At 54.9% G+C, this 281638-nt stretch overlaps 2 protein-coding genes and 1 long non-coding RNA gene across 10 annotated transcripts; 2 read left to right on the forward strand and 1 right to left on the reverse strand.

Annotated features, from left to right (window-relative positions):
• The first annotated feature begins 8497 nt into the window (after positions 1-8497).
• LOC125176437 (uncharacterized) lies at positions 8498-12389 on the forward strand. Its single transcript, XR_007156244.1, has 4 exons — positions 8498-8564; positions 9754-9804; positions 10257-10336; positions 10989-12389. It is a non-coding gene; the product is annotated as an uncharacterized LOC125176437 (long non-coding RNA).
• A 10946-nt stretch (positions 12390-23335) lies between these two features.
• On the forward strand, positions 23336-209542 carry TSPAN18 (tetraspanin 18). Of its 7 annotated transcripts, none has more exons than XM_047877823.1 (11): positions 23336-23626; positions 55757-55833; positions 118892-119054; positions 183177-183265; positions 190904-190976; positions 192496-192690; positions 199047-199121; positions 200173-200271; positions 200815-200997; positions 204283-204366; positions 206503-209542. In XM_047877823.1, exons 5-11 carry the CDS (start codon positions 190914-190916, stop codon positions 206548-206550), a joined length of 747 nt encoding a protein of 248 aa, XP_047733779.1. In that variant the 5' UTR covers positions 23336-23626; positions 55757-55833; positions 118892-119054; positions 183177-183265; positions 190904-190913; the 3' UTR covers positions 206551-209542. The 7 variants fall into 7 exon arrangements, with proteins under 7 accessions (XP_047733779.1, XP_047733780.1, XP_047733775.1 ...); XM_047877824.1 differs by having other exon boundaries at positions 183177-183258; XM_047877819.1 differs by lacking the exon at positions 118892-119054 and adding an exon at positions 150207-150344.
• TP53I11 (tumor protein p53 inducible protein 11) lies at positions 209530-226027 on the reverse strand. Of its 2 annotated transcripts, none has more exons than XM_047877828.1 (9): positions 225856-226027; positions 225203-225331; positions 215978-216051; positions 215086-215233; positions 214415-214473; positions 214148-214196; positions 213629-213725; positions 212552-212653; positions 209530-211836 (listed from the first exon to the last, which is right to left on the reverse strand). In XM_047877828.1, the coding sequence occupies exons 4-9, from the start codon at positions 215212-215214 to the stop codon at positions 211703-211705; spliced, it is 570 nt and encodes a 189-aa protein (XP_047733784.1). In that variant the 5' UTR covers positions 215215-215233; positions 215978-216051; positions 225203-225331; positions 225856-226027; the 3' UTR covers positions 209530-211702. The 2 variants fall into 2 exon arrangements, with proteins under 2 accessions (XP_047733784.1, XP_047733783.1); XM_047877827.1 differs by having other exon boundaries at positions 225118-225331; positions 225856-226026.
• Positions 226028-281638: the final 55611 nt, after the last annotated feature.

Genomic DNA, 281638 nt, shown 5'->3' on the forward strand with positions numbered 1-281638 from the left:
TCCCCAAAGGACAGGCCTGGCCGAGCCCACCCTTGAGCCTCTGGCTGCACTGGGCCCTCCTCTTGCCCACTAACCCCTTCCTCTCTGGGGTTTGGGAAGGAGGTCGCTTCTCTAAGAAGGGTGGGCGTCTGGAGGTGCGCACGGACAGCAAGAGTGCAAATCTTGAGGTCACTCTGAAGGCGAAGTGTGCAAACAAAGCCATGGCTCAGCACAGGCCCTGTAACGTCATGGACGTCATGAGGCCCAGGACACCCTGCAGGGGCAGAGTGAACCAGCCAGGGACAGCCCTGACCTTGGAGCAGGTGGTCTACGCCTGGCCTTTCTAGTTCCACATCCTAGCAAGCCCCAGGCATTGCTCAGACCCTGCGTTCAGGGAGTGCAGCCTTCCCCTTTGCCCTCGGGGAGGGCTTTACTATTAAAGTGCAAACAGTTACTTTTAAAACTCACTTTGTGGGGCGCCTGGGTGGCTCAGTCAGTTAAGCGGCCGACTTCGGCTCAGGTCATGAGCTCGTGGTCCGTGGGTTCGAGCCCCACGTCGGGCTCTGTGCTGACAGCTCAGAGCCTGGAGCCTGTTTCAGATTCTGTGTCTCCCTCTCTCTGACCCTCCCCTGTTCATGCTCTGTCTCTCCCTAGCTCAAAAATAAATAAAACGTAAAAAAAAAAATTAAAAAAAAAACTCACTTTGTGTCAGGCACAAGGTTACATGTCTTACACAAAACATTGGGTTTGGTTCCCTCAAATAACCATCGGTGGTAGGCACACGTATTGCCTGTTTTATTATCTATTGCCGTGTAACAAATTACTTCAAATCTTAGCAGCACATTTATTGTCCCACGCCTTCTGTGGGTCAGGAACCTGGGCCTGGTTTTGCTGGACCCTCTGCTCCAGGGTCCCTCAGGCTGCAGCTAAGCTGTCTGCTGGGGCCGCAGTCTCATCTGAAGGCTCGGCCGTGCGAGGATCCACTTCCCAGCTCATCGGTAGCTGTTGGCAGAGGTGAGTTCTCCGTGGGCTGTGGCCAGAGGCCGTCCTCAGCTCTTTACCACGTAGGCCTGTCCCACATGGCCACGGGCTTCATCAACGTTGGCAAGCCCAGAAGGCAAGAGAGTCTCCTCGCAAGCTTTTGTAACCTAACCAGAGGAATGACGTCCCTCGATGTTGCTGTATTCTATTGGTTAGGAGCAAGTTACACAGCAGAGAGGTGTGCACGAGACCTCAAACACCAGGGGCAGGACCACGGGGGCCGGCTTTGAGGCCATCTGCCACACCTCTATTTTATAGATGCCGAAAAGGAACCATGGGAAGTTAGTCACCCAGAGTCACAGTGAATAAGTGACGGGGCCAAGACTTGGATGTGACTTTGCTGAATCTCCAATCCTTAGTGATGCTGAGACCAGGCTCTGGTAACAGACTGGCTCCACCGTGTGCTAGTGGTTGACCTTGGGCAAGTTAGTTACCACTCGAAGCCTCAGTTTCTTCTTCTGTAAAATGGGTAACAATAATAATAATATAACAAAATTATATATATTATAACTGTTATATATTATATATTATATATATATTAATATTATATATTGTACCCATATATAACAAAATATATAATATTATATATTGTACCATATATAACAAAATTATATATTATACCCATATAAAATAAAAATACAATATTATATATTGTACCTATATATAATATTATATAATAATAATATATAGCTTCATACAACACTTTCTATAAGTGTTTTTCAGAAGTTAATTCCCCTTTTCCTTGTAAGCTCTTACAGTCTGAGCCCTTCTGTTCTGCCCACGGCAAATCACACCATGGACTTCCCTTCCTCAAACTTCCCACTGGAGGTGAAAGCCAGAGCGTTCTTCCTGGCCTCGGAGGACCTGCAGGATCTGTTGCCCTGCTCACTCCCTTCCAGCACACCAAACACATTCTTCTCCTGGGACCCCTGTATGCATGTTTCCCCCAGCCTGGACTCCCGTCCGCACGGACATGATGCTCTCTTGCCTCATGCGGGTCTCTGTTCAAGTGTCATCTCCCAGAGAGGTCCTCCTGGACTCCCTGTTTTAAATTGTTGTTTAATGTTTATTTATTTTGGGGGGGGGAGCAAGATTGGGGGAGGGGCAGAGAGAGAGGGAGACACGGCATCCAAAGCAGGCTCCAGGCTCTGAGCTGTCAGCACAGAGCCCGATGCGGGGCTCGAACCCCCGGACTGCGAGATCATGACCTGAGCCGAAGTCAGATGCTTAACCGACTGAGCCACCCAGGTGCCCCAGGGACCTCCTGCTTTAATCACCACTCTCTCTCATTCTTTATCCCCTTACCCTGCTTTTCTTATCATCACAGCACCTGACGTTACATTCTATAAATACTGGCTTGTGTATTTATTGTCTGTCTCCCTCCCTAGATGGGAAACTCCATGAGGTCAGGGACTTTGTTTTGTTGTTCACCACCAGATCACTGTACCCAGAATAATGCCTGACCTACCTAAAGGCAGTCAATAACAACTTGTTGAAAGAAAGAAGGAAAGAAAGAAAGAAAGAGTGAGTGAATGAGTGAACGAATGAAAGCATTTGGCCAGCCAGGGGCGTGGCCCTGAAAGGCACCTGTGACCCTCCTGTTCGTCGGGGCTGCACCTCCCCTCCACTCTTTGCCTTCTCCCTCTGAGAGACGGATCCGGGTAAGCAGGAATCCTCTGGAAGGAAATAGCTGAAAAGAAACTCCCCTGTTTTGCTCAGAGCAGGGACCCAGCCGGCCCCCAAAGGGCAGAAACTGCTCTGGTGCCTTCCACCCATCAGCTGCCGTGCCTGATGCCCTCTGGCCTCCCGGCTGCCACAGGAGGCAAGGGGGACACGGGACAGACCCGAGCCCAGAAGTGGACGTTCGATGGAAGCCGTCGCGGGCTCAGGGAGAGCCAGGACTTGACCAGAGTCAGGGGAGGCTAGCCATGGACGGGTGAGGCTGCCTGGGGCCGCGGAGGGGCCGTGAGCCTCAGTTTCCCGCCATGCACAATACGAATGCTATAGTGCCCACCTCTTCGGCCGGTTTTGAGGATGAACTGACAAAAACGCAAAACGCTTGGAGCCGTGTCTGGCCCACGGTGAGCCGCCCAGGTCTCAGTTATTACTGTTATTAGGGCGACAATCAGTCTGTCTCCTCCGCGTCCTCCAGGCCCAATGTGGGCCCAGCCTCTGTCCTCGGGAACCAGCCGCCTGGGTGAAAATTGGCTTTGGAAATGCCTGTTAGTCCTTCAGTGACGGGACGTTGTCTCGGGTAGCAAAGCAGCTCCGTGGTGTTGCATATTGGAACCCCAGAGCCCCAGAGGCATGATCGGAACTCAGGGGCAGGGTCCCTCTGTGTTCCCCGGGGCCCACTTGCTTTCGGCTCACCGCGTCAGCCTGGCTGGCCCGGCCGTGGTTAGAAGAGGTGCGGCTGGCGATGGCGCCCCTCCCCCACAGCCACCACTTGTCCAGCGCCCGCCGCGCCTCGCCTCGTTCACCAGGGCAGCCTTCCTGGGTGGGAGGCATCCTGTCCCAGAAGAGGAAATTGAGGTTCAGAGTGGCGCAGTCATTCTCCCACGGTAAGCGGCGTGGCCGTAAGCTACACCCGGAACTCTCTAGATTCAGAGCCTGCCCTGTTTCCACTCTCCGACGCACAGTGGAAAGCCATCGTCTCGGTTCTCCTCGAAGAATCCCGCTCACATGCCTCACACAGAAGATACTTTGGGGAAAGGTCAGTCTAGACAAGGGGAATGTGGAGGAGCGTCTATCTTGGGGCCTTCAGAACAAGCCCCCCCAGAGGAGTCGACTTCCTCCCCCAGGAAGGCCTGGAGATAGCTGAGAACAAAATTGGATGGACTCCGGACCTCGGAAGTCTCAGAAGGGTGGGAGGCGCTCAAGTTCTGGGTTGGTAGACCTAGAGAGAGGAGGAGAGAGAAAAAGATGACCTCCACCCATGCTTCCAGCCGGAAGGAATTCTCCAGGCTGCGGGCGGGGAGACTAGGAGAGAACAGTGAGGGAGGTGACACAGGATGGGGCTGTGAGGGTTCGGGGCAGGGAGCGGAAAACTCTCTGAACCCTGAACAGCAAGCGAATTAAAACGGGGAATTGGGCGTTTGCAAAATTGTGGGGAGGGCTCTTGGTCAGGGGGCGGCTGGGAACTTGGGATGGGAAGGCCGTAACCATCGCTGGGATTCAGACCTGCTGGCTGTCCCCACGGCTGCCACCCCTGTGAGGCTGGTGACCTGTCACTTGGCTCACCAGGGCTGCAGCCGGGCGGCCGCCTTTCTTGTTCTCTCCACCTGTCACGCAGGCACAGTGACCTGCAGAGCCTCATTCCCGAGAATCCCAGCCGCAAGGGAGTCTGGGAACATTATTTTTTAAGCTTTCCAACTTCCCTCCAAAAAGGGAGACAGAGAGGGCCCCTCTGAGAATGTGCCACATCAGTCGACAGGAGGTTAAGCCTGTAGGGGTTTACGCCTTTCACAAACCAGAATGTCTGGAGGGAGGGATGGCTGGGATTGGGTTAATGTCATGACAACATTATGGCAGTCAGAGATACCAGCCTCTCTGAGCCTCTTGACTTTCCCCTCACGGTGGCTAGACAGCAGTGGGGCACGATCCGGGGAAGCCGCCCACACTGCCTGCCGTAAGAACTGCGCTTAGAAAACTCCGGAATGTCTTCCGTCTTTACCTGTGCCACCCCCAGCCTCTTGAATTCTTTAAAATCCCTTAAAGCCACCAAATCCTATGAACTTGAACTCCAAAATATTCCCCCAGTTTATGCCCCGCTTGTCATCCCTTCTGCGTGGCCCCTGTCTGGGCTGCAGGTGCCAGGACGGTTCTCCTGAATGGCGCCCCCCAGGCTCCTGTCAGCACCCTTTCACCAGATCCCAGGATGGGTCCAGCATGTTCTAGGCCCTTGGCATAGTTCAGGGAACAAAACAAGTCCTGTGTTCGTGGAGCTTCTATTCGCTTGGGGGTGGGCGTGGGGGGTAAATAACCCCCACAGGTAAGTTATGCAGATGTGAGATGATGATCACCCCACATAAAACACATAAAGGGGTGCCTGGGTGGCTCAGTCAGTTAAGCGTCTGACTCTTGGCTTCCGCTCAGGTCATGATCTCGCCGTTTCATGGGTTCAAGCCCCATGCCGGGCTCTGAGCTGACAGCAGGGAGTCTGCTTGGGATTCTGTCTCTCTCTGCCCCTCCTCCACTCGTGCTGTCTCTGTCTCTCTCAAAATAAATAAATAAACTTTAAAAAAAAAAGGACATAGGGGCGCCTGGGTGGCTCAGTCGGTTAGGCGGCCGACTTCGGCTCAGGTCACGATCTCGCGGTCCGTGAGTTCGAGCCCCGCGTCGGGCTCTGTGCTGACAGCTCAGAGCCTGGAGCCTGTTTCAGATTCTGTGTGTCCCTCTCTCTGACCCTCCCCCGTTCATGCTCTGTCTCTCCCTGTCTCAAAAATAAATAAAGGTTAAAAACAATTTTTTTTTAAAAAAGGACATATATAGAGACTGGATTGGGGAGATCAGAGAACAATTTTAAATTTGGGGGCTGTTATGGGTAGAAATGTGTCTCCCCCACAAATTTCATTTGCCAAAATTTGTGGGTACCCTGGTACCACAGAATGTGACCTTGCTGTGATTTGTTTAGTTCAAATGAGGTCATCCCCCCACCCCCTCCCCTGCGTCCTCATGGAAAGAGGAAATCTGGACCCAAGACATACACATGGGGAGAACACCACGTGAAGAGGAAGCCAGAGAGCCACAAGCCAAGAATAGCGAAGATGGCCAGCAAAGCACCCACAGCTAGAGATGACCACGGAACAAGGTTCTCCCTCCCGGCCCTCAGAAAAAACGAACCCTGCCAACACCTAGGTCTAGCACTTGTAGCTCCCAGAACTGGGAGACAACAGATTTCTGTTGTTTAAGCCACCTCGTTTGTGCCACTTTGTAGCGGGAGCCCCAGGAAACAAATACAGTGACCAGGCAGGGCTCACCGAGAAGATGACTCTTGAATGAAGATGTGCAGGGAGTGGTTGTGAAGGTAAGGAGGCCATCTGGGGGCAGAGCGTGCCAGGCAGTGGGAAGCGCCAGTGCAAAGGCCCTGAGGCAAGCAGTTGCCTGAAGTGTTTGAAGAAAAGTAAGGAGACCAGAGCGTAGTACGTGAGAGGGTGCAGACTTGTAGGAGAGGAAATCAGAGACGGGACGGGCTAGAGGGTAGAGCCCGCAGGGCCCTTGGGCCAGGACAGACTTCAGCTTTTACCCCGCCTGAGACGGAGTCATCTCAGTTGTGAGCTAAAGAGTGACAAGGTCTGACTTACATTTTAACAGGATCGCTCTGGCTGCTGCACGAGAGGAGACTTAGGGTAGGGGGGAGGTAAGAAGAGGGGGAAACGGAAGGTTAGGGGCCGCCGAATATCCCAGACAAGAGGTGACGGTGTCTTGGACCGGGATGGTGGGGGTGGGGGTGGGGAGAAGTGGTTGGATTCCAGGCACGTTTTGCGAGTGCAGCTAACAGGATTTGTTGACATCTCAGATGCAGGGGTGACAGAAAGAGATGAGTCGAGCATGACGTCAGGGGTTTTGGCCTGACCAACTGGAAGGATGGAGTTGCTATCAACTGGAGAGAGAAGGCTGTGGTTCCTCCTGCTTCGTGCAGCCTTAGTGGGGGCTGGAAGGGGGGGGCGGGGAAGGAAAATCAACAGTTCAGCCCTGGACGAGTCAACCTCACAACTTCAAACTCCCGTTTGTCTTGCAAACAGCTGCCAGAGTGATGGTGCTTTAAGAAGTAAACAAACAAACGAAGCCCCTAGCGGGCGGGGGCATGAAGTCCCAACTCTGTGGCCTGGGCAGAAGGGCCTTCGATAAAACCCGCCCCGAAACATCTGTCCAGTTCTTCTCCCCTGACCCCCTTCACGCGCCTTGTGCTCCGGCCTCCACGGAACCTCTTGCAGCTCGCTCATCCATTCACTCATTCATTCACTCATTCATTCATTCATTCGCTCCCTGAGCATTCGTGTACTTTTTATTCTGCCAGACTCTGAATCAGGCACGGAGGCTACCGCCCTCATGGAGCTCACCGGGACCCGCACTGTGGCATTCTCCCCACCCCAGTGCCTTTGCACACGCTACACCATTTGTACTCAAATCCCAGTCGTTCTCTTTCTCCTACCCCTATTCACCTTCTAGGGCGAACCATTACCCTGTCCTCTGGGGGACCTCGTAGACGCCCTAGACTCGGGCAGGTTGACGTTTCCGGAGTCCTCTGTCCCTGTGGGGTGCTCAAAGGTAGACACCTGTCTTTATCCAGCCCTGTCCCTCCAGGTATTTGAATGAATGAACGCGTGCATGGGTGAATGAGCGTTACCAGGGATTCAGCAGCTTTGATCCACATTTGGCTAACGGTGTCCTGGTCGTGAATCCAGCTGAAATGAGGGAGCTGTGGGTCTAACTTCTCTTTTTAAATGTACCGCCAGAAATGTCCTTTTGTACGGCCTCCCAGAGAATTATGGTGGGTTCTCCAGGCTGGAATCCCTTGGAAACAGGGAGAGAGGCCAGTTGAGGCGGGGCACGGGAGCCAGGGAGGTGTTTCTGGTCCCAGTTAACCCAAGCCACCAGCGCCAGCCGTCCCTTGTGGCCTCTGAGGAGAGCTGCGGTAACCATGGCAACCAGGCACTCCAGCCAGGAGTGGAGTAGAGCCAGGACCACGGCCAGGCCTGCAGCCAGGCTGGGCTCCGGGGCCACTCTGTGTGCATGTGCTGGGTGGAGGGACGGAGGGTGACGAGGGGGTGTCCCAGAGACCAGAGTGACCTGTGGGGAAGGGGGGATGTGTAAGGCCCAGATTCAGGGTTCGGAATTGATTAACTGTCCTTGTGCTTCACATCAGGGTTCTCTGGGCCCCAGCCCCCCTCTGGGAGATTCAGGAAAGGAAGATGGAGTGAGAGGCATGGATACAGAGACTGACACCAGTAGAAGAGAGGGAGATGCACAGCCAAAATTCTGAGAGGAGGAGAGGGAGGGAAGGAGGGAGGAGGAAAGCAGGAGATGGGAGGGAGGAGGCGGGAGGGAGAGGGAAGGAGGGAGGGTAGGGAGGAAGGGGGCACTGGGAGAGAGGTGGGAGGGAAAAGGAGGGGGAGGGAGGCAGGGAAGAGGGAGGGTAGGTGGGATTAGGGTGTTGGGAGGGAGGAAGGGGAGGGGAGAAGAGGGAGGACAGGGGTGGGAGAAAGGCAAGGAGGGGAGGGAGGGGAGAGGGGGAGAGGGGAGGGAGGGGAGAAGGGGGAGGGAGTAAGGGAAGAGGAGGAGAAGAAGTGGGGTGTGGAGGGGAGGGAGAGGGAGGGAAGGGGGAATGGAGGGGAGATAGGGAGGAAGGAGGGAGGGAAGAGAGGAAGGAGGGAGGGAAGAGAGCAGGGAGGAAGGGAGGGAGGGAAGAGGGGCAGGAGGGGTAGGGGGGAAAGAGGGGGGAAGGGGGAGGGGGGAAGAAGGCGGAGGAAGGGACTGAGGGAAGGAGTGGGGCCGCTGGACGGAGAAACCAGAGAGGAGGAAAGGAAGGGAGTCAGTGTCAGGTCAGAGAAAGTACTCACAAAAGACAGAAAAACGGACACGGACAGACTCACAGAGAGGGGGGTGGACAGACGAAGGGAAAGGGCCAGAAAGAGCCAGGGAGCAAGTGGAGGAACAGCGAGGCAGATACGGGGAGAAACAGACACCACGCGACGACGGGCTGGTAGGACACAGATGGGGCCGAGTCCCCATCAGCACGACGGTAACACGGAGAGAGCTCCAGGCGACAGGGACGGGTAGAGAAAAGGAGAAAAAAATGAGAAGGGCCCCGGAAAGGAAATAAAGAAACCAGAGTCAGTAAAGGCGAGCTGGGCAGGGGAGGGGGAGGGGGGAGGGGGAGGGAGGGGGCGGGCGGGGCTGAGCGGGAGGCGGACTCCCCGCCCCCTGCCCCTCCCGGTCCCGCCCCCCTCCCCGCGGGACGCCTGTCCCCTGCCGCGCGAAGGCCCTGGAGATGACCCTTGTCCGCTCCCCGAAAGGTCACCCCGACCCTGCCCCCGGTCTCCTTCGCTGGGCAGCCAGGCAGGATGTGGGTCTGGGCTGTGGGGTGGGGACCGCGAGGCGCAGCGGTGGCGGCGGCAGCAGGTTGGCGGCTGGGAGCGGTTCCCGGTGGCGGCGGCACCCCCCGGGGTCTTCCATATGTCGTGTGCGTCTGTTTAGCAACCTGCCTCAAAACTCTGAGCCGCATTTACGCCCCGGGGCGGAAGACAGCGCGTCCCTGGGGAAAGGAGGCTGGCCGTGTTTTGCATTTCAAGGTGGCCTTGCCATCTTGCCAGGTTGGGATTCCCAGGCAACCCGCGCTCCAGCCTAGTGGCAAAATAAGAGATACTATTTTCCCGCCCAAAGATACATTTCTCCCAGACGATGGTGCCAGGAAAGAGATTTTTCTTTTTCAAAGGATTTGGTAATTCTCTCCCCACCCCCCGCCCCAACCCCTGAGACAAATGAGAGCTATAGAACCCACTATCCCCCTTTTGCTTTGGCTGCTGGGAAGCTCAGACCTAAATTGCAACGATTAATACATTTATAAACCGTTTCTAATCCGGGAATTGTTAACCTGACGTGCATGGATGCCCAAGGCTTCGTAAAGCTCCTGAACTTGTATGCAAAATTATTGTCTTAGTCCGCTCGGGCTGCTGTAACAAAATACCATCGACTGGGTGGCTTAAACAACGGAACGTTTATTTTTCACAGTTCTGGAAGCTGGGAAGTCCAAGGTCAAGGTCCCCGCAGATGTGGCGTCTGGTGAGGACCCTCTTCCTGATTTGCAAATGGCTGCTTTTTCACTGTATCCTCACGTGGTGGAAGGAGGAAGCTCCGGGTCTCTTTCTCTTCTTGGAAGAGCACCAACCCCCTCACAGGGGTGCCACCCTCAAGACTTCACCCCCTAATTACCTCCCAAAGGCTCCCCTTCCGTTGGAAATGAGGGCTTCGGCATAGGCCTTTGGTGGGGAAGGGGCAGGGGACAGGGGCATTCAGTCCATCACAGTTACGTGTAGGCATATTTTGCTGGGGGGCGTTCTCAAGGTTCTCGAAGATGTCCATTACCTTTCAAAGGTTAAAAAGGGGGTCAGTCTGGATTCAGCTTACAGTCTCCTGCCTGTTGGGTCAAGCCCCATCCAGTATCCCCCTGTTGCAGAGGCTGCTGGTGGCTCCCCGAACCTGTGTCCTTTTCCTCCGTATGTTCGTGACTGCAGGTGGCTCCCGAGCTGGACTGCATTTCCCGTCCTTCTCTGCACCTGGACGTGGCCGCCGAACGGGTTCTGACCAAAAGACGGTGAGTGGAAGGCATGGTGCTCCTCCCAGGTCATCCTTCAAGGCCCTGGGTGGACCTTGTCCGTATTTGCCTGCCCCTTCCTCCTGGCTAGACCCCAACGATCCCGGGGACTCATTTTCAAATGGCAGTGACTTTGGTGGAAAAGCTTTAGAAGAAGCGTGTTAATGTTGGAGCTATCCCATGAGGGGGAAATGCATTTCCGTAGTATTTCACTGTAGTTGGGGGCCGGCCTGGCTTTACCCCGTCAAATGGGCCAACCCTAAGCTCCCGCAGCAACAGCACACATTGCGAACCCGAGCAACCTACTTCCTGGGGCCATTTAGCAGGGTGGGAAGGTGCCCCTGTCCCTGTCGTGACCACCCACACGGCCTTTGCTCATGGCTGGACTTGGAAGCCTGCTTCCAAGTACTTCCAGCTCTTTCTTTCCGCAGCAGCAGACTGCAACCAACCCACCTGGCCCTCTCTCACGTTCCCCCACCCTGAGATCCCTCTGAATACCACGCTTCCCCGTCTCAAGGCAGCATAGTGGTTGAGGGCACAAGCTTTGGGTTCAGCCTGCCCCTGGCCAAGTCCTGACTGTTCTGCATGGACTCTGTGACCTCAGGGAGCACGTTTGACCCCTCTGAGCCTCTGTCTCCTTGTCTTTAAGTAGAAGGTGATGAAGAATCCTCACTACACAGGGCTGTTATGAAGACGATACCAGTAAAGCAAGAGAAGCTCTCGGCAAGTGTATGCAACACCCCCCCCCTCCCCGGAATCATCATCATCATAGTCCCTTTACATCCAACGCATCCACTCAAGGGACAGCCGTCCTCCATGGAGCCCCCTCCTCTGCCCTCCTCGCCCTAAGGTCCCGGGAGCATCTCCCTCCCAAGGCCAGCCCGCCCTCCGTTAATTATCCAGGGCTGCCAAAACAAAGCAGCCCCACGGGTAGAGGCATAAAACAATCTCTCACACAGTTCTGTGGGTCGGGGATTCGTGATGTTTGGCCAGGTTGTTTGGTTTGGGGCATCTTGTGAACTCGTGGTCAAGAGGTCAGCTGGGGCCGTGGTCATCTGAAAGCGGGACTGAGGCTGGGGGACCTGTTTCCAAGATGGCAGACCCATGGGGCTGTTGGCCTCAGTTCCTCACCACATGGACCTCTTCTCGTGCAAGCTGGCTTCCCAAGAGTGAGTCATGAGAGAGACCGACAGAGACAGACAGAGAGAGAGAGGCAGAGACAGAGAAAGGAAAGAGGAAGCTGAAATGCCTTTCGTGATCTAGTCCCAGAAGTCACACGTAGTCACTTCTGTCACGTTCTATTTGTTACAAGGAATCACTAAGTCAGGCTCACGCTCCAAGGAAAGGGAATTAGGCTCTACCTTTGAAGGGACTTGGGGACATATTTTGAAACAACCACACGCACCTCGTCCATGAGCAGGCTCTGCTTATGCTGTGAGCAGGTGCACATAGATAGTCCCTGTCGCACCTGCTACTAACCACCCGCTCCCACCCCAGACCCAGACATGGGCCTCCTGTCCTGTCACAGAGTCGTGGCCGAGGGCACTGTGCCCTGGACAAGTAAGCCTCCCTTCAGAGCCATAGGGTCCTCTTCTGTGAAATGGACTGTAATCGTATGAGTGGCTGATAAGAGCTGTCTGTGGATTCAGTGAGCTGACACCCATAGAGCTGGGAACAGAGCTCCTGGCTGAGAGCATTGCTGGCGGTCGCTCTCGTTCTCCTGGCCTGCCCTCTGACGTGACTTCTTAGGATGCTGCCCTGCATGCGCTAGGCACACGATAAACATCTGCCTGCCTGCCTGCCTCTCGGGGGGGCCTCTCCGTGTGTCCCCGGGAGGCTCAAACAGACCTCTGTAAACAAAAGATGAACTAGAGGAAATTGAAGCAAAAGGGCAGGCGGGAGATTTAAAGAAAATAAATCCCGTTTCTAAGTCCCGCTTGAAAATGAACCCTCCCACAGGGACACCTGGGGGGCTCAGTCGGTTAAGCGGCTGCCTTCAGATCAAATCACCATCTCGCGGTTTGTGGGTTCGAGCCCCGCGTCGGGCTCTGAGCTGACAGCCCAGAGCCTGGAGCCTGTTTCAGATTCTGTGTCTCCCTCTCTCTCTGCCCCTCCCCTGCTTGCGCTCTGTCTCTCTCTTTGTCTCTCTGTAAAAAAATAAATAAACATTTAATAATAAGAAGAAAATGAACCTTCCCACAAACAAGCAAGCTTGCCTGTCCTGTCTTTTCTGTCCTGCGATTTACTGTGCTGGGGACTTGAGCCCAGGCAGGGAGAAGGGGCACCAGGAGGCAAGGGTCAGGTTGTCTTCCTCTGTGAGGAGCACCAGGGCCAGTGATGAACCTGAGCAGGGAAGAGGCGTTTGCCCTTGGTGATGGTCTCTGGAAGTCTACCCAGGTCCTAATGGGTCTCTCTTTTTGTCATTCCTTTGTAGGGGGTGGGCAGAGGAGTGGGTGCTTGGAGGAATAGGGCGCAAAGCTTCTATGCGATGTTTCATTTTCACGCCTAGAGAGCTGGGTAGAGGAATGAAGTTCATTCATTCATTCATGCATTCCATTAGCGGTCAACCATAGAACCTCTGCTGTGAGTCAGGATTTGAGCCAGCCACCTTTCCTATCTCCTAGAAGTGAGCTCCAAACGCAGGTCCCAGACGTGGGACTGTGCCTGTTCCATAGCAAACATTTTAAAAATGTTTGTTGAATGAATGAATGAATTCACTACCCGACTTGAGCCCCCGGCCTCCAAAACTCATAAAGCCAAATTCTTTAGCTTAGCACTCACGGGTTGCTACCTACTTCTCTGGCTTGGCTTCCCACGCCCTCTGCCACGGGCATCCCATGATTTCATCATTATGAATCCCTCGCAATCCCCAGGAGGTTCTCAGGCTGTTTCATACCCTCCTCCCTTTGACACGGGACCTCCTCCCCCTTTCGTCTGCTGGCGGACTCCTATACATCCCTTAAGAGCCGATGAAGCATCACTTTTCATGCAAAGCCTTTCTTGGCCTCCCTGGTTGTATTTGGTGTCAGGGTCTCCTCTTTGCTTCCTCGGCCTGCCTGGACTGTCCTTTGGTCTCCGCACAAGTCACCAAAGTGGTGTCTGTCCCCTCCATCGGTCTGTGGGCTCCCTGAGGGCAGCCCAGGCCCCTGAACCCAAGCCCCGCTCTGCCACCTGCCAACACTGAGACTTTGGGAAACCCACTTCAGTGTTCTGTGTCCCCTCTGGACGTGGGGCTGATATCCGGCCCCAGCACTGAGGGTAGTTGCAGCGATTAAATGGTTTCGTAAATCCAATGCGCTGAGAACAGCCCCTGGCCTTGTGAGTGCTGAGCAACTGTGAGCTCCTGTCGTACCGATGGCAGCTCAGTGATGGAGCAGCTAACTGGCTTCCGGTGCCTAGCACTGGGCTTAGCACCGGGAAGTCCCCAGTCAGGGCCAACACTGCGTCGGCTCTCAATGAGCCCCAGTCCGAGGTAACCATCCATTCGTTCATTCCCCATCCTGTGTCTTCTTTGTGCCGGGCATCGTTCCAGGTACAGGGATACAGCAGTGAACAAAACAGTGACCTCCATCCACAACAAGCTTATCCGCTAACAGAATGAATGAACGCATGGGACAGAACCTTAGAAGACTCCAAGTCCTATGTAAACGAGGGCAGGATTAGTGGTATCAGGATTGCAATTTTAAATGGGGTGGGCAGGGTAATCCTTGCTGCAAAGGTGACCTTTATGGGAAGCCTCGGGAGAGATGAGACTGTGAGTCATGTTGCTCTCCAGGGCAAGCGTCCAGGGAGTGGGAACAGCGAGTGCAAAGGCCCTGGGGTGCAAACGTGTCTGGCATGCTGGTGTTGGAGGAATGGCCAAGAGCCCCTATGGCTATAGCATAGTAAGCAAGGTGGAAGATGGAAGATGATATAAGGCAATGGGTGGGAGAAGGATGAGGCTGGGCCTGGTAGGTCATTGTCGGAACTTTGGCCTTTACTCTGAAAACGGCAAGGGCAAATGCAAGCCTGACCTCTCACCAGTATTCCACCCTGGCTCTCAGGGGTCTGTGTAGGGGTGGGGGTGCTCTGTGGGGAAACACCTAGTAGAAGTGGGCTCCCCTATGGCTGACACAGAGAAAGAGCCTGGATCGCCATCTCTGGCAAGCCACAGGAAGGCCAAGTGTGGAGAGGCAGGGTCTACCTGAGCCCCGTGCCCACCTGCTCCCCATAGACCACCGGCACTGGTATTTTGCCTTTTCACTTCTGGGCCTAATAGCGTAAGCTGCGGTCCCCTCCCGGCCTGGGGTCGGCCGAGTCTTTGTGCGCCCTGTGGCCAGTCCTTCTCCAGGAAGCTTGCTTTTGAGGGCGGGCGCACACTACTGAGAGTTACCCAGGACAACCCGGGCACATCATGATCCTAAGTGGAAGGACGCCAGGCGGAGGGGCAGGGAGGACAGGGAAAAGAGAGGCACTTCATAGAACCGCAGAAGGTCTGAGCTGGAAGGGACTCAGGGCTCATCTCACGCAACCCGGACAACTCAGAAAGGGCAGGGGCTCGTCCAGGCCACGAGCGCATCACTGGCCCATCGCCAGCAAGGTTGGAAGTAGAATCTCGACTTGCTGATGTTCAGTGTGTTCAACCCCCAACCCCAGCCCCTCAGACCGCCTCCAGGTGTTGGGTGTACTTGGGGCTCCAGGGAGCTGTCCTGGGGCTTAACTGGTCCCTTGAGTTCTTGTTAGTAAGTTTGTTTTAGGGGCAGTGGCTCCGGACTATAGAAAATAGGGTATGGATTGTTCGGGGTTTTTTATCTCCAATAAACTGCAGTTGCTTTCCTCGGCTGGGCCCCTCAGGAGGGGAGAATGACCCATTGTTCCCATAAGTGGGGTCTCAGGGGTCTTTCCCTGCCTTGGGCTCACTTCTGTCTTCCCAGGGCAGCTGAATGCCTAGTAAATCCCAATGTAGACAGCCTTCCCCTGTGATCTGTGAGCGCCATAAAAGCAGGGCCACATCTGTCGGATTCACTATTATACGCCCAGTGTTTACCCAGCATAGTTGCTGGCACACAGGCGAAACTCTAAGGTATGGACCGGAAGGACAGAACCTCTACTTTGGGGGATCGTGCCCCCAAATGCAACACGGCCTCTCTGGTAACAGGGAGCTCTGATCAGAATAACAAGATCTTTTTGGCCAGGGAGGATATGCTATTTGATAGTTTCTCCCTTCGGAGGATTTAATCTCCTCATTCTGTTTTGCTAAAGCTAACCCTTATTGATGATCTGATTCATGCCTTCGTTCACTAGGTATTTATGGAGCCCCTACCAGGTGCCAGACCCTGAGCGCTAAACACGGGGCAAGGCTGTCCCAAAGTGGCTGGTTCGTGCACACTCAGTGGGGAGCCCCCACCTGCGATGTTGCAATCATCTGAGTGGACCCAAGGTCTCGTAGCAAAGGTCAGCCTCTTAAAAAATGGAGCCACTAAGCAAACATTCTGGGGGAGCTTTACGGAGTTAAGCTGTTTGTGCTGGGGAAGCATTTCTAAAAACTGCACATGGGGCCTTTTATCCACCTTATAATTGGCTCTGGTTCCTCTGTAACTGGGGATAAATCAGGCATCAGCCTGTCTGTAGGTTTATTAGAGACTTACACATTTGGAATAAAAAGCAAGGAATCAGGCAGGCAGTGGCGGAGAAGGAGGAAACCCGGGAAGAAGAAGAAGAACTAGATGGAGAGACGTAGACAGCTGGACAAACGGGCCCCAGTTCCGCTGTAAATCAGCCGATGAACTTGGCCGAGCCACTGCCCCGCTGCCATCCGTGGGCTTCCTCATCCACAAAGACGGCCGGTGGGGTAAAATCACTTTTGATAAACTGTGCCACGCTCTCCTCTGGCTCCCCTGTGGGGGTCCTTCTTCCCCGTCTTCCCTCACGAGCTCTCACACCCCCCCGCCTCTTGTCAGAACGCTAGCCGAGGCCAGCAGGCATCGCTGTGCAAAACAAGCGATCCTCATCCAGGGCTTGTTAACTCAAGAACGAGATACAGTCCAAATTCTTTCGGCGGAAGGGGCTTGAGGGTCAGTTCGCATGTTGGCACATGAACTTGTTCTCATTAAATAAGTCAGTCGAGATGTGAACATTCATCTGGGTAAGTGAATGAATCAGCCTCACTCTGAAAAGAAAAATAGAGACGCCATTAATCAGCGTAGATATATACAAGCACACACACGCACACGCACACACCAACACTCACATCCCCTGACTCTCTCTCTCTCTCTCTCTCTCTCTCTCTCTCTCTCACACACACACACACACACACACACACACGTATAGATGTGGGTCCTGGAGCCAGATTCCTCAAGTTTGAATCTCAGCTCTGCCTCTTAGCTAAGCAACATTTGTCAAAGTCCTCAACCATTATGTCCTCAGTTTTCCCACCTGTGAAACGGGGATGATGACAGTAGTGAATCGTCAGAAAGTACTTAGCAGGTCACCTGGTGCGTGGCAAGTGCTCTGTAATATAAGGTAAATAAGTCCCGGCCATCGCAGGGTATCTGGGCTCTCCCCTACCCACCCACCCCCCCCACCCTTGCACGGCTCTAGGAGTCACTCCGAACCTGACTCAATCTGAACCTGACTTCGTCACTTTGCTCATCAACACAGAGATAATGGGCACGAGGTAGCATGACTCGAGATACAGAATCTTGGGCTCTGGAATATGCCTGCCGTAGGGTTCGCGCTCACCAGCAGAGTGACAAGTAATGACCTCTGAGCCTCAGGTTTCCCCTCTGTAAATGGGGACAGTAGCAGGTGCTTCCTCAAGGGGTTGTTGAGAGGAACTAACACAGACACCGTGCTGAACAAGGCACGGGGGACTTAGTGGGAGCTCAGTAGAGTTCTTGGCCTGCGGCCTTTGTAACTTTGCCTCCCCTGGAGCACACCGCAGGCTCTCCAAGCCTCATGTATGGGTGAGGCTTGGTCTGCAAGGCAGGTAGGTGCAACAGTCCTCCCCATGCCGTGTGCCCTCGGCAAGCGCTTTCCACGTGTTACTTCAATTATCCTTCCCGGTCCCCCGTGAGGCCGCTTTTATCTCCATTTCGCAGAGGAGGAAGCTGAGTCTCAGGCAGACTGGGTGACTTGCCCAGGGTCACGGTGAGCTGACCTTTCAGCCCAGGTTTGTCCATCCCAGAGTCCAAGGGCTGTGACGTTCGGGCACTGCAAGGAAGCTGAGCAGAACCTTTACTTTCATGGCTGGATTTAGCGACCCAGACAGGGCGTCCGCTGCTCGAGGGCAGGAGGGCCCTTGGCCGTGGACCCAGCCCTACGGCTTCCCGGGGCAACTCCTGCAGGTATCCTGCCTTCCTGTTCCTCCTCTGTGGGGGTTGTTTACACGAGAGCATAGAAGGGTGGGCCCAAGAGGCTTTGGGTTGGAGCAGAGAGGTAGGAACTAAGAGCTCACAGGGCAGAGGGGGTATCTTCCAGCGACCAAAGCTTGGAGCGCAAACAATGAGGCAAGACGTTTGGCCAGCAGAACACTGACTTGGGAAAAGCAGGACCCAAACTTCCCTAAACTCTAAAGGCAAACCGTGCTGGCAGATCTGGAACGGGTCGCCCCTGCCCAACCGCAGCTTGACCTCAGCACTTTTGTCTGTGGAGGAGGGTTGCACAAGCTGTCTTAAATTTAAAAATTTGCTGGTTGTATTGACTGCTCCCTGTCAATCCTCCAAATGAGGGCGGGGACCAACGCGTTCTTTCTTCTTACGCAGGTTTGGGCGTCCAGGTATGGAGGCAGTTCACAGATGTGATCTCAGCAGCTCTACATGGATGATAAAGGTGATTCAAAAAATAAATAAATAAAATACATTGGGTATGTGCCGTGGGTTTTGTTTGTTTTTGAGAGAGAGAGAGAGAGAGAGAGAGAGAGAATCCCAAGCAGGTTCCATGCTCAGCACAGAGCCCGACACAGGGCTCAATCCAATCCCACAACCCTGGGATCGTGACCTGAGCCGAAATCAAGAGTCAGGTGCTCCACAGACTGAGCCGCTCAGGTGCCCCTGTGATGTGCTTTCTGGTTGCCAAAGCCTCCTTTGCAGACGTCCTCTCCTCCGGTGTTTATAAGTGACCCGGCGTGGCGGGGGGGGGGGGGGGGGGGGGGGGGTAGGTGCTATCATTCCCCTTGAGAAGAGGAAGACCAGGAAGGCTCAGCTTGGCCAAGGCCACATGGCCGGAAAGTTCAATGCCAGGCTGGCCCCAGGACTTCTGAGCCTCACCCCAACCCACAGCTGGAGGCGAAAAGAGAAAGGAAGTGAAAGGAGAAAGGCTTGAACTTCAGTTCTTTGTTTGTTGGGTGATCTTGGGTGGATCTCTGGTTTCTGTCTCTGTAAAAACAGGCTCCCTAGCCACCCCTACCTAATGGAGTCCTTAGAAAGCTTGTCACAGTGCTTGGCACGGTGCACTTTCCTCCTGTTAAAGATTAGGAGTCTAAAAGCACAGAGAGGGGAAGTGCCTTGCCCAAAACCACACAGCTGATGAACAAAGAAACCAGGCCTGGAACCTGGGTTTACCTGCCCTCACAACCTGAGCTTCCACACTAGAAAACACTCCCGGATGGATGGTAATTATTAGTATTGTATATTACTATCATTTAATTAACAACAACAACAACAAAAAAAATGAAGGCGGATGATGAGGGTTCAGCAGTCTCCCTATCTGGTAGGATCTATTCCAGGGAGCTGTTTTCTGGAAAGCCGGGCTAGGAAGCACCCAAGAAGCTCTGCCCCAGGTCCCTCCCAGCATAGCCATTTAGAATCTACATCTTCCCCCCCACTACCCCCCCCCCCCCCCCCCCCCCCCCCCCCGTAGAGGGTGGTGGGGAGAGAGTCAGTACTACTTTCTTCTAGCTCCTAGCCAGCTGCATTCCTGGGGCGGGGGAAGGAGGACCTTGGCCTGGCAAGCCCTTGGCTGAAGACACTCCTAGAGGCTGGCTGTGGCCTGGGGCAGCTTGTCAGAGGGATATTCTTCAACCCCCCAAAGGACGTTCCTAGGATTTTCAAATTTATTCTATGAAAATCATTGCAAAGAGAAACAAATTCAATCAGGCTCAGTGCAACATTTAATGAACTGTCATTTGGGGGGAAATGATTGTAGATTACATAGGAGAAGAAACAATTCAGAAAAAAAAAAAAAACCTCAGGGGGGCAATGATTAAATATTTAAAATGCAGACTGCTTTGGAAATGCTGGGTTGTGAGATTGAAGATGCCTCCTGGGGAAAGCACCCGGGGCTTCCAGCATCCTCCATTCACCCATTTCCCACATTCGGCTGCCTTTTATTGAGCACTTATTATGTGCCAGGGGCTATGCTGAGAGCTTTCCCTGAGAATCTCACCGCCACCCAATGCCAGAGATGTGGTTGTAATTCCCATTTAAAAATGTATCAGCTGAGGCTCAGAGGGTCGCAGTGGCTGGCCCAAGGTGGCATGGTTAGGAACTGGCTTCTAACATCCCTCTGAGCGCTGACTTTAAAAAGTCCTGGAGAGCCAGACGTGGACAAGGCAGGGTCCCTGTCCTTGAGAAGCTCAGAGTCTAACCGGCCGTAAATTTATAAAGGTTAGGAGCGAGAGGTCACCCCTTCTAGTGATTTCAAATTCTTTGTAAGTGAAGGACACTTTCTCCTTGAAGTCTCATGTGAGACACCATCATACAACACAGATGAAAAGGGAACGTGTTTCTGGTGAAAGCTGGGAGGGAGACCTCCCCCTCTCCGCCCAACACTCCTTAGGCACTTGGGACAGGACTGTGAGTCTAACTGGAAACCCACTGATCGCACCTAGATGTGGCATTTGACAGATGGGAACACGGAAGCCAGGACTGGAACTTGGGCCTGTGGACTCCTGGTTTGGGGCTGTTTGCTCTGCATTAGTGTCCCCAGGGTGCAGGTGTGCGGATGCTTCGCTCCAGGAATCCCCTGTCCAGTGACATGGGCTGCCCAGCGCTGGCCGCACTCTGGCGACTTTGGGTCTTTCAAGCCAGCTCAACGTTTTTTCCAGATGTCAGAGAAAAACAAAGTCTAAGAGCCCCTTGGAGGAGAGCTGAATATGTTCAGAAGAACCATTTCTACTAGAACCCCAAACACGGGGTGGGGGGAGTTGAAAGGGCCTTGGTTCGACACCCAGCTCTCCAACCATGACCAGGATCTAGTCCGTGGTTCTTCCTCAGTTTCTCCATCTGTAGCAGGAAGTGGTTGGATTACACTGGATTCTCTACAAGGCTCCTTCCAGAATGAGTAAATGGGGAATCTAGAACCTTCTAGGCTGGGCCACTTCTGGGTTTGTGAGACTCCAGTCAGTCAACAGTGGCCTTGACACCCCGTTTGCTCCCTCCTGAGGAGTGCTGACCCTCGTCCTTACCCCTCCTCAACATTTTCTCCCTCTCCGAGCCTCCTCCTCTCCACCTCCCTCCCCAGTGAAACTCTCTCCTTCTCCATTTCCTGATAAGCCGAGGCCTGGTTCCTGTTTTGCTCTCATCAAAGAGAAGCAAAGGGGATCCCAGAGACCATTTGTCCAAGCCTCTCACTGTACAGGTGGAGACACTGAGGCCAGAGAAGGGAGTGGCTGCCCCAGGGTCACCCTATGGAGGAGAGGCCCACTTCTTACAAAACCAAGATCACCTCCTCTTGTCCGGAACTCAGCTCTTGGGGGTTCTTTGGCCAACAACTGCTTTTTGCCTGGACACTCAGGATTGTGTTTCCTGATGGTGGGGCATCAGAGGCCTTCAAGAAGACTGAAGGCGTTCATCCGTGGGCCTTCAACATCCCTGCTGGCCTGTGAGGAGCTGGAATTCTGTGTGTGCGCCCGGGGGGCAGGGCGGGGGGTCCCTTTCCTGTTCTCTTTCAACCCTTTTGATCACAACTTGGAGTCTCAGTTTGTTGCTCATGTGTCTTTAACACCTTTCGAGCCCTTGTTAATCTCCCTTTATGAGAGAGTGGGGCCTTGGGCTCAGCACCTCCTCAGGCAGCAGTATTTTGTTGGAATTTTTTTTTATGGCGGTTAAATATACATTGTTAGAATTTAATAACACTGTTTTATTTTCATTGTATTTATTTTTATGGGACCTTCTATTTCTAGTAATGCGATGCTGGCTTTCCATTTATGGTAACGGTATAACATTTCTTTGTAAAAACAAGCACATTTATGTAAAAACAAAATAACAAAACGAGAGTTGATTTAAAGAAAGCTATTAGGCAAACCGCCTTATCTGGTGCACAGATACTCCGTGCAGGCGGGAGCAGGGCTGTGGTCTGGGAAACTCTCACTTGGGACTGGAGCTCTCCTCCCAGCCGGGTGTCTCAGTTGTCCAAGCGGCAGCTCTGCCCTCACTGTCCTCTGCCTGCTCCTGCCAATCCCCCCAGACCCTCACACACTCTATCCATCCCTCCTGCTGTCTCTGGCCTGCACTTCCCAGGCCCCCGCACCCTCACTAGAGACTCAGCCTTTTTCCTCTTTAAATTTATGTGGCGCCTCGCGTCCAAGGAGGCCCACACAGACAGCCCCTTCCAACAGCATTCCATAAACGCAGAGCCTGTGGGGTTTCTCAGCACGAAGGGTCAGCCTCCCCCAACCCTGTTTTGGCAGCTGAAGGGGTGAACGTGGAGGCTGAATCCCTTTAGAGTTTTCCTTGTCTTTGTTTTACAGAAATTGGGCTATTAGAGATCTTCTCCCCTTGGGTTAAGCATTACTCACTCTGCGTCCCTTTGAAAAGGTGGATCCTGGTTTTATTTTCCCTGGTCACACCTCTACTCTATTAGACCCTCGTCAGTCTTATCCAGAGACTTGGTGAACAGGTTGAAAGGACCAGACATCCTGGAAGTCCTTGGAGGGATGTATCCTTCTCCAGGGAAGTGGAGGAGGAAAGAGTGCTTTCCTGCCCCTGGAAACTCTGCCCCGTGGCCCAGCATTACCAACATTCATGTTCAAGACTGTAATAGGTTCAAAGCCTATCAGTCAACGCACTCTTTAGTGGGAATCAGTTGACCAATGGGCTTCAGAGCTTACTCTAGGGCCCTCACGCCCGAGTGCGAGTGCGGCAGCTTCAGAGTTGGAACTCAAAAAAGAGCTCCCCAGGGTAGAGGGGTGGGCATCCAGAGCCCCTCTCCTGGGGGCGGGGGTGGTTACCAAGCACTTTCACTTGGGTTGTCCCCTTTGATCTCCTTGCCTGCGCGTTTTGTCTGGGGCTGGGGGGGGGGGGGGTGGGGGGTGGGTTGCCGCTTCACCGGGGAGGTTCAGAGGTTAAGTGTCTCAGTGAAGTCATGTGTCAGGGGCTGCGGAGGGGCTGTGTGGCTGTGACCGCAGAACAAAGATGAAAAGATAAGTCCAGAGATCGGAGACACAGGTCTGGCCTCTCGCAATCAAGTCATTTGCATCGGGTCTGGGGTCAGCCCCGCCCCCTCCTCACCCCCGCCAGGGGCCTCCGTTATCTGCAACAGTCCAAAGCAGCCCTAGGGAGGGTGAATCCCCTTGGCTTTCAACAGGTACTCCAGGACAGCAGGAAGCCCAGGAGAAGCAGCGAGGTCCGGAGGGACAGTCATCCCGCCTCTAACCCTGCAGTCGGTTATGGGGGGCGGGGGGGAGGGCAGCGTGCAAGTTTCCCCGGGGAAAAAAATACAAAATACTCCGGGTCTAGCATGCCGCTCTCCCCACTTCCCCAGCCGATCTCCCGAATTCAGACGAAGCGAGGGCCCCTGAGCCGAGCGCGGAGGCGGGCAGGGGATGAAGGACCGGAGCGGGGTTGAGGGTGGCCCCTGGGGCGAGGCCTGGATGCTGCAACGCAGGCGGAGACCGAGGCAGGGAGGAGGCGAGGGGCAGCCCGCCTGAGGAGACGTGCCTTCTCGGCGGCCGCCACGGCAGCGGTGGCGGCGGCGACTGGAGACTGGCGGGGAGGAGGTTTGGGGAGGGGAGGGAGCGCGGGGGAGAGGGAGGGACGGAGCGGTGGCTGGGAGGTGGGGCCGGCGGGCGGGCGGGCGGCTGCAGCTGCCGCCGGCGTCTCGGGGGCTCCAGGCTGCGGGGTGGACGCAGCGCCGAGCGATCCGCAGCGGAGCCGTGCGAGGCCGCCGGAGCCCCGGCCCCGAGCCCCGAGCCCCGAGCCAGCGCCACCGTCGCCGCGCGCCAGCCGGCCCTCGGACACGCCACCGCCGCCGCCGCCGCCAGGAAGGCAGCCGGCGCCGAACAAGTTGCAAGCGCGCCTCTCCGCCCGGGGAAAGTTTCCCCCGCGGCCGCCGGCGGGAGTTGGCGTGGGGTCCCGCTGCGGCTGCTGGAAGGTAGGGGTGTCCGCACCTCCGTGCCCTCCGCGCGCCCCGCTGCTGTGCCCCCGGGGACTTGGAGACCCCACGCGCGCTCCCCGGGCGACTGTTGGGCACGGTCCGGGGTGAGGATGGCATGCGGGAGGGATCCCAGAACGGTCCGGGGGGAAGCCCAGAAACCAAGTTGTACTTCAACCAGCTTGGGGAGGAGACCGGGGAGACGTGCTCACCCCGATCCCCGCCCCGGATCCCTGCCCGGGAATCCGCGGACTAGAGGCTTCCCCCCGGACAGGTGCAGCCCCAGTCGGCGCTGGGCGCTCTGGGTGGGTGAGTGGAGGGTGCCAGGAGGATGGGGGGTGGTGGCAGGTGTGATTAACAAGGTTGGGGGTCTCAGTGGGGGCTGCGCCCCGAGGGCGGGGGGGGGGCAGGTGGGTACGCGCCACGCCACTCGGTAGGAGATCAGGTGGGGACTGGGGATTAGGAGCGAGGACCGGGGCAGGGAAGATTGTCCGGCCCAGCCAGGGCACGGAGCACGAGCCGCCTTTGGGGTCCCAACAGCGGGGCGGGGCGGGGGCGCCAAGCTTTCCTCCCGGGTCCCCCTCATCCGGTACGCGGTGTGCGCGGTTTGGGGGAAGCGAAGCACAGACTCGGTGGGGGCTCGGTGGGTCCGAGCGTCTGGCACATCCAGATTTAGGGGGTGTGCTAGGAATCCTCCGGGAGGGTTTCTCGGCTCGGGCGGGCTCGCGCCAGCTTTGGATCCCCGCTGGATTGAAGTGAGGTGGCCCCCGCCAGGGGGAGCCATTCCCCGACCCTTTCGCCCACAGGAAGGCGAGAGTCCTGGTTCCTGCTAGACAAACGCACCGAAATCGGGGACCTGGAACCACAGACCCTCCAACACACGCGGGGGCCCGCGCGGAGGAGCACCCCGGGCCGGGCCAGGCGGCGGGGGAGAGGCCCGAGCGTGAAGCTGGGGTGCACCGTGTGCTGGAAAGCTCGGTGGTGGTCAGGAGGTGCGTGATCTTGGGGATCACGCAGGGTGTATGGGTGAAAAAAACATTCACCCCCAGAATAACACAAACGGAGAGAAACTTTACACTAACAGCGAATTGGTGTAGAGAAAGAGGAGAAGAGGGTAAACTTGTGAGGTTTCTTTGGAGTCAGAACCCCATATTGCTGAATGCACCCTTTTTGTAAAAGTTATACCTTTGTTTCCCGGATGCGGCCAGATCCCTCCCTGGTGTGGGCTGCCTGGGGGTCTTATCCAGCCTCTCTGTGGGCTCAAGTAAGCCGGGTGGCACAGTACTGGGGTGATGAGGGCCCCTTGAAGATTTTAGCCGGCCGAGCTGAAGTGGGAATTTCTCAGCGGTGGACAGGAGTCCCTCTCGCCTGCGTCTGAGTCTACAGGCCACATTCATCTGGTCATTTCACAGTTGGTGGAAACCTGCTGGGTGTCCTGTTTTCTTACCTCAGGGCTCCTGTGTGTTGAGTCTGCGTATCTGTGCCCAGGCCATGGAAAGCGAGAAGGCTGCTGGCATCTGGGTCTCTGTCATGTGCGGGGCTGTTCCGCATTGAAGGGACCCTGGAGGGACCGTTGCCTTATCTCTCTCTAATTTCCTGCCCCTTCTCTACACCTCAAGAGGGTACAAATGAGCAGATCAAAGAACTACAGTGGCCTAATACTGGCCATGGGACGTTTTCATTTTTCTCTTGGCTAGAAATGTGTGCGCATTGGACAGCCGCCTCCCCTCCCCTGTCCCCAGAGTCCCCTGCGAAGGTGATAGAGATGGGGCGGTCCCCGAAAGAGAGTTTAGTTGAGGTTCTTGCTTTCCATATAGCCCAGCCGGTGTTTTTGCTGGATGTTACCGAAATACCGTAGGACGGAGGTGCCGGAAAGAAAGATCAGCATGATTATTTTGAACAGACGGGGTGGGGGGAGGAGACAGAGGAAAGGGTGGAGAAGCCCATGTCTCTGGATGTGTCTTCAAGACATTCCACGGGGCCAGAAAACAAAAGGAATTTTTCATTTTGTTTTGTTGTTAGTGGCTCTTGTTTTTCTGCAGAAGAAAGCCTGCCCACAGCGGCCCTGGCCTTGGGGCCCCTGATGGCCTGCAGCTCCTGTGTTGTCCCCCTTCTCTCTGTGTCCCACCCACAACCCACCCCACCTGCCCTAAGGAGAAGAGGGACTTGAGACTCCAAGGCTGCTGATGTTTGTGTTTGGATTTAGCATATCACGTGTGGACCCAGTGTAAACTCCAAGATCTCTGATTCAGCAAAATCGTAAGTCTTGGAAATCTGGTCTCCTTATCTCCCGGTCCCTAAATCCATTCAAACACTGCACCTCGGGACCTCTTTACCCAACCCGAGGCTGAAATGGCAGTCTATCAGGGCATTTTCTAGAAGCAGAAGTTCATCTGGAGTTGGAGGCAGGATACTTTGGGTCATCGAGGAAGTAGTCCCTCCACCTTTAAGAAAATTCCATGTCGGCCTGCAAAGAGCTACTGAGTATACTGAATGAGGTTTTAATGGTCTGAGGGTGGGCTGGAACACGGGGTGCTGGGAAGGGACAGGTGGGGAAGGGGGTGTCGAGGCAAGGGATGATGTCCCCCTGTGGGAGGGAGTAAGAAAGCGAGGAAGCAGCAAGGTTTGGGATCTCGGAGGGGGGCTGCTTTGAAATCCAACTTTTCTAGATCATCAGTGCTACTTTGGGCGAGTCACTTTCCCTCTCGAACGTGCTTTCCCGGTCTGTGAAATGAACGTGTGGGCCCAGGAGGCTCTGGGCTGGCTTACAGCTTAAAGGCAGGAGGGTGTAACTTTTTAGGGCAGAAGGCAGCTCATTGCCCTGCCTCCAGTCCAGTGGAGGGCATCTCTCCTGCTGTCTTGCCCCAGCCCTCCGCTCCCCTGCACGACACAACGAACCAGGCTCCCATCCTCCATCAGATTGCTGTTTTGGACAGAGAAGGTAATGCCAGTGACCTGTGCCTGCTGGGAGCCCAGAGTCTATCTGAGAGCTCACGTGTTGCCATTCTCCGGATGCTTGTCCAGCCCTCACTCCCCTTCCCTGAGAAGAGCAAATGTTGGTGGCTGGGCCGCCCCTTTTAGGGACCCCTCTTTCCAGAGGGCTTGCTCTTCTGGCCTATTTCATTAGTCAAGAGAAGGAAAATCAGGAACATTTGTTCGTGCTCAGCTGGTACACAGCGAAGGGAGGGGGCCTTGGAAACCAGCACTCTGGTCCCCCGGAGCAGATGATCGGTCGATCGAGTATTTCTGCAACCTGATCCCATTAGGCAAACCTGCCAGCTTGGGCTCCTCCTGCTGTACGAGCTGGCATCTTGGACCCAAATCCGGCGGGGGTGTGCAGATAATGAACGTCCTTTTAAAAAGAGAGAATGGGATGGAGAGCCCCCATGTGCGCAGCTGGCAAAGTACGTCTTTCCCGTCCGCACTTATTTTCAGGTCAGCCCTGGCCCCTCGTCCGCACCCAAGGCTGCTGGTGTAATTAGTGAATCGAACAACTCGGAGATGTGCAAAAAAACGTGTTCCCTGGTTGTGTGCACGCGGGCAGGTGCTGAGAGGCAACAGGGTGGTGTGGAAAGGTCACTGAACCGTAACTAGAGAGACTTGTGTTTGAGCCCTGATTCTGTTGCAAAGGGAGCTGTGTGACCTCAGTGAGTCACTGCCCCTCTCTGAGCCTGTGTTGCCGTCTCTTCAGAGGTAGCATTGCGCGGTGGCTGGGCTGCCCGGGTTTGAATGTTGGCTTTCTCCTACTGATCAGCTGTGTGACCTTAGGCCGTTCAACCTTTGGTGCCTCAGTTTCCTGATCTGCAAAATGGGACTACTAATATCTCATCAGATTGTTGTGACGAGGCAATGAGATAAAACGTGTAGGACCGTGCCCTGCATGCGGTCACTGCTCAACAAATGTTCCCTGTCATCACTGTCCTTATGTGAAATGGGAGGGGACAATGTTGATTCTTTCCAGCTCTGATAGTCTGTGGCTTGGTGTATGTGTGTGTGTGTGAGAGAGAGAGAGAGTGTGTTCCATCCCCATGGCAGGAAGCCCAGTTTGACGTCACTGAAAATATCCTGGTTTCTGGCACTTGAGGGATGATATTTCATCAGCTAGAATTTGCCCATCCCTTCCCTTCCATCCTTTGTTTCCCGCCCTCAGCCATAGTATGAAGACCATATGTGCAGATAATGAGTTTAAGCTGATAAACAACTCCCAGATTCACCCAAATCAAAGGCCATCTTGCTAGAAGACACTTTTGAATGTACAGTAAATAATCTGGGCTTCTCTGCTATGTTGCATTAGGTCTGGCTGACCCTTCCCTCTTTGGATTCTGCCCCTTGGTCTGCTGTGGCGACACGGACCGGGCCGGGTGTGTGTCCCGGGCTTAATTAGCAGCCCTGGCGGCGGCAGCCTCCTCCAGACGCCCCCTCGCCCCCTCCAGCGAGGCTGGTGCTCTGAGCCACCCCAGGGATGGTCTTCGGGGTGGCACACATTTTGGGAGAGACGACGCTTCGTCTCACCTCCACCCATGAGGTTGGGTTAGATATTGTCCTCGTTTTACAGATTACAAAGCAAGGCTCAGAAGAGCCAAATGAGCAGGTGGTCGTGCTGGGATGTGAACCTACGTCGATCTGATTGCCCATCCAGCAATTGCTCCGAACCACGGTGTGATACTTCGTCTCGTATCAGAACCTCCTGTGAGCTCCAAAGCCCCAGGAAAGCTACCTTTAAGATTCCTTCAGGCCCTCTCCTCCCTGCCTTTGCCCATCTTCCAGGCTCAGTGCCTTATGCGATTCCCTCTTTTCATCCTGCGTGGATTTCCCAACCAATCTAGGGACAGTGAGGGGGAAAGCTTTGGGGGACAACTGCTGCTTACAAGAGGGCGATGACCTTACTAAGCAACAAAAGGTTTCTGGAAGAGGATGCGCGTTGGAGTCACAGATGTGAGTTTGAACCTTGTTTCTGACACTTCCTGGCTCTATGGCTTTGGTTTCCTTATCTGTGAGAAGCAGCAGAGTAGGGACAATAACACGATTGAGCTAAGTATCAGCGGCTATAGCACAGGTACGACGCCAGACTCAGTGGCCTGACCCTGCAGGTGTAATTCCTGCTCACGTGCCTTGTGTGGCGCGGATCTCGGCTCCATGCGGGTTACCCAGGCACCCAGGCTGATGATGACTCCACTGTCTCTGTAGCCGCGCCTTCTGGAATCTCTCGCATCCGTAGTTACTGCCCAGGGGAGGAGAGAAGTGGGAAAGGCACGCTGACGCCCAACTGCCTCAGCCAGAAGGTGACCCGCGTCACCTGTTGCGTGGCCCCAAACCAGCTGCAAGGGAGGCTCCGGATGCCAGCAAGTGGCCGGATATCGGCCGAGCACTAACTCCGCATTCACGCTTCCCGAGGAGAGTGCCTTGAGGATTGAGATGACGCGTTGAAGGCTTTTAACAGAGACCTAGCGTGTAGTTGGCCCTCAAAACACGGAAGTTTCTGTTCCCTTGTTCGCGCTGCTCTTTATAGATCACAGATCGTGTGCATGGAAATGATCACAGGGCAGATCACAGAGTGCCCAGGATTCACTGGAGGGAGGTCGTGCCCAGAGAGGCCAAGGGACTTGCAAGGGAGTGTTCGGCCAGGGCACCAGGCTGGGGCCTTGATCTTTATTCAGCTCTGTGCTCCCATGGCCTCCTTTGGCTTACTGAAATTTCCTGCCCTGAGAACTCCTTCCAGGATCTTCCAGAACCTACCTTTGCTCCTGTCTCCTCCTCCACTATGCTAATGGGGTGGGGTGGGGTGGGGTGGGGTGGAGTGGGGGTAGGGGGGCAAGACTGGAGGAACTCTCTGGACGCTGAGGGAGAAGTGGCAGGGGGGCTTGAGGTGAGAGAAGTCATTGTTCTAGGTATTCGTGGCGACGGCTGTAGACTTTTGGTCCCCGTACTGCTTTGGGAAGGCTGTGTAGGCAAGCTTTGGAGTCCCCCTTGACCGCCTCCCCTCCAACCCCCCGCCACCGCATCCCCCATGGCACACAGGGTTACCTGTGGTTCCTGTCCCACCCGTGCTGGTCCTCTCGCTCCTTGTGGGATTGGGCAGGGAACGAGAGGGGGCCTCCAGCCCTGATTTTCTGCCAGCAGGAAGATGGTCAGACCCAGGTTTGAATCCTGCCTCTTCCACTTCGTGCTTCTTTATTTTTTCTGAGCCTCCATTTTTCTCCTCTGCAACACGGGCAGTATTTGAGAAGCCGCAAGCTAGCCAGGCCGTGGCACGTAGTAGGGGGTCAACATGTTTGCATCTCTCTGATCTCCCGCTTGCGTGAGAAGGAAGAGTTGCCTTCGGCCAAGGGTCAGCACCTGAGGAGAGGCTAGAGGCCGGCCCAGCACCCCGGCCCGTGACCCCCCACTCCGGGATGTGTGGGCGCTGGGCTCCCACCCCCCGCGGCCTCAGCCTCTGCTCTCGTGTTGAACTAACACGGCTTCCATTGGAAATGGGAGAAGAATTTGGAGCTCTGGCCCTTGGACTTGGGCCCGTCTTTTGGAGACCAATTGCCTCGTGGGCGCCGGGTCTGGGGTGCCGCGGAGAGCCCCCTCCCGTGCTGCTGTCTCTCGGGCTGGGACGGATTGTGGCGCTCTCCCCGGCGGTGCTGTTCTCCCTGGCGGTGAGCCTCAGCCTCCTGGGGAGCAGCCCCCCCCCCCCCCACCACCTGGTGCCTGACATTTAGGGCCCCCTCCAGCAGAGCAGGCACGGGCGCTCATGTGGGTTTAAGCCCACAGGGGAATGGAGCACTTCTCCAGCCAAGACGTAAACACCTCCAGAATAATGGGGCTTAACTGTCCCCCTCAAAGGAATAGCTTTTGGGTGGGAAGAGAGTGGCTCCTCCAGACGGGATTCTGAGGGGGCCCGAGCCCCCCCTCCCCCCGCAAGGCATAGCAGAAACTTGCATCTGGGGGCTGAGGAGCGTGGCCTTCTTCCAAAGCAGCCACCAAGATGCTAGGGAGGCAGGCTGACCCCTGAGAGGCACTGGCAGGCATGAAGGCCACTTGGGCCTGGGAGTTGGGCTTTGCGAGGTCCCCCCCCCACTGACACCTCATTAGCTCCCGTCCCCTGGCCCAGCGTCCACAGCCTCTCACCTGGGACACTTGGAGCAGGGCCTTGGACCAGCTCGGGAGCCCCGAGAGGCCGCTGGTTTCCTGGGGCTCCCGTGACAGGGTACCACAGATGGGAGATTGAAGCAAACAGACAATTTATTCTCTCACAGCTCTGGGGGCTGTAAGCTCCAAATTAAGGTATTGGCAGGGCTCTAGGGGGAAGGTCCTTTCTTGTTCCTACTTAGGTTCTGGTGGCTGTTGGCAATCCTTGGTGTCCCATGGCTTATGGACACATCACCCAGTATGTCCCTGTCATCACGCAGTGCCCTCCTGTGCCTATCCCTTCTCTCCTTCTGAGGACACCGGCCATATTGGATTAGGGTCTAATGACCTCATCCTGACTTACTCACATCTGGAAAGACCCTATATTTGTGAATAAGGACGAATAAGGACTCATGTGCAGGTACCAGGGGTTAGGAACGTTATCTATTTTTCGGGCACTGCCCCATTTGACAACCAAGAAAACCAACACAAAGAGGTTAAATAATTTGCCAAGGTTCCCACAACTATCCAACTGGCGAGCAGTTGGTAAATTGAGCTCGGTACTCAGCTCGGTATTTCCGCTTTCTTATCAATAAGGTGGGGATTTATAGCCGCCTCGCAGCCTAGTGGTGAGCACGGAGGAGGTCAGTGTTTGCATTAAAACACACTTGATTGGCAGACAAGCACCTGCCAGATGCCGTTGTCCGTTTGTCCTCCCTCCCTCCCTCCCTCCGGACAGGCCTGGAGGGGTGATGGGTGTTCAGTCTGGACCCAAGGAACATGGACGTATATCAATTGTAACCAGTTGCAGGTAGAATGTTTTCTAGAAAAAATGATTCGAAGTGGCTGAATGAGAAGCACCATCTATGTTCTTGCAGCCCACCTTTCTGTCTTTTCCAGGCCCTTCCAGGTTAAGAATATCTCGCGGAGATGAATTGTTCCCGCTTGGTATTTATCCTGGGCTCACCGGCAGCACCGGAAGTCACTGTGACTTCTGCAAGCTGGGCTGTTCTCCCCAGGGGCAATGTCTGGGCATCTCTGCCTGAGGAGGGGGCCTGGGTGGGGGGTGGGGGGCGATGAGTGGACAGCTTTCTGCTCTGGAGCTGGTCCCATAGGAGCCCCAGAGGGTTTGGGGGCTCAGCTGATGTGGTCGAGGGTTCAGAGATGAAGCCTGTCCCTGTGCCATGAAGGCAGAGGAATCAACACCCCACCAAAGGTTCGGAGTACAGCTTCTGAACATAAGGGCCTGGGTTCAAATCCCAGTTCAGCCACGTGCCATGGCCTTTGACAAATTCCTTGACTTCTCTGTGCCACCATTGTACCGCATAGAGTTTTATGAAGATGAGACTAAAATGCATGAAGTGTATCTCCTAGGATTGAATGTGACACTTGAACAGTATTCAGTGAATGTTAGGATTATTCTCATTATTTTATCATTGGTTTCCATCAGTGGAATAAAGGCAGAGGCCCCATAGGGTGTAGCTCGGTGCCTGGGGTTGAATAGATGCTCAGGATGTACATGCTGAATGAATGAGTGAATGATCACATCCTTCCTTGCAATGCACTGAGGCCTCTAGCCATAAGCCCCTCTTATGTGGGAGCACTGGGGGTGCCATGAGAATAAACCCAGTGAAGAGCCTTAGCTGCCAAGAAAAACTCAGGGAGGACATTTCTACCTGGGAGCAGGGGCAGCACAGCCCTCCTCATGGAGCTAGCACAAGTTAAGGCTTGGAGCATGCGGAAAGGGCAGGGCAGGGAAGCCTAGAAGGTTGTGGTCACCCCAGGCTGTGTGGTGGCCTGGTGGGGAGAGCCACATTTATGGTGTCAGGTGTTCCCATGGCCAGTGGAGACACTGCCCCACTTCGCCATGTCCTCCCACCGGGCCTACCAAGCCAGTCCACAGGACCTTTTTGCCAAGTAAACTCTTACTTCTTTGTTTTTATTTTATTTCTTTAACGTTTATTCATCTTTGAGAGACAGAGAGAGACAGAGCATGAGCAGGGAAGGGGCAGAGAGAAGGAGACACAGAATCTGAAGCAGGCTCCAGTCCCCGAGCCGTCAGCACAGAGCCTGACGCGGGGCTCGAACCCGCAAACTGCGAGATCATGACCTGAGCCGAAGTCGGACGCTCAACCGACTGAGCCACCCAGGCGTCCCCCTCCGGTAAAGTCTACTTCTGACCTGGGTCTCGAACTCACCACCCCGACATCAGGAATCAAATGTTCTACCAACTGAGCCAGCCAGGCACCCCTCCTTCAGGACTTTCACCGAACAGGTGCACCTCACTCGAGGCAGCCGGATCTATGAAAATGCCAGCTGGATCACAGGCCCCTCATTCAATTTACAGACAAATTAGCTCTCAGATTCCCCTTGCTCCCTACTGCCTTAAAAATAAAACTCAATTTACGGAAGCCCGACTTCCACACTTTGTTAGGACAAACATCTGTTGTGTAACGTGATCATCTTAGCCACCTTGCTCGTGCCCTTCCAGTGGATTCTCAATTGTGTTCAAAGGCTTTCTCACAGCCCTTGCTGCCTCGCTTCCTTTCCTTGTGCCCACTGGCACAGGGCTGCTTTTTATGTACCGCCACCCACCCCACCCCCACCCGCCATTGCTCAACGCTGCATCCCAGACACCTGGCCCCCGCCTGGGAACCTGGCAGGCGCTGAGGGGGTGCCTCCCTCCATGGCCTCCTCTGCAATCAGTCTCTTCCAGGTTGTTTTGGATGATGGGCACAGCTAACGTGTACTGATCACGTGCAGTGTGCCAGGCGCTTACGGGTCTGATCTCATCCAATAGAATAAGGGTTTCCAGTCCCAGCCCTACCACTTACTAACTCCGCAGCCTTGGGGCACATAACTCAGCCTCTCTGTGCCTCATTTTCCCATCCATAAAATGGGACCAAAAATAACACCTAATTTATTGAGTTGTTGTGAGGACGAAATAAACTGATTCGTGTCAAACTTATTTTCTTACAGTTTTGGAGAGGCTAGAAGTTCACGACCCAGGAGTCAGCAGGTTTGATGAGTTCTGAGGTCCCTCTCCTTGGCTTGCAGAAGGCTGCCTACTTGGGTCCTCGCGTGGCCTTTCTCTGCGCATGTGCACCTGCCGTCTCCTGGGTGTCCAAATCTCCCCTTCTCCCTAAGGGCACTAGTCAGATTGGATTAGGACCCACGGCGACAGCCTTATTTTAACTTCATTACCACTTTAAAGACCCCCCCCCCCCCATCTCCAAATACAATCACGTTCAGAGGTATTGGGGGTTAGGGCCTCTACACGTGAATTTGGGAGGGAACACGGTTTAGCCCATAATACCTTTTAATTCAGTACTAGGATTGTCCCCATTTTTGTGGCTGAGGAAACTGGGGCACTGAGAGGTTAAGTCACTTGCCCAAGGTCCCACAGCTGGTAAGCAGGGGTATAGAAGTGTAAACCCAGGTGGTCTGAACCTCAAGTCTCCCCTCAAGCATTAGTGGGTCTGTCTCCTGGCCATGCTCCTCTGTGGGACACTGGGGTCTCCCCTGCTGGAGCCAGCTTGTGTCTCCACAGCCCAAACGGGGAGAAAATCAGGATCCAGGGGTCTCAGAGGCCTCTCTCTTGGCCCTTGGTGCCTTCCAACCCCGATCCCTTGTCCAGTGGCCACTGCCACCCTATGAGGGGATTGGGACGTTTCATCCTGCACCGGGGCTAAGAAGGAGGCCGAGGCCACGGTGGGGCGCGAAGGAAGTGAGCAGGTCTCAGGAAGTGGGGGCGATGATCACTTCCAGGGTTTTCGCTCCTCCATAGTTCATGTATTTGATTTTCTAGGAGTTCTCAGAAGCTCTTTGAAAATAGTCATGTTTTACTGGTGAAAGACTGGGAAAAAAAAAATCAGAGTAAACATAGTAAGAGAATAAGGGAACTACAATAAAAGTATATTCGATGGAAAGTAACTCTCAGGCTTAATCCAGTCTCCTCACCAAGGGACAACCAAAGTCACCAGCCTCTTGCCTCTCTCGAATTGTCCTCGAGGTAAATGAGCACATCTGTGTGCACGGCAGCCTTCATTTTATGGTCCCGGTGGGGTTCTGTCCCTGATGCTCTGCGTCCTGCATGTTTCCACTTGTTCTGTATCAGTGCGTGCACTTCTGCACTTTTAGCTGGGTGTCCCTGAACAAAGATTTGGGTGCAGTTCGTTTATGGGTGTGTGAGGCTGGTCCCAGAAAGGGGAGGGGGCAGGGAGGGGAGGAGAGCTAATAAAAAAATGTACTGAGTAGCCTACTGCTGTGGGCAACCGGGGACCCTGCCAATGACTGGGGGGAGCACGCTCAGAATCATCCCAGTGAGTGGTCACCAGCTTCTGTTCTCTCATTGGTTGAGGGTTCCTCCTAGAACATCAGCGTCTGGATACTTCCAGCCTGCCTTCAGGCCAAGAGAGAGAAGGGGGTGCTTGAGGAGGGCCACCAGAGTGAACAGAACCGTCCCCGGAAGCTGTAGTGAGTCTCCAGGCTGGACCTTGGGGGTATGGGAGAGGCGCAGCTCTCACTGTGAGGGATGTCTTGGGTTCCACTGCATGGGCCGCCATGATGTTTTTGCCTGATTCCCCACTGACGAACTGAAACGGTCCTCTCGCGCTCCCCGCTTTCCTGACACCCTACCAAGCAGAACAGTCTGTTGAGAACACCTGTTGCAGAGTGGCCAGCTGGGTCAATGGCCGTCTTCTCTCTCCCATAGTTGCCTGGCCCTCTCTGGCCTCTTTCTGCCTCCTGCCCATCCTCACTTGGTCCTCACAGATGTCACTGTGACCCTTTCATCTTACAGGGTCCAGGAGGCCAGGCTAGGCGGGGTCTGTGGAAGAGCCCTGGGCCCTTTGGACGGGACCTATAGGAGAGAGGCCAGCAGGTCATGACAGAGGGTGACCTCCACCTTCCGCCAGGGTTGGATGAGGCCATCCGTGGCAGATCAAAGGGCTTTTTGTTGTTGTTGTATTTTCTTTTCCAGTGGCTTCTTGCTGGGGAAGTGGGAGCCCGCTGCCTGCTGGCTCTTCCAGAGGCTAGATGAGCTGGAGGTCTCACTTCAGAGGGGCTAGAGCTGGGGCCACGGGTGGGAGCTGCCCAGGGCTCTTCCCCCGCCCCCCCCCCCCCCCCCGAGCCCAGAGAGGGACACTGGGGGCCAAGCTCAGAGTCTGATGCATCTCAGGAGATGCATTGCCACGGAACCGGCATGCAGGTTCAGGGCACCAGGAACCTGGACTGAAGCCCAACCACCCATCCCCACTGTCCCCCAACGGGAGAGACCAGGAGAGCACTGGACTGGAAGTCCAGAGTCAGAGTCTGGGGTCTAGTCCTACTTTGGCTCCGACTGGCTCTCCTCCCACCGCGGACTCCTGACATCCCATCCCCATTCTGGTGTGGGCGCTGCTTTATTTTCGGGTCCCCTTCTGACCCTACGTCCTCCCCTCAGAGTCTCCAGTGGGGAATGTGACCAAAAGCCTCGAATCCCCTGGAGAAAAGCACTCAGGAAGCCGAGGCGTGCTTGTTGATGGAAGCGGGGTGTTGTTTAAATAAATGAAGAGTGCAAGAGGAAAATCCATGGGCATTCTTTTCAGCAGCTGGGATGATATGCATAACACTTCCTTCCCTTCATTTGATAATTCTTCCTTCTCCAAGTAGTTGGAAGAAAGAAAGTGTCTGACGATTTGCTAAACAATGAGCTCCAATAAAAATATTCTTTTAAAAAGGTGGTTGCTATGTAATTGACTTGAAATGATGGGCAATTTTTGTTTCTAAATAGCCCAACCCCTCGCAAAGGTCTACTCGAACCTGCTTGAGAGGTACACGTGTGTGCAAAGAGAGAAAGAGCTCCCCGACAGAACGTCTCTGGCAAAACAATAATAATGCTAATAATATATTTGAAGGTGTGTGCGTGAGTTCATGCATGTCTTTTGGGTCTAAATGTACGGGATTAAAATTAACCACCGTTTTGGAAGGTAGAGTTCCAAAGGCAGCCGTAGCATCCACGTGGCATTTGAACGGGAGCGGTGCGGAAGTGGCTTTCGGGTCCCGTAGATCTGAGTTCAAATCCTGGCTGTCGGCAGCTACGTGATCTTTGGCAAGCTGTTTTGCCTGTTTGTTTTTTGGATTTCCTTTAATCTCATTCTTATTCTTCTTATTTTTATCCTAACTGAGCCTCCGTTTTGTCATCTGGAAAACAAGGACAGCACAGGCCGGATCAGGTGCTTCGCCTGGTGCCGGATGTGGGGCGACCTGCCAGCTGGGTTTTCTTCCCTTCTCTGGTCTCTCCAGAAGCACAGCAGAATTTTTCCAAGTACGCACACTTCAAACGCTGTCATCCGAGGCCCAGCAAACCCCCATTTCATGGAAGGGAAGCCCGAGGGGCAGAGATTATGGAATTGCCTAGATTTCCCAGGGGGCGGAGGAGGCTATGAGAGACTGGAGGGTTTGTCTGCACCTTCCCTCAAGGCCTGGCCTTTCCCAAGCAAAGGGGGGTGTGTGGCGGTGAGGTCTGCAGAAAGCAGAAAGTAGGCGTTCCTTCCTGCCTTCTGTCTTTTCTTGTCTGTGCACTGGAATTGTACTGAAGAGTTGAGACGGAGGGTAGGTAGCCACTTGGGCAGCTCTGAACAACAGAAACTCTAATAGGTCTTCCTCTTCTTTTTTTTAAGTTCATTTATTTACTCTTATTTTGAGAGAGAAAGAGCACAAACAGGGGAGGGGCAGAGAGAGAGAGGGAAAGAGAGAATCCCCAGTAGGCTCTGTGCTGTCAGCATGGAGCCCGATAGTGGGGCTTAGACCCAGGAACTGTGAGATCACGACCCGAGCTGAAAGCAAAAGTCAGATGCTTAACCGACGGAGCCACGCAGGTGCTCCTCTTCTGGGTCTTTAAGCCCCGAGCTGTAGCCACCACAAGGAACTCTCTGGCTGGGGCTGGGTCCTCTTGCCTAGTCCTTTCCTCTCCCCACCTCCTCCCTAGGCTCAGGACCCCTCTGTCCGTCCTTCTGGGCACACAGGGTTTCTGCTCTCCTGGCCACACCCAGAGGACCCCTAACCCCTGGTACAGGTGACTCAGGTGTGATCCCCCTCCACCAGAGAGTGGGGAAGGAAACAGCCTCTCCAGCGCCCAGCTCATCCTCCTTTCCTGCCATCAAACCCTCTCAGAGGCCCCTTCTTGCTGGCCCTGGACATCCTGCCCTCTCCTTCGAAGACACTATTCTTATGAGAGCCTCCTGTAGGGAAGACAGGTCATCTTCTTAGCCCACATCTGTCTTCTTTGTCCCTCCTGTCAGTTAGCAGGAGGCTACGAACAGAAGCAGCCCTCCCCCCCCCCCCCATGGGTTCCGCAGGGCCTGTACCTGTGCCTTACGGCATCGCGGAGGGCTGGATGACTGTACCTTTGGGCTGAGGAGAAACGGGATTGGGGCTAGGCCTGTCCCCACCAGTTCGGTGGGTAATGGGAAGAGAGCCACGTGGAGCAGTGTTTAGAGCTGGGGGCCTGGGGGCCTGGGGGCCCGGGGTCCAGCCCACCCTGGGTGGATCCTGGCCCTGCCACTTTCTGGTTTGTGAAGAACCAGGCGGGGCGAGCCCGATTCTTCCTTTTCCTTCCGTGGACCCGGAATAACAGCTGTGAGGTTGGCGGAAGGCGGAAGGAGCCCAGCGGCCATGCGCAGTGCTGAGCAGCGCGCGGGACACGCCTCCCCGCGAGCATGTGCTTGCCGCCCGCCGGCAGCGAGTCCCCGGGAGTTTGGGAAGCGGTGAGCCAGACCGCCAAGGAAGGTGTTGGCCGAAGCTGGGGGGTGTCCGGCACGGCATCCATTTCTGGAGTCCCACCTTCACTTCCCGGACGCGGACGGGGTGCGGGGTGCCGGCCTCTGCCGCCCCCGCCCCCCAACCCCCCAATCTCCATAGAAGGTAAAGACTAGAGGTGCAGACAGAGCTGTTCCCGAGGAAGTACTGTGTTGACACAAGCTGCGGACCCAGTTTCAGGCACATTTTGCTAAAAATGGCCTCAAAGGACAGATTTGCAGATGTTAAGGAACGTTTTAGTATTTTTTAGCCCCCACCCCCTGGCCCTTTGTTTTGAATTTTCGCGTGAGTGTTGGGGAAAGAACAGGAAGGAGCCACGTGGCCTAGTTGAGGGGAGAAAATGAGATTGCTTGGTTCTCATTTGCAGCCAAAGGCACTGTGAGTTCTGCAAATGTTAATAAAGACGAAAGCAGTCAGACAAGGGAGGCCCCCTGGGCTGCGGGAAACACCGCCGCGTGGTAGCCCCTCCCTGGGTTTGTGTATTACCGCTTCGGAAAAGGGCAACTCTCGGCGAGGTCAGATCACCAGTCTCAGCAGCACTGGGGAAAATCTCTTTCTTATAGCCCAGGGACCAGCAGGAGAACAACACCTGGCCTGCTCTTGGCCGAGGCTCTTGTCTGCGTGCTGAGATCCCTGCCGACAGCCAGTCTGGGCGCTGTCCCCACCGTTTACTGCTTAGCAGGTAAGAGCTGAAAGAGGTGACCGTCGTGTGTTTCTGCCTTTTCTGGTGGTTCCTTCTTGTTTGGGAAAGGTCCCCTGGAGTAGAGAGAAAGAGCCCCCCCCCCCCCCAAGTTAGAAATGGGGAGGTGGTTCAAGTTCTAGCTTTGGTGCGGGCTCGCTGTGTGACCTCGGGCAAGGCACTAGCCCTCTCTGGGCTCGTTTGCCGTCTCTCAAACCCAGGGCGAGAACCAAAACCAAGCAACACCACACTGGCCCAGAGACAAATTATTTTCGCGGGTAGCTTAGCAGGGTTAGTGTGGGAATCAGATTCAAACAAGCCAAAGAATGAGGCCAGGGCTTTTGGGCTTGGGCTTTTCTCTGTTTCCCTAGAACCATCCTGAGTTGCAAGAAGGCTGAGCCACTTAAAGCAGCAAGGGTTCCCGAGGCCAGCCCTGAGTAGCAGGAGCGACATGATGTGTGGTCCCCGGATAGCAAAAAATTGTCATCCCATGTCCCAACTCTGACTGACTGGCGGGACCCGCTTGAGCCCTATAGAAGGGTGGGGCCGGAAGGAGTGCCAGGATCCATTCTTGTCGGCTGTGATTGGAAACAGGCGGAATGCTGGCACACGGGGAGGTTTGGGGAACCCCGGGGGGCAGGAGAGAGCCTAGGAATCGGGGAACCTGGGCGCCCTGCTATCCTTAGCTTTGTTGCTGTGTGACCCAAGCCGCTGGTTCTCAGTTGGGCTAGATTTTAAAATAATTATTCCTGCGTGTGTCCATGCTCAGCAAGTTGGGGTGCTGGCGAAGGGACTTTAATGTGAATTCGTCCTGGTAGAGGAGGTCTCACTGGTGGACGGCCGCGGACACGCCATTTAGGCCTCGTGTCACCCCTCAGTGTAGGGGGGGTATTAGAATTTGCCCCCACTCTTACATTAATTTGTGAGGTGTCAGGATGCTGTGAAGGAGGATGGCCTGGCCAGTGGCTACAATGAGCAAAGCACACAGACCAAAGGTGCAAAACAGCGGCCCTGTAGACCACAACTGAGCTGTGGGCGTGTTTTGCGTAAGGTGTACAATGTCTAAAACGCAGAATGGACCCAACATTGACATATTGGGAGGGGCGCCTGGATGGCTCAGTCGGTTGAGCATCTGACCCTGGCTCAGGTTCATGATCTCACTGTTCATGAGTTCGAGCCCCGCGTGGGGTCCTGTGCTGACAGCTCCGAGCCTGGAGCCTGCCTCGGATTCTGTGTCTCCCTCTCTCTCTCTGCCCCTCCCACCCACGCTGTTTCTCTCTCTGTCTCTCAAAAATAAACAGTTTTAAAAATTAAAAAAAAAAAAAGACATATTGGGAAACGTAACCAAAGTTGAGTAGACACAGACTGTGTGACCCAACAATGCCACCCTGAGGCATCTATCCCATAGCAGTGCATATGAATGCTCCCCAAAGGTCGTGTATGAGAACGCTCACGACGTCCCCGTCCATGGCAGGCAATTCCCGGAAACATCCAGATGTCTACAGAAAGAATGAATATAGGCCCCCGGTGGAGTACGATGCAGCAGAAAATGGGCTCCTGCTGCTGACAGTCACTTGGAAGAATCTCAGAATCCCGGCGTGGAGTAAAAGACACCAGATGTGAAAGAGTCTACACGGCACAGTTCTGTTTATATGAAGTTCAAGGTTGGCCAAGCCGTGGTGTTAGAAGGCACAATAGTGATGACCTTTGGGCAGCAGCTGGGGAGTGCCTGGAAGGGCACGAGGGCTTCTGGGTGCTGGTCGGTTTGTTCCCTTATTCTGGTTGGTACTCTTGTAGGTATGTGTAGTTTGTAGACGTTTATGGAGCTCTTTGCTTCAGATGGTGTGTACTTTTCTGTGTAGATGTTACATTTCAGTTTTGTTTATGTCTTTAAATATTTATGCGCGTGTGTGTGCGCGAGTGGGGGAGGGGCAGAGAGAGACTCCCAAGCAGGCTCCGCGCTGTCAGCACGGAGCCCGACGTGGGGCTCGAACTCACGAACGGTGGCATTAAGACCTGAGCCAAAAGCAAGAGTCGGGCGCTTAACCTACGGAGCCACCCCGGCGCCCCTCTATTTCATTTTTAAGAATTCCGTTAACGCAACAGAAAACATGAGGATTCTAACGAGTTGAAGGAAGTACTGAGAGGTGTAGCATACAAGTCTAGGTTCTGCTCTCCTTGACGAGGGGGACTCTCGGAGTGTCTGCGCCCCTAGCTAGCAAGAGCGGGCTGTGGCGAACAGGGTTTTGGCTGGGATTTGCATTTGGAACCCAGGAGAAAATGCTGCCCTCTGGGCCTCCCAACCCCCATCAGAGAGAAGAGCTTTGCAAGTGATGGGTGAGTTAGAAGGACCTGGTCGTGCTGGCATGCAATTCTGACTGTGTCTAAATTTACCATCTTGGTGACTTTTGGCTGTTACTTAGTCTCTCTGGGCCTCAATTTACCCCTTGGTAAAGCGGGAAGAGTAACACCCGCGTCTAAGGAACGTTCTGAGGTTAGGACAAGCGCATGGTTAGAGAATGCACGGCCCGCCTGGTGGCCACGGATGCCTACAGAGCCACATCTGTCCATGGTCCCAGCTGGCCTGGGGCCGTCCCCTCCTGCTGCTGGAAGGGGGGGTGCTTGGTGGACTCCAGGTGTGGCCACAGCGATCCCTTTGCAGATGTTGGTCTGGGAGATGGGAAGATGGGAGATGGGCCGTTCTCTGGGGCCTTGGCATTGTCCTCCTGCCTGGCCCAGCGCCGTGCACCAGCTCCCCACTTGCTTGGAAGGGCAGGGCCTTCCTCCGGCCGGTCAGGGCCAGACGCGCAGCGAGGTGCTGATCGCAGCAAATACTGCCGGGTGCTCCGGGACAGGCGGGCAACTGCTTTGCCTTGTGGGGCAGCTGGCGCCCAGAACATTCCGTCTTCGCTGGTTGCTCCTTCCTCGTCTGTCCGCCTGCGGCAGCCAGGGCAGCCCTTCCTCAGGGGCATGGGTCTCCTGGACTCTGCCACCTCCCAGAAATCACCCGGGCAGCGGGGTGTGGGGACCAAGGGACTTGCACTGTCCTGGCTTCAGGAGCCCTGTCTGGAAAGTGGGCGTTAACCCTACCTGGCTCATCCCTAGGTTTGAGGATCCTAGCTATCCGGTTGGGCGTATTACCGGCGCTGCTTTTCTGGCCATGAGAAACCACCAAGTGGGCCATTTGGAGTTGACTTTACTGTAAAGGATGTGGTTTGAAACGGCCACATTGTCTCAGAACAGTCTGTTTTGATTTATTCGACTGTGGGAATTTGAAAATGGCCCAAATGTTTTCCCTCTTGTTCGCTCTCTCCAGCACGCCGATTTCCTCTTGCACACCCCCTCTCGCATCCCTCTCGCTCACTCAGCCTCGCGCACGCATGTTCACGCTCTTCTCACAGCGACTTGAAGTGTCGGCGGGACTTCAGGTGGCCCAGAGGTTTCCCCCCCCACCTCAGGGGCTCATGCTTTCTCAACTGTGTGCACTTGTACTCACCCCCAGACTCCCCTGCCTCGGTGCCCCTCTCCGGCTCTCTCGCTCCTCCTCCCCCTGCACCCGCACCCCTGAGTGTCAGCAGAGCCATGAGGTCGGGAGACCTGGTTCTCACCCTGCCTGCCTCTTTTACCAACCGGCTCCGTGGCTGTGCGACAGGGGCCAAGTCGCTCAGCCTCTCTGGGCCTCAGTTTCCTGCCTCCCAGCAGAGGCAAGGCTACCGGTTTACTTTTAGAGAGATCATTTTTTAATGCGGTATTTCAGATGCTCTGAGATAAGGTTCTTTCCACATCTTCAATTCCCTGACTGTGCAGTTGAATGGATTCAGTCTCATTACCCAGACTGCGTGCTGACCTGAAATTACTTTGTAGCCTTTTCCTGGTACTGAAGAGACATCATTTTATTTTGAACTAGGAATTAACACAAGGTCAGGAGAAAATAGAAAGTTCAAGAGGATGATTCACTCTTGACTTAAGGGAGACATCATGTCATGGCATCTCACTTGGACTTGTTCCTCTTGATTCTCCCAGATGTCCCCCCCGCAGAGGTGACTGAGGAAATGGGGGGCAGCGGTTAGTTTGATGCTGCTAATGGGGGAGGGGTGGTGGGATCAGGACAGAGACCCTGTGTGTCCCGCTTGGAATCCACCCAGAGGATCCACTTCAGGGGCGCCTGGTGGCTCATTTGGTTAAGCGTCCGACTCTCGATCTCAGCTTGATCTCAGGTCTTGATCTCAGGGTGGTGAGCTCTGTGCTGGTCATGAAGCCTACTTAAAGGAAAAAAAAAAAAAAAAAAAAAAAGAAAAGGATCCATTTCATTCTGTGTCCTCTTCTGTCCCTGCCCCGGCTTCTATGGACAGAGAGCTAGAGTTCATTGAGAACATACCACCTGCACACACTGTCCTACTGCACCCCTTGCAACAGCCCTGCGGGTCAAGTGTGAATGCCATGCCCGTTTTAGGGGCGCGGCGAGCGGGGTGTCACAGGGTGTATGGGTGGCAGAGCAGGGTCTTGCACTCGAACGAAGCTTTGACCACCAAGCCATGCTGTCCCGAGTGGCCTGACGGCAGAGTGGGCAGACGAGACTTCAGGAGGGAGTCTGAGTTTTAATCCTGCTTTGCCACCAACGCCTTGTTTGTACGTTAGTCGAGTCCCTTTACCCTCTCTGGGCCCGTCACCCATTCTAAAATGGATGCGAGGGACCAGTTGGTCCCCGGATCCCCTTCCATTCTGTGGCTTTCTAAGTGATTAAGAGGCAGGGTGCTGTGGTTGAATCCTGCCTTAGGAGCCTGTGGGCCTGGACATGTTACCCAACTTCTCCGATGCTCGGTTCTCCCATGCAAAGTGGAGAGAAGATCAACCCCTATTGCATGAGGTTGCTATGGGGACTGAGCAAACAAAAGTACCTGGGACAATGCAAGCGCCCCTCTTCAGGCCCTGCCAGTTCTTATGGTGGTTTTAGGATCTGTCTTGGCAGACCCTTTGGCTAGGGTTGGGGGCTCGTTGCCTGGCACACAGAGGGTCCCCCGTTCCAGAATTGGAGGCGTTCTATCCCCAAGTGATGTTGCACATAGGTTGCCGTGATGCCTTTACGTTAAAAAAAAAAAAAAATTGGCTACCAGTATGGCTTGTACTTCCTTTCTTCTTTTAATGTTTACTTATTTTTGAGAGAGAGACAGAGCATGAGTGCGGGAGGGGCAGAGAGAGAGGAAGACACAGAATCAACGCGGGGCTTGAACTCATGAACCCTGAGATCGTGACCTGAGCCAAAGTCGGATGCTTCACCAACTGAGCCACCCAGGCGTCCCTGCCTTGGGGTTCTTAACCAAGGTACCATCTTGGGCACTATAGATACTAAAGTGAAAAGGACCTGGGATGATTTAGTCTAGTGGCATTCAACTTGTAGCCGTAGAACTCAAAGAAAGTTCCACACGGAGCCTGCAAGAAATCACTCAGCATGGAACTACCCTGTTGGAGGAGTCATAGGGGCTGTGCCATCCTCCCCAAGTTCGCTCTCCACGTTGGCAGCTTCTGATGCCCTGGGAAACCCATTTTGAGAATCATAGGCCATTGGGTGGTAGGTAATGAAACCGTAGAGCCTGAAAGGGACAGTAACTCATCCAGGAATCAGAAGTAACCACGTCTGCTAAAATTACTTTCGTTAGCAGAATCATTTTCTGTCTTTGTAAGAGCTCGCCTGTGTTTCTTTTGCTCATTGATCTTAATCACCTAGAGACGTGTCTTTCAATATTGACACCTATTTAGCAGCTGACATTTCTGAATTATCCTCTCTCCTACCTTCCTCACAGCCATAGGTAAAGGCTGGATAGATATTTGTTGTTAAATCAAGGAAAATGGGGCTTTTTATTTGGAAGCTTTGCAAACACAGTATTTACCCAAATAATCCTGCCTGAATTTGCAGGTGTTTGGACACCTAGGGAAACGTATTTGACCTAAACAAACAAACTAACGAATTGTGACCATTCCGTGTCCACAGATGTGGTGGTTTTGGGGGTCTCTCAAGGGCCCTATTTAAATCTCTCCCCACTCCCTGCATTCTGCCTTTTGCGGCGCCCCCACCCCAGTTTGGTTTTCGGAGATCACATGGTATTCCTCCCTCAAAACCTAATTTCCGCACAGGCTTAGTCGGCAGTGACCTACCACATGAAGAGCTTTAGTGAGAATCAGTAGGCGCGGGTCCCTGGTGTGGCTTCACGCCCACGGCATGTAAAACACCCTGGCAGCGAAAGCAAGACCTACGCTGGCCAAACATCTGGGGCATCAGAGCACAATGGGTCTCCCTGCCCCTTTTAAAGGCGACGTGATGTGGCCCAGGGAGGCTTGGTGACTTGCCCAAGGTCAGGCGGTGACTTGGAGGCAGAACCCACGGCCTCCAGGTCTCCTAGAGGTCCTTTTCTACACAATGAACCCTGTCTTTGCTCTAGGCAACGAAGCTGTTCTGCAGCAACTGTGTGGGCGAAGAGAGCGATGGAGGGAACTGTTAATTAGCAGCTGTTAGAGCACAGAAACCGGTTTCACTAGAGGCCGTGCTGTAGGGCAGGTTGAGAGGTGAGGGCTTTCATTTGCCCCGCCCCCAGTGTGCCCCTTCCCAAGATGATGGGAGGCCCAAGACCGGAGAAGACCGGTTCCCAGCCTACAAGTGTGGGAGAGACACATGCGAATTCAATTCGAGGCTGGAGAGGCCTGTGCCCGGCTTCCCAGCACACTGCGAGCCCTGGGAGGGAGTGGGAGCACCGTCTTCTCCACGCCTGACCTTGACGGCCCGGCAGATGTGTTTATTCCTTCCTCTTCCCCTTGGGAGGCAGAGGTCTGGCAGGGTGGTTACACAGGCGGCCTCCGGGGCCTCGCTGCCTGGGGTTTAGATTGGCTCTTACTGCCTGTACCTGTGACCTGAGCCTAACTTCCTGTGTATCCATTTCCTCACATCTGTGGAATGGGGTCATAGTACCTTTCTCATAAGGCAGTGGGGAGGCCTTAGTGAGATAATCCACATAAAGCGCCTTAGGGCAAACGCTGTGCACCAGCTCCTGCTAGAGGAATCACAGACCGGTGGGTGTTTCTCCATTTTAAAAGTAACATTTATCACTTTTTTTCTGATTATGGAACTCACTCGCATACATATGCCAACGACCAAAAGATACCCATTGGTAAGATTTTGCTATATTTCTTTCCCGTTTTTTCCCTGTGCAGTGTGTGTGTGTGTGTGTTTAATTGGGTATGTACCGTCAAAGTATAATTTTCTAAAACTCAGAAATCCTATGAGATCTCCTACAAATCTACAATAAAAATCATAACCTTTGGGGTTATCTTCTCTATCAGACCGAAAAAAAAAATCTAATCTATTACAAGTTCTCACGCCGCTTTACATGAGTCAAGGTTACATTTCTCTAGAATCCTCTAGGTCATTAAAGAATCCTTGGTGGGCCTACTAATCAATGCTTGAACAAAGACCCTCCTCTCCTCGCCTGGTTTCCAAGTTGGGGGTCATTTAGGTTAACAACATCTGTATGCTCTCTCGGACCGCACTCTGGAAAACTGTGCATCTTGCCTTCTGCATAATATTACCTCATATCTATTTTCAGAAGGAAGTTTTGAGGAAGGACCAGGAATGCCCCAGATTTGCCACCTCCTCAGGGTGCCAGGGCAGCTGGACTGGTCTCCCTGCACATTTTCTTGGATTTGTCAATTTCTCCCCGCCCACCCTCTCTCCTGAACTTCTTGAGATCAGGGATTTGCTGAGTTTCCTGTCTTCCTGATCCTTCTCCTCTAAGCACCTACTCTGTGGCACATTCTTCCGGGATGGGTGGTAAGAGGCCTGGCCTTTGTCAGTGGCGAGAGAGACTCGTGTGCTGTTAGGAGTAAGCAGGACTTCTCTCCCGGGCTCGGCCGGAAGGACTCCACGCCTAAGCTGTGTCAGATCTTTTTCTCTGCCCTTACCGCTGATTCTGTGGAATCATTGTGTTTAGGGGGCTTTCCACGTTCAGTCTAGAAAACCCTCTTGTCTCTTCACTGTAGGGCTGACTGACTTCCTAACTTTCTTTCCTAATCAAAAGGGGTAAAAAGTTCTGGGCCACCTCAAGCTGGGGAGGGAGAGGCCAGCCCCGGATTAATTTCCACACTATGAATTTTAAACCACTCTTGTTCCATGTGTTGGGAAAACCCATCAAAATGCTAATGGCTCTGTGGTCTTACCTCCCGCAGACACTTTTTCTGCATTAGAATATATTTACATGGGCTTGAGTGGGGGAGAATTACAGAGACGTGAGATGCCCTTTTCCCCAGATCCCACCGCAACCCAGTGGACTATAAAGTCTGAATTACGAGGCCCGGAGCCCCCGTGTTTCTCGGAGGAAAGCGGCTGCTGGTTGTGGGGCTGGCCCCTTCCCTCAGCTCCAGTTATGAGTTCTTAGCTTTTGGCTTCCTTACTAGCTGCAGGGTGGCCAGTTTGGAAACATCTCTATTACCGTCGTGTGGCTTTTTAAAACTGCTTCTCTCAGAGGCGGCATATCCTCGGACGGGCACTCCTGTGTGTGTGAGACCACACCGTGGACCCATGTCGAGTTCAAGGTCTGGAACATGTTGAGACACAATTCATACCAAAGTCAACTTCGGCGCTAAGACGGCGTCTGCTATTCTTGAGCCACGTACTAGAAGCACTGGGCTGTTTTGGAAATCTTTGAAACCCCAGGTATCTTTGGCCTGAGAACCTCTCAGATGCGTCCTCGGGAGGACAGACCCTATGGGGACAGCCCAGCGCAGGCTGGCCTCAGCCAAGGGGCTCCGGGGACTTTGGCTGCAAACAAAATCGCGGGCTCTCGTCTCCCCTTGGCCGGGTTCAGCTCTGTAGACAAACGGCTGGACCTCTCTGAGCATCATCTCCTTCCTTAGCTAGTGAGGAGGACACGAGCCGCTTGGTGGGAGAGTTATAAAGTTCACATCTTTCATTTTTCGTTCATGCAGATGACACAGTGGAACCAAGGCAGGCAGGTGGGCTCCATCATCAGAGATGGGTCCCTTGAACCATTAGGTTCCTCCTCCGGGTCCCTTTGGCACCCAAATGGCCAGGTCCAGGATGCTGGGCACTTGCCTGGAGGGTCTGTGGGGACCCCCTCGTGAGAATGGGTGAGCCTCACTTGGCAGACATTGTCGAGAGAATCGCTTACGCCTTCTGTTTTCCCGTCTCTGAACAATGCACCCATGTTCAGCTACATCAAGCCGCTGTGGCTGAGGCTCACTTTTCCCCATCTGAGAAATGGGAAGAGCGTAGGAGGAAGAGCGAAAATCAAAAGGAAAGAGAGCTGCGGTGGATGGACAGCTCTGGTCTTGCCTCCTTCCGGTGAAAAGAAGATGCTCCCTGACAGGACGAAGGGGTTCGCAAGTGCAAGGCTGTGGCCACTGGGGACGAGGGGTCTCAGGCTCCCGGAGGCCCCACATTCTTCATGCGCAGCTGAGCATCACAGAGGTGTCTGTCTCCCGCAGGTGCTCCTGGGGAGGGCACCGGAGACCCTGGTTGGCCCGTGCCGTCCGTCTTCAGGAACCCCCAGACCTGATGGGGACGTGGAGACAGAGGAGCCGGTTACTAGGGATGGTTGCACAGAGAATAAGCGGCTCAATGTGTTAATTTACGGGGTTGTACGTGCCCTCCTCCCTGGTCCTACCACTGTCCCCAAGCCACCCAGAGCTAACGGGCTCAGATTGGGAGTCCCTCGCCTACCGGGCAGGCCCCCCAGAGCCCCTCGCCAGCGGTGCCGGGGTCTACCGCTCTGTGCCCAGTTTCACGCAAGATGGGGGCCCCCCGCTCCCCAAGAAAAAAAAATCCCTATCTTTCTGAGGATGTCAGGGCTTGCCTCAGCCCCACTGTGACCCTGGGGCACAATTAGCAGGCCCATTCTGGGTCTCATTATGGGAACAGAGGGTGGTGGGGCCGAATGACAGGGCTGGTGGCACAGAGAAGCGGAAGCTCCCTCCCTCCCCCACGCTCTCCCTCCCCCACTCTCCCAGGGAGACGGGGAGGTGGGGAGGAGGTAGAGACCTAAGCTAAAGCGGGCAGGGCAGCTTCGTTAAGGGCTGTGGGCGGGTGGATCCTGGAGTCACAGGACCCAGCGGGAATTCATCCTGAACTTGTCTTGGCTCCTCTCCCTCTCCCCCACCTCCACATCAACCCCCTGCATTGCTAATTTAAAACAAAGCAAAACAAAGCCCTGGCTTTGCTATGGAGCCATAAACTGCAGCGCTGTTATCTGTCAACAAGCGATGCATCTGGCTGGCAGTGGCCCAGCCTGGATCCTGTGGCCTGGCATCCGTGTGGGGAGAGGGGCCCCGGGCGGCCTCAGGGTCTCACTGAGGATGCTGCCCCTTCTTGGGGCACAAGACCAAAAGTCTTTGTGGTCCCAGGGCTCAGAAGGACGTCTGTTCCACCTAGGGGCCAGCTAGAGGTGTAGGGTGGCTAACATGGGGGGCAGGCAGAGGAAGAGAGAGGCAGAGAGGGGGTGGGGAGGGGGTTGGGAAGAAAGAGAAAGACGGTGAGCTGAGTACACAGCAAGGGAGAGAGGCATTGCTAGCAGGAAGCCGGAGAAAACTCCTCTTTGGGCTGATCACCTCCCTCCCACCCTCCCTCCCTTCTTTCATTGCTTCCTCTTCCAGGAAGACATCCCAGCATTCCACCTCCTCTAGAATCCTACTGACTTGGGATTCTAGGACGTCAACTCTGAATCAGCGATCTTCCACACGGGGGCTTAATGTGTAAAACGTTAGCAAGTCCAGCTGTCGCGAGCTAAGCGTTAGGGTGGGTACGGCGCGTAGACTTCATCTGTTCTTTGTGCAGACCCCCGAGGGAGAGACGGGAGGGCCTGAAGAGCGTAACCTGGCACTACTTTTCACGGGCACTACCCGTTTTACAGAAAGTGGCGGCAGATTCTGTATGACATAATTCCCGGGTCCTCTGTGCGTCAAGCACTTACTTGCCTGGGCCGGGCACCGTGGGAATCGCTTACTCTTGGGAATCCGTTAACTCGTCCAATCCCCAGCTCAGGCCGGTGAGGTGGGACTCTGATGGTCCACACTTTTGCAGGCATGTAACCTGAGGTTTAGAGGGACGAGGAACTTTTCCAGGGTCACCCGGGTGGCAAGTGGCGAAACAGATTCAAACCCGGGCCTGTGGGACATGAAAGCCTGATCTCTGGACCACCGAGGGCTCCCCACCTACCACCAGTCCCGCCCCTCGTTGCAGACAGACGGCAGGCTCTGGTGGCGGACTGGTTCCCATGGAAGCCCACTCGTGGGTAAGGTGGCCCTCCAAAGGCTGCTGTCCTGTCCGCTTAGCCCGGCTCTTCAGCCATTTTAGGGTCCCCAAATGGCAGCTTTGCAAAGGAGCAGGGTGTCAGCAGCCGTCCATCCACTCCAAACCAAGCGGCTGGCCTATCACAGACCTGGCACACGGCGGGCACACCACCCGCCCTGCAGACCGGGGCTGGACTCAGACATCGGGAAGCTTTGATCTCCTTGTGGCACTGGTCTTCACCACCTGGCTCGAGACCAAGGCAAGAGGTCACTCGGGCCCCTCATTCCCGAGGCCTCACCTTGCGGGTCCACGGCTGGAGCGGTGAGGTGAGATGGGGAGGAGCTGGGGGCTGCCGGTGCCCACTGCTCTGATCCGTAAACTCTGGAGGACGAAAGCAAGGCACCGTCCGTGGCTGCAAGAGGCTCAGCCCCTCAGGGTCCCGAGAAAGTGACACAAATGGTGGACTCGTTCATTCCCCCTCGTCCTCCCATGAACACCGTTCTGTCTTCCCACGGTTTATTTAACCTGTTCTTTTATGGATCCATCCACCTTCTACCTGCCCTTCTGTCCGTCCCTGTGTTCATCTGTCCTTGCTATCATCTATCCGTCCATGATGTGTCCATCTGTCTATCCATGCTGCGTCCATCTGTCCATTCGTCTTTCCGTCCCTGCTAGTATCCATCCACCCCTGCAACCAACCATAACCTAGTTCCTCTTTCCCACTATTCAAGTGCTTTTTATAGATCCATTCTCTGCTCATCCATCCATCCATCTATCCATCCTTCTGTCCATCCTAGCAGCTGTCCACCCATCCGGCTGTTATTTGCTGAGTCAGGAGCTGAGACCCCCACAGGGAGTAAGATACTGTCCCCATCCTTAACTCATAGTCTGGTAGATGAGAAAAATCATACGGAACAAACTATATACTGTGCTGCGTGTGATGTTGACTTTGACTTTACCGCCTCTACACATAAATGGTTATCAGAGCCCAGAGAGCAGGGACTAAATGTGCCTGTGGAGGTCTGGGAAGGTTTCTCCGAGGAGATACTGAAGGAAGGTTTTGAAGGATGAGTAGGAGTTGGCCAGGTGGTTTGGGGAGTGGGAGGGGAGGTGTACTTCAGGGTTATAAAAGGAAAAAGGGACTTCCAGGCAGAATAAAGAGCAGTGAGGTTGGTGGGGTGTGTGGGTCCAGGTGAGTTCAGTTTCACTGTGGGGTCTGTGCATATTGGTGTGGACCTGCGGATGGGCTGGGAAAGGCAACTGGGGCTCAGATGAGCAAAGGCCCCATGTGTTGGCAAAGGGGAGCCAGGGGACCCACCCTTGCAAGAGAGAGACACATGAATGGGCTCAGTCTGACAGCAGGCCAGAGGGCAGGTTGGAGGGAACAAGGCCACATGCTAGTGGACCAGCCAGGAGCCCGTTTGCGGTAAGCAGACAGGCAGCGATAAGGCTCAGCCAGGCAGGGGCAGGCAGGGGCAGGCAGGGGCAATGGCAGAGGAGAGTCACGGGCGACTTGGGAGACCTGGGATGGAAGAGAAACCATGGCGGGAAAATAGGAGTCTCTGATCTCAGTGTCGGTGATGCAAGGTGCTCTGTTTGTGAAAAGTCAGTAGGCTGTGTCCTCATGGCGCGTGCACCCGTGTGTATGTATGTTCCATCTCAATTTCAAAATAGAGCGGGAAACATCAAGGTAGATATTAAAGTCTCTTCATCCAGGACACTGGGTCTCATCGAGGACACTGAAGTAGCTCTCAGGCTTTTTTCTTACAAATCGAGGGCTGGTTTCCCTCACGCAGAACAGCTTTGCTTTGTTTGGAAGAAAGAAGATCTGAGTTTTGAGCTAGACCTTAAGACAGTGGGGGGAACTTGGCTAATAATATTACGTTCGCTGCCCTTGATTGAGCTCTATATTTTGTGGATTTTATTTGATTTTTTGTGTTTTAAGGTCTCTGAAACCAGGATGCATCGTAGGAAAATAATGGTGTGATTATAACTGGAGTCTTTTTTGTGAGAGAGAGAGAGAGAGAGAGAGAGAGAGGGAGGGCGCCAGTGAGCAAGGGGCAGAGAGAGAATCCCATAAGGGGGGGGGGGGGGGAGAGAGAGAGAGAGAGAGAGAGAGAGAGAGAAAAGCGGGGCTCACCCAAAGCAGGGCTCGTGCTCACCCAAAGTAGGGCTTGAGCTCACCCCATGTGGGACTCACACTCGGGAACCGCAAGATCATGACCTGAGCCCAAGTCAGATATGCTTAAGGACTGAGCCACCCAGGTGCCCCCGTTGAGTCTTAATTCAGGAAGTAGGGTGCTGTGTGCCAGGATCTCTGGTGTCCCGTGGGTACATTTTCCGTGTAACCCTCACACCATCGCATGAGGGGTCGGCTGTTGTTAGCTGTTTCCCGGATGAGGAGTTGCAGCCTGAAGTCGGGTGGTCACGTGCTCAAGGTGACAGAGCTAGTCAGAAGTGGACTCAGGATTTCAAGGCATCTTTGTTCAAAGAAGGAGCAAGTCCGGGGCCGGGAGGGTGGTGGCTTTTTCTTCCCATAGCCTGAGACAGCCAGGTCAAGGGCAAGCACCAGCAACTTTCAACGCAGCCTCTTGTCACCCAGGCCCGTCCCCCTCTTGGCCCGAAACCACGGGATTCTTTCCCTGGTCCCAGGAGGGCTCCCGCTCTGACATCTGTGGTGACCCCCCCCTCCCTCTCCTGTGGAGAGGAGGGGGATGGAATGAGATCTCAAGGGATGGAGGGGGGAAGAAATTCCAAGCCCAGCTGGTTTCCTTCACATAATGCAGATTTGCTTAAATGGGAATTAGGATTAGTGCTGGATTTTGCCTTTCCTGGCAGACTGGTAATAAACTAATCTCCTCTCAGACTGCAGGAAGGCAGCATTCCATCGGAGAGGGAGACAGCTTCAGGCTCAGGAGTGCAAAGCCCGTAAAGTAATTTTATTATTGACAGGCCCTGCCCACACTGCCTGACACGCAGCCCGCAGCTTCTTCCTGATGGGGCTGCAGCCTTTAATTTCGTTAATGGGTGACATTCACCTGGGCTGCGTGGCTGATGGGCACACTTGACATTAATACGTGTTCCCCGTGGTCCCCAGAGCTCATAAAAGCTCATTATCAGTTCTGAGCCGTAAATGTAGTTCCCGGCTCAGGTGGGCGCGAGTTCCTCAGACATGTCCCCAGGCAGTGGAACAGTGGCCATCTGCGGGGGCCAAGAAGTAAATTCCTCCCTTTGTCCAGGGTACTTGGCCTCCCAGCCATCTGGGAGGTGATGGGAAAAGAAACTCTACAGGCAGCAGAACCCTGGGTTCAAATCTGCATCCAAGAAAAGGAGCTCTTTCTGCCCTGCTATTGGAGGGGAGTTGATCCAGTGTTCGGGGAAGGCTGTTTGTCAGAATCGATTCAACATGTGGCCACGTCCAGAGCCCCGGCCCAGCCATCCCACGTCCAGGCGTCCGGGCTGCGGACTTGCACCAGCATTCCCACACGGTGATGTAAGCAGGCAAGGGATCACGGCCACAAGCTTGCAATGGCTGGAAATGGAAACATGCCCTATACGGAAGGTGGGGCAGGTAAATAAGGTACTGTCCGCACCTGCTAAGAGACACTGAGCAGCTGTGAAGAAAACTCAGGAAGATCTAGATATCCTTAGAGCCATACGTAGACGTGGTGGTCCTGTTAGTGGGGGGTGGAAACCGTGGGCGGCAAGGTCCCATGTGTGCAGGGTCCTGTGGGCCCACGTGGGCGCATGCTCCCGCACACGTGTGATTACAGGGAGTAAAGCCTACCAGGTCATATTACAGACGTTTTGCAACGGATAAGGAAGAACTTTCACTTTCGTAATTACAAGTGGAAAATATATGCATATACTTCCATATCCCTCCCCGTGTGTCTGTGTCTGTGGACGTACATGTGTATGTGCATGCATACAGATCATGGATTCCTCTGATTGTAGCCTCGGTCTGGTCCATGATACATGAGGTTCCCAGGGCCAACTCTGCCTGGGTGGGCATCTGAGGCAAAGATGGCCCAATCATGAGGCCACATCCTCTGGCCAAGCCCTGTTCCCCATCAGTTCGCGGGGAGTTCTGGGAACCTCATCCATGCATGAGGTGCATGGAGCTGGGATCTGTGGTGTAGACCCAGAATTCATTGCCCTCCCGCTATACCAGGTTTGACCTCCCATGAACCTGGCTTCTAGTCCTGGCTCTGCCCCGTCTCGCCCTTACAACCTTGGCCAAGTTATCTGACTCTTCTGGGTTCATGGCCCTCGTCCCCAAAGTGGGGATACTGTCCCACAGGACTGTAGAGGGTTTCGGGATTGTTGTCATCATCTGAGACAACACGAAATTTGACCAGGGCTTCTACTGTGTGGGCTGGTCCTTGAGAGCGGAAGGAGTCTGGGAGGTTTGGGGGTCAGGGGGCTCGGCTATCCCGTCTCTGCTGTAAGTTTTGCTCTTTTGTTCCTCAGCCGTGCGTGTGCACAAGCCGGTCCCCGCCCCCCACCCCCCCGGGACTGGCCTCAGCCTTGGCTGGCAGGTATGTGGCCTGGACGTGGCGAATTTGATCCTCGTCCTGTGACCTGGGGTCTCTTCGTCAAACTGACAGAGGAAGTGGGGGGAGAGGCCGGACTTCTGGCCCGTGCATGCTGGGGCTGAGTTGTTTTTTTTCACTACCAAAGACCTGTCCTCTCTATTATTTATCTCTTCACGGATCCCAGATCCTGAAAGTATTGGGCTGCCCCAAAAAACCTGCATTCATTAAGCAGTGATTAATTGTCTCTCACGTTTTCAAAATTACTCAGAAAGCCTTTTTTTTTTCTTTTTTTCTTTTTTTTTTTTTCCGCCTGAGGAAAACGGAGTTTCCACAGCAGATTGGTAATGTTGTAGCTAGGAGCAAAGAAATGCGATGCGATGTTGTGGTTAGCGTGTGTGATGTCGTCACGTGCCCGTTGTCCAGGCTCCTGGGCTGACTTTGGAAGGCCGAAAACGGGCTCCAGTCGGTAGGCTCTGGGGACGCCATCCTGGAAGCCTCGGTGGGGCTGAGTTCTGTCTCTCTGGCCGCAGATGCCCGTCTGGCTTCTGCGCCTGCAGAGACAGAAGGGGTTGTTCACGGGGCTGTTCTGGGGAGAAGAGCAGGACCTCGGCGGCTAGGTGCGCACCTGAACTGAGGCCGCCCCCAGCAGCCGCGTGGCCCACGAGCCGTTGCCTTTTGAAAATTTAGGTCTCTCTCTTCTCCTTCCACAGTTCATCCTGAAGCCATCAGAGAGAGACCTCAAGAGGATCCCGACCCTCCTGGAAGGAACAGACACCAATTGGAAGAGGTACGATTTGGCAACATGGCGGCGTCTTACTCTCGTGAGAGTCTGATCTTCTCTCCTCTGCTCTTCCCACCCCACAAACCCTCCACTGCTCAGTGAGAGAGCCTTCCGCTGATGCTGGGGTACAAGGGCAAGCAAAGGGCGGCTTCCCTCTTGTCCCCACCCCAGACATTTTTCAGGGTTGGGGAGGACACCTGAAGCGTGAGGAGAGAGAAGCAGGTGCTGAGGTGGGGTCTCACTGGGGCTGGCTGCTGCCCCATGAGGCGGCCACCCGTCACGGTTGCTCCTCGGGGTCGTCTGAGGAAGTGAGGGTTGAAGCATGGGAGGCAGTGAGCCCTCTAAGGGAAGGCACCATGATCTTGGGATTGTGAGAAGGAGAGAACTTTCTGGAATGACTCCCTCATCCCCACCGTCCATCTCAGGACTCTTGGATACAGTTCACCCTCCAGGAGGGAACTGAGAATGGAAGAGTCTTTGGTCTGCTTCTTGGTTTCTGGGAGCTTCTGGGGCTGCCCACGATCCCAGAACTGGCGATGGGCCGGGTGGCCTGATGGAAGGTTCCTGAATGAAGAGCCAGGACATCTGGCCTCTGGCCCAGTCTGTGCCGCCGTAGTGCCTCAAGGGCCCCGATAAGCCATTTCGTTCATGGGGCCTCATTTTCCCGCCAGTAAAATGGGCAGCAGTGGCTTGAAACTCTGTTCCAGCCCTCGCGGCCTCAGTTTCTGAGGCTCCCAGCCCAGGGCTGGACCTGAGGAAGTGATGGGTGTGGTGAAGCAGCAGAGAGGCAGAAAGGGAGTCGGGGGTTGGGAGGGCTGCGGAGAGGAAGGGCGTTGGAAAGCTCTGGGGAGATTTGACTGCCAGGTTTGGCCAAAGGATGTGCCTCAGACCCTCAGTGGAAAGACCACAGAGTCTGAGGTGCCAATGGACTGAGTTTGGGTCCCGGCCGATCGGAAGCGTCGGATCAACAACGGAAGCCCTGACTGAGGGCTTCTGCCTGCCAGGCGCAGTGCTGAGCACCAGCATTCAGTCTCTCAGTGGCTCTGTGGTCTCGGCACTAAAATCACCTCCATCTTAGGGAGGAGAGAATCGGGCCTCAGAGACGTTAAGTGACTTGCTCAAAGTCACACAGCAGCGAGTGAGCTGTGGCTGAGATTTAGAGCCCTCTTCAAATACAATTCAACATACAATTCTTGTGTGTTTTCCTTTGAGTGACTCCGTGACTTGAATCTTAAGGTAACAAAATCCTTTAAGCCAAATCACCCCTGGAAATTGCATTTCTTGAAAGGACATAAAAATGATTGGTTTCCTCAGCCTAGAGGGTTTTTGTTGTTGTTGTTGTTGTTGTGGTGGTGGTTTTTTTTGCTTTTAAACCTTGGGCTCATCATGAAGTCTCTGCAAGTCCTGTTTTTCTGATCTCTAAAAGGGGAGCATAACGTCTATCCATGGGGTTGTTCTGGGGAGAAGATGAAATGAGGGAGGTACGGAAGCCTCCCCTACACACCCCTCCCCCTGCCTTCGCACCCCAAAGCTGCTGCGAGAGTCGATGGGGGGTACACGCTGGGGAGTCCTGCACCCAGCCGTGTGATGGCATTTGCAATTCCAGCTGCTTCTGGTGCTGTGGTTGGGTAGCACTCGGCCACTTTCCTAGACACTGATCTGATATTCCGCTGGCCTCTGAGCTCATCCGATCACTTCTGGAGTGAGCCGCAGGCTGGCCGGGATGTTTCAGGCCAGGATCCAAGGCACGGTGGCTGGCTCCCAGAGGCAGATAAAGCCAGGTCAGGCGGGGCCCCAGGCAACGGTGGCGGAGGAGCGGAGGTCCCCTGCGCCTTGCGGCCCACCCTGTCCTGCCAGCTGCCTGGGCCATAATCTCAACTGTGAGCCTCCTGGCAGCCTGCCCTGCCCCCCACAGGAAGCCATTGCCTTATCTCAGAGCCAGGATCCCGCAAGCTTTTCTTAATCAGGAGAAGGCGCTGAAGCGAGTCGGAAAAAGCTTAACTTCCCCAGGACCTATCTGCTAGGGATGTTTCTCTATCAGGGGAAGCCATGGGGCTCCGTGTCTGAGAGGAGAGAATCTCTTTAAGTACAGAAAAAAGCAGCAGGGGTGCTTTTGTTCTTGGTTTACCTTCAAGAAGTTTGCAAGGGAGCAGAGTGATGTAGCCTTGCCCCCCTCGTTAGCTGGGAAACAGATACACGTTGTGGAGTCACAGGGAAAATACAAAGATGACCATAAGCAACGGGCAGACAGGTGTGTGCTGTTGCGGGAAGTGTCTGCTGGGGTTTGGGGCCAGACTGATGGAACCTGGGTCCCAGCTCCGCTCTTGGGTAGCTCTTTGACTCCGGGTGAGTGATTTTGTCTCCAGAGTCTCAGTTTTCTCATCTATAAAATGGGCAAATAGCATGCCCAGGAAACCGCCAGCAGGACACTCCTGCTTGCTTTGAACAGCAAGCCCCCTGGGATAATGTGGCCTTCCAAGGTGACCTCCTTGAAGAGGCTCAGGCTCTTGGGACGTAAGAGCCCGGTGTTTGGGACCAAACAGTGAGGTTACCCTGGAGACACATACCTCTTTCTGCGCGTGGTCTAAAAAAGGGCCGAGAATGGGGCCTGGGTTGTGTCAGCTCTCCGCGTTCTGACACCCTGGGGCGTGGGGCCACCTTGGGTGTGAACAGTTCTTCCTGAGCCTTTATCCCATGGTTTATATTTCACTCCTGGTGACATTTACTGGGTGCTTTCTGTAGATAATCGTTGATCCTTCCTATGCCCCAAGAGGCAGATATTAGTAAGCTTTATATAGGTGAGGATAGCTGGGATTCAGAGAAGTTGTAAATTACTCCAGGTTTCATGTCTAAAAAGCAGTCATATTAAGACCTAAGCACGGGGCTCCTGCCCCAAGGACGACGTGTTTGCCGCAGCACCCCACAGCACCCATGGTGCCCTCAAAGACACCCCATGCGGGACCCTTCCACACCAATAGAGGTCTACACCACACCCCACAGCACCACCGTGGCTTCCCAGGGTGCCACTGACAGCACCCGTACAACCTCTGTGTCTCCCCATAGCACCCACAGAGGTACCCACAGCACCCACGAGGCACCCTGCACGACACGCAGCATCACCCCGTGGCGCTCACGGCGGTCCTCCTCCTGTATTTTCCACCCAGCCTTGCACAGAGTTCAGAGCTCCAGGAGAACAGGAAGTCCACTGGTGGTTTTAATCTCCCCAGCCAGCCCTCTGCAGCAGGCTGAGGGAGCCAGTGAAGGCAATTGCTAGGAAGCATGGGGATCTGCCTCCTGCTGAGATCTGACAGCAGGAAGCAGGTGGCAGGGAGGGGGTGACAGAAGCCTGGCTTCCCTAGGAGAACCTGTACCCGGACTCTAGTTTATCTGCTTTTTTTTTTTGTTGCTCATACTTTTGGTATCATACCTAAAAATCCAGTGCCACAGGCCATGATAATTCACCCCTGATTTTTCTTCTAGGAGTTTTATGGTTTTAGCTCTGATATTTAGATCACTGATCCATTTGGAGTTAATTTGGGTACATAGTGTGAGGTAGGGGTCCAGCTCCATTCTTTGGCATGTGGTCATCCAGTTATCCCAGCACCACTTGTTGAAATGACTATTTCTTTCCCCATTGAATAGTCTCTGCACTCTTATTGAAAACCAGTTTGCCATAGATACATAGGTTTGTTTCTCTTGGTTCTGTTCCATTGGTCAATGTGTCTGTCCTTAAGCCTGTATCATGCTGTTTCGATTACTATAGCTTTTTAAAAAATTTTTTTTTTATGTTTTTATTTCTTTTTTAGAGAGAGAGACAGAGCGAGTGGGAGAGGGGCAGAGAGAGAGAGAGGGAAACACAGAATTCGAAGCAGGCTCCAGGCTCTGAGCTCTCACCACAGAGCCAGACATGGGGCTCAAACCCACAAGCTGTGAGATCATGACCTGAGCCAAAGTCAGACACTCAACCGACAGAGCCACCCAGGTGCCCCACTAGAGCTTTTTTTTTTTCTTAAGTTTATTTATTTATTTTGAGAAAGAGCATGAGTCGGGGAGGGGCAGAGAGAGAGGAAGAGAGAGAATCCCAAGCAGGCTCTGAGCTGCCAGCTGACGCAGGGCTCGATCTCACGGATTGTGAGATCTTGACCTGAGCCGCGACCAAGAGTCACGTACTTAACTGACTGAGCCACCCGGGCGCCTGATCACTATATGTTTATGTGTAACTTTTGGAGGAGCCTTAGTATGTTCTTTCTTTTTTTTTTTTTAATTTTTTTTTTTTTAACGTTTATTTATTTTTGAGACAGAGAGAGACAGAGCGTGAATGGGGAAGGGGCAGAGAGAGAGGGAGACACAGAATCTGAAACAGGCTCCAGGCTCTGAGCGGTCAGCACAGAGCCCGATGCGGGGCTCGAACTCACGGACCGCGAGATCATGACCTGAGCCGAAGTCGGCCGCTTAACCGACTGAACCACCCAGGCGCCCCAGGAGTCTTAGTATGTTCTAAGCTCCCTGGTGATTCTAATGCCCACCCTAGTGTCCCTGGTCTTTAGAGGAAGTTGAGGCATAGTTAGGGAGGCCAGTTGGGAGACTCCCAGAATGATGTAGGGCAGTGCGGGGTGGCCGGGATGCGGTCCAGACGCAAAGCCACAGTTATCGGGGTAAAGAGGTCATGATGGAATTGAGGGAAGTGAGTAAGGGAGATGCTCCCATCCTCCCCAGTCCTCGGAAGGCCTGGGAGAAGCCAAAGGTGAGAGTGGAAGCCAGTGGTCCAGGTGAGCTCCATTAACCTCCTGCCCACCCCCAGGGTGATTTGGGGGAAGATCTGGGTACTAGTCACAGCTCTGCTCCACTGTGTGACCCTGGACAAGTTGCAGGACCACACTAAACCTCTATAAGGAGGGTCAGTACCGTCTGCTGCGAGCGAGGGTCAACAGGTCAGCTCTGCAAAGGCTAGAAGGGGCTTAAAGGCGACTGAGTGCTTGGCAGAATCTGTACCCCAAAGTTCCTGCCAAGTGCTTGTGAGAATCTGCCCAACTGTCTCTGGGGGATTGGGGCAAATGGCCTCCACCGTGGCCTCTGCTGCCTCGGGCTGCCCCGGGCCGGCTGTGATGGGTCAGAGTGTCTTATTCTGCTGAGTTGAAATGTACTTTCTTGTACCCTTCATCTGCTTGCCCCTAATCTGCTTTGTGGGCCTGCAGAGAAGAAGCATCACCCCTTTCCCTCCAGGCTGCCATGCCACATCCTTGTCCCTCGTCACACACCTCCCCTCTGCTGCCGAGAGGTCATGGCTACCTCTGCCTCCCTCTGAGGATGCAGGTCTTAGTGCACTCTTGACTTCTTGTTCCCTTGACCTTCCTCTGGGAGGACTCTAGCCCGAACTTGGCACTTTTATAGTTCAGCCCTCAGAGCCAAGGCCGGAGCTCCGGCCGTGTTCTGACTCCAGCCAAGGTGGGCAGGACCATCACCTCCCTCAGTCCAGACCTTTTATTTCTATTCCTGCAGCCGAGATGGCATTGGGTCCAATGATTTCTGCATCCCGGTTGGATTCAAGCTCCCATCTTTTCGTTGACCAGGTAGAAAAGGGATGCGCTCTTGCCGTCTACATCACATTTTCCATCTGGTATTTATAAATCATGGTGCAGTTTAATGCAGGAGGGAGAGCATAGCTTTGGCAGTAGATGAACTTGAGAGCTATTGTTTAGCTACCTACTGGCTTGGGCAAATGAACTCTATTACTCTCCTGTTATGTGAAGATAGTCATTGTAATTGCAGGCTTCATGGTCAAGATTAGATGAGATGATGGCTATCAGGTATGTAGCCCACCCCCTGGGAAGGAGTCCACATTCCAGAAAGGGTGGGTATCATTACCGGTGCCATCTGAACCCCTGAACTGTTCATTTTTCTGCAGTTCTGACAGATGGGGTGCAAGCCTTGGGTTTCAGCCCAGGATGGGGCACCAGCCCCCATGCCTCTTTTCCCCCCTGGCTTCCCCCTCACTCTCTGGCTGGGACACGTATGTGAGGGGACAGGATGACAGGTTCTCACCACCCCAGCTTCCTGCTCACTCAGCCCAATGTCTGCCAGAACTTTCTGGCCTCAAGCCAGCCCTGTGTCCACATGTGACTCATGACAGCAACCTGGTCTTTTTCTGCCGTCGAGGATACTTTCCATCCCAAACCTTTTCCTTCCTTTCTTTTTCAAGTTGTTTTAAATTTACACAAGAAGGTTCACCCCTGGGCCATACACAACTTCGTCCCTGAAGGGAGACAAAGCCAGGGAAGCCCCTCTCTGGGACGTGCTCCATACATGGTTGGCTACGAGAGCCAGGCCAGGCACACTGTCCGCTCTGGGGGGGCGACTGCTCCTTGACATCGTGGGGAGGCACTAACAAGTCTTTGTTTTCCTCATCTAAAGACGGAGCCAGTCTTTTCTGCTGCTTTTCTGTTCATGCAGCAAAACCGAGCAGAACATGCTCTTTAGGAGGATTTATTTATTTTTTTAATGACATAGACTCACATTGTGAATCACAGCTGAAGCACTTTCAAATATCCAGGTGTGGTAAGGAGGGAGGAAGCAGGAACACCATTTTCAGACGCATGTCAGCAACAGAGGAAGGGAAATGACTTGCCCAAGGTCACACACCTGTGGTGTGTTAGAGATGGGCCTGATCTGGTGATCTGCTGCTGCACCCAGCTGCCTCTTTTATTAGTTAAAAGCGTGAAATGATAGATTTTAATTAATGGCCTAAAAATAAAGGGAAGAGTCCAAATCGGCTGGCAGTGCCGTCTGTTAGCTGGGAGTAGTTTCACGACCTGTGCAGACAGAGCTGCTGATGCGAGAAGAAATGAATGATGCCATCCCCTGTGCTTTGGGGCCCGCCAGAGTGTCCCCATTCCTGGGGAAGGGTAGGGTTATGTTACGAAAGAAAGGCACAGTGGGATCGAGGAAGGAGATTGCACTCTGGACTCTGAAACCTTTTTTTTTTTTTTTTAACAGACTTTATTTTCTAGGGCAGTGTTAGGTTCACAGCAACATTGAGGCAAAGCACAAAGAGTTCTCATACTCCCCCTCTTTGCACACGTACAACCTCCCCACTACTGACAACCCCATACCACAGTGGTACCTGCATTACATCGATGGACCTCCGTCGACACGTTATCATCACCCAAAGCCCGTAGTTGGCATTACAGTTCTGCTGGTGTCATACGTTCATTCTGTGGGTTTGGTCAAATGTAGAATGACACGTATCCACCACTATGGTATCTTACGGAATGGCTTCACGCCCTACAGATCCTCTGTGCTCTGCCCATTCATCCTTCCTTCCCCACGAAGCCACTGATCTTTTTACTGTCTCCATAGTTTTGCCTTTTCCAGAATGTCCTACAGTTGGAATCATACAGGATGTCGCCTTCTCAGATTGGCTTTTTTCACTCCGAAATACGCGTGTGAGCTTCCCCCATGTCTTCTCATGACTTGGTAGCTCATCCCCCCCCCCCATTTTTTTTTTTTTATTTTGGTAAATACAGATAACATAAAATGTACTGTTTTGACCATTTTGAAGTGTGCCCTTCAGTGGTGTGAAATACATTCACACTGTCGTGCAGCCCCCCCCACGATCCGTCCTTTAACCTCGTCTCATCCTTTGAAGCTGAAACTCTACACCCGTTAAACACTAACTCCCCATTCCCCTTTCCTCCCAGCCCCTTGCTACCCCACTCTTCTTTCTGTCTCTGTGAGTTTGACTACTCTGAGTACCTTATTATGTGAATGGAATCATACGGCATGTGTCTTTTGGGGTTATTTTGGGTTTTGTGTGTTTGTGTGTGTCCCCAGCGTATTCCCCTTCACGTAATGTCCTCCGTGTTGTAGCGGGTGTCAGACTCTCCTTTGTAACGTTGAATAATATTTCAGTATCTGGATGCACCTGAGTTTATTTATCCGTTCACCTCCTGAAGGACATTTGGTTGCTTCCGAGTTTTGGCAGTTATGAACAAAAGCTGCTCTGAGCCTCCGTATGTAGCTTTTGGTCACAGTTTTCTTTTCTTTGTCTGGTTTTGGTATTAGGTTACTGCTGGCTTCGTAGAATGAGTTAGCATGCATTCCGTCTGCTTTTATCTTCTAGAAGAAACTGTTGAGAACTGGTACAGTTCCTTCCTCATATGTTTGGTAGAATTCACCAGTGAATGCATCTGGCCTGTGTTCTGTTTTGGAAGGTTATTAATTATGGATTCAATTTATTTAGTAGATATAGGCCTATTTAGGTGGTCTGTTCTTGTAGGAGTTTGGGCAGGTTGTGTCCTTCCAGGACTTGGTCTCTTTCATCTAAGTTACTGAATTTATGGACCCAGAATTATTAACCGTATTCTTTTCTTATCCTTCTAATGTTCATGGGAACTAAGGTGATGTCCCTTCTTCCATAATTTTATAATTTGTATCATCTCTCTTTTTTTCTTAGCCTGGCTAGAGGCTTGCCAATTTTATCGGTCTGCTCAGAGAACCAGCTCTTGGTTTTATTTTCTCTGTTGATTTCCTGTTCTGTGGAGCCCACGTTTTGGTGGTGGATCTGTCGCTGTCTGAGGGATTGTGACGTAAACCCCGTCCGTTCTCTGATTCTCAGTTTCCATATCTGCAGAATGGGTATGGTGACAGCAATACCTGATGGCAAATGGCAAAGGTGAGCCCACATTCATTGACTCAACAAGCATGTATTGAGCCCCTATTGTGTACTTAGGTACTGCTCTACGTGCTGGGAATATTGTAGTGAACAAAACAGCAAAGTCTCTGCCCTCGTGGAGCTTGTTTTCCTTTTGGGGACAGAGAGAGAGAGAGAGAGAGAGACCAAACAAATAAACCGAATGTCAGGCAATATCAGGTGCAGGAAGGGACGGGGAGCGGCCAAGGGTTTGCTGTTTTGGCTAAGAGGCACTTGGAAGGCCTTTTCTGAGCAGATGTCATTTGAGCAGAGACCTGAAGGTAGTGAAGCCCTGATTTCGTCTGCAGGAAGAGCCTTCCTGATGAAAGGAATGGCAAAAGTAAGGGCCATTAGGCATGTGGGAGTGTCGGCAGGGAGGCCAGGGTGCTAGAGTGAGGGTGGCATGGAAGGAGAGGAGCTGCCAGCCAGGGTGAGGGCTTTGGATTTTGATTCTAAGTGTGATGGGAAGCCAGTAAACACGGGAGAGACAGGGTGAAATTTGCATGTTACCAAGACCACTCTGGCTGCTGGGTAGAGAACAGGCTGTAGGGGACAGGGAGACCAGCATGGAGGCTGATGTCAGAATCCAGGCACAAGAGGAAGTGGTCGGGAACGACCAAATGGTGCTTAGAAGCCCAAACGTTCAGGATCCATTTTGAAAGTAGAGCTGGGGCGCCTGGGTGGCTCAGTTGGTTAAGCGTCCGACTTTGGCTCAGGTCATGATCTCACGGTTCATGGGTTCAAGCTTTGCGTCGGGCTCTGTGCTGACGGCTCAGAGCCTGGAGCCTGCTTCAGGTTCCGTGTCTCCCTCTCTCTCTGCCCCTCCCCCACTCACACTCTGTGTCTCCCCCCAAAATAAATAAACATTAAAGAACACTAACAACAACAACAAAAAGCTGACGGAGTCACTAATGGGTTGGATGGGGTAGGGGAAGAGTCAAGGATGACCAGAGACCAGATGCCTGTAGACAGGAGCCTGGGTGGGCTAGGCTTTGGTGGGCAGGGAGGGAAACCTACTGAGTTCTGTTTTGGGGCATTTTAAGTTGAGATATTTAGTAGCCATCCAAAGGGAGTTGGCAAGAAGTGGGTGGATTGACAAACCTGAAGTTCAGGGGTGAGGTCAGGGTTGGAGAGACAAATTTGTAAATCATAGTTTATAGAGAGTATTTCAAACCCTGGGCCTTCACGAGATCATCTAGGGAGTGATGGAGTGTAGATGGAGAAGATGATGGGGGATGCAGGGTCTTTGGAGACCTGGGGAAGGTGCCCACTGGTGGCTACCTGGAGCTGCCCAGGGGCAGCCCATCCTGGACACTGGGGAAGACAGATCTTATTTTCACAGTGGGTTGGGAGCTATTGAGTGGCACGGAATGAGGATGAGAAGCCAGCTCCAAGAGCAAGTCCTGGGTGCCTGCTCTGAAGGAAAGCACTGTAAAACTGTCAGTGCCTGACATAAAATATAACAGGTGCAGCAGGTCTGTTATATTTATATATTATAAGTTATGTTATATATAATTATATAAAAATTATAAAAAATTATATATAAAATTATAAAAATATATAATATATAATTATATATAAATTATAATATATAATTATATATCATATATATTATAAGTATATATATTTATATATTAAAAGGTGTAGCAGGTCTGCCTAGGGTACTTGACATTCAAGGAAGATGGTATTCTGATACCTGCCTCCTCTATGCAACGAAATTATTTTTGGCACTAATGATGAAATAAAATCAATTCTAACAATGGCTGGAAAAGAAACACAGACGGCAAAACTTACCTTTCAGAGAACTTCATATCTGTAACCAAGCCAGTTGACAAACATCTTAGCACAGAAAAGGAAAAAGTAATGGGTTCACACTTTTTAGTTACATTAATGGGTATTTCGAAAAAAGAAAGAAATGCTTGAGGAAAGTTCCAAAAAAGTAAACTCCACACGGTTTGGAGAATGGCTTGGATTCTGAATCCTTATTCTTGAAATGAACATGCTTCGCGGAGTCCCATTTGCATTGGGTCTGGCTACACAAGTGGTATTCTTTGAACTAGCTTCCGTGTAATACAATGTTTATTAAACTTTAAGTAATAAAAGTTTGCTCTTGTGAAGCTTACATACATGTTGCTAAAACTCACCTAAGACACTGACGAAGATATGGAAGGTGACACAAACAAATGGCAAGATATACCATGCTCATGGATTGGTAGAATTAATGTTATTAAGATGTCCATACTACCCAAGGCAGTCCACAGATTTAATGCAATCTCTATCAAAATACCAGTAGTGTTTTTCACAGAACTAGAACAAATAATTCTAAAATTTGTATGGGACCACGAAAGACCCCAAACTGCCAAAGCAATCTTAGGAAAGAACAAACTGGAGGTATCACAATCCTAGGTTTCAAGGTATACTTTAAAACCATAGTCAAAAAAGTATGGTACTGGCACAAAAATAGACAAATAAATAGATCAATGGAACAGAATAGAGAGCCTGAAAATAAACCCACACTCATGTGGTCAATTAATCTATGACAAAGGAGGCAAGAATATACAATGGGAAAAAGACAGTCTCTTCAATAAATAATGGTGGGAAAACTGAACAATTACATGCAAAAGAATGAAACTGGGCCACTTTCTTATGCCACACACAAAGATAAACTCAAAAGGGATTAGAGACCTAAACGTGAGACCTGAAATCATAAAACTAGAGGAAAACATAGGCAGTGATCTCTCTGATATCAGCCTTACCAACTTTTTTATGGATATGTCCCCTCGGGCAGGGGGGGTGAAAAACAAAAAATAGATTATTGGGACTACACGAAAATAAAAAGCTTTTGCACGGCAAAGAAAACCATCAGTAAAATGACAAGGCACCCTACTGAATGAGAAAAGATATTTGCAGATTACATACAGTAAAACCTTGGATTGCGAGTAACTTGTTCTGCGAGAGTTCTGCAAGACGAGCAAACATTTATAACAAATTTTAACTTGACAAACGAGCGATGCCTTGCAATACAAGTAGTACGCGACGCCAGACGTCACATGATCACAAATGAGCCAGCGGACATTCAGTTTGATATACAAGTGCCATGGACCATAAGCATGTTTCTGGAATGAATTATGCTCGCACACCAAGGTTTTACTGTATTTGATAAAGGGTTAATATCCAAAATATATAAAGAATTTATAAAAGTGGACACCAGAAAAGCAAATATTCTGGGCAGAGGACCTGAGCAGACATTTTTCCAAAGAAGACATACAGGTGGCCAATGGACACGTGGGGATATGGAGAAAAAGGGAAGTCTCATGCACTATTTATGGGAATGCAAACTGGTGCAGCCATTGTGGAAAACAGTATGGAGGTTCCTCAGAAAGTTATTAATAGAAATACCATGTGATCTGGTAATTCCGCTACTGTGTATTTGCCCAAAGAAAACACAACACTAACTTGAAAAGATATATGTATCTATGTTTATTGCAGCATTATTTACTATAGCCAAGGTATATATGGAGGCAACCCAAGTGTCTGCTGACTGACGAATGGATAAAGAGGATGTGGTAATGTGTGTGTGTGTGTGTGTGTGTGTGTGTGTGTGTATACATATATATATGTAGTATGGACATATATATGTATGTCATACACACACACACACACACACACACACACGCACATACATACAATGGAATATCACTCAGCCATAAAAAGAATGAGATGTTGCCATCTGCAACAACATGGACGGACCTAGAGGATACCACGCTAAGTGCAATACGTCAGAGGGAGGTAAACACCGCATGGTCTCTCTTATATGCAGAGTCTAGAAGACAAAACAAATGGACGAACAAATAAACAAAAAACAGAAACAGACTCATAAATACAGAGAACAAACTAGAGATTGCCAGAAGGGAGGAGTTAGGGGGAATGGGCAAAATAGGTGAAGGGGATTTAGGGGTACAAATTTCCAGTTATAAAAAGAAAATAAGTTAACGGGGATGAAAAGTAATGAGTAAAACTTCTTGGGAAAGAAAAGGAACTCAGCAGGACTGCCGCAGTTGTTTAGAACCTCAAAGACTTTTTTCCAAGGCAGAGCGATTTATCACTGACATTATTTAGAATGATCCGCTTTTAGTCAGTTTCATGTTTGTTTTTAAATACCCTACAGACAGCTCATCCCCTAATTGCCTACACCCTGCACCCACCTCTCCCACTGCCCACCCTTGGGACACCATAGGGAGATGTTTCCAGAGAAGGTGTTGCAGGGTGTGGGGGTTGGGAGAGGCGGAGGAGACAGAACATTCTCAGAAGATCCTTTGGAGGAGACGCTGTGGCTGGTCCTGCTGTATGACCAGTAGTATCCAGGTGGGAGAGGGGCAGACAGACCTTCTAATGTCCAGGATACGCTGAGGCGGGAGGCAGGACAGAACCTGAGTCCATAGGTTTATTTGGCTGGAGTTCTGAAAGCCATCCAGATCCTGAGAACTGTCTCTGTATGGTGTCTAGTGTGCGGGAGAGTTGGGCACCGAAAACTCCATCCTTATGGTGACAGGTTGCCCCGGTTGGATGTGAGCCTGCATCCCTCCTGGGGACACGGCCGGCCCTGCTCAGTGGGATCCCTGCCCTCCCTCCCTCACTCTCCTTCTCTTTCTCTCCCTCGGAGCAGTCTGTGGAGGCAGCCTTCTAATGAAAAATCTCGTAACTACCAAGAGATAAAAATCCGAGGCTTTTGGTTTTTATTTCTGCCGAGACTCCCCGGAGAGCCTTTTAGGTAGAAAATGTCCCTTTGGAGCTGAGATTTTCTCCCAGACTTCAAAGACAGGGCTTCTTAGGAACACAACATCTGTTTAAACTGAACTTGAACCAAGAGGCAAGTGTGTCCCACGAGAGAGAGCTGGGGCAGAGCCGGGGGTACAGAATCTGCTTTCTGTCTCTGGGAGAAGCTCCCCAGGCCTGTCCCCTGTGTGCTGCAGTGTGTCCCCGTGCTGGGGAGCAGGGGACCTCAGACCAGAGGCCGGGCTTTGTGCTGCCTGCTGTCCAAACAGCACCCAGGCTCTCCCTGTGGAAGCCTCCCCACCCAGGAGGTATCGAGGAGCCCTGGGGGCCGTAGAGCTGGCTCCTGTGGCCCGGGAGGTCCCCTGGCCCTCAGAAATCCTCCTCTCCTTCCCTCCCCTCATCACCTCTTTCCCTCCCTCTGTCATTCACTAAGCATCCACTCCAATATAGAGATGAAAAATTCCCAGCCCTCGGCTTCAGTGAGCTTGAAATCTGATCGAACCACCCGATTACTCTCAAAGATAAGAAAAGTCGAACGCTTTGTGTACACGCACATGCTGTTATTGTTAAGACAATAAAACAACGTTACAGAGCTTGGGAAGGGAGGGAAGAGAAATCATCCAGTCCCCCTCTCAGGGACAAGGGGTCCATTTGTTTCCTGCTTTTGTTCACGCTCAGGCGTGTGTTCAGCAGAGGGGCCTCCAGAAAGCCGGTCAGCTGGGCTTTCCTGCTTTTCTTCGCTCTCCATCGCCCTGCTGCACAACAGCTATGTGGACTTGTCCCTGGACAGCCCCGGGCTGGGGGCCCCTGGCTTGCTTCCACTGGCCTTGCTTCCACAGGAGCTGCATGCCTCCTGGAAGGGGTTCCTGGGTCTAGCAAATAAAGCGACAGGCTGCCCAGTTTCTTCGAACTTCCAATAGACAATGAGGAATTTTTTGGTTTAAGTTTATCCCATCAATAGTAGCCAAACGTAATATTTGGGGCATAAGCTAAAAAAAATTACTTGTTGTTTACGTGAAATTCAAACTTACCAGAGCACCCTGTATTTTATCTGCTGACTCTATACCTGGAGTGTCTTTGCGTGTACGTAGTCAATGCTGCTTTCTTTGATACAGACAGAACTATCTGGCTGGTATGTTTTCTTTCCCACTTCATGGAAAAGAAGCTTGAATCTGTCCCTTCTCTTGAGCACGCCTTCTGGCCAACTCTGGTCTCCACTATTCTGTGGCTTAGCACCCTTGGAGCTCAAAGAATCCAGCCCCTGTAGTTCACTCTAAGAACATCCCTTCCCCAGCCTCTTTCTGGAAGCTTCCAATGACTGCAGATGTTTGGTTTGCTCTCAGTAGGGGGGAGAAGAGGAAGGTGGGAGGTGTGAGTTAGCACTCTCGCTTGGGCCCATGGAGCTGCTGCGACAGACCCTACCAATGTCTTCAGCAGTGATGCATATAAGCATTTCCTTCTCCCTGCCGTATCTGGGGAAGCAAATGGGGTTGAGGGTGTTGACCCAGGGCTGCAAACCCACACAGGTTTATGGCATCTTTCTCTCCATCAGCGAACTTATTTTTTATTCTGAGGCAGCTTCAGGGTGATAAAAATATAAATCTGAACGGCAGACAGTATAAAACACAAAGTGATTGACTGCGGAGTGGAAAGACTGTGTTGCCTTGTGGTTAAATGGATTTTCTGTTTAACTGAGGGTTAAGTAGAAAACTCGTTTTGATTCAACCTCTGTTGTTGCAAATCTTTCTAAAATGTATTAGCCCGCTCCCTGGTTTTCCTAAGTGCACCATAATGACCATAATTGAATCTCTTTGCTGGCAGAGCATCCTGTGGGGCGTCGGGACCCGCTGTTGTAAATGTCAGTCCTCCACATGCAGCCAGTACTTGGGCTTCAGAGCCTGCGGTGTGGTTGTGTGCTCTGGTCCATCACGTTCACTGCCAACCCCTTCTTCTGGCCGCCTGGGCTGGGTGGGGCTCTGGAAGGCACCATTTTACAGATGTGGAAGTTGAGTCTGCCAGCTAAAGGACTTGGTCCAGGTCACTCCAGCTAGTGGAGGAGCTCGTCCTGGAGTCAGCAGAAATGGCTGTGATGAGTTGGCCCAGATTCGAATCCTGGCCTGGAAGAAGACCGTTAAGCTTCATGAGCCTCAGTTTCTTCATCTGTGAATTGGGCATAACAACCTTGCGTTGCAGAGCTGCTTTTGAGATTCAGTGAGTTAATGATGTAGGTGGGCTGCACACCAGGCCCTTATATATATATATATATATTATATAATATATATCAATATACAATAAATGTGTCAATATAAATAAATATATTAATATAATATATAATAAATACACACAAGTTATAATGAGTATAAATAAATAAAACAAACATAAGTATATTAATATAATATATTTAATAAATATGTATGTATTTTTTAATGGCACATAAAATCCCCTCCTCTCAGATTATCAAACGTACCCGGGTCCTGAGATCCCGCACCCAACCTCTTTCTACTTTGCTGACCTCCTTCCTGGGTGCACTAGTGGTTTTGTGTGTAGACCCCAGGGCCGGAATGTCGGGTGGGACTCCTGACTCCACCCCCGTTCCCTGTGAGACGATATTTCTGGGCCTCCATTTTCCCATCTGTAAAGTGGGGATCATCACAGTCACGTGCCTCCTAGGGCTGCCAGGAGGATCAGAAGCAACGGAGCCCATCCCTCAGGCAAGTGCTAGGCAAAAGTTTGCCACTGTCATTCTGGGCCTTGGTTAGGTGAGTCCAGATTGACCAAGCTTTCCTGGGTTTGGTTCATAGCCCGAGCGTGTTAACAGGACTGGGCTTTGGGCTGCAGGAGTTTGCACTGTCCGTTGAGGAGGGAGAACCACTCCCCCCGCCCCCGACACACACACCTTGAGCCTGCTTCCTGCCACTGTCTGTCCGCTTACCCATCCCTGGGGTGCTCGGAAAAGATGGTGAGAGGGGACTGTGGGTAACTTACGAGGGGCCCTGGTTGTTGGACAGATGACTTCTACCCTGACAGGGACCCCTGCCCAGGGGACGCTGGCCCTTGAATGGCCTATCTGTCTGGGACCTTCTGTGCTCCCTCTCCATATGTCCTACATTTCTAGCATTTCAAGGAGGCATTTGTCATCTCCTAGGCTAGGGATCCCCTTGGAGCACAGAGGCCTCTCTGTGTGTGACCTCTGGACCCTCCATGGGCGTTCGGGTGTTCAAGGTGGGGGAATGGGGAGGACCCTTTGTCAAGTCAAACCCTGCCTGGCCAATGCGGCCACCTGTTCTGGCCTCCGGGCTCCTGGATCAACAACCCCCAGGCCTTGTAGGCAAAGCCACTTCAGCTCTGGAGTGACCAGCCCCACCCCCTGCTGAGCCCTGCGCTTCCTCTTTGGGTCACCCGCTTCTGGGCACCCTCTGGACTGCTGTGTGCGGGGGGCGGGGGGGAGGTGCAGCTAAATAAATAGTCACCCTGCTATTCTAGCACAGGAACGACAGCCTGTGTGCAGAGCCCCTGGGTAGACTGGTTTATTTATGCATTTATCTTTAATGGGAAGCCTACGAGAACTTGCGTGGTTTGTGAATATTTACAGGCACATTACCTACAGAGAGGAAATGAATTCATTCTCTCTCCTCTCCGGCTGCTAACAGATCACGCTGTGGTTCCCCGCCGCCTGCCTCCCACAGCCCTCCTTTTTCTTTCTTGCAACTCCCTGTGGTCTTTCTGCAAGCTCCAGAAGAGGAGGCTGGGCAAAGGTGTCCGTGTAATTCACCGTGCATTTATTGAGCACCTACTGTATTTGAGCCCTGGTTGAGGTGCTGGGGGGGGGGGGGGTGCGGGGAGCACCATGTCTCCCCGTGAAGGGGGTGCGTGGACCAAGAATAATGGAGCTCTACTGGAGGAACCAGTTGCTTTAAGACCTGCAGGGCGTTGGGGCATGGTATATGAGGGGCTCTCTGGGAGAAGGCCGGGCACAGGGACTGCCACTCGTCCTGAGCCTTGAAGGAATTTGTCCCCCTGCAGAAACGGTAACCCAGGCAGAGGGAGGGGCACCAAGCTGAGCAGGTGTGAACCAAGGGACCTCTTGGCGGCATGGAGTCTTCTAGCACTGTGGAAGGGGGAGGAGGAAGAGCTAGAACTGTGGGTTGGGCCGTATCATTTCTGGTTTTGAGCCGGAGGAGGAGGCCACCACAGACAGAAGAGGTGGCCCAGGGTCACCCAGGTGCCCTAGCTAGCTGGGCTGCGAGGCCTCCTGTGGTAAGGGACTGAGTGGGCAAACCATGGCCTCTCTTACGGAGAGAGGGCACTTTCTCCCTCATCTCCTCTTTGCTTGAGGCCGGGAGGAGCGAACGTGAGGCAGATGCAGTCTCTCCTCCATCCCCTTTTCACGGCAGACATCACTGATCGACCGTGGCACCTTCATGGGACCCCAGATCCAGGCGAGGTGGGCACTACCGATCAATGGAAACCAGCCCTCAGAAGGGAGGTGGGGGCCCTGCGGTGGATGGCCGGGCCTCGCGTCAGCCTCGGCAGTGTGTCTGTGATGAAGAACTCACATCTCCTCTCCGGGCCTCAGTTTTCTCACCTGTGGGACGGGAGGAGAGATGGCCCACTTGGTCTCTGAGGATGTTTTCCGTGCCAGCCGCCCAGCGTTTGTCAGTCCACTCCTTTGTTCACTCTTTTCCACGAAGCATCACCGTGCACCCCCTAGGAATCCACTGGGAATACATTCCTGGGAGTATACTGGCGAACCAGGCAGCTGAGACTTTCCCTCAGTCCCGTGGTCTGTGGTTCTCAGAATCCTCACTGCTGAGGTCAGCTTGACCAAGGGCAGGGCTGGTCTTGACTGTCCCAAAGAGTTGGCAGTGGCCGCCTGTGCAGTGGCCAGAGGGCATGGGAGATACTTGGGGTCCCTGGGCCCACACACCAGACATCCTTGCAGAGGTCGACTGGATGCCATCAGGTCAAGTCTGGGCAGTGTGAGGCTCAGCCCAGGATCCAGGTCCTTCTGAGCCAAGGGAGGACCTGGTCTGGCCACTGTGGGCCTTGCCGTGGCTGCAGACCGAGTGTGTCCGTCTCGGGAACCCAGGGACTGACCCCTGGGCTCTTCTCGGCAGAGAGAAGCCTCCTTTGTGCTCACTTTGCTTCCAGCTTTGTTCCTCCTCAACCCTCTTCCTTCCCACCTCAGTGTCCCTTTTGGCTATGTCCTCAGTTTGCCCCAGCTCATGCGACGTAAGACCAGCCCTTTCCCCCCAGGATTCTGAAATGGGGTGAGGGAGAGAGCAGGAGGGAATGGGCAAGCCAGCTGGGACAGATCCAGAGAAGGGTTAATGGAGGGCAGTGACCTTCCTAGGCTGGGAGCCTTTGGGATCAGGGCTGTGGCTAAAATCAGTCCCCCTAGGGAGCGAATGGGGCACGCCTCGTTAAGACCCAGACTGCCTTCAACAGCTTCCGAGGGCACACGCACGCCTCCTGCACCCTCGGCCTTCATGCTCACCTTCCCGTGCACCTGCCAACCCACGTACCTACTCACACGCCTGCACACGCCCATCCGTGCAACACTTTCACATCCCTGCACATACCTCACCCCACACCCACCCCTGCTCCCACTTACCACCCACGTGTCCTTGCCTGTGCACACTCCTTCCTTCCTGCAGATTCCCTCACCCCAGCCGTGTCCTCCCTGCCTCTCCCCACCATTCCCCCCAAACCCCCATACACGCACACACACGCACACAGGGGCTGCAGCCAGACTTTTGGATGGTCTTGCTTGTTCTTCAACTCTAGGCCTGCAGAACCTGGATTACCCAGATGCTGAACCCAGCAAGGGCTCCGGGGAGAGTGGGAAGGTTGAGTCAGGGAATAATCTCGAGCCCTGTGCCAATGCCCTCTGAAACTGGGTGTGTTTCCTGACTCCTCCTGTTTCCTCCATGCATCCAGCCATCTACCCACCCACTCATTCATTCATTCATTCATTCATTCATTCATTCATTCCAGCACATATTCATGGCAGCAAACCAGGCATTTCCTTTGTGATGCTGTGGTTTGTTAAGGAGAAAATGACATGACGTGACATGACCTGGAATCCCGTTCTTGCCAAGTGTTCCCACTTGCGTCCCACTGTGCGGCCTTGATCACGTCATGTCATTTCTGAGCTTCAATTTCCCCACTTGTACGATGGGGACCACAATGCTTTTCTCTCCAGAAGGGCCCTTGTCCCTGTGGATGGCAGCCGTGAGCACCGGCTTGGGGACTTCTGTGTCCACCATCAAAACCCTCCTGTAGACGGGGGCGGGATGGGGCGAAATAAATCCCTGCAACCTGCCAGCGCCCTGGGGCTGGAATGAGAGTGGGGACATTGGTGAGGAGTCTCAAAGTACCTGTGGGTCCTTGAGCCTGTCTGGAATGCCTACTTTTTAGGGACGGTCTAAAACCAGAAGGGACGCTCTCCCTTCTGTCCCTTTAAGGGGGAGCGGTTGACATAGGACAGGCTTATCACACACATGTAGGAAATGTGATGCTCTAGGGGTTTGTGCAAAGGGCAGCAAGAACAGCCAGAACCTGGTGGCTTAGTCATCGTGCAGGCCGTGCCGTCTGCAGCGAAGGGTCCGTAAAGCCTGGCGAAGGCTTGGGGAACTGCTGGCGTCTGCACGTTGGACCTTGCTGGAGGCTGGCCCACGGCCACCAGAGTCCACCTAGAGACCCTTCCCTGCCTCACCTGGCTTGCACCACGGGGCGTTCTTGATGCAGGTCCAGATGTTGCGGCTGCCAAGGGCCTGGGGGAACCAAGAGGTGGATGAGTGGCTGTTGTTTGTTTGTTTAAGATTTTTAATGTTTATTCATTTTTGAGAAGGAGAGAGACAGAGTGTAAACGGAGAGAGGGAGACACAGAATCTGAAGCGGGCTCCAGGCTCCGGGCTGTCAGCACAGAGCCCGATGTGGGGCTCAAACTCATGGACTGAGACATCAGGACCGGAGCCGAAGTTGGAGGCTTAACCAACTGAGCCACCCAGGTGCCCCATTTTTTTAAAATACTGTAACACTTTTTGTTGGTCATCGTAAAATATGAGGCTAATGTGTAGAGAAGTGAGACACACACACACACACACACACACACACACACACACACGACTGTTGGCCCTTTGATGGATGGGACACTATCTTCTCCACCTTTGTTGTTCAGAGGCTGTAATAGCACACAGTAGGGGTCGACAGATCTTTGTTGGATGATGAATGAATGGAACCTTCCAGCAGCCTGTGCATGCCTGTCTCCTCCCACATCCCTGGCATGTTTGGTAACAACGCCAGACAGCAGAGCTTTCTATAAATGGAAGAATAGAAGAAATGTCATTTAAGGGTACAGACTTACAACTAGTAGACAAATAAATCCTGGAGATCTAATGCACAGAATAGTGAATACAGACAACAAGGTTGTATTATAATCCGCAAACTGGCTAAGAGACTAGATCTTTCTTTTGTTTTAAGTTTATTTCGAGAGAAAGAGAGAAAGCATAAGCAGGAGAGGGGCAGAGAGAGAGGGAGACACAGAATCCAAAGCAGGCTCCAGGCTCCGAGCTGTCAGCACAGAGCCCGACGCGGGGCTCGAACCCACGAACCGTGAGATCATGACCTGAGCTGAAGTCATCCAGATGCCCTGAGACTAGATCTTAATTATTCCCATTGCAAAAAAGAAATGATAATTATGTGACTGATAAAAGTGCTATTGGTAGAAAATAATCATATTATAGTATAAAATGTATTAGGTCAACATGTTACATACTTTACACAATGTTATATGTCAAGTATATTTCAATTAAATAAATAAATACACATCTTAAATAAAATAAAATAGTCAACATGCTTTTTTTTTTTTTTTTACAGATTTTATGTTAATTCCAGTTAGTTAACATACAGTCTATGTTAGTTGCAGGTATACAATATAGGGATTCAACACCTCCATATATCGCCTGGGTCGACGTACTTACATGGACACATACAAGCAATTATTTTTCTTTTTTCCCCAAAGAACTACAGACTTTATTGTGGTACAACTGATACGCAGATCGTAAGCGTCTACCCCGTTTTCATCACGTGTGTACCCATGCAATCCACATTCCCAGCAATATAGACAATGATTCCATTCGCCCAGAAAGTTCCCTCAGGCTCCTTCCCGGGCAACCGTGGATCTGCTTTGTCTCGCTATAGATTAGCTCTGCCTGTTCTAGAACTTCCTAAAAATGGACTGTGACTGCAGTGTGTACTCTTGTGTCTGGCTTCCTTCACTCGGCTTAATGTTTCTGAGATTAGGGGCGCCTGGGTGGCTCAGTCAGTTGAGCGTCCGGCTCTTGATTTTGGCTTAGGTCATGATTTCAGGTTTGTGAAATTGAGCGCCGGCTTGTGGGCTGGCTCCACGCTGAGTGTGGAGCTTGCTTAAGGTTCTCTCTCTCTCTCCATCTACTGCTTGCACTCTCTCTCTCTCTCTCTCAAATAATAATAATAATGATAATAATAATTCTGACATTCATCCATGTTGTTGCCTGCATGAATAGCTCCTGACTTTTCATGGCTGCATAGGGTTAGATCGTCTGCATATCTGTATACATACATATAAGGATTTGTTCATCCATTCATCCTTTGCTGGGCATTTGGATGTTCCCAATCTTGGGTCACTAGATGATCAACTTACTATGAACATTTGAGTAAAGCCTTGGTGTGGACACATGCTTTTTTTTTTCCTTTTGAATGAGTACCTAGGAGTGGAATGATGTGGAATGATCACATCACAGGGTAGGTATGTGTTTAACTTACAAGAAACTGCCAAGATGTTTTCTAAAATGGTCGTTCCCCCTTATACCTCCACCAGCCACGTGTGAGAGTCCTGGGTCCTCTGCAACTTGTTCAATATGTAGTATGGTCACGGGCAGCTTTTTATTTTTATTTTTTATTTTTAAAAAGTTTTAATTTATTTTTTACTTTATTTTTTAATCTTTATTTTTAATTTTTTTTAATGTTTATTTTTGACAGAGAGAGCAAGAGCGAAGGGGGGGGGAGAGAGAGAGAGAGAGAGAGAGAGAGAGAGAGAGAAAGAGCAGGGGAGGGGCAGAGAGAGAGGGAGACACAGAATCTGAAGCAGGCTTCAGGCTCCAGGCTCTGAGCTGTCAGCACAGAACCCGACTCAGGGCTTGAACTCCCGGACCATGAGATCATGACCTGAGCCAAAGTTGGACACCCAACCGACTGAGGCACCCAGGTGCCCCTATTTGTGTGTGTGTGTGTGTGTGTGTGTGTGTGTGTGTGTGTGTGTGTGTATATATATATATATATTTTTTTTTTTTTTTTTTTTAGAGAGAGAATGAGAGGAGGGGCAATCTAAGACAACACAGGGCTCTATCCCATGACCCTGGGATCATGACCTGAGCTGAAATCAAGAGTCGGGTGCTAAACCATGGCTGAGCCACTCAGGGGCCCCACTGCTGGCAGCTTTTTAATTTTGGCCATTCTCTAGCTGTGTGGTGTTATCTTATTACGGTTTTAATTCGCACTCGCTTACTGGGTGAAATTGAGCACCTCTCCGTGGGCTGATTGTCGTTCGAGTATCTTCTTTTGTGAGATATCCGTCCAGTCCTTTTGCCCCAGTTTTTGTCGGATTGTCTCTTTTTTTTATTACTGAGTGAAGGGAATTCTTTATAATTTTTAGAAGAAAACTTCAGAGAATATTTCCGTGGCCTTGTGATAGGGAAAGATTTCTTAGACGGGACATTAACCACAGTAACCATAAAAGGAAATTTTGATACATGGGACTTCCCTAAATTGTAAAACTTTTGCTCATCGATAGCCACTGTTAAGAAAACGAATGGGAAGCCACAGACTGGAAGAAAATAGTCACAGCCCATGTATATAGCCGGGAGGTAGCCTAGCCATTTCTGAGGACTTGCCCGATCCCACAATGCCCCGCCGAGGCCGCTCCCGTCTCGGCCAGGGCGCCCTCTGGGGCTTGCACCCCTGGTCCTGGCTCGCCCCTCTTTCGTTTCCAGCGCCCCCAGGATGACTCCTGGCATCCTCCACGGGGCCTCAAGGTTCCGCCTCCTCCCGCTCGCAGTCTGGGCCAGCACTGTGTTCACTGGCTCCAAACTCTTTCCCCTGCAGCTGCGGTCACGTAGGCTGTTCCGCGACAACATGCTTTTCCTGGCTGTTCAAGCAGCTGCCTTGCCCCTCGGACCCCGAGCCATGGCCTGGCTCAGCTGCAGCGGCTTGGGTGGGAGAGGAGGGGTCAGGGCACAGCCTGCTTTGGTGGCTTGTGGGGAGAGATTGGGGTGCAGTTTAGGAACCCTGTCCTTGGAGTCAGGAGCACAAAGCCAACTCTTTAAGGACAAGTGGGTGCCTGCCCTGACCAGCCGGAGTGGACGGTGGTGGTCACACGGGGCCAGACGTCCTCCACCCTCGCTGCTGGGGCATGGGGTCGGGCTGGGGAGGCTGTGGGAAGACTCTGGAGCCCAGGGCAACAGCTAATCGCCAGCCAGTGCCCGCGTATGGCAGGATTTTTGTCCCACGCATACTGGCGGGCTCTTGGTCCTGGCTCACGGTCTTGCTTTTACCCCATTTTCTCTGAAGCCTTTTTATTTCCTGTATTTACAACAATCGTGTCACGCCATTACCTTTCTAACAAGACCACAGATTATGAGAATGTGTTTAGGCATTAATGCCCCCAGCTCTGTCCCTCAAACCTGTTGAACCCCTTACCATCAGGTGTCTCGGGGACCCTGTGCTGTCACTTCTCATATTCATCTCCGTGTAGGGAGACACTACTGTGATTTTCTTTGTCCACTCTCTCTATCCCTGGACAGCAGACTCTGTGAAGGCAGCCACTGCTTCTGCCGTGTCCACTGCCGGGTCCCCAGCCCTGAGGACTGTGCATGGCACACAGCAGTTGCTCAGTGAATACTTGGCTAGTCGATGAGGATAAACGAACAGCCACCTGACAAGATAGTCAACCCAAAATATTCTCCCATTTTTCCCAGTTGGAAAACCAAGGCTCTGGGAAGTGCAGTGGCTTCTTCAGGGTCTTGCAGCTGGTAAGAGGCAGAGTCACGAGTGAAGGGCAGATCTTCTGGTTTCTAGCATTTTCTGCCCCAGGACCGCTGCACTCCTTATAAGTTTAAACCCAATAATGCGAGTAGTAAATACTATAAAAACGTGGAGTACTGTATAAATAAAAGGTGCCGTTAAAAATATCTATGGTGAGGGCCACCTGGGTGGCTCAGCCGGTTGAGCGTCTGACTCCGGCTCAGGTCATGATCTCGCAGTTCATGGGTTCGAGCCCCGCGTCGGGCTCTGTGCTGACAGCTCCGAGCCTGGAGCCTGCTTCGGATTCTGTGTCTCCCTCTCTCTCTGCCCCTTCCCCGCTCATGCTCTGTCTCTCTCTGTCTCTCAAAAATGAATACACATTAAAAAAAAATTAAAAAAATATATCTATGGTGATTTTAATCATCCCTAACCACGGTGATGAAACAAAGCACTGGTCTAAATATGGGCAAGGCTAGTGTACAAATCCAGATGTTCCGTAGGGGCTTGATATATTTCCTGTTGTGAATGTTTCTATGACAAGTTGACCAGATGCAAAAAGTTGTGTATATACAGTGATTGCAGGGAAATCACGATAATGATACATTGTATAGATGAGTACCCACTGCTGAGACCCAGAAACACCAAAGACCCAGCACCCTGCCTGAGTCGGCCCCTTCCCACTCCAGACTTTGCATTTCTCCTCTTCTCTGCTTTTTTTTTTTTTATGGCTTTTCCACATCCGTTCCTTTAATACGTTCTCTTCATTTATATATATTCATTCAGCAAATGCTTGTAGAGCTTCCCACCCCCCTGCTGTCCTGCAGTTGTTGAAAGAGAAGAGAGATAGGAGATGTTCTATTTTCTCTCTGACATAAAAATTCTCCTGGTGGAATATGCACCGCCCCCCCCCCCATCACCACTCCCTGAAAGCCAGCTTTTCCCCTCAAATGCCTCGTTTGTGTCTTGGCCCACACTGCCGCCCGCTTCGAGTCTTTTCCACAAGATATTTGTGGCTTTGGCAAGGTGGCTTCTACCATTACTAGTGTCCCTTTGTCCGGAGGTTCCCCCGCCCTGTCTCTGTTTCACTCTGTATGCATGGGGTCATCGCCTGGACCTGGCGAAGCAGAACTTGGCCCCCGGGGCTGTGTGGGTCTGCTGACCAGTGGTACCAGTGCTAAAGCACTGGGATGGTCGCGGTCAGCGGGCAGGGGCGGGCCAGCAGAGGACTCGTGACAGACGGTTATGAACACTTGCTCTCTAAGACCTGCATGCCTTTGGGCAACTCATTCAACTTATATTCTCACCCCCTTGGAGAGCGAGGAAGGGCAAGGTGAGGGGGGCAGCGGGCTTGAGAGGTTGAGAGCCAGACTGACTGGCTTTGTTAGCTTCCCGGTGCCTCAGTTTTCTCATCCGCAAAATGGAAATAAATTTCCGATCTCATAGGGTCATTGTGAGGTTTAAAAGACACAACATGTAGCCTCTGGCCAAGTCCAAAGCGCGCACTGGCTAGATATTGGCAAGTGTGAATATCATCCGAGCCTCAGGGATCGGGCTGACCTCTCCTCCAGCTGCTTCGGGATGCTTTTGAGGTGATCAGTAATTGCCCATTGTTTGCCCAGGCTACTCTCTGGAGCTCTCGGAAGCCCTCAGTGTCCCTGCTCACCCAATCTGCTGTCCCCGGGCAAGTCTTAAAGCCCCTGATGGTAGCACAGGGCAGGCGGTCACACTGGGGACCAACGAGGAGCCTCGTCCACACCCAGGTCTGTTCACCGACTCTTGCTGGCACGGAGCAGGTTTCACATCCCTATTTTACAGATGGAGAAAAGATAGAGAGTCCAGGGTATGAAAACAGGGAGCTGGCTGGGTATACTTTTCTCATACCTCTTTTCCCAGGAGCCTCGCGGGGGCCCAGAGATCCTCTCTGAACAGTTGGCAAGTCGAGGCTCTCGGAGAGCAGGGCAGCCAGGGATTAGCCCGAATCCCAGATGAACGTGATCACCGGAGGACCGTCCGTCACGGCCTCATTGGCTCTGACAGCGGTGCTGGTCTGTGGAACGTTCCGTGAGGACAGAGACGTCCTGTACTTGTGCTGTCCAGCACGAGGGCCACTTGCCACCTTGAATACTTAAAGTGTGGCTAGTGTGGGGGGATCTGGAGGGTGCTCAGTCGGTTAAGCATCTGACTCTTGGTTTCTGCTCAGGTCATGACCTCACAGTTCAAGCCCCATGTCGGGCTCTATGCTATCAGCGTGGAGCCTGCTTGGGATTCTCTCTCTCTCTCTCTCTCTCTCTCTCTCTCTCTCTCTCTCTGCCCCTCCCCTGATCTCTCTCTCTCAAACCGATCTGTCTCTCTCAGAATGAATAAATACACTTAAAGAAAAGTGTGGCTAGTGTTGCAGAGGGTGACTGGCACTTTAATTTGTTTAATTTTATTAATTAAATTTAAATAGCCACACACGGCTAGTGACTGCCAGTTTGGAGAGCTGGTGGCACCTTCACGGTGGCTTTGTTTCTCCTGTACCTGAGGAAGGGGTATGGGATTAAGGTGGTCCTGTGTCGGGGTTGATTTTACACGCGTGACCTCGTCACTGCTCGGAGGAAGAGAGGGGCCAAGTCAAAGGAAGAAGCCTTACGTCTGGCTGCCTTTGCATTTCTGCAGACAGGGCTGTGCAGGGCACCCGGGCACGGTGTGGAGGCGGGGGCAGACCATGGGAGCCACGCAGTCCCGCGTGGCGGCGGGTCTTTCTCCTCAGCTTTCGGTTAGAGCCACGCGGGGCATCCGGAGTCGGGGAACAGCAAAGGAAGACAGACGTGCAGATTTCCCCCTTGCAGCAACCTTACAATAACACCCTCACGTCAGTTGCTGGGTCTCATTCACCCGGGGAGAAGGGAGTGTTGCGTGAGTTCATCAATGAATTCTTTTCACAGCTTACGAATGTTTACACGAGGCAGAGCTGGGATCATCAGAGAAGCTGAGGTTCTCACTTCCCAGCAGAAAGTAGTCACGGGCAAGGGAAGAAAGCAACGACCCCCAGTCAGATTTTATGGGGCTCTTCCCATCTTTAACCCACGCTGGGATTAAACTGTCCAAATTGGAGCCTTCTGGTAGGAACAGAGCTCAATTAGCTTTTCTGTCTGCTAAGGAAAAAGCTTTCCACGGTATAGCTGCTCCTTCGTGAACTTGCTGTGTGGCCTACGACAAGTTACTCAACCTCTCTGAGCCTCAATCTCCTCGTGGGAGAAAGGCTGGCAACGATACCTTGCAGGGGGCCTGTAGGAATTCTGGGAGACAAAAGACAGGCTGGCCTTGGAAGCAGTGAAGGTCCGTGGGTCCTTCGGAGTGGCTGGCAGAGAAAGATGTGCTCTGCAGGAGGCTGCAAGATTAGTTATGCTGATCCGGGAGCCAGGCCTGGGTGGATTATGTGCCATCAACCCAGAACTGTGGTATTTGTGGAATGAAAAGAAGAAAGGACCCCAGATCAGTAGGAAATGAGTTTTTATTTTCGTAGTCGGTCAGCAGGACACCGCAAGCGTCGGAAGAGGAAATCAATAATAGTCTGTGTTCAGCCCGTAGCCCTGCCCACCTCCTTCCAATCCTTGTCTGTGTGGGGCTGTGCAGGGTCCATGGAACTGAAAGACTCCTTCTGGAGCCCTTGCCCCAGGCCCATGCCCCTTTCTGAGTGATTTGGGGGCCTGAGGGACGCTGGGTCATACACCAGGGAACAGGGTCTCTTGGGGTTTCCCAGGCTGTCAGAAGGACACCCATCGGAGGGCGTCTTCATTCTGTCCCTGAGCCCAAGACCTCCGACATCACAGACTCACAGCTTTTAGTCAGTCACCCAGGCAGTGACTTCACTGCTGGGCTCTGAGGGTCCCGGGAGGCTGTGTCTGTCTGCTGTGTGCACGCATGCTCACTCTGAGCTGTAGGAGAACAGAAAAGGAGATAGAATGATAGACGTCCAAGGAACCTGGTCCAGCAGAGTGAGATACCCCAAAGGGGGACCTCATGAGGTTTAGAATCCTGTGTCCTCTCTCTGTGAGCCTCAGCTTGCTCATCTGTAAAGTGGCACTGCGAATAGCTCTTCACAGGGGGAGAGACCCTTCTCCAGGCTCTCAGAAAATGAAGTCTACTCAGGTCCCTATTGCAGTAAATGAAGCCTGGTTTGAGGGGTGGCCTCTGAGAGACTCCAGCCTGGGTCTAGACTGTGAGCAGTGGGACTAAATCACGTTTAGCCCCTGCTCTTCCCACGTTTCGGGGGCAAGAGGGACGTATGCCCGAAACACATCCTAATGATTTCCATTCACACTTTTGCACAATTTGGCTCGTATGTTTCACCAATCAATAGTGGACATGTTGGGTCCCTGAAGAGGTTGGAGAGCTTCTACCTGGACCCCAGCGTGGGGAGGCTAGAGGCCTCAGCAGAAATCGAGGAGCTGGTGTGTGGGTGTGTTTCTGTTCTGAATCTTTGTGACCCATGATGCCCCCAGCCCCACCTCTTTCTCGTGGGCACCGAGAGGTGCTCAGAGGCGCCCCAGTCACCTCTTCTGTGGACTGTCTCCTCCTCGTGGTCCCTAGTACATCCCAGCCACAGAGGAGCCAGTCACTGAGGTCCGGGCGTCTATTGGGGGAAAGGGGACTGGCTCCGGAACAGCATGCAGGGCGTGGCATTGCCGGAGAAGGTTCAAGGTCAAGGCCAGCAGTCAGGCCCCAGGGCTGTGGAGCTCAGGATGGTGTCCTCTGCTCTTGGCTGTGTGTGCAGCCTTGGGCGAGTCATTTCTCCCAAGTGAGCTTCAATTTGTGACAGTACTTACCTCGAAGGACTGTTTCTCAGCATTAGCGAGAGGCTGGCATTTTATGCATTCGTTCAGAAATATGCATCGAGCACTTACGATGTTCTGTGGACGCCGTTCTGGGTCCTGGGGTACAGCAGTGGACAAGTCCCTCCCTGTGGACCTTTACACTCTAGTGGGAACAACAGACCTGGTACATAGTCAATATGAACTGATTTATATGTTGTCTAAATATTATATATTTAATTGTATGCGTATAATTATGTATTTATTATTAGCTCATACAGTGATTATGTGTAAATAAAGACGTATTTAAGATAGTGGGGAGATCTCTGAGCGATGGTGGGGGAAGCTGAGGGAGAAGCCAGAGAGATGTCTCTGAGGGGAACATGTAAGCAGAGACCTGAGGAAGGGAGGGCGCACGCCCAGAGCTCCTCTGGGGACCAGCTGCAGGCAGAGGGGAGCGTGGGCACGGAGCGTGGGCCCCGGGACTGGAGGAGACTCGGTGGGGGTGAGTGGAAGGAGGTGGGGAGGCAGCCAGGGGGATCGGGTCGGGCCCTGTGGGTAAGGACTGTGGGTTTGCTTTGCCGACTGCTTGGCACAGAGCAGGTGCTGCCTCGTTGTGCTTCCATTCGCTCATGTGGTGTCTGTGAGCACCTCGTGACAGCCTCTGGTGGGTGGGGCGTGGGGGTGCGGGGACAGAAGCACAGGGTCTCGGAGGGTCTCAGCTGGCTCTGGGTTACGAGGCACAGCCTCTCCGGAGTGGGGCTTTGGTGGAGCCTTGTGGGAGCCATGGAGACACAGTGACATCCCTGGGCCCCGCCGAGCCCCTTCTGGTGGCTGGCACCTCAGCCAGCTCTGGAAGGACAAGTGGACCTCAATTTGGGGGAGCAGTCTGGGAAGGGGGCGTCGAACAGACTGTGGACGAAGAGCATGTGCCAAGGCCCTGAGGTTGCAGAAGGCGTGGCTGTGGGGAAAGGCGGTCTTCAAATGTGGCTGGCAGCCTGGGATTTATGGGGGGGCAGTGTGAAGTGAGGGGAGCCCAGCGCGGCCTGCTGTGTGACCTGAGGTCAGCTGTCGCAGGAGCAGAGCCTGCAGGGAGGATTCCGGACAAGTGACGCATTAAGGATCTGCTCCCAGGGTTGTGTCTAAGGGAGGCCAGGATGCCAAGTCAGGGGCTCCCAGGAAAAGTCCCACAGAGGGTGGCTTCAGCTCAACTCCACGGGGGAGCTCAGAGCTCGCCCCCAGTCAAGGCAGGGGAACTGGACTTTCCTGCTCCCCCACCTGCCAGCCCCTGGCTCGGGGCCACCGGTGGCTCAGAACACTTCCAGCTCTCTGCTGGGAGGCACAGTAGCTCCAGGGGCCCACGGGCATCTGCTGAAGAGGAGACCCAGGAGCAGGCATTCAAGCCAGTGCCCCCCGAAGGTGGGAGGCATGCCGGGTCTGTTGGGGAGATGAGTTGGGGAAATGGGGGAAGGTAAGGTGACCCACCCTCCCGGTTTGCAAGGGACAAGGGGTCTCCTGGCATGTGAGACTTTGAGGGGATTTTTTTGTTTGTTTGTTTTGGGAGAGAGGGCTTGAGTTGGGGAGGGGGCAGAAAGAGAGAGAGGAAAAACCTTTTATAAAAAGATTTTTTTTAATGTTTATTTATTTTTGAGAGAGACAGAGACAGAGCGTGAGTGGGGAAGGGGAAGAGAGAGAGGGAGACCCAGAATCTGAAGCAGGCTCCAGGCTCCGAGCTGTCAGCACAGAGCCCCACACGGGGCTTGAACTCACGAGCCGTGAGATCATGACCTGAGCCGAAGTCGGACGCTCAACTGACTGAGCCACCCAGGCGCCCCGAGAGAGAGAAAATCTTAAGCAGGCTCCACACGCAGCACTCAGCCCAGAGCCCAACGTGGGGCTTGATCCCACGACTCTGTTTCGTGGCTTGAGTCGAAATCAAGAGTCAGGCGCACAACTGACTGAGCCACCCAGGTGTCCTGAGACTTTGAGTTCTAAACCCAGGATGAGGGGTCATGGAGCAGCAACAGAGTCCACTGCAGTGACCTCACCTCCACAAGCCTCAGCTTTTTCTTCTGGAAAATGGAGGTCATCATTATGTCAACTTTGTGGGGAAGCTGGTGAGATTCATCACAAAAAAACCCAAGCAGAGCCCCTTGCCTGGCCCAGAAGCCACTTGAAGAATGTTCTCCAGCTCCCCCGCAGCCCCTTCACTTGCCAGGCATCAGTTGCTCTCAAGCCCTAGAAGGATGAGAGCCAACATTTCCGAAGCCAGGGTTCCTCCTAGTTCTTCGCCTCCCGCCCCCCCTCCCCGAGCATCTGACAACTGCTTGTGGACCGAGGCCCCAAGAGGAGGAGGAGGAGGCTGTGTCTTTAAGGGTTCCGAACAGCACTGAAATGTTATGACAGTGCATCTCACGGGGGATGCAGTTTCCACGGCAACCCCACACTAAGATAAGCAAGCCGCCTGTGTTTTTTCCCTGCAAGGTTCAGGAACAGGGTGGGGGGAGGAATTAGGCGATCTGTCAGCGGGTGGGACTCGAAAGCCGGAGCCACGTCCATTAATCCTTGAGCTCTGATCGCCTTATCCGGGAACGAATGTGAGCCGTTAGAGGAGGGAGAAGAGAGCCCCTGCCCCTGGCGCCCCGTCTTGTGGGCTTGAGCAGGAGCCGCCTCTGGATGCACAGTGAGAGGAAGAAAGAGGAAGAACCACAGTCAAGTTTTGTCTGAGACATGGCAGCCCTCTCCAGCTTCACCCCCCACTGAGTGTTTCCTAGAGTTAAAGCCCAAACAGCCGAGGGCTTCGTGTATGTGTGTGTGTGTGTGTGTGTGTGTGTGTGTGTGTGTGTGTGTGGAGATCAGAGTAGGGGTTAGCATCAAAGACTCGGGATCTGCACTCAGGTAGATAGAGGGTTCAAATCGTGGTGCCGCCAGTGGCTGAAATATGGAGCTAGATAACCTGACGGAGCCTCAGTTTCTTTATCTGTAGAATGGGATGCCGATGAACAAGGAGCAAACAGCCAGGGTCTGCCCGCCCCTTGGAAAGTTGTAGCTGAGATTACGTACTGTGCCAGGTGCTGTACTAGGCGCTTTTACACGCAGGAGGGAACTTAAAAACCCTTCACATCAAGCCTGAGAGGTCGCTTTCACCCCCCTAATTATAGCTAAGGTCACACAGTCACTCTGTAAAACAGCAGGCCACAGACAGGTCTGCTGCTACAAACGAGCTCGCCACGGGAAGCTGTGCCGAACGGGGTGAGTGAGTGAGTGAGTGAGTGAGTGAGTGAGTGAGTGAATGAATGAATGAATAGAGCATCCAAGCTGCCACAGTGGGGAGGAAACAAGGTGGCCATGGTGGCCCCACCAGAGCCTCTCCTCTTCCCACTCCTCCCCACTCACCCAGCCCCTCGGCCTCGCCTCTCCTCTCCTGTCTCCTGACACCCACCCCCAGTAGGCTCCAGCGGGGCTCGAATGTCCAGAATCTGGGTTGTGAACTCGCTGACGACGTGACTTCGGACACGTGTCCTTTTGGAGCCGGCGGTTTCTTGTCTGTAAAAGGGGCACCGTGAGCCTTGCTTCGTCTGCCGTCCCGTGTTGTTGGGAGCGATCAGATGGTGGCCGTGCCGTGTACTCAGTGGACGTGAGGGTTGTGAGGACGGACTCCTCGTGGCCTCGGGGAACGACTCCTCCTGGGGTATCTGCATGGGAAGGCTGGAGGGTGATGCTTGGGCCAGAGGAAGATTCTCCAGTGGCAGAATCGCAGGTCCGGCGATAACTGATGTGAGATACAGACGCTTAACTGACTGAGCCACCCCGGCGCCCCCAGGAATATGCCTGTTAACAGATGCCCTGGTGTTGCTCTAACCTACCAGCCAGGGCAGGAGCAGACAGGAGGGGCAGGTGGGTTTTCGCCAGCTTGGGGGCCGAGGACTGTGGTATGCTTGTGGCTGTGTGACTGGGGATATCCCTGTCCTGCTCTGGTCATTATTCCCCTCATGTACACCACAAGGGGGCAAGACCAGTTGTCACCAACATTTCCCCTACCCTGACGTTCGGGGTTCCACCGTGGGCCCTGTGAGCAGGCCACACCCCAGAGACGGTGGCAGTGGAATCCAAGGAGGAACAGCCCAGCCAAGAACAGGGACCGTTGGCTTAGCCAACCCACAGGATGCCGAGCTCTGGGTTCTTGTTTTCTGTCCCCACGGTGCGAAAATAGAAGAATTCATCCGTGATGGTGGAGTAGCCCCCAGGCCTAGGGGTGGGGGCACAGGACCCTGACACCCATTTCCCACGAATCAGCCAAAAAAAAAAAAAACGTAAAAGCTGAAAACCAGTCTCTTACGCCGTGCCTTCTCGCTGCACAAAACACACACCTCTGGTCAGTTGCCAGTGAGCTCCGGAGCATGAGCATAAATAATTAAAATGAAATTACAGCTGTCAAAGCAAATTAGCAAAAGCAAGGAGCCTCCGTTCTCTCCTCCTCCTTGCCATCCTGTGAGTTCTCAGTTGGCTGTCCTGTAAGAGCCGACGACGGCCGAGGGTGGCCCGGACACTGAGACAAGCGAGGGAGACGTGGTGCGATGCGGAAGAGGCAAGGGAGGGGCGCCTGAGGGGGTCGGAGGACACACAGGACTTACAGGTGCACGTGCAGCCACGGCTCCCTCCTGGGGTCTGCGTGGGCGGTGCCAGTAACAGGCCGTGGCTACAAGCTACGAATCCACCTGTGGCAGGTCTAGGGGCAGGGGCTCCGCTCAGTCCCAGATCTCTCCAGACCCCAGCAAGCCCTTGGAGCAAGTCTGCAGGGGGCTCAGGGCATGGAGGTGGCCCCACGCGGCCCCACCAAGAAAATAGGTGCATCCCACAGCCGCACATCCTAAGGCCCCAAGCCACCTGGGAACTAATCCGACTCCAGGAAGTACAACGGGTTCTTCCAGGGGGTCTGGTAAGAGTCTGCCTTTCTCCCTGCTCCTAGAGCAAGAAATGGGGGCTCGGGCCCCAGGGACTAAGACAGCCAGAAGTGACAGGAGGAAGGAGGTGGCATTTGCTCAGTGTGAACTTTCCGGAGGTTTGGTATATGTCGGATCTGCACCCCCGTGTGCCACAGGCGGCCACCGCCGTGAGTCGCGAGGATGAGTGCCGTAGCCGCCTACCTGGCGTCCCGCTGCTGCCCCTGCCCTCCTGTTTGGCAGAAGGAATGAATGAGTGGAGGCAGGACTATCATTATGCCCACGTTACGGAGGGGGAAGTCGAGGCTTAGAGAAATCATCGGGCTCCCATTTCCAGGGCGGGCAGTGGGACGCTGGATTTGAACTCAGGCGGAATGGCTTCAGGGCAGGCACCGTAAACATCATCTAATGCCAACTTCAGGCCCAGGGGTCTGGGAGTGGCATCTGCTGGGTGATGTCAACCCCTTCGCCTTGCAGTGGGCCAGCGAGGAAGGAGTGGTCCCAGCGCAGAAGCAACTGCTGTGAGGACGGAGACTGGCCCCAGGAGCCTAGGGAGGTCAGTGTGGCTGGAGCAGAGTGAGCAGGGGGGACGTGATGCCGGTGGGGTGGCAGGAGCCTGCCCATGGTGAGGAGTTCAGATCTGACTTTAAGAGTGATGGCCCTGGGGGTGACGGTCGGGGGGAGTGTTTTCCCGGTCCGATTAGCACTAAGAACCTTGGTGATGCCACGGCCCCGTGACTGTCCCCACCGCTCTCTACTGAACATTCTCCTTCATTCATCCTTCCAGAAAATATTTCTAGAACACCTACTAGGGATAGGCATCGTTCAGTAGAACAATACAGAGATGAAGCCCTGGTCCTCATGGAGCTTTTTTTCCCGTCCAGGGTGAGGAGAGAGAAAATAAATGAGGAAACAAATGAAATACAAAACGTCTAAATGGAGGTAACGCTATGAAGGAAACAGGCAGGAAGTGTGGTCGTGACTGGTTGGGGTGGGAGGAGCTCCTGTGGGAAGGGTGATCAGGGAAGGCCTCACTGAAGAGGTGGACAGTTAAGCAGATTCCTGATATGTGTGGGAAGACCCAGGGGAAGAGTATTTCAGGCAGAGGGACCAGCAAGTGCAAAGGCCCTGGGGTGAGATCTGAAAGGGAAGCTGCATGGCTGGAGGATAGCGAGGAGCAGAGTGCCTGGTGTGCAAGCCCGTGAAAGAGGGAGGCTTTAGAAGATGGAGCAAGGAGTTTGGCTCAGGTTTAAGTGTGAGAGGAAGCCGTCAGATAGTGTTAAGCAGGGGAGTGGCACGCCTGGTTATATTTAGCCCCACGGAGAAGAGACTCTGGTAGGGCAAGAGTAGAAGCGAGGAGGTCCTTGAGGATGCCACTGCAGCATCCAGGAAAGAGATGATGGGGGCTGGGACCAGTGCAGTAGTCGTGAGAAACGGTGAGCAGTAGTTGGATTGGGGACATAGCTTAGGGTAGATCTGGTAGGACTTGCTAATGGATGTGACGGACGACGGACAAGAAGGATAGCGAGTAGGAGATTCTGGATCTGAGCATCTGAAAGAAATGAACACGGGGGACGGAGCGTCCACCCCTGCAGTGCCTCCCTGATGAGACTAAGGGTTACTGAGGACTGTTTCTGTGCCAGACTCATCACTTTATCAGCCTGTGCCTCGTTCAGGGCCTGACGGGATGAGGTTCTCAGGGAGGGTTTGTGGAGTGCAGATGTGAATGAAGGAGGGGATAGGGTTCAGGAAGATAGGAGAGTGTAGATAACTGAGTGAGTATACTCCCATGCCTAGGGTGCAGTAACACGGGCCTTCCCCTAAGTGGCTGACTCAGAACGATAACCCTTGGCCCCAAACAGCTGTGCACTAGAATGTTTTAGGGACCAGTGTGAATTTTTCTGGAGTTTCAAGATGTACACTGGGTCCAAGAAAGGCCCTGAAGAGGCCCGCACCAAGGACCCCATTTAACCTGGGTTAAGCCAGCATTTCCCAGACTTCGCTGATGACAGAGCCTTTTTTGCTGAGGTCTTTATTAACATCTGAACACAGTTCTGGAAAGGCTTTTCAGGCCAGCCCTCCTCATCTGTGCTCAGTTGCTGGCCGGCACTGAAGAGGGTCAGAGGGGCATAGTTCCCTCCCCTCCTGCGCTCTTGGGAAATCACTCCAGGGCTGAGGATTACTCCGAATATGGAGCCATCATTAGCATCATAATGATGGCTATCCTTTACTCAGTCCTCCAGCTGGGTCAGCCACTATTGTAAACAGTTTCCATGCATCTTCCATTTAAAGCTCCAAACAGCCTTTTGATAGGATACTCTCATCACTGTCCTCACTTTACAGATGGGGAAAGCAAGACTGGAAAAGATTAGGTGGCTTGCCCACGGTCACGAGGCTGGAAAGTAGCAGAACAGGGATATAGTCTCAGGAAAGTTCCAGAACATCCCCTTCCCCAGCCTGACCACTACTGTCTCCCTCCCCCATCCATCCCAAACCCTGGCCAAGCCACACTGGGGCCCTCAGTTTGGTGTCCGCCTTACCGGGCTGGAGTCTGGACTCCCTTGGGCATCCGCCCTCCGCCCTGCCCCCAGCCATCCCGGAGCTGATGCTGAGCATCTCAGAAGCTCGTGGAATTGGAGAATTTTAAACAGGAAACTGGTATAATTTTGGTCAGGAGCTCAGGCAAGAGGGAGAAGCTCTGCCAGGCCCAGCCACATCCAAAAGAAATAAAGAAGGAGGGTTTAGGGTTTCACGTTTGTGCGTTCAAGGGATATTAAGACAAATAAAGGACTTTTATTCAGCCCTGTCTGGGCTTGGCTGCCTTCTGCTTTTCCAGTCTCTCACACCCCCCCTGACTGAATTGAGTAGGGGACCCGTGCAGTGAAGCCCACCTCCCACCCAGGCCTTTGTGCCTTGGCACGTCCTGCCCTCCCCCCACCACCTCGGTCTCAGCCAGGGCCCGCCCCTCCTCACCCCTCCCCTCCCTTGGTTTTTGTTCTTGCCGAGCTCCCCAGGGCCTGGGCCACTGTGGGGGCTGGCCAGTGGGGACAGCATACAATGGAAGTCTTGTGAGACCGTAGACCCCTGCTGCCCCCTCCCCAGGGGCCCTGTGGAGCATTCCCCAGCCTTGCCCCAGACCTCTCTGAACCCTTGTCCCCTTGGGTAACCACACGAAACTTGTCTGGTGGGCAGAAGGATTTTCTCAGTCCCAAGAGCCTGTCCCGCACCCCACCCCACTGCCCTTGCACGTCCCAAACCCATGGTCCAAACAGCACAACCATCACACGGCACCAAGCTCCGCTTTAGCAGTTTTATTGGATCAGCCAGTTCGTTCTTCCCTTAGGGGTCCCCAACCCCCGCTCTGTTTCATTTCGATCCCATAAGTCCCCTCCACGCAATGGAGAACAGCGATGAGTGAGCCACGGCTCCCCGGTGGGCAGGAGGCGCTGTAGTGGGGAACCCCAGAGATGACCATTGCTACACGTGTCATCTGGAGTAGCATTGGTTGAGGGTTTATCATGTGCCAGCTACGATCTGTGTGGTCGCAACAACCCCACGAGGTAGCTGCTGCTATTATTTCCTTCCTGCAGAAGAGGAAACCGAGGCAGGGAGAATGATGAACCTTGCCCAAGGTCACAGTCCGCAAGTGGCAGGGTTAGGATGTGGACCCGGGCAGGCTGTTTTCAGAGCTGCTCTTAGCCACCCACTGCCCGCATCAGAATACTTAGCAGGTATACTAATACTCCCCGCATGGTCTTTCCCCGGGGCACATGCTTTAGGATTCATGGCCCATTTTTGGATCGCCATCTTCAGGATGAACACGAAGGGATTGCGATGTTGGCCCATTTTCATGGAGGGGAAACTAAGGTGCAAAGAGGTAAAAGGAGTTGCCGGGGGCCCAGAGCTCATGGATCCGGCGGGTCTGGGATTGGAACCACCTCGGGCTCAGGTGAATTTCCTCTAAGCCTCCAGCTGAATACAAACGCCGTGAGAGCGAAAGCCCATCTAAGTCAAGAGGCCAGGCGCGGAGGGCAGATGAGCCCTTCTGTTTGGGAGGACAGCCACCTGTCCAGGGCTTTTCCTGACCGAACTAAATCCCCTTGTATTTCTGCCGCGTTGGGAAGCTTGGCTCAAAGTGCATTTGTGCTTGATTTTCCCAAGGAGCCTCTTCCCGGGCTGCCCAGCAGGATTCTCGGTGACACCTGTTTGCAGGTTTCTGGTGGGCCCGCCTGGGCCACGTATCCGGCAGGCCCCTCGTGGCTCCTCCCAGAGAGGGGTGATCCCCAGGGCTGGGCGTGGGGACAGGCAGGGACTTCTCAGGCCTTGATCATAAATCAAGGCTAATTACAGAGCCCCCCCCCCGCCCCCCCCCCCGCCCCATAGAGGCACAGTGTCTGCCCAGAAGGCTGTCTTCTGGGGGGAAAAGTAGACTTCCTGAAGGCCGTCGTGGCTCTCTGCCACGCGGGCACCCGGCCTGGGACATGGGGGCCGTGGAGTCTGTAGGAGCCCGACCACAGCCCACGGTCACCGCGCCAGGCAAGGGTGGTGCCGGGGCCAGACTTCAGATCTTCTAACCCCACCCCCCATCGGACACTTTTTAAACTACACGCGCTCATTTATTCATTTTAAAATAGCATGAAAATAGGAACGGCAGATTGTTGGGGCCCCGTGATTGGTACACGGGGGTTCATTGGGGTGTTCTATGTCTGACAGTTTCCAAATTATCAGCTGAAACGATCAACTGAATGTCACCTCCTCAGAAAGCCTTTTTCTGAACGGAAACAGCAGATTGCCATCCTCCCCTACAGCCCCGTTTTCGCTTCCTCCACAGAACTCGGGGCAATTCACAGTCTTCTTACTAGTTGTCTGTTTACGTGTGTCTCCAGTGGGGTGTGAGCTCTCACGTTGGCCTTGTCGCCTGGTGTGTGTGAAGCCAGCACGGAGCCGGGCCTGCGGAAGGCATCCAGCAGATACCCGTGGAGTAAAATAGTGTACATGCGGCGTCTGGAGAAGGCACAGTGGCTTCAGGGGTGGGTGCGGGATGGAGGAGAAAACCAAGTGTCTCCATGAGTCGGGGGGGCCTCAGGGTGGTGGCTGGGTGCAGAGGATGGGGGAGCTGGTTTGAGGCCCAGCTCCCGTTTCCCCGTGACCTTGGGGGAGTCTCTGACCTGCTCGAAGCCTCCATTTCTCTCCCTGTAGAGTGGTCATCGGGGCGGTTCTAGTGTTAGAATGAGGCAGTCACACAGAGGCGCCCAAGTGCCCCGACCGCCCCCTGAGTGGCCGTGGGAGTGTCGTTTAACCTCCCTGGACCTTCTTGGCTGCCTTCAGGTAGCAGGGCTTTGGTGCCTTGTTTATCTGAAGCAAGGAGCTGGGCCAGGCCACCTCTCAGGGTTCCAGGCTTTGGAGAATCCAGCTTTTCCTCCCCGCAGAAGGTTTTTACTTCTGGCGTGGCTCTGCCTGGAAAGGGCCCCCTCCCCTCTTCATGATAAGGCTTCAGAAGTCCCTGGCCAGGAAGGGAAAGAGGTCTGTGGAGAGCCGAGCTGGGTTTGGAGCAGGTGGGACACCTCTCGAAGGTGCGTTCCAGGGGCCACCCGTGCCTGGGTTGGTGGACAAAAAAGCAGGAGGCTTCTGGATTGGAGGCCGGCTGGGCCCCTTCCTGCCACATGACCTGGGGCCAGAGCCCCCCGAGCCCCCGCCCCCCATTATTCCGGTTCTGAGAGCCTGTTTGCACCTCTGCAGACCCGAGCTGCCCATCCCAGCCTGTGGTGTGGCTGTGAGGGAAGGAAGTTTCATGGATGAAAGGGCCTGCCTGGTCGGAGAGATGAGATCTGCGGAATGATCTGGGTGCCCCGTAGACCCGTGCTCTTTCTAAGCAAGGCCCGGGGCACGGCGAGCCGCAGAAAGCCCTGGTCCGCTAGGCCTTCTCTGGAGGCCGCAGTACTTGCTGAGTGCGTCTGGGGCCCTTCATGGGCAATGCCTCATTTATGAGGTCATGTTCATTCGTGCCCATCCAAAGATGAGCATCTGTCTTCGTTTCTATTTAATACACGGGGAAACCAAGGCACAGAAAGATGGAGTAACTTGCCCAGATTACACAGCTAGTAAGAGGTCAAAGGGGGATCTGAACCCAGTCCCAGCAGCCAGCTTTAGATTCAAAAGCCCTAATGGTAATTCATTCTTGGCACCCGGTAAAGTGTTAAAGAAGGGTTCCCCCGCTCCCTTTCTTTTCTACTGAAATTCCCCTTTAGGTCTTGGAGCTGTCTCGTTAGGAAGGGGGAAGGTCCCTCATGAGTAGAAAAGGCAAGAAAGGGAGTGTTTGGGAGCACGGGGTTGGGCAGACCCCCCTCCCAGAGAGGGAACAGCAAACACAAAGCTCCGAGTTGTGCTTAGGGACCAGGACAGCAAAGCTGGATGTGGCTGGGTGGGGACAGGGAGAACACTTAGGGGATAAAGAACGCTGCGGTGGGGGCTGTAGGCCTTTGAAGAGTTCTGATTTTATTGTAAGTGCAATGAAAAAAAAATAAAACGTTCAGAGGGTTTTAAGCCAGAGGAGCTCTAGGTTCTCATTTGCATTTTAAATAAGTCCCTGGCTGCTGCGTGGAAAATGGATTGATTACAGGGTGAAAGGGGGAGCCAGGAGACACGAGTCAGGACCGCTTCCCTGGAAGGACCTGCTTGGGGGTGGGCATTGGTCACACACACACACACACACACACACACACACACACACGTCTTGCTTCGGTCAGGGTGGACTTGATCCTGGGGTCGGGTCGAGGTGGCTGGGGGTGTCTCCAGGTTGGCAGGGGGCATCTCGTTGGGAGGTAGGAATCCTCAGTCGGTCCACACTAGTCCCCAAAACAATGGGAAGGAAGAGGAAATGAAGGCGGGCTGTGTGCACTGAGGGCTTTACTAGGGAAATCCTTCCCCGAGTCTGCTCAAACCTGTTCATGTTTTTACTGTTGTTGTCCTATTATTTTCAGTATTATTCAACATGAATATAAAACACTGTTCTAAATAATGTTGTTATTTTAACATTTTGAGCTGCTATGGTAAATGGGCACTCTAGCCCCTTGATGGGAGGGGACGGTGTGGGGACAGGTTTGAGGAAAGAAACACTAGAAGTGATTTTATTTAGCACCCACTAATGGAGTGCACCCTGTTTTCCAGGCCCTGCTAGGCATTACCAGTGATTTGCTGGTCTCTAAGACCACACTTCTGCCCCCTAGGGATTCAGCCTACGAAAATAAAGGGAGTGAATACAGCCTGTAGCACAAAGTAGGTATGAATGGTGTCAGAAGCAAAATCCACAAGGAGAGGCTTTTAGGGGGTAAAAGTGGGAGGGGGTGGAGAAAGGCTTTATGGAGGCAGAGTTAAGGACTGGGGCGGGGGGCGGGGGAAGGGAGGCATTCCAGCTTGTGGGGCATCAACTGCCAGTACCTGGACGTCGGACAGCGTGAGGCGTATATTTTCAGCAAAGAAGGAAGGATCCCCTTTGGTGGTAACCCTGGGAATATGCAGAGCAGTAGTGAAATATTAAATTGGAAAGATGGATTGGGGCCAGACGTCCTTGAATGCCGAACTTGGATTTAATTGTTCAGCCTTAGGGAGGCTTTGACGGCTTTGAATCAGGTGGTCAGCCGTTAGGGGATTTTGCTATGATAGGGTGTAGAGGATGGACTGAAGGTCGTGAGAGACTGGAACAACTTGGCTACTGCAGAAGTCCAAGCAATAGAGGGTGCAGGCCTCAAGTGAGTCAGGGACACAGAGGTGGAGACCAGGGGCAGATATAGGAGGCAACGGGAAGATTCTGTAAGCCTTTGGAGCGAATTGGATGGCGCGAGGGCAGAAATGACGATGCCTCTGAGTCTTGGAGCTGAGGTACCTAGGGGATTGTTGGGGCTGCTGAGAAAACTGATGGGAATTCAGAGGTTGGGGAAACAGCTAGCTAGAGGGGCCAGAGAAATGATGAGCTCAGCTTTGGAAACAGAAGTTAGGATTCCTCCTCCTTCATCAGAATTCCTTTCCAACAGTATTCTCTCAGCACTTAGATGGAAGTTTGACCTGCATTAATTAAGCCTTGAAAATAAGAATGAAATGTTGCCACCCCAGAGCCTGCTGTGCGGTCTTTATCAGATTACACTGTTATTCATCTTCATGTGCCTCCTTGCCTCTTTCTGCTGCTAGATGTTAGCTTCACTTAGGGCCTCCAGGCAGGGGCCACATCGGTTCTTTTTTTTTTTTTTTTTTTTTTTTCTTTTCTTTTTTTAATTCCTTTGGACCCAGAATACATCATAGTACCTGGCAATAGAAGAGCTCAACATGTATCTGTGGTTGGAAGGGAGGGAGGGAGGGAAGGAGGGAGGAAAGGAAGGCTTGCTCCAGTTCGGCGCTGAGCCTGGCCCTTCGCAGCCCCTGAACCGGCATTTGTGGGCCCGTGCGCGGCGGGTGAGTATCTTTCACAATCTGAACTTCCAGAACTCCCCTCCGGTAGCTCCTAGGCTTGCCGCGCTGTGTTTATCTTCACGCTTTGGATCGCAATTTTTCTTTTCAAGTCCAAAGGCGTTTGAAAGCCCCAGCCTAAAACAATAAGCGGACTGCATTTCTGAGGAAGGGGGTGAGCGGTGGGGGCAGGAGGGAGGGACGAGAACCTTGTCACTCCCCTCCCCTGATGATTTCTGGGACGGAGGTTAGAGCTAGCAGGGTGTTTAAGTGAGGTGGGCAACAAGCCCAGCCTTCGGGCTATGGAAAAATAATAGACCTTCTTTAGCAGCAAAGCTGTGCATCCGGAGCACCCGTCTGGCATCTTGGTAGTGAGAACGGGTCCCCTGGATCACACAGGCTGAGGCAGCCCGGCGTGGTCCATCCCAAGGAAATCATGTGTTTCATAAAGGTTGGGTCTGATCGGTGCCTGGGTGGGGCGCCTTGGCAGGGTAGAAAGCCAGCCGTAAATGGGAGCCTCGGATGTGTGCATCTGTCTGGAAAGCCAGTGAGAACCTACCGAGAGACTTGGCTAATGGCAGGTGGCCTCTCCGGCTACTTTATACAGCTCTGTGCGAGGCACAAGTTAAAAAAGGGAAAGTCGCTTCCACCGAGGCAAATAAGGTCTCAGGGATTTTCCCAGTGTTGAATCAGGGATGGTTTAGGGGAGGGATCTGGATGCCCCCCTGGTGTTCTGGCTGCTGTTTCTGAGAAGCTATACCGGTCCCCCTAAGATAAGATCAACCCCCCCCCACTCCCTCCCCCACTCACCCCTCCCCCCCCCCCACCCCGCCCCAGTCTGGAGATTAACTCACTGTGGGACCTCAGCTCAGTCGCTTGGCCTCTCTGGACCTTGAGACTTGCCTTCTGTCTTAGTTTCCTAGGCTGCTGTAAGAAATTACCCACAAACTGAGCGCCTTAGAACACCAGAAATGTGATCTGTTACACTTCTGGAGGCCAGAAGTCTGAAATCAAAGTGCCAGCAGGGCCATGCCCCCTCTAGGCTCTAGGGGAGACCCCTCCCTACCTCTTCCTGCTTCTGGCAGTTGCTGGCCATTTGGGGACCCCCCCTGCCCCACACACCGCCCTCCTGTGACCACCTTCCTTCTGTGTCTATTTTCCTATGTGTTCTCTCCTCTTATATGGATACAATCCTTGGATGTAGGGTCCTCCCTAGGCCAGTATGACCTCATCCTACCAAACTATATCTACAAAGACCCTTTTTCCAAATAAGGCCACGGTCTGAGGTTCCAAGGAAGATCCTGAATTTTGAGGGGACAGTATTCAACCCAGTACACCTTCCTTCTTTAAAGCGTTGTTGTGCCTTATGAAGTTCGACTTAGGTCGTTCGTAAACAATTATTGAGTGCCTGTTGGATGTAGAGTGCTTATCTTATTTCAAGGAAAGCAGGACACCGTGTTGGATTTGCCTGCCTCGTTCATAACAGGCCCACGTCCGCCAAACCTGCACTAGGCCTGTTCCGGAGTCGGGAAGCACACTTTCTGGCTCCACAAAGTCTCCATCCAACACGTCTTGGAACATTGGCCACATCATCTAAGAAGTCTTTGGCAGATCTAAATCAAACATAACTTCGAGGGGCCGGTTCCTTCCACACTTCCAGAGTGAGAGGAAGTGCATCCGCGACCGGCGACATGTGACAAGCCGGATGATTTTGGGTGGCACTCATGTGAACTAGAATGCTTTTTATTTGAATGGCTTTATGGCAATTAAATGAGTATGTGATAACATATATTTAACACCTCAACCCCGTGATCTCCTAGTTAGTATTACTTAAGACAAGGTTAGGTTTAAAAAATGAGTTGGTAGGGCAGCTGGGTGGCTCAGTCGGTTGAGTGTCTGACTCTTGACTTTGGCTCAGGTCGTGATCCCAGGGTCACATGGGATGAAACCCCATGTTGGGCTCCACACCGAGAGTGGAGCCTGTTTAAGATTCTTTCTCTCTCTCTCTTTCTCTCAAAAAAAAAAAAAAAAAAAAAAAAAAAAAAAAAAAAAAAAAAAGTTTTAAAAAATTGGTTCAAGGGGCACCTGGGTGGCTCAGTCGGTTGGGCGACCGACTTCGGCTCAGGTCATGATCTCACAGTCCGTGAGTTTGAGCCCCGCATCGGGCTCTGTGCTGACAGCTCGGAGCCTGGAGCCTGTTTCAGATTCTGTGTCTCCCTCTCTCTCTGACCCTCCCCCGTTCATGCTCTGTCTCTCTCTGTCTCAAAAATAAATAAACGTCAAATAAAAAAAAAATTAAAAAAAAAATTGGTTCAAGTCATTTGAAAGAATAGGATTCAGTAACAAATCGTACAGGTGCAATATAGATTAAGGAGAAATGAACACTGGTCGTGTGCAAGGAGATATTTCAGATATTGTGAGTATCATGAGGGCACCATTGGGATGGTCCTGTTCACGGAACACAGGTTGAGTGGATGAGAGTGTTGGCATCTCGGCTACACCACCTACTGGCCGGTGGTCCCAGGGAAGTCACTCAGTGCCTTGGAGCATCCGTTTCCCCGCCTGTAAATTGAGGGTGCTGGGACCCCTGGGGCACAGAGGGGAGCACCCCGTGGAGTGTAGAGCTGTGTGTGCCAAGGGAGGGCTGATGTGGGCTGGATGCGGCTATCGAATCTGAGGTGCCTCCAGTGGGATCCAGATTGGAAGACCCAGACTCCAGTTGCTCAAGAAGTGGGGGCAACGTGGGGCTATCTGGTTTCCAGAGCCGTGAGCTGGAGGTGTCCCCTAGATGCTTCACCCTGGGGTCTGGTCCTGGGAGGCAGCCTCCTGCAGGTCTGAAGCTGGAATGGGGCCAAGAGGAGACCTGTTTTGTAGGTTTCATTTTGGCAGTTCAGGAAACTTTGTTGGGATTTTTGGTTTTTAAGCTCCCACTACGTGCCAGGTGCTCTGCTTGAATTTTTACTGCTCCTGCAGAACACCCATGAGAAAAGCAATATTATTTCCATTGTGCAGATGAGGGTACTGAGGTTCCGAGGGGTGAAGTAAATTGACCAAGGTCATACAGTTAGAAGAGGTTGAGGGAGGACTGCAAACCCCCACCTTCCTGCTTCGGCCCCCGGCTCCTCCTGCCCTAGGAGTGGGCGTTCCTGAACCTGGATCCAGAGAAGAGCTGTGAAGGTGGGCAGACCCCATATAGGAGAGGAGATTGGAAATTGACCAGAAAATCCTACACCTTTTTATACATAAGGATCGCCTAGGTAACAGCATCCCACAGGCTTACTCTTCACTTCACCTGTCTTTCTAGAAAGGGGACGCTGTGGATCATTGCCTGATCTGTGGCTTTCACATTTTTCTGCAGCACAGAAGCAGGTAAAATTGTCCAAATGCATCCTCTGGAGACCACGGGGGCTGGGGGGGATGCAATCTCATGGGATTAAAAAGCAATTTGAACATGAAATTACTCCCTGGGGCCTGGCAACTACACAGGGAGGGGGATATAACATTTCTTGGAAATTGATATTCTCACTTCCCAGTGGATCTGGGTCTGCGGACAGTCTTCTGGGTTACATCTTCCTCGCCGTGGTTAGTGGTAGTTGTAATTGTCCTTCCTACAAGACTTGCATTTCCACATGGACTTTCAGTTAGAAACAGGCCTGAGTTAGTTTGGCATTCGGAGCCGTTGTGGTGTCTTTCTTGAACTTCATGCCTTAACTGCTCCCCTGGCCGACACCCTACACTGGCAAGAGACTGTGATAACAATAAGAGCTGATGCTAATCACATAGCAGTTGCCATGTAGCAGGCCTTGTTCTCAGCACTTCACATGTTCATTTATGCTCAGTTATTTAATCCATAGCACAACCCTTTAAACCAGGTACAATTAGCCTCATTATACAGATAAGGAACAGAGAGGTTAGGTGACTTGCCCAAGGTCACACAGCTCAGCTACGGTACAAGCACGATTTGAACCAGGTCTGCCTTCTTCTTTTTTTGATGTTTGTTGATTTATGAGAGAGAGAGAGAGAGAGAGAGAGAGAGAGAACATGAGGGAGGAGCAGAGAGAGAGAGAGAGAGAGAATCCCCAGCAAGCTCTGCACTAATAGATGCAGGGCTCTGTCTCACAAACCGTGAGATCATGTCCTGATCAAGAGTCAGATGTTCAACCCAGCCACCCAGGCGCCCCCAAGACCTACCTTCTTTTTTTTTTTTTTCAGACCTACCCTCTTAACACTATGCCATGCTGAGTTTCCCATGAGCTCCTTTGGCACACACCCAGCATACCCTGAGCAGACATCTATCACGGAGTTTATAATATTGAGAATACTTATTTATTTTCTCATTTATCTTCACGGCCAGTTCTTTGAAACTGGGGGCAAAAGTCTGTTCAGTTCTGTATTCCTAGAACCCAGCATGGCAACTGGCACATGAAGAGTGTCTGATAATGGGGGCATCTGGGTGGCTCAGTCGGTTAAGCGTCCGACTTCGGCTCAGGTCACGATCTCCCGGTTCGTGGGTTCGAGCCCCGCGTCGGGCTCTGTGCTGGCAGCTCAGAGCTTGGAGCCCGCTTCGGATTCTGTGTCTCCCTCGCTCTCTCTGCCCCTCCCCTGCTCACCCTCTGTCTCTCTCTCTCTCTCTCTCAAAAATAAATAAACATTAAAACAATTAAAAATAAAAAAGAGTCATCATTTGTTTTGGTAACAAAAGGACATGAATATGAAGTTTGCTCTCAAGGAAATGCAAATCAGTGGATGCCAAGAAATAAGAAAGAAGCCATTTGAGAAGCAAAAAGCCCCGGGACTGTAGATGCGGCTGGTTGGTGAGATGTGGGGCAGAATGACCCAGCTCCTTGCTCCGTGTTGAACACTGGCGTGCAGCTGAGGGGGTTCGCTTCGCGGATCTGGAGTAGGTTGGTGCCTGGGGTAGTCTCGAGATGTGGCAAGTCCAGCATCCGCCAGCTGTCCTGAACCATTGGTGACAGTATGCTTCGGGGGGGGGAGGCAGTGTGGTACTGTGCTTAGAGCAGGCAGGGCTTGAAATCTGGCTGTGTTTTAGTCTCCTTTAAAGCTCAGGCTTCTCTTCTGTAAAATGGGTTCCTTTTGAGGATTAAGTGAGATGAACAGAGAAAACTATACAGCACAGTAACTGGCCCGAGATTCCTCAATAAATGTCTACTTAGTACCGTTAACATTTTCAAAATCACTGTCCCGACTAACACCTGCTGGGCCTCACACAGCCTGCCTAGGCTCAGTTCCAGAGGGGGAAACTGAGGCTGAGAGCACACAAAAGCGATCGCTTTGAGTCCCAGGATTCAAAGGGAGAGCAGACCCAGGCTCCTGAGTCATAAACCAGTGCTTTGCTGCGTATCACGCGGCTTCCTTTTATCATCGGGAAAGCTCAGGCATTTCCTGAAAAGATTTAAAGTACTAAAAAAAATCTTTTAAAGGCATTTACTGAGGTGAAATTCATATGACATAAAATGAATGATTTTATTTATTTTTTTTTTTTGAGGTTTTTGTTTTTAAGTAATCTCTACACCCCGAGTGGCGCTCGAAATTACAACCCCGAGACCGAAAGTCACATGCTCTGCCGACGGAGCCAGCCAGGCGCCTGTAACGTGAACCATTTTCAAGTGAAGGACTTGGTGCCATCCAGTTCATTCCCAGTGTTGTGCAAGCACCCGTCTGGTTCGCAAAACGTCCATCATTCCGAAGTCAGACCTCTTGCCCAGTAAAGCAGTTTCCCTCCATCCTCCTCTTCCCCAGCTCGTCGGTCAGTCTGCCTTCTCTCTCCAGGCACTGACCTATCCGGGATATTTCACATAAATGGAATCATGCAAGGGGCGCCTGGCTGGCTCAGTCGGTAGAGCGTGTGACTCTTTTTTTTTTTTTTTTAATTTTAATGTTTATTTATTTTTGAGAGAGAAAGAGAGATGGAGTGCCAGCAGAGGGGTGGAGAGAGAGGGAGACACAGAATCTGAAGCAGGCTCCAGGCTCCGAGCTGTCAGCCCAGAGCCCGACGCGGGGCTCGAACCCACAGACCGCGAGATTGTGACCTGAGCCGAAGTCGGATGCTCAACCGACTGAGCCACCCAGGCGCCCCTAGAGCGTGTGACTCTTCATCGCGGGGTGTGAGTTCAAGCCCCACGTTTGACATGAAGCTTACTTAAAGATTTTAAAAAATTAAGACAAGAAAAGGTGGGGGCAAAAATTGGTAAATACGTGTCTCATCCCTAAAAAAAATAACAGACCTTCTGTTCTATAAACCCAGTTAAGACGCCTCCACTTGCGGGTCAGAAGTTGCAGTTTGAGCCACACACACAAGCCAGCACGCATGTGTCTGTGTCTCCTCCCTGGGTAGCTGCTGCTTTTCCACAGGCTACTGTCCCCCCGGGAGATTGTGTCTCTGTTGATGTTTCTTGACATAATCTGATGTTTTGGTTTTGCAACTGCCTCCATGAGGCACTCAGCACCATTCAAAGGGTGTGAGAAGAGAGAAAGAGAATCGGAAATACAAGCACTGTTAGTCTGGGGACAAACCCCTGCAGGGCATGTTTGATGCGTTTTATACATTTTGTTTAATTTTTGAAAGTTTTTTTGATGCTTTTTATACGTTTGATGCTTTTTAGACATTTTGTTTAATTTTTATAAGTTTTTTTAATGTCTCTTTATTTTTGAGCGGGGAGGGCGGAGGGGCAGAGAGAGAGGGAAACAGAGGATCCGAAGCGGGCTCTGTGCTGACAGCAGAGAGCCCGATGCGGGGCTCAAACCCACGAACCATGAGATCATGACCTGAGCCGAAATCGGACCCTTAACCGACCGAGCCGCCCGGGCCACCCCATATTTTATGCTTTTTATTTTTTTTATTGTTTATTATTATTTTTTAACGTTTATTTATTTTTGAGACAGAGAGAGACAGAGCATGAACAGGGGAGGGGCAGAGAGAGAGGGAGACACAGAATCTGAAACAGGCTCCAGGCTCTGAGTGGTCAGCACAGAGCCCGACGCGGGGCTCAAACTCACGGACCGTGAGATCATGACCTGAGCCAAAGTCGGATGCTTAACCGACCGAGCCACCCAGGCGCCCTGATATTTTATGCTTTTTAAAAGACATTTCCTTGGGGCGCCTGGGTGGCTCAGTCGGGTAAGCGTCTGATTCTTGGTTTGGGCTCCGCTCTTGATCTCACAGTTCATGGGATCAAGCCCCATGTCTGGCTCTGTACTGACAGCCTGGAGCCTGCTTGGGATTCTCTCTCTCCCTCTCTCTCTCTGCCCCTTCCCCACTGGCTCTCTCTCAAAAATAAATCAATGGACTTAAAAAAACAAACAAACCACATTCCCTTTAGTTCAGAGTAAAGTTGGGGATCTGCAAAGGTGTGCTGAGTGACGGGGTCACAGGACTGTGTGGGTGTGGTGACAGGCTCTTTAGTGAAGACGCTGCCGTTGGTAAAATCCAGAACCCCCAGAAGAGCATAGGAGGGTCAGCTGGCTTCCTCGGATGACAGCTGTCGCAGTGGAGCCCGTGAGTGGGCAGGCCGTCAACAGCATGTGTTGCCATCAGCCTCCTGCTCGGGGCCGCTGCTCGGGGCCGTGCCTGGAGACGAGTCCCCTGCTCTCCCATATTAATCAAAACAAACGTCGCAGGTCTCCACCAGGCAGGCCTCCAGGCTGGGACGGCTTCTGTCCCCTGTGACCAGGCAGGCCTCACCAGCATGTCCTTTTGCAGATCTGCAGGCTTGCGTTCAGAGCTGGCCACTTCCTGGCCGGGTGACTTTAGACAGGTGGCTTCACCTCTCTGGGCCTCAGTGCCCCCGGGAGGTAATGGTAACCATGGAATGAGCTCCAGCTTGTAAGGGGCTTCGCCAGATGCCTGGCTCATATCGGGGGCTCAGTTCTGTGATCGCTGTTACTGCGCCCTCTCCTTCCTTGCTGGGCATTTTCTGTTTCTGACGTACAGTAAAAGCCGTGGCGAAGCTAGAGGCCTCCTCCGCTCTCAGGGCAGACAGTCCAGTGGAGACGGTAAACATGCAGGTGAAATAAAAGGCATGTCACGTGCTGCTGGGACACAGGGTGGGGCCGGGGGGGTGGTGTGGACTGCCTTCACGGTGACGCCCTAATCTGGTTCCTGGAGGGTGGAGAGCAGATCTGATGGAAAAGGTTCCCAGTGGGGGCTCAGCATGGGACGTGCTTCACAGGAGGTGAGCAGCGTGGCCTGACATGAGGTGTCCTGAAGGCAGGGGTGTGTGTGTGTGTGTGTGTGTGTGTGTGTGTGTGTGTGTGTGTGTGCGTGTGTGTGTTTAAGGTGGCATCTGAAGCCTACATAAAGCCTAAGGTGAGTCATAAGTTAGGGTTGGAAGTTAGGATCTGTCTTTGGTGGGGGTAGCAGTTACTTTGGCTTTTATCCCCCTTCAGAACTAGCCAATCCCAGGTCACGGAAGGAGCTCCCAGAAGGAAGCCCCGCAGGGCCTGCGGAGCTCGGCAGGGAGCAGGATGACTTCTCCAGCGGCCTGCCCACCAAGCCCATCCCTCGAAGGAAGGCAGGCGGCATTATCATTGGGCAGGTGCCAGGTTCATACAGTAGCCTCACCGGGCTGGAGGAGGGACTGATAGATCTGAGGGAGGGAGAGAGGTGCAGGCGGCCCCCAGCCCGGTGATGGTGCTGCTCCGGGCACCGTGGGGCCTCTGGGGTTCCCAGGAGGGCCAGAACCTGTCAGCACACACACAGGACACAAATGCCTTATTTTGCTCTGTGACAGAGATAAGTCCTCCGTGTGTGGGGGTTAATCAGTGAAATGACAGCACGGCCAAGCGGCCGCCTAGCCCCCCAGCACCAGGCCTGCCCTCTCAGATACCCCACAAACCCCTCACCTCATAGCAGCTGCTGTCCCCTGTGCTCAGCTCCCTTACTCTCTGAGTGGCCCTGAGGTTTGCAGGTTTTCTGCAGCCCCTCCAGCCCGCTCCTGGCCTCCGCAGCCTGATGCTTTCTTCTTCTGCAAGACAGGGGCTCAGTCAAACTGTTTCCCGAGAGGCGACCCTGAGCAGAGAAAGGCCAGCTGCATGCCCTGTGGGCAGGGACCCAATGGCCGTGACTGGGGGGCCTACACAAAGGAAAGAGGCTGCACTTGGGGTGGATGTGGGCACCTTGCCCGTCTTGTCTGCCCAGGACTCCCTGCATGATCACGGGCACTCACATAAGCTCTCTGAGCCTCCGTTTCCACAGGGGAATGTGGGGATCATCACACATGCTTGCATTTGTGGGGTTGCCCCGGTGCTCGACACCCAGGGATCAGGAGCGCAGGGTGAGTAAACTGGAGACAGGTTTAGGCTTCTCACATCCCAGGCAGGCTGCCGGAGGGTTCTTGAACTTTCTACCCAGCAGGCACTGCCGGGAGAAAAGACCTCTAAGAACTAGCTTTGCTTGCTGTGTGACCTTGAACAAGACACTGGGTCTTTCTGAATGAGGCTAAACGTGGGGCTTGTACAACTGCTCCCAGCACAGGCCTTAGTGCTTTTATTTTGCCCTTTTTTTTTCTTTTTTGCAAAATGTGCGAAACCTGGCACCTAGAGGCTCAGGAAGGAGCGTGTGGATGAGGGCACGGTGGCCCCTGGCAGGCCACCACGGAAGGCCCCGCAGGGCAGAGCCGTCCGGGGTCCTCAGGATCCGTCAGCCCAGCTCCGCATACCCGGGGCGCAGGCACACCCAGACCTGGAGAAGGGTCTGAGCAGAGCAGAGGCTGAGATGGGAAAAGAGGAATCAAGGGCGCAGAGACCCTGGGCATGGGGCCTCGGAGACAGATTCTTCAGAGATCATCAAACTTTATAAAGCAGCAAAACCACTTTTTCAAAGGAAGCCCAAAATAGGAAACAGACAAAAGCAAAAGCGAGTCCTCGGGCGGTTTAATTCTTCTTTGTGTGGTGGAAAATGCCTCATTGTTTGTGGCAATCAGCAGAGCACCAGGGTGGAGGGTCCCAGACTCCATTTCCTTTACCAATAAAAAAAATTTTTTTAAGTCAGAGCTGACATCTGCATCTGGTTGATGGCCTCTTCCTGTTGGAGAGTGAGGATGTAAAAAAAAAAAGAAAAGAAAGAAAAGACAGCTACCATCTCCCATCCCATTATTTCATAGGATAAAGATTTGCCCCTTTCTCGGGCGGGACAGGACAGGAGGGACAGAGCTTTACCAGGAGGACACCCGGCTTCATGAAAACTCCGTTTCCTCGTCTTGAGTGTGCTCATTTGCCGATTTGAAACCCACAGCGGGAAAGCAGCAGGTGGGAGCCCCTTCCAGAGGGTTTCCAGTCACAGGGGTTGAAAAGCATTGATTTCTCCCAACGCCTCCTTTTACAAGTGTGGAAACTGAGGCCCTGAGGACAAGACAGCTCATTCATTGAATGATACTTCTTATGTGTCTGTTCCCCATGCCATTCACCAGGCCTGGGTTAGCACTGCAGCCTCCGAGGGAAGATCCACCTACGAGGACCAGATCCCACAGGGAGTCGTGGGTAGTATCCTTTGTTCGTTCGTTCGTTCGTTCGTTCGTTCATTCACTCGTCAGAGCGACTACCGTGCACCCGCCAACTGGCGATATAGACTGTGAAGAGGGCTTGCAAGGTACCGCCCGATGGAGTTTAAAGTCCGATGGGCAGAAACAAAAGAGGAAAATTAAAGGAAGCGACTCCGCAGGAAGATTTCAGGAAGTGAAAGTGACACAAGGGTAATGAAACAAGATGACAGGAGGTAATGGGCGTGGTCAGGCGCATCTCTGATGAGCTGATGGTTGTGTGAAGGCCTGAACCATGGCAAGAACCTGGCCGTGCAGAGAGCTGGCAGAAGAACATTCCAGACGGGAAATCAGGTCTGGGGTGGAACAGGGCCTGGTCGTGGGGGAGCAGTCACTCGTGCGGAGGTTCGGTGAGTAGGGAGTGAAGGGGAGAGAGGAGGTGAGAGCAGGCGCAGAGACTTCCTCTGCGGACCCTGAGGGGAGGAGGCCCAGGGCCAGAAGTGCTCAGCGGGCCTCACACTGGGGTCTGCCTGAGGTTGGGCCAGTGTGGAAATGGAAACCCACCTGGACCCTGGCTTGTGATGTCACAGCGGGGGGGTTTCCAGGTGCCCGGCTAGGACGCACCTTCTACCCTGACACATGTACTGGGTGCACAGACCAGGGTGAACCAAGGCCCGGGAGCATGCCTTCTGTCAGCTCGGTGTCCTTCTCAACCCACCTCAGGTCTGAAAACAGGTGAATCCCATCCCCATTTCCAGAAGGTGACAGTGAATGAAGAGATGGAAAACCCAAAGGCGTAATTCCCCGGCAGCACTGCCGCCCCACCCCTCCCCAGGGGCTGCTGGGCTGGAGGGAGCACCCTCAGAACTAGGGTGTGGGGTCCAGAGGCCTGCCCAGCTGAGGCATCACCTCTGCTGTCATTGGTGTGCCTGTGTGTGTGTGTGTGTGTGTGTGTGTGTGTGTGTGAGTGAAGGGGGGTCTGGTCTGTTGAGGATTGATGGGAGTCCCTCCACAAATATTTACCGAGCACCTCCTCGATGCTGGAGATCATTCGAGGCCTGAGGGTGCTGGGGTGATGATAAATACATACCTTAGATGAACACAGCTCATGGGAGGTGTGCTGAGGAAAATAGAGATTGATGACAGAGCAGCATGGTGGAGGGAGGGGTGTGCAGCCGCTTCAGACCGAGTCATCAGGGAGGACTTCTCCTTGAGGAGGAACAGTTGAGAGTGGAGCGTGAGAGAGCCACCAGCCATGGATCAGGAGGAGGGGGAGTGCGCCAGGCAGACGGGCCAGCAGAGGCACCCAGGTGGGAACGGGATGGCATGTCCCAGGACCATCAAGGGGTTGCAGCAGAGAAAAAAGGGCTGGACTAGAGCAGGAATGGCAAATAGGGTTCCCTGTTAGTGCCAACTCCAACCCGTGATCGCACCTGCTAATGCACTGGGCTCCGAGCCTCCCTTCTGGGTTGATCAGCAAAGAGTGCTGTAATTGATTAGTGATGTCTGCCGTGGGTGAGACTAAGAAGGGTTTCGTGCATGCCCTGCATTTGCCAGACCGAAATTGGCAAGAGACCGCGCTGGGTATGTTTGGGCTTGTACTTGTCTTCGGCGCTTGTGTATCTTATCCTCTAGTTCATCAGAGTTGAGGGCGGTGTGTGCCCCCTGGCACAGCCCAACACCAGAGAATAGTAGTAGCTGACGTGTTCCACCACCTTGAAGTTTATGCCAGGCCCTGGTGCTCATAACCCATGAAACCTTCATAGCAACTCTGGGGATGGATCTTAAGTCCTTTCTCTTGATTTTGAGGCCCAAAGAACTCATTCACGGTCCTGCAACCAGCAAGAGGCAGGGCCAGGACTGGAACCCATCTGACTGCCAACCCCCCGTTCTTTCTGTGGCAACAGCTGCCTTCTCAGAGAGGGTGAGGGCCCCGCACACATTCGGAGACTCAGCCCTGACAGAGAATCACTTGGGGAATGAGTCAATGAGAAATCGATGCTGACTGCCTGCTTCTCCTGTCCCTTCCTGCTCTCCCTGAGCCTGCTGTCTCCAGTGAATTCTGCCTCCAAGTCAGAGTGAGCGTAGATTTACTGGAAGGATCTGGCTCTCAGGCTGCCTTGCTGTCTGGGTACAGGGGCTGGGCCGGGCCAGCCAGAGCCTGGCAGCCTTCCCTTTCCACAGCTGTCCTCTTCTCCCTCTTCTCCCATTTCTCCTTGGTTCTATCCCTGCCCGGGAAGCATGAGAGTGCCCAGGGCCTGGTGTGGGTGACGTTTGGGGCAAGGATGCTGGTGCCAGAGCTGTGGTTAGCAGTCCCGGGCACAGTCTGAGGGGTTACTTTCAGGAAGATCCCTCTGAAGGAGGTGTGAGGCCAGACGGGCAGGTGACGGGGCCTGCATGGCAACACTCGGGGCACCTGGTGAACCTCACTGTCTCAGCATACTGGAGAGGCAGCTAAGGGCACGCCCAAGGGGGCCGTCCCAGGTTTCCACCCTGGCTCTGCTGTCTCCCAGCATTGTGAGCTTGAGCAAGTCCTGTCACCAAAATAGAGCCACAGAACAAAAGACCCCAAGCTCAGTGGCTTAAAGCAATGCTTATCCACGTGTTCTAGAGCCGTGGGTCAACTGCACCTTGGCTGGGCTGGCCCGGTCTCCAGGCTCCGGGCTCCGGCTGCAGGTTGAGTCTGAATCTACTCCATACGGGTCTCTCTTCCTCTTTGGAACAGCAGCTGCTGGGGCCTGTGGTCTCCTCTCCGTGTGGCTATTCTGGGGCCCAGGCTAAAGGGGCAGCGGCTACTGAGACACATCCTCGTGGCAGTTGAACAGGGCGTTTAAGAGGGCCCTCCCAACCACACAGGGACAGTCCTGCCTCTGTTCTGACATCCCATTGGCCAAAGCGGGTCACCCTGTCAGACCTAAAGTCAGGGGCAGGCAGTCACTGCCTGTGGATGTGGATGAATAATTCTTACGGGGTGGGGGGGAAGACTCGGGCAGTCTAAGGCTACCGCTGAGGTTTGGAAGGACTCCCACACCAACCACAGCGCGGCACTCTGTGCTAGAGGCCATGCAAGGTGCTCCAGGCGCGGCCCCTTTGGGGCGGCCGTTCCCTGCCCCCATCTGCTTCACAGTTGGGCAATGAGGTGCGGGCGCTCTAGTCTACCCTGGCCACTGACCCTGTGTCCGAACTCTTAGCCGCCACGGTCCCGGCACTTGCCCGGTGTGGCTTCCTTATATCCCGCCTGACAACGGTGCCCGGGGTGCCAGCAGTCACTCCTGCTATGTAGTTGGAAAGTCTGAGGCCAGAGAGGGACGTCCCATGGCTGAGATCACCCATCCGGGCAGCTGGAGAGTCTGGCTGCAGAGGTCTGCTTGTTTCCATGCGGAGTGCCCGTAGCCGCTCTCTTCAGCCTCCAACATCTATTAGGCTAGGAGAGCAGAGAGCACTAGTCTGCAAGTCAGGATATCCAAATTTTGCCTCTGGCTAGGTGTGTGATGTGGGCAATGTCTGTTGTTTAACTTGGCTGCTACGGGACTGATGGTGAATGACAGGAAAGCCCGTTTCCCTCCGAGAGCCTGGCCCGTGCCGCCCTGCCCGTGCAGGAGACGCTATTTCTATACATCCTCCAGGACGAGGCCCTCCTGGGCCCTGACCCTGACCTTCCTCCAGCCCTGGCCCTGAGGCCAGGGAGAGCCTGGGGCCTGAGGGCCGGAGGATTTCCTGACTCAGCCCCACCAGCTGGCCACGGAGCATTCAGTGGGGCCCACACCCCAGCCCGGGTTCTCTGTTTCCAGCAGATCAGGGCGGGCATGGAGGTTGGCACTGATTTTGTTGAAAGGTGACTGGCCCCACGTTCCGTGTTTATCTCCGTCCTCGTTCCCTGCTTCTCTCCTCTGAGAAGCAACAGAGGAAGGAGGACCCTGCTCCTGAAGGCAAAAAAGATAAATCATTGATCCGGGCCTCACTTTCCCCACCTGTATGATATTAAGCCAGACCAAGCTAAGGGGATTGAGGGAGCTTTGGCGGGGGCAGAACTGGAGAATCCACCCTCCACCTCCACCCTCCATCCTTCACTAATCCCGCAGGGCTGGGGAACACGGCAGCCAATGTCTGACTGTCATCCTTGCGGGGGAAGGGAGGAGGAAATTAACTGTTCTTTATTGACTTTCTTTCATGTGCCAGATACTATATAATAATAGTTATTTTACATATCTATATACTGTGTCCTTATTTGGCCTATAAGATCACTAGAAGAGCCCTGACTAGGGCTTGGGCCCTAGGCCTGAGTCCTGGCCCTGCCGCTGAAAGCACGCTGCCCGCCTACCCTGAGCCTCAAGTCTCCCCATATGCCAAGTAGCCCAGTTGATCTCTTACACCACTCATGACCCTGACAGTCCGCAGTTGGGCCTGACAGTTAAGGAAACACTGCAGGCCTTCCTTTGCCTGTCTGAACAGGAAGAATCATCATCTCAGACCCAAGGTTTATGGATTGTTTAGAACACTCACTGGTATCCAAGCCACCGATGCTTCTGGCTTCTAGATGTGAATCTGGTTCTGAGAATGGAGTCAACTTGTCCTGAACCCTCATCCTTCAGTGTCGCCTTAAGACAGACTCTTCTCTTGAGTAGTTTGGGCCAATCTTTCCAGAAGCAGGGGCTGGACAAGATTACCCTTCAGGCTCCTGTTCTCTGCTTCTGTGTAGGAATTTGCACCCCATCAAGCGTCTTAGGGCTCATTAGAGACCTGGGAGGAGCTGGTAACTATAAGGAGTGAGGTTAGGGTATCTGGACTTCCGGGAGTGGGGGTGGGGCTGCAGAGACCTGCTACATTTCATGTCCCCCCACAGGGGCTCAGGGAACTGGCTGTGTGTGTGTGTGTGTGTGTATATGTGTGTGTGTGGGGTGTGTGTGTGTGTGTGTGTGTGTGTGTGTGTGTGTGTGTAGGGTTCTTTAAAACTGTTAATTGTCAGGGTAAAAATATTTTCACACATTTTCTCTCCAGGAGAACATTATTACTGAGCATACTGACAGCCTCATTGAAGTCAAATGGCCGCAGTCAACATGGAAATCCTAATTAATAGACGTTCATGCTGCTCTTGGGTATGGCAGCGGAAGTAATTATCATGATTTAATTGACTTTTCTCCCCTCTGTTATGCACTCTGCCTTTTCCATTTTCTTGAGCTGGGAAGGTTTTTTTTTTTGCTGTTGTTGTTTTTAACCTTCTATCTCCCCCCACCCCCTTTATACACACTGTCTCTCACACCACTGTTCTATTTGTCAAATCCTGTCACAGTAAATATTGTGACAGCACAAATCTCTGTATTACAGAAAAGTCCAGAGCCTGAGCCAATGGCTTACTTATTATGAGCGTATTGGTTTTGTAAAGGCACACTCAGACCCAGCAAAGGTGTCTGGAAGGAGAAGGCAAATCGATTTGCTCAGAGGTTCTGGTTTCAGCAAGTTCCTTGGGACTACGTAGGACAAAGGGCCACCTGAGCTTACTGTCAGGAGACAGGGTTACAGGAACTCCAAGGGGCAAAAATGGGGCACCTCTGAGCTCCTGCAGCCAGAAGAACATCTGTGGAATTCTGTGTCTGGTCAGGACCCCTCCAGGTGGCTCATTGCTCTCTCTGCTTTGACTAGCATGGTCTGCTAATTTATTGCCCATAACCATCAGGTGAGGGGACCCCGGAGTCCTCATGGGTTTCAGTTCAGCTCCACACGCCAGCTGGACATGCCCCCCGAACCTCCCCACGCAAGCCTCAATGCCCTCCACGCCAGACCATGCCTTACCCTCCAGAGGTCAAGTGTCGGGCTGGCTGCCCTGGGTGCAGGTGTCCTTTCTGGTCCAATCAGCTGTGGCGAACGGGCAAGGTCATGTGTCCGATGTCCGCTCCACAGGAGCTATGGAGAGATGCAACTGTGGGAGGGGCCACAGTCCCCTGGAGAGCTACATGCTTGGTTTGAATCCTGGTTCGGCCACTCACTTGCTGGGCATCTTTGGGTAAAGTACTTAAACTTTCTGTGCCTTGGTATCCTCATCTATAAGATGATAACATTTGCTCCATAGGGCTGTGATGAAAGATCAACAACTTCAACCTTGTGACGCACTCAGTAACGTGGTAACTTTGTGGTAGGGTCAAGCGAAGGGGTGAGGCCGCTCCCAATGTATGGTAAGCAAGTGAGAATAAGAATATCCTAGGGTTACAGGCAGTGAGGACTGCAGTGAGCCCAAGCGCCCATCTAGGTTAGCCCTCTAATTGTACACCCAGAGAGGGGCTGTAACTTTTGAAGGTCGGATAACTTTGACTAATATGATGTTGGACTATTCGGCATGGAGCTAAAATTAAGACCAAGATATTTCCTTAGGTCTCATTGGGGATTATTAAGATCGCTTGACTTTTAATTAGAACATTACAGATAATACAGTAAGGTGGAAGGGAAAATGAACCTAGGTTGTTTTCTTTCTTTTCTCTGTCCCCATATGGAAATTCTGAGTTAGGCACATATTAAGGCTTTAACCTTTTGAAGCACATTATCTTCATTGATCGTCTTTTTCAGATGATTCCTGCGTATTGGGTCAGTGGGCCAGCATCACCACTCAGCTGTGTTGTTTTGGACCCTTAGCTTCTCTGAGCCTTGGTTTCGTCATCCAAAAAATGGGATATACTACCCTACTGGACTGAGTGCTTCTCAAGGGCAGGAATGGTTTCTTCTTTGCCCCATCTTCTTCTGGAATGTTGTCTAGCACACAGTAGGTGTCTGCAGAAATTTCTAGAAATGAGGTGACTAATGATCCCCTCGAGGTAGTAGTGAGGGTCAGAATAAGTCAGGTGGGTATAGACGGGCTGTCCAGATGGCTGTGCTCCTGAAAGATGAGACCATTTGATACAGGAACCAAGGTTCTGAGAAATCAAGAGACTCCAGTCTGCAACTGTAATAGAGAAATGGAGTTCAGAAGTGAGTGGAAGATGTGGAAATGGTGACAAGCAGAGGAGATGACTTTTTTTTTTTTTTTAGAGAAGTCTGGTTGTGAAAGGCAGGGAAGACACAAAGTCACAAGCTGTGCGTTGCAGAGGGTATCAAGTGCTGGGGATACCAGGGAACTTTGGCATGTTGATGAGACAGGGCCAGGTAGAAGAGGTACTCGGTAAATGCCTTCCGGATGAAATGAACTTCTGTCTGAGCCCTGGGGGTTGCCAGAGTCTTCCCCAGCATTCTCAATGACAGTCGTGGATGAGACGGTTGGTAATAACTGAGAGCCCGAGACTAGCGTATTCGCTGGGGTATTGCTGGGTGTCACAGGAGGTAAACCACGAATCTCTGCAGCTTAACCCAGTGCACATTTATTTGTCACCCAGCAACTTTTCAGTGAAAGTGGAGGGCAGTTTCCACACAGTGTTTAGGGCCCCTACTTCTTTCCATCTTCAACATGTGTCTTCCAAGATCACCAGGGAAGGAAGAAGAGAAGCATGAGACGGCTCATCTGCTTCCTACTCAAATAACTCCCACTCTTACTGGTGAGGAGTCACATGGCACATAGGGCAAAGGAGTATGGGAAATGTAGTTCTTGGCTGGCCAGCCTCTTCCTCATCACATTGGCCTGGAAGGGTTCACATAATTCTCACTTCCATTGGTGAGAATGAGTCACATGGACACACAGGTGCAAGGGAAGCTGGGATATGTAGTTCCTGGCTAGCCAGCCCCTTCCTAGCCACAGCCCTTCACTCTGGAAGGGGAGCAGGAGTGTGTGAGGGACAGCTACCTTCTCGGCCCTGGAAATGCAGCCACTTTCAGCTGTCTGAGGAGTACCTCCCAGCAGCCTGAGGAGACACAGCCCAACTGGGAAAATGTCAGGCCCGAAATGAAGACCAGGACCCTGCTCCTGAGAGCAGAGAGAGAAATCATTGGTCAGGGCCTCGGTTTCCCCCACTGGTGATACTGTGTCCTGCCAGACGACGTTGAGGGGGTGGAAAGAGCTAAGGGTGGGCATGAGCAGGCAGAACTGAGTGTGAGCACCCGCTCTTTCACCCCCTAGCTGTGTGACATCGGGCAGGTGTCTCACCTTTCTGAATCTCTGGGAAATCCTCCCCGAGTTGCTGTTTGGGTTAGCGAGAGATCGTGGCGTAGCATTGGCCCCCAGGAAACGTGAACTTGTACTGTTAGTATCCTCTCCCCCTTCATTACGTCATCAGAAATGGAAGGTCACAACTTAGGTTTAGGGCAAGATGAATAGAATTGATATTGCTGTGAGATATTTTTGTCTTCAGCATTTTTGTAAATGTTTATTTTTGAGAGGAGGGGGGGCATGAGCGGGGGAGGGGCAGAGAGCGAGGGAAACCCGGAATCTGAAGCAGGCTCCAGGCTCTGAGCTGTCAGCACAGAGCCCGATATGGGGCTCCAACTCGTGAACCGTGAGATCATGACCTGAGCCGAAGTTGGACACTCAACCAACTGAGCCACCCAGGTGCCCCTGTCTTCAGCATTTTACTTCGCTCTCTGTGACCGTTAGAGGAGCCCATTCAGGCCACGTAGCTGGAAAGGAGGACGAGAAAGGAGTCAGCCACTCTGGATCTTTCTGTCCCACTCACATGGGGAGACCAGGATCGATGGGGCTCGTTTCTTTCCTGGCTCTAAGAACACGGTCTGGAATTCTGCTCTGTGGCGAGCCGCTATGAATGAGCTGAAACACTAAGTTTGGTACTGACCCCACCACCACCTTTCCAGGGTCTTCCCTCAGTGTCAAACCTGCCTCACCTTCAACAGGTGGGAGTCTGGAGTTAAGGCCTCTGGGTTTCTTTGAGTTTAGCTGAGTTCTAAGAAATCTCTAGGCTCTGGGTGCTTGTGCGTTCTCTCATTTGTGGCCTTCCCCCTCTGCTAGGGAGGGTTGGATCAGAGCCCCTCCTTCCTCGCCCCCTCTAGCTGTCATTATTTAGCCTTCAAAATTTGTGGTCCTGGTGACTTATTCGGTGTGGAAATGTGTGGCCTACTCCCCACTTTGGCTTAGCTTTTGGCCTCTGGGGGGGGGGGGGGCCTCTGACCACCAGCCAGCTGGGAAAGGGGGCAGGGACAGGAGCTATGTGGCTCTGAAGAAACCAAGCTGTGAGGGGCGGGTCCCTGGGAAAGATCTGAAAAGAATGTTCCCCCAGGAGGGGAATGGGTCATTCTACTCTACCTTGTGTCTTGGGGCAGTCCTGGCGGCTCTGTGACCTCCAAACAAAGCCAGCCCCTGGCCTGGGTCTGTGGGAAGCCAGGCGGGACAATGGGAGGAAGGAGAAAGCCCTGAGATAAAGCCCAGGGCCCAAGGGTCTGTGCCTGGGATTTGGAGGCCGGCTCCTCGCACCCACTGAGAGGAGGCTTCAGTGTAAACACGGGCTAGGCTTCCTGTAGGATAGTTTTTATTGTGCTGTGATTCTTGAGATGATTGCTTCCTCTCAGGAGAAGCCTGCTCAGGGGCGAACTGTGCATGTGATGTTTCCATGGGGACACTGCTATCATTCATTCATTCATTCATTCATTCATTCCACAGGCCACCTGGTGCCAAAGGCTATTCGTGGTTCTAGGAATAGAAAAATCAACATTGGGGGCGCCTGGGTGGCTCAGTTGGTTCAGCGTCCGACTTCCGCTTAGGTCGTGATCTCGCGGTCCATGAGTTCAAGCCCCGCGTCGGGCTCTGCGCTGACAGCTCAGAGCCTGGAGCCTGCTTCGGATTCTGTGTCTCCCTTTCTCTCTGACCCTCCCCTGTTCATGCTCTGTCTCTCTCTTAAAAATAAATAAACATTAAAAAAAAATGTATAAAAAAAAAAAAAAGAAAAATCAACATCTGCCTGCCCCTGTCCTTAATGACATCTTTTCTGGTCCTAGAGACAGGCACCAAGCACCCGTTGCCGTTCAGCGAGGCCAGGGAAACAGCAGAGTGTGCCGAAGCTCGAGAAGTGGTGCTGAGGGGGCCCCCCGGTCGGGCCCCACGCTGGCAGGCCAGAGGTGTTGTGACCTGAACGCCCTTGGTGCCTCCTGAGTATCAAAGGTGGGCCAAGAGTTCCCTGGTTTTAAGTCTCTGACTCCAAACCAAAGGAGTCTTTCAAGGTAGCCAGGTAGGTGCTGATGTTTTTCCAGCACCTTCCACGTGCCAGGAAACGGAGTTTTATATGGAGGACTGCAGGACTCCATCACCACCCTGCACTCCTCTCGCTGGGTCCTGTCGCGTCTCGTCACCCTTGCCGTACTGCTGAGTTCTCAGACACCAGCAGAGGCCGAACCCCTCCCAGCGCAAGGCTGGTCTTGCGTGACCTGATGCGGGCACACATGTGGGGGCCTCCTGATGTACGTGAACAGGAAGCAGGAGTCAGGGGCTGGCTGTCTCGTTAAAGGTTTCCGGAACATCTCTGGATGGGCACTTGAGCCTGAGAGAAATACGTCAGAGTGCATTGTCTGGGTTTGCATATCACCGGGGGCCTGGACTCTTGGATTCTTTTACGAGGCCATTTTATGGACCCCCAAACTTCCCTGGTTTATACAACAGAGACCCTGAGGCTTGTTTTTCCAGTAATAAGCCTAGCATGGGGTGCTTGCTTGGCCTGTCATATAGTACACACAAGGCAAGGTGGCCTTGGAAATCAGGGTGTTTTCATTCTGGAGCAGGGAAAACAGAAAGAGAGAAAGAGAGAGAGAGAGAGAGAGAAAGATAGAGAAAGAAGGAAAGAAAGAAAGAAGAAGGGAAGGAAGTAAGGAAGAAAAAGAAAGAAAGAAAGAAAAAGAAAGAAAGAAAGAAAGAGAAAGAAAGAAAGAGAAAGAAAGAAAAAGAAAGAAAGAAAGAAAAAGAAAGGTGGGAGGGAGGAGAGAGAGAGGAAGGGAGGGAAGAAGGAAGGGAGAAAGAAAGAAAGGGAGAAAAGAAAGAAAAGAAAAAGGAAAGAAGGAAGGAAGGAAGAAAGAAAGAAAGAAACAAAGAAAAGAAAGAAAGAAAGAAAAAGAAAGAAAGGTGGGAGGGAGGAGAGAAAGAGAGAGGAAGGGAGGGAAGAAGGAAGGGAGAAAGAAAGAAAGAGAGGAAAGAAAAGAAAAAGGAAAGAAGGAAGGAAGGAAGGAAGGAAGAAAGGAAGGAATAAAGGAAGGAAGAAAAAGAAAGGAAGGAAGGAAGGAAGAAGAAAGGGAAAGTTTGCCTCCACTGGTACACGAACTGCAGGCATTTGGATTTGCCCGTGTGTCTGTTGCCTGCAAGAATCCCCAGTATTGGCCCCTAAGCTTGCTGTGTGCCCAACGGTGTGCTCAGAGCTTTGCCTGCCTCATCTCTCACTCCGTTTAGAGATGAGGAAACTGACGCACAGAGTGGTTAAGTAACTTACCCAAGGTCACACAGCTAAGCAAGCGGTAGAGCCAGGATTTAAACCAGAAATGCCTGACTCCGAAAGCCGGAGCTTTCTTCTTCGTGCTACAGGTCTGCCTCTTAATGTCTGCGTGGCCTGTGGCTAGACACACACAGGTCCTCGTATGCTGAGCAGAGCCGGAGTCAGCTGGAGCAGGAGGAGTTGCCCTGGGGGTCCAGGGGAAGGGCACGATTTTACTCTCTCTGCATAGTATCGTGCCTCCGGGATGCCTTTTCCCCTCCCTATCCCTTAGGCTCCTATGCCCAGTGGCCCAAGCCTTACCTGGTTGGGAGGTTCTTTCTTCCACACCTGAAGATGCTTGGACTCTAGGGTGCACCCTGTCTGGCCCGCCCAGGAGCCTTTAGTTGGTGAGGGCCCTGCCTGGGTGACCGGCCCCTGTGGGCCCGGTGAGACTCCTCCCCGCAGGGCATTGCTCCCACTTAATCTTACCGGTCAACCTGATGCTTTCCCCGGCTGGCTGCCACCATCTGACCTCAGGCCCCCATCCTGGGACCTCCAGCCTCCGGGGCTGCTTTTCCAGATCCCCAAGGTAACGTAACACATGACAGGGATCCCAGTGTGGAAAGCCCATAGACTGACCGGGACCAGCAGGCCTCGGGCATCATTGTCAAGTGATCTGAGGACTCAGGAGGGGCCTCACCCTTGGAGGGCTCCTGTTTTGAATGACTTCTGATGCTGAGCTCACATTGGGGGGGGACAGTGCTGGGGAGAGAAGGGAGCAGTGAGTTGGTATCTGAGATTTGGCCCTCGACTCTGTTCTGTCAGGGAAGCTGTGTGACCCTAACGTGCCTTACTGCCCCCTGAGCCTCAGTCGCCTCATCTGTGAAATGGAGAGATGGGGTGGGAGGTTGAATTAGATGGTGAATGTCTTATGTGCCTTCGGTGTGCCCTGCTCGGAATCTCCAGAATTTGGGGGACGGACTCCTCAAGGGGAAGTAAGGGGAAGTGAACTGAGGCAGACACTAGGCCCAGTCTTCTGGGAATGTGGGATGATTTAGTCAGCGGGAAACTGACAAGGAATGAGGATAGAGGAGGCGTTAACCCACCCTGCTCTCTGTCCGACCCTGCCTCTGTCGCCTGGCCAGCGTGCCAGCTTCTGGAAAGAATGGATTCCTGATAGCTTGGCTGAAGGTTCGCCCCCATCCGGGACCCCCACTCAGCTTGTCTTCCACTGCATTCGACCTGTCCAATCTCTGTCCCACCCCCCGGGTCATAGCCTCCCCTGGTCCTGCGGTCCCTCCCAAGTCCTGGACTCACATGTCTGCGCTGGAACAAAGGAAGGGGTTCCTTTGTCACCTTTGTTCATCTTTGTCATGGCCTCAGCCTGAACCTGGAGTCAAATGATCCACCTTTCAAAACCTGGTCTACTAGACCGGATGTGATTCAGAATATTCTCCTAGACGCCCATCTCCATGTTTCATAGCAAGACAAAAGGTACCTCGCCAGCTAGAAAACTCACATGTGTGCGTGAGACCCGGTGTGCCGGGGGACTTGGAGACAGGTGCACGGAGGGAAGGCCATGTGGGCTCCTGTAAAAGAAGGTGGCAAAGAGCTGGGAGCCCCGCGACGGCCCTGCCGTGGGCTGGCTGGAGGGCCTTTGGCAATTCTGATTTGCCTGGGACGTCGTCTCGTATCTGTGGAGGGCTGGGGAGATCCGTGAGGCCTTGGCAGGGCTGAGGTCGCCAGGGGTAGATGTAAAGTGCCACGGCGCTGAGGAGGGGGCCCAGAAAAGGCTGGCCGAATTGAACTCACAAACAGGAGCTCACTTCCATAAGAGGGAGATTCCCCGACTTTCCAGCTAGACCTGTTGCCAAAACTCCAGACCCGCATCCCCAGTGTCTGGATTTTTCCACGGGCTCTTTCCTGGCTTCGAAGCTTCCCTCCACCAATCCTGTTCCCCCTTCGGCAGCCCAACCGCCGTGGATGGAGCCTCAGTCCACCCACCGTCAAGGTCATTGCCAGGGAATCTTCCTTGACTGGCTCCCTTCTTTATCCCCTCAGGCAGCCCGTCCTCAGATCTTGTGCATTTTACCTCCTAAATAACTCTCGGATCCACCCCCTCCTCTCCATCGCCACCCTCCCGGAGGCCACCTCGATCTCCCCTGTGGACACCTGCTCTCCTCCTTCCATTCAGCCCCTCCCACTAACCCAGGCTCTCCACCTCAGCCATTACGTTGGTAAAAATTTAATCAAAAAAAAAAAAAAAAAAAAAAAGGAGAGAGCGTTCCTAAAATATGCACACACAGTGGGTCCTGTTAGTTCCGTCTCGCATTATTGTGGAGCATTTGCCATGATTGATGAACCAGAACTGATACGTTAATTAGTGTCCACAGTTGACGTTAAAGTTCACTCCTGGTCTTGTACATCGTATGGTTTTGACAAGTGGATGCTGACACGTGTCCGTCATTGCTGGATCACACAGAGTAGTTTCACTGCCCTAAAATTTCCCTGTGCTCCTCTGCTTTTCATTTCTCCCTGTCTTTCCGGCCAACCTAACCTCTGATCGTGTCTCTATCTCCATGGTGTTTCCTTTTCCAGAATGTTGTCTAGCTGGAATCACACATTATGTGGCCTCTTTAGACTGGCTCCTTTGACTCAGTGATAGGCATTCAAGGTTCTTGCCTGTCTCTTTCTGGCTTGATAGTTCGTGTTTTGTTTTTTATTGATGAATAATATTCCATTGTATGGGAGTGCTACAGTTTCTTTATCTTTGTTTGTCCTATGGAAGGGCATCGTGGCTGCTTCCGTTTTTTTTTCGGTGGTGATGATCTTGGGTAAAGCTCCTGTAAACATGTGTGTGCCCATTTTTGTGGGGACACACATTTTAAGTCATTTGAGAAACACCAAGGAACAGGATTTCTGGATCGTATGGTAAGAATAGGTTTGGTTTAAGTTTTGTTTTTTTTTTTTAATTTTTTTTAATGTTTATTTATTTTTGAGAGAGAGACAGAGAGAGAGTGTGAACAGGGGAAAGGCAGAGAGAGAGAGAGAAAGAGAGAGAAAGAGAATCTGAAGCAGGCTCCAGGCTCTGAGCTGCAGCATAGAGCCTGACGCGGGGCTCAAACTCACAAACCACGAGATCATGACCTGAGCCGAAGTCGGCCGCTTAACGGACTGAGCCACCCAGGCGCCCCCGAATAGGTTCAGTTTTGTAAGAAACAACCAAGCCATCTTCGAAAGTGGCTGTACCAGTTCGCATTCCCATCAGCAATGGCTGGGAGTCTCTGTTGCCCTACGTCCTCGCCAGCATTTGGTATTATCAGGGTTTTTTTTTTTTTTTTTTTGTATCTTAGCCATTTTCATAAGTTTATAGCAGTGTCTTATTATTGTTGTATAGCCCAGACGTTTTGAAAAAGGCAGTTTGAATCCACCATGCTTCTCCCCATATTTTGTGCTCCCACGGCACTAAGAATAAAAATCTCTACTCCTTCGATGATCTGCCTCTTTTCTCTTCACCAGGTCATATCATCCCCCGTTTTCCTAGAATAGTGGGAGCCCTTTTCTGCATGGGGGCCACGCACCAGCTGTTCTTCTGTTTAGAGCACTTATCCATCCAGCCTCTGCACCTGCCCCTCTCATCCCTCAGTGTTTAACTCAGACCCACCTCCCTGGGGACACCTTTCTCTTCTCACTCATTCCACTCCATTCATTGCCTTCACGGCACGTATTTCAAACTGGAACTACAGATTGATTTGCCGGATTCCTTCTTTAATAATAGTTTGTGACTGCCACGGGGGGCCGGGACCATGTCCGTTTATTCACCACCGCATCCCACTGTCTCGAATGGCACTTGGCATAAAGGTGTTACTCAACATTTATTTACTGACTGGAGAGTACGTGGCTGGGCCAACTTAGCTGGACAAGAAAGGGAAGGGGAAATATTGACTGAGCACCAGTTAGAGATACCAGCCATGGTCTGCAGTCACATTCATGTTCATCATCTTCTTTGATGTTAGCAGAGAACCACGAAATCATGACCTGAGCCAAAGTTGGACACTTAACCAACTGAGCCACCCGGACGCCCCCTGAAGACTCAGATTTTTAAAGAGATGCTTCCCATTTGTTAAATGTTGCCAGCTAACTCACAATTAAATTGTTTGTCGTGGGCGCCTGGGTGGCGCAGTCGGTTAAGCGTCCGACTTCAGCCAGGTCACGATCTCGCGGTCCGTGAGCTCGAGCCCCGCGGCGGGCTCTGGGCTGATGGCTCAGAGCCTGGAGCCTGTTTCCAATTCTGTGTCTCCCTCTCTCTCTGCCCCTCCCCCGTTCATGCTCTGTCTCTCTCTGTCCCAAAAATAAATAAACGTTGAGAAAAAAAAATTAAAAAAAAAAAATAAATTGTTTGTCGTTGGTGTTAAATGCCACCATGCTGTTGCCGTGTTAGGGTAACAGAGCTGTGGCCTACTGACGCCGGTTTGAGCGCTGGCTTAGAGCTGAAGCAGAAAAGCGGGAGAGGTCATCTGGGAATCCTGATCTGTCCCGCCCCATCAGACCTGTTGAAAGGCAGTCTCCTACCTCAGGACCTGATGAAAAGATAATGCGTGCTCAGAGCTCTGGACTCAGACAAAAGATGTGGCCCAGAGGAGAGAGATGTCAGGGCTTCATGGAACGCTAGAGCTGCTGAGTGTTGTTACGTTTCTTTGCCCTTTGCTTTCAGCGTCCCCCCTCCCCGCCCCGAGCCCTGACAGACCTGGGGAACTTGGCTTTGGGACAAGCAGGCCCACAGAGCTAGAGCTGGACGTCAGCTCGCTGATTTACGCAGCCCGTTGACTGTCCCCCCGTCCTGGTGGAGAAATCTGGGTAGTCAGAGTGTCTGGGTCATTCGTTGACTCACTCATTCGTTCATGCACGAATGCATGTGGATGTCCGCTATGTGCTGGGCAATATTTTCTGTGCTGGGGAAAAGGCGAACAGAGTTTCTGTTGTCGTGGAGCTTGTCCCAGCAGTGCCTGGGACAGTCTGGGAAGGCGTCTGAGAGGAGTGACATCTGAGTAGGGATCTGTAGGAAAGAGGGAGTGAGCTGAGTGAAGATCCGGGATAAGAGATTCAAAGCAGAGGGAGAGCCAGTGCCCAGGCTGCCCAGGCCACGTGAGGCGGAGCGGCCGGGAAGAGCCCATGGATCAAAGGGGGTGAGGGAGGAGGAGAGCAGGAGGAGATCGCTCCCCTTACTGAGTTTGGTGGATGCCCGCCACCTGTCCAAGCACTTGACTTGTGTCACATGCATTCTTGCTCGACTTCCCACTTTATGACGCGTGTGTTGTCATACTCACTTCTTCGGTGGTGGGAAGCGAGGCACAGAGAGGTCAAGTCACGTGCCCCAAGTTAGCACCCACCTTCAGTGGCCACTGCCTCAGAGCTTCCCCCTTTCCCTCCACATATTTTCGGCCTTCTGTCAACTCTGCGTACCCAACACAACTCTTAGCACCTCTGTGTTACGAGTGTTACGAACGGATGGATGGGTGGATGGATGGTTCCTTCATTCCCTTTCTCTCTTTCTTTTTCCCTCCCTGCCTTCTGTTCCTGCTGTCCCTCCCCCGCCCAGCTTCTATTTCCAGTTCTCTAACCCAAGAGATGTCAAAGTCCACATCTCGAGTGTGACCAACCTCCAGTGCCAGACGAGTCTCCCCACCCCTGAGCTGCTCTGTCCACATTGATGGCTGGATACACCTGGCACATGCCTGTCACATTCCCCCAAACCACACTGTCCCAGAAAGCTCTGTTTCTCTCTGTAGCATCCTCTTTCTCTCAGGGACCCCGTCCTCTGGCCCCCCAGCCCGAGGCTGTTGGTCTGCTGTGGCCAGGCCTCCCGGAGCTGTGCTCCCTCACCGTCCCCACTGCCTCGGGTCCTGGTCGCACTTGCTTTTCCCCAGCCCTGCGGCAGCCTGTGGCCCGTCTCCTCTTTCAGTGGACAGCCTCCACACCACCTCACTGGCTTCAGAGACACTCACTTATCCTAAGAACCTCGGTGGCTTCCCAGTGCCAGTCTTCATGGCTGTTTCGAGACCTTCTGCAGAGCATAGGCCTGAATCTCCTGGATAATCTTAGGATTTTGCTTTCCAGCAATGCCCCCTTTGACATCTATCCAGTGAAGCTGTTCCCCAACACCATTCTGCGCTCCCACTCTGTGCCTCCACCTACACAGTCCCCTCTACCAGGAATGACCTTCCACCATTTTCTGCCTCCCAACGCTTCCGTGTTTGGAAGGTGCCTCCTCCAGGAAGCCTGCCTCTACTGCTCCAAGAGAAACACTCTCTCCCAACTTTGAATTCTGTATAGCATGTTGCGTGTTCCTTAGTGTTCATTTCTGTGCCTGGCTGTCCATGACTCAGGGGACGGGGCGGGCTCCGGGCTGGACACGTGGACCTGGGTTCAAATCTTAATATTCTTTCCTATTGGCTTAGTCACCTTGGGCAAGTAACTTAACCTCTCTGAGCCCCATTCCTTCATCTGTAGAGCGAAATAATAGGACTACCTTGCTGGATTCATTTCATGATTCGAGACAAAGAAAGGCCCCTAGGTCCATGCTGGCAGGCAGCAAACGATGGGGGGGCGGATAATTATTCTTCCCCCGCCTCTAGCAGCCTTGATGCCAAGGGAGTTACCTTCCTTCTCCAGGAAGCCCTCCCTGACCTCCGGGCCTTCGTCCCCCCCTTCCTTCACCACCAGCGGTCCTTCCTTAATGACTGCTTTTGACTCCTGGGAGCAGTTGTTGAATGATCGTCTCTTCTGTGCTGGACTGGGCTCCTAAGGCTGAATAGCATCATCTTACCTCAAGGAGCTGGCCTGCAGTGGCTAAATTCACTGTGGGTCATTGTCAGCCCAGCTGGGAGGTGCTGGCATCTCCGGCCTGCGTGCAAACCCCGGGTCTGTGACACGCCTCACTTGGGCCTCTGTTTCTCCTTCCTCGAAGTCACCCTGTGGGTCTCTGGGATCTGGAGACGTGCAGGGGAATAAAGTCGCACCTCCCCCCGTTCCTGATCAGCCGCAATGAAGTGCTCACGCCCATGTAGGAGGGAGGCTGCTTGCCCATGACCGGCCCAGATGGAGCCTGCTGGGCAGGTAAGTAACCGGGCAGAAAAGGAATTTATGATGGCGGCTGGGAGGCCACTCATTCCTGCTGTCCCCTCTGCCTGGCCACGTGCTGCCCAGGGGTCGGCCTTTGTTTCCAAAGCTTAAACCCAGACAGGAACTGTGAGATGCCAGGAGCAAAGGGAAGGGGGGGTGGGGGCTTTTTATGATTCCTTTTCCTCCTTTTCAATAGGGCCCGTGGGGAGGTGGGGGTGCAGGGGGGGTTGGGGCACGGAACTGAGAGCCGTTGGCTCATCTCCAGCCTGTACCTCACTGCTCTGGCACAAAGACCCGCCAGCCCCAGCGGCCCCTGGAGCCTCCCTCCTCCCCTGAGAAAACAGAACCCTGCCTGAGCTCCGAGGGAGAGAGGCACCGAGTTCCTTCTTGGGAGGGGAGGAAGCAGCCCCAGGGGGAGGCCCACAGATTGGTTTTCAGATCACACAGTATGTGCCCGAGTTGGCAGATGATGAATCCTTTTTTTTTTTTTTTTCACTTTCATGAGATCCAAGGCCCCACAGGGTGTTTTCACCCATCATTCTTTAGTAAATGCGTCTCCCCAGCACCCCTTCCTTCATTTTCTCCAAAGAGTTGGGGATGTCATGGAGAGAGGAGGTCGGACACGCAGGCTTGGTGTGGGTTCAAATCCTGCTCAGTTGCTTATGTACTGTGTAACTCGGGCATATTGCTGACTGTCTCCGGCCTCAGTTTCCTCATCTGAGAAATGGGAATAATCACAGCACTCGCCTCACAGGGTTGCTGTTAAACGGGATAGCATAGGTACCGTGGTCCAGATGCCCCAGAAGAAGACTGAGCCAAGCATTCGTGGATTAAGGGTTTATTAGGAGGGCTGAGTTCCAGAGGAAGCCGGTAAGAGGGTTGGGGCGTGGGGGCAGACGAGGAAGGAAAGGAAGCCAGGAAAGGCATCAGTGCCAGGCGCAGTCCTGTGGAGGCTGCACCGGCCTGACCGCTCAGGGGAACTCGGGGGCGTAAGTTGCCTCGACTTGACAAAAGGGCTTTTCATCTTCCCACACCCGCTGACACTGGCTAAGGGCCACGCGAGTATGGCCGGGAGAGAGGTGTGAGCTTCCAGGCACTTCAGGCGCCCGGTGCGCGGGACGGAGGGCTCCCGTGGGAGTGGTAGGTGCGGGCCTTCCAAGGAAGAAGGGGACCCCGGGCGGAGCCCCGACAGTGCCGCTGCCGTATGTGAAGGCCCTAGCTAGCGCGCAGTAGGTGTGCAGCACGTGGCGCCTAGTCTCAGGGTCCGTTCACGAAGATCATTCGGGAAGGTGAGAATCCCGGGGAAGTCAGGACCCGGGCCTGCAGGTGCCTAGTGCGCACAGCGTCCGGGCTGGAGTAGCCCGATTCTTTGTCAGATGTCGCCGTTCTTTGGAGTTCTAAGCTGCCACCTTTTTATTCTTTCCTGCGAATTGTTCTCGTGCTTTCCCTGGGAGGGTCCGGCCTGCTCTCAGGGACCTGATGCTGCTGGGAGAGTACTCTGTAGCCCGGGTGGGGTCAGGCCGTCTCGTCTCTTCTCGTGGCTGCGTCACACTCCCCCGGGTGGTGGCGGCACCGAAATGCGTCCACCCCACTACCGATGCGCATTTGGGTGGCCTCGTGTGCCGAATAACGGGTCCCCCAAAGATGTCTACGTCCTCATCCCTGGGCCCTGGGAATGTATTTTCTCACGTGGCCGAAGGGACTTTGTGGACAGGATGGAGTGAAAGAATTTGAGTGGGGAGATCTTGCGGGTGGGCCAGTCTAATCCCACGGGTCCTTAAAAGAGGCAACAGGACATTTGGTGACAGAACAGAAGTGTCAGGGTGATCCAGCCTGAGAAAGAGTGGAGGGGCCACGGCTGACCTTCACGGAGGGATGGGCCGTGAGGCACACAGGTAGCCTCTCGGCTCTGGAGGAGGCGGAGAAAAGGAACCTCCCTAGAGTCTTCTCGAACTGTAAGATAATACGGGCGTGTTGCTTTAAGCCACGAAATTGGTGGTAATTCTCTACAGCAGCCACAGGCAATCGTATTAGGTGACCTGATGTGTCCGCTTAGCTAGGCTACGGCACCCAGTTGTCGGCCCAAACACCAACCCAGGCACTGCTGTGCGGGTGTTTGTGGACGTGGCTAACGTCCTTTTCAATCCGTTGGCTTTCAGTGTGGAGGAGGGCCTTGTCCAATCCGTTGAAGGGCCTTCAGAGCAAAAACTGAGGTTTCCCAGAAAAGAAAGGATCCTGCCTCCGGACTGCAGCATCAACTCCTGCCTGAGTCTTCAGCCCATTGGCCTGATTCCAGACTCGTCCGCCGGTCCCTTAAAAGAGATCTCTTGATATACATACACATGTATCTCTTGTTGGTCTGTTGGTCCGGAGAACCCGGGACGACGGGTGGCTCCCAGTGCTTTTGGCTGCTAGGAACAGTTCCGCCGTGAACCTTTCGGTGGACACACAGATACGGTTGTTCATTTTCCCTCGCTAAGGAGCTGCCCTGCTGTGCAGAGCGGTAGCACCTCGGACCCCGGTCTCCCGGCTCCCTGTCCTGTCCCCTCTCCATGAAGGCTGCCTCCCTTGCCTCCTTTGAGGAGAAACCACTTCCCAGCCGCTCTCTGGGATACCTATTTCCCTTCTCCTGGGGTCTCTGGCCCATCTCTTTCCCTCCCATGTGACCTCCCATGTGTGTCCCAGAGCCTGTGTCTCCCCCGCACGTCTTCTCTTGGAGGCAAATCCCTTTACCCTTCCTCCCTCTCATTCAGCCTGCTTCTGCCTCTCCCAGCGTCCCTCTGTCCCCATCCCCTGGGGTCTCTCTGCCCCGAGAGTCCCCTTCTGTTACCCCTCCACCACCTGCCTTCTCTCTGTCCCACTAATTTTGTCTAATTGTCACGACCAGCACGGCCACAGAACTGAGCATGCAGGGAAAGGGGTGACAGGGTGATGGGGAGCCATTTCCAGGTTAGGGGGACCTTTACCGGGGGGGGGGGGGGAAGCAGCCAGAGGGCAGGCCAGGCCGGTGACTGTCTGGCTGGGGGGGCCAGGTGGGTATGATTCGTTTCTTCCTCGGTGATCCCTAGTCAGGATGGTTCTCCTGGGCCGAGAGCTGGCTCCTGTCCTCCCAAGCACCCTCCCTGTTCTGTGCGCCTGCTCCTGGGTGCCACACTCAGGGACAGTGGCCATCCTCGGCCCCTCGCAAAGCTGGGACCGGAGCCTCTGGCCAGGACCTGCCCGGAGTGCATGGCTACCTCAAAAGTGAGTGTAATCCCTTAAAAAAAGGAGGGGCGGGGGGCACTTGGGTGGCTTGGTCGGTTAAGCATCTGAACTCAGCTCACGTCACCACCTCGCAGTTTTGGGAGTTCAAGGCCCGCGTCCGGCTCTGTGCTGACAGCTCAGAGCCTGGAGCCTGCTTCGGATTCTGTGTCTCCCTCTCTCTCTGCCCCTCCCCTGCGCTCACTCTCGCTCTCTCTCTCTCTCGCTCTCCCTTTCGCTTTCTCTCTCAAAATTAAACATTAAAAAAAAAGAAGAAGAAAGTGAGTGTAGTCCCAAGTCAACAGGGGTTTACTCTATAGGAAACAAAGGTGCTGCCTTGGCAAGTCCTCCAAGGGAAGAAAATTACGCCTCCACAGCCAGGGACCCTCGAGCAAGGTTACTCAGTCTCCCTGTCTATCAAGTGGGCTGATAGTGAAACAGGACTCAGTGCTGAGCGACTAGGGAGCCTGCCTGCAGAGGGCGTCCTGCTGTGCCTGGCCTGTGGTGAGGGCTCCCTCTGCGGGCTGGGGGGGGGGGGGGGGGGGGAGTGCTGCCTTGAGTGTCCTTGCCGGGTTCGCCTGGGGGGTGCCTCTGTTTTCACCAGAGTGGTTGATAGAACGATAGCTAGGTGTCCTCAGACGTCAAAAGACGGGCAGCATTTGCGCAGCGCTTTGGATGGAATAAAGCCCTGTTTCTCGATGATCTTGCTTAACGCTCCTAACAGTCCTGGGGGGAGGGGAGTCTTCCTTCTCAGTTTGTAGAGGGAAACACTGAAGTTCAAAGGAGTGAAATAAGGAAAGAAATAATGTGTGCGCCTGAGGGCTCCCAGCTCCAAGATGGGGTGGGGGGTGGGGGGTGGGGAGCAGGATCCCAGCCCAGGGCAGCTGGCTCCGGAAGGCGCCGGTTCACTCCTTGGCCGCCTCCCCGAGGGGCAGGCAGAGACTCCGGTGGAAGAAGCCGACCGTTTCGCGCCTCTTGACGTTAATTATCCTGCCTGGTCAGGCCACAGGTTGCAGTTGGGGCAGGAGATCTTAGCCCCACTTTACAGACAAGGAAAGCACAGCCTGGAGAGAGAGAGTCACGTGCCAGCACGTGGCCCACGGCCGGCTGTCTCCAAGCCCAGGCCTCCGGGGTCCCGGTGTGTGACCGCAGACACACCCCTGCACCGCTCTGAGCCTCGGTTTCCCTACTCGTTCTGTCTCGAGGGTTGCAGTGAGAATTAAGTGACACGAGAATGCAGAGAGCCTGGTATGCCCCACGGTTCCTGATGGGCCCCGAGTACCTAAGCGTTCTCTTCCCTTTGGGGAACTGACACGAGCCCCTGAGGGCCGCAGGAGCTCTGGAGCGCTGCCTCGGTGGATTAGGAAACCGCGCAGAAATTTATCGAGCATCTACTGTGTATAGGCCAGAGGGTTTAATGGTGACAGACACAGTAGCCGCCTGCACGCAACTTAGAAGGGAGCCACAAATTCATCAAATGACTGCACGTTGTAATGAGTAGGAAGGTGGAAGAGGAAATAACAAGGGAGAGGGGCTCGCTTTATCTGGTCAAGGAAGGCATCTGAGGAGGGGCCTCTGAGCTGGTGCCATAAAGCAGGGAAAGGCTGGCCAAGCAGAGCTGGGGAGAGGAGGGATCCGAGTTGAGAGGGCAAAGTGTGCAAAGGCCCTGGGGCACAAATGGGTTCAAGCGTCAAAGGACAGAGAGAGGAGGGCTCGGTCATGAGTTTGGATTTTGTTCTAACTCTAATGTGAAGCCATAGATAAGGTTGTAAGCAGGGAGACACATGATGCGATTTTTTAAATTTTTTTTTTTTTTTTTTTTTATGGGGCGCCTGGGTGGCGCAGTCGGTTAAGCGTCCGACTTCAGCCAGGTCACGATCTCGCGGTCCAAGAGTTCGAGCCCCGCGTCAGGCTCTGGGCTGATGGCTCAGAGCCTGGAGCCTGTTTCCGATTCTGTGTCTCCCTCTCTCTCTGCCCCTCCCCCGTTCATGCTCTGTCTCTCTCTGTCCCAAAAATAAATAAACATTGAAAAAAAAATTTAAAAAAAATATTTTTTTTTTACATTTCATTTATTTTTGATAGACAGAGAGAGAGCACAAGCAGGGCAGGGGCAGAGAAAGGCGGAGACACAGAATCCGAAGCAGGCTCCAGGCTCTCAGCACAGAGCATGACACGGGGCTCGAACTCACAGACCTCGAGATCATGACCTGAGCCGAAGCCAGACGCTCAACCAGCTGAGCCACCTAGGAGCCCCACAAATTGCTTACTTCTTAAAGTCATCACATCATGTGGGGGCGCCTGGGTGGCTCAGCTGGTTGAGCGTCTGGCTTTGGCTCACTCAGGTCATGATCTTGTGGTCTGTGAGTTCGAGCCCCGCGTCAGGCTCTGTGCTGACAGCTCAGAACCCCGGAGCCTGCTTCGGATTCTGTGTCTCCTTCTCTCTCTGCCCCTCCCCTGCTCGTGCTCTGCTTCTCTCTCCCCTTCAAAAATAAATAAAAACATTAAAAAAATTCTTTTTAAATAGAAAAAAAGAATTAAGCAATTTGTAAGTTCATAAACAGAGTTGGAAGGTTTCTCAGTATGATCTAGCCCTCCCCTCGATTGTGAAATGGGGAAAGTGAGACCCAGAGGTGGGAAGCAGGTGGCCATTGTCACAGCACATGAGGGCAAAAGCAGCCTCGAGCCCAGGATCTTAGACTCCAGCTTCAATGCTCCTTCCTTTGAAGGGCTGGCAGAAACCCCAGGCTAGGCACCGCCTCTGTCTCCTTCAAGAACGAGCCCCGCACGGCTCTGGCCTGACAGCCTGAGGTGCCACGCCAGCTTCCGTGCCTTCCCAGGTCAAACTCAGGGCCGTCCCTTTCCCATGATGACTTCTGCTCGACGGCCACTGTCTTAGATCCTTTCACGCCGAAGAAACGCACCGGGGCCAAGTCTGATTTGTAAACCACACCCTCGCCATTGTAATTGCAATTCTGCCTGATTTGCAAAGATACATCTGCTAGCAATTCTGGGAATGCATTTAGCATGTTTGCTCTGTGATGCACAGAGCATTTTCCGTGTATGACCATGTTTCTCTACTTGGAGGGGAGTCCAGGCAGCATGACCCCCCTCCCTTTTTTTTTTCTTTTTTTTTTGCAGATGGGGTGATGAGGCCAGGAGTGGCTGACTGACTCCTACAAAGTCAGAGAGGGAGAGGGAGCAAGAGAAGGGGCCTCTCCAGGCAAGCCAGATGACTGTGAGGGGAAGAGAAAGGACAGAATGAAAAATGAGCACAAAAACCTGGAGTTACAGCGCTAGAACCTGAGATCATTCTCCAGGCTCTGGGAATCACAGAGGGATTGGGCTGGTAGGTCTTAGAGATAGTTTGAGCCAACCTGTCATCTACTCCAGGAATTTTTTACAATTCCTGTTTAGGTACTATATGTGTGTGTGTGTGTGTGTGTGTGTGTGTGTGTGTGTGTGTATATATATATATATATATATATATATATATATATATATACAGTAAAGTGCATACATTGCCAAAGTACAGCTCAATGGTTTTCTTCTTTTTAAAAAAATTTTTTTAAAGTTTTTAGAGAGAGCATGGGCCAGAGAGGGAGCAGAAGAGGGAGAGAGAGAGAATCTTTTTTTAATGTTTATTTATTTTTGAGAGAGAGAGACAGAGACAGAGACAAAGTACAAGCGGCCAAGGGGCAGAGAGAGAGGGAGACACAGAATCCGAAGCGGGCTCCAGGCTCCGAGCTGTCAGCACAGAGCCGGACGCGGGGCTTGAACCCACGAGCGGCAAGATCATGACCCAAGCCTAAGTCGGACCTTCAACCGACTGAGCCACCCAGGTGCCCGTTGAGAGAGAGAGAGAATCTCAAGCAGCCTCCGTTCTCAGTGCAGAGCCCAACGTGGGGCTCGATCCCACGACCCGGGAATCATGACTTGGGCAGAAATCAAGAGTTGGACGCTCAAGGTACTGAGCCACCCAGGCTCCCCAGCTCGGTGGTTTCCTTATGACCCTGAGTGACCACTGTCTAGATTAGTTTTTTTTTTATCCATTCCTACGTAGACGAGCACTGAGTGGTTTCCCACTCTGGGTGCTTATGAATAAGGCTACGACACACTTTTGGGGCCACATCTTTTTGTAGGTACGTGGGTGCGTGACAGAGTGGATGTGCTGAAGTGGCATTGGGCGGGCACCAGTTTAGCTCTGTGGATGCTGCCGCCTGGCGTGGCCGTGCCATCTGATGGTCCTGCCCGCAGCATAGGAACATTCTAGTTGCTCTGCCCCCTCCCCACTGTTGGTATCACCCGTCTGTCTGATTTTGGTCAACTGATAGCTCAATAGTGACGTTTCATTTTTTTTATTATTATTATTTAAAAAAATACTTATTTTGAGAGAGAGAGTGTGTGTGTGTGTGTGTGTGTGTGAGTGAGTGTGTGTGCACACACACGTGAGCAGGGGAGGGGCGGAGAGAGAGGGAGAGGGAGAATCCCAAGCCCGACTTGGGACCCAGGCTCAAGACCCGTGAGCGCATGACCTGAGCCAGAATCAAAAGTCAGACGCTTAACTGACGGAGCCACCCAGGCACCCCTCGATAGTGACATGTTAGTGTGTCTTTAATTTGCATTTCTCTGGTGACTAATTATGCCGGAACCTCTCCATGTGCTTATTGGCTATCTGGGGGCCTTCTGTCGGGAACTGTCCTCTCTCTTGCCCAGTTTACAACTGGGTTGTTTTATTGTTTTCGTATTGATTTGTGTGAGTTCTTTACATATCCTGGATACAAGTCTTTTATCATACATTTGCATTGCAAGTACTTCTCCCAGTCTGTGGTGTGCTTTTTCACTGGTCCCAAAGTGCCCTCTTTCCATCGTTCAGGAAGGAAGAGAATGAGTGTTTATTGAGACCTCGTGCCCAGCCCGGTCCTCACGCCTGACCACCTCACCTTACATGATGGTCATCACCGCGCAGTGGGGTGGGCGTCAGCACCCTCCACGTCTCTGTGCCCCCACACCTGACAGTAAGGGGTCTAAGGACCTGGCCCACGATCTCAGGGTTGGCAAAGGACCAGACTGGATTCCTCTGATCCCAGAGCCCCCTCTTTCCACTCTGGGTGTCAGCGGGAGAAGGGCTTCCCATCCTTAGCATGGCCCACCCTCTACAGCCAAGCAGAGAGGCGAGATCTGGGAAGTCCACATCTCTTTGCCTTCCCTGGTGTGGGGACTTCCTCATTTGGCCACCTAGTTTTTTTCTTTGAAGTGAATTTCTTGGCGTCTTCGACGAATTCACATTCCACTGCAGATTCGAAGGAGCTTCCAAAACATGCTAAAAATGTTGGCGCTATCTGCTGCGTGGAATTATTCTTACTGCTCATACCTTAAATGTATAATTCCCTTAGTTGATAAAGTGCTTCCGTGATGCTTGTCTTATTACATATTCATTAGTTGAAGCCAGGGAGGTCAGCAGGGCACCAATTATAAGACAGATCGTGTTTAGTTGAAGTTGGCGGAAGACTGACCCAGTCCTGGGCAGGCAGCCACAGTTGAGTGAGTTGTATGCTTGGGCATTCTAAGCCTAGTGAATAATGCATAAGCCTTAGGTCAGTGTCCAGTGCAGGGGGTGCAGGAATAGAGACTCATTCCTAACTAGGTGAGTTCTTCCTACATGCCAGGCACTGTGCTGCGTGGACATTGCAGAGAACAAACCAGACGCATTCCCTGCCCTCAGAGAGGTTGCAGAGATAGAGTAAATGCAGTGGGAGCACAGCCCAGTAGCGGCCACCTTGCCCCAGGGGGGGCCGGAGGCTTCATATAGGGGGCAGCATGGGAATTGGGTCTTGAAGGATGAATAGGAGTTCGTGAGGCAGGATATGGCATTTCAAAGCAAGACAACCGCACGGACAGAAGCCTGGATCCGTGACTTACCCAGGGTCCCCTGGCCAGGAGATGGGTGAGCCCCTGTCTGGACCCAGGGCTTTTACTTCTCAGCCCTGTGCTCTTTCCGTCCACCGTGCTGTCCCCCTTGACCCTCTGCGGGGCTCACGGTCCACACAGAGGTGAGTAAGCAGAGCCGGTGGCCTTTCCACCCGGCAGGCTGAGCCCTCACCAGTGCCACACCCGGGGCAGTTTGCCAAGCAGTGGCTGTTCTGAGTGTGTCTCCTCTGGAACACACACTTGCTAGGAAGAGTAAAGCCTCCGCCCGGGGGTTCTGGGACTCTCGCAGACTCCTCCTGGTCTTCCTGTGCCTCAGTTGTTGCATCTGTGAAATGGAAATGATAACACAAACTAGAACCGCTACGCTGATGCAGCCTTTACTTCGTGCCAGGGGTGTAGGTCCTCTTAGTGTTCCCATTTTACAGATGAGGAAACTGAGGTTCAGAGGGATTACACGACCTGTCCAGCGCGTCACAAAGCCAGGGAGCAGCAGGATCCGCATCCCTCCTGGTTCCGCGTGACTCCCGCATTCCGGCTCAAAGCTCGTGGCTCTCCTGTTCACACCTGCGGCCCCAACCCCAGCTCAGGTGCCTGACGACTATGTGGCTAATGAATGACCGTGTCCCTGCCAGCTGGAATTTTGGCGACCGCCCTGTGATTTGATGGGGAGAGCCCGTGGCAGGGGCCTGTGTCCCGGGAGGCTGGAACTTCTGATTTTTCTGGACCTGCCGAACCTGCTGATGGAGGTGCCTCGTGGAGGAAACCACCACGGCTCAGTCAGGGCTTGGCTGGTCCAAGGAGCCTCAGACACTTAACAGGAACAGCCGGCTCTGGGTGTGTGCCGCGGCCAGCCCGGCCAACGGGAAATGGGGTTGTGTTTATTATAAACTGTGAAACAAGACGGGCTGCCTGCCCTGCTGGAAAACAGGTAGGAAAGGGCCCTCTCGTCAGAGGGGTTTGTCTGCCTCTCCTCTTCCATTCCAGTCATTTGAGGAGTTCCCTCGGGAGCGGGGTCTGGGCCGGCGAAGCAGAGATGAATGAGCAGGCCCCAGCCCCTCAGGAGGGAGCCCGGCCTATTAACAACTCCCCATTTATTGAGTGCTTACTGCACGCCGAGCACAGAGCCCAGAACTCTGTGGGCATTAATGTTGTTTAACCCTGACAAGGACCCTGTGAGTGTGGTTACTCTCTGAGGCTGGTGGGGGGTGAAGGAAAGGCCTGTGCGGTGCCAAGTCTAGCAGGGGGCAGAAGGGGGAGCTTGCCGCGGGAGGGGAACAGGGCTGCGGGGCTCCAAGGTGGAGAGAGGTCCAAGGAGATCGGGAAGGGTTTCGGGTACAGGAGTGGCTTTTAATCAAGGCCACTGAACAGGGGTAGGGTATAGACAGCAAAAGCGGGGAGGGAGGGCCTTCCTGGCTGAGGCAACAACAAAGAAGCAAAGGCCCAGGGGTAGAAAAGTGCATGGCAGGCAAGGGAAGATGGCGGCCGAGGGCACAGGGCCTGCAGTCACAAAGACCCAAGTGTGAATCTGGACTCGCACTCACCAGCTCGTGACCCTAGCGCGTTACATCCTCTCTCCCCCCACTTTCCTTTTCCTTTTTTTCAATTAAGGTGAAATTCACATAATGTAGAATTAACTAGAGTGAACCCTTCAGTAGTATTTAGCACATTCACATTGTCCTGCAGCCACCATTTCTGTCTAGCTCGAGAACCCAAGGAGCTTTCGAGCCCAAAAGTAAACACTGGGACCCCTCGTCCCAGCCCTTGGCAACCACTCACTTGCTTTCTGTCCATCTGGGTTTACCTATTCTAGATACTTCATATAAGTGGGTTCACGTAGTATTTGCCCTTTTGTGTCTGGCTTCTTTCACTTAGCGTCGTGTTCCGGAGGTACATCTACATTATAATAACACACGTCAATACTTTGCATTCCTTTTTTCTGGCTGAATACTATTCCGCTAGATGGATATACCACATTTGCCTGTTTATCCATTCATCCGTTGATGGACAGTCGGGCTTTTTCCACCTTCAGGCTGCTGTGAACGTATACGACAGGTCTGATCAGTCCGTCTTCATTCTTTTGGGCATGTACCTAGGAGTCGGATTGCGGGGTCATATGGTCATGCCATGTTGGACGTGTCGAGGATACATCACCTCTTTGAAACTCAGTTTTGACATCTGTGGAATGGGGATGATAACGACTTCCTCATGCAGGGAGGATGGGAAACGATTGGAGGGTTAAATGGCACACAGTGCCCAGGGAAGCGGGGCCTCCAGATACATTAGGGAGAGGCCGTGTTAAGAAAGGCTGACGGCTGTGGGAAGGAAGGCTGAGGGAGCAGGGGTCACCCGCACCTGGCTGGGCTCAGCTCTTCTCCTGAGCAGCGGGATCTTTGACATGTTCTGCCCTTTCCCCACCAAGAATGGGGTAGAGTGAGCAGGGGGCTGGTGCCCTGGGAACCAGATGCCCTTCCTGCTTTGGGGTCCATTGGACCACCGTCCCCCTCAGGGAAGCCCCCTAGCAACTGCTTGTGTGGTTTTCCCCATTTGCTGCGTATTCCTGTCTCCCCTCCTCCTTTCTGAGCCTGCTGTGGGGCTGCTTAGGCTTGGCAAACAGCAGGGGCTCAGGAATCAAATTAACAGGTAAAACTCCCCCATCCCCTGCCTGTTACCCGCCTGGCTGAGCCGCAGAGCCTGGGACATAATGGGACTTGGGGGTGGGGGACGCGGGATGAGCCAGCGGCCATGAGAATCATTTGAGAGGGAGAGAGCCTCCAGGCTGGGGATGTAGGAGAGGGTCCTGATGGCACGAGGCAAGCGTCACTCACATTTGCAGTGGCGTTTGGGTGCTTTTTATTAGTGGGAAGCAACTGCTGGGACCCAGTGGCCAAGCAGAACTGAGTTCCAATCCAGTGCAGCTGAGGAGGAGTTGCAAGTGACCTTGGAAAAATTATAATCTAGCTGAGCCTCAGCTTCCTCATCTATAAAATGGGAGATAAGCCTCGTGGCTGGGCTGGCATTTGATGAGAGCAGGAGGGAAATTGGGTTGCACGGCATGTCGCAAGTTTTTGATACCAGCTGGCAGTGGAGGTGGGGGGAGCAATGGTCATAGTCGAGGGGATCGTGTCACGGTGGCTCAGTGTCTCAGATTTGACTCCTACTGGGCATTGAGTCTCGTGATGGCAGGACCCATGTCTGTCTCCTCCATGAACTTCGCTTGTCTGCGGGCGGCTCACTAAGAAGCAGAGCCTGAGTGGCAGTGGTCGTGCACGTGAAGTGCCGAGGGAGGCTTCTCCCGAGACACCTGCATGCCGGCGAGGAAGCAGGCCTGGGGTTCAAGTGCAGTCTCGCCAAAGCCGGATCCCAAGGGGCGCCCTGGAGTTGGGGGGTTTGTGCCCAACATTGTCTGTCGGGGCTGCGGGCCAGGCCTGGGGTAGGGATAGGGGTGTAGCCTCCCAGGCGCGTCTGTGTAAGTGACTCCAAGCAGCCAGGAGCCAGCAGCTCTCCCAGAGAGGGTGGGGGTGGAGACTCGCAGCCAGCGCTGCAGGGTCAAGGGAGGGCTGCACCATCTAGGAAAGGGGTCTGGTGCAGCAGTGAGAGGCCCCGTAATCCCTTACTTTGGAATTAGGAAGAAAACACGCATCAGATGCCACACGGACAGCCGTTCTGTTGGGACCGGTGCACAGTAGGCCCTCAGCACCTGTGAAGTGGGGCGAGTCCGGCTTCCTGCTCTCACTGCCTCACCTGCATGGAGACCTTCCCAGGGTGGCGTCTCTCCTGCCTGGCCTGGCCCAGATGAGCTCCCTCCCTCGGACAGTCAGACAGTCGGGTGGTAGACTGCCTGATCCCTAATAACCCCTGTCCCCAGGGCTGAGAGAGGAGAAGCCCATTGTTCTCAGCTCCCTTCCTCCAGGAATGAGAAACGCAGCCAAAGCCTTCAGTTGGGGGTCAGTCAAGGCCTGAGATTTCCCCAGAGGTGTTTGTCTCCGGATGAATGATTTATTCCCATTGTTATTTAGCAAGTGCTATATGGATACATGCCGCTGGTAAGAACTGACACATTTCAGGGGAGCTTAGAGTGCCCTAATGATGCTGGGCGGCTTTCCCCAGGGCTCCAAGGAATGACCACTGTTTGTGTGGCTCAGGGGTGGTCAGAAAAGTCCCCCTTCGGGGCTGGGGCTGTTGCTAGGGCCCGGGGAGGGCGTCACGCCATCTCGGTGAGGACCAGGACGAAGGTCAGCCACTTCCCAGGGTCCCTGCCAATGGGATGGCACAGAGGACCGAAGAAACTGCCTGGCTGGGGGTTCCCCAGGATGTGGTTGGAGCTAAAATCGTAATACTAATACTAATACTAATCGTATTACTAATTAGTAATACTAATAGTATATTAGTACTAATAGTATTACTAATCGTAATATTATAGTACGTATAATATTAGTACTAATAGTATTACTAATCGTAATACTAATAATACCTTCTCAGGGCGTCGGTCCCAGACGCCGTGCTGGGCAATCTCCTTGTGTCTTCTCGATTCACTCTGGGAGTGACAACTGTCACTGTCCCCACTGTACAGATGAGGAAACTGAGGCTCAGAGATGTTCACACAAGGCGTCAAGGTCACGTAATGAGTGGCGTTCGAATTCAGCCTTCCCTGTCGAGAGCATGAGTTCGTGCACGTGTGTGAGTGAAGGGCCAGATCGTGGCAGGGGGAGCGGGCGTGGGAGGCCCACGGAATGTGGAAGGAAGCTTCTCTCCCCTGTTGCCTTCATCACAGGCCGCCCGCGTGCCCGCCGGCAGAGGGGAGGCGGCACCCTGGTGGCCTCGGCGGGAAAACAGCTGCGTCCTGGCAGTGCGCCCCTCCCTGCGTCTACCTGGAGCGGGCAGGCTGCCTGTCTTCCGTCTGGGCTAGTCCCAGTGCCACCCAGAGGTTGGTGGCTAGACCGCTGTGCCTGTGCCTTTGCCTTGTGGCTGAGCAGGGACCTTTATGTAAATCCCGGGCAAGAGAAATAGATGATGCCACACTCCCTGGAAACCTTTTCATCAGCTTCCCAGGAGGGGCCTTCAGACTCCCAACACCAAGGCTTGAACTTCAGACAGAGGAGGAAAACCCGGGACTTGGATGGTCCCCATTGCCCCCTCCATGAATTTCCGTCGGCTCCCTGTTGGCCCAGGCTTCTGTCGAGGCACCTGGGTGCACACCCGCCTCCACTCTCTCTTCCCGCCAGGGCCGAGCATAGCCCACACCTGCCACGCTCGTGGAAGTCCCCGTGCCAAGGCCTTGGCTGTGCCCTCGGTTTGGAGCGCCTTTCCTCCTCGTCTCCACCGCTCGTGAAACTGATCCCGCCCATCCAGGTGCTACCTCCCCCTCCCCCATCTTCACCCGCTGCCCATTGGTCCGGCATCCAGGTGTGACAGGCAACTGAGGCTTCGGGCATATAGCCGGGAGTGGGTTAGATCTTTCCCCGCCTCTGCCCTCTCCCAGGGCAGAGCCGCACTCAGCCTCGCCAGAGTCCCTCTGCCTCCCCCAGTGCCTAACACAGCAACTTACACGGTAGGCATTCAGTGAGTGTTGGCTGAGTGAATGAATGAATGAATGAATGATAAACGAATATCACTTTACTGCCTTCCATTGAAATGTTTCTGCAGGCCTTTCTCCACCTGCTGATCGCGTACTCTAATGCCATATTCTGCTTTGGGAGTGGAGTTTTTATAACCCCGGGGTTTATTATTCTTATTAATAATGATGACAAAATGGCTAACATTGGTCTGGCTCTTCCCATATGCCAGGCACTGAGCAAAGTGTGCCTTACATCTACAGCAATGCTATCAGTAGGAGCTAGGATAGCCCCATTCTAATTTTTTTTAATGTTTATTTATTTTTGAGAGAGAGAGAGACAGTGCAAGCAGGGGAGTTGCAGAGAGAGAGGAGACACAGAATTAGAAGCAGGCTTCAGACTCCGAGCTGTCAGCACGGAGCCCCATGCAGGCTCGAACTCATGAACGGTGAGACTATGACCTGAGCCAAAGTCGGATGCTTAACCGACTGAGCCAGCCAGGCACCCCTAGAATAGCCCCATTGTATGATTAAGAACTGAGGTCTCAAAGAAGTGAAGGCATTCGCCCAAAGTCACGCAGCTTAGTCAGAGACAGGATTCTGTCACCGGTGTTCGGACTCCAGAACCCAGTATCCTACGTTTATTGAGTGACTGAGTGAATGACCCACGTGATTTTAATATTTTGGTAACTGAAAGAGTCGATGCACACTCAGAAGTAGCTACACCAGCCCCACTTGTGCCACCATGTACACAACACGCCCACACACACACACACACACGCACGCACACCTCCCTTGTCTCTTCCTCCAACGTGCGCCATCCGTGATCAGGGCTATCACCATCCCCCCTTACGCTCATCTCTCAAATGGACTGCACGCTAGTCCTGCATCGAGGGTCCTTACATAGTCTTTTTGCTTAGCGAGACATGCCGTTACTGTGTCCTAAGAGATCAACCGTTTCTAAATGCAGCTGGGTTTAGGGAGGACATTTGTCAAGGCAAGTAGGAGACCAGGACGGTGTAGAAATGAACAGTGAAGGCTGTGGAGTCTGTGGAGATACGCAGGCTTACAAAATGTTCTAGGACATCCCAGCTTAGTGGACACAGATACCTCTAAAATCTAGCAAGACATTCATTCATTCTTCATCAGAAATTTAGATGCTATGCTGTGTTAACGCCCTAAGAAATGAAGGAGGAATTTGGGTCGTTAGTGATCTTCTGGGTCCTAAAACGCCAGAGGAGGAAGTGGACCTTGCTGCATAGGCAATGGGGAGCTATAGAAGGCTGTTGAGTGGGAGAGTGGCCTGGTCTGAGCTCCACCCCTGAAGATCTGTCTCCCTCCCCAGGGGAGGATGGAATGGGGTGGGGGCAGCAGGGAGACCTTGTGGAGGCTATGGCTGCAGGCCAGATGAGAGAACCAAGGATTGGATTAAGGAAGTGAAGTCCCTCGAGGTAGCAGGTAGTGGGAAGGGGCCAATGTGAGGAGCTGTGTCTAGGTAGCTTGGACTGATCTGTTGGGGTAGGGGAGGGAGAGAGAGTGGAATCCAAAACTCTGAATGTTTGGGGGACCCTGTGATTGGGAAGATTTGTGGAGGGCCCATTTCTGGGTAAATGATAACAATAATGGGTGTTACCAAAGCCTTCCTCTGGCAGGTGCTGTGCTAAGTGCTTTATGCCTGTATCACATTCAGTACTCAAAAGAAACCCCGAGGTAATTACTGTTACCCTCTCCACCTTCCATGTAGGGAAACTGAGGCACAGTTCATGTGACCGGGGTCACACAGCCGGTAGCTAACTGGTCGAACTAGGATTCAACTCTAGGCAGCTGCCTGCAGAGCCCCTACCCCCCAGGTTATCCCCAGGTAACCCCCGGCCCCAGCCGCAGGCCTGCAGGAGGCCATCGCCATTTCTGGAAGGGACACGCATTTCCATGCTGGGGGCGCGGAGAGGAAAGGACCAGGACGATTTAGGGTTCCCATTAAAATGAACGTGAGTGCCGCAACCTGCCTCAGCTCCCTGTTCCGTGGACATCAGCCCGGGAGATTAATGTGAGGGCAGGGGAGGCAGAGAAGGGAGGGAAGGAAGGAAGAAAAGTTGCTGCCCGTTACACCTGTCCTTTGGCAAGGCCAGGTAATTAGCCAACCCTCAGCAATAAAATATTTCGTTTCGGTGTAATTGCAAAGTAATTATGTGGTACGGGTTGTGTATTAATCGTGTTGATTAATAACACCCAGGTAGTAATTAAACATCTGCTTCATAATTGTGTGAGGGCTGAAGCTTAACTCACACGCGCACACACACATGCACACGTGCCGGAGCCACAGGCAAAGCTCCCTGGTTCTGGTTGTGCTCATTCGTGTGTGTGTGTGTGTGTGTGTGTGTGTGTGTGTGTGTGTGTGTCTGTGTGTGTGAGAAAGAGAGAGAGGCAGAGAGCCAGGCTAGGTTAAGAGACCCCTCCTGTCCCCACCATACAGTGAGATCTTTGTACCCCGGCCTCCCCTCGACATAGTGGGGAACTGCCGTGGGCCTGAGGCTCTGTGGCCCCTCTCGAGACAGAACTCGAGGCCCCCAGTATGTGTCTGCTTCCCTGCTGAAGCTGGGTTGGCACAGGGGCTCGAGGGTTCTGTACGTGTCAATACTCACAGTGCCTTAGCACTTACATTGCTGTCAGTGTTAGCCTGGGTTTGAGGGTCCTTTACTCCAGCAGCCGGGAGAAAGTTCTTATGGTAGGAGCCCCCTGGGCTGAGGCCATGGTAACACCCAGCACACCTGAAAGGTCTGGATTTAATGATCTGATCCCAGAGACTGCAGGGACCAGAGCAGGATGCTGACCGGGGTACCAGGAGCCCTGATTCTAACTTGGCTCCTAGCCCACTTGCTGCGTGATCTTGGACAAGTCACTTCTCCTCTGTCCCTTGGATTCCAGGTCTGTAAAACAAAGAAAACTGAGCTCAGAGGCCTCCAAGGGCCTTTTCAGTTCTTCTGTACTTAGATTCTAATTTGGTTTGTACTAATTAGGAATCGGAGATGATTTAAATTCAATACCTATGATCCTTAGTGAGTAAACAATTTGAAATAATTCCTTCCTTTATGACTTCTCAAAGACTCACTCATGAGCAATGAGAACCCAAGCTAAAATCAATAGCTTTTATTTTCCAGAGAGAGAAATTGCCGCTTCCTTGAGCTGCTGGGCATTGCAATTCATTCTTGTATTTTAAAATTTTATGTTTATGTTTATGGACTGCCATTAGGTAATATGGATTCGTCCTGAAGGTTGAGTTTTTTCATTAACTTAACTCATTTCACTTATTAGTTCACGGTTATAGCTTGGGTTTAATAAGCGCACGGTGCAAAAGTCATAAAGCGGCCCTTCTCTTTAGCAATATTTTAAAATCAAGACTCTTCTCTGAGTCACCCAGGTTTATTTGCTCATAACTTGCTTCTCGTGTGCTTCAAGGCCCAGTACTGTCGATTCTAGCCAACCATTGGACGTTGAGCTTCAGTGTCCTTCCGGGGGGAAAGGCACCACTCATTAACAAAAGCCACAAATGCTTAAGTTTTAGAAAGCATGCGTCCCACCATCACTTTCGGTGCCTAAAGCGCTTCTCATGTTATCAAGTTGAATCCTACATCTCTGTGAAGTGGCTCGATGTTTTTTACTTTATAGGGAAGGAAACAGGCCCCGAGAGGTTAAATGACCTGCCTGAGGCCACAAGTTGGTGGCAGTGGTCTCCCTGGCCTGTCAGCTTCGGGGCCCCCAACCCCACCTCCCTCATACCTTTACCCTCCCACCACCTCTACTGGTCTCTGCCCATCGTCCGTCCATCGCCTCACCATCTGTCTCCACTGCCTGGGCCCCTTCCTGCTTTTCATCTCCCTGAAGCACACCTCTGCTCTATGACCATCAGTGGCTCCCCATTGCCTGTGGACAAATTTCACCTTCTTTGGCCTGGCGTTCAAAGACCTTACCCGTGGAGCCCCTGCCTTCCCTTCCCGCTTCATTTCCCACTCTGCCCCAACAGGAAGCCTTGGCTCATGGTCCTGAATACCCAGCCCACACTTGGGTACCCCCATGCCTCTGCTCACCCTGACCCCTTTGCCCACAGCACCCTCCTGTCATCTTATATTTAAATCTGCCCCCTCCTCCAGGAAGCCTTCCCTGGGGCCCACGTAGGGAGGGACCTCTCCTGCCTCTGAACTCAGAGCTATGTGATGAGCCCTCCTTGTCACCTTGAACCGTGAAGACAAGGGCATTGACTTCTCTTCCCGATAACCGTGAGCCTCTTTGAAGGAGTGGTCTGTGCCTCAGTCATCTCTGGCACCCCTGGAGTCCCAGGTACACGGCAGGTGTTCGTTAATGCTCACCAAATGAGTGAATGCCCATGTTGCTTGTGGCCTCAGGAAAGACAATCCTTGCATCTTCTCTTGTGACTTCCGGGACCAGCCCAGCGCGAACTTAGGGAAAGACTCTGCCCAGTTTCTATCACCTGTCAACAGCTCCGCCTCCCTTCCTTCCCGCAAGCTTCCTTCTGTCTTCCCAGATTTGTTCCATTCCTTCCAGGTCACCCGTTTTCCTCTTCCCTTCCATCAAAATGTACCCATCCCGGGTCCCGCGTACTCAGCTGACTGCTGCGTGAATGGCCTTCTGGCTTCTGGCAAATGAAATCCGGATACGCTGTTAATTGCAAATCGTGGCAAAGGAGGCTAGACCCCAGGGGGCTGTAGACCACTCCGTATCTGAGCTGCAGGACCCTCAGTTTTACATGTGAGGAAACTGCGGCCCAGGAGAGGAAAGAAGGGGAGTTACACAAAGGCGTTGGCTAGATTCTCAGTCAAGCCTCCCTTAGGGACTCTCTATTACTTCCTGGGTTGTCTTGGCCACTGGGGTTAGAACCACAACCCCATTGGTGGGCACAGCACTTTACCGTTTGCATGCACCTGCCCGTAGGTGGTCATCTCTGCAGCTCAGCGGAATTTCCCTGAGGCTCAGAGAGGCAGGTCACATGTCCCAATCACAGGGCCAGGGCTGGAAAACAGGGCTGACCTGCCGTCAGCTGGTGTGGTTGCCGGCTTCCCTACCTGCTGGCGGGAGCCCTTTGTGTATCCCGGGCAGGCCCTGTGCCCCCGGCCTGAGCAGGCAGCCTGAGCCAAGGGAGAGGCAGCCAAGAGCCGGATGTACCACTCTCCGTGGCGGCAGGGGGTCGGCCTCTGGGCCTATGGAAGCCAGGGGAAGTGATGCAGGTCAGGCCCAGCTCACAGCCTGGAGAGCAGGGCTTCCTGGGCTGCTGTGGGATGGCCTGGGCCTTCGAGTTACCCACTCCCCAGCCCCGATGGCCCCTCTGCCACGTCCCGCCCCTCTGGCATTTCTGGGCCTGGACTCAGGGCTGGAGCATCACTTAACAAAGACACACACAAGGACAGCGTGTGCACGTTCATACACGGAGCTTCCTTCCCCTCGCCCCAGCCACAATATTGCTCCCCCTCGGGTGCCACCGCGAGCTCGTCTGCATGGGTTCACGACACACATGATCCTACATTTCTCTAGTTCACATTCCATTTTAAACGGTCTAGACAGCGGGTGGCGGCCCGCGGCGATCAAGGATCCACCCTCCTTTGTCGCGGTCAGACTTGCAGCCCGGGTGCAGGGCAGGGATCTGCCACAAGCCGTCAAAATGAGCTGCTCTGAAATTAGCTGTGGGTTCAAATCTAATCTGTGCTATTTAACAGTCATGTGTCTGCCAAGGTACTGAACCGCTCACCGGTGAAACGGTAAAATGCGAATGATAGCGCAGTTAGGATCAAATGGGGACATGCACAGGAAGCACTGACCCCAGGACTTTTCCGTCTCACCTCCCGTTCGCCCTGACAGGCAGCGCTGGCTCAAGGCTCCCCACTTGGGTATCTCGACGCCCTTGCTCACCCCGCCGCACTGCCCACAGCACCCTGTTCTCAATTACACACACACACACACACACACACACACACACACACACACCCCTGCCCCCTCCTCCAGGAAGGCTTCATGTGCCTGCTAGGGTCATCCATGCATTGTCGTCAGGACATTAGAGGAGCAGCCTTACTTTGGCAGCTCCGCCCGGAAGTTACTAGAGCCAGGCTTTCCAGCTGACCGTGAGAGATTGTAGGGACTGTCAGTGGGCCCAACAGCCCGTTTCACAGATGGGGAAACCAAGGCCCCGCAAAGGGGAGCATGTGCCTGGGTGTAGCTAGTGTGGCACTGGAACCGGAGCCCAGGACCCCTGCCTGCAAGACTCAGGGCAGGGGGGTGGAGGGTCCACTGCAGCTGCGTCCTCCTGGGGGTGAAGACCGCCCCCCCACCCCACCCCACCAGGGGTCTGTTCATTGGGTGGGTGGTCTGCTTTCAACACATTTGAGAGGTGGTGGGTTGGGGTGGAAATGAAACGCGGAGGCTGGGGGTCCCCCAGATGAGCCTCGTCCTCAAGTATGTGTGGCGAAGAGGCCCAGAGAGGCTGGGACACACCCATCATCCCGATGGGGACTGAAGCAGGGCCCGCAGGCGCCACGTGAGTCCACGAGCAAGGCCTCGCCGCACCTCATGCTGCTAAAACAGTCTCCATTGTTTCTTGAGGCCAGTTATTTGTTTCTTTACCGTACCCCTTTTGGAGAAAGCCGAGACCGCCACCCCTCCTGGGGAGTTCGCTCCCCCACCCCTGAACGCTCCCCGGTTCTCACGAGAGCAGAGCGGGCTGCCACTGGGGGCATTAGCACTCACCAGCTTGCAGAGCGCTAATGACATTTGCATTTTGCTCGCTGTCGAAATGTGGGCTGGGCGGTGGGGATCCCACGGGGGCACGCGGGGAGCTTGCAGCCCACCCGGAGAGGCAGATATGCAGGGCTGGGGCCCCGAGCTGCTCTGTGAGAGGCAGTGAAGAGGGAGGAAGGTGGGGACAGAAGGAATGGATGACCGGGTGGAACTGAGAGTTTTGTCTGAAGACTCACCACGGGGACAGAGCAAGCCCCAGTCCGGTGCTCCACCTTGCCGTGCAGCCCCTGACGATATTCTCCTCTGCATCACATCCCTAGCATTTGTTGAGCGAATGCTCTGCATGGCCTTCAGAGACTTGAACTGCCTGCAATCCTCGGAGAGAGATGCTATTATTATCCCTGTTTTATAGGCGAGGAGACTGATGCTCTGAGTGGACACCTAACTTACCCAGGGTCCACTTCTGGAAAAAGATTGCCCCAGCATGTGGCCATGATCTACCTGCCTCCAAAGACCATGCTTCTGACCACTGTGGGCATTGACTCTTGCACCTTGTCGGGGTTTGAACACAGCCAGGAAACAATTCTCTGCCCTGGCCTGTGACCAGCATCCGCCTGACGGCATGTGGCCGATCCCTGCCCTGTACCCGGGCTGCAAGTCTGACCGCTACAAAGGAGGGTGGATCCTTGGAGAGAACACCCAGCGGCGAGTCAGGAGAGACGCAGGGCTTAGGCCCCACTCTGCCACCAACTTGCCATGTGACCCTGCACTAGTCCCCGCCCTTCTCTGGATGTCAGTCTCCTCGTTGATAAAATGAGGCCATTGGTCTGGCTGGATGGAGCATCCCAAGAATGCATTTTCACATGAGGAAGGATCTTGCCTCCGATGCACTCACACTCTTGTGGAGTTCCCACCCACTCACTCCAGCATATACATTTATGTTTCACATCAAAGCAAACCGCGAAACATTTGTCGAGCTTCCCCGCTCTGCAAAGGGCACGGTGCTAGACACAGTGGGTGTGATGCTTATGTATTTTTATGCAGGGCATACACACACAGGCATATGCATATCTTTGTGTCTCAGTCTCGCTTCCAGGCAAGTTCAGCTGGGACCTCTATCCTGATGCATGATCCCAGGTTCCTGCTGTCTTTGCCCCATCCCACAGCCCCCTTGGGATCCAGAGAGCATCTCAAACAAAAAGACACGTCCGGCAGTGGGAGCTGATGAGATCTCCCCGGACCAGGCAGTTAGGGCTGATGTGCTTGTCTCTGACAGGTGGGCATCTCCTGGACAGCCCGAGCTTGCAGTGGCCGGGGCTTCTGACACCATCATCAGAGCAACTTGAAACCCTTGACTTTGGCGTCTAGACACGGGCCCAGTACTTTTCCAGGCCTCCCAACGCCTGCCACCCAGGTAAGGGAGTTCAGGCTTGCTCAGCACCGGGTTCTACGCTGCGCCTGTTGTCGTCGCTAATAGAAACCATGAGCAGGGGCACCCGGTCATTCTGTATCACAGTGTCCTCTTTTATACCCTTCCAGAGCAGGAGAGCCCAGTGGCTCAGGCTCTAAAGTCCAGCAGACCTGGGTTCGAATTCTGACACCACCAATTACTGGCTGCATGGACCTTGGGGAGGTGTCTCGTCAACCTTTCTGTGTCTCAGTTTCCCCATCGGTCAAACCAGGAAGGAAGAGCACCCACATTCTGGGTTTGTGAAGATGAAATATAGGAAAAGGGCTTAGAACAGGATGGACACAGAGGAAGCTCCGAATTCAAGAGACGGTAACTGTTCCTAAGGGTACTCCTGTGCTCATGACGATCCGAAATGAGTTCGTTATCGTCTGTCTCCTGCCAGAAGGTGGAGTCCATGAGGGCAGGGGTTTGTCTGCCTCATTCTTAATTGAATCCCCAGGTCCCAGCACTGTAAACTGCCCCCTGCTTTTTTTCAAGTTTATTTATTTTTAAGAGAGAAATAGAGAGGCAGAGGCAGAGAGAGAATCCCAAGCAGGTTCCACACTATCCATGTGGAGCCCAACGTGGGGCTCAAACTCATGAACCCTGAGATCATGACCTGAGCCAAAAATCAAGAGTCGGACGCTTAACCGACTGAGCCACCCAGGCATCCCTGGCCTTTATTTGTTGAATGGATGAATCTGTGAAGGTGTTTTGCCTGTTTTATACAGCCCCCGCAGGACAAGTCCTTAAAGGTCCTTGCATTAGTCTGGATATGAGTTTGGTTGTGTGTGACAAAACCCCTAAATGATAGTTCCTTCAATGAGAAAGAGGTTGATTTTCCTCTAAGTAAAATTGTTTTTTTTTTTTTCATTTTTTAAAATGCCTATTTATTTTTGAGAGAGAGAGGGACAGACCAAGAGCAGGGGATGGGTGGGGAGAGAGGGAGACACAGAAACCGAAGCAGGCTCCAGGCTCTGAGCTGTCAGCACAGAGCCCGAAGCAGTCTCGAACTCATGAACCGTGAGATCATGATCTGAGCTGAAGTCGGATGCTCAACAACCTGAACCACCCAGGCGCCTTCTTGCTACTCAGCAAGAAGGAGGAAACCACAGAAGGAGAGGGTGCCACTTCCTTTAAGAGGGTGCCCATGTCGCTTCCATTCACGCCCCATCGGCCGGAGTGCAGTCATTCCACAGCACACTTTGCTGCAAGGGAGGCTGGGAATTACAGGCTTCATTCTGGGTGGCCATCTGCCCAATTGCCATTCTATTTCGAAGGAAGAAGAGCGACATGGATACTGGGGGACCCTCCACCTTGCCCGATAAGATGACCCACCCTTTTTTTTCCCCCTCCCTCTCCGCTCCCTCCCTCTGGCAACCGGTGATCTTTTGAGCGTCCCCGGACTTTTGCCTTTTCCGGAACATCATAGAATCGGAATCATACTGTAGGTAGCCTTTCAGATTGGCTTCTTTCACTTAGCAATATGCATTTGAATTTCCTCCATGTCTTTTCATGATTTGATGGCTCGTTTGTTTTTATTGCTGAATAACATTCCATTGAATGTACCCTAGTTTGTATATGCATTCACTTACTGAAGGTTGTCCCGGTTGCTTCCGATTTTAGGCAATTATGAACAAAGGTGCTAATACATTCATAGGCAGGTTTTTGTATGGGCCTAAGCTGTACCCAGTTGGGTAAACACCTAGGAGCATGTTGGCTGAACTGTCTGGTTGAGACCATAGTTGGCTTTTTAATTTTTTTTTTTTTTTCCAACGTTTTTATTTATTTTTGGGACAGAGAGAGACAGAGCATGAACGGGGGAGGGGCAGAGAGAGAGGGAGACACAGAATCGGAAACAGGCTCCAGGCTCTGAGCCATCAGCCCAGAGCCCGACGTGGGGCTCGAACTCACGGACCGCGAGATCGTGACCTGGCTGAAGTCGGACGTTTAACCGACTGCGCCACCCAGGCGCCCCATATAGTTGGCTTTTTAAAAGACCACCAAACTGCCTTCCAAAGTGGCTGCAGCATTTCGCATTCCCCGCAGCCTCTGCCCAGGGCAGGTCTCCCTGAGACTGTGGACCAAAGCCCCGGGGTGACTCTTCCTGCTCCAAGATCAGGGGTGGCTGCATTCCGGGACCCTCATTCATCGTGTAGGGTCTGTCTCCCCTACAAGAACCCAAGGTCAGCGAGGCAGAACAATGAGGAGAGGGGACAAAGCGAGTGGATCTGGGCCAACGTTAGATCAGCCAAAACACAGCCCAAGGGGGAGTCAGGGGGCTGGAGAGGCTGGGGTGCAGACGGCCTGTGGCCAGTGCTTGAGTCTGAGGGCCCCTGGGCTCAACTGGGGAAGGTGGGAGCTGCTGCCCAGGTCAGCAAGAACCAGGGATGGGCCAGAAATGATGGTTGGCTGCAGGGGAGACCAGGGCAAAGGCTGAACCGAGGTCAGATGCCACATCAGTTGGGAGCCGATCCTCAATTCCAAACCTGATTAGGCGAGACAAAGCGATTTATTAGCTTTTTATTGGTTTCCAATATATTGACAGTTTGGGGCGTGTTTATTGGTGTCCAAGGCAGAGCCAAATCCAAGGTTCAAATGATGCCTATGTCTGTGCCTTCTGCTTTCCTCCTTATGGGTTTCCATCCCTGGCACCCGGGCCCGGTGGGGTGGCAGGGCAGTGATGAACAGACAGCTCAGGACTGACATCCCACTCGTTTCCAAGCCCGTGGAAGGAGAGCTTCTTTTTCCCAGGATGTCCAGCCGAAGTTCCAGAGTTGAAGCTTATTGGCTGGTCTCAGGTCACGTGCCCGTCTCTGACCAATTACTGAAACTGGGGTGGGGGCGGGTGGGAAGAGAGAATGTGCTGATTGGCCAGACTAGGTCAGAGTCGATAGAGTCGATGGCCGGTGGGGCAGCATGTGTTATCAGCCGGGGGGGGGGGGGGGGCGGGCGTTGGCCTGAAATTGGGAGAGGGCTGGAACCCCAAAGGGAAAACCCGGGTGCTATTTTCAGAAGGAGGAAGGAATGCCGGGGAGACAAAACAACAGGTGAGCCTTTTGGTGCCATGGCAGGGCCTGGGGGACACAGAGGAAACAGGAATGCTGATTTGTCCCAAAGGGTCCCTCCTGTACTTTACAGGAGGAGGGTGGCCTTGCTCTGACAGGTGCACCTGGGTTTCTGTGGATCTGGTATCTGAAAGCCTGATTTATGCACCTACAGTCCCACACTCACACGCACCCACACACACAGTGTACCTCCAGGTGATGCTTCGCGTTCCAGAAGGATTGGCCCCGAACGTCCCTCCCATATGGAGTTGCTGTGCACTGGAGAAGCCACCCCTCCCTTTCAGCCACCCCATATCCTGCTGCCTTGGCTCCCCCTCTACTTGCTGGGAGGACCTTTTCCTTCCTCCCCCGACTCCCTCGTGGCTGGGGAAAGTTTCTTGAGCCACGTTCGGGTTTATTTGCCCCAAATGGGCTCCCAGAAGCCCTGGGCCTACGAAGACCCCCTTCTCAGAACAACTGCAGCCCAGCCCTCAGATGCACTGAGGCGTCTCAGCGGAGAGGCAGGGCTGACTGAGCAAGGACCCCATCTCTGTGGAACCCAGGGGCCTCCGTGGGGCTCCAGGGAACATGGGAGCAGGCCGGCCTCTCGGCTTTCGCTGACGTCCACCGTGGCAGCTCTGTTATGCATTTAGGGTGCGGTGGATGATCTCACTTGAAAGAAGATTGTTCTGTAGGAAAAAGATTGAAAACCGCAGCATATGATGCCTCCTCCCAGACAACTGTGGCCAAGTGCTTTTTACGTTCTGTCCTTTGCTTGATTTTGGTCAACCACAAACCTCCTTGCCCTTCACCGGTGTGTGTGTGTGTGTGTGTGTGTGTGTGTGTGTGTGTGTGTCTCTCTCTCTCTCTCTCTCTCTCTCTCTCTCTCTCTCTTCTCTGTCTCTTGCCTGTGGATTCTGCAGCTCTGACTCACCACATAGACCAGCTCAGTGTTCAGCACTATCCTGCCTTATATGGTGTGCTCAGTGCTGCTGGGTCAATGAGTGTTAATTCATTTCTTCAGCCAGTGACTATTGTGTTCTCATCATGTGCCGGACCTGCTCTACTTGCCAGGGATAGAGAGTGAGCAAAGCTGAAAGGTCCCCGCCCTCCCCTCTGGGAGAGCCCCTGAGGGCAGGACCCTTCCTCCGGGTGTCTTCCCCCCCATCCCCCCCACACCCCTTGTCCAGGGTTTCGTTCAGTGCTGAGCCATAGTTGAACTTGGTGAAAGTCTACGAGTTGATTATTTTCCATGCTATTTTCCAGAGCCCCCACTGACGCTGCAGAGATTCTAGAATGGCTTGGTCCTCACCCGGTAGGACTTACAAGACACAGCTTGCCATAGGTCCTGGAGAGGGACGGGGGCGACGGTTAGAGATCTGTGTGCAGACCCAGTGGGGGGAGGTGCACAAGTAACCGGAAGGAATTGGCCAGCCTTCACTCCGGTTGTACCTTGCTCATTCAGCCTCTCAAGGGGCTCCCGGCCAGTCATAAGGAGAGAGACATGAGAGCAAAGACATACAAAGTAGAGAATAAGAGAGTCCAGAGCAGAATTATAAAAGAAGGCTTGTAGGTTCCAAGGCCAGTGATCCAGAGGTCACTTCCGGGTGGGGACGGTGGTGAGGAGTCCGGGAATGCAGAGCATTCCAGCTGGGCTTCGAAAATTGGGGTACCGGACAGGCAAGGATGCCAGGAAGGAGCAAACAGTGAGAGCGAAAGCCTGGAGGTGGGAGCCTAGGGCTTGGAAGACTGTGCCAGGCAGGAAACAGGATGGACGCGGACAGCTTCTTCCCTGCTGGCCTCCAGGCTTGGCTGCGTGCAGGTCTGTGGCCATCCTCGAATCCGCCTTTAAACTACAGCCCGGGTTTGGAGTCAAGTGGCTCTTCCATTTTCCTTTTTTCCCCTCCATCCTCAGGAAGGGGAGTTGCGGAGGGGCCGTTCAGAAGAAGGGACCCAAAGTAATGAATCCCAACTCCAAGGTTCTTAATGGAACGGAGAAACCGTGTTCACCTGTAACTTCCCAAGTCACGACAGAGCCTGGGCTGGAAGTCAGAAGACTTGGGTTCTTGTCCCAGCCCTGCCACGGATGTCCTCAGCTTCCCTGTCCTGTACTTTGTTGTTTGTGAAATGGGTGGGGGGGGGTGGGCTCCCAGCCTTAGACCTTTAATTGTAAGTCAGACCTCGGTGCACATCCCAGCTCTGCCAGTAGTATGGCCTTGGCCCTCTGAGCCTAGGTTTTCTCATCTGTAAATTGGGGCTAATGACACTATGCATCTCACAGGACGGATGTGGAAATTCCATGAGGTCACTAAAGGAGATAAAGCGCTCACCAGCTTGTCCACCAGAGGGTCAGTACTGAGTGATAGCACTCATGCTATGGGTGTTCTTATTATTTAGATTTTCAGTTTTATGACTCTGGGAGGAATCCTTTGGTATGTAGGTGCCTTTGGGCAGCTTAAGTCCATGTCCCCCAGATACAGTGATCAGGACAAGTCACACCCCTCCCGTGGGGGAGAGCTGCCTTCCTCAAAATTACATTTATTCACTCAAATATTTCCTGAACACCTGCTGTGTGCCTCGGCCTCTGAGAGCTGAACGGGACACCCAAGCTCCCTGCTCTCAGCAGCTCAGGCTGCCGCAAAGCGCGCTTTATACCCCCAGCTGGCCCCGCCGACACCGTTGGCCGAGGGACCTCACGCCGAGCATGATGCACTCAGCTCTGCAGGCTGGAACCCTGGGAGAGATCCCACCTGTCTCCCCGGCTCCCGGATCTTTCCTACCCTCTCCCTTTCCATCTTGGGGCAAAGGCTTGGGTGAAATGCCAGAGAACCCAGTGCAGTTAACTGGCCTGGGACTGGAGAGACCGCTTGGATTGCCAAGCCCTGGTTCAGCGTTATGCAAACTAAGTGCTTTGGAGAAGAAGAGTGGCTTGCCACCGGGCACGGATTGCAGGGTTGTGTCTCATTCATTCCCCTGTTGATGTCTGTTTGGATCTCCGACTGCAAGAGCTCTTGGAAATTTGCAGAGGAAGCAGAGCAGATTGGAAGGCCCTGAGGGGTCCAATCTGCCCTGTGCTCACCTGGTCCTTTCTGGGTGGTCGTGGGCCTCTCGCCCTCTCTGGTTGCCAGGATCCGGCAGAGAGCCGGGCACGCAGCGCCTTCAGTCAGTGGCTGGTGAGTGGACGGACAGATGGACAGGCGGCAGTGGGCTCCCCGTAATACATGCTTTCTTAGCCTCGGTCCAAGTTTCCAAGGTGGTTGGAGACACCAGGCTCTGGCTTTGTTTTTGATTTTGGTTCCTGGGCAGTCGCGGTGGTTTTCAAGTCACAGAGCGGACTCAGAACAAATGGTTTTTGAGCTTGTCAATCTCTCGGTTGTAGTTTCAGGAGGCAGCACGGCGCGCGCACCCTGATCGAAGGTGGAGCTTGCTCCCTGACACTCGAGAGTTTAGAGCCCTGCTCCAGGGCTGGGTGACCTCGGGCATGTCACTTAGTCTCTCGCAAATTCAGTGTCCTCATCTAGAAAATGATAGCACTAATAGCATCCAACACACAGGGCTGTGATGAGCTTAGATTAAATAATGGGGATAAAAACACAGAGGATGATGGTGATGTATTTAATGACCCCTTAGGCTATTGGTTGCATAGCCTTCTCTCTTCCAAACCGATTTTTGCATACTGCTTTGCATTTTTCAGACAAAAAATTATTTTTAAAAGTTATTGTTACAGAAGGAATACGTGGTCCTTAAAAATTCAAATGATCCAGGAGGATTTAAATTCAAAAGCAAATGCCTCATCCACCGCCAGCCAGTTCCTTCCCTTGCCTAGTGTGCAGCTTCCCAAGTCTGGAACTCTCCTCCCTTTATTTTCTCCCCAGGAGCAGGGGACAAGTATGCAGTCAGGCGAGGACAGCGATCAGGTGGCTGTTGTGTTGAACTGCCGTCCAGGCCAGAAGTCCAGGCCTCAGTGGTCCCACTGGAGCAGGGGATAGCCTGGCATCCTGGCTGCAGTTTGCTCTCTGTCTTGAGGGTCTCCAGCGTTCCGGGTCCTGGAGTCCTGGCAGGTGGCCTGGGGCAGGCCACCTTCAGGCCAGGCTTGGAGGGACAGACTCACCGACACTGTGTCTGGCCGCATACAGGCCTGGCTCCCTCTTCTGTCAGGGAGCCCCAGGCTCAGTCCTCCCCGAGCTTCCGTGCTCCTGGCAAGACATTCGCTCATTCCTGTCCACCTCCTGAGAGTCTGCACGTCCGCAGCTGTGCCCTCTGGTGCCACACTCCTTCCCTCCATCAAGAACAGCCCCGGACCTAGCATGGGGCCTGGTGCATCACTGGCACTAAGTGGACCCACAGCAGGTTTGAATTTTAGCATCACTATGGTGCCAAATGTGTCATCTGCCTTTACTTCTTTAGCTCTGACCATCTGCCACGGAGCCCCCGCTACCCATTTGAAGGACATTCCATCCCAGGCATATTGGGGAGGGAGGGTTCTTGCCCCCAGGGCATGTTACTTAGCCTCTGTCAAATTCAGTGTTGTCATTTAGAAAACGATAGCGCTAATAGCGTCCTGTAGGGGTCTTGGTGGCCCCTGTGTGGCCCAGAACACTTAGGGTAGGCTTCTTTGGCGAGCCTTGAGGTCCAGGGAGGGCGAGCGGACCGTGGCCATTTCTACGCCATCCTGGGCCCAAGAGTGGAGTTTGGCTGCAACTCCAAGCGGTGAGTTTGGGTGCATAGCCTTCCAGCCTTGCCCAGGCTTCTCATGGTGGCCCCGTGGAAGTCCTGCCACCTGGTGGGAGGGCTCTTCCAGCACTCGGGCCTGTCGTTCTCGGATCCCCCCACTTTCATTTCTTGCTGATATCCAGAGACGCTCAACAACCCTCTCCCCGGGCCTGCTGCCTCTGCCTGCCCCCCTGCCCAGGCTTACACGCCTCCACCTTCACAGGCTCCAGCCTATGCCCCGTCGAGAAGTTTCCAGGGCCCAGAGGGTGGACGGTCTTCCTAGCCCAGCAACCTCTGTGCCTGGCCTTGGAAACCAGCAGCCCCCAAGACATGGGATCCAAAGACTTGGCCGCTATCTTGGGAAAAGGGAGAGAGAGAGAGAGCTCCCACAGCAGAGCAAACAAATCAGGAAAACTTGTCTCAGTAAATTCTCCTGCCGTCCACACTGGCTACCACAGATAGACCGGGACCTTTCGTGCATTGGGGTACCGAACGCCAACTCTAAACCAGATTGGTTCAGAGACTGGAAATGAAAGAAATATCAGACAAGATCGAGCTCAGAGGGCTCAGATGTGGTCCTCAGACAAGCAAGCTCAGCATTGCCTGGGGACTTGCTAGAATGCAGATCTCAGACGCCCTCCCCAGACCTCATGAATCAGAGATTTGCGGGTGAGATCCAGCAGTCTAGACTTTGACAGGCTCCCCCGGGGCTGGAGATGCAAGCTGAAGTTCAAGGCTCACTGAGCAACAGGCAGGTGGCAAGTGGTCCAGGGCCCTGTGATGCAGTGGCACGTAGACAGGGTGACACAGCCCACGGTGACACAGTCCTCGTAGATAGGGATTATGAATGACTTACTTAGAGGTGGACAAAGAAATCTGTGTGTGACTTGGGGGAGGGGAGTGGATTCCTGGCGGAGGGATCAGCACATGCAAAGTCCCTGAGGCATGATAGAACAGAAGCATCCAGGACCTATAAGTGGTATTGCTGGGGCAGAGTGGGGGAGGAGCATGGGGGGGGAGGGGAGGGCTCATCAATGGGCTTCTTGTGCTCTGAGTTGGGTTTTCCCCAGGAGTGCTGCAGAGCCGTGAAAAGGTTTATGCAGGGGGGAGGGAGGACCTGCACCCTGGGAAGACGGGTGGTTGAGGTGAAGGGTCTCTGGACCACAGCAGGTATCGGGCTGTCTTCTGGAGGGCAGGGATGAGCCTGTGGTGGATGGGGAGTAGGAAGCAGGGTGGGGCGGGGATACCCTGGGTCCTGGAGGAGTCCTGCCCTGTTGCCAGAACACGAACACCGGGGAGCCACTACTGAATGCTGGAGCCCGGGTGGCCCTCTTCTGTCCGTCTCTTTGTACCTCGGGAACACTCTGTCTTGCACTGTGATTAGTCTGGGCGTCATGCCTTCCACTCCAGAGTCTCCGTTTGCCATCTCTGAGGGAGAGGAGACCACGGTTCTGTCCGCACGGCTAGGTCCCAGACCTAGTGGCCGCACCAAGAAACGCAGCAGCATGCCTAGAGCCCCTCTGACGGTGGAGCTGGGTGGAGGCTGGGAGCGCCTGAGAGGGGCCCAGGCGGATGGTGGGCTGGGTCAGGAGGCGCCTGGCCTCCGCCCCCTCAGGGCTGGAGGTGGCGGGGGGGGGGGGGGGGGGAGCCCCGGGGGGGGGAGCCCCAGCCCCAGCCCCAGCCCCAGCCCGGCCTTCTCCTTGGAGGCCCAGCCTCCCTCACTGCCTTCCTAGGGCCAAGCAGGCACAGGAAAGGGAGCCGGGGCCTCTCCCAGGCCTGGGGCTCCCCTTTGGGAAGGAGCCTCTGATGAGCTCATCCTGCGATGAGTCTGGGGCTGAGGGGGAGGGAACCTGCAGACTGCCGCCAGGATCCTGAGTCCCTGGGGAGGCCAGAAGTGGGGAGAGGGAAGGCCCCTGCATGCCTGACGGTGGGCAAGTATGAAACCTGCGTCTGGCCGGAGGGCCAGACAGGACCCCATTCGACTGGCTTACCAGCAGCTCTGGGCGGGCAGCCTCTGCTTCCCTTGCCCCCCGCTCTGGGGTAGTTCAGGCCCCAGTGCATTTGCTTGGAGCCCTGAGCTGCCTGGCCTGGCCTGTGTGTATTCAAGGATCACGTTAGCCCAAACCAGCAATCAGTGCGGGCGTGTGGTGAGCGCTGGGAGGAGGTGCGGTCCTGGTAGAGGAGGTGCCGGGCCCCCTCCCTCAGGATGGCTCAGGCCTTTCCGCTTCGCTCTGAGTGCAGATTTAACTCTTGAGGGAAGCGACCGACAAGGATTCCTGGCCTCCCCGACTAGCCGGACCAGGAGGGGTTTCAAAGTCCTCTGTTTCGACTCCTTGAGAGGTGTTCATTGAATTCTGCTTACATACTACTGGCGACGGAGAGCTCGCTATCAGTCCAGACAGCAGTGCTCAGATGGCCTTGAAAGTTGTTTTCCTGCTTTGCACAGGAGCAACCGTGAGCAAGTCGGATCTCTCCTCAGTGGGCGGACCCCGAGCGGAGACCGGTCTTCTCTGCTCATCTGCAGGCCCGAGGGTGTCACATCCCCAGGAGAGATGTCAGCCCTTCCCTGGCAGGTAGCAGTGCCCAGCACGTGATTGGTTCTGTCCCCACCTCCCTCAAGTGGACCCACCAGTGCCTTACAGACCAGGCCAAGCCACGCCTTCGGCTTTCCTCCTAACTTAGAGACCCCAAACTTTAAGATGCCCCGAGCCGCCCTCCAGCACTGATCTGCGGAGGCTTCTGGGAGGCCTGTCTCCCGGTGGCCTCCTCCCTCATGCTGCTACCTCCCAGGTTCCCCATCCTTCTGCAGAAGCTGCCTCCCCGTATCACTGGGGCTTCACTTCGGGGTGTTAGGCCAGCTGGTGGGTGGGTACTAGTTTCTCCCACGGGGTAAGGAATAACCAGAGGGCGCCACTGTGAACCCACCGGTGGAGAAGGAGTCCCCAAACCGGCGGTGACCTCAGGCCTCAGCTGCCACTGCCACTGCTTCCCACAGGGTGTGGGCATCACCCCCAACCATGCGTCGGCCCCTCTGGACTTTGTTGCTGGTGTCACTGTTTGGCGTTTCTTAACAGCTTTACGGAGGTATAAGTTTCACTGCTGTGAAATTCGCTCGTTTTAAAGGCATGATTCACTGACTTGTAGTAACCGTAAGAAGTTGTGCAACATCGCTACAATGTCCTTTGAGGGTATTTCCATCACCCCCCGAGAAAGAAACCTGGTATCCCACTTGCCATCAGATCCTGTTCCCACCCCCAGCCCCAGGCTCCCGCTGTTTCCTCTCTGCCTCTGGAGATTTTGCCGTTTCTGGACATCTCATATAAATGGAAGCACATACCGCGTGTGGATGCCTGTTTTTTATATCCTGGCAGAGGCGCGAGGAGACGGTGCCCACTCACTGATACGCCCACCTTTCCACAGCCAGCCGAGGCCACGTCCTGGGTGTGTTTTCTTAGAGCTGGGAGATCTCCTGGAGACACTGAGTGCAATCTTTAGTCTAGTGCAGGAAGGAAATCCTGTGTGCCCAACTTTACACGAGGACCCTCTGACATCTGCTTGAATACGAGTGGCGACAGCCAGCTCGCTAACCCCAGGACTAAAAGAAACTTGCTTGTCCTGATCACATGGTAAGTGCCAGGCTTGCTGATGTCATTTGATCCTTGGGTTCATCCTCCAAGATGGAATCATTTTATAGCCGACGAAATTGTAGTTCAGAGGGGTTGAGGTGCTTACCCAGGGTCACACAGGTAGGAAGTGGGTGAAGCCAGGTCTGTATGATTTCAAATCCAACTTCTTAAAAAAAAACCTTTTTTAAATGTTTATTTATTTTTGAGAGAGAGAGAGAGAGAGAGAGAGAGAGCATGAGTGGGAGAGGGGCAGAGAGGGAAACAGAATCCGAAGCAGGCTCCAGGCTCTGAGCTGTCAGCACGGAGCCCGATGCAGGGCTCGAACCCACACACCGTGAGATCATGACCTGAGCCGAAGTCAGACGCTTAACCAACTGAGCTGCGTGGCACCCCCTTCCAATCCGTCTTGTAACAGCTGCACCACGTTTCCAGTCTTCCCATGCGGTGGGGGATACTCCCCTTTGTAATCGGGGCAAACTTCGTATTCCTGTAACTTACACCCATTGTTGCTAGTTTTGCGAACAAGACCCACGCAGACCACCCGCCTGGACGTGGGTCCTTCGGGTCTACGTCCGCCCCGCCAGCGCTTTTCGGTGGACAGCCACGTGGGGAGGATGCGAGACAGGGGTTGGCCAGGGGCCGATCTGACCCAGGCTGGCCCCTTGGACCTTTTGAGGATCCCTTCAACAGCCTGCAGCAGCATGGAGTCTGCTGGAACTGCTCGCCATCTAGAGGGGCCCCCCCTTAGAGAAACCTGGGGCACGGGGAGGCTCAGGGCCTCTGGTCTGAATGAGTTCTTCCCATGCTTCAAAGGAAGAGGCGGGAAGAAACAGACGTGGTGTAACTGGAGGAGAAGGATGGGCCTGGCAGCCCACTGACCCCTGTTTTACTTTTCTAGCCAAATGGGACTCAGCATGAAACAGGAGGCCACGATTCACTTCCCCTACCCGCACTGTAGCTCGATCTGCCCTGCCTGGGGCGCAGAAGGGGAATATGCCCCAGGCTGCCTTCTCTCCCTTGGACACCCCGCCCCCCGGCCAACCCAGCATGGGCTTGGAAAGCCGGACGGCCCCGCCCAGAGCCAGCCTCTCTGATGCCACTGCCAAATACCAGACCGCTTATCGGGCTTTCCCAGAGATCTGGTGGTTCCCCCGGCAAAGCTGCAAACCTGCAATTAGGAAAGCAGCAAAGGGCTTAACTTGCTGCGGGCTGTGGGCTTTTCGGTGGGAAAGATAAGCTTGGTCTGGATGAAGCTGGAGGGTAAAATAATATTTACTCTCAAATAATACTCTCTGGCTAGGAGCACTCTGGGCCCTGGGGTTTCCAGGGGTAGGATCTGCTGGGGCGTGGCGGGGCGGGGGGTTGTTGGGGGAGGGGGTCTGCCCCCTCTTACCAGGTCCCCAAGAAGCCTTGCCTGCCTATCGACTCTTGGCCGGGCCAGGTCACCGCAGTGCTGGCTCTCATTATGAAATGAAAATGAGGCAAGCTGTAATGTTCGACGCGTTATTATCTGTGGAACGCTTAGCCTGTGCAATTGTCTCATCCAATCCATATAACTATCTTGGGAGCCAGGCTTATAACCCCCACATAGGTCCAGACTTAAGTCCCAGCTCAGTCACCTCAAGCTCTTGACCCCGGGGGAGTGGCCTCATTTCCCGTGAGCCTCACATTTCCCATGGGAAATGGGAGTGGTCACAGGTGACCGAAAGGGCAAGCAGTCATGCCGATGAGCCATGGGGTATATAAAGCCCCTGACCAGGGATGCTGGGGGCGGGCGGGGGGGGGGGGGGAGGCGGAGCTCAGTCGGTTAAGCATCCGACTCTTGGCTTCAGCCCAGGTCATGATCTCACGGTTCATGAGTTCAAGTGCTGCATCGGGCTCTGCGATGAAAGTGTGGAGCCTGCTTGGGATTCTCTCTCTCCCTCTCTCTCTGCCCCTCCTACACCGTCTCTCTCTCTCTCTCTCTCAAAATAAATAAACTTAACAACAACAACAACACCTAACCAGTGCCCTGGCTCCGAATAATGCTTAATACATGGTAGGTTGTCTTATGAAATACTAGTATTTCTGGTAATCTGTAAGGCTCGGGTATGTGAAACGGCCGCTCTTCAGGGGCACAGCTGAGAGTCAGGCTCAGGGGGCGTGGCCTCCAGCAGCTCAGCCAGGGAGAGGCCAGGGCAGGGGCTGGGTGGGCAGGGAGGCCCTGCCTGGCCCTTGCAGGGGTGGCCATTCAGACAGCCTTGAGCTCCAGAGAGGGAGGAAGGGTCCCAAGTGCTTCCTGTCCACACGTCCCTTTGTGGAACAACAACCAGGCCATTCTCTGTTCATCCCATGCCTCACTGATTTGTGCCCCTGGGGGCACAGAGAGAGGAGCATCCTGGCTCATTCCTGAGGAGAACAAAGATGGAGGTCAAGGCTGTCTCCCGACAGGGCAGGCGCTGGCTCCAGGGAAGGAAGGGGGTATTGAGAATCAAGGGGGGCGGGGTGTGTGCCAACCTCCCCCAACCCCTGGAGGCTGTAAAGAAAAGTCCTTCTGGATTCCACTGTAGCCCTCACCACCCATGACCTAGCTGTGAGGCCTGGCGAGGCCCTTGCCCCTCCCTGGGCCTCGTTTTCTGATCTCCAAACTGAGGAACTAAGCAGAAGGAAACACTGCCTCGGCTGGAGAAATCAGGGAGGGCTTCACGGCTGAGGAAATGTGAAGCTGGGCATTGAAGGGTGAGAAGAAGTACTCTAGGCTGACCACAGGGGCAAAGGTATTCCGGCCCCACCTTGCTGCACCTGCAGAGACCTGGTGGCATCAGAGTGGGAGGGCCTGAGTGGCCCTTTCGCGATGCTTTGTGAATGAATAATACCAAATAATGCATGTTCCTTATGAGAAAAAGGATAGAAGTCAGCTGAGTATAAAGCATAAAAGAAACAGCACCAAAAGTCAGCATTTGAAACCATTTGAGCCCTTTTTAACATGATTAAGAAAATAGCCTTTCAGCTCTGTAATACATGGAGAATCTCAGATTCTGGGCAGACAGCAAGGAACAAAGAGCTGTCTTCTGGAAGCAGAGCCAGGCCCCAAGTGCTAGACGGACGGACAGCGCTTCCTGGGGGTGGGGGCTGGAAGATCACGCCAGTGGGGGCAGACGCAGGGGACCGCTGGGACAGCGCTGGCTCCTGCTTCCCCACAGGCCTTTGCAGAGCCTGCGGCAGGACCGCCAGAGCTGAGGGGGGTGGCCCAGGGGGAGGGTCTTTGTAGGCGTGAATGAGGCCTCTCGGGAAGGGCCGCAGGGCTGCTTCTGGGAAGTCCCTGCGCCTGTCGGCTGGCAGAAGTGGCCATCTCGCTGGCGAGCAGCTGAGGGGTCCCCGTGATGGCTTAACTGTGGTTTCCTAAGGCGTCTGGCTTCAGGGTGCAGCAGGCTGGGGTGGGGGAGGGGGTCTGATGACACCGTGAAGTCACTGCTGCGGTCTTGCCAGCTCTTTGGTGCCACCTTTAAAATACGGCTCATCTTGGGGCGCCTGGGTGGCGCAGTCGGTTGGGCGTCCGACTTCAGCCAGGTCACGATCTCGCGGTCCGTGAGTTCGAGCCCCGCGTCAGGCTCTGGGCTGATGGCTCAGAGCCTGGAGCCTGTTTCCGATTCTGTGTCTCCCTCTCTCTCTGCCCCTCCCCTGTTCATGCTCTGTCTCTCTCTGTCCCAAAAATAAATAAACGTTGAAAAAAAAATTAAAAAAAAAAAAATACGGCTCATCTTAACGGACAGGGGCTAAGAGGGTGGCCTGAGGCCTGGAGTGGTCTGTCTGCTCCTTGACCTCCAGACTCAAAGCTTAAGGCTCATGTGGCATGTGTCCATGCCCTCCTTGGGCTCCTAACTCTATTTCCCCAGCCCCCACAGAGTGAGTTTTCCCCACGAGGGCGCCCCCTCCCCCCCCCACCTCTGCCTCCCGGGCAGTCTGAACACCCAGGACCCCTGGGGGAATCCCCGTGCCTTGTGGGTGGTGGGGGGGGGGGCCCACCTGAACCATCATCACCTTGGCTGTGAAAACAGGACAGGGGTGTTCCATTTCCTTCGCGGCCCCTGTGAAGTCTGTTAACAGTAATTATGAAGTTATGGGGAATTCCCAGGCCTCCTAATTAGTGTTAATAGGGGCTGGGTGAGCCATTCCTGGGAAAATAGATGTCTTTGTTTGCGTTCTCAAAATTAGACCACTGTGTTCTGCCTTTAGGTGTGATAGAGCTGTGTTCCCTTCCCTCCCCCCCTCCGCACGGTCCTGCACCCCTGCACACTCCTGTCCCACGCACACGGTTGCCCATATCCGCTGGCCACCGTATTCACCGCTCACACACACATGCGCACACATACACCCTCATATACACACATACACGTAGAAACACACATGCACACACACAGCCACACAACGGACTTCAAGCCTTTGGATGCTGGATTAAGATGTCATTTTGCAAGGCAGGTGCCGAACACCAAAGAGCGTTTCAGCCACTCTCCCAGCCCTCTTTGCCAATACCTTTAGGGGCTCCCCTCCCCCACACCGTACCCCGACCCCAGAGACCCCAGTGCGCCAGCCTCCCCAAATTAGACTATATTAACAAAGCATTACGTGTTCCAATTAGCGTGGCAAGTGAACCTGGCTGGCTGAGCAGGCTCATAACACGCTCCCCTTCCCGCTAACAGGCCGAGACCCATTTCCCCAGGAGGAGCGAGCCACGCCCGGGCTCCCCTCTGTCTCTGTTGGAATAATGAGGTCCGGCGTCTCCGTGCAGGCCTGTGGGAGGCTCCCTGCCATCTGGGTCTGTGGCCACCCCGGGGAGGTTTCCCTTGGACCAAGCAGGAGGGAGGGAATGAATGAAGGCACGAAGCTAGCATTTTTGGGGCGGTACTGGGCGTCGAGCCTGTGCTGGGGTCTTCTACTTTGGATGATGCTCTTTCGACTGAGTGGTAGGTACCTGCAGGGCCTGGGGCACTCTTCCCTGAGTCCGGGGTACCCAGACTCTCAGGATCAGCCCAGTATGTACTAAGAGAATACCAATACTCCTCAACGACTTGGAGAACAATACCTTATTTTCATATTAAAACAACTGTGGTTGGGGCGCCTGGGTGGCTCAGTCGGTTAAAGCGTCCGACTTCAGCTCAGGTCACAATCTCGCGTCCGTGAGTTTGTGCCCCGCGTCGGGCTCTGGGCTGATGGCTCAGAGCCTGGAGCCTGTTTCTGATTCAGTGTCTCCCTCTCTCTCTGCCCCTGCCCCGTTCATGCTCTGTCTCTCTCTGTCTCAAAAATAAATAAAACGTTAAAAAAAAAAGTTAAAAAAAAAAACAACAACTGTGGAGGGGCGCTTGGGTGGCTCAGTCGGTTGAGCATCTGACTTCAGCTCAGGTCATGATCTCGCGGTTTGTGAGTTCGAGCCCCGAGTCGGGCTCTGTGCTGACGGCTCAGAGCCTGGAGCCTGCTTCGGATTCTGTGTCTCGCTCTCTCTCTGCCCCTCCCCTGCTCATGCGCTCTCTCTCTCTGTCTCAAAAATAAATAAAATGTTAAAAAAATTTAAAAAAACAACTGTGGAAATATTTTGAAATAAAATGACATATATATGTATGTGATATGACATATATATGTATATGACATATATATGTATATGATATATATATATATATATATATATATATATATATATATATATATATATAAAATGAATCTGTGAGGTAAACAGATTTCCAGGCAATTTTGCTCTCTCACTTTCTTCTCTGGGCTGGGTCCCCAGATTTCCAGGTGTGTGTGGATAATAAGATTTCTTCTGTAGCCAATGCAGGAACAGAGAAGCAGGAGTTTGTGTGAGGTCCTAAGCCGTAGCATAATGCTGTGTGATGTTGGACAAACCCTACACCATTGTGATCCTCTTATCTCTGAGTGGCATAGTGGCAATGGTAATAACACATCCCCAAGGCCAGGGTCACAGTATGCAATCTGGGCAGTTGCTGGGGAAGGGGCTATACTTAAAAAGACCCCACACTTGGCTTAATGCTCTGCTGTTGCCATCTTGAAAATTTTTTTTTTTAATTTTTGTGAGAGAGCGTGTGAGGGAGGGGCAGAGAGAGAGAGGGAGACAAAGGATCTGAAGCAGACTCTGCACTGAGAGTGCAGAGCCCGATGTGGGGCTTGAACTCATGAACCTCAAGATCATGACCTGAGCCGAAATCAAGAGTTGGATGCTTAACCAACTGAGCCACCCAGGTGCCCCACCATCTTGAAATTCTTCATTTTTGAATAAGAGATCCCTCATTGTTACTGGGTCCCACAAATTATAGCTGGTGCTGCATCTTTCGATAGATTTTAGCAAGGGTTAAATCAGAAATTTATAAGAGGCCCACACAGAGATTCATTCATCTCTCCCTTCTTTCCTTCCTTCCCCAAATATCCACTGAGCACTCACACTGTGGCAGGTGCTGTACCGGACATTGGGATTCAGCAATGAACCAGGCAGAACAAAGTCACTGCCCCCCCCCCGCCCCCCGCATTCAGAGGAAGGGGAGAGAAGATAAATAACAGAAAGAAAACATTGTTGGAGATAAGCATCAACAACAAAGGGTCGGATAGTGACTAGAGGGAGAGACTATTTTAGGCCGGTGGGGAGAGGGGGGGGTGGGAGTGGTCAGCGATGGACGTCCTAAGGAATCTGATCGGAGACCTGAATGAAATGAGGGATTATGCCATGTGGAAAAGAGAGTCCCAGGCAGAAGGACCAGCAGGTGCAAAGGCCCTGAGGTAGGAATGTGCTTGCCGTGTGGAAGAGACCAGTATGGCTGTAGTGGGTTGAGGGAGAAGGAGGGTGGTTGGAGACGAGCTCAATGATGGGGGAGGGGGCTTATAAATGTTGACGGGAATAAGTTAACAAGGGGGTAGAGGATTCCTTCAGCCACAGCTCTTGACTCTGGGTCAAGTTGTCTCTGGGCAAGGGACGAGTGGCAGCCTCAGGGCCAGGCTCTCTACTATTGGTAAGGGATGGCTTGTCAACTAGCTCTGTGTCTCCTCTGACTGGACAACAGCTGACCGCCTCCCCCTCCATCCTGGCCCAGTCAGCCGAGCCTCGCTGATGGGGGAGAAGCTGGGAAAAAGATGGGCGGTAGAGGGAGAAGCAGCCTACCGTTCTTGGGGATGAACCTGAACCCTTGCCACTGCCGGGGAGGGCCAGTCCCCTCTGGGAGTAGCCGGTCATCTGTAACCACATGACCAGGACAGGGCGACCTGGGAAGAAAGATTTCTTTGAGCATCACTGGTGAAATTGGGCCAAGGATCCCTAAATCTATGTTTCAGAGAGAAACATGACCTTAAAATGGTGTGAGGTCATTGAAAAGTAGCAGCGAGAAGGGTGAAAAAGAAAAAAGCCTGGGGATTTCCAGTTCACACAGGTCAGCTGTAATCCCGTAAGGCTCTCTCACCGTTGAAGGGCTTTGTCCTAGTTTCGTGGTCTGGGAACCCAGAAGGTTGTGGAAGGCTTCACTGGGGTACATGTGAACAGGCAGACATTTCCGGCCGCCTGGAGCCCAGCAATGCGAATGGACCTTCCCGGAGCCCCCGCTATATGCCGGGCCTGGTTCTGGGTCCACCCACGTTGCATCACCCCGATTACCGGTCACTGGGGAGGCGCTGCGGCCCCACGGTACACAGCGAGGAGGTGGTTCGGCCCCACCCCTCTCGCCCCCCGCTCACTCACATAACGGGATCCAGGTTCTCTTTGGGGTTTGTCTCTTACTGGAACATCTACCCTAGAAAGTCTGATACGATGCCTCGCCTAAGACTGTTTCCCACGGAATCTCTTCTCCAACAGCTTTTGCTATTCAGAATTACACCAAGGAAGGAGGCACCTGGTGGTGGGGAGGATGGGGGAGGTTAATGGCCTCAAGCAAAGTTCAGAGTCATTCCCCCAACGCACGTGATAGCTACAGCATAGCCCTGCTGCGCGCGTCCCCCTGGACGTGACCCAGCTCTACACACGTGGTCAGGGCCTGGTGGCTCAGACACGAAGTGACTTGCTCAAGGTCACGCTGGAGCCTAGGACAGCCTCCTTCTAAAGCCTGCTCTGTGTGTCCCCCCCTCCTCATCCCCATGTGGTCACTGCCCCATGAACTGGCTGAGTCTTCCTTTCTTAATTACCGGGCAGCCAGGGGGAAATGAAACACCTGCCAGGTTCTTCCTTTTCCCAGCAAGGAGGCGCCCCAGGACTCCCTCCTCCCAGCAGGGCCCGGGCAGACCTGAGGTTGCCTTGGGCAAGCCAGCTTTGTAGAAAGGCTCACACACGCGGAGCCTCTAAATTAACTGCGGCCACCGCCTGCTGGGGGTCACAGTTCCAGGGCTGGGCTAGGGGATTTATGTCCAGGCCCCCAGCGAGGTGTGCTTTCAAAGAAGCGTTTCAGCTGACATAAGCAGGTAGCCTTCTGCCTCCCCAGGAAATGGGCAGTGTGTGTGTGTGTGTGTGTGTGTGTGTGTGTGTGTGCGCGCACATGAGGTCACTTCTAGACGGGAGAGAGAGCAGACAGTGGCAGAGACAAGACTCTAAGATGGAGAGGCACAGGCTGGCCATAAAGTTGCAATCTGAACCCTGATCACTGGACTAAAGGCAATACCTTTTATCCTATGTCTCAGGAATTGCAAAAAAGGTGCCAATGTGCCTTTGACTTGAGCCAGGCCCGAAGCCCCTTCCCATAGCCCTTTTCTCACTACTGTCACCCCGGCCTCGCAGGGGACACATGGGTGGCTGGCACCTCTCCTGTTTGTGCTCTGCGGGGCAACTCCAGTGTCCTCGAGTGGGTGCGTGGCCTTCACTGCCAAACTCAGGTACACGCCATGCACCTTGTGATCCAGTGCCCGCCGGGGTGAGAGCCACCTTCCTTTGCCCCCAGAGTTCTTGTTTCATTGAGCCTTCTGGAGCCCTGACTTCTTTATTCCCTGGGCATTTGTTAGCTCTGGAGGCGACAGATTGAGCTGTGTTTACATGTTTAAAGGATGGGGTCTGCTCGTCAAATATTCAGACCACCATTTCCATTCCTGAAAGGACAATACCTGAATCCTTTCCACCCAGAAATGGAACCGAGGACACCTAGAGGTTTGCTCAGTGTTGGCAGTGGGAGCCGTGAGCCTGGCTCAGGGCCCGGGACGGATGAGCAAAAGGTATGGCTTCCGAATGGATGATGGTGCAGCTCCAGCTTCTTGAACGCTTTCCCATGTCTTGGGCAGAGTGGTCTCTTCGATGTTCACATACACAAGATGACAAGGTACACAGAGGCTCAGAGAAGCCGAAGCCACACAGGTAGTGAGCGGGAGAGATGACTCCCCTGGTCACTCTGATGCGTTTGGCCACTCCCCATGCTGCTTCCCCAGAGCAGCCCAAGGAGGATAAGAAACTTGCTCAAGGTTATGCTGTTGGCTGTTGGCAAAGCAAAGACTAGTTCCCAAGCCTCCTCCCCGCCACCCCCCCCCCCCTCACCCCACGCCATACCTTCTCTTCTAGTGTATTTCTTAATTCTGGAGAATTCCATGGTCTGCCCCACTAGCTCTGAGACCTTTTAGACACCCTCTGAGCCCAGATGCTGGAACTAACTGCTTGGGTTCTAAATGTCGGCCTAGTAGCTGTGCAGCTCTGGGCAAGTTACTTCACATCTCTGTGCCTCCATTTCCCCATACTAATCGTGCCCGCTTCATGGCTTATTGCAAAAATTAAATGAGTTGCAGTAGGGTCCGGCCGTGGTATCAAAGGGGGACCAGCTCCAGCTCCTTCAGCGCCTCCTGCTGGAAAGCTCCCCCCAGTGCTGTTCAGACCTTTGCATGCCCCACTCGGAATTCTTAAGTGGGCCTCACCCACTGCCAGGGCCACAGCCGCAGCCCTGCCTGCTGCAGTGAAGTTAGTCTCCCAGCGGGCTTTGCTAATTGCGGAGGGCACTGCCCACCACCCCCACGGGGCTCCTCAGACCCTCTCGATAACCTGGGGAGGTGCTTCCGTCTTTGTCCTTGCGGGCACAGAGAAGCTGCTGAGGCTCAGAGAGGTGCTGGGAGTTGGCAGGGGCTGCACAGCCTGCACCCAGGGCTAGAACCCAGTCCTCTGGGACCTGGTTCTGTTCTCTCTCCCATTCTCTGCCCCCGGCGCCACAGGGGAACCACATCCACTTCTAATCTGCAGCTTTAACCCAAGGTAAGTCCCTAAATATTCCTTAGGGTCAGTCAGGGCTCCGCAAACCACAGTTGGTGAGCCAAATCCTGCCTGGTCTTTTTTTTTTTTTTTTTTTTTTTTGTAAATAAACTTGTATTGGCCATTCCTTTCCATGCTCTCTGTGGCTGCTTTCTCGAACAAAGCAGGGTTGAATCATTGTGACAGACACAATAGGTCTGCAAAGCCTACAGTATTTACTACCTGGCCCTCTAAGGGAAAAGTAGCCACCTCCGCTCTAGGATCCTTCCCTTGGTTCCTCCCATCCTGCCCAGCACCACCTCATGGGAAGGGCAAGGTGGGGACTTCTGTCCCATTGCACAGATGGAGAAACCAGGACCTGACGTTTTGTTTTTTTATGATGACCATACCGTCAGGAGGAAGTAGAAATTTTCTAAGATTGAATACTTGCTCATCCCCGAGGCTTCCGGCCAGGACCGCCAGCACCTTTTCTGGCCTGGAAATCATGATGTTTGGTGGGAGTTGGTGGCCAGGCTTCTGTGGAGGGATGGACTATGTCTTCATTCCCCTTTGTCTGAGCACCTCCCCCACCCCCTACCTGTCTCCACTCTAGCCCAGCCCTTCCCCTCCCCCACCCCTGACCCGCATCTGTCTTTAGGGCTCCTAGGAGCCACTGGGTTGATTTTTTTATGGGGAGGAAAGAAAACAGGGCTCTCTGACTCCTGCCTGTCTGCTCAGGCCCCGCCCCAGATTTTCCTTTGACTCATTTCCTCACAGGCTTTTCTCAGCCAGGCAGGAGCTCTATCTTTTCTTGGCCCTCCAGAACTTGAGCTGCAAATACCTGTAGTCATTCCTCTTATGGGAAGGGGTTGTGGCCTCTTTAATTCGGGCCAGGTGACTGGAATCAGTTGCAGTTGCCCTGGGAAGACCCAGTGCCTCTAATATTTATTACCAAGCAAATGTAACTTGGGCAGTGACCCCCAAAGACAGGAGGTTGGCGGGGAGGAGGCAGGCATGGTTTCTGCTCCAGCAACAGTTCCTGGGCCCTGGGGGCGGCGAGGGGGGCGGTGGAGAGGGGAGGGATCCCACCCTGGTGGGTGAGGAGGGGTAAGCCTCACCCATCTGCCCCAGCATATCTCAGGGTGTGGGGTTTTGGGGTAACCCAGCTTTGAGGGACCTCCCCTCCATGGTATACCAGGCATCATGTAGACAGCAGGGAGGTGAGCCAGGGCCAGGGAAGTCCCCTCACTGAACACAGGCTGAGCTTATCTCAATGCAGAGAGGAGCACAGTGAACTTGACGGGACATTGATAGCAGCCTGGCCTCCTTGAAACAAGGGTCAAATCGGCAGCCAAATAGAAGGCACAACACCTAGGTGGGAAGCCCGCCTTATACAGTAGCTGTGTCGTCTCAGGCAAGCTCCTTGACGACTCTGGGCCCTACTCCTGATAAATTCAAATCATCTCTGCCCTGCCTGCCTGGCTGGGTGGTTGTGGGGATTAAGCAAGAGTGTGAAAACAGAAGGGAGCTGTAAAGCAGGGTATTAATGGAAAGAATTGTGTTGTGGTTAATGTAAAGCAGGATGGAATTTGCTGAGATGCCAGGTGGAACTTCCCTACTTGAGGAGACATCAGAATGAAATGGCGGGGTTTATTTAGCCTCCTTACTGAAGAACTTTAAGAGGAAGATCAAATTGGTTTGCCCCTTTCCAGTATTCTTTTTTAAAAATTTTTTTTTTTTTTAAATTTTTTTTTTTCCACGTTTATTTATTTTCGGGACAGAGAGAGACAGAGCATGAACGGGGGAGGGGCAGAGAGAGAGGGAGACACAGGATCGGAAACAGACTCGAGGCTCCAAGCCATCAGCCCAGAGCCTGACGCGGGGCTCGAACTCACGGACCGCGAGATCGTGACCTGGCTGAAGTCGGACGCCCAACCGACTGCGCCACCCAGGCGCCCCTACCCCTTTCCAGTATTCTTGACGTGGGCAGAGGTGTGGGCCAGATGACTTTGGATGTCTTTTTCATGACACTATGGCTAATGTAATTAGGCAGGAAAGTGACCGGTGGCCATATCTGTGAGTGTGTATGTGTGTGTGTGTCTGTATATGTCAGTACATTTGTGTGCGCGTGTCTGTGCGTGAGTGTATGTGTGCATGGCTGTTGTCTGCGTTTGCTGTCTGTGTGGGTTTGTGTACATGTATCTTGTGTGTAGAGCAAGTCAGTGGAGGCAGACCTCAAGCTGACTCATCTTTATCACTAAGTTGTTGGGAGAATTTCCTCTTGCCATCCTAGCCAGCTTTGGAGGGTGTGGACAGAGCACCAGGGTAAAAAGATCTCAAGTTTGATCTTAACGAACTAATTTGTTGTTTTTGTTACACACCCTTCTAAATGCAGGGTAAGGAGAGCTGGATGAAGAGTACCAGCTCCGGAGTGGATTGTGGAGGCCTGAATCCGGGCTCCTCTGTTTGCTTACCTGTGGTCCTGGTGTCTTACTTACTTCCCCTCTTGGGGCCTCAGTTGTCACATCTGCAAAATGGGGGGTAACAGTGCCTGTTGGAAGGGGCAAGTGAGTTAGAAGATGTAAAGGCCTGGGGCACCTGCGTGGCTCAGTCGGTTGAGCGTCCAGCTTCAGTTCAGGTCATGATCTTGTGGTCTGTGGGTTTGAGACCCGCGTCGGGCTCTGTGCTGACAGCTCAGAGCCTGGAGCCTGCTTCGGATTCTGTCTCCCTCTCTCTCTGCCCCTCCCCCACTCATTCTCTCTCTCTCTCTCTCTCTCTCTCTCTCTCTCTGTCAAAAATAAATAAACATTAAAAAAATAATTTAAAAAAAAGAAGATGTAAAGCCCTTAGCACAGTGCCTGGCCCACAGAATGGGCTTCATACATGAGAGCTGTTACTGTTTCTGGCCTGGCTTCTGGTAGATTTGGAGCCCACGGCCTTGGGTTCAAGTCCGCCACTTAATAGCTGTGTGGCCTTGGGCAAGTCACTGCATCTCTCTGATCCCAGCTGTCTCAGCTGTATTGGGAATAATAACAGGCTGCCCCCTAGGATTACAGTGAGGCTCAAAGGAGAGAAGGCAAGGACTTTACACAGTGCCAACCGCATAGTATGCAAAAAAAGTTTCTCTTGTCCACCTGCAAAAGAGAACCCCCACTCTGGCACCTACCCCCTTCACCCCAGCAGTGGAATTCTGGGTCTCACCCACTACTTGGGTCCCAGCCACAATCTGCCCTATCCTGTCGGACACTGAAGACAGCTACAGAGCCAGGAGCCCTCAGCGCCCTTCTCTGCACGGGAGGGGGGGGGGGCGTAGGGGGGCTTCTCTGACAGGAGTTGCCAGGGTCCCCCCACCCCTTCACCCCAGCTCAGACCTGTGCCCTTTCCCGCCCGGTTCCCAGGCCCCCTTAATACCCGAGAAGCCATTAAATATTTAAATCTGGCAGCGTGGCAAGCCAGGTTGCCCCAGCAACAGCCCTGCATATTTTGGGATGGATTTCCAAGTCTTTCAAAGGGTCTCTTGCAGCTCCCAGCCCTGAGGGGCGATGAAATGTGGGAAGGGAGGGATGAGGGCTCACGTCCCCCACTTGGCTTAGAGATGCAGTGGCCTCGGGGAAACAGAGGAAGGATACCAGGGTTAGAGAGAGGGCAGGCTGTGCAGAGTTTTCTGGACTTGAACCCAGGACTCTTGCCTGCCGGTTCCTTCTCTTTGCCACTCGCTCTGCCTTGTGTAGTCAGCCAGAAGATGCCCTAGCACTTAGCACTGTGCCTTCTGGGGTCTGAAGCCGGTTCTGCCCCTTGCCAGCCGGGCCACTGTGGGAAGCTCACTCACTTTTCCTGAGCCTTGGTGTAATTCAGGAATAGTTCCCCCATCGTACATGACGTTGGAACAGTGCTCAGCGTGGTCTCTGGTGCATGTGAAGCAGGAGCAGTTATTATGTCGACAGTATTCCATCCAGTATCCTCTTGTCCCCTGAAGGGACTCACGGGAAGTGGGAGACACAGCTCCGGCCACTGAGGCCTTATGTCCGGGGGGGAAAGGTCCAACAACAACCGTACGTTTATAGGACACATCCAGTGCTCCACATCGCTGTCCCTTCCAGTCATGGAGGCGGTGTCGTGTGGCTCCTGCCATCTCCACATTCACCCTTCCCATAGGCTTTCCCCAGGTGGGGTTTTGAGGCTACCCCCAGCATATGCCCAGGCTGCCCCCCAGTGTGGCAGGGAGCACCCAGGCTGGGGGGTCTGGATGATGTCATGCAGCCCTGACCGTGCTGTGTGCCCTTGGGGGGACCTCTTCCCCTGGATGCTAGTGTCTTTGGCTATTAGATGGGGGTGACCTCCTTTGTGTAGAGCCCTCCCTCTCCCGATGGCACAGATGTGCTAGAAAACCATAAGGATGGTGGGGCGCCTGGGTGACCCAGTCGGTTAAGTGTCTGACTCTTGATTTCAGTTCCGGTCATGATCTCAAGGTTCGTGAGTTCGAGCCCCACATTAGGCTCTCTGCTGGTGGTGCAGAGCCTGCTTGGGATTCTCTCTCTCTCTCTCTGCCCCTCCCTCACTCATTCTCTCTCTCTCTCTCTCTCTCTCTCTCTCTCTCTCTCTCTCAAAATAAATAAACTAAAAAAAAGAAAAAGAAAACCCTAAGGATGGGCTCTTCCCCCAACACTGTCCTGTGGGTGCCCCTCAGGAAGTGAGCCCAATGGGAGGACCCCAGACCTGCAGGCCCCTCCTGGTCTCTCTGGTCCTGGAAGGTGACTCAGGGCTGGGGTGGGTGGAGAAGGACCCAGAGCGCCCGCTCCTGACAAGGGGACACCGGGGCTCATCCTTTCCTGGATTCAGTTTCATCTCAGACCTCCAGGGGAGGCAGAAAAGATGCTGCGCCCACCCCCACCCCAGCCCCAGGCTCTCTCCAAAGGCAGGAGGGTTTCCAGAGAGTTAAAATCTCCTGTCTGCTCACTGCTGGAAGGCTGGCTTTCTTCCTCATCCCCTTGGTAGCCACACCATCTCCTAGAACCTGAGTATCCCTGCCACAACCCGAAAGGGTTTCCCCTGGGGACCGGGAACCTCCTTGTTGGCTCGGAAAGTCTTACCCTCTCCTTTCCTCCTCACACGCCTACCTTTGCCTGGATCACTGGATCACTGGATCACTGCCAGTGGCTGGCTGTCAGAGAAACTTTGCCGGGGGCTCAGAGGGACCTGAGGACACGGGAGCTCTGGGGGGAGGCCGGCGTCCTCACTCTGCCCTGCCATACTCCCTCCCAGCCTTTGGACTCTGGTGTCCTGAGGCCAAATCCTGGGCCTGATACAGAGTAGCCACTTCTCTCTGCTCATGCCCAAGTTCAAATTGGTTGCCTTGCTTTCAGCACCTTGATGGTGGCAAATGAAAGTCCCTGTGGGAGGGTACAGAGCCTGTGTCCCCGGAGGCCTTTGCAAACAGGTGGTCTCCGGGCAAAGGCGGGAGGATGGGGCCGTTGGCCTGGGTCTGGGGTGAGCACCTTCAGTCCAGCCGGGGCCCATGGAAGGAATGGGAGGCATGCATTGTGGCAAGGGTCACTCTGGGCGGCCGCAGCCCAAAGCTCCCAGGGCCACACCTCTGGAAGCCAGCCTGCGCAGAAGGACAAGGAATCTTGCTTTGTCCTAATGATTCCTCCAACCTACCGTGTGACTTTGGGCCAGCGATTTCATCTCTTTAAGCCTCAGTTTCCTCTTTTGTAGAGCAGGAGTGCCCATCTCCCGGGGGGTTGGGAGGGTTCAGGAGGTAGTGTGTGCTCCATCCTTTCCGAAGCCAACATAAGTTAACATGTCAGTCTTAGGAGGCTGCCCGCGTGGGGGAAGAGCTTAAAATCGGGAGCTCCTGCCTCCTCCAGCTGTGCTGTGTGACTTTGGGCAAGACCCTGCCCCGCTCTGGGCTTCAGCATCCAATGTGAAAAGAGGGAGTTGGAGGTAACGCTTACTGAGGCACTTCGGTCTGTGAAGGGTCTCTGATGGAAACAGCCCCGCGGGAGGTCTGGGACAGAGGAAGGGGTTGTGGCAGGGACCAGGAGTCCAGACCAGAGCTGGTTCGACTCACACCCTGGAGACGGGGCCCTCCCAGACGGTGCAGATCAGACGCTCTGTCCCCTCGGCATTTACAGATTCAGTGAGTCTGGGGGCAGGGAAGGCTGTTATATAGAATCCCTCTGCATCCATGGCAGGCTCGGCCTGGTTAACCTTCGAGGCGCCACCCCCAGGAGCCTAATTAGATTTTATCCCCCGCTCAGCTGTGTCCATGTCCCCGCGTCCGTGCCATCACCAGGCAGGCCAGGATTGCGGGCCAATTGCTTGTTTATGAGACCGTCTGTCTTGGGAGGAGGCCCAGCAGGCCCAGCCAGCGAGCAAATAAATCCTCCCCCTCGGTTTTGAACCTGATGGCAAGAATCGTTTTTATCCTGACAAGCCTCTGCCCCACGTCCTGATGAAGGAAAACAAACACGGGTCTTAGAGTCGGGCAGACGTGGTGCCGGTTCTGGCTCTGGGACCTTCCTGAGGCCCCTTGGAGCCTCAGTTTGCCCATCCGTGAAAGGGGAGTGACGGCAGGGTTGTCTGTTTTGCAGGGCTTTTCGTGATGGGGTGCGTGTGGGTCAGGTGAGATCGCTGTAGGTGAACAGATGACACAGCGCATCACCGCTGCCCTGTGCTCCCAGCCCAGAGCACTTGGTGCGGCTGTGAACACGCCTCTCCGAGGGCGGAGTTATTGGTTGGCACTAGATTTGAGTGGGTCCTGGAGGGAGGAAAGCCACTGGTGTCTGTGCCTTGGACCCAGCCCAGGGCTGGCACTGGCAGGGGCCTGGCCTGCAGGAAGGAAGGGACTGGTTGTACAGCCACCAAAGTGCTTCAGCTCCAGCAGTCCCCTCCCCCGCCCACACCACCCATGGTCGCCATGGCTCTGAGGACCCCCGTCTTACGGGTGAGCCCTCAGCAGAGCCCTGCTGGTTGGAAGCCAGGCTGCTGGAGGTGTGGTGGCTCCCGGGGGACGCTGAGGCTCCGCCCTGGACCACAGAGCCCTCACCTGGCCGGGGTGCTTGCACGATGACATTTCTCGGCTGTACACCAGCCCGGACCCGCCTGTGCTTCCTCCCGTGGGGCTTCCCTCAGTTCCACCTGCCTCCTCCTCGCTCTCCAGAAAGTATGCCCGGGGGCTGGGGGCAGTGAAAGTAAGAGGAGTGATTTATGAACTGAGCTGTTCTTAATCAGAGAACCCCTCCCAGGCCCGCCCGCTCTGTGCAGATGGAATTGAGCTGCCATCTGGGGTGGTGGGAGGGGCAAGGTTAATAAAGCTGTCTGGCCCAGGCAGGGCCTGCACAGGAGAACCCCGAGGTGCTGGGTGACCTCACCCGTCTCTGCCCCTCTCTGGGCCTCAGGGCCTCCATCTGCCAAGAGATGGCAGGATTGGGTCGTCCCCAGGAGGCTTCCAGCTGGCACAGGGGCGGGTGCTAGCTGGCTCCCCGGGAGTCTGCCTGGTTGCCTGATTCAGGATAGAGCAGCCCTGGATTGGAAATTTTGGAGCCTAAGGCATAGAACTTCCTCTTCCTGGTGTTCTCTCCATGGGCTGGTACCTTGTCAGGAGCTCTGATTTGGAGTCCAGCTTGGACCTGAATCATGGCCATGTCTTACTAGCCATGTGAAGAAACTCAAGCCGGTTATTTATATTCTGAGTCTCAGCTTCCTCATATATAAAATGGGATAATAATGGTACCTACCAGGGCACCTGGGTGGCTCAGTCAGTTAAGCAACCGACACTTGGTTTTGACTCAGGTCATGATCTCACTGTTCAAGATGGAGCCTCTGTGCTGACAGCGTGGAGCCTGCTTGGGACTCTCTCTCTCCTTCTGTCTCTCTGCCCTTCCTCCTCTTTCTCTCTGAAAGAAAGAAAGAAAGAAAGAAAGAAAGAAAGAAAGAGAAGAAATAAAGGAGGGAGGAAGGAAAGAAAGAGGAAGAAAGAGAAAGAAAGAGAAGGAAAGAAGGAGGGAGGAAGGAAGGAAGGAAGAAAAGAAAGAAAGAAAGAAAGAAAGGGAGGGAGGGAGAGGAAAGAAATAATGAAAGAAAGAAAACAAAGAAAGAGAGAAGGAAGGAATAAAAGGAGGAAGGGAGGAAGGAAGGAAAGAGAGAGAAAGAAAGAAGTAAGAAAGGAGGAAAGAAAGAGAAAGAAAGAACGAAAGAGAAAGAAAGAAAAAGAAAGAAAGAAAGAAAGAAAGAAAGAGAAAGAAAGAAAGAGAAAGAGAAAGAAAGAAAGAAAGAAAGAGAAAGAAAGAAAGAGAAAGAAAGAAAGAAAAAGAAAGAGAAAGAAAGAAAGAAAAAGAAAAGAAGAAAGAAAGAAAGAAAGAAAGAAAGAAAGAAAGAAAGAAAGAAAGAAAAAAGAAACATAGTGGTGCCTCCCCCTAGATGGAGGTACACAAGAAAATGCAGGAGAAATGCTGAACAGAGCCTGCTACATGGATAACACTCAGTACTATTAGTTATTGTTAGGTCGGTCATCACAAAATTGTAGCAGTTATTTTGAATTTGAGGCCACTTCGGGGAGAGATGTTTATATCCGTCCTGACCGAGCCATGTGCCCATGGTTCTCCCCCATGCCCACCCCCACTGATAACTGGGGGATGTGGTTTGGGCATCCTCTTATTTCCAATATGTGATGCTGCCGATAATAACAGCTCCCCGTGGGAAGAGCGCTTTGCAGGTTTCCAAATCCTATCAATTAATTTCATGCGCTTCATATTATGAATTCTTACAACCACCTTTGGCTTCAAACTTGAGGAGCGCGGTTTTCAGAGGAGAGCCTGGCGTCTCAGCGAGGGTAGTGACTTTCTGAAGGTCTCAAGGGAGCTGGCCAAGACAGGTGCCGTCCTGGCAGCGATGGGGTGCGTGTGGAAGTCATCGCCTCGGCTGCCCTTTGCCAGCTTCCCCTTAATGCAGCTCGTTGCTGTGTCCGAAAACAGGAGCCAGGCCAGGGGCGGGGGGAGCAAGAAGGACAAAGACGGGAGGTTGTTCAGAGCGGTTGGAACTCGAAAGAGGGGTAAGCCCGTTTCAGCCCAGGAGCCGGGTGGGGATATCCAGTGGAGAAGAGGTGAGGAGATGCCAAACGGAGTTCAGTGCCTCCTCCTTGTCGCTGGGTGGGCCTTGTGTGTCAACCGGGTGTCTCGTCCCAGCCTCAGTGTCCAGAGGAAGATGAACTCAGGGCAGCTGCCAGCCTGGGAGGCTGGGCAGGAATGGTGATGGTGGGGGACCAGGGCTGGTCTGGGGCAGGGGAGAAACAAGGGGAGGGGAAGATTGACTCCTCCCTGTGTCCCTGAGCCCCAGGGCCAGGCCTGCATTATAGCCCCTCTCCCCAGGACCGCAGAGACCCTAGCTCTAGAAAGGAGCCTGCGTTGGCTTTATCTTGCCCAGTGACCCATCCCTCCACAAAGTTCCAGAGCTTCTTGGACCTTGCCTGGCCCTGGGGGGCTTCTCCCTGCCCCCCGCCAGCCCTCTTGTGTCCACCCTGCTGGTAGTGTCCTGCCGGCTAGGGGGCAGAGTACACAGAACCTTCCCTCACCCCCACGGCCGATTTCAGGGGATCCATCACGGTGTAGGCCAGATGGGGCTGGGCTTCTGCCCCTCCCCTTCCTGGCCCCCCGCACGGCTTTTCTGACATCTTGCCTGGAATCTCCTGGGATCTCGGGAGGATGCTCAGCTTTGCCACTTACGTCTGTACATCTCAGTTTCCTTCTGTAAATGGGCCGGTAGTCCTCTTAGCACGGCTGCTATGAGGCTTCAGTGTTCTCACACGTGGGCGGATAAAGCACTTTCTCCCAGCCCTGGGTCCGATCCTGACTCCGGGTCTGCATGCGGGCTCCCGCCCTTCCTAGCTGTGTGATGCTGGACAAGCCGTTTCCTCTCCAGGGCTTGGCTTCCTCTCGGCAAATGGCGATGCTGGTGTGATCGCTCCTTCCAGGTGTTGGGAGCACCCAGTGAGCTCATGCATGTGAGCGTGTAGCCCACAGCTTCGCGGCAGACACAGAGGCAGGCAGTGGACGAGCCTGCCGCGTGGGTGTGTGTTTAGGCCAAACAGGGGCACCAGGGGGCTCTCGGGAGGGAGGCCCCTCCTCTTGCCTTTCCTCCGTCTGCCCAGCCTCACCGCCACACTTCCTCAAGACTTGCTCACCCGCGCCACCCTTTCCCCGTGAAACCTCCCTACTGCCCCCAGTGGAGTTATGCCAGTGGGCAGTTAGCTCACCTTCCTGCGGGTCCCCAGCCCCATCGTCATCCCTTTCTCTGTGTCCTCTGATCTCCTCCTCCGAACATAGGGGCAAGCTTACCGGCCTCTCCATTCCCTAACGCCATCCCGTGATGAGGGTGAGCTTACCTGCAACCCCGTTTCCTAACACGGCACCCAGCACGTGGTAGGTGCCAATCCGTGTCTCCTGAGCAGGTGCATGGATGGATGGAGAGGACTCTTGCAACCACCACCCCATATGAACGGGATGGAATCTGAACTGACGCCTGAGAGCCCCCCCCCCCCGAATCTCCCCCTTCCTCCCCTCGAGAACGCCCACTGAGGCCCAAGCTTCCCCGGCCTCGTTTTTCTGCATCCTCCTTGGGCAGGACCCGGCCGGGGAGGTGCCCACAGGTGTGGTAGAACACGAGCCTCCATCCGGGCCCATTTGGCTACTGAAACCATACCCTCGTTTCCACTGCTGGGATGTGGCTCTCTAAAGGAGCCTTCTGGCAAATCCTTATGTGAGGCTAAGGTACTCTTTCCGGCATCAGATTTCTCTCTCGGGAGTTCGGATTTCTGGGGAGGGAGTTTGATGAACAGGGCCCTGCCGGCAGTCTCTGCTGAGGCATCACCGCAGGTGCCCAGGTGGCATCCGTGTGGCATCCAGGCGTGTGGGCCACCACAACCACTGCCTCCTCTCAGCTCATCAGCCACACGCAGTACCTCCGCATAGATGAAGCCCATGCCGGAAACTGAAAGGCTCTTAAAGATGTGGTCCCCCATACAGCTCCTGTGGGGACCCGGGAGCTGCCGTCTGGGCAGAGGGCGGGCACCCCATGTGGGCCTCCCCAGCTGGAGTGGGCCCGGATGCCGAGAGCTTTTCATTAGCGCTGATGGGCCCGGATTAGCGAGGCGCTCGCCCTGTGTGCGTCCTTAGGGCAGGTTTTCATAAACAGCTTCTTGAACGCGGCTGCTGCTTATTGACTTCCTATAGTAATTGAATATTTTCTCTTCTAGGACGAGCTGGGCCAATAAAAGAACACACCAGAACCCCTCCGACCGGAGACTCTGACCTGCTGACGCCGAAAGACCTGCCCAGGTGACAAGTCAGTACCTGATGCTCCCTCTGTGGGCACCTCTGCCCTGTCCCCCCGACACTGGCCCCCGTCCGCCCCCCTCCAGCTCTTCCTCAGTCTGTCTCTTCCTTTGTCACTTCTCGCTGTCTTTCTCCGTCTTTCCCTCTTTCTGACTCGTCTTGGTCTGCTTCTCTGATTTGCAGATCTGTACCTGTCTCTGCCTTTTCTTTTTCCCTCTATTCATTCCTTCCGACGTACTAATTGAGGCCCCACTATGCGCCAGGCCAGGCCCAGCTCTGGATACTAGGAATATGGCAGTGAACAAAACAAGCCTAAGCCTTTATATATATATTTTTTAACATTTATTTATTTTTGAGAGAGAGAGACAGTATAAGTTGGGGAGGGGCAGAGAGAGAGGGAGACACAGAATCCGAAACAGGCTCCAGGCTCTGAGCTGTCAGCACAGAGCCCGACGCGGGGCTCGAACTCACAGACCGTGAGATCATGACCTGAGCCGAAATCAGACGCTTAACAACTGAGCCACCCAGGCGCCCCAGTCCATGCCTTTATGAAGCATGCCTTCTAACAAGGGAAGGTACGTGCTACCAAAACAAATAAGGACAACACCGAGTAGGCAGTGCATCCACGGGGCCCTGACCTGGGCTTCAAGGCCAGCGCCCTAGGCTCGCCTCCATCACTAACCGGTGTGATAGCTTGGCCACACCCCTTTTCCATTTCTCAGCCTGTTTTCTCATCTCCCAAGCGAGGGGATCAGGCCACTCAGTGCCGCCCTCCTTCTCATGACCGAGCACTTCTTTATTGAAATGCCGGTGACATAAATTATCCCAGCCCCAGATTCTAAAGCAGTGGTGACACAAGGGGGAGCGTCGGAGAAAAGTTTCCGACCTGTCGGAAAGGTCTGACACACCTGGTTTCGTCGCACAAGAAACAGTCGGTTGCCTCTGGGGGTCGTGCTGAATGATAACACGCCTGTCTGTAAGCCCAGAGCCCTCAGCTGGCCAGGCAAGGGGGCACCGTGACAGGCGCCACCGTGACCTGAGATCCAGGGGAGCAGGCTCCCCACCCATGCTCACCCTGGGGGCAGACCCCTGAGCCGGCCCCGGGGTGAGGGGGTGATTCCCGAGGTGTTCATGGAAACCCTGAAAATAGCTTTAAGAGAATGCTAGCCCCGGGGAACCCAGTTTGAGAACCGTTCTCCCCATTCAGGAACCCTCCGCATCAGGACCCTCCCATGTCCTGAGAACTCGGTGTACTGGCGTCTGGGAGGGTCAGCGAGAGGAGCCGCCTCGCAGCTGCGCAGCAGGCAGGAGATAAGGGACAGAGCCACGGAGGGTCAGGCATGGCATAAAGAGCTCTCTCTAGAATACCATTCAGTCTTCAGGCCGCCCAGTTTCCTGATGACGTCAGCATTTCTGGCCCCATTTTGCCGACGTGTACGCAAAGGCCCAGAGAAGTTACGCGACGTGTCCGAGGTCCATGAGGCTGGAAGGCGGAAGGACCGAGCCCGGTCTGACCCCACAGCCCCCACCCACACTGATGCTCTGCCCTCCCGGTCCCCGTCCCCTCCGTGGAATGGGGAAACGTCAGTGGGCCTGTCAGCCCTGGCCCCAGGGACCCCCGGTCTCCTTCATAAGTGCCTTTTGAACATCAGTTAAGCCCTGGGACTTCACAGGCTCAAGATTCTTCTCAGCCACCCCCTTCCAGAAACTATGTGCCCCACCCTCCTTTGAGGCAAGTTAGGGAACTGGGCTATGATGCGCTTAACTTCCAAAAGGCTCTGTGGGTGAGTGGAGCTAACAGCCAGGTCCGGGCGGGGACTGGAGGCTCCCTGGTCCGCCCCTCGTGTCCGGCCAGTTGGCTAAGGAGGTGTGTCCCACATTCAGAAACCCCTGGTGGCAGGTGGAGCTGGCAGGCAGTGGCCTTTTGACTTCAGCCTGGCGGCGGATCATGGCCCCAAAGGCTGATAGCCCTGAGCGGTAGGACCTGAGGTGGCTGTGAAATGATGTTGGAGAGTTGTGGCTCCAGATTAAAGAGAGACCTGGGTCCGCGTCCTGGCTCGGGCGCTTGTGCGCTTTGTGACCTTGGATGAGTGCTGGCACCCGTCTGAGCCTCAGCTCGCTCACCTGATAAATGGAGATGGCATGACCTCTATCCTGGAGCTTCCCGAGGCTTGAGACTGTGCGTGGTCCTTGGCACACGCTAAGAATTTGAGCTGCTCCAGCTGTTACCAGCCCCTGCTATCGTTAGCCCCCATGTGTCGAATCCTGCACTCAGCATTGTGTTTTATACTGATTTTAGGGGCGCCTGGGTGGCGCAGTCGGTTAAGCGTCCGACTTCAGCCAGGTCACGATCTCGCGGTCCGGGAGTTCGAGCCCCGCATCAGGCTCTGGGCTGATGGCTCAGAGCCTGGAGCCTGTTTCCGATTCTGTGTCTCCCTCTCTCTCTGCCCCTCCCCCGTTCATGCTCTGTCTCTCTCTGTCCCAAAAATAAATAAACGTTGAAAAAAAAAAAAAAAAAAAAATTTTAAAGGCGAGGGAATTTAGATGCATGCAGTTTAGGAACTTGCCCCAGGGCACCCGCTAAGCCTGGCAGGGCCGGGCTTCTGATCCTTGGTCAGGCACCAAGGCCGTCTCTCCAGCCACGTACCCTGCCCTGGACCTGGGTCTCTGTATCTCCGCCTGCTCTCCGGCGCACGTCATCTGTTTTCCTACCTGCCTCACCTTCGAGGTTGTCAGAGGCTCTTCCCAGGAGACACGCTCCTTTCATTGCATTTGTTTGGGAGCCCTGCACTCCGCAAGCTACCCAGTAGATGTGATCTGTACCGAACGTCGTACGTAATAAATACAGGTAGTCTGTTTATGAGCTGCCATATTTATTATGCCCCTTAATTGCTAAAAAGCCAGAGCCAGCCGAGGCCAGATCCCGCCCTGGAGAGCAGCGTTGCCTGGGCGGGCCAGGGAGGGGCCGCTGGAACCTGGCCTCCTGCAGACTTTCAGCATCTTAGTGGGATGGCTCCTTCGGCCCTCCAAAGGCCCATCCAGTTCAAGCCTGACGGAGGGAACTGATGAGTCATCAAACTCCTGTTCCATTGTTTCGCAGAGGAAGATGCTGAGGCCAGAGAAAGGAAGTGACTTGCAGAACAGGAGACTGGGACTCTGGACTCCTAGTCCAGTGCTCCTTCTGCCCCTCTCCCTATCTGAAAGCTGCCCCTGGACCAGGCGGAACACAGGATCTGGAGTGGGCTGAGTGGCGTGCGTATGAGCTCTGGGATGTCGGGCAGGTCACTTCACTTCCCTGAGCCCCGGTGCCCTCGTCTTTGCGCTCCCCGCATCACGGGGCTGTTGAGTCAGGGCAGCCACTGCGTGGACGTGGCATGTGGCTGGCAAGGAGTCAGTGCTGAACAAATACTATTTTCTGTCCCCTTGCCCCTTTTCAAAGAGCACAGGGTCTCAGCACATGTGCGGAGTTGAGTCAGCCTAGTGCCGAAGGGAGAGGGGGTTGGACCGCAGTGCCTAGGGTTCAGGTCATTGTCCCGGGGATCCTGGGGTCAGGAGTAACAGCGGCCCGGTGGTCACGTCCAGCTGCAGAGCTGGGGTGGTCATGGTGAGAGCAGTCCACTCTGCCCCGGGCCAGGTGCAGTGGGGAGCCCTTTCACGGGACTTCTCACTTAACTCTCACGACATGCCACGATGCAGGTCCTACATGCCCATTTTTGCAGATGAGGAAACTGAGGCTCCCGGAGGGTAGGTCACTTACCAGAGACACAGAGGTAGAAAGATGAAGAGCCAGGACTGGAGCCCAGGTGTGTTTGGCTCCAGAGGCCACTATGTTTAGATGCGGGTTAGATGCTGCTTCTAGACGGCTGGAGATGGAGGAGGGGCGTGGCTGGCCTGGGCGTGAGTTGGCCTGGAGATGGCATCCTGGAGAACTGCTCTGGAGGCAGGGATGATGGAAGCGACAAAAACGACCCACAGTCAAGGATGATGATCAAGACCTTCGGCAGCTGGCAGGCACTGGCATGGACCGGTCAGAAGGCAGCCTGGCTAAGCAGCCTTCTGGGCTTTCTGGCCTCAAGAAGATCTAGAGAGAAAGGCAAGCAACTGGGGCATCAAAAGAAGTCACATGGGGACTGTCCTCACTCTGGAGAGGGCACAGCAGAGAGAGGAAAGGAGGTACAGGAGTTGGGAGCCCGCTGCTGTGTGAGTCCTCACGCCCCCTCTTTCTAAATATCGGGGGTAGAGAGGACACAGAGACCCCATGCACGCAAAGCCCTTAGCCCAGCACCAAGCTTCCTTCACGTGCTGTTTAATCAACATTTGCTATGTGGCGGGTTTTCATGCAGTCCAAACCATGTACCAATCCCTGCTGTGTCCCAGGAGGAGGGCACGGCTGCTGTCCCATGCCTCTGGGAGCTCACAGGAACATTGGCTGATGACATGATGGTACACAGCATGGTGGGGGCAGGGGTGGAGGTCAGCAGAGACCACGGGAGCTCCTGCAAAAGCAGGGACAGGATGGGGAGAATCAGGGAAGGCTTCCTAAAGGAGGTGATGCCTTGAGAGATGAACAGAGACTAAGCGGGAAGGGACGAGGTGGAAAAGCGGTTCCAACAGAAGAGATCGGCATGCGTGGAGGCACTAAGTGAGCTTTGGGGACACTCCTTTGATTGTTGGCGACGGGGCAGTCAAGGGAGAACCAAAAGTGGCCTTGGGAGCCTTGGAGGACCTTGCAGTCCGTAGTTAGGGGGTGGCTGGTCTCCTGGAGAGGCCAGGTGCTTCGCAGGGGCATGGTGTGGCTAGATGTGACTTGTGGAAAGGTCCCTCTGGAGGCAACTGGCTGGAAGGGGAGTGGCTGGAGGTAGGGTGACGGGGCCAAGACTGACAGCATCTGACTGAGAGAGGATGAGGCCAGGAGTAGGACTGACGCTGGAGGCACTTGCAAGATACACGGAATAGAGTGGATGATGTCACCGGATTCCAGCTTGGGAGGCAGATGACACTGCATAAACTCAGGCCACAGCTCAGTGAAGTAAAGAAGAAGCATCCCCCCTCCCACGCACATGCATACACACACTCCATCCAAATTGGACTGCCGGGGTTCAAATCTTGGCTTCACCACTCACTAGCTGCAATCTCCGGCAAGTCACTAGCCTCTCTATGCTCTCAGTTTCCCATCATTAGGGTGATGACCGTACTTGTTTGGTACGTTGTTGTGAGTTCATACACATCCAGTGTTTAGGGTGGAGCTTTGCACATACTAAATGCTCAGTAATGTCATTATTCGCAGCGGTAGAGACTGGCCAGGTGACCCCAGGAACCCTGTGTCTCCCTTTTCCTCTCACCCCATCTAAGAAAAGCCCTTGGAGCGCCTTTGGAAGGACAAAGGCTTTGAGCCTGGAGGTTCACTCCCTGATTTTTCTCTTGGAGTGGCCTGGGGCTCACCGTTGTGTGACCTGACGTGTTGGTTTCTGCCACCCAGTAAAGAAGGCACGTCTGGTTCTGATGCTCAGTGCCCTGCCTGTGTGTCCCCTGCTCAGTTCTGTCTTTTATCTGGCACAATAGGCCGAGCAGTTCAGCCAGCAGGAGGTGGGCCATTTCAGCCAGGAAGCCGTAGGGCTCCAGGGCCCATGCCCGCCCAACCCAGCACCTTCCTCACGGGCTCCCAGGTGCCTGAGTGGTGCCATGGCCACTGCTCAGCCGAGATCAAACACTTGGCACGTCAGCAGAAACCACGAGAAGAGAGGCGGGGCGCCACCCTTTCCTGTATGCCCTTCCCCAGCAGAGGGTTCCCCCTGTGCTTTGCTCTCCGTGGATTCAAATGCACTTTAAAAAACCTCTGGCCTGGGGCGCCTGGGTGGCGCAGTCGGTTAAGCGTCCGACTTCAGCCAGGTCACGATCTCGCGGTCCGGGAGTTCAAGCCCCGCGTCAGGCTCTGGGCTGATGGCTCAGAGCCTGGAGCCTGTTTCCGATTCTGTGTCTCCCTCTCTCTCTGCCCCTCCCCCGTTCATGCTCTGTCTCTCTCTGTCCCAAAAATAAATAAACGTTGAAAAAAAACATTTTAAAAAAAAAAATAAAAAAAAAAAAACCTCTGGCCTAAAGCAAAATGCAGCTTGGGGCATGGTCCTGTGGTCACCAAGAGGAATGGGCCGCATGGCCCTGTCCACTTTGTTCCTTGGACTGTGAGAGTGTTGGCCTTCCTTGCTGGGGAGGGCGTTGGATTGTGGTCTGGGGCAGCGAGGGGGCAGGTTTGCTGGGCGCCCACCGTGCGCCAGGCACCGTGCACAGGCTCTGGCGTTAGATCTTAGCATTGCCTCCTACAAGCTGCATGGCCTTGGGCAAATCCCTTAATCTCTCTGATAATTACATACATACACCTCGCCAGGTAATGTGAAAGTTTGCCCTAACCAGTGCGCACACCTCATTGGTTGTTACAAGAATTAAATGAGATGATATATGTGAAACGCTTGGGCATATTAGCACACAGCGGGCGCTCCCCAATGGTGATTACTATTATTAATATGATTCATCATAGACCTCGCAGTAACCACTTAAGACAGGAATTGTCAACCTTACTTTGTGGGTGAGGAAAAGTGACCCTGGCTCCCTCCGCAGGGAAGATGGGAAACCGTTGAAAGTAACGAAGCACCATCTTCCCCGTATTCGTCCGCGTCCAACACGTACTCCCAGGATCCTTTGCACCAAGTCATGTTGTACAAACATGACCGCCTGCCGGGGTCACCTGAAGAGGGACTCTGGACTGGCTCAGCTCCAGCCCTGCCCCTTACCAGCTGGGGGACGTTGGACCTGCTATTTCCATTGCGAGCCTAGTTTCCTCACCTGTCACTTGGACCTCTGATCCCTGCCCCGGGGGAATCAGAGTCTCTCCCTGGGGCTGTCGTGAAGAAAGTGTGGCAATATTGAATACAGGTCTGACCCATGACAGCAGATGCTTCTCCCCCCGGGGATGTGGAAGGGCTACATCTTGTGGCTTTCAAGCCCCAGTGCCTGGCACACAGTCGATGCACAATTAATGCTGGCTGAACAGAATTGTACTCAGAGACTCACTACCCGGGCCATACCTTTAGGTAGGGCTAGGGAAGGCTCCTTAGGTAGGTGGGATGCTGTAGGTCTCGGGTTGGAAATAGTCAGGGTGTGGGGAGGGTTTGGCCCCAGGAACAGGGCTTGGGCCCCCAGGTATGTGCCCACATCCCTTTGCCCCTGTGATACCCCTCCTCACTGGCACCATGAAACAGCCCTGGGCAGTCCTTCGGGCTGGAGGGTGTATGGGGTGGTAGGAGGTTTATGAGGCCTGGATTTGTATCCTGCTCACAATACTGCTGGGAGGAAGCTTCTGGTTTTAATCTCCGTTGTCAGGTTGGAAAGAACAAGACTCAGAAAGGGAGAGTGATTTGCCCAAGGCCACAGAGCAAATAAATGGTGGCATCAGGCTTAAGCCCAGGCGGGCTGGCTTCTCCAAGGTCTCACTCCTAACTCTGGCCCCAGCAGCCTCTGAGAGAGGAAGTCGTTACCAGTCTCCCTCTTCCTCCACCTGCTGCAAGGGCAGGGCTGACCACTGGGAACCCCCATGGGGAAGGGACAGGGGTGGGTTCCCCCAGTGGGAAAACTGAGGGGCCTTGCTGTTTTGTAGGTAGAACACCATGGAAGGCGACTGTCTGAGCTGCATGAAGTATCTGATGTTTGTTTTCAATTTCTTCATATTTGTAAGTATTGCTAGAACGTGCCTGGGATCTCCCTGGGCCTCTGCTGGGTGGAAGGAACAGACGACTGCTTTGAAGTGGTCACGCGGGACTGAGTCCTGGGGGCAGGCACAGGGGCCAGTGCTGGAAGCAAATCTACCTGCCCAGCCAGAACTTCCTGGATGAGAAGCCCCCAGTAGTGCCCACCCCACTGCAAAGAGCCCACCGGCCCAGGAGGGATGTTGTGCCCATGACCCCCGGGGATGGTTCAGGTCTCTGACAAAGGCTTGGGGCCTCAGCCCTGACTCCCGCCTTGGGATCCGACCCCTGTGGAGAGTCGGGGAGAAGGAGGAGATGGGGGTGATCAGAGGGCAGGCCAGAGAGCCCCCGCTCCACCCTGACCCCCAGAGGCGCAGTGGCGGACATCTGGGCTGGATGCGCTGGGCTGATGTAACCACCTGACGTAATTTGAAACCTCTCTGGGCCTGGGGTTCCAAGCTGGCTCCGCATCTTACCAGCTGTGGGGTCAGAAGCACACTTCACCTCTCTGAACCTCAGTATCGTAATTCCCTGCCTCAACAGGCGTTTGGTGAAAATTAAGCGCGATTAGTTTAGAAAGTGCCTGGAATGTGCCAGCGCTCCATAGCTTAGCTCCGTCCTTAGCATCCAGCCTATGGATTCTCTACTTTAAGGCACAGAGAGGCCCGGAGTGCTCAGGGGGCCAACCCAGCACCTTGTAGCCCCGCCCACCTGCTGGCAGCCCCCCAGGGCTGCGCTCAGGCCTCTGGCTTCTCCCAGGAGCAGAGCCACACCCTGGGACCAGAGGTTCCCCAGAGCCACGTGTGAGCTTGGAAGGTGGGCCCGGAATTCAAGTCTGTAGGCTTGTTTCCTGCTCCTCAGGATTATGGGCAAGGGAGGGAACCCAGGAGAGTTGCTGACATGGCTACACAATGGAGAGAGAGGAGAGAAAGAGTCAGACTTGACCGGAAAGGAAGCTCTCTTTCACAGTGACCCTGCCCTGGACGGCACCAGTGGACTTTCACTCATCTGGGTCTTGGCAGGGTTAGGACAACCTGCAGGGGCTCAGGGTGTGGCTCTGCTCTTGGGAGAAGCCAGAGGCCTGAGCAGAGCCCTGGGGGGCTGCCAGCAGGTGGGCGGGGCTACAAAGTGCCCTCCGGAATCAGAGGGTTGGACTAGAGGACCTCATTATCCAGCAGTTCTGACATTCAAGGGCAATGTAAAAAGTGGCAAATAAATTCTACGTGACATGGTCCTCAGCAGCCTGTGTCGGGGCGTGGGTCAGAGATTGGGTTTAGAGGATGTACTAACGGTCTGGGCATCCAGGAAAACGCAAACGAGAGAAAGGCGTTGCTGGGACACTGGTTTGCGCAGCGAATGGGGCTCCCGCCTGGTTCTCTGGGGCTCACTGGGGCTCGCCGGCTCCACCCTGGGGCCTGGCTCAGAGGGATGGTGTATGTTTGCAGTGTCTAACCTCCGTGTCTGCCTGTTTCTTCTCTTCCCTCCTGACTGGCCCTGAGGGCAGCTGGGTGGGGCCTGCCTGCTGGGCATCGGCATCTGGGTCATGGTGGACCCCACCGGCTTCCGGGAGATCGTGGCCGCCAACCCCCTGCTAATCACGGGCGCCTACATCCTCCTGGCCATGGGGGGCCTGCTTTTTCTGCTCGGCTTCCTGGGCTGCTGCGGGGCCGTCCGCGAGAACAAGTGTCTGCTGCTGTTTGTGAGTAGCCCCATCCTCCACCCCACCCGCGGGGGCCCTGGGGCAGAGCGTGGGGGGCCCTGTGTCTACACTGCAGAGGACTCGGAGGTCACACCCAGGTCCGAGCCTAGGAGGCTGTTCTCCAGGAGTGGGAAGGCCACCAACCTGTTCTGTTCGCACTGGTGGCCCCAGCTTTCGGAGCCTGGTCCTTGCGACGGGCCCGTGCCTGCCGTGTGGGCCGGCTGTCCTCAGATGGAGCGTGGCCTTGGCCTCTAGGTCTGAACAGCCAGGTTTCTCCAAGGCATAGTCAACTGAGAACATTAACCATGATGCTTCCGAGAACTCACATATATAACTCCTTGGTGAAAGAGGAGAGATACCTACTGGATGAGTCTCTTGCCGTTTGCATTTCCGCTTTTAAAACAGAGGTGATATGATCTCTGAAGTCTCTTTATTCGTTAAATAAATGGTCCCTGAACGGCTATTGCAGGCCACACAGGGGCAGGCAGGCAGGCATGTGGCCGGCCGTGCGGCGGGCCTGGGTTTGAGCGCACACCCTGCTCAGACCCCTCACTAATGATGTGACTCGGGCCTAGTTTCTAAGCCTCTCTGAGCTTTAATGCCTTCGCTTGCTCATCAGGGGGAGGCTTAGCTATAGGTTGGAGCCAAATGAGGCGAGCAGTGGACGTTCTGTTTCTCTGACCTTCCGTGTTCCCGTGGGCGGGGGGGTCCTTTGGGCCTGCGCCTACTTTCCTGGCCTTCCTCCCCGGTGAAGTCCAGTGGGCGCCCAGGCCTGGAGAGCTTCTAGTTTGAGCCCAGTCCTTCTTCATGAGGCGTGTGTGTGGATGGGTCAGCGTGCAGGTGCCCCTCGTGGGTGAGTGGATGGAGGGGTCAGGAGTTCGGCGACGGGGAGGCGCGGCTGGTCAGCAGAAGAACTTCCTTGCAAGGTTATCTGCTCCTGCCGCTTTGGCGAGCAGAGATTTGCCACAGTGCCTCCTCTCCAGACCAGAACAGATGGGGTGGCCTCTATTCATGTCACGGTGACATTCCCCATATCCCAGACAGGAAGTGAAATCAGCAGTGAAATGTGTGATTTGGGAGCCCTGGGTCCCTTTGGCCTACAGCAGCCTGAACACCGCAAACTTTTCGTTTGGAGAGAAACAAACCTGCGGGCGCCCCCTGGCGGGCCGCCTTCTGCAGTGCCAGCCGGTGCCAATGTTGGCTTGGGAGCCCAAGGGGACTTTAAAAGGAGCTGGGATATGGGTCCCTGGTGAGGCCCACCTCCCTTTCCCCCCTCACCTCAGCCCCTGGGGCTCATCCTTGACCTCAAGACAGGGGACCAGGCCAGGGTGCTGGACTGGGAGCAGGCTGGGGCCCTCAAAAGTCCTCCCCATGAAGTGGCGGCCTCTGAGCCTGCCAGTGAATGGATACATCAGTCCCCGGCGCTTAAGGGGGAAGACCAAGCCCAGAGACCAGCTGAGGTGCACTCCAAGTCCCCCAAGGAGGATCTGAGTCCTAGCTGTGGCCAGGGCCTGGTCTTTGGAACCTTAAATTAGCCCCTTTCCACCCCTCTCCTCTGCCACCTTCTCCTTCCTTCCTTTTCTGTCTACATTCCTCTTTCTTTTCTTGATCTTTCTCTGCCTCCGTCTCTCTGCTTCTTAATCTCTTGCTTTCTATTCCTGCTGCCTTTCCTTATCCCTCTCCTAGTCTCTGCCCCTCTCTCCTTACTTCCCCTGTGTCCGCTTCCCTTCCCTCCTGTCTTCCAATCCTCCCCTCCCCTCCCTTCTTCCCCACTCCCCCTCCCTTCCCATCCCTCCTCCTCCTCCTCTCTCTGAAGCCCAGCACCTATTAGCTTGAGGCCACAGTGCAAGTCAGAAGCAGGATACTCTTCCCCCTGCCCCCCAAAGAGACAGAGTGCTAGCGGGGGAGGGGCAGAAAGACGAAGGAGACACAGAATCCAAAACGGGCTGCAGGCTCCGCGCTGTCAGCACAGGGCCCGACACAGGGCTCGAACCCATGAAGCATGAGATCACAACCTGAGCCGAAATCGGACGCTTAACCGACTGAACCACCCAGGCACCCCAAAAGAAGCAGGGTACTCTTGGACCCATGGGGGGGTCCCCTGTCTCTCAGACCGGGGCTAGTTGAAGGGCCCCTCACCTAAAATGGACTCCCATGTCTGAAATTCACCTGAAATTATGTACAAAATATTAGGTTAGGGCTTTGTGTGTGTGTACATATGTGCTGTGTGTGTGTGTGTGTTTGTGTGTGTGTGTATGTTGTATGCACATGCATGTTTCTGGGGACAGACCCCACAGCTTCAGGAAGGTTTTCAAATAGATTCATGACCTCATGACCTAAAAATTAAGAAGAGCCACTTCTGTTTTCTAACCTGGACCGGCCACGCGGTGGCTCCTGCTGAAGAGGGGCACAGAGTCTCTCTACAGGTAGCCACTCGGGTCCCTCGAGAATCCTGAGACCCCTGCTCCTCCACCTTCAGGGAGGGAGGCAAGACTTGTCACGAACAGGACCAAGAGGAAGTGATGTCAGCCACCGCAGCAGAAGAGGAGGCCGGGGGTGGGGGTAACTGAGCTGCCCCTCCCCCACTGCTCTGAGTCTGAAACCCCAGGGCCCCATCACCCCCGCCCCGGCCGACCCACGAACCTAATGACTGCGTCACCCACTGATCAATTTCTCTAAAGATACAGTTTCCAAACGCTCCCGTTGATCAATTTCACAGCATTTCCACAGACAATGGGACAGTTTCCGCCTGTAATGGACATCTCGTGGCATCCCTTTTCTGTAGTGGCTTACCTAGGAGTCGTTTGCAGACGGTTCTTCACCAATTTATTTAAAGATTCAGAAATTTTTAAAAATATTTTCTGGCAAAGGCTTGCTAAATTTTAGGTAAGGAGCACAGCGAAAAGAAATGAGTGTATTTAGAAGAGATAAATGCGCTGAATGGCACATCAAGCGTGTAAATTTGGTCAACATTTATTCGAATGAGAATTGAGAGTAGATGGGCCGGTAGGCAGATGGGCTAGAAAAGCCTGGCCGTGCTCGCAGGTAGGCAAAATTGCCATTTCCGTCCCTCGGTTAGTGTTTCCAAAATCCTAAGCAAAGTGGTGTACATTTGATGCTCAGGAATTACTGGCAAATGTGTCTTTAGGCAAATGGGATGAGGTGAGATTAACTCAGAAACCCTGCGAAAGGCCTCGCCCCCCAGATGGGAAGCCCCGGGGAGGCGTCAGGACAAGCCCCATGGCCAGGTCCGGGGGAAGGCCCTCCAGATGGGAACTCTGTTCAGCAAGAGGAAGCGACTTCATGCTGGAGAAGGCAGAGTGGCAGAAGTGGCACCACAGCCCTTGCTTTGCTTCAGGTGACCTGCTCACACACACTCAAATCGCCCCTCGGTCCCTGCGCTGGATGAAACCCTGCTCCAGGCAAGGAGATATGCAGGCCCCCTTCCTCCTTCAAGTTACTAGGTTCATTCTTAAATTCCATCTCAGGAGTCATGAACCTTGGCTCAACGTTCACTGCAGGAAGTTGGGGGCCACATCTGCCTGCTGCATAGTGGTTTGCTAGTACCTCGCATCGTGCCTGGCACAGAGCAGGTGCTCAGTGAATAGCCCTGGGATGAAGGGACAGAGAGGAAGTGGTCTTAGAGGTCTGATAAGAGCATGGGGTTTGGAGTCAGAAAAGTCTACGTTCCAATGTCTGCTCTGCTACTTCCTGGCTGTGTGACCTGAGGGCAGTTACTTAACGTCTCTGAACCTAGACTCCTCCTATGTAACATGAAGGTGAGGGTACCTCTTTCCCAGCCATGGTGTCGTGATCGTGGCTCAGTGAGAAAATGAGCATCTTGCTTCACTCTGTTCCTAGCACATGCAACCACTGGGTCAATGTGAAACTCAAAGAATTGGGTTGTCCACAAGAGATCCTACAGGCAATCTGAAAAGTCCTAAAAAAATTTTTTAATGTGTATTTTTGAGAGGGAGAGAGAGTGCAAGCAGGGGAGGGGCAGAGAGAGAGGGAGACGCAGAATCAGAAACAGGCTCCAGGCTCTGAGCTGTCAGCACAGAGCCCGATGCGGGGCTCGAACCCACAAACTGCGAGATCATGACCTGAGCCGAAGCCGGATGCTCGACCGACTGAGTCACCCAGGCGCCCCAGCAATCTGTCAAGTCTTAAGACCTAGAGGCTCTTACAGGGTCTGGGGTGACACGGTGTTCAGAGGCTGTGTTCTGGAATCAGAGTTCCCACGCTTCTCCAGGTGCACCGCCTACCAGCTGGGCCAGCTTGGTCACAGTACTACCCCCTCGGGGTCCCAGTCTCCCCCTCGGTAAGCCGGAGGTGTGGACAGTCACAGCATCCGCTTCCCCAGGCTGCCGAGAGCATCCAAAGAAATGAGCCACGTGAGATCCGCGGCGCCTAGGCGGTGAGCTGTCAGTAGATGGTAGCGACTATTATTTTTTCAGAACTCGCCCACACGTGTCCTCAGGAAGGCCGTGCCTGCCTCTTGGTTCTGAGCCACCATCTGAGCATCCGGACGCTGTGCCTGCACCAGCTAGGCGAGGTCCTGCTAAGTCATCCGGGAAGGCAGCACGCCCCCAGCGCGATGGGCACACGGCGTGCGCGATGCTCGAGCTCGGTCTCATCCATACTTTATAACTGTCTAAGCTGTGATCGATAGCCAGGGCCAGCTCAGTCGCCTCGCCGAGGATGGAAACCGTTTCTGGGGCTACTCCTTGCCAGCTTGAGAACTTCCGGCAACTCCACCAAGAGGGCAGGGGGCAGGGAGGGGCTCTCGCGGTGGCCACGAGAAACAGAGCCGGATGGCCGTGCGTCTCCAGCCAAATGGAAGTGCCAGGAGCCCCGCCAGGGCCCTCTGTCACTGTCACGGGGCTGCAGAGCCTCTGGTGGAAGTGGGGGCTGTGGGGCTGCAGAATGGACCGTGGCTGTCGCGGCCTGGGGCACAAGAGGCCCTCTGTGACTCTCCCCTCCGGTTAGGGAACTCTGCCCCCCAGACCCCAGCAAGCCTGCCGCTGACCTTCCGGAAGCAGACCCCCAGGGTTTGGGAGAATCCCTCAGGCCAGTCCTGAAGCACGCTCTCCAGCAGAGAGAGAAGAGGTCGTGTGGTGCCCAGAAGGGACAGCTGGGTGAAGAGGAAGGGTTTGCTCCGGCATTCTCGGGCTGAGTCTCCGTGGGCACTGGGGGCTGGGTCCTCTGCTGGTGGCCTCTAGGTGGGTTGACAACGGCAGGACCACACTGTGTGATCACAAACTGGAAATGCCAAGGGTGCCAGCAATGCCGAGCAACGGAGGCAAAGTCATTTCCCGTTTCTTCCGCCAGCAGCCTTCGGCCGAAACGGTGCCCGTAATGGCCGGGGTCTGAGATGTAGCAGATAACAAGGTCATTATGGTGAGTGGGTCACTCACGGACGTGTTCGTTCATCTGATAGCCGTGCTCCCACACCTGTGCTGGCGGGCATCGAGAACGCAACACACAAAGTCACAGCCTGTGCTGCTGATGTTAGTGGAGGGGTGGGGGGTGGGGGTGGCCGCTGCTGTGCACACACGTCCACGGGGCCCTGTGATGTCAGGGAGGCAGGAGACAGGGGAGGCTTCTCACCGGCGAGGGGCTGGGCTCCACCTGGTCTGGAAAATGAGGAGCTGGTGGGCGAGGAAGGGAGGGGCCTTCCCGGGACAGGGAGTGCAGGGGGTGAGGGCCCGAGACAAGAGGCATTATGGATACTTTGGGGAACATCGAGAAATACGAGGAGTAGAGCAGAGAAGGGTCCGTCAGACTTCCACCTCCGGCCCTGGGTTCTCGGGTGTTGACGGACGCATCACCTCGCCTCCCATCTCGCTCCTTTATCATGGCTGAAGATCCCTATCACCTCCCCTCTGCCCCTGGGAACGAGAGACCGCAAGGCAGGGAGAGGGGGTGCTGGGGCTGGCACGGTGTGGAGAGCCGGTCCGGGGTCCCCCGGGAACCCAGGGTTTCCACAGCGTGTACCGCCCACGTGGACAGGGCCCCACCAGGTCAGCACGGATCGCCTTCCGGGGCTGCCCGGTGCCATCGCTCACACTGAACGCTGAACAAGGGGTATCGTCGAAGGGGTGCTGTTGGCGCAGAAGGCATATTTGTTTGCTTACTTTTCCGTATTTGTGTTGCAGCCTTGCTGACCCCAAAGATGGATTGTGGGCATGCTTATTACGAAAAAATGTCGCACCTATGGCGGTGAAGTTCCTTAGTCTTATAAAACCGGTGCATGTCGTCAGTTGTGTAACAAGCGGAAGGGGGCATCCGCCAGCGGCCGCCGGGCCCCTCCCCGCGGCCCTCAGGGCTCACGAGCCTGCCTCTTGTCTTTGCAGTTCTTCCTGTTCATCCTCATCATCTTCTTGGCGGAGCTCTCGGCGGCCATCCTGGCCTTCATCTTCAGGGAAAACGTACGTCCGGGCCCACGTGCCCCGGCCCCGCTTCGCGGCCCCACAACCCCAGCGACCCTCTTCCTGCAAGAGTTTTTCCAGAGGGCGGAATCGGAGGGTCCTTAAGGGTCTCCGCCCTTCCGAAGCACCTGATACAACCCCACACCTGATTCTGGAACCTTCCGTTCCACACCGTACCCAGCAGTAGTCATTTGACAGTCTGAGGACAGTCAGAGAGGCTGTCCCCCAGGTCCAGTGATGTGCAGGAGAACAGAGCACTTTCGCTTGAGGCCTGGCCAGTATCCAGTTTGGGCAGACTGTCCCCACCAGCCACCTTATTCCAGGGACTCCAACCACCAGGGGGTACCATCTCCCTCCCCTGAGTCTATAGGACCAGCCACTGCAGCCAAAGGGGGCCTGGAAAGGAGGGGGTTAGGGGCTAAGAGACAAGACAAGAGGCAAGCCGGCCTGGGGGAGGGGAGGAGGCAAGCAGGGGACAGACAGGAGGAGGAGGCAGCCATGTGGGCAGGGAAGGGAGCCTCCGACTGGGCACCACGCAGGGCCCCGCCCCGTCACTGCAGCGGGAAGGAGGGTGGTTAGACCCCAGGAGAATATTTTGAGGGCAGGAGCAACTTCCAAGGACACCTCTGGAAACTGGATTTGCAGACTCCCTGCTCCACACTGTGGTGTCTTCAGGGGCTGGGACCCCGGGGCTGGGACCCAGGGGATCCCCCGGCTCTGGGGAACAGCTCAGGATGGCAAGCTGCCCATCGTGGATAAACTCTGCATCTGAGAAATGACCGCAGGGCTGAGAGAGGTTCCCAGCGTGCCCTGGCCTCGGGCTCGCTGAGGGGTGTGTGGGGAGGCTTCCCTTTCGTGCCAGTGAGCCGATACGGGGAGGCCACAGGCCCTGGAGTGGGGACTAAGGGGCCACCCCAAGTTAGGAGAATCCCCTGCGCTGGGCCCTCAGGCCTTCCCTCCCCTCCGGAAGCAGCTGAAGAGACCTGGACAGGTGGGGCTGCACCGCGCTGCTGGGCGGGGGTCTTAGCCTGCCCTCTGCCTCTTCCCCCAGCTCACCCGAGAGTTCTTCACCAAGGAGCTCACCAAGCACTACCAGGGCAACAACGACACAGACGTCTTCTCTGCCACCTGGAACTCCGTCATGATCACGGTGAGTGACTCCCCCAGGGACGCCGCGAGCATTCAGAGCCACGATGCCCAGGGCGGCCAGTGTCTGGCCTCCAGAGCCCGCTTTGCTCAAGTGCCTGCATCCGTGATCAGTCAGGGCCGGCCCACTGAGCCTGGCTTGGCCAGGGACTCAGCATCCGTACAGCATTCTGGGCCCTTACTAACGGCCCAGCAAATGCAGTCCAGGCTCCGGCTGAAACCTGTTTGCTACCCCTGACCTGAGTCCTCAGACAGCTGTAATTGTCAGTGACGGTAATCGCAGCAGGAGTTTATTGGGTGCTGATGCCTCGTGAGGTAGGGGTTGTTATCGCCACCTCCACCTCTGCTTGACACATGAGGGCGCTGAAGGCTCAGAGAAGTCGAGTGACTTTCCCAGGGTCACACAGGAGGAGCAGATAGAACCCAAGCTGGTCTTGACCCTCTCTACCGGCCTGCCTGATGGTGGCCTTGGGAGTGGCTGTCTGCCCATCTCTGCCCCTGGGTCCAGCCCCCACCCACCAGCCCTGTCCCTGTGCTCTCCTCCTAGTTTGGTTGCTGTGGGGTCAACGGGCCTGAAGATTTCAGGTTCGCATCGGTTTTCCGACTGCTGACTTTGGACAGTGCCGAGGTCCCGGAGGCCTGCTGCCGGAGAGAGCCCCAGACTCGGGACGGGGTCCTGCTGAGCAGGGAGGAGTGCCTTCTGGGAAGAGACCTGTTCCTGAACAAGCAGGTACCGGGGCCCGCTCCCCCAGGCAGGGGCTGCGATGGCCAGAGCCGGGCAGGTGGCCGCGTCGGCACAGAGGGTCTGAAGTCGTCCCAGAAATCCTCTGGAAGTGTCGGCTGCCATGTGCAACTCCCACATCGGGGCTGATGAAGCTCCATCCAAGCCCCTGGGGCCCAACCAAAGTAGAGGAAGGACGAGGGAGCAGATGGGCCAGCCATAGCAGAGGCCGGAGGGGTGGGCGTTTCGTCTGGGGTTAAAGGGTGAGTAGGAGTTTTCCAGTGTTCCAGGCAGAGCACTCCCCGAGCTTCCGATAATGCAGGTCGGGAGTCAGCCCCTGAATTACATAGCGGGGGCCCCTCCTTAGCCCTGATTCTGGGGGAAACTCACATGTGCTGTCTAGAAGCACCTCCCGACCCCGAGAGAACAAGGCTCCTCCCCCCGACCCCCAAGGTCAGGGAAACTACCAGACTCTGCTTCTCTTGCAACCCAAGGACTTGATCTCAGTCTGGGAAGAAGCCCTTTCCTCTTCTTGCAGGAAGAAGAGGCTTCTCTGGCCCCTGCTTTGCCCCACCTCCCCCTGGCCCCCCCCCCCCCCACACTGTGAGACGGACAGTGCCCTTGTACTTGATTCCTCCTTCCCGCCGAGTGCTCTCCCCCCACCGGGCCCCCAGCCCCTGGGGCGTGTGTGTGTGAGACCAGGCAAGGCAGGGGTGGGGTGGGGGGGGGAAAGGGGAGCAGGGATGAACCCGGTGCCTGCCCCATGCCCCTCCCTTGATTAGGCTTTTGATGAGGATCTCCCGGGAGAGTTGCAGATGCAGGGGACACAGCAGGGAACAGGAGACAAGGCCCCTGTCCCTGTGGGGCTCACAGTCTAGCAAACTAAGTCATACTTTCACATGGTAATGATTGCTATAAAGAAAATAAAACCTAGACAGGAGCTAGAAGGGACTGAGGTGGGGGCCTCAGGGCAAGCTTCTTAGAGCCTCAACGAAGGGGCCTGACTGAGGCCTGACCCTGGCCGACCCAGGAGGCCGTTCAGCTTGGAGCTCAGCACCTCGTCTCCTGTCCCCTGCACATGCCCGTGTCATGTCAGAGGATTCACAAGGGCCCTGGGGGTCAGGCCACTGTGAGCTTGGAGCAGCGAGGGCCCCTGAGAGGCTGGGTCTCAGCCTCGAGGGGAGGCTGCAGGATGTGGAGGGGGGCCTGGGGGAGGTTTTCAGGCTTTGATGTCAGGCGGGCCTGGATTGCCGCCTGCTGTGACACCCTCTCTGGACCTCAGATTCCTCATGCTGTGGCGCACACTGCTGGCCGTTCTCCCCGGAAAGACGGGGTCTATTAGACCCCATAACCACCAGGGAAAGGCAGCACGTCCTACTGCCCTGCAGCTGGGCCAAGTGACCTCGCAGCAGCCAAGGACAGGCGAGCAGAAGTGATGTGTACAACTTGTGTTAGGTCCTTAAGAGGAGGCACTGTGCCCACCCCTACTCCTTTTTCCCCCTGGCTGGAATGGAGCTCTGGTGACAGTCTTCTGGGACCTGGCAGCGGAGGGTGGCCCCCCAGAATGTCAGAGCATCACAAGAGGAGCCCGGGCCCCTGACCACTCCGTGGAGCAGACGGGCCACCAGAGCTTGGGATTTAATATGAAAGACAAATGAACTCCTGGCTGGTTGAAGGCACTGCTGTTTGGGCCTCCTGGTGCCCACAACCAAACCTGTGTCCTAAGGCCACTTGTCAGTTATTCAGGGAGGCTTTTGCTGGGGCCTGTTCCTTTCGGGCTTTATCCTCAGAGGCTGCCCATTTGTGGACTCATCCTTGATCATGACACCTTCTTCCATCTCCTGGGCATGGCTTTGGAATCAGCTCATCGGGGAGGTCCCTGTGTAGCTACATTAGCCCTTTATGTTGACTCTTCTCTGTGCTTCATAAGGATCCCCCGAGATTGACTTCTGGGATCCTTTTCTGAGATGCTCATATCCCTCCTGGGCATTCTTCCTTTCAAAAGCCTCTGTGGAAGGACTCCTTCCTAAAGCCCGGTGTGCATTTCTGACTTTGCCTTGCACCCCATCACAGTCGGTGAGCAAAACGTCTGAATGCACGGACTTGAAATCCCAACTAAAGAGGCTTATGCAAATTCCCTTTGTGTTTTACACACAGCAAGAGTTCTGGAAGTTGGTAGCTTTGTCCTGTCAGTCAAAGCCTGGTCTCTGTGATCTTTGTGGCCTTTCTTTGTACATATCAGTCCACGGTGGCAAAATGGCTGTCATAGCTCCAGGTACCCCACCCACGTTTAAGACACAGAGCAGGGGAAAGTGGGGCACACCATCCTTCCAGAAAGCCCCGGTAGACATCTGCATAGATCTTGATGGCCGGGACTCAGTTACGTGGCCACCAGAGGCCAAGGCAGAAGGCCCCTGTCTGTGGACGTTGAATTAGCCCACCGCCGTTGACCATTGAGCTCTGATGAAAAGAAATGAAGAAATCCCGAAAGAAGGTGACCTCTGATGAGTGCTCAGATTCCCCCCACTGGGATGAGTCAGACCCTCCAAGGCGGCTTCTCCAGCGCATTCCTCAGCCTTCCCTGGGTCAAGATGGCCCCCCAAGCAAGTCAAGAACGTGTTCCCCTGCTGGAAACAAATCGGGGGGCTTCCCAGTAGATGATGACCTTGCTAGAACGCGACTCTAGGCCAGAGTGGTGACCACCAACAGGAAGTCGTACATACTCCCCATCTGTCGGGGTGACACTAAGTGTTCTCTCCTCACAGCATCACTGTTTCTCTGCTTTATCCCCAGCGCTCCCTACCTGCTTTCTGGCAGATTGTGAGTGTGGGTGTTGCTGTGACTCTTGACATAAAGTGCTACACCCTCATCCTCCTGGCATGAGAAAAGTGTTCCAAGCCAGAGAGTGAGAGCAGCACGTGCAAAGGCCCTGGGGTGGGCTGGAGCACAGTAAGGACCCGAGGCCAGGGCGTCAGTAGGACCACACCCACGTTCTCCATGTGTCTGTAGCCACCTCTATCCCAGTTCCTATATGCCCAGGACTGCTTGCGAAAGCATTCATCCGTTTAGAGGGGACCTTGGGGGTCGCGAGGGTCTTCGGTGTATTGCTGCCAGATTGCTGTTGGGAGGCCTCCTGCCTCCCACCCCCTCCCACCCCCCACCCCCACCAAACGGTGGATTGCTGCTGCCTGAGCCGTGGGGCCGGTCACGTGCCAGTTCCCAGGCTTCGTACCTCGGTCCTGATTCTGCACTGTCTCTCCGGCTGTGGCTTCACCTCTGGTCCTTCCCTCCCAGGGCTGTTACACCGTGATCCTCAACACCTTTGAAACCTACGTCTACCTGGCTGGAGCCCTCGCCATAGGAGTGCTGGCCATAGAGGTAAGTAGAGGCCCCCACTTCCGCGGGTCCCCCGGAAGCAAGGCACACGCGGGGTCTTGGGGAGATCCCCCGTGCCCCGCACCCCCCCCCCCCAGCCTACCTCTGCCTCCACATCCTAAATCTGGGACCAAATTGGCTCCCTGCTGTAGGGACAGTATAGGCCCCGCTGTGCCTGTCTGCTGCCCGAGTCGCTGTTGGACTCTGGTCTCATCCGAGCAAGTCTCCAGCAGTGAGTGGGCAGGTTCTGAGAGTCACCCCCCCATCCTCCTCCCACTGCCCCCCTCGCGGTTCCTCTCTGCCTAATCCTCCCCCAAGGTCCCCAAGGTCCCCCAAGGTCCAGAGTGAACTCTTAACTGAGAATCAACACCGCTGCCTTGAGGAAAGGGCTGCGGCTTGTGCTTCTAGATCAGGCTCTTTGTGGGGGGGGGGGGGGGGGGCGGGGTTCGGGACCTGTGAGGCCTTGTCCACCTCCCAAGGGCGGTCTTAATTAACCCCTTCGCTCCAGTCCCGGAACCCCCATCAAAAGGCAGGCAGCTGCAGACTCCGGCCGCCGCCACCAGGGGGCGCCGCAGCCGAGGAGCGGAGCTGCCTCTCCCTTCTCCCCGCCCCCTTCTTGGGTCTCCAGCCCCCGTTACTGCTGGAGTTTGGACTGACCGCGTATAGCCCACGCTTGGCCATCTGCAGGAAGGACCGCTCCCGGGCCTCGGCCAGCGGGGGAACGAGGTCAGGCGGCCGGAGCCCCAGCCTCCCCGTCGCTCCTTTCGGGGACGTCTCGAATGCCCGGCACCATGCGCAGCTTTCAGGGTGGGGGATGGGGGGTGGGGGATGGGGGATGGGGGAGCGGGAGGGGTCCTTCATTCATTCATCCGTTCATTCAGCAAGCCTAGATTGAGCCCCTGCTTGCCAGCAGCGCTCCAGGGGAAGTTCTCTCACGGGAGGACACCGTGAGCGAGAAGCAGATAAATCTGCGCTGGGACTGCGGAAATGGCGGGGGTGTGCCCCGCGCAGGAAGGACTCTTTTCAACTCCCGGCTCTGCCTCTCCCCACACAGGGCCTCTGAGCCACAGATTACTTCTCTGCAAGATGGCGCTGCTAACCGTGTCCCTATCCCCCCCGCGCCCCCCCCCCCCCGGCCGTCCTTGCTCCTGGCATTGTGGGGGTTGCGGAGGATGGGGACTGCTTGCCTGGCGGGGGTGCGGGGGGGCTCGTTAGACAATGTCTGCATTCTTGATCGGCCGTCCTCCTCACCCCCAGCCCCCAAGCCCAGCTGTGACCCCTATGGGAGGCAGAACCCTGCTCCGGGAGGAGGGACCTTAACTGTATCCCTGTCCCAGCCTCGCTTCCCCTCCCGGAGATCTGGCCATGAGCCTGGGCTCTAGGGACTGTCCCTTGTGCAACTTGCAAGAGCCCTGACCGTGGGGGCATCGGCCATTCTGGTCAGAGCGGCATCCCTGAATCTGGGTCTCTGCCTGCCCCCAACACCCCAGGGCCCTTAGGTAGGTGTTCCGTGACTGTGCTCTCAACTCTGGGAAGGGCCACATCGCCCTTGCCTATTAATAATGATCCTGGTAACTTTCTACTAATCATCTCGTTGGGTCATTGATCACCTTCTACTTCATCTTACCACCCTCCTGTGAGCTAGAAGGCGGAGTGTGTGGGACTTGGGAGCATAGGCTGTGGGGTCAGAATGCCTAGACTCAAACCCCAGCTCCGTCACTTGCAGCTGTGTGAGCTTAGGTGAGTCGCATGACCTCTCTGTGTCTTGCCTCCTGCTCTGTAAAAGGTGTTTGGGAAAGCACTTGGAAATGTGCCCGGCACATGGTAAGGCCAGTGTCCAGTACATGCTCAGGCCAGAGAAGGGACATGTTTGGCCCAAGGTTGCTGCTGGCAAATAGGGGAGCTGGATTTGAACCCATGTCCAAAGCTCCCTTCTTTCCGTGACTACACTGCACAAAGGGGACCATGTGGAGGGCTTGCCCCCAAGGAGTGTCAGGAACCCCTACTGCGGGAGGGTGCTGAGTGATGGGTGGGCCCCCTTCCTGTCCCGCGGCCGATGGCTGCTTCCCGTCGGGGTGGGACAGCCCAGCGCAGGGCTGGGAGGCCAGCCTGACAAGCCAACTTCGACTTCCTCTGCAGCTTTTCGCCATGATCTTTGCCATGTGTCTCTTCCGGGGCATCCAGTAGAGGGCGTGACCTGGAGCCTGAAGCCTCCCCCGCCACCACTGCCCGGCACCCAACACCCCTTGCCCTCTTGCCCCCAGGGGAGGAGGTGAAGCCATCCTGAGTGGCCAGAGGAAGGGGCAGAGGAAAACAGCTGTTTTTTTAACAAAACAAAATGAAGACAAGAAAATGGACTGACGTACCCCACCTGGACTCCGGGCTCTCTGCGAGGGCCCCCGCGCTTGAACCCAGGGAGCACTCTGGACTAGAGACCAAAGGAACCCCAAGCCCAGGTTCCCTCCTCAGCCCCGCCAGCCCCTAGCAGCCCCGGGCCTGGGCCTTCTCCTCAGCTCCAGGTGCCAAGGACGGGAGGATCGAGGCAACAAGGAGGCAAAAGCAACCCTCGGATCGACAAAGCCCAGGGGCCCCCTGGGAGACTCGGGCACCGTGTCCCCGAGGACTTGGAACCTACACTGAAGCCCTGGTCTTCTGAGGATGGAGTTGCCCCTGCCTCGGGCTGGGGTCAAGAGTGGGCTACAGACGCTGGATCTGAAAATGGCCTAGCTGCCAGGGTCCTCGCTTCCCCCATCTGTTGGATCAAATAATCCGGAAAGCCCAGAGAGGGGCAGTTTGTCATTCACAGTCACACAGCACGTGCGTGACAATTGTGAACTGGAACCCACTCGTCCCTAGGCTGCCTCTCACCGCTTCCAGGGCTCTGTCAGTCTCAGCGTCCTGGTTTCCCGAGAGAGAGAGCAGGCTGGTCAGGAACTTCCCAGGCCCACAGCTGAGAAAATTACGGCCTATTGCCCCTGCTCTCCTCCCACCCCACCCCCCATACTTCTTTCTAAGCCTGCAGGGACACACACACACACACACACACACACACACACACACACTACCGTCCCTTTGCCACACTGCCCACCTCTGCCCACAAGCCTAACCCCTTCCCTGTTCACCAACTCTGTGGTTCCCCGGCTGGAAGGAACCCCCAGGATCATCTGGTTCTCCTCTCCCCACCAGAACTGAGGCTTGGACGTCTTCCACAAGCTCTCTGCCAAGACTTTGCCACCGTCTTCTTGCATACCTCCAAGGACGGGGAGCTTACTACCTCCCAAGACAGCCTTCTGCCTTTGGACTGCTCTGCCTTTTTAGCATCAGCTCACTGCACGTTAGGGTTCTCTGTTTCTCTTTGGTTGCATCCATGGCATCCCACGTTCTCTTTCTCCTTCCCAAAGTGTTAAGGCCACACATCGTCTTCCCCCAGACGCGTTTTCTGCAGGCTACAGAGCTCCAAGACATCTCGTTCCAGCTGTGACATGCTTTCCTGTCCCTTCACTGCCCGTAGCACATTTCTGTGTGTTTCTTCCAGGCTTGGGCAGGGAGAGGTTGTCCCCTAGACTCACGCCTACACAGCGCCCACCGATCAGTTCCTCACATACAGGCCTTACATCCTAGACCGGTGTCGGCGACCGTATTACAAGATCCCTCGACCCCAGCGAATCAGGAGTGACCGATGGAGGCTGGTCAGAGGATCTGAAGTTTGGCCTGGGGTCCGAGGGAAAGGACAGCGTAATCCTAATTGGTGTCTGCCCGACAACTTACGCTTGATTAGTGATGTCTGCCGCGGACTTGGCAAGGGGAGGGGCGGCGTGGCGCCTGACCTCCTCTCCACGTCCCTCTTCAGGGTCTGGGAAGGGCCTGTTCTGACTCCCAGGCCCTGCGTCAGCTTCCAGCCTCCCTTCCAGCTTTCCAGCCAGTGGGAGAGACACAGCTGTGGCCTGGAGCCCTGTGCTTCTCTGCTCTGCCACCTGCCCCCTTCAGAGATGCAGCCCCAGTTCTGTGCCTGCTGTAAAGATTGGCTTTGACCCTCCTCTTGTCTCTCCCCTTCCCCCTCCCACCCTCCTGCTGTCCCCTCTAGTCCCAGGTCCCCCTCGTGGTCTCCAAGCTGGGGCTTGCCATAGAGTCCCTGTAGCAGCCTGTCCTGGCAATTCCACACATGATGCCGTGGGCTCCCTAGCGATGGACGTCCCCGGGACCCTGCAGCTGGAACCCCAGCCGAGCCCGAGAGGGGCCTTGGGCATGCCCCTCTCCAGCCCCGCCCACCCACGTGCTTGGCTCCAGCAGAGGCAAATGGCCTGTCTAAGGTTGACAAAAAGAGCTGGTGGGCGGGACTCGGGGTCTGACTGGGCAACTGTGTGGCTCTGGGCCAGGGGCATCCCAGACTTCCGGGCCCCATCTGGTCCGCAGCACCCAGGAGAATCCGGGGCCTTCAAGGTAAGGAGGGCCTGGCATCTATATGGCACTCACCCCCCTCCTCCTGTCTAGTCCATCCCCTCAGGGGGAGGAAGGGTGGGTCCTGGAGGAATATCTGGCTGAGGCAGGTTCAAGGGTGCATATGAGACTCATCCCTAACGGCTTTCCAGAAGGGGGCCAAGGAGCCCCTTATCTGTCTACTGCCCACACTGGGGCCGGAAAGAGAAAGCAGGCAGTCCGTAGCATTGACCCAGGCTGGTCGCTATTTGCAAGGCTGCCTGCAGCCATTCTGAAGCATGAAAAGGCAAGGTCCATGCCAGTCTGGCTCGACCGAGCCTTTCCCAGGCACTGAGGTCTAACTGGGCTGGTCCACGTACGGCCGATAAACAACCCTACCCTGTTGGTCACACACACCCCAGACTGAAAGCCACCTTCCGGCTCCGAAGCTGCCGCCTCTTAGAAAAGGGAACCCATCTGAGGGGTTACGAAGCTCTCGTCCCTCCTTTCCACACCTAAGGGACCCGGCCAGGATACCCCGAACCAGCTGAGGCCCCGGCACCCCCATCTCCCAGAAGCCCCCTCTTCCCTTTCCCCATGGGTCCCGTGTCGAAAGTCTATTTTGAAACCTGTAAATGTTCCTTCCAGTAGATAGCAGAGCTAATTTATCATGTTTATTTCCTGTGAACCCCCCCCTTTTATATTCTATATCAAGAGGAGTTTTTGTAATATAAAACAGGACGCCCACACTGATGGTTTTGCACTGGTTTTTGTGACTGTTTCTTACAAAAAGAAAAAGGAACGAAGAATAAATAGTGGCTGTGATGAAGGTGGTCTTGCTTGGGTGGGGGTGGGGCAGAAGGGGGGAGCTGAGGCACGGAGGGCGCGGGGCTCCAGGGGCAAAGGTAAAGGGTGGTGGGTGGAGCGGGGGCGGGGGGTGTCTTCCCAAACCTTTAGGATGGGGAGCCGGGCCGACACTGGGCCTTCTTCAGGAGATGCGTGGGTCCCCCTCCCTGTTTGTCACTGCCTCCCTCCCAGCGACGGCTCCTTGCCTTAATCCCCCCGCCACATCCCCGGACCAGGTCTGCCGGGCTCTGCTAGGTCCCTCTGGGCCCAGCTCCGATGTCCAAGCAGCACAGAATTTCACGGCAGCACCATCCCAGCAGGCCCTCATTACCACCCAAGGGACAAGGCCAGGCTGCCCTCCCGCTCGCCCCACCCCCACCCCGGCTGAGGCTGAGGCAGCTTGGCCAGCCCGGCAGGTGCCTCACCCAGGCTGCAAAGCCCATGCTTTCTATTCCCCCGTGCCCCCTGGGTGGGGGGGGGGGGGGGTGGGGGGTGGGGGGGGGAGCACTGATCCACCACGCCCACCGGTGACTAGGACAAACCACCCATCACCCTCCAGAGGATCAGCCCGGTCTTAAAAGTCCTGGGTCAGATACAGGACGTGACGGGGCCCCAGGGCACTGAGGGCACTGCCCACTGGCCATCCACTTGACTCCCCAAGGTGGCGGTGGGCGTCCAACCCGCCAGGCCCCTCCCCTCCGCGTGGAACAGTAGTTACAGCTGGGCTTCGGGGACAGCCGGGCCCGGTGTGGGCAGGGCAGGGGGCCCAGGCAGAGGTTCACTTGGAAGCAGCCAGAGCTGGGCTGCACCTGCCCCCCCGCCCCCCGCCCTACCCAACACTATCCCAAGACGAGAAACACGTCTGGGGCCTGGGCTGCCTTTCTCTACCCCTGTCCCCACACCGTGAGGGCCACCACTTCTGTGCACATTTGCGGCCTAGAGGGAAGGAGAGCACTGGGAGTGAGGGCTAAAGGGGGGCACACGAGCAGGGGCAGGGAGGGTGTCCTCAGCTCTGAGGGAACCGCGTGTTAGCCTCCTCCAGGGCACTTGGGGTGGGGACGACATTAGAGGAGTGGCCTGCTGAAATATTTCTATTTATTTCCCCTGCTGAGTTTGAAGGGCACCCAGTCCCACCCCGCCGGGTCTCGGGGGCAGCACCCCGGGGAGAGGGCGAGGGTGCGCGAGGGGACTGAACCGGGCAGACCGGAGGGACGAGGAAACGCCACTGCGTCTCTCTCTTCTTCACCTCCAAACCCCATCACGGGGGTTCCACCTCTCTCTGCGTCCACTGTCGGGGCCGGCCTGGGGGTGAGGCTGGACCCAGGCCAGTTGGGGGAAGGGGACCCCTAGGGGCGTCCGGGAGCCGGGTGGAGGCACGGCAGCCTAGAGTAAGGCCCTAGGAGAGCCTGTGGTGGCCGGGCTTGGGGCTGGGGACCGGGCTCTGGCGACAGGTGGCCCACTGCAGAGGGAGGCTGAAAGGGAGGCACCGGCTCAGAGACCACCACCCCTGCGGGTCCGCCCGCAGCTGGGCTGTGGGAAGGGCAGGCGTGTGCGGTGAGGGGGCAGGGGGCAGCTCCCATGGGTGGGGAGGGATAGGGGCACGGGGTCAAATTCTTGGATTTTTCCAGGCATACACGGAAGCCACGGTCAGCCACATGGGCACTAGAGTGGCCGGGGGTGTAGGGAGGACCGGGGGACAGTGCTCAGCCTGTCTCAAACCAGAGAAGGGCCTCCCGGCAGAAGGGGCGAGAGCCCCATCTCAGGCCAAAACCCCACGACTCAAGCTCTCCAGTGAGTGTCTGTCCAGGGGATCCGGAGGCCAAGAGACCCACGAAGAGGAGGCGTTCCTGTGTGGGGCGAGGGCCAGAGGTTCAAGAGGCCCCGTCCCTCCCCAAACCTGAAAGCCCAGGAGATCACAGCATTTGGGGGTGCCCGGGAGGAAAGGAAGGCGGTCAGCCCCGCCTGCCTGGGGGCAGGCCCGGCACAGGGCAGGCTCCTTCCTGCCTTCCAGCAGCCAGAGGGAAACTGAGGCCCCGGGGCCTCCCCGCCACACAGGGGCCCCTGGCCCAGCGAGTGGCTAGACTTTCTTGGGTTTTCGGCCCACTTGGTAATAGTAGTAAATGCTGATGACGACAAAAAGGAGGCGGCTGGCCAAGAGCAGCAGAATCCCCAGGGACGCGAGGCCGGTCTCCGCGAGCGTGGCACTGATCACTGTGGGAGAAAGACCGGGAAGGGACAGACGTCAGCGGAGGGGTGTGCCTCACCCTCAGCCCGGGGCGACATACTGACGGGCGCCCGGGCGGCTCAGTCAGTTAAGTGGCCAACCCTTGGTTTCGGCTCAGGTCATGATCTCACCGTTCGGGAGTTCGATCCCCGAACTGGGCTCTGTGCTGCCGGTGCAGAGCCTGCTTGGGATTCTCTCTCTCTCTCTCTCTCTCTCTCTCTTTCTCTGCCCCTCCCACGCTCGCTCTCAGAATAAATACATAAACTTAAAGAAGGAAAAAGATGGCATGCTGAGCTGGGGGGGTCCTGCCAGCTGCTGGCCCTCACGGACATGTCTGTTGTGATGTCCCCCACGTGGCAGGTACTGGGGCAAGGGCGAGCATGCCATCACACCTGCTCTGGGTACACAAGTGAGCGATGGGTTATGGGAGGCGGCAGGTGCACGTACACGGGGGAGGCTGTGGCTCTGTGTGTGTGTGTGTGTGTGTATTCAAGAAGGTACAGGTGTGTGTGGGTAGGTGAGCACAGGGGCACAGACACACAGGTAGACACGGCCACGTGAGCCCCTCCCCCTCGGATGGATTTCGTCACTTCCTGGAAACCAGGCAGCAAGAGCTGGAAAGCCAGGGGCCACGCCACCCTGCCCACACCTCCCATCCCACCCCGTCAGCCTCCCTGTCTCACTGCCCACCTCAAGACTCACCCAAGAACTGGACCCCAAAGTAACAGGCTTCGGTGAGCAGAGTCCATCGGATGATCACTTTCTCAGCCGTGTAGAGAGCATTCCACATGATCAGGGAGATGCCTGGGGCAGGGGGGACAAAGAGCAGACTGGGGAGGGCGTCTTGAGCCCTAGCCCCTTGGGGCAGGGGCCCGTTCCTCCTCCACCGGGCAGATTTGCCAGGAACCCAGACTTCCACTTTCCCCACCCCCATTCACACTCCCCAAATTAAAGCCATCCGCCATCCCACCGAACCCCATAACCCTAGCTCTCCCACTGCATGGGTGATGTCCTTGAAGCCACCCCGATCTCCACCAGCCCCTGCCCCTGCCCCCTGGCACTGGTGCAGACCCTTGAAGGATGAGTACAAGTGCAATCAGCACAAGGTTGGGGGAAACTGCATGTGCAAAGGCACGGAGGCTTTCTGAAACGGGGGACTGGGCATCGCGAGATGCGGCCGGAGCCCAGGGCCCACGGTGGGATATGGGGGAGGCGGGTCTGGGAAGGTAGGCTGGATCCACCCTACAGACCACCCCGAATGCCAGGTGGAGGGGTTGGGCCTCTATTCTGCAGGTAAAAGGGACCGCGGGATGTTTTAGAGAAGAGGAGGGACGCTACCTGTGCTAGGCTTTAAAGGCTGTTAACTCAGCTTCCGGCCAGGCACGGGGTGTGACAAATTCGGAAACAGAATGGTTCTAAGGAGAGGCCCGAGGGTGGGAGGGGTTTTGCAGACCCGTGTCGATTTGGTCTCCCGCGCTAGGCCGTGAGGATCTGGAGGGCAGGGCCCGAGCCTCATTCACCTCTGTACCTGGATGACCAGGTGGGGGGAGCTACACACAGTAAGTATTCGGTGTTTGCCGAGTCCACTGGGTGCATTCCAGCAGTGGCCACGAGATGGCAGCACACACCCAGCAGAGACAGACTCAGCTGAAGGGAGGGACAGCAGGTGCTTAGAGGGGGCGCCCAGGCACAAAGAAAGGCTTCCCCGTGCTCCTCTCAGTCCCCGTTAGTCCCCGGCTGCCCATCACGTCCCTCGGAGTCTGCCCTAGCAATACTCACTGAGGAGGGCACCGCCATAGAGGCGGATGGGGGTCTTGCTGGTCACCTGGGCTCCATCAAAGACCGCATCATAGAGCTGGTCAGGGAAGGCGAGGGCCTGTGGACATTGGTGGGAAGTTCATGGGCAAAGTTGGTGGGGGTCGCTGTTGCAACATCCTCTGGACATGTCCCTCCTTCCCCCCAGAAGCAGGGCTGAGATCCCTGGGGCAGTCGACTGTCAGAACCTTGATTGGCCCCAGGCCTTCCGTGCCAGGACAGAAGGCTCTGGGTTTCTAGGGGCAATGAGTCAGGAATGCGGACCATGGGATCTAGGATGTGCCACAGCAGGCCGGGTACAGGTGGGAATGAGTGTCGGGAGCTGGGACTGTGGAGGGAGCTAGAGGGCCTTCAGCATGATGACCATGTGGGTAGAGGCAGCGGGGCCCCCAGGGTAGAGGAGGAACCCCCAGCGGAGGTTCAGAGGCAGGACACAGGGAGCCGGACCCAGGGCTGGGGGCGGCGGGGGGCGGGGGGGCTCACCATGATGGCAATGCCGGAGAAGAGCACAGCAGAAGCAAACTGCCAGACCCTGGGGACACGTGGAGAGACGGGTCAGAGACGCCCAGGCCCCAGGGGACCCTCCCCTCTCCAGCCAAGATGTCCGGGATGGCTGGCGTTAGGGGGAGGGAACGAGACGGGATGGAACCACAGGCACGAGGGCACCGGGGCAGAGCTGATGCGGCAGGGTCTGGCGCGGCCCTTCCCCATAACCCTGCCCCCGGCCCAAGCTCACGCTCAAGTGCTCACCTCAGCCCCAGAGGCTCCCGAACAGCAAACTTGATTTCATTGCCCAAGACCTGGCTGATCTGTGGACAAACAGGGGTCAGGGCCATGCCCAGCCCACTCACTCCCCTCCCGGAGCCCCCTGGCGTGTCCGGGCACCCACCGGGGTACTTCTGCTCAGCCAGAAGGTCACCCAGGCTGGGAAGGTCACACTGAAGCCACCCCACCCCACCCCCCCCCCGCCTCTCCTTGACACCGGGGCTTACACAGGAAGCTGAAAATACGGTGGGTGAGAACAAAAGCTCAGGGGTCCGCTAGACACGGGCTTGAAGCGTGGCTCTGCCACTTACTGGTAACGGCCTCGGGCAAGTCCTGGCCCTCTCTGGGCCTCAGTTTCCTCCCCTATCAAATGGATTAATAACCATCCCCCAGCACTTTAGTGAGATTAAATAATGCTTATAAAGCGATTGTTGCAGTAGCTGGCACATAATAAGCGCGAAATTCATTCTAGCGATCTGTCTTCGTTTTTGTTACGATTCCCCGGACATCTCCGTTACGTTCCTAGAGAAAATGAGCTAAGTCCTGGGGCTCCTGCAGCCACAGCTACTCTTCTCCCAGATGGCAGGCCGGACCCGCCTCCCCGGGTGTGGCCAGCTGAAGGCCCCCCCCCCCCCCCCCCCCCCCGCCCGGCCCACCTTGGAGCGGTGCACCTCCCCGTCGTCGTCCTCCCCGCCCACGCCGAGGATCTTGCGGGTCTTGAGGCGGCTCACGAGGTCCGTCTGGCTGTGCTTCTTCATGAGAGGCGGGGGCTGCTTGGCCGCCATCTCGTCCTGGAGCCGCGGTCTACGGAGGCCGAGGGGAGACACCAGCCTCAGCCACAGGTCCCGCCCGGCCCCCAGACGTCAGGGGCACCCAGTTCGGACCTCGGGGCCTGGCCAGGCCTCCCCGTCAGCGTGGGGCAGCAGGGGGAGCACCGACAAGAAATCTGAGGGCCCAGGCTTGGTAGTCGGCTCCCTAACTACCCGGCTGCGTGAGGAAAGGGGCAAGTGTCTCCCTTTCCTGGCCTCGGCTTCCTCGTCTATTAAATGGGTGGGGGAGGATGTTCCTAAAGCCCTTCCCGCTCTGTGAGCCTATCGGGCCTAAAGGCACACGGTACACCCCAGGTCACCAGGCCGGACGGAGCCTTTCAGAGCGTGTGCGCCCAGGAAAGGCGTTCGGGCCCAGATGAGACCACATCCGGGAGGTGGGGGCCATCGGGAGGCCGGGTCAGTCTTGCCAGACGAGGGGTGATCTGCCCGAGTCCTGGGGTCCAGGTCCCCCACGGAACTGTGGCCCAGACAACCCCTCCGCCTTAGCCAGACTCCCTCCCTGTCTCCCACACGACCTCCTTCAAGCCGCCAGGGCTGAGAGAAGGGGAGCGGGGTGACCCCGGGACCCAGCGGAGCCAGGGGAAGGACGGCCGGGATTGCTGGTGGAAGCCCGTGCCCCTCCCTGCCAGGGGCACGCACTGCCAGCCTCTTCCCCTCCCCGTGTCTGCTCGCCATCCTCCACGGCCCCCCCGCCCCCCGCCAGGTCTTGAGCGCCTACCGTCTACCAGGCGCCGGTCCGGGAGACACGGAGATGACTTGGCCGCCGGTCCTCCGGTTCAATCAGCACCACAGCTATGCAAAGGAGATAGAAGTGTAGACCCCGGTGAGGCACAGGCCTCCGAAGGCTGGCACTGGGCTGGGAACCGCCAGGGTGCAATGGGGGCTGCTTACGCCCATTCTACAGATGAGGAGCTCAAGGTCAGCAAAGTTCAACAGAGACCGGCTGAGTGGCTCCAGCACCCCACCCCACCCCACCTTATTCCAGCCCACAGCTGCCCTCTGGCAAGGCCGCAAAACTGCTCTCACAGATGTTGCCGGCCCCTCTGCTGGGCTTGCTGGACCTCCCTGACCAGGCCTCGGACCTGGGTCCCAGTCTGGCTGCCAGCGGAGGGGTGTGTGTGGGGGACCAGCCAAGTCTCCCCCTCCCGGCCCTGGTCGGGGCGGCCAGAGGCAGAGCCGCCCTCAGCGTCCTAAAATAAAGCACCCGGACAAAGCAACATCAGAATGGAATCCAAGTGTGGGGCGCGTGGATATCGTGGCTTTCGACTCGGGTTAAGGAGGGAAATGGCAGAGTATCTCAAGTTTGGAGCTAACCACACAAGTTGGTACCGATGGCCTCCGGTGAGTGACATTCAAGGCCAAGGGCCCGCCCAACACCCCCCCCCCCCCCCCCCCCCCCGCCTTGCCTTGCTATGCCGTCCCCTCCCTCCACACTCACCCTGGGGCAGGGGAGGGGCGCGGAGGTGGCCGCTGGTGACCAAGAAGGCCCTCTGGCGGGGAGGTGACCAGCCCCGCCCGAGAAAGCAGGGTTTAGCCACACTGCTCCTCAGGGCCCGGGCGCTGTCCCCACACCTCAACGCTGGCCACCACTTCTCGTGACCCCAGAGGCTACAATCAGCCCGGTGTCCCTCCCGCTGCCAGGTGGACCCGCTCGAGACAGCCTGCAAGGGCCGGCCAGCCGCTGCTGGTGGCAGCCGGGGCTCGCCCCCCCCTCACCCGTCCTCGGCCCAGGAAGCACGGGGGGGAGGCCCCGCCCGTGTCATGTCACCCCTAGCCCCTGGCCGCCACGGATCTGTTGTTGGCCGTCACCCCGGCTCTGTTCGTCTTTTTCCCAGTGTGTTATATACGTAGAATCATAAAGACTAGAACCATTTGAGACCGGCCACTTTCATTCAGCATAACGAATGAGATGCCTTTGAGGTCCATCCAAGCTGCTGGGCCAGTCAACGGTCTTCTCCTCTTTATGGCAGAGTAATATTCCACGGGACAGACGTGCCGGCTTGGCAAGCCAGCCATTCGCTGAAGGACCGCCGGGCCGTTCGCAGAGTCTGACAATTATGAACGGACCTCAGTCCCGCGGCATTAAGGCCGGCCCTCGGGCCAAGCCCACCAGGCCTGGGCTGCATCAATGACCCCAGCTCAGAGCGACAGCTGCCTTCCTCCGCCCGGTGACCCCTCGCCACCAACGCGTGCACGACGCTCCCCTCCGCGCGGCAGGCCTGAACCTGCGAGGCAGGGGCCGTGGAGCGTGGCAGGGCCAGCCCGCAGGGACTGGGTACAGAAAGGGGACTACGGTGTCCCGGGCTTCATTTGACATCAGCACCGCTCTTGGGGGGGGGCCGGCTTTATCCACAGGCACCGCCATCAGGTACCCGGGCTGGTGGGACCCGCTGTGGCCTCCCCCCAGCCCAGCCCCCAGCAAGGAGCTCATCACCAACAAAGGGCCCTAGGGCCTCCCAGGGACAGGGAAATCTCCAGGGAGAAGAATCCCCTGCACCTGCCTCTGCGCAGCTAACTCCTCTGAGCACTAAGTTCTGTTCCTTCTTCACCCACAGCACAGGGCCCAGCCTGGGGAGGGCAGGTGGGGGGCTGTATCACTCCCATACACCCGCCAGCCCCTCCACAGGCCCTACCCCCCAAGGCAAGCCACGTACACGGCCCCCTCAGATCTGCCCTTGAACTTGCTTCCCTTCCCACTCCAGGTGTTTTTCAGCCTGGCCTCACTTTTTTTTTAAATGTTGATTTTATTTATTTTGAGACAGACAGAGGAAGAAAAAGAGAGAGAGGCAGAGCGAGAGGGAGAGAGAGAAAATCCCAAGCATGCTCCGTGTGGTCAGCATGGTGCCCGACATGGGGCTCGATCCCACGAACCGTGAGACCGTGACCTGAGCCAAAATCAAGAGTCGGAGGCTTAACCGACCGAGCCACCCAGGCGCCCCCAGCCTGGTCTCATTTTAACCTAAGTGAGGACAGAAGGCACCTTCCTTTGCCGTACCCCCTGCATCGCGTCTGAACCAGATGTGCGTTCGAATCCCGATTCTGCCCTCTTACCTGCTGTAGGGCTTGGGGCAGCTGGCTCACTGCAGCTCTCCCAGCCTCAGTTTCTGCCCCTGGGAAATGGGGGCCATGAGAACACTGGCTCGGTGCATGCGCTGGAGGATAGGGCGAGGGAACTCAGACCCCTCTGAGTCCCTGGGTGCCTGGGGCAAAGTGCCCTGCCCGCCCACACTCACACTTCGCTCTCTTCCCTCAGCCATTCAGCCGTGCACAATGGAAAAAGCCTGCCCCATAGGGCGGTTGCTTCCTTCCCAGGGCCAGCTGCCTTCGAAGGGCCCCCAGGGCTTCCCCCAGGTGAGGCCAGCTGCCCGAGGGAGGCTGAGGGAAGGGGCAGCGTGGAGGACAACCAGCCAAGCAAGGAACAGGTGCAGGGACATTGCAGCCTGCAGTCCCCTAGAGCCTGAGTTCAGGACCCTCTACGTTCTGCCCCTGGCTGGCCTCTCTGACCTCAGTTCCCAATAAAGCCAGCAAGTCGCTGTCCTTCTGAACAGTGGTTCCCATTTCTGAACCACTGCCCCCGGGAGGGTCCTCCCTGCTCTCGGTCCCCCCACCCCGACACTCTTGGTTCTTTAAAGCCGCACGGCCCCTCCCTCCGGGCAGCTTTCTGGGACACAGCCCCTTCCGACTTCCGTGGGTCTCAGTGTGGGTGGCCCCTGGCCACTTCCAGCCCATAGGCCTAGTCACGTCATGGGCGCCTGGGCTCCCGGAGACCCGGTGATCTGAAGGCAGGGTTGTTATCTCGTCCAAGCATCTTCCCACTAGGCCTCGGCACACGGGCAGGCCCTTCATCGGCACAGGAGTGACAGTTGGGCTGTGGGAAGCAGGCCTCCCGAACCCCACCCAGAACACCCAAGATCACGCTATGTTAGACGTGGCAGGGCCCAAGCGGGGGCTCTGTTCCAAACACACACTGGACAGGGCAGAAAGCTGAGGCCCAGAGACGGCAGGGTCTGCCTCGGGCCACCCAGGAGCTGGTGGCAGGAGTACAGGAAAGGGGTTTCGCGGTCAGGCAGGGCTGGGTTTGAAATTGACACCTCCTCCTGGCTGGTGGTCTCGGACAAGCGGGTCCAGGGTGCTGAGGACACAGGAGAGTGGGTGCCGATGTCTCGGGGAAGGGCCCGGCCCATGGGGTGCCCGGGAAGCGGCGGGGGTCAGGACAGGCGGGGAGAGCAGGCGGGAAGAGGTCACGACAGCCACCTCCACGAAAGCTGCAGCCACCGCTAGACGGCCAGCGCCGCGGGCCGGGGCTTTCTGTAGGTCTGGCTCGCGGGGCTTGGGACACTTCCTGGCATGGGAGGGGCTCGGCAAATATTTGCGACCGAGTAGTGAGCTGGGGAAGGGTTTGAGAGCCCCCCACTGCTGGCCAAGCTCTGACTCCCTGCAGAACACACACCCCCCCACGCATCAAGTGCGGGGACGTCTTGAGGCCAGGAAGAACATCCCTAAGAGCTCCCAGTGGCAGTAAGACAGAGAGGTCATGACTACACGGAGGCCGGGAAGGGAGAGGTCTGTCAGGGGTACCAAGTGCCAGGGGAGAATGGGAAGGGGGGTGGGGAATATACTGCACGATTAGGCCAACTTGGGCTCAAGCCTCAACTCTTTCTCTTACTTGTCTGTGACCTCAGGAAACTTTCCCAACCCCTCTGAGCTTTCATCTCGTCCTTGGTGAAACCACACTGCTACTTCTGAGCTCACAGGGTTGTGAGGAGACGCTGAGCACAGGCACTCAAGGGGCCTGGCACCTGCTGTGAGCTCCATACAGGACAGCAATTAATGACATTGCTTATGGGGCGGTTGCCAAGGCCCTGCCCTGGCGGCAGGTCAGACGGGCCTGGGGCGTCACTCCCGTGCTGGTCCTAAAGGACCTCTCCCAACCCCCCTACGGCCTCCCCAAGAAGCCTGCCTCGTTTCCATAGAAACGGCCGGACTGCAGAGCTGTCCCTGGCGTGGAGACTGTGCCCATGAGGGCTGGCTTAGAAACCTGACCGGCAGGGGGAGGGGAGAGGAGAGGAAGGGCGCCTGGGGCCCAGAACACCCACCAGCTGATTCGGGGCAGTTGCTGCTGAGTCTCAGAGCCAAGAACCACTTCCTTTTCGAACAAGACCCTCTGCTAAAGAGACAGTACACCTGTCCCTCCCCCATCTGGTAGGCACGGCCCCGGAGAGCACCCACCCCAGGGCTGGAGGCAGGGGACGAGGACTTCCAGACCAGGAATTCTCTGCAATCCCCATGACAACCCTAGGAGGACGGCTGTATCGTCACCCCCATTCTACAGACGAGGAAACCAAGTGACTTATTCAAGCGTCTCGGGGTAAGTGGCAGAGTTGAAACTTGAACCGAGGTAACCGCACTTCGAATAGACATCCCGCGAGGAGCTGGGGTGTGTGGGCAGGGCCAGTGGTGATGTCTGGGGAACCTGACCTCCAGGAAGAACTACGCTGTAAGCCATCTTCCTCCTCACATCTCGCTTTGAAAGTCTCTGGCAGGTTGCCAGCATCCGAACTCCTTCCTTCCTTCCTGGGGTCCAGCCTCCCCTGGGTGAAGGCGCTGTGGCTCTGGCGGGACCGGGGCAGGGCCGCGGGGAGGCCCATTGTTCTGTTATCACACGGGTGCAAAATAGCTGGAAACAGGGGCTGGGACAGGGCAGTGCCAAGGGAGGGGGCAGTGAGAGGCGGAGCCTCCAGGCCCTGCTCGGAGAGAAGCGGAGGTGAGGAGGGAGCCCCAGCAAGGAGCCCATTCATCCACCCCATCGTCCCTTCCTGGGGCAGTCCACCAGCCCCTTGGCCAAGATGGGGTCGAAAGACCCCCCAACCCAGAGCCCCCAGCCTGGGTCTTCAGGCGGAGTGAATCTCACATCTCAAGGGCCATACGGGAGAGGCTTGGGGATGAAGGGACCCATGTTCCTTACTAGCCCTACGCCTTTGGGCAGATTAACCTCTCCTGCACTGGAAATGGGGGTCATGAGGCCCGACTTACCAGCTTGTCGGCAAAGTTACAGCAAAACTAAGAAGCCCCAGGACACAAAGGGGGCTTGGCTAATGCCGGCTGTCCTATGGACATCATCACAGTGACTGCTAAGGTGCAGGTGTGGTCCTCGTGGGTCTCGGGGCCTTCGGGCTAAGGCACAAAGCCAAGCCGACTTCCGGGCAGCGCGTCCCTTGAGGGTGTAGTTATTCTAAAGGCCGAGCCGGCCTGAGGCAGTCAGCCTCGCCTGTCAAGTGGCTGGTGAGCCAGTCGAGGGCAGCGCCGTATCGTCTCTCTGGCGCGTGTCCCATGTCACCCCTGGGCTCAGCACGGATGCAAGGGAGCAGGGTGACAGGTAGAACTGGGGGGGGGGTGGGGGGGTGGCGGGGAGCATGATGCAAATCCCGCCACGGTGACAGGCCTAGATCCTGAGTCAAGAAAGGGATTCCACGTCCCGTTTCCAAGAACCTCCAGGAACGTGGGAGCTGCCAACGGAGCCCTGAGTCACTGGCGGGGAGACAGGACAGCTGAGGTCACCAAAGACTGTGCCACCGCGGGAAAACCAGGGCCCAACTGTGAGATTCGGTTAATTCATTCAAAAAAAAAAAAAAAAAAAAAATGGGAGCGTGGTCTCTGGGGCCCTCCCGGCTGTGATAGTCATGATTTGGCTTCTAAATCCACACTCCAGCGGCACACGAGGCCCGAGCTCCCGCTGCCTGGGGGCCTCTTGGGGACACGCATATTTTATCCACGAGTTCTCTTTGTTTTGAAGGTGCCTGATTTCCAGAATTGCAGAGGAAAAGCCCCAACTTTCAACATAAACAAACATCTGCAAATCGTCAGGGACGAAAAAAGTAATAAACATTCCCCGCAGTGTCGGAAAGGGTGGGAGAGCAGGGGACAGGGAGGGGGCATCCCTGGGCCTCACCCCAGGGCCTGAGAGGGCTGCTGGGTGCAAGCGGGATTCAGCCCTTGACGGCCATCCACCCGGCCACCCATCATCACTCAGAAGTCGCTGAGAGGGTCTTCCCTGTCCCTACCGTCACTCACAAAGGGCAGAGCACATGGGGAATTTCTGTCTTCTCAAGCCGGGAATGGGCCTGCCTCCCCCACAGCCTGGCGACCGCATCAGGGCCCTCAAAGGCAGCTGGTGCTTCTGGATCCCACGGGACCATGATCCTGGGGACGGCCTGGCTTCCGGCTGCCATGGGGCCAGAGCTCTTGAGAGGGGGCAGTGGACATACGTCAATACCCCACCGCCCCTCCCACCGCTCTCCAAACCTCTACGAGGGGAGGACAACAGGGGCAAAAGGAACTTCCCTGCAGGGATGCCAACTGTTCCAGAAGCGAGAGGTGATTCACCCTCTGGGTGGCTCGGGGGAGGCAGGCAGAAGGGTCCCTGTACTTTTCCCGGGATGCGGATGGGCCAGCCAGGACTGCCCATCTCCCCCAGGTTTGGGGGCTCTGGCTTAGTGGTCAAAGGAGTGGGTTAAGACTCAAAAGGCTTGTGTACCTGCATGGCGTTGGGCCAGTGACACCACCTCTCTAGGCCTCCGTTTCCTCATCTGTTAAATGGGTGTAATAAGGCCACCTACCATCCACTGATGGGGAGGCGCACAAAAACACCCAGAACAGTACCTGTTCCATAGTGAGCGCTTAGTAATGTTGCTGCTGTTATTTTGAGACTAGGAGACTCAGCTTCTTTGCCTCAGTTTCTCCCTTCACCATACCAGCTTCAGAACAGTCCCCTTCAAGGGGCTACATGTGGATACAGAATGGGGTGTTTACAAGGGACGTCCAAAGAAGGAAATGGGAAGGGAACAGGGACTCCCTCTGGGTCCGGAGGCAGATGCGGCCCGGAGGCACTCACGACAGACGGGCAGGGAGAACCTGGAGAGGGTTTGGCAACGGATTGCAGGGATATGGAGCCCCTTGAGCTACTAAGCCTGGGTGGCTCCCCTCCATGTTTCCAGCTCTTGGCCAGGCCTGACCCTGGCCGGGACGCAAACCAGTGTGGCCAATGAGTAGCTGAGCTGCAGGGTGAAGCGAAAATATTATAGGCCGGGAGTCAGAACATCGGGCACCCTGCCCTGCTGCCACCGCTACGTGTCCTGGGGTAACTTCAGAGCCATCCGAGCATCACTTCCCTCCTCTGCAAAATGGACAGGCGTCATTCCTTTTCAGCCAGCCTTGCCTCCTATCTCTTCCCCACCCCCCTCTCTCCACCCCAGTCACGCTGGCTCCTTACTGTTTCTCAAATACGGCAGATACGTTCCTGCCTCAGGGCCTTTGCACAGGCCGATCTCCGCAGGATCTTTATTTACCCCAGCTATTCCCACAGTTCACTCGTTCAAAGCCTTGACTCACAAGTCACCTCCTCAGGGAGGCCTCCTGGACCACCTTTATGTAAAATAGCACCCCCACCCCTCGCCTCGACACCCCCTGACACTCAACTTTTCCCCCTTCACCTCCCAATACGCCGTCTAATTTATTTGATCAATTGTTTCTCTACCCTTTAAGTGTCAGCTCCGTGAGGGAAAGAATCTTCATTTTGTTCTCAGCTACCTCTCAGTGCCTGGGACTGTGGCACTTCGTTCACTAAATCACCGTTGGCGTCGGGCCCCCAATTTGTTCGGTAAGTGAAAGCATGGAAGAGTCTAGAACTGTGTATGTCTAGGGGTCACTGCTAATTTCATGGCTCTCCTACCCGGCACACCGGCGAGGGGGAGGGCCTTTCTCCAGAGGGGCTGGAGGGTTGTCCGTGGCTGAGTATAGAGTTGGAGAAGTTACTGCGGGGCCTGGGGGCAGGGATCCAGCAAAAGTGTTGACAGCTAGACAATGGTGAGGGACTTTGGGTCTCAGCCCTCCACCCCAAATCTGGAAGGATTGATAAAACCTACAGCATGTGGGCGGGAAAAAAAGACGCCAGGGCTGCTGATCCCCGGGGTACTGGAGCCAGAGGGGACCTCAGGGACCGGACGGCCCATTTTACAGATGGGATAACAGAGACCTGGAGAACACACAGCGCCTTATTTCCTAACAGCCCAACGAGAAACACCTTTCCTCCTCCTGGGCTGAGGGTGAGGCTTCCGCTAAGGAAGGCACAGTGTCCCCTCCTGGCACTCCACCAACGCCCCCCACCCCAACCCACTCTCCGTCCCTGCGCTCTTTGGGCGGCAGGAAGAGAGGGTCTGCAGAGGGCCGTGGCCTTCTCCACACAGGCCACCAGCCGTGTAGGTCCAAGAGGCCGCACAGTTGGGGTGGGCATCCCTGCGGCCCTGATGCGTCCTCCCCGCAGGACTGTCCCACCAGGAAAAGTTTGTCTGAAGGAAATCAACCAGGAAGCGCGGGGCGGTGGTGGGACCGCCGACTCGGCCTTGGCCATGGGCGCTGGGCTCTGGAGGAGCGCGGGGTTCCCGGCCTCCGCCCTGCTCCTGCCCCCGCCCACCTAGCTCCGGCGGCGGAGAAACTGGCTCCCCCGGGGCCGCGAGGGGGCGGCGGGAGCCCGGGACTGGGTGGGGGCGGGGAGGGCGGAGCGAGGGGACGCAAAGCAGGCGCCGGATACTGCGGGGCGCGCCGGGGATGCGCGCGGGATTCTGGCGGTTCCTCGACAGACCCCCTGGATGGGTGCGAGTATTTTGTCCGCGGCAGGAGCCCCAGCCCACGCAGAGCCAGGCCGATGGCCCCACACTGCCCCCTTCCTGCTGAGCGCGCGACTTAGGGGAGACTGGGGGGGCGACGTCTCCACCTGTGCTTTCCTGACCCTCCCACCCAACCACTGGGGCTTAGGCGCGGCTTCGGTTTCGGCCTCCTCCCCCTCCCCCTCCCCCTACCTACCTCCCCGGCCGGGAGTCGGGCGTCTCTCCCGGTCTGGCTCCTTCCTCCTCCAACGTGTCCTTTATCTCCGGCTCCAGACACTCACCCACTTTCGGAGACCCGGGCCTGAGAGCTGGGGACCCCAGGCGGGGAGCTCCGGGCTGTTGGGCGCCCCCACGGCCGGCCGAACCAGTAGGACCCGCCAGCGGGAACTCCGCCACCGCGATCAGCGGCCCTGCGGGGGCGAAGACAGAAGGAGGGGCACTCGCAAGTTTGTGCCGCGCACTCCTCGGACCGGGGAACAATGGCGATGGGGGGGAGGGGACAGAGAACCGAGCGCGGGGACAACACTCAGACCTCAGGGAGACAGAAACTGCTTTTCGCTCTTTCTCTCTTGCTCCGAAGCACAGGGGGGAGGTAAGGGCGAAATACACAGTCCAACGGAGCAGACACAGCGGAGGGAGAAAGCCAGGGGAGACAGGGAAACCGAGGCAGAGGGAAGGAACCGAAGGGGCTGGAGGACTGCGCCTCGGGAGGGGGGGGGGGGCGGGAGGGGACCCCTGGAGTCGCGGCAGAATCTGCCGGGTCCGAGAGGTCCTGGGGCGTCCAGGTCGCGCGCCCGGGGCCCCCATGACCCTGCGGCCGCAGAAGCCCCGCTGGGCTGGGCTGGGCTGGGCTGGGCTGCGCTGCGCAGGTACCGGCCGGCGGCGGGAGGGGAACGTGCGAGGCTCGGAGGCGGCGGCGGGGGACAGAACTTACGTTCCTAGCGCATGCTGGCGCCGGCGCTGCGCGGGGCTGGCGAGCCAGGGGACGCTTGGGCCCTCGGGAGCCTCACATCGCGCCGCCCGCGCGGGGCAGGGCAGGGCAGGGCAGGGCCGGGCGGGACTGCGCGCGGCGTCCTGCGCGGCCGGGGTTTGCCCGAGTCTGGCGGCCCGCGCTGGTCCCTCCTCTCGGTCCCGCGCGCAAGCCAATGGCGCGCCGTCCCCTCCCACGCGCCGGCTGCCTCGCCCCCGAGGGTGGCCGCCGGGCGGGAGGGGGAGAGGGGTTGGGGCGACTGGGCTCCGGGGCTTCCCAGCCGAGGCTTTCCTAGGGACTGCCTGCGGGGGGCGCGCTCACGCCCCGGGAGAAGGCGCCGGAGAATGAAAGCGGAGGGCCCGCGGCGCCCAGGAAGACTTTTCTGGCAAGTTTCTGAAGCCGGCGCCCCTTTCGTGAGACTATCAACACCCCCACGGGTTGGCAGACCACGCTGTCTTAAATATCCTTGGGGTATCCCCTGGGGCCTAGGCCAGTGTCTAAAATGGAAGGGACTGCTTTGGCTGGTAGATACCCAAGTGTGTAGGGAACACAGTGACAACAATGGTCACCATCTGCTGAGCGCCCGCTCCCTGCCAGGCACCGTGTGCGCAAGGAGTTACAAGCGTTAACTCAGCTGATGCTCACAACAGCCTATTTTACAGATGATGATCATTGACTTCGGATTTGGGCTTCCAGCCTAGACCCCCCCACCCCCTCTCCAAGTGACACCCACCCCTCCACATATACCTCTACCTTTTTCATCCTAAAGCCGGGCCTCAGCCATGTCGCTGTAAGCCGCACTGTCACAGGACTAAGATCTTATCTGGGGCTCCTGGACCCGTCCTGGGGGGCACAGTTGTCAGACCTTGTATCTCTGCGCATCCTGTAGGGGGTAAGGGAGGGTGATGGGGGTGGTTTGGGGTCTGTGGGAGCCTGTCAGCTTAAAAGAACCAGGCTCCTACAAACAACGCTCCCCCCCACCGCAATTTCTGGCTCATTTCAACCCCCTGTGACCAGTAATGTGCCTCCCACCCCAGATCTCACCACCCTGCAGCCTTCTTCTAAGAAAAATGCCTGGATCTCTTCATTTTAATCTGATGGGAGTGGGGGTGGGGACAGAAAGGCAAGGTTGATGACACATTCCATTTCGTGAGATAAGTAAATAGAGCAGGCAGAGGTGTTTGCCCCAGGTCTCTAGCTAGGTGGGCATTTTGACTCCAGGTCTGAGCTCTTTCTGGACCAGGTCCTGAAGGGTTAATCAGGCAGGCTCTGGGAGTGCCCTGCCCGGGTTCGAACCCTGGCTCAGCCATCTGGCAAGTTATTCAACCTCTACATGGCTTATTTCCTCCGCCTCCGAAATGGGGGTGACCAATACCGCGAACTGCCCGGGTTGTTGTGGAACAGCAACAGCACACACTTATTGAGCACTAACTGTTTGCCAAGCAGACTCTCACCTGTCTCCCCGGAGCTGGGAATGGGCGGGAGAGGCTGTGCCCTTTGCACGGAAGTAAATGGAACGGGGCCTGGTTTATAGAGAGCTCCCAGTGACAGTGAGCTGTCCTGATTACCAAGGGAACGACTCTGATCCGGAGCCACCTTTGTGGCCCACGGTGCCACCATCCCTGCACCCAGCCGGTGATGGCCAATAATGAATAGGTAAGTGAGTGAACGAATGGACAGAACTACAGATCGAGATTGTTCCTAAGTGTGTTGGGTGAAGTACAGACCCAAGGTCCACCCGACTTGAGGCTCGACAGGCGTCTTTCCAACAACTCAGTCTCAACTCGCTGCCTTAACAGAGCTGGCTGAAGCTGGGATGATGAATTCATTTGTTGCCTCTTCTGTCTTCCCAGCATGCAAGGCTCTGGGTCGCCACAGGGAGGGTACCCGCCTTGCTAGTGTGCAGTGTCGCCTCTGATTGTCCCCCCCTTGACACGGAGACACTACCAATGCTGCCCTTGGTGTGATCACTGTTATATCCAAGGGCCTTACATCAATAGGAGAGATTTTGTAACAATCACCCAAGATCTCCAACATGGAAGGTGCTGCCTGAGTGGTAGTGAGCACCCCGTCACTGGAAGCATACAAGCAGCAGCCAGGGAAGGATTAATGAGGGGTGCTAGGGAAGGGATTCGCACCTTCGGTGGCACAGGATGTGGATAACCTTTGAGCCCTGGGTGCCTTGATTCTGTCTTCCGATTCCCAAGCCCATCAGTGGGGAGCCTGGGAGCACAGGCTGTCCCCCCATCCTCACGAAGGAGGCAGTGTTGACTGGGCTCTTCCTGTGTGCCGGGCAAGGTGCCGGGTGCTGGGGCTCTGGGGGTAACCAGGACCCAGTCACTGTCCTTGGGGAGCTCATAGCTCTCGGGAGTCAGACGCACACACAGCAGCAATGGAGACAGTTCACGGTGACCGGCGAAGGGCTTGATGGGCAGGAGGAGAAAGAAGAAGCTATCCATGACCCCAGGCATCTGCAGTCCTTAAAGCGCCCATTAGAAACTCTTGCTGTCTTCCTTCCTACTAAAGTGACTTGCATCTAGTTCAGGAATGTTCCCTTCGACTGGCATTCTGCTCTTAACTTCTCTGTCACCTCATCTTTACACTGGGCGTAAAAAACAATTCACTTTGCTGGGCTGTTGTGAGACAGAAACTGAACGTTCGTAAAGTGCTCCCCAAATCTAGGCACGAACAGGTGCTTTGGCCTGCTGACAAGGAGGTGTCCTCTTTATTCGCAGTGGGGTTAGGGCCCTGGCTCCACTCCTAACTAGCTGTCTGACCCTCTGCGGCACCTGAGAAGCGGGGACATAAAAATACCCGCCTCTAGGAGCTCATCAAGTGTGGCATTAGAGGAGAAAGGTTTGCAGGCTGGAAATGCTGATTCCTATTACTCTCATGCTTACTGTGATTCTCATTGTGAAACTGTCCCTCAGAGCCCCAGGAGGGTGGGGGAGGGCGTGCGTGAAGGTGGAACCCCCCCTCCCCCCCCCCCCCCCCCCCCGGGAGGCCAGCTGGGGGAGGGTCACTCCCCTCCAGCCTTCCACTGGAGCCTGGGCGCAGCTGGGTCTCAGGTTGCCTGCCCCGGTCACCCTCAGCAGGGGTGACAGCACCTTCATGGTGCCTGTGTCCGTGTCGGTGCACGCACTCTGACCCGTGCAGCTGGGTGGCACGTGGGTGAGGGTGTGCCCGGAGGGTGGCGTGGGCACAGGAAATGCCTGTACCTGCGGCCAGAAATCACTTGTGGATTGTGAATCCCTCGGGAGGAACGCGCAGGCAACTGGATTTCAGAGACTCGGCAGAGGGACTAGTGCGGGCATCCGGGGAGGAAGAGGAGGAGAGGGGCTAGGGGAATGCCCACTGGGCCTCGTCTTTGGGGCCGAGGCCTGGCGACTGGGTGCACAGTGATCCCCCTCCCTGGGGATAGCGGGCGGGGTACAGAGAGGAAGAGACTGTCGTCAGAGGCCCTTGTGGTTGAGGACGGGGGTGTTAGAGCTGACAGACCTGGGTTCAAATCCTAGGTATGGATCACGGGCCAGTGCTTTCATTTCTGTGAGCCTCAGTTCCCTACTTCCTGGGGGTTTCTGGGAGTTAAGCCCCTTGGCAAGGACTAGGCATTATTGTTGCTATTATTGGTAGCAGCCCAGCAGAAGAGAGGGAGAGGGCCTCCGCAGGTGCTGGTGTTTTGTAAACTGTAAAGAGGGAGCTCTGAGATACGAAAACTGTCGAGCCACGGTTAGCTAAAGCTGCCATGAGGAGCGCCATTTTGGTCCCAGATGGGAGGGCCGTTGTCCCAGGGAGTGAGGCAGAGGAGTTAGGCTTTCGTAACGCCTACCGGTTTCCCTTCCTGGTTCCCCTCACTTCCTCCAGATTTTCCTTCCTGGTTACAGAGCCTGTCTGGCAAGAAGACCTCCGGGGGCTTCCTCTCCGCTGCTGGTCGCCGGCTGAGCGCCCCTTTGGGGACCGTGAGGAGCAGCTGCGGGATCAGGCAGGCCTCCCCCACACTGCCTGCCCCCCGCCCCCAGCCTGGGGAGACTGGCCAGGCCTCCTTCCCTCCACCCCATTCCCTGGAGGCCGCCCTCCCTCCTATGAATCATCCTCACAGCCACCAGCCACACCGTTGGCTGTGGCAGCTCCTCACCTGTGGGAGAGACAACCCCTCGGGATGGGGGTGGAAGCGATGGGATTCAGCGATGGGGCCTAAAGTAAGGGTGGGACCGCTTGGGGGCCCCGAGGACCACAGCCAGCCCTCTCCTGCTTCCAGGGGGCCGAGGCTCCAGAGGCCAGGTCTGAGCAGGACTTGGGAGTTACGCCATCCTAGATGTAGGCACAAGGCCCTGGTCGTCTGCTAACTGGCTCTGGGGTCTTATGCAAGTTTCTCGGCTTCATCTGTCAGACGGAAAGAGGAAAATCACGACGACCTTCAGGGTACTTGGAGGATTAGGTGAGTGTCTACGTGTTAAGTCCTGAGCTCAGAGCCTGGTTCACAGTAAGTGCTCAATAAATGCTCATGGACGTAAGCACTGAATGAACACGTGGAAATGGCGGGGAGCCGGAGTGGGGGGCGGTACATGTGGCTGTCTGCAGGAAAGTCATCCTCCACCAGCTGGGGGAGTGAGGGGGATGTCCGGGTGCCTTGTCTCCTAGGCCCAGGACACCCAAAAACTCAGGAGGGACTATCCCTTGTGGGCACAGCTGACACTTTTGCAAACCAAAGGAGAGCTTCAGGCCGGGTCAGACTCTCAAAGTGCTGAGCCCTGCCGGAAAAAAGAACTGCCGTGTGGGTAGGGGGCAGCAGATTGGAGACCCCAGGACTGCCACAGTGAGAATCTACAGCAGCCACTCCGGGCTGGAAGGTCAGGGCCTTGGGTGTCTAGCTAGGGCTGGGGCCAGCGCCTCCCCCGCCTGCAGCCCAAGGGGATGCTGGGCCACCTGGGTTGCATACATCCAGAAGGCTTTATCATCATCTCAATAGATAGCCTTTTGAGCACTGACTGTGTGCCAGGCACTGGTCTGGGCACATTATATGTACTTAATAAATCTCAGGAGGTTGGCACCATTATTAGCCCCGTTTTAGATGAGGAAACTGAGGCCCACTGAGCTACGTAATTTGCCCGAGGCCACACCCTAGAAAGCGCTGAGGTCAGGACTGGAACCCCAGGTAGTCCGGCCCAGCGCCCCAAATGGCTCTGACCGTGCTGCTGACGGGGGCGGGCAAGGATGGCCCCCGGACTCCTGCAAAGCAGTGCGCCACCCCATCCCCAATGCAGTCCTTCAAGTTTGGGACCAGGGCATCAAGGGCCAACGGGTTCTAATTCATAAAAATCCCTTCGGAGAAATGGTTCTCAAAGCAGGGTTACAAGGAACGTGTTAGAAACGCAACTTCTGGGTCCCAACTCGGACAGCAAACTCCGGAGGGAGGGAGTCCCCGGGGCGGCAATCTGCATTCCCGCAGGTGGATTCCGACCGACCGACCGGAGCTAAAGTCTGAGAACCAAGGCTCTAGAGTTTGCAAAGTGTATTCTCAGAAACCGACGCTTCGATAGTCTTCGGCTTGTCCAGGTAGAGCGAACTAACGAGTCTCCCTTTGCCAGAGTTCGCATCCGGGAAGCGGATGAGATGGGCCCGGAACCCACGGCGGTCGGTTCGGGAATGATTTTGCCGGCGTCCTTGGGGCCAGAGCGCCCACCCTGGGGGGGCGACGGAGGGGCTCTGAGCCGAGGGGCTGCGGGGGCGGGGCGGGGCGGGGCCGGGTGGGGTGGGGTGGGGGTTGGGCCAAAGGGGCGGGCCGTGTGTATTGTTCCCCGGGAAGGGCCCCAGCCCCAAGCCACGCGAATAAAGCCCGGCCTGCCATTTTGAGTGATCGGTTTATTAATACTCGCGGGGCCGCTGCCGAGGCGGATCGCAGCAGCCTGGCGGCCGCGCGGCATCGTTACGTAACCGCTCCGGGGAGCGGCGCAGGGCCGGCGCCGGGCCGCGAGCTAAGGCGGGCTGGGGGTTCCGGGCGGGCGGAGGAAGCACCTGCCGCGGAGTCCGCACCCAGCGCGCCCCTTCTCCCGCGCCCGTGGCGCGTTAACCCCTGCGTGGCTGGCCGCAGCCCTCCGCTCCCGGTCGAGGGGCTCTCAGAGGCGGATCCCCTGTCCTCGGGGACCCCCCCCTCCCCCGCCGCCCGGAGGTTGAGCCAGGGCTTCCCCTCCCCCAGTCACCACCGCCTCCCCCTCGTCCCACGCTCACTCTGAGCTGAGAGAGGGAAAAAGGCCGTAGGGCGGCCTGTGGGTGCAAGACGCGTGGTTTGCGCATCCAGCTCACCTCTGCGAGGTGACCCATTTTACAGATGGAGCTTTGAGGCTCCGAAAGGGTTGGCTTCAGGCGCCAAGAATTCCAGCCCACGAGGGTGTCGGCCCCAAAGCCCACGTTTCGGCCCTCGCACCCCACAGCAGGTCTTTGTAACCTCCGTGGGTCGGTTGGTGCCTCGCCTTTTCCATCTGGGGTCCCAGTGCCAGGATGCTATTGAGGGGGTGGAAAGGACTGTGTGCGTCCTTGGCCTCAGGGCTGGGAGAAGGGGTTTGGCTCAGGCAGCACTGGAGCTGGAGTCCGCCGAGCACACGGTGCCAAGGACATGCCACGGCTGTTTGGGTGGTGGGGGTCAGCATGCCAGGCCTGGCCTCCACATTCCCCACCATGCCCAGACGCTGAGAACCAGCCCGTGCCACACCCCACACGCTTGGGTGCTCAGCCCTCGTGCACTTTGCCCAGGCTGGGCCCTCTGCCAGAAATGCCCTCCTCCCACCCACCGTGCAGTGTGCCAACTCTGGGAAGTCTGTCCCGGCACCCCCACTCCGCCCCGCCCCCTACATCAGTGACCCTTCAAGGCTGTCTCTTCCAGCCCTCGGAGCACCTGGTGACAGCTCCTAACACATTGCGTTATGGGGGCTCTTGTTACCTGTCTGCCCCCATTAGGCCATGTCCTTTGGGACAGCGGCTCTGTGTCTGCTCATCCTAGAACTCGCCCCACCAGGCCTGGGACACACTGGGCCTCTCCCAGCACTGGGTAAATTTGAGATGACGAGTACAGCCCTCAGGTACATTTACTGCTTGGTGACAGTCTTCGGACCCAGACCACAGAACGCCACACACCTGCCAGTGGCTCTGCGAACTCCTAGCTGGGTGGTCTTAGTTAACTTTCAGAGCCTCTCTGGGCCTCTGTTTGCCCGTTCGTCACAGGGGTAACAGCAACCCCAGGCTCGCCAGGTTCGGTAGCATTTATTGAGCACTTACAATACGCAAGAGACTTCGTGCACAGTACACAGCAGCCATGAGGACGTAGGAGCTGTTACCGTCTCCGCTTTAGAGATGAGCTCTCACCAAACGGCTAGCTGATAAGGGGCAGAGCCTAGATTCAAACCCTGGTCCATATCTCCTAGGTTTCTCGTCTCCAATTCACGGGATTAGTCTGACGATTCGATGAGAAATAATTAAGGACCGGCATACAGTAGGCGCTCAAGGATATCTCTGCACCTTCATTTGCAAGGTCCCAGGGTAGCTCTCCTTTGGCCCCTCAGTGCCCCCCCCCCCCATCCTCAGACCCCAGGGCATTCTGGGAGCCCCTCGCTGGGGGAGGGGGTGGGGCCGGAGGAGGGGCTTGCAGGAAGCCTTGGCAGAAGACGACTCGCTGGCTTCTGAGCGTAAATAAATTATTGTTTTACGTCCTCATATAAGAAAAGGGTACAGTGTGAGTTTGCCAATCTAAGCATGTTAGGCTGCGGCTTCCCTGTGTTTTGCCAATTGCTGACATGTGTTTTCAGCCCCAGGCAGTAAACAGAAGCCCACTGTGCGGGGCTGCTCCCGCCGCCCGCCGTGGGGAAGGGCCTCCGACCCGGCCAGAGTAGGTGCCAGTGGGGATGCTGAGGCAGGGACAGAGTTCCCGTGGGCTTCCTCCAGGCCATGGGAACTCAGCGGGACGCCTCGCCTCTCTGAGCCTCGGTTTACACCGCTGACGCTGGGCGGATTACCAGCGCCCTGTCTGCTTCACACGGTGAGAAACGGTACTGCGGAAATGCTTCGCACCGACAATGATAACATTTGTTGTCATCATTCTGGATCTTGAGGGCGGGAAGAGCACCGCACTCCATTTTGCCCCTCCTGGACCTCTTCCCCTCAGCTGCTGCCACCTGCCCTAACATGCCACCCAGCCAACCTAACCCAAGGCATTGTCACCTCCCCCCCCCCCCCCCCCCCCCCCCGGGGACAGCCGTCTTTCCTCCTTACTGGTCCCCCCAGCTCTCAGCTGTGCCCCCTGCAAGTCAGTCTTTCCAGGAGAGCTTTGAAAAAGTTGACCGATGATTGGGATCTCGCTTAGGATAAAATCCAGACTCGTCGCTGTAGATGGTGTGGCCCTGCTTGTGCTGGCTCTCCCTTTTCTCCTGGCGCTCTGGCCGCACCGAGTCCACCTTCCTAGTCCTTGTATCCCCCGAACATTTCTACACGCCCCCCCCCCCCCCCCCCCCGCCCCTTGAGGGCAGAGACTTTATCTATCTCACTCACCACTGTGTTCCCAGCACCTTACTCCAGGCGTATTACAGAAGCTGAGGCAGGGGCAGAATAATTACTGCTAATTAATGACATGTAGAGCAGGGCCACTCCTATTTCAGAGGGAGCCTTGCAGTACACAGCCTGTGCAACAGTACATGGCGGCCAAGGGTAAAGGCCATCCTAGATCTGCCACTTTGTTTTGCAAGATTTGTAATAAACTTTAAAGTGTTGCGGCCAAAAACAAGGAAGGAATGAATGCATGCAGACGCACATATACACATAAAACGAGTGAGAAGCGGAACTCCATTTTTGCCTCAGAGAAACTTGCCATCTGGTGGAGAAGACAGACCGAGCCAGATGCTACTCCCAGTTGCCTTCTTGTGCATCACTCTGTCCCCTACCTGGGCTTGTCCTGTGTGCTGTTGCCTCTTCCAGGACTTTCTCCCCCTGTCATGCTCCAGTCCTCATGTGCTGGCTCTCGCTTATGCTGTTCCCACCTCGGTTCATTTCCTCTCGAAACCTTTCCCAACCGCCCTACGTGCCTCCCCCCATCTCTAACTCAAGGCTGGGCCACACAGAACCCCCCACCCCTTCCCAGCCAGCTGACCCCAGCAGTGCCCTTCAGGACATTATAGTGGATTTGGATTTGGCAGCTAGGTTCCAAGTGCCCAGGGCTGGCTGAGAGTTACTTCCAGACAAGACTGTGTCCGTTGGCTGTATCTTTGTGCCTAGCACAGGGCTGGCCCGTGGTGGGAGTCTAGAAGTGTGGGGGAGTCAGGGAGAGCCTGAGAGCAGAGGTGGGCGTGGCTGCCCTGGCCCTGAATTAGAACCCCTCCCCCCATGCCTCCAACCTCTGAAATACTCCCCCCCCCCCCACCACCACCCTCCTGCCTCCTGCCCCCACCCTGCTTTCCCTGCCCCATCAGAGGTCCAGGGCTGCCTGGAAGATGGTGAGAAATCCCACAGCCACCCTGGCCTCTCCTCTGTCCAGCCTTCCTGCTCCCTCTTTGCTGTCTTTTCCCTCTACTTTGCCTCAAGCAAAGTCCCCTCCCCCAAGCTGGTGAATGCCAACCGCGAAGAGGGAAAAAAAAAAAAAAGGCCACTTGGCACCATCAACAGTGAACAATAACCAATTTAAGGAGTAATCACTGCTGTAATGATTGTCGGAGCCCTCATCGCTGCAGAAAATCAGGCTGAGGCTCTGGGACTCTCCCAGGCTCCCCGAGCTGTGTTGTGTGGGTTGTTTAATAGCCAGGACCTCAGTGTCCCCATCTGTAAAGTGGAGGGAGTACCATCAGCCCAAGAGAACTGACCAAGTGTCACCTTGGTCTCGCGGTTCTCCCTGGGGCTGCAAACCAGAGGTGGAGGTGATAAGACCTGCGTGGGGCCCCTCCCGGGACATGTTCTTCCTGTGCGAGGCCAGTGGGGGGAACGCAGTCCCAGAGGTGGGCCTGGAGGGGTGACCCAGTAGGTTCACAGCTTAGTGGGGGTGGGGGTGGTCTCAGGAAAGTCTTCCTAGAAACGCCATTTCACTGAGTCGGGAAGGACGCGCATAGGAGCTATGGAAAGTGACGGAGTGATGGAAAGTCAGAGGAAAGTCAGCCTCTCATTTTATTCGTAGGGAAACTGAGGCTCCCAGAGGGCCACCGGATTTGTTCAAAGCCACCCACACACATCAGTCGCAGAGCCTGAATTGGAATCTGAGTGGCTCGATTCCTGTCCAGTGCTCTTTCTTATGATGCCAAACTAGCTCATAGCGACAATACGGACGGGGTGTTGAATTCTGCCTGAGAGTCAGGCTCTGTGCTAAATGCCTTACGCGTGTATATGCTGTTTCTTTTCCTCGCTGGATAATCCTGGATAAAGGGAGATTAGGATCTAGTTCCTGTTTTACCTGAGTGAGGTCCAGGGAGGTTAAATGCCTTACAAGGCACCCAGCGTGGCTGGCTTTTTGTAGCCTCTGCAGTCCCTCCGGGCTTCTCGGCTTCTCTGTTTTTCAGCACCATCTAACACCAGTGTCCCCCAGAGCAGAGAATGGCTTCTGCGCTGCATCCCCGGGTGGCCTGTGTTTCTCTCTCCTCTCTAAAGAGGGCTAGGCAGGGGCCCCTTCCCCAGAGGGGTGAGGAGGGAGGCTTGGGCTTTTCTTCAAAGCAACCTCCCACTTCCAGGAAGGGAAGCCGTGCGGTCAAGGAGAGAAGAGGTACACATTTCAAGTCCCCGTTCACAAGTCTGCCTCTCTAGGGCCCCTCCTGGAAATGCAGTCCCCCACCCCCCCCCCCGCCCCCCGGCGGGTGCCTTCCAGCTTTGAGGGAGGAAATCTGGAGGCACAGAAGGAGCCAGGGTGGGCCCAGGCCCAGGGAAGAGAGGGGACTCTCAGCAGCCAACGGGCTCCTGGCCCAGACTCCACACTGGGTGGGGCACAGGGACGCGGAGCTATCTCAGGAAATGGGGATATTGCTCTGGGCACCACAGAAGCAGGGCCACAAATCAAATGAATTCCAAGAATTCAATATCTTTTTTTAAATGCACCGAAGGGCTGTTGTCATTATCAGATTTCCTCACGGTTATTTTAGCGTCTAGTGCTGATTTTATTTAGGGATGCGCTGGGGAGAAGGGGAGACATCATCATCTCTCCAGGACTGGGGGCCTTTAAGTGTTATAACTGGGGGGCGGGGGAGGTGGAGATGATCTCAGGGCCATTCCTGCCCTCCCCTGGGGAGATGGCAGGGGACTGCTGTCTGGAAGCCACCAACTAAGGAGCCATGCGTACTCAGCACCAGGCCCGGCTGTCTGTGAAATTTACCTGGCGAAATTGCACGCTTTTGGGTCCTCAGTGTCGTCACCAGTAGAATGGGGATAATTAGTCCTGTCTTGCCTGAGTCTCAGACCTTGAACTGCCATTCAGGCTCAAAGCATAGGACAGAATGGCAGCCCCTGGGAGACCTGGGCATTTCCTGGGAAGTTGACCAAGAATGCAGATTCCGGGGCCCTTCCCCAGACCTCCCGGGCCAGGATCTAACCGCCCCCCACCCAGCCCCTCAAGAGAGCCCTGTGCTTGTCCTCTGAGGAGCTGTGAGGCCTCAGGCTGGTGTCTGGTGACTCAGCCTGGGCCCAGAGGACTGGCTTGGGGCCGTCTGAGGGCCTAGCCCTCTCTGAATGGTTGGAGGAGGGTTGGGCTGGGCAGCGTGAGGTGGGAGGGTGCTGTGCGTAGCAACAGGGGCCCCGTGAGGGTGCTGAGCAACTCTGTAAGAGAAGAGCAGACCCCGCCATCCCCAGCTTCCAGCTGGGCCTCAGGACTCCCCAGTCTGCACGGAGGGGTGGCAACCGGGCCATCTGCTCAGACGGGGGTGGGGGCAGGGGGTAGGCACCGGCAGGGAGTGCTGAATGGCCTCTCTGTTGGGACCCAGCCTGGAACAGATGGCCTGGGGGCCGCTGGCAGGTGAGGGGGCGGAAGGAGGCCAGACCGTCCCCCCCACCCCCCCTGCCCCATGCCAAGTCCCTGTTCCTGGGAGAGGAGGACCCCACAAGACTCTCATGGTGACAGCAGCCAGGAAGAAACCGGTTTAAGGGGATTAGTGGGCCCAAGAGAACAGCAAGCAGCGGGAGGGCCCCGAGAAATGTGGTGGTACCGGCAACCTCTGCGGGAGCCAGGACAGCCACTGCCCGGGGGGGAAGGAAGGTGCTGAAGGAGCCCCGGGAGCTCAGGGGCCACCCTGTCTAAACCCTTCCCATCCATTTTGCCGATGGGGAAACTGAGGCCTAGGAAGGGGCAGAGACCTCACATCAGCCAGCAAGTCAGTGACAGAGCTGGGAGGTGTCCAGGTGTCCCTGGTGCCCTGGGGCTCTTCCCACGACACCCCCTGCCTCCCTCCCCTCGGAACGGCCTCCCCCTCCTCCCTTCTCAGCCTGCTTCCCTGGCCTTGGCCCTGGCCAGCGCCCCCCGCCCCCAGCCACCCTGACTGCTCCTACCCTTCTTCCTGCCAAGACCCAGACCAAGCACCCACCTTCTGGAAATCTTGTAGCCCATCCGCAGAGCCTAAGCCTCCTGATTGGGAGGCCCGTCCACTGCTGGCTTAGGCTCGATCCCTTCACTGTAAAGACGTAACTGTGACCCAAAGAGGGAAGGGCGTTACGGTCCCCACCATCTCCTCCCATCTCCATCCCCCGGAAAACCACTCGGGGCTGTCTCTAAGCACGTGAGACAGGTACTCCCGGCCTCCCTGCTGTAAGGGGCGTTGGAGAGGTCCATTCTCCCGGGCTTCGGTTTTCCTTAAAAATATATTAAAAACACTCTCACCGTCAAGGACTCTAGTAAAACAAGGGTCCCTTTGGGCCCCTTTCTGCAAAGGAGATATTTTCTCCCGCTTGCTCTCCAGTCTTTTCCCACAGGGTCACATTTCGTTTCCTTTCAGAAACAGGCACTGAGCAGGAGAGGCTGGGCCGGTGGCCACAAGCGGCCACACCTGCAGACACTTGGCGACACCCGGTGAGACTGGTGATTGCTTCCCTGTGTGCCGGCTAATCACAAGGGGACCGCTCTGCAGATTGCCTCAGGGCTGCTGAAGCAGGGGGGGCCTGCGGGGAGGTGGGGGGAGGGGGAACAGGGGAGGGGAAGGAGAGGGAAGCAGGGGGAGGGCGGAAGAGCTCTCCTTGTGCAGGAGAGACCCCGGTGTGATCCCAGCTCCACCGTTCACTACCTGTGTGAGCTCAGACCAGTCTCTGAGCCACCCTGTGTCCGTGTCTCCCTGACCAGCCTGCGGGGACGTCCCAAGAGGATCATATGAGCACAGACTCTTGTACCCAGAGAGGGTGAAGTCGGGCCTCAACCCTACCCCTCACAGAGGCCCAGCCCAGGTGACAGCACCCCTGCTCTCAACAACAGCTCCCTGGGCAGCGCAGTCCATTTAATCAAGAGAACCCCCATTTGTCTCTTCACCTGTGTTCCTGGCGGGGCTCTCTGTCCTGACTTCCTGTGTGTCTTTAGGTATAACCCTAGCCCTCTCTGATGCTCTAGGTTCCCAGCCCTCAAAGAGAAAGGTGGACACCTCACTCTCCATTGGCTTTTCCACCCCCCCGCCCCCCCCCCCCAGAAAACCACTCGGGGCTGTCTCTGAGCACCTTAGACAGGTACCCCCGGCCTCCCTGCCATAAGAAGGGGGGGTGCTGGAGAGGTCCAAGACCCGGGAGGTGGGAGGCTGCTTCCCCATAACCAGGATCTTCTAGCTCTGGCCAAGAAATGCATCTAGTCCAAGAAAGCATTTATAGATCCTTTCGTATCTGATTCATTCATTTCATTATTCATTCACTTATTGAGCACCTACAATATACCAGGCTCCGGGCATACAGCAGTGATAGAAGCAGACATGTGTCCTCCCTGGTGGCCTCCAAGCTCATCAGCGAGTGGAGGAGACGGCAGAGTCCACAAACAGATTTACATAGTGACGAAATACGATTAAGGCTTTCGGGGGCGCTGAGACAGGGGATAATGGGGGGAAGGGGATGCTCTTTAGATGAGGGGCCGGCCCCCGGCCTCTCTGAGCGGTGACACTAGAACCGAGACCCGAAGGATAAGAGGAAGCGAGCCACGGGTCGTACTGGGCAGAGGTGCGTGACTGGGGCACAGAGTTCAGGAGGTCCCCCCTGGCTGACGCAGAGTGGGACAGGAGGAGGGGAGGGCTGGGGACACGGGAGGTGGGAGGAGCAGCCAGACCAAGTAAGAAGCTTTATTTTTCCCCAAAGACCCATGGGAAGCAAGGGAGGGGCAGTGGCTTGATCACACCCACATTTTCCCATTGTCATAAGCTCCTACTGGCCACTGTTTGCAGTGGAGATCGGTTAAGAGGTGAGGGGGACCGTGAGGACTTTGACACAGAAGTCTCCAAAGCGGTGCGTCATCAGGGGTGCAAGGTAGCTCTCGGAGGGGAAAGAAACACTACAAAATTGTTATTTCTATTTCCATTGTATCCAAAACAAAGGGACGGGGCATTAAATTGTAGCCGTATTTATAGATTGACGCTGATGTCCATATTTGGTCTATATGTCAAATGTGACTCCAGGGACCACACAGAGAGGCTTGCTGCCCAGCCTCTGTCCTTGCTTTTAGCATTTTGAAGAATTTTTCTCTCCATGTGAGTCCGGTTCAGCAGCTTTATGGATTATAATACCGTTCAACTGACTTTTCGGCAGACGAGGGACTTAAAAAGCAGGGAATGAGGGGCGCCTGGGTGGCGCAGTCGGTTGAGCGTCCGACTTCAGCCAGGTCACGATCTCGCGCTCCGGGAGTTCGAGCCCCGCGTCGGGCTCTGGGCTGATGGCTCGGAGCCTGGAGCCTGTTTCCGATTCTGTGTCTCCCTCTGCCTCCGCCCCTCCCCCGTTCATGCTCTGTCTCTCTCTGTCCCAAAAATAAATAAACGTTGAAAAAAAAATTAAAAAAAAAAAAAAGCAGGGAATGAAGGGGAAAAAAGGAAAGTAGGAAAACACTGAACGACATGTAAGCGGAACAAGGTGCCCTGTGGGTGCTTCACTCCCCCGTGGCATCCGCTCAGACAGCCGCAGGTGAAGCAAAGGCAAAGATTGGGTCTAGTAAGAAAGAGGTCCCCATGTTTCACAAAGGAGCAAGAAGGCGATTTGAACTAAGAATTTATAGCTACCATTATAACTAATGAGCCTAACCTTAAGTATAGCTTTTCGCTTTGAGATCTGAGCTAACGATGGCTTAAAACCATTCACCATCATCAAAACATTCAAGGGGCGCCTGGGTAGCTCGGCTGGTTGAGCCTCTGACTCTGGCTCAGGTCACGATCTCGTGGTTTGTGACATTGAGCCCCGAGTCGGGGTCTGTGCTGGCAGAGCGGAGCCTGCTTGGGATTCTCTCTGTCTCTCCCTCTCTCTCTGCCCCTCCCCAGCTCATGCATGTGCCTCTTTCTCGAAAATAAATAAACATTGAAAAAAATTTTTAAATACTATTTTATACTCTAATGTAATTTACTGTTTAATTCATATGTGTGTGTGTGTGTTTGATAACATTCAAATATGTTATGTAATAATACATGCTTATTAGTTGCGAAGGAATGATCATATTAATATATAGATTGGGTAAAGTGTATACTGAATAAATGCATTTACACATATTGTCCCAAGGGCCTGGGCGCACTGAGTGAAGACGCCCGCCTGTGCGGTGCTGGCTTCCTGCTCCAGGTGACTGTCCGGGAGCTGCCTGCCGTGGGGGAGGGGAGGGGAGCCTCTCCTGGGAGTCCTCAGGTTCCCATCCCATCCACGCCATCTGTCTAGCTCACTCCAGGATGGAGACTGGGAGAAACACTCTCCCCCAATCCAGGCTCTTGTCTGGGGAGGCTTTTTTTTTTTTTTTTTTTTAACTCCCCAGATGAAACCCAAGTTCATTCCCTTAAAGGGTAAACGGCGGATCCTGGCAAGGCTTTCCGATTATTTACTCACTGGCCAGTAATAGAAGAGAACACACATCCTGGCTGGAAGAGAGGGCTTTTCTGGTGCCTGCACCCGGGGCTGAGCCCTGGGTGCCTGGAGCTCGCCCTCTGCGAGGTTGCCTGCCAGTGACTTCTACACAAAGACCCACTTTTCTGGTCTGTGCTTCTTGGGCACATCACTTCTGAGTATTTCTCTTCACCACATCCCGCAAAGGTGCTGATAATGCTCACCGTGGGTACTGAGGGTCTGCTGTGCGCCTGGCCCTGGGCGCCCTGCACTTCCTACATGTGATCGGGACTCTCTCCTACGGAGCCCAGCATCAGGCCGCCAGCCCCTCTGGGGCAGGTGCCTCACTGCCCCTCCCGTTGCTTTGGGGTTTAAGGTCGTGGGCAGGCTGCCACTTAGCCTGTCCCTCCCCATGCACCCGGGGGATGGCTGGCCTGGGAGGGAGGATGTGTCTGGCTGCGGGCCAAGCAAGTCTCCCAGCCCCAAGTGGCTCTGAGTCCTCTGGCTGGAGGGTCAGGGCACCAGGCTCCTTCACATCTCGTTCCTCTCGACAATCCTTTCCCCAAAAAGGTCTTCACAACCCCCAGAGGTCCTTGAATGCCCTGAGAGGCCCTAAATTGGGCCATCCGGCTGCCCGCCTCCCTTCTCCCCGTAGATCCCTGTCTGCTTCCCATGTCGCCAGCATCCAGCCAGAAAACTCCCCAGAGCACGTTCCCACCCCTGTTCCCAGGCAGCAGCTTCCATGATGTTGGCACCAGTATGCATTTATTAATAAAATGATCAAAGTAACTAAATGCTCTGGCAGCTCCTGAAGTTTGCCAGAGGCTCCCTGAATGCCCGGTGGCACCAGAGGGCGGGGACCAGCCCTGGAGAGGAAGTCTGGGGGCAGAGCCAACGGGGCGTGTGTCCCTGGCTGTTGGTGAGAACTTCCAGAATCCACAAAGCGCTGTGGTGGCTCGGGTGGCTTGGGGGAAAGGAAGCCGCAATGCGTGGGGGTGGCCTGAAATGGTTGCTTAGAGGACCTTGCTCAAGAGAGCACCCCCAGCCTTCCTCCCTGGACAGAGGGTGGGGTGAGACCTCCCCAAGCCCTAGGGGGCAGAGGAGAGGGGGAGACGTTGTTTGTGCAAACAATGCTAGTTCAGGGACCCACCTCTGCGGTCAAATCCTGCCTCTGCCCATGACTGGCTGGGGGACCTTGGCCGAATCACCTGACCCAGGTCCCCACCTCTGAATCGCCTGGGATGCTACACTGCAAATGCGTCACTGGGCTGGCTCATCCTGAACTCACGGAGCCACGCTCTGTGGACTCAGGCCCAGGAACCTGATGTATCACATGTCGTCTACACGCACTTGCCTGTGGTCAGGTCAGCACTCAGGAGCCACTAATTTCGCGTCTGGGTTTTCCTTTTCCAGCCTCCCCCCTGGCCCCCCCTCCCCCCGCCGCCCTCACCCCACAACCAGGAGTGAGATGAGGAAAAGGAGAATCGTTCCTGCCTTTCAGGGTCAGCGTGAAGTTTAAACTGACGAACATACACCATTCGTACCCACGTCCAGCTAACATTCGCTGAGACCGCGACTGTATTATATGAGCTCATTTATTTTTTTTATTTTTATTATTTTTTTTTTCAACGTTTATTTATTTTTGGGACAGAGAGAGACAGAGCATGAACGGGGGAGGGGCGGAGGCAGAGGGAGACACAGAATCGGAAACAGGATCCAGGCTCCGAGCCATCAGCCCAGAGCCCGACGCGGGGCTCGAACTCGCGGACCGCGAGATCGTGACCTGGCTGAAGTCGGACGCTTAACCGACTGCGCCACCCAGGCGCCCCATTATATGAGCTCATTTAAACCTCATCAGAATCCTAGGAGGCAGGCATATCGTGAAAGCCATTGCACAGATGAGGAGAATGAAGCCCAGAGATGTTAAGTAATTTGCCCAAGGCTGCACAGAGGGCGGTGGCCAAGATTGATGTGAACTGTGTGGCACAGTGCCCGGGACATAATAAGTACTCGTTAATTGGTGGTGTGTTTAAAAAGAAAAAAAAGGGGCGCCTGGGTGGCGCAGTTGGTTAAGCGTCCGACTTCAGCCAGGTCACGATCTCGCGGTCCGTGAGTTCGAGCCCCGCATCAGGCTCTGGGCTGATGGCTCGGAGCCTGGAGCCTGTTTCCGATTCTGTGTCTCCCTCTCTCTCTCTGCCCCTCCCCCGTTCATACTCTGTCTCTCTCTGTCCCAAAAATAAATAAAAACGTTGAAAAAAAAAAATTTAAAAAAAAAAAAAAAAAAGAAAAAAAAATGGTGGGGGTGGGGGTGGGGTTCCGATCTGTTGCTCAGTCTTTGGGAGAGGAATGTTATCCCTGTCCGGTAACCCAGAACATTCTGCCTCACCCCTGGTTCACCCAACCAAAAGGATCTCCTTGCAGACGGGTCCCAACTGCCCAGATGTGTGGCCAGCCCTGGGTGCCGCTGCCCCATTAACTACAATCTCCAGGCCCCGAGAAAATCCTGGAAGCAGAATCTAGTACAATCCCTCTGGCAGCAAAAGTACACCCACTCAGCACACGACTGTTTTACCCCGAAGCCCGTGGGGGCTCTGTCACCGGGGAGAGAGGGAAAGTGCTCTATGCTTCCTCAGCGCACGCCTGTGCGTTCAAGTTCACAAGCGGTGCTTTTCTTAGACCGGCACGTCACCGAAGCTGCAAGCGTAGATTTCACATGAGAGAGAGAGGAAAGAACGCATGCGAAGCCAGGCACCTGGATACGGAGGACCTGGGCGTGTTTTCTTGTTTGATCTTCCCGATGGCCTTGTTCGCGACACATCTCGGACATCACCCCTCTTTTGCAGTTGAGGAAATGGAGGCCCATAGGTTTAGCGACGTCGGCAACCTTGACGGTAGGAAACAACGCTCGCGGTTATCGGGCGCTTCCTCGCCGTGATGGTCACGTGCATCCACTGACGCCTTCAAGCCTCTGAAGGACGCTCTGAGGCACTGCCATCGTCCTCACCTAGGCAGTGACAGAGCCAGGATTCAAACACAGTTCTGGGTGGACCCCAGACACTTCTCTCTGCCTCTAACGGTCAGTGTGTCTCAGTATTCGTGATCTCTTCTGGACACGGGAAACCTGTCTCCAGGTTTGACCCAACCCCCTTCCTCCCGGGCCTCTTGGGTTTGCAGCAAGGACCACTGACTGCGTTTGAGTCTCCACTTGCTGTGTGACATTGGACAACTCGCCCCACCTCTCTGTGCTTTGGTTTCTTCCTCTGAAACGAGGCAGACTGATTCTTGTCACCATCCCTGCCTTGTGGGGGACCTACCTGCCCGGAGAGAAACTTCAGGCACAGACGTGGGAGGATTTGGTCCCATTTGGCCACAGCAGCCTAAAACCGCTTTTCTCCTGCTCTGGGTCACCTTTACTTGCTGTTTTAGGTCAACTCAACGCAGCCAGTGCCAGGAGCAGCTACGTATGCTTCACGGGGGCGGGGAGCAGGAAGTGAGACCCGCCGGGACCTGTTCCCTGCCCACCCGCCCAAGCGTCGGCTCCTGACTTTGCTCTGCAGTCAGCCCAGGCCACCCAGCCGGCTCCCCACGGCCCTTCCCCAACCCTCCCTCCCAACTGCCCCTCTGCCGTCCAGATCTGACTCATCCTCTGAGACCCAAGTTCGCCCCGTCCAGGAAACCCATGGTCCCTCTCTTGCGATCCCCTCCAGCCAGGCCACAGCCTCACGTTATCAGTCCTGGCCCTGAGATTCTCGTCGGGCGGGGGCGGGCCTGCCTAACGAACCAGAAGCTTCACTGCTCCGCATCCCGGCAGCCTCCAGGGAGGGGCCCGAGCACGCAGGCTCGGAGCTTCAACCCCAGCCCTGCTACTCCAGGGCGACACCGGCACGTGGCTTCACCTTTCTGTCCTTCGGCTTCTTATTCTTATTCTTGGCTCATTATTACCAAAATAAAGGCGTCTGCTTCGCAGCGTCATCGTAAAGATTAAATGAGGTAGTGAGGGCAGTGCCTGGAGTATAGGAAAACCTCAACAGATAGTAGACAATAATGATAATCCTAAGGGTGAAAATATCATGTTGGGGCGGGGCTTTCGCTGGTGCCTTACAGATTGCTTGAGACTGGGGGTCAGTGGAACGTTAAGGAGGCGCGGGGCACTCGGCAGGGGCGAGGGTGGGGAGGAGAGACGATGAGAGGGGGACGCCGAGGTAGGCCGCCGGCCGTGGCTGCTTCGGGGGAGCCAAAGACCCCTCCGAACCATACTTCTTCCCCGCGCCCTGGCTGTGGTGATTAGACAGGTTGGCTACGTGACCCAGTCTGGCCCGTCCATTCTCTCCCCCAAACATTTGGATCTGGGAAGGGGAGGAGAGGGAAGGACCCAGCCATTTGGCCTCTCCCGTGACTGGGCCAGAGCCAGAAGAGTGGACTCAGTTGCTCGGGGCAGCCACGGCCTCCGAGGAATAGAAGTCCCCGCTTGGCAAAGAGAGAGAGTCGGACGAAGCCAGCTGGCAGAGCGGCGCCCGGACGAGGAGAGAGCGCCAGCGCCGGTGGCCCCCGGCCCCACCTCCAGTCTCCCCAGACCTGGCCCTTCCTGCCAGCCCAGGGTAGACAATCCTGAAACCTCATAGATAAGTCCCCGCTGTTTGCTGAACTCAGCTTGCGTGGGTTTCTCTGGTTCCAAACTCTGGGGCCCAGCGAGTACAGCCCCACCTCCCCGCCGGGCCAGAACATGTCTCAACGGGGACCCCCATCCTCCAGGGCTCACTCGTCAGAAAGGCTTTGAAAGGGGGAAACGCTGAGATTGGAATGTTGTGTCTCCCCAGATTCTGGGGGCAGAACTGGGGCTCTGGAGCCCGGAGGTCAGCTGCCGAGGTCAGGGGCTGCTCCCTGACTGCCTGAGTACAGGGCAGTGGCCAGAGTTCATGCTGGTTTTTGATCTGCGGCTTTTCGAGTCATTTCCGGAAACGTGAGCCCTCGCTACAGATGCTTAATAATAACCTAACCACGGTTGGCGTTTCTTCTGCTCTTTTTTTGTTGTTGTTTGTTTTCTTGGTGATTATTTATTTTTGAGACAGAGGGAAAGCACAAGCTGGGGAGGGGCAGAGAGAGAGAGGGAGGCAGGAACCGAAGCGGGCTCTACGCTGACAGCCGAGAGGCCGATGCGGGGGCTCGACCTCCCGAACCACGAGGTGGTCACCAGAGCCCAAGTCGGACGCTTAGCCGACTGAGCCACCCAGGCGCCCCTGATGGCGCTCTTTGGCCGTGCGGATTGCCTTGTGACCAGTCTGGCGGCCTTTCCCGGATCTCCCCATCGGGCCACACGGCTCTTCTGCTGAGGCCGTCTTGCTCTAAGCAGGTCATGTGCGAGAGCAGTGCACATGCTTCAGAGTAAGGCCGCTGCCACCTTGTCCCCCTTTGTAAAAGGCGGGCGGGACATCTTGGGGACGTTTTGAGGAAGGGTCTTGTGATCCTTGGCAGTGGAAGGGCTCCGCACAAAGCCGGGCATGTAGTGAAATCCCAAACAGCGCCCGTTACTGGGAGTTGGTTTGTTTTACGCGCGCCTGTCTTCCCCACCGGACTGTGCTTTGGAGAGAGAGGCAAGAACCGTTTTATGGCCGCAGCCCCATGTCTACAGGGCCCGGCATAAATACCTCCTCAGTCCCCGACTGTGCCTCTTGGACCCATGAGTTTCTCGAAGTGTCCCAATAATGGACGGCGTTGACAGGGCCTGCCTGGGCCCCGAGTGGGATTAGAACCCACATCTAGCTGCGTCTCAGCCCAGGCCAGTCCCCATCTCACCAGTTTGTCTTTCTGCTCAAGATGCGATTAATCCCGTGTTCATTGGAAATGAGGCGAGCCGCGGACCTGGTGAACTTGCACGTGACCCAGTGTCACGTTTCTCAGTCTGGCCCTGAACAGGTGACAGGGAAAGGGGGGAACACGGCGGCCTTTCCTGGAGGCAGCCCGGACCTGGCCCCTCGCCCCACCTGGCCCACAGTGCTTTGCTGAGTTGTGGGAGTTCAGTGCACAACGTTTTAGACGTGTCTGGGCCTCCGAGGTCCTCAAAATCCTTCACCCACATGTGTCCCCAGCTCAGGTCTCAGGGTCTCACTCCGTCCCCAGCCTGGGCCTGACCCTGCGTAGGTCTGTTTAGGCTGGGATTTGGGCCCCTTTGGGGCCCTGGCATCCCTCCAGTTCAATCCTGAGCCGATTTTCGGCACCAGGTTCCCTCTGGCTGCAGGAGGAGGGGGTCTCTTTAAACAGTGCTTTATCGGATTTGGGTCTTCGTGACGGGCCCAGAAATGACACGTGACGGATCTGAGCGTGATATTTTCTTTCTTTAAGACTATGAGAGCCGTTAACAGAAGCCAGCCGACCCCACAACCCTTATAATTACCGCTGTCCCCATGTCGTTCGTATGCTAAAGCTTGTCACCGTCTCCCGTCCCACCACAACAGGGTCCTCACTGCCCCTCACCATGGCTTCCAGTTCCAGAATGCCACTCTGTGGTGTTGCTCTTAGCACGACTCTGTCGCCAACGGCCTTGGCCTGGAGTTCCCTCATCTGGGGAACCTGATGCAAGGACGTGTGTGCAGGCAGTTTATTTTAGAGGTGATCCCAGGGGCGCCTGGGTGGCGCAGTCGATTAAGCGTCCGACTTCAGCCAGGTCACGATCTTGCGGTCCGGGAGTTCGAGCCCCGCGTCGGGCTCTGGACTGATGGCTCAGAGCCTGGAGCCTGTTTCCGATTCTGTGTCTCCCTCTTTCTCTGCCCCTCCCCCGTTCATGCTCTGTCTCTCTCTGTCCCAAAAATAAATAAACGTTGAAAAAAAAAAAATTTAGAGGTGATCCCAGGGAGCAGAAACAGGGGACCGACACAACTGAAAAAAGCCAACATCACAGAGCATCTTTAGGCCAGTGCCGCGGGTGACTGGGACTCAGTGCCTCCAGGCCCCTCTGAACGGTGTACAGAAGGATCCTTGGGCTTGTCAGCCAGATGACAGATTGACGGAAGCATCCCTCCACCGGCTCCCACGCCCCACGGGTGAGAGGTTGTTGGCCCAGTGGAAGCTAACTGCCCCCAGCACGTCCCCATGCTGAGCATGCTCCTGCCGGCAGTCCGTGTTGGGCACTGCACAAGCCCCAGGGCAGAAAAAGACAAAGGCCTTGTGCTCGCGTGAGGCAAGATGCCGGCAGCGCAAAGTGAGTTGAAACCCGCGTAGAACTGTCTGGCCCGGCACGGCTGGAAAGAGAGGTGCCGCTGAGCGCCAGGGAGGCTGTGGGTACGCTCTCGAGCCAGACTGGGTTCGAATCCTTTCTCTGTGTGTCATTTTCCTCCACTTACCAAAGGGAGAGTTCTAAAAGGAAAACACGCTTTACCGGGTTGTCACGAGGCAAATGAGAAAGCCCACCGCGCCCGGCACATAATAATCCCTCAATGAAGAGTGACTCCTATTATCCCCGTTTTATGGTTGAAGACACTGAGATGTAATTTTGAAGGGATGAGAGAGGGGAACGAGTGGGGGAGGGAGACTTCATTTAGGCTCCACTCACACCTCCAGAGAAGGCTCGGTCGGCAGCTCAGAGAAAAACCTGGTGTTTACCACGTGAGGGGCCTCAGGAGCGTTTTCTGCCCCTAAACGGGTAGTCACGCTTCCTCTGTCGCGGGGAAAGGGTCTGTAGGTGCCTTGTGATGTCACAGCTGGTTGCTATGGAGATCAGGTTGCTGTAAATGTCAGTCTGGGTCCACCAGGAGCACAGTGATCAGCATCCCAGCCTGGCGCAGGGAGAGAGGAAAATGAAGCACCCTGGGGGCTCTCCCAAGTGCCTCTCCCCGCGCCCCAAACACGCGGACGCACACAGCGCAGCCAGCAGGCCCCGCGAACGTCCCCTGGCCGGCCCCGCGCGTGGCAATATATGTCTGGGGAGAAACAACCCTGGCAGCCGAGAGCAGGGTGACACATGGTCCGCATCAGTCACTGTCCCCTCCCGCTCCTTCTGGAAGAAAGGTGCTGCTCAGCAGGTGGCAGTGGCATTCCGGAGCGTCCCCATGGCAACACTGACTGAGGTCAGACCTCATCACTGCGCTGACCTCACTCGGGGGGCCACTGGCCCCGGGCTGGGCTGTCGCTGCCACCGGGGGGGAAATGGAAAAGCTGGGAAGAGGCTTTCCAGAAAAACGAATCTGCCCTCTCAGGGTCATGGCTCCTCCCGGTGAGTCCACTGCGGCCCTCCTCTGGTTTAAAGTGAAGACAGAGGCTGCTGGGTCTGGCCTGGTGTTTCAAAGGGCACAGTTGGGCCCCCAGGAAGTGGCTTTCCTGCCTCTGAAAACAGCCGACAGCCTCCCCGGAGACGGGTCCTGTCACCCTCTAGCCACGGGTTCCAGGGCAGGTGACTCTGAGACCTGTACGTGGGGAGAGTCTTCTGGGAGGGGATCCGCACCTCCCCCCCCCCCATACCCGGCTGGGCCCTGCCCCCTCCCAGGACATAGCCCCCCGCCCCGCTGCTGGTTCACTCCACCTGCTGGCCCTTTCCTAACAAGGCCCCTCCTCCTTCCTCAGCCCAGGGCCCCAGCTCGCTGCACCTTTGTAGGAAACAGTTACTCCTTACCTGGACCTTGACTCTGTAGCTGACGCCCTTCATCCCGCACTGAAGGGCAACCTGATGGGGAACCACAAAACCATCCTGGGGGCACAGCCCGTTGCCTCCTGATACCCAAGCCCAAGCCACCCAGGCCTGTAATGGACTCACTCGTTTCTCGACTTCTCTGAGACTCATGTTTTCTCAGGGTTGTTGGCAAGATTAGCTGGCCCATGAGTGTTCACATCCTTCTTCCCGATTCTCCCCACCTGGACCCCCAGAGAGCCCTGTGCTTTTGGGCACCTGCTAAGCCACCTGCTGCCTCGCCCGGGCCCCTCCCCCATCCGCCCAAGGCTGGTGGTATTTCTACACCTTCTCTTGCTGGCTCAGCGGATGTGTCTAACTCAAGTCACTCCCGACCCCTCTCCACCCGCACCTTCCAGAGAGGAGGACCACCGAGAGCCCCACGGCCGGCTCCGTGTTAGGATCTGTGATGGGCACTTCGCCCCCATTATTCTGCCGAATGCTGCCAGGGGGGTATCACCGGTCCACCGCAGGGACAAAAAACACAGAGGCCCGTTTGAGGCCACGTGGTAACGACCGTTCCTGCTTATTAAAAGCATTTCCTTTCGGTTGAGTTTTATACTAAAATGCTTTATGCACACTACGTCAGCATAGAAGAGGAAGTTAAGAGCGTGAACCCTGGGGCCAGGCTGCCTGGGACGGATTCCTGCCTCTGCCTCTTAAAAGCTGCGTGCAAGATACTGTTATACGTCAGTTATATTTCACTTTGTTTCAAAAGGCTGTGTGACCTTGGGCGAATTCTGTAGCCCTTTCTGTGCCCCCCGAGGGCTCCTCTGTAAACTAAGAGGTTGAGGGTGCCTCCCTCACAGGATAGTTATGACGATTAAATTAGCAATAGAAGTGCTTACAACCGTGCCTGGCACAGACTAAGAACCGTATAAATAGCGCTCCCTGAAAATGAAAAATGAGAAATAGCAAAGGAGGTGTGGGGTAAGGAAAGCTTTACGTCGCCTTTTCGGGGGGCGGGGGGAGTAGTAGCAGGTGCATAGTTGCATCTTAGGAGGTAGACAGGCTCAGAAAGGTGAGTTCACGTATTTGGAGTCACACAGGATTAAAGCCTGGGGGTCCTGCCAGTCCGCTGCTGGAGCGGACAGTACAGAGGGGGCTAGAAAAAGCAGGGTCCCTGGGGGCTGGGCACCAGGAGGAAGGGCTGCCCCGAGTCCGAGGGGGTGACCCAGGAACTCGGCTGAGGTTCTCCTGGGTCCGGGCAGGAGAACTCAGGGGCTGCTGGAGGAGGACGGGGAAGGGGCAGTGGCAGAGGCCTGGCAGAACCCCAGCATGCCCAGCTCCTTCTCCCGCCGAGTCCAAGAGATGGGACCGTGGCCCGGCCGGGGCACTGAGGGAGTTGGGCTCTGGGCCACGCCCACAGGCACCTGCTTCTTGCCTGCATTGAACCTGAGCCCTTGCAAATCCTTAAATTTACTGTAGTCCCTGGGGCAAAGCCCTCGGAAAGCTAGAAGCGTCCCAGTGGACAAATCACTTCCCTTCTCTGTGTATCCGTTTCTTCATCTCTAAAAGGGGAACAGTATTATTAGTTATTAGCGCCTAAACTTTTGCTGTGCTTTGGAAGGGTCCAGTGATATCCCATATATAATGTGGATTGGCTTTCAGCCCAGCAGAGAATCCATTAAATAACTGAAGCCGTTTTTTCTAACTCTGTGACCTTAGACAAGGAACGTGACCTTTCCGGACTCTGTGTTCACCGCCATTGCTCGGAATGAGAAAGTTAACAATGCGAAGCTCCCAGCGCAGTGCCTGAACAGGGTAGGAAAAAGGAGATATGGAGGGCCCTTCCCCCAGCTCGATGCCTAGGGACCACAGTTGGCCCTGAGTCAGCAGAGATTGTCCAGAAGAATCCCCGTGTGCCCAGATGGACACTTATGCGTCTGTGTGGCTATCCTAAGTAGAAAATCAGAGGCGCAAAAATGTTTTTGCTGTTTCCTTGGAGTCTCTTGGAAGGGGAAATCTGGCTTTAAGAAAGAACTATAGGCCAGCATAAATACAATTGAGTGTTCACCTGTTCTTCCTGCAAAGTCATATTAGAAATGACAACCAGTCTCTGCTCAGTGGGGGGGACCCAAGGGTAAGGGGCTCCGGCCAAGCCGGAAGGGATTGTGTTGACCACAGTGACCACAAGACAGAGCAGCTGAGTGAGACCCCGGGGAGGGGGGTGGAGAGATGAGATTCTGTGCGATGTGGCAGGAGCTTCTCTGTCACATGCACGCACACACACAGCCCTTGACACACTCACGCCTGCAGCTTGCTGCGTCACCCCGTCCCTGGGGGGTCCCTTCCACCGGCTCGCGTCACAAGTCCTGCAAAACCGCAAACCTTCCCTCTCAAGTGCCTGACTTCAAAGGGGCAGCAAAGACTCCCTGTGGTGGTCTGGGGGCTCCGTCTGAAAGTGCGCACGCATTATCTCATTTAATCTCATTAGCGGGAGATGCCTTTGAAGCCTCGTGTTTGAGCTTAAACGCTCCGGAGCTGTTTTAGCCCTTGCTAAAGCCGAGCTTCTTTGAATTCGAAACAAGACTGGGCAATCTGTCATCAGGGCGATGACGACACCTTCAGGGCGCACACCTAGCTGGGTCTCTAGGTTGGCAGGGGAGGAGGGTGGGGGGGGACCAGTGGGGACATTTGGGTAACAGAAAGGGATACAAGGAGGGTGGTGGAGTACTTCGGGTGGGGAAGGAGGGGTGGGGGGCAGGGTCTAGGAGAGAGGACCCGGGAGCCATTGAGTCTGGGGGCTGCTTCCGGGAGGAGGAGAGGAAAGGCGGGACCCTGCCCCTTAGGGGAGAGCTGGCAAAAGTCACAGCGTCGAAGGGGGTCCCGTAGGAAAGGGGGTGTGCTGGGGGGTGCGTGGCCCTCAGCAGCAGGACGCCCTCAGCCAGACCTCACCGTGTATCTGGGCACCCCGGGGGCTGCGTGCCCCCTCCCCTGGCACGGCGCCTCGGGCCCCTTCCGTGGAACTGGAGTCCCTTCGGTCTCTCTTCCCCACAGCCTGTGATAGTCCCGGGGGTGGGGACGTGTGGCTGTGTCCCCGAGTCCAGGCATAGCCCAGACCCGGGACTTTCGGGCCCTTTCAACATGGCCTTAACTCCACCCACGACCTGAGCCCGGCGGAGCTGCATGCGGTGCATTCGGACGTTTTCACTCTGTTTGTTTTCTGGGTTGGTTTTGTTTAACAAAGGAGGTGGTTAGGGTTCAGACCCAAATCCTCCCCTTCCCAGTTTCCGTTTTGCCTGGAAAACGGATGGGCCTAGCCGCCGCTCGGGTTGGCCCAGTGCCCGGCCGAGTTCCCGGGTGCACAGGAAGCAATAAGGGGCTTCTGGCCTGGCCGCTGGCTCCCCTGATGGGAGGGAGGATAAGGCCAGGCTGGCTGCGGAGAGGCCAGGAGCCGAAGCCGCCCCCCTCTCTGGGCAGTCGGTCCAACTCCGGGCTGCTCTGTCTGTCCTGGGCATTTGAGCCTCAGCAGGGGGGGAGGAGGAGCCCGGGAGTCCAGGCCTGTTTCGTCCAGAAAAAGAGAGGGAAAAGCCCCCACAGCTGCTGTTCTCATTACAGGAGGCATCAGACAGAGATTCTGGAAGCTGCTTGTCCCCACTTAGGCAGGAACGTGTCAACACCAGCACACGGAGGCCCGGGAGCCGGAGAGGCCTTTGCAGGACCCCTCGGGGAACTTCTTGCCCACCCCCCCCCCCCGGAATGGACTGCCACGTCAGACTGCTCTCTGGGGAGAAGAGGGGTCCCAGGGGCTGGCGGGCTCCTCAGGTGCCGGGCCCCGCAATCTCAGGAGCTGTGGGAAGGGAGACGAGTCGGGGAAGGATCGGACACCCACGCAGCCTCGGCTCTCTCCTGAGTCACCGCCAATTAGCTGAGGCAGGTGGGGAGCGAGGTGGGTGAAGGAGGGGCCCTTAGGTGCGGAGAGAAGAGGTTGGAAGGGGTGCGTTTGCAGGGAGAGCTGGAGGCATGAACGGGCCCCCAGAGATGGAGGGGACACCCAGGGCCCGTGTTCTGTGCAGTCAACCCCATCCAGCCGACCGGAGCACAGCAGCCAGCCTGCAGGGCCTGCGCCTGAAGCCAGAGGGCCGCGGGGGGTGCGTGGAGGTGACCTTCCTCACTACAGGGGCCAGGGAGCTCCGATAACAGGACGGCCACCGTTTACTGAGCACTAACAACACGCCAGGCGCGGGCCAAGCCCTTCACTCAGTGGTAACAGCCCTTACTTTGTGCAGGACTTCTGTTCTCCCTCACACAGTTCTTACTAAGCAGACGAGGAAAAGGGGGCCTGGAGAGGTTAAGTGACTAGTCCCAGGTCACCCAGGATTGGGACTCCAGAGCCCGTGCTCCGGAACCTTCACGGCAGCTCTGGGGATAGAGTCGTTCTTCGCTATGGCTGCAATATCATTATCCCCATTTTACAAATGAAGAAACTGAGGCTCAGCGAGATTATCTGAGCAGCAAGGAGCCCCCACTGTGCCCAGTTCTGTCCTAGCCAAGTTCCCAGTCTGTTGTTTGTCTCATCCTGGCCGCGGGGTTATTATCCCCGTCTCACAGGGGAGGAAGCAAGGGGAGAGGGGGTAAATCAGGATTCGCCAGGATTTGAGTCAAGAATCAACGTGAAGCCGGTGTGATTTTCCACAATGGGTGGCCTCAGGGAGCCGTGGCTCTGACATCCACATTGGAGAGCCCAGACCTCCCCATACCCCACTATTCCATTGTGGGGACCTAGGCTGGGGCCGGAGGTGTGAGATGGGCAGCGGCCCAGGAGGATGATCTCTGACAGAGCCCAGCTCCTTGCCGCAATCACGTCCTGCCCCCAGGAATTATAGATGATTATCCCCAAGGGGTAGAGGAGGAGGCGCCCAGGGGACGTCCAGGAGGTGGTAGAATGCAGGGATTAAAAGCACTGTCTCAGGGGCGCCTGGGTGGCTCCGTCGGTTAAGCGGCCGACTTCGGCTTAGGTCACGATCTCACACTCCGTGAGTTCGAGCCCCGCGTCAGGCTCTGGGCTGATGGCTCGGAGCCCGGAGCCTGTTTCAGATTCTGTGTCTCCCTCTCTCTCTGACCCTCCCCCATTCATGCTCTGTCTCTCTCTGTCTCAAAAATAAATAAACGTTAAAAAAAAAAATTTAAAAGCACTGTCTCGGGCCACCTGGGTGGCTCAGTGGGTTAAGAGTCCCACTCTTGATTTCGACTCAGGTCATGATCTCATAGTTTGTGAGTTCGAGCCCTTCTTTGGGCTGACGGCGTGGAGCCTGCACAGGATTCTCTGTCTCCCTCTCTCTCTACCCCACCCCCCCCACCCCCTTGCTCACTCTCTCTCTCAAACATGAATAAATAGACATTTAAAAAAAAATAGCACTGTCTCCTGTGTCTGGATCCAGATTCCGGCTTGACCCCTTACAGTTGTGAGCTGGTCAGAGTCTCAGTTTCTTTGCAAAATCAGATTCAGGATACTAGCCTCCTCGGGGCATAATTGTGGGCACCAGATAGAGAAGTCTCCTCGGGCCGATCCCTGAGCCTAGGGTTCGTGCAATGGGTCCATTAAAGACATGCTCCCAGGGGAACCAGAGGGAATGGGGGAGGAGGGGGCAGGGCAAAGCAGGGGAGGAGCAGAGCCAGGCGAGTTGGTGGTGGTGGGGGGGCTCTCCAGTGTGGGTTACCTCTCCGAGTTGGTCAGACTCAAGGCAAGGCCATCTGTCTGTCACTACCTGAAGTGGCTTCTGGCTCTCTGTACCCAAGGTCAAAGCTGCTCCAGGCCTGAGGGCTGTTAGAGGCTAAAGCACAGGGCAACTGGGGGTGGGGCAGGGCGCTCCGAATTGGTGAGAGGATCCGAGGGAGGGATTGGGGTCACCTGTGCAACATACAGAAGGTGCTCGTTAAGCAGAAACAGTGATCGCTTGAGCCACAGAGCCCGGACCCCTGAGCCTGGGACAGGTTGTGTTGGTTTCCTACTGCTGCCCTAAAATTAGCACTCACTCAGTGGCTTGAAACCACACAAGCGTCTTCTTTCACAGTTCTGGAGATCAGAAGTTGCAAATCAAGGTGTCATTGGACAGAGTGACTTCTGGCGACCTTTGGGGAGAATCCATTTCCTCGCTTCTTCCGGCTGCTGGCCTCGTCCTCACCTCCCCCCCTCCCCCCGCCCCTTGCTCCCATTGTCACCCCCCCATCACTGACTCTGACCCTCTTGTCTCCCCTTATAAGGACTCAGATAACCCAGAATAATCTCCAGTCTCAACAACCTTACCTGCGAAGTCCCTTTTTACCTAGAAGGTAACAGGTTCTGGGGTTGAGGATGTGGGGGTATCTTTGGGGGGGGGGGTCGTTATTCAGTTTCCTTTTTTTTTTTTTTCGTTATTCAGTTTCCTGCAGCAGGGAAAGAGAGGGACACGCGCTTCCCCCAAGACAGGTGCAAAAGCTATCTTTTTTGTTGGCCTGTTCTCAAGGGGAACAGCTCTTAGGTGCTCCCTATGGGATCCAACTGTACCCACGGCCTTGCTGGCTTCTGCCCCACCGGTTCCATATCCCTTACTCCTCTCCAGGTCCCCTCCAATGAATCCTTGTCTCAGGCTCTGCTTCCAGAGAATCTGCCCTTAGGCACTGGGTCCCCGTTATCCCCATTGTATAGATGAGGGAGCTGTAGTGATGGCTATCACTCTCTCCAGGTCACATAGCTAGTGGTGACAGAACTGGCTTGGACCCCAGTCTCCACATTCCAGGTCCCGGGCTCTCCGTTCCTCACTGCTTACTCTCCAGCTCTCTGGAGGGGGTTGTTTAAGGGCCAGTGGGGGTGGGGTGTGGTTCTGTGGCAGCTCAGACCGGCTGTCTCGGCTGTCGCCTCTTCCCGTAGCCCCCCCCCCCCCCCCCCCCGCTGACCAAGGCCTTTGTCTTCCTACCTTCTCTCAGCGCTTTGTCGCGGAGAGGGCTTTGAAGAGCTAGCTGGCCTTGGCTTTGAATTTCCCCGGCAGCTTTTTTGCCCCAGATTCTGACAGCGTGGTTCGTGGTGTGTTTCGGGGAGCACAGACTCTTGCCCCACTGTGCAGGGATGGTGTGGGAGGCTTCTGCTTTTCCGGGGACAGAGGCAGGCGGCCCCAGGGCCTGGATCCTCTTTGGAAGAGCAGTGACAGTCACGGCTAATACAATGAACTCAGTACTGTGCTGCTTGAGTTTCTGTCTCTCCCCATCCCTCCCCTGCTCTGCTCCGTGCCTCTGGCCTCTGGTTGGGCTTCAGCCAGTGGGAGGCAGGGGCAGGAGGAGAGAGGTCACTTTTTATCCCCCCCCCCCCATCTAGTTCCCTTCCTGATGCTACTCCCACGGCCACGTGTGGTCGGCTGGATCGTGGCCCCCAAGGTGTCCATACCCCAAGCCCTGGACTCTGTGAATGTGTTACCTGAAAAGGCCAAAGGGACTTAGCAGAGGGGACTACGTTCAGGATCTTGAGACGGGGAGATTGTGCTGGATTGCCTGGGTGGGCCCAATAACGCAACCATCAGGGCCCCCGGAAGAGGGAGTCGGGAGGGCCAGGGAGATGTGATGATGGAAACAGAGGTTGGGATGATTTAGCCAGGAGCCGGCGAAAGCCCTCAGCCTCCAGAAGCGGAAAGAGTCAAGGCGTGGATCCCCCACGCCACGGAGCCTCCGGAAGGAACCAACATGCTGGACTTCTAACCTCCAGAACCAGAGCGCACAATTTGTGTTGTTTCCAGCACGGAAGGTTGTGAGAATCCGCTCCAGCAGCAGGAGGAAGGTGCTAGAGCTCGCCTCGGTAAGGGCGCTTCACCAGCTTCTCTTCACTTCAAGCCTCGCGTCTGCCGTCCGTTTCCTGCGGAATCCCGACCGAAACAACCCAAATGTGTCAAACTGGGACTGATGATTTTATTTACCTCTCAGAAAGTGGTGGTGTCTTACTGGATCCCTGTCTACCCTCAATTTTCTCTTCCGTAAAATGGAAATAAAAATGCCCACCTGGCACGCTGGGATTGTGAAAACTGACAAAACAAAGAATGCGTGAGAAATGTTTAGCATATGGCAATTACCCTCCCCTCCCCCACCATGGTGAGTGTTCTGATTTGAGCGCCTGCTGTGTACAAGACACAGACCTAGGCACTGGGGATAAAACGGAGAGCAACACAAACCCCACACCTTCATGGAGGTTCGTTTCGGTGAAGTGAGACAGATAATACAGAAATCAGTAAATCATCAGTAGACCAGAAGGTGATAGGGGCGCCTGGGCGGCTCAGTCGGTTAAGCGTTCGACTTTTGCTCAGGTCATGATCTCACGGTTCATGGGTTCGAACCCTGCGCTGGGCTCTGTGCTGATGTCTCAGAGCCTGGAGCCTGCTTCGGATTCTGTGTCTCCCTCTCTCTCTGCCCCCCTCCCACTTGTGCTCTGTCTGTCTCTCTCTCTCAAAAATAAATAAACATGGAAAAAAATGAAAAAAAAAGAGAAGCAGATCAAGGTGACAGATCAGGGTGGGGTGCCGGAAAAGGGTGCTGAGAGCTTACACAGGGTGGCTGGGGACAGCCCTGGGGAGAAAGGGTCATTGGTCTCTGAGCTTCCCCTCCCAACACCCTGTGTTGACGGTGTCTTCGGACTTGCCTCAATAAAACCGGTGCCAAACTGGGACCGAGTCTCGAACCCCAGGCGAGATACGTATGAAGGCTGAGCGTGCATCTGCGCGCGTGAGCCCGTGTGCGCGTGCAAAGGGAAACACCTGCTCATCCCTCAGGGGGTGGAACGTGGAGACGCAGAGAAGAATGTTCTTGTCCCGCCCTGGCTCGGTCTCCTCTCCAGTGGCTTCACGCCTCTCTTCTCCCTCCTGCCTTCTGGACCAATTCCTCTGCGCCCTCGGTTCTCGTTCCGTTCTGCCACCTCCTTCCACCCTTGTCTCCTGGGCTTTCCCTTCACCCTCCGGCGTTCGGTGACTCCAAGCTTTGGCTCACGCGGTGCCCTCTACCCAGACTGCCCGCTTCCCCTGGACAGACACCTGCCCAGCCAGCAAGTCCTCAAGGCCCCTCTCGTGTTGCCCTTGGTGGCCTCCCTTCCTTGGGAAGCATGCGTGGCTCCCTTCTCTGCATCCGTGCAGCCCTTCCTTCCAGTCTCTGTCACCGCGCTTCCTGGGCGGGGCAGGTGCACAGCTCTCTCACGTGTGTGTGTCCCCCTCCCTCACCACACACCGTCCAACATGAGAAGGGACAGCATCTCATTTGCCCTCACGTCCAGAACGGGCTCCTGACAGCCTGGTCCCTTAGCCTTTCAGAGACTCAGTTTCCTCATCAGGAACCCTGTCCAAACACCGCCGTAGAAGCTCAGAGCCATCGGGGGCTTCCTGCGTGACAGGCGCTGTGATCGCCGCTGTGCTGCACGGTCTAGTCCCCTGTCACAGCCCGAGCCAGGTGCTGGTAACCTCCCTGTTGTTACAAAAGAGAAAACTGAGGCACGGAGGGGCTACGTAATAGGCTCAAGACTCACGCTCGGACCCAGGGAGTCTGACTGCAGAACGGGGCTTCTTTCATTTTAAATCGTCAACTCAGGCGTGGTACAAAATTCAAAAGATTCAAACAGTGAAGCAGCGAAGACCCAATCTCCCCCCCCCACCCGGATCTCTCCCAGAAAGTATCTGCCACAGAGATTTGCTTCCTGAGTACCCTTCCAGAGAGAGTCTGTGCACTGACACACATGTATTTAAAACGTATGGTTTACCCGAATGGGAGGATAGCACACTGTGCCCCCCGTTCTCGTCTTGACGGTGGCTCTGTATCCATGCCACCTCTCCCCCACCGCTCTCTGCTGTCCCAGGGAGCACAGAGCAGGGGTTACACCGCGGGGCTGGAGAGCTGAGCTCGTGGCTCAAAGCGTGCACACAGCACTGAGTGGGCAATGCGTGTCTTGTAGCCTTGGCCTCCCCAGAGCCATAGCAGAAAGGACCTGGAAGGTCACCGTGACCCCAGCAGAGCCCAAAGACAGCACTGCCTTTCCTGCCCTCCTGTCCTCCCCCCCCTTCCCCCCTCCCCCTCCGCTACCCTTGCAAACAGTCAGAGCGAAGCTGGCTGGCTGTTCCAGGAAGTGTTTGTTGGAACAGCAGAGGAGAACATATGTCTACGAGTCTCCTCTGAGACAGAGACTCCTGGGAGACCAGCCCAGGCCCCAAATAGCTCCAAAGCAAAAGCTCGTGTAGAGTAAGGACACTCAGAGGCTACGTTGGGGTCACGTTGGGTCATCCGCCTGGAACAGGCGGTGAAACCCAATGTGCAACCAACATTCCTTAGACTGTGGCCTCTGTGAACTCTCTTCCCCTCTCACCCCTCTCCCTCTAGGTCCTAATTTCTGGTCTCTGGGCCTCTAGGGCACAGACCCAGCTCTATGCAGTCCTTGCTCATGCCTTCGGGAGTTAGTCACTCTTCAGCACGCACAATCCCGCCATCAGCTATGGGCTGTGTCACAGAATCACCACGTCAAGAACCCCTAAGAGGTGCCCTCCACCAGCCCTTGCTTGAGACGTGAGTCTCTCTCCTGTCCAGTCCACTGGCCTTCTAGCGTTTTTTCCTTGAATACCTCCCGTGATGGGGATCTCACAACCTCTCAAAGGCAGTTTGGGGAACTCTTCTCCACCGAGGATCAGAACTTCAAGGGATCATCAGAATCTCGAAGCCCACCCAGCCATTTTTCTTGACCGCACTGTTTCCTGTCCTGTACTTTATCCAGTATGGACCAAAGCTCCCTTTTCCCGGCTGGCTTCTTGATCACCGAGGTGTAGGGAAGGTCCTCTTTCTTGAAGCGATTTCAGGGACACCACCACAGAAGAAAAGTAAAGACCAATCCGTGCTTTCTGCCCTAGCTGCCCCCTGCAGTCCCGCCCGGCCGGGGTGGGAAGTGCCTGCTCTGTGTGCTGCCGGCCCGGCCCCTCCACCCTCGGCCTCGGCAGTGGCCTCGGCCTTGCCAATCGCTGGCCGCACTCAGATCCAGGCTTAGAATTCTTCTCCACACGGCGCTCTAAACAGCTACTCCAATGGGAACTGGCATATAAGACGACACTCTTTGGCATCCCGGCTCTTCTCAACGAGGCAGCCTTGCAGACGGGAGCTTTTCCAAACCCGTCCTGACGAGCAGCGTTCCAGTCCCGGCAAACCAAAGGCGTCTCTTAGCCCTCGAGTCTCATCAGCAGTGGGCTACAGCTCGGTCCCACCACGCCGCTGCATGAGCCTCTCCCAGCCTCTGGTCTCCTTCATGGCACCCCGTTTCCCAAACTCCGGGCCCCACCCCAATCTCCAAGATGTCGTTCTGCCTCTTCTCAGCCTGGGACTCCCTCCCTGGACCTTTCTGCGTTTCTGAATCTTCCCGATCCTCGGAGGAGGGCGGGGGAGACCCAACCACCAAGTGTCCCAGGAACCCTTCCCCAGCTGCTCCTGACATCAGTGAAACCACGCTCTCGGAGAGCGGCTCTTGGTCCTGGCTGGACATTGGATTCCCCGGGGGGGAGGCTTAAAAGCTGTTGACGCCAGATGCACCCTCAGAGATCGGGTTATTTCATTAACGTGGGGTGTGGCCCGGGGACCCAGATGATCCTAACGCTCAGCTGAAGTTGAACCACTGCTAAGTGAACCATAGAACTTTCCACACACACCCCCCCCCTTGGTTCATGCCATGGCCAGATCCTCTTACAAGTGCTTTCATGGATTTATTTATTCGTTGTCCACACTTACTAAGAGCTTCAGTGCTGAGTCAGAGCGTTGACCAGGGCTGGGCACCGTGCTGAGAGCTTTACTCGCTGCTGCTTCTCATTAAATCTCCATGATGCTCCTGAGGAGTGGGTATTCTTATGATAATCCCAATTTTCGGAAAAATCGAGGCTCCAAGTATGAAGGGCTTATCACGTTTACACAGCTGGTCAGTGATCCCCCCAGGATCTCAATCCCAGCCTGCCCACCCCCCACCCCAGAGCCTGAATGGGTAGTCCCTTGGCTCCACAGCTGCCCCCATCTGGCCCAGCTCCCCCCGCACCCGCCTTCTCCTGTCATCTCTTGCTCATGCTTTCGATCTCAGTTCTAGAAGGGCCTCCCTGACCTTTGATAAATAAAGCCCAGCAGACATTCCCCCAGCCACACATCGCAGCCACCTGGCACTGTTCACATTTCCACTTATTTGTGTCGTTATTTGATTAGTTTTCTTTCTCTTTCTGCTCCCTTCCCCACACCATAAGCTCCGTGGGGGCCAGGTGGCACCTGCCTTGACGGCATTTCTTGGGGCTTACTTAGCACAGCGGCTGGCACGTTTTTGTCAGATAGATGGACAGACGGAGAGAGGGATGAATGGATGAATGAATGAACAAATGGATAAATGAAAGAAGCCAGATGCAAAATACAGGTCCCGGCTTCCCGGCCACCCAGCTGCACTTGTAGCGACAGGAGACCTGCCTTCTCCTTCTTCCAGCAGCAGGGATCCCGAGGAAAAGACAGCAGCCACAGAGGCATCTTCTACTTCCTGGCTGTGTGTCTGTGGGCAAATGCTGCACGTCTCTGAACTCCACCTGCCAAGTGGAGACAGCAGTCCTCACTTCTAGGAGTGTAGCGAAGATGAGATGAACTCATGATCGGCGGGGGGGGGGGGACGCCCTGTATACAAGGAAGATGGGCTCAGTCAGCCTTGCTGGGCTGGCTCTCTCTGCCCCGCCTACCCCACCTTCTGTGGGCCACCGGCCTTGGCAGTGGGGCCAGGCATCGTGTGCAAATCCCGGAGAGAGGAACTCTGGGAACGGACTTAGGAGGAGACTCTTCCCATGAGCCCATTCTCCCCAGCTGGACCTTTTCAAAGACCACTAAGACTATGGTAGAAGAGAGTCAGTCACGCAGTAGGAAATATGGGACTGGAGTCTCAGTGCTCGGCCTGGGAGGTGCACGGAGGGGACAGTCAAGGGCAACGTGTCTTGTGAAAGCTCTGTCTTCCTCTGCCCGAAGCCACCCAGCCAGCACTCGCTGGTCTCTACCCCTGGGCTCCAGCCTCCTTTCAGGAGCTCTTGACCGAGGTCCTGAATTTTAAACAACTGTCTCAGAATGGGTCCGCAGGCTTCACCAGGCAACCGGTGGGGTCCAAGGCACAGAGCTCTCGTGACACCCCCGGCTCGCCTCCTGCCCAGGCCAGCAAGTCACAGTGGGACTGTTAATGGCCCTTAGCTGGCTTTCAGGGCCAGGCTTGTGGCCCTGTGTAGGTGACAAGGTAGCAAGGCAGCCCTGAGTTTGTTTGAGGGGCCTCCCTGAGCCTGCAGGGCTCAGTGCGTGAAGCGAGGTGACCCCTAGGGTCGGGCTCTCGACCTTCCTTCCTCTGGGCCAGGACCAGCCTTCCTAACCTCTCATCATCCAGGGACAGGCAGCTTTGTTCATAGGTCCTTCCAGAACTCTCTTGAGTCTTGGTCTTCTCGTCAGTAGAATGAAGATAATAAGGCCCAGCGCGTAGGCTGACCCATGCCCCACGGTCGGCAGGGAAAGATCACGAAACAGTGAAGTGTTGTCCACCCGTCCTCTCCTCCTGCTCCGGTACCCAGGCAACCCCAAGCCAGCATCCCTGCAGCGACACTAGGTGAGGGGTCCTCGCTGGCAGCTCAGGGCCTCTCAAATCCCGCAGGGCCGGCCCTTCACAAATGCTGTGCGGCGGGGTGCTCGGCTCAGCCCTGCAATCTTGCTGGAGCTCGGGAGTCAGTGTGGACAGGGGTCCTGGTCAGCCGGGGACACACTTGGCCCGGTGCCACCTTCAGGCCTACCTCCTGTTGCCTCCTGCTGACAGCTTGTGGCCGACACCCGAGTACTCTTTGGACAGCTGGCCTGGGACGCGACAGACAGCTAACGTGTGTTAACTCAGTCTTCGGACAGACTTGCTTAAGAGGAAGGGACCACGTCGTCGGCCCCATTCCACAGCTAGAAAAACAGAGGTGCGAGGAAGTGAGGTGACCTTCGACGGAGGCGGCGCTGGCTGCAGGGCTCGGTCACCTTGACGCTGCTCTCCATGAAAGGTCTGCACTCAGGAGCGCACAGCAGAGTCGCCCCCACGGAGCCGAGGACCACAGCACTGGCATTTCGTTGGCGGCTCAGAGCTGGGGGACCGACCCCGTCAGCGAGATTCCCAGGGGACCGTGCCGCAGGGTCAAAAGCTCTGCTCTAAACCTGCCAGGGACAGAGACCCTCTCCTCCCAGAGCTCAGACGCCAGGGGGAGGGGGGACAGAAACAAGCAAATAAACAAATCAGATGACAGTGTGGAAGGAAACAAAACTGGACCGTGAGAAGCGGGCCATTTCAGGAAGAGTGATCAGGGAGGGCCTCCTCTTTGGAGGTGAGACCTGAAGAGCAGGAGGAGCCAGCCCTTGAGGGATGGGGGACGGGGCAACAGAGGCCCTCCCGTGTGCAGGCCCTCTCCTGCAGACTGGCTAGATGTCCGTGGTGGCACTTAGAAAAGGCAGAAGGGGGGGCGCCTGGGTGGCGCAGTCGGTTAAGCGTCCGACTTCAGCCAGGTCACGATCTCGCGGTCCGTGAGTTCGAGCCCCACGTCGGGCTCTGGGCTGATGGCTCAGAGCCTGGAGCCTGTTTCCGATTCTGTGTCTCCCTCTCTCTCTGCCCCTCCCCTGTTCATGCTCTGTCTCTCTCTGTCCCAAAAATAAATAAACGTTGAAAAAAAATATTAAAAAAAAAAAAAAAAAGAAAGAAAAGGCAGAAGGGGGTCGTTAGGCACTGGAGGTTCAGACACGGCTGAGATCCCAGCTCCACCCTCTAGGAGCTCAGGGTAAGGCCCGAGCAGAGCAGCGGAATTAGAAAACAAAGCCGAGAGGCCAAGTCAAAGAGGGGCCGAGATAAAGGGCTGCGGAAAGTAAACGCTCCAGGACTCACTGGGCGCCAGGCACCGGGCGCTGGGGGCTTTGTCACACGCGCACAGGTAGGGCTGCACAGCCACCCACACACGTACCTGCACATACACACGCTTATCACCCCGTCATCGGGGGCAGAGAGCTGGAGCCGGGCTGCCCTTGTACAGCCCCTTCTTGGCTGCTGATGGGGCCTGCAGCCTGTGCCTTCGTTTCTCCCTGCCTTGGTTCTCCCTCCACGGACGGGGCCTGCCCAGAGCGCCGACCTTCGCAAACCGTTTCAAGCAGCGCTTGGCGCCCAGTGCGTGCGGCGTGCGTGAAAGCTGCCTCTAGGCCTGTGATCCTCCGAGGTACTGGACCAGCGTCCCCATTTTGTGGATAGGGAAAGTGAGGCCTCAGAGAGGTTCAGCCACCGGCCCAATCAGAATCCCTGTCGGTGTGAGCCAGAGTTCAGAAGAAGCAAGGTCACGTCCAGCAGGGCTGGGCCGCTGAGGCTTGATGGGGAGGCATCTGAGCTCGGGCACGCGGGCTGAAGAGGAGTTGGCCCCCAAAACATTAGGACGGGAGGGTGGGAGGCTTGGGTGAGAGGAGGACAAAGTTCCTGGAGGAGGGAACAGAGTGAGCAAACACTCAGAGGGAGGGGGTTCGGGGAGCCGAAGGAGAACAGGAAATGGCACCATTTGGTCCTGAACATGAACGCAGCTAAGGGTGAGATGTGGCTGGATCAAATCGAGGGGTGGGGGTGGGGGGCAAAGGACAGGAACTTGAGAGCTGGTTCTGTCAATGGAGCCATAGAAGGTTCTATCCCAGCCACCACATTCCGAGCCACTGTGGAGTCACTCACTGGGCTTCTGCAGACAAAAGTAACCTCGGTTTCAATGGCCACATGCGTTCCCACTTTTTTTAAAAAAAAAGTTTATCTTTAGAGAGACAGAGAGAGTGTGAGTGGGGGAGGGGCAGAGAAAGAGGGAGAATCTCAAAGCTGGCTCCCCACTATCAGCACAGAGCCCAAGCGGGGCTCGAACTAACAAAACTGAGATCTTTTTTAAAAAGTTTTTTAACGTTTATTCATTTTTGAGAGAGAGAGAGAGAGAGACAGAGCATGAGCAAGGGAGGGGCAGAGAGAGAAGGAGACACAGAATCTGAAGCAGGCTCCAGGCTCTGAGCCGTCAGCACAGAGCCCAACACGGGGCTCGAACCCACAAATGGTGAGATCATGACCTGAGCCAAAGTCGGATGGCCAACCGACTGAGCCATCCAGGCGCCCCACAGAACTGTGGGATCTTGACCTGAGCCGAAATTGAGAGCCAGACGCTTAATTGACTGAGCCACCCAGGCGCCCCATCATTCCCACTTTAGAAGGCCTGGCATTGGCCTCAGTTCTCAGCTGGGCCTGAAGCCACAGGCCCCGGAATGAGGTCACAACCCACAGCCTGACCTCACTCTCCTGGGCCGAGCCTTCCAGGAAAGGCAGAGGAACTCAGCAGCAGGGCAAACTCTGAGGGCAGCCACGTGACAACAGCTGCGGGGTTCAAGGTTTTCAGCCTGGCTGCCGGGCTCCAGGGAAGGCCTGCCAGAGACAGTGTTCTGCTCCCTGGCTAACTGTTGAAAGATGCAGAGAGCTCTCTCCTTGGCCCCCAGCCAGCTAGACCGGGCATTTCCAGGGAACTGGCACCTGCAGGGACAGCTGGCCTTCTGGGCCCAGGAAGGCCCACATCCACAGGCTAGAGGAAGGTTGGAGGTGGCTCCCAGCCTCAAGGTGCCAAACAGTGTTTGCATCTCCAATTTGCTGCGTGACCTTGGGCGAGCCGCTTTCCCATCCTGGGCCTTGGTTCCTCAATCTCTGAAATGGAACTTCTTCTGGCCTGTGTTTCATTCACTGATCATTGGATCCGTGTACTTCCGGGGTTCACGCTGGCCGGGGCACTGCATGGAGACAAGGAGCACAGGTCTCGTGTCACCCAGTGCATCGGCACCCGGTTATCGATAAGCGGAGTGACTACTTTGAAGGTCCAACAAGACAGCGAGGTCCCGGTCTCAGCACACGAGAGGAGCAAGAGGACAAGAAAACACAGATAGGAATGAGATGTGTTGAAAAGGGAGACAAGGGGGCGCCTGGGTGGCGCAGTCGGTTAAGCGTCCGGCTTCAGCCAGGTCGCGATCTCGCGGTCCGGGAGTTTGAGCCCCGCGTCGGGCTCTGGGCTGATGGCTCTGGGCTGATGGCTCGGAGCCTGGAGCCTGTTTCCGATTCTGTGTCTCCCTCTCTCTCTGCCCCTCCCCCGTTCATGCTCTGTCTCTCTCCGTCCCAAAAATAAATAAAAACGTTGAAAAAAAAATTTTTTTTAAAAAAAGAAAAGGGAGACAAAAAATGATAATAATTTGCTGACAAGGTGATTTTTCCACCCCGAAAAATCCAAACAGCTCTGCCGGGGGGACGGCCAAGCAGCTCTGGCAAAGAAGCTTTGCTCAGAGAACCCGATACGAGAATTGGGTGGAAGCGACTTGCCCTCACCTCCAGTCACCGTGCTTCCTTTCCAAGTGTTCAAGAAAAGATCTCACGCATAACAGCACCAAAAGGCTGAAAAACTTCCTCGGAATCTGCTCAACACGATGCATTGCCAGGGCTAGCGAGAGAAATCTACGAACGCTTTGGTGCAGGGGGAAAAAGAACACGAGAGGATCTGAAGAAACAGAAGCGCATTCACGTTTCTAGAAAGGAAGTCGATACGAGTAAACGCAGCGCAGTGTGATGGCCGAGAAGGGAGCGGAGGGAATGTGGCGTCCATTCAGAAGGGTAATTGCCTGAGAATAGCTGTGCAAATTCTGGATGACAGTAATGATGGCAGAGTGACGAGATTTACCTTCCCTGATAGCAAGACGTTGCACGAAGTGGCAGAAGTTAAAAGCGAGCGGGTTTCACAGGGAGGACCTGGTTCAGCCTCCCCGGCCCCCTCCCCGGCTGTGGGGCCTTGGCTTCTCTCCTTAGGTTCACTAAGTTTATGTCAGCAAAACATGGCCGACAGCGGCCCCGGAGCTGACGAGGGAACCCAGTGAGCTGAAGCGTCAGTGGTACTTAGCATACGGCATCTAAAGTCTCGATAGACGGTACGATTTTATTAACCGAAAACAAGAATGCATTTTGGCTCACGGGCCCAGGAAAATCCGGTTCCGTTGACCAGTTACTGATTGCAGCAATCCTGATACAATTTCCAATTTGAGCCTGTGCTGGGCAAGCAGGACGCGGGGTGGAATCATCCGGGTATTGAACTTGAATGCACTTCCTTCTGGCCTCGGCGCATCTTCTGGGTGGTTCTCTGGCGTGGTGGCAGTCGTTTCTCCCGACTGCGGTTCACAAGGCCTTCCTCCCCGCTGCCTTCGTGGGTCGGACTCGCGGAAGCGGGAACCTGGGTGCCAGGGGCCACACGCACTTTATCCTGTGGGGGCGAGGCCTCCGTCTTTGGTGGTCCAGTGCCCAGGCTGTCCCCTCCCAAAGGCCAAGGCCACTGTCCTGTTTGTCCGTGGTTCCCAGCGCTCCCTAGAGGTGCCCTTGCACTGGGAGGACGGAGTGTGTGGGGCCACTCAGGCCGAGGCAGAATGCGGCCCATGTGACAGCTAACGTTTCAGAGGGCCACTGCATGCAGCTCCCAAGGGTCTCACCCCCTCTGGCTGACCCTTGGACACCGAAGGCACAAGGTCGGTGGACATCAGTGGAGACGGGCCTCAGAGAGTGACCAGGGTTAGGGGGTCAGTCAACCGGGGCCGATGCCGCCCGTGGCCTGTGGAGGAGGCGGGGGCTGTTGTCACTCAGTTTGCCGCTGAGTTGGTTTGTCTCCTTCCAGGCAACCGGTTCCAACTCGCATGTTTCCCAATGGCTGTCAATGGCACTGCGTCCACAACTCCCCAGGCTACAAAGCTAGGGGGCATCCCCTTCCTCCCCTTCCCTGACCACCCAGTCCGATCCATCATGAGGCTTGTCGGCTCCGCCCCCAGGGATCCCAGGGTCACCTACTTCCGTCCATGTCAGCACGGAGACCATATAGCCCAAGCCATCCGAGGGCCAGACGGGGCACCGGGCGCCTGGCTGGGCGGTGAGTGCTGCTGATTCCGGGGCTCAGCATCAGGGAGCTCATTTTCGCCGGGAGAGAAGCTACGTCTCCCGCCATCCGCCCTCTCGGTACTGAGGGTAACCTCTTTGTCTGGTTTCTCAATGGGTTCGGAACTCAGGGAAGTGAGGAGACCTTCATCAGCCCCCTCAAAACCATCAACACTCTGTTCCCTTCATCCCTCCTTTTCCCTCCCTCAGGTCGGCGTCTTCCTTGCTCTCAGTGCTTTGGGTCACAGCTCACCATCGGGAATTGAACGCCCGGATGGCGAGAACCTCATCCAGCCTCCCCGACGCCGTTCCCAGAGGCCACACAGCCGATCCCCGTTCATTCTCACTGGGCCCAGAGACGGCTTCAGAATCCATTTGCCCTGTCTGATTCCCTTTAGGTCACCTTGCAGAACAGACAACGTGGAACCGTGGCAGCTTCTGGTGGCGGTGGCCAGACTGGAAGCCATCATGGCGGTGGTGACAAATGTTCCGTATTTTTATTGCAGCGTTCGTGATGCCTGTGTGTCGGTGTGTTAACAGTTACTAAATTATACTTCGATAATTTAGTATCTAAATTATACTTCAATAATTAAAAAGAGAGAGAGAGAGAGAGAGAGAGAGAGCAAAGCTCTGAAAGGAAAACCATTTGCATGAACACAACAGAAGTCGGCCCTTCCCAGACTGCCATTGGAAGGACTTCCTCCTGGGGATGACGGCGGTGGGGCCAAATGCCCAGACGGGTCTCATTTCCCCAGCCCCGTGGCGATGCGACTGTCTGGGGGTAAAGTCCTCGCCCTGCCGCTTACGACCGGGGTGCCCTCGGACAAGTTGTGAAATCTTTCGGCCTCAGTTTCCTCACCTATAAAATGGGCATGACACCAGCGCCTGTCTCCTAGGGCACTAAATGGCATTAATCCGGCGAAGAGCTTAGAATCACATTGCCTGGTGCGTAGTACGTGCTCAATAAATCTTAGCTGCGATGGTGGCTCTGGTTCTTTTTCTTCTCCCTGATTCCCACGGCTAACAGCTGCTGTCCGTCCCCCTTGGCATTCTGGTACCAGGATGTGCGCCGACGCTTCTGCCAGCAGCCCTGAAACTCGGGATATTTAAGAAGACCAGACGCTCCGGGAGGAAGACAGGGAAATGAACACTAAGCCGCTTCCCCACACTGGTCTCCACCTCCCAGAGCCAGCTCTGCCCAGGGCCCCATCTGTCTGCTGGGTTCCCCGCATGCCCCCTCCTGGACTGTCTGCTTCCCAGCCCTGGCGTGATCTCTGCGCGGATGATGCCATCCCGGCACTCACCACGGCCTGGGCATTTATTTCACCAGCGTGGGCGAGAAGGCAGCGCTCGCAGGCCCTTTGCCGTCCGTCCGCATCCTTTTCTCCCCGTTCTTTTCTCACAGTCTGAGGAGCTGTGAGTTTGCACCGGTCACTGTCCCCGGGAATGACCCCAGCTGTAAGGTGCAGTCCTGCTTCCTCCTTGCTGTGGGGTTCCGTCCCCCGCACAGGGCGTTGCAAAGGAAAGGAGGCACTGTTTCTCTCTGAGAATGAGGCCGTGACGGCACTAGGGAGATCTGGCTGAACCAGGGGGGAAAACGAGCTGCCGGGGAGAAAGGAGGAAGGGTGGAGTCGGTGGGGTTCACGTAGCTCTCGCCATACAAAGAGCAAAGCGAGTGGGTGTTCGAGAACCTGTCGGGGCTGGAGCCAGCCTGTGAGGTGAAGCAGGTTCAAGGCTGAGATGCAGGGGCAGCTGCCCCAACTGAGGCAGCCGGAGCAGGAGGGGCCGAGGCAGGGGGCACACGTGTTTCACGGGCCGTCTTAGAATGTACGGCCAGGCCAACAATTCTCTAACCCGCTGGCAGCTTTCAGAGGACCAAGCAGCAGCTAAGGCATGGGGAGCTTGAAGGCTTGTGCCAGGAAGAGCTGTTGGTCCCTCCTTCGATACCTCCGTCTGTCCATCCACCCGTCCATCCACCCAGTAATTTCTTATCATTGCCAGCGTGTGCCAGGCATCGGGCTGACCTCTGGGGGTGCACGGGTAAGTATGCAATTTGCTTGTGTTCTCGAGGTGCTCGTGTTCTATTTTCAGACACGAGAAAACAGTACAGTAGGACACAGGGAAGGACAGAGGTGTTGGATACACATAGGAGGGACGTCTAATCCCCGTACTTGGAGACTCCGGGCAGGCTTCCTGGAGGAGGAGGCAACATTTCACTTGACATCTGAAGGATGAGGGGAAGCCAGCCAGAGAAGGTGGAGATGGCTAGTTGTCTTTCAAAATGTACACCCCCCCCCCCACTCTGATGGCGGAGAGCTGTCATTGGAAAGGGACTACATCTTCCAGCCCACCCTCTCCTCCCTGGTGTGGGTTGGCAGTGAAAGATCGCCGATGGAATGTCAGGGGAAGGTATGTGTGCCGTCGCCCGGCTAAGGCTTTTAAGAAGCAGGTGTGTCCTTCTCCAGCATCTGGACGCAGAGGCTGGCGGGACGGTGGAGCCACGGACAGAAGGAGGCTCGATCTCCGAGTCTGCAGAGGAGAGCTGCCCGAGCCCCAGGAGCACCTGCTCTGTACTGCTCCGAGAACAATAAATACACTTCTGTTACCTGAGCCGTGGATGTGTGGAGTTCATCTGTTCTAGCCGTGAGTGTCCATTAAAGGGAAATAAAGAATGCACCCCACGAAGAGAGGAAAGGGAGGTGAGCATCGCAGAGGAAATCTCAAGCACAAAGGTCCTGGCGAGGAAGGGGGGGGGGAGCAGGTGGCAGGGGGTGGAGGGTAGACTGAGGCCCGGTTAGCCTTGCTAAGCAGTGGCGACTGGCTCCTAAGGAAATAGGCCATGGCCAGGCCAGACAGCCCCAGGCGTGCCCCTCTCTGCCCTCAGGGTCAGAGAAGATGGGTGGCTTCCTGGAGGTCATCCGATCAGTGAACGCAGAGCTGGACTCGAGCCCAGGTCTTGCTGCCACGGCTCCCTAAGCGGTCATCCCTATGCTCCCAACAAAATGTTCCAACAGAGACACTCCGGCGTGCGTCTCCTAGGAACTCTATGGGAGTCGCCTGTGTGGGCTCTTTCTCCGGGTTTCTGGGACCGACTCCAACCGAGAACGCGGTCTCCTGGCAACAGGCCCAGGCCAACGCGTGGAACGGTCACTGCACCCTGACAGGGGCTCTGCATCCCCGGACTAACCAAATGAGTGTCCTGCCTGGTGTGGCCAGGCCCACTGTCTGGGGGGAGTCCAAAAAAGCCCATCAGCCATGAGTGACCTGGACCCTGCCGACCAGCTCCCACCCCTGTCTGAGCCACAGACAGGATGCAGTAGGGGGCAGAGGATGCTTAGTTACTTGCTCCCCTCTGTGCTCCCTGGGCTGAGTTTCAGAGAAGCCCAGCTTCCCCATCTGTACATCCCCAGGAGAGCGAGAAGCAGACATCGCTGAGCTCCCCTGGGCCCCTCTTAGCTGCCCGGCCCTTGCAAGCCCAATAGGCAGTGCTATTTGATGGGGGCAGGGAAGGCTAGGGGTTTGGCTCTTGGCTGGCTAAGACTTCCCGTTTCTTTGCCACCCCTCCTCAATAGGTCCTTGTTTCTGAAACCGGCATGTTCTGGATCACCCTTGCCCAAGGCCTTCCTTGGTTTTACAAAGTTGTCGCTCGGGCTCTTACAGAGAATGAGGGTGAGGTGCAGGGGCAAAGCTTCTGGTACCCTGTCCGCCTATTTCCCCATCCTCTTTTCCCCCTTTATTATGATTAACTCTCCTCATTAGGTAGTGTTTGAAGACAGAATGTCACTACCAAAACAAGTTTGAAAACAACTGTTCAAGTCCAGCCCTCTAATTTTCTAGATGGAGAGCCTGAAGCTCAGCAATCTCAGCAATACATTTTTTGAAAACTCATTCATAAGGTACAGCAAAAGGTCTGCTTGCCTATTTGTGTCTATGTCACCATCCATCCAACTATCTATCTACCCATCCATACATACATACATCTGTCCATCCATCCATCCACACACACATCCATCCACACATCCATCCACACATCCATCCATCCATCCATCCATCCATCCACACATCCATCCACACATCCATCCACACATCCATCCACACACACATCCATCCATCCATCCACACACACATCCATCCATCCATCCATCCATCCATCCACACACACATACATCCATCCATCCATCCATCCATCCACACACACATCCATCCATCCATTAATCCACACACACATCCATCCACACATCCATCCATCCATCCACATATCCATCCACACATCCAACCACACATCCATCCATCCATCCATCCATCCATCCATCCACACACACATCCATCCATCCACCCATCTGTCCATACACATGCATCCAACCAACCATCCAACCATCCATCCATCCATCCATCCATCCACACATCCATCCACACATCCATGCATCCATCCATCCACACACATGCATCCAACCAACCATCCAAACATCCATCCATCCATCCATCCACACACACATCCATCCATCCATCCATCCACACACACACACATCCATCCATCCATCCATCCATCCACACACACATCCATCCACACATCCATCCATCCATCCATCCATCCATCCACACATCCATCCACACATCCATCCATCCATCCATCCATCCATCCAGTCAACAGGTACTAACGGCTTAGGATGCTCTGGGCTTCTTGCCTTGCAGCCTGTGTAATTCCTTCTAAAGTTCTTGGTCTTCTTGGCACCATGGAACACAAAGAACCTGGATTCTGCATCGATTTGGGCTCAAGCTCTTTTTTTGCCACCTTCCAGTCATGGGCTTAGTTTCAGTTTCCTCAATTACAAACTGCAATCAGCATTTTCTACCTCCTGAATCCTGCAGGGATTTAATGAAACAGCGTGTACAACCCCTGATGGAGTGCCTAGAACAAAGTAGGGCCTCGATACCTGCTTGATGTCTAGAAGTTCTCTGAGTGCTCCATGCCTGGGGGAGAGCACAGAGCCCTGGGTCTGCTGTCATCTGGAAGTGCCCAAGGCCACCAGGAAAAGAAGTCTCTCCACTGTCCTTGCAGAAAGCCTGGCCCTTGCTCAGTTATGACCTAATCTGGGTCTGGCCAGAGTCGATGTCTTCCTTTTCCCCTCATTGTCTTGGAGGCCTCAAGTGAACTTGGCCAGGACGGTTTCCGCAAGAATGATACGTTCACCCAGCAGGGCACACTGTGTGCATCCCCAACCCCCATGCTCTCTTGCCCACTATCCTGCCTGCAGCTTCTGGGGTACCTCCCCCCAGGTATCCCCACCGCTCACTCCCTAGCTTCCTACACATCATCCCATCGATTGCCACCTCCCGAAAGAGGCCATTTCTGACTCTCCACCCCCTCCCTCCCCTTACCTTTATTTTTCATCGCACTGTTGGAAATTATGTGATGTACTTATCATTCCCTTTATAGTCTGTCTCATCCTAGCAGGATGCAAGCTCCGTTATTTTGTTCATCGCTGTTTTCCCAGCCCTGTCACATGGCTGGTACTTACACAGATTTGTTGAATGAGTCACTTGATGAGAAATTGGGAAACCCTAAATTGCCCTACCCTAAAATTCACCATATTCACTGAGATCACCCACCCCTGTGCCACAAGTGTCTAGGTGTCTGGGTCGAGATGGGATGATATGGGGCAAGGTCCTGGAAGGAGCATTAGAACGTCTCCCAAAAGTGTTGGTGTAAAGTTAAAACTCACCTAGCTACGTGTGAGGGGCTGCATACAGATGACACCTGCCCTCCTAGGAGCGGGCAGGGGAGTGACTGCACACAGGAAACTTGGGAGGCCAGCCTTGGAAGTCCAACAGACCTGGGTTGCAAATCCTGACTCTACCACTTTCTAGAGGCCGGCTAGTCCCTCTCTGAGCCTCAATTTCTTTTGTATGTACAGTGGAATAAATGTATAGGTCACTTACATGTGTGTTTCATTTCTCTCGGGTACCTAACAAAACAGTTGCTGGATGGTAAAGTACTCATATGTTTAATTATTGTAACAAATTACTGTAAGAGCTAATTATAATCCTCTGGTGTTTCTTGACTACTTTTTGGCCCAGCACACGGTCTGCCTCGGTAACTATTCCACAAGCACTTAAAATAAATTGTACGTTCTTTAGTAACTGAGAGAAGTGTATCGATTTCCTGACAAATATTACGATTTTCCTTAGTTCCTCCTCTGGCTTTGTCAATTTCTGCTACATCTATTTTGAAGTTCTGTCTCTAGGTAATCCTCATTTAGGGTCAGTCTGTCTTTACGATAACTGGCCATTTCATCATTAAGAACGACTCTGCTATGGCGCGCCCGGGTGGCTCAGTTGGCTAAGCGTCCAACTCTTGATTTCAGCTCAGGTCACGATCTCACGGTTCGTGAGATCGAACCCCAAAGCCTACTTGGGATTCTCTCTCTTTCTCTCTCTGCCTCTCTCTCTCCCTTTCTCAAAACAAATAAATAAACATTAAAAAAGAAAGAAAAGAAATGCCCTGCTAATATTTCCTATATGCCAAACGCATGTCTTATGTTCTACTTTGTCAGCTTTTAATACGACCACATCAGCTTTCTTCTGCAGCGTATTTGTGTGGTGTACCATTTCTCAGCTTCTTACTTTCACCCTATTTGTCTTTGTATTTCCAATAAACTTCTTTGGACAGAATCTAGTGGGTCTCGCTTCTTCTTTGTGCATTCTGATAACCTCTGCTTCTAATGGAGCACCGAGCCCATGTATTTAACATAATTATAATGTTTGATAAATTGAGTTAAATCCCTCATCTTACTATTTGTTTTCTCTTTGTAATCATGTTATTTTTAGGATCCCATATTATCTCTTCTATTGGCCTGTGAGCTGTGTATTTTTGTTTTGTTTATTTTTAGGGGCATCTCCAGGGCTTAGAATGTGCATCCTTAATTACCATAGGCTACCTTGAGTTAATATTAGACACTTTCAGGTCCAGTGTAAGGTTTTGAAACATTCTGCTTCCATTTTACCTTCTTTCAATCCATTGTGTTCTTGTCAAACATTTCATTTCCCTGTATCATTACCCTACAGCACATAGTTATTATTTTGGATTAGAATAGTCCATTTTCACGGCGTTATTGAGGCTCGCTTACACAGCATAAAACCTAGCCAGTGAAAGTGAACAACTGAATGATTTTCGGGAAATCTACAGAGTTGTTCAACCATTGCCATGATACAATTTTAGAAAATTCCCGTCACTCCGGAAAGGTGCCTGTTTCAGGCACTCACCAGAGTGCCCTCCCTCCTGGCCTCAGGCAACCTCTAATGTACTTTGTGCGTCCATGGCTTTGTCTTCCCTGGACATTTCACATAAATGGAATTGTACCATATGTAGTATTCTGCACCTGACTTCTCTCACTCAGCATCATGTTTCTGAGGTTCATCCATGTGTCATATTCAAAGCTCGTGTGTCAAAGCTCGTTCCGTTTGATCTCCGAGTCCATTGCATGGGTATAGCGCCATTTTTGTTTACCCATCCATCCATTGATGGGCATCTGGATTATGTCTACTATGGGGACATTATGCACATTCCTGTAGAAACCTCCGTGTGGACGATTGGTTCACTTCTCTCGGGTACTATCCTAGGAGTGGCATTGCTTGTTGTCACAACGGGGGTGCGGTGGGGTAATGACATCTAGGGGGTAGAGGCCAGGGTTGCTGCTAAATCACTGGACAGCTCCCCACCACCGAGAACCATCCTGCCCAGACGGCAAAAATGCCAAAGTGACAAATTTTGCTCTAGGCTCAGGAGGTAAGACTGTCATGATGTATGAGCAACATCTGGGAGGAGGTGTTCTGTATTTGCAGATTCCAATCTGTTTTTTTTTTTTTTAAGTAATCTCTACACCCACCATGGGATTTGAACTCATGACCCCAAGATCAAGAGTCACATGCTCTTCCTACTGAGCCAGCCAGGCACCCTGAAGATTCCAGTCTTTGAGCTTTGATTTCCATCTGTCCTTTAAGATTCCCATTAAGTGGAGTGAGGAGGCATAGTCACCCCCACTGGCCAAATGGGGGACTTACAGGCTCAGGAAAGTACCGTGAGATCCTGCACTTGATGATCCTGTGGTGCCCCTGCACCCGGGGACATGTGGCTGGGCTCAAATGGGCTTGCTCCATTTGGGGGTTTGAGCTCCCTCTCTGGCTTGGTTAACTCTGAGAAGCCTCTCCTCTTCCTTGGAGATCCAGTCTAGGCGAGTCTGGGGACAGCAGTAAAGGAAAAAATGGACACATCCTGCTACGCTCCTGAGGGGGAGGACAGGGGGCAGAAAGATGTCTTGGAGGAGAAAGGGAAGTCAGAGAAAGTGTTGAGAAAGCAGTTAAACACTCCCAGATCTTCTCCCCAGTTCCACGCTGTGGGGTGACTGCCCTCCCCACTCAACATGGGACGCCATGTGTATTCGCTGGTGACTATGACACGGGAGTGCCTGCCCTGGAGACCTCCGGACACCAGGGAGGCTAGAATATCATCCTGAAAACAGGGGGTTAACTGAATGTATCATCAGGGGCATTAGCAGCCAGACCTCTAGACAGGGGAATGGAAAAGTCTTCTCTGGAGAGTTGACACATCAAGTGGAAAGATCTCAAGACATCCCCCCACCCCCACCCTGATGCTTAACACTCCTCCTCACTATTGTGTCTGGCTCTTTATCGAGAACAGACAATGAAGGATGATTAGAGGCATTGCCGAAAGCCTCTAATGTGAACTCAGAGACCTAAATAGGCACACCGACCACAGGAAATGGCATGGAAGAGAGAGCACGCGTTAAGAAAAATCATAAAAAATTATCATAATAAAAACAAACCCCTCTGAATTCAAAGAGAGATAACAGAAGATATTGCATCCATGAAAAAAGAACATGAAGCCATAAAAAAGGAACACAGGGAATAAGAAGAGGTCTCAGGGGAAAAATATGATAGCAGAGTTATAAAACTCCATGGAAGATTTGAGAGAGAACACTGAGGACATTTCTCAAGAATGTAGAGCAAAATACATCACTGAAAATGGGAGAAAGATAAGAAAATCAGAAGGCTGGTACAGGAGTTCTAATACTCCAGTCATAGGCATTCTAGAAAGAGAAAGAAAATGGCATGTGGGGGGGGGGGCGGGAGGGTGGAATATCAATAAAATAGTTAAGGGAAATTTCGCAAATGTTGAAAGACATAAATCTCAAGACGAAAAGGATGCACGAGTGCTTAGCCCCGTGTCTGAAGCCAGATTTCTATCAGGGAAGGTCAGAGGGAAATTTCAGGACATAGTGGCACAGAGAAGAGTCTATGAACTTCCAGAGAGGTCAAAATGGAATCAGAGTGGCTTTAAAACTTCTCAGAGCAATGCTGAACACCCAAGGACAGAGGAACAAGCCTCCACAGTTTTGAAAGGAAAGTATCTCTAACCCAGAGTTCTAGGTCAGGCAAAAAATAAAATATAAAATACAACGAAATAAAATATAAAATAAAATAAAGATAGCCTTCACCATGGGAGGTCTTGAGAAATTTACCTCCAACCTCCTCCACTGGAAATTGCCAGAAGCTGTGTCTGCTGCCACAGGAGTGAGCCAGGAATAGAAAGATGTAGAGACCAGGAAGCAGGAAATCTGACTCAAGAGAGAGGGGTCCAAGGGGCCCTCACACTGGTGGGAGGTGGAGAGCCCAGAATGCCCCCTTCAGAGGGCACCAAGTCCCGTTTGGAAATGCCAGAAGGTTCCGGAGTGGCTTCTTTCGAGATGATAGAATTGATAGAAAGTCAGATGTGAATGAAAGCACATGGAAAGCTTTGGGCAATTGGCAAAGCGTTTGAGGTTTAAAAAAAAAAAACGATTAGTGATCAGTGCACAGAAAACTAAGCAAATGAAGAAATCATAACACTGAGTGCAGAACGGTCAGCCCAAGGAATTAAAAGTGGCTGCTTCTGGAGAAGCGGTCGTGAAGGAGAATAGCGTTGGAAACGCGGCTCGTCTTTAACTTCTTAACCACTGACTCTCTCAGCTAGGAGCTTGGTTGACGGATAAAAATTGGAAAGTAAAAACAATACCATTGGAATACATGTTAAAACCAGTGAGATCTGAGTCAAGTCTGTCTCCGAGTTAATAATGTGACAACAGCAGGTCCCTGATTTTGACCAAGTCCTTTTAGGGGTTACTTTAGGGGAAGCTGGGAGAAAGCTGTCTGGGAACTCTGAACTAATGTGAGTCTTAAGATCAGCCTTGCCCTCCAGAAGCCGGCGTTCCAGTGGGGGAGGCGGCAATAAATATGAACGAGAGAGGGGTCAGCTGACCGGCATGTTGAGCACTTTGTGAACAGGAGTTACCAGGTGAGGCGCCATCACGGGGGGACCCCAGCGAATCCCTGGGTAGGAGGGGTTGGGGGAGGGGAGGGTGGGCAGGGGACACTGGGGGGCTGGATTCCGGTGTCCCGACTCCTGGAATGGCTGGGAGGGACAAGGGCAGCTTTGGGGATGAGCCCAAGGCCGGTCCTTGGCTGAGGGAGCTGCAGGCCATTGCTATTGATTGAATGTTTGTATCCCTCTAAAATGTGTGATGTTGAAAACCTAAGGTGCCGTGATTAGGTCACGAGAGCAGAGCCCTCCTAAATTAGTGCCCTTATAAAGAGGCCCCAGAAAGATCCCTGGCCCCTCTTCCACGTGAGGACACAGCAAGAAGTGGACAGGCTGCTGCCCAGAGGACAGCCCTCTCTGGCACCTGACCGCACTGGCACCCGATCTTGGACTTCCAGAACTGTGGGAAAGAAATGTCTGCTGTTTCTAAGCCCCCCGGGCTGTGATGTTCTGTTACGGCAGCCTGGAAAAACTAAGACAACTAGAGAGGTCAGGAAACTGACTCCTCCTTCTTCCCAGACCCCCGAGGGGATTGCAGGGGCCTTGGGGACAGTTCCTGGCGTGCCTATGGACATCTGGCCTGTGGGGTCCCTCCTTCTAGTCGCTGCTTTCTGGCCCAGCGAGGGGCACTGGACTAGGAAAGCAGCCCCCATTCCGCTGCTCCCTCGCTGTGTGACACGGGTGAGTCCCTGCCCCTCTCTGAGCCTCAGTCTCATCTGAACAACTAGGAGGTGGGAACTGGTGAAGTCTAAGGGGTAGCTCTGGTGGTAATGTGTTGCATCTTCAAACCCTCAAGCCTTTGGAGAAACATCCACTTCTCCGGCGATCAGAGACTGCTTGCTATGGATGGGAACTGAGTTAGAAGGAAGAACAACACAGATAGGGCTCCTAACCTCAGGGAGCTTACGGAGGGACACAGGGGCAGAACGACCGAGAGGCCATTCGGATATGTCTGTGCAGGAGGAGGGAAGCAGTGCATGTAGGTGGCCGTTTCCATCGGTGGAGTTCATGAGGCTGGGTGACCGTGGGCCACAGCGGATGGCGGTCAAGTAAACCCGAGGACGGCCGAGGAGATGGGCCAGCAGGCACCCATATGGGTCGGCGGACTGGATGGTGCTTGCATCCGAGGCCCCCCAGACCAGGAGCAGCGGCTGGAAGAGGTGACCCCTTAGGATGTCCTTCAGCCCAGTGCGATTCACAGCAAGGGCGACTGTGGCTTCTCACCATGGTTTTGGACCCTGGGCACTAAGAAAACGGCTGAGTGACCTTGTGCCTCGATCTCCCTGGGCCCCGCTTACCAAGTTTGTAAAGCAAGGCTGATGGAATGCGCTTCGCAGCCTGGTTGGAAACACTGAGGCGACACGCCAGAATCGCCTGGGACACAAGGGTTCGGTACGTGGCGGCTACTGTCAATCGGCCTCAACCTCCATTTCAGACCTTCTTCCATCCTGCCGTCCAAGACGCACTTTTAAAAACACAGACTTCTCATGCCGCTCCCCCCTTCAAATGTTTGCCACTGTAGCTGGTGGAAGAGCAGCCCCCTTGCCGTGGCCTGCACAGCCACACCGGCTGCGGTACTGTTCCTCAAATGTGCCAAACACATTCCAACCTCAGGGCCTTTGCACTTGCTGTTGCTCCTGCCTGCAACATTACTCCCCCTATCCCTACCTGGTAAACTCCTACTTAACTTTTCAAGCCTCAGCTTAGAGAGCACTTCATAGTGGAGGTTCCCCCCCTCTCCCCCTGGGCTGCTAACCCTATTAGCAGCTTTTATAACATCCCTCCATTTCCTTCA

The sequence above is a fragment of the Prionailurus viverrinus genome, chromosome D1 (assembly GCF_022837055.1).
Source record: "Prionailurus viverrinus isolate Anna chromosome D1, UM_Priviv_1.0, whole genome shotgun sequence".
NCBI classification, from domain to species: Eukaryota; Metazoa; Chordata; class Mammalia; order Carnivora; family Felidae; genus Prionailurus; species Prionailurus viverrinus.

Coding starts and splice junctions, on each gene's coding strand:
- TSPAN18 (XM_047877823.1), top strand. CDS start 190,914: ATGGAAGGCGACTGTCTGAGCTGCATGAAGTATCTGATGTTTGTTTTC. Junction 199,122..200,172: donor CCTTCATCTTCAGGGAAAAC/GTACGTCCGGGC, acceptor CTCTTCCCCCAG/CTCACCCGAGAGTTCTTCAC. Junction 200,272..200,814: donor GGAACTCCGTCATGATCACG/GTGAGTGACTCC, acceptor CTCTCCTCCTAG/TTTGGTTGCTGTGGGGTCAA.
- TP53I11 (XM_047877828.1), bottom strand. CDS start 215,214: ATGGCGGCCAAGCAGCCCCCGCCTCTCATGAAGAAGCACAGCCAGACG. Junction 213,726..214,147: donor TCTCCGGCATTGCCATCATG/GTGAGCCCCCCC, acceptor CAATGTCCACAG/GCCCTCGCCTTCCCTGACCA. Junction 211,837..212,551: donor CTTTGGGGTCCAGTTCTTGG/GTGAGTCTTGAG, acceptor TTTCTCCCACAG/TGATCAGTGCCACGCTCGCG.